The sequence below is a fragment of the Boleophthalmus pectinirostris genome, unplaced genomic scaffold (genome assembly GCF_026225935.1).
Source record: "Boleophthalmus pectinirostris isolate CB_2022bp ecotype Guang Dong unplaced genomic scaffold, ASM2622593v1 HiC_scaffold_4, whole genome shotgun sequence".
In the NCBI taxonomy this organism is placed as follows: Eukaryota; Metazoa; Chordata; class Actinopteri; order Gobiiformes; family Gobiidae; genus Boleophthalmus; species Boleophthalmus pectinirostris.
Window position 1 is genome coordinate 34,866,432 of NW_026571353.1, and position 247,278 is coordinate 35,113,709.

General features: G+C 40.0%; 5 protein-coding genes across 7 annotated transcripts in view; 4 read left to right on the forward strand and 1 right to left on the reverse strand.

Annotated features, from left to right (window-relative positions):
• The first annotated feature begins 1,688 nt into the window (after positions 1 to 1,688).
• slc1a3a (solute carrier family 1 member 3a) lies at positions 1,689 to 71,306 on the forward strand. Its single transcript, XM_055161379.1, has 11 exons — positions 1,689 to 1,707; positions 3,169 to 3,268; positions 11,916 to 12,103; positions 21,444 to 21,581; positions 50,246 to 50,450; positions 52,566 to 52,608; positions 55,997 to 56,268; positions 59,353 to 59,583; positions 62,576 to 62,770; positions 67,050 to 67,184; positions 70,000 to 71,306. The coding sequence occupies exons 3-11, from the start codon at positions 11,920 to 11,922 to the stop codon at positions 70,205 to 70,207; spliced, it is 1,611 nt and encodes a 536-aa protein (XP_055017354.1). The 5' UTR covers positions 1,689 to 1,707; positions 3,169 to 3,268; positions 11,916 to 11,919; the 3' UTR covers positions 70,208 to 71,306.
• Positions 71,307 to 77,027: 5,721 nt separating this feature from the next.
• Positions 77,028 to 126,035, forward strand: nipbla (NIPBL cohesin loading factor a). Of its 2 annotated transcripts, XM_055161369.1 has the most exons (49): positions 77,028 to 77,396; positions 79,126 to 79,197; positions 83,009 to 83,146; positions 84,505 to 84,670; positions 85,103 to 85,203; positions 85,286 to 85,397; positions 85,703 to 85,857; positions 87,391 to 87,527; positions 87,619 to 87,709; positions 88,870 to 89,073; positions 89,797 to 90,039; positions 90,648 to 90,823; positions 92,238 to 92,448; positions 95,160 to 95,330; positions 96,147 to 96,326; positions 97,524 to 97,685; positions 98,152 to 98,258; positions 98,376 to 98,462; positions 99,569 to 99,800; positions 101,265 to 101,416; positions 102,729 to 102,809; positions 102,892 to 102,992; positions 104,236 to 104,365; positions 105,010 to 105,092; positions 105,178 to 105,310; positions 105,735 to 105,878; positions 105,967 to 106,053; positions 106,866 to 107,086; positions 107,593 to 107,695; positions 107,784 to 107,882; positions 108,600 to 108,746; positions 109,624 to 109,758; positions 110,084 to 110,182; positions 110,792 to 110,845; positions 110,939 to 111,047; positions 111,217 to 111,347; positions 111,808 to 111,948; positions 112,050 to 112,143; positions 112,669 to 112,823; positions 113,162 to 113,252; positions 113,565 to 113,738; positions 114,465 to 114,655; positions 115,567 to 115,674; positions 116,731 to 116,931; positions 118,127 to 118,273; positions 119,619 to 119,986; positions 122,178 to 122,352; positions 122,468 to 122,671; positions 124,444 to 126,035. In XM_055161369.1, the coding sequence occupies exons 3-49, from the start codon at positions 83,083 to 83,085 to the stop codon at positions 124,798 to 124,800; spliced, it is 7,014 nt and encodes a 2,337-aa protein (XP_055017344.1). In that variant the 5' UTR covers positions 77,028 to 77,396; positions 79,126 to 79,197; positions 83,009 to 83,082; the 3' UTR covers positions 124,801 to 126,035. The 2 variants fall into 2 exon arrangements, with proteins under 2 accessions (XP_055017344.1, XP_055017345.1); XM_055161370.1 differs by lacking the exon at positions 88,870 to 89,073.
• Positions 126,036 to 127,438: 1,403 nt separating this feature from the next.
• On the forward strand, positions 127,439 to 152,619 carry ndc80 (NDC80 kinetochore complex component). Of its 2 annotated transcripts, none has more exons than XM_055162145.1 (17): positions 127,439 to 127,561; positions 136,520 to 136,615; positions 136,870 to 136,950; positions 137,069 to 137,177; positions 138,331 to 138,503; positions 138,878 to 138,980; positions 140,146 to 140,235; positions 140,697 to 140,790; positions 141,680 to 141,780; positions 142,009 to 142,153; positions 143,791 to 143,996; positions 145,587 to 145,721; positions 146,805 to 146,894; positions 148,239 to 148,331; positions 149,016 to 149,146; positions 149,947 to 150,049; positions 152,200 to 152,619. In XM_055162145.1, the coding sequence occupies exons 2-17, from the start codon at positions 136,527 to 136,529 to the stop codon at positions 152,326 to 152,328; spliced, it is 1,872 nt and encodes a 623-aa protein (XP_055018120.1). In that variant the 5' UTR covers positions 127,439 to 127,561; positions 136,520 to 136,526; the 3' UTR covers positions 152,329 to 152,619. The 2 variants fall into 2 exon arrangements, with proteins under 2 accessions (XP_055018120.1, XP_020773049.1); XM_020917390.2 differs by lacking the exon at positions 127,439 to 127,561 and adding an exon at positions 134,898 to 135,006.
• Positions 152,620 to 200,245: 47,626 nt separating this feature from the next.
• LOC110153492 (glial cell line-derived neurotrophic factor-like) lies at positions 200,246 to 204,098 on the reverse strand. Its single transcript, XM_020917394.2, has 2 exons — positions 203,837 to 204,098; positions 200,246 to 200,763 (listed from the first exon to the last, which is right to left on the reverse strand). Exons 1-2 carry the CDS (start codon positions 204,096 to 204,098, stop codon positions 200,246 to 200,248), a joined length of 780 nt encoding a protein of 259 aa, XP_020773053.2.
• A 21,642-nt stretch (positions 204,099 to 225,740) lies between these two features.
• Positions 225,741 to 247,278, forward strand: part of LOC110153493 (pikachurin) — a 69,191-nt gene continuing 47,653 nt past the window's right edge. Inside the window, exon 1 of the mRNA XM_055161960.1 lies at positions 225,741 to 225,846. Within this exon, the coding sequence (XP_055017935.1) occupies positions 225,741 to 225,846 (106 nt within the window). The remainder of the gene's footprint in view (positions 225,847 to 247,278) is intronic.

Consider the following 247,278-nt stretch of genomic DNA (forward strand, 5'->3'; position numbering starts at 1 on the left):
GTGTCTGTGGGTGTTTTTCGCTGTGTGGTCGCTGTCTGCTCTGTGTGTGTTTGCGTGTTGCGGCTTTGTATTTTACTGAAGTCGTGCTGATGTGGATTCGTGTATAGCGCGCTCTGGATTGCGGGGAGCACAGTCGTTTTTTGATGGGGTTGAAGGCTTAAGAGCGCGCCCAATAGTCCGGAAAATATGGTAGTGTTTTTCATTGTTTAAAACTTGATTAATACTAATTCAAAGTTTAGAGGGACATGATCACTCAGTCAAAAATAAAATATCCTCATTAATGTTCAATAATGGTTAGAGATGGGCATGATTAGTCGATTAATCGATAATTGATCATTAAGAATTTTTAATCGACAAACCGATTGTAGGTTGCTGTAAGGTGACCAAACGTCCGTTTTTCCCCGGACATGTCCGTTTTCTATGTCTTGTCCTGGCCATCCAGTTGTTTTTTTTTATAAAGTGATGCAAATGTTCAAGTTTTCATTATCTTTCATTGGGCCATTAAACTGAGCGTCTCTCGTAAGGAGCGAGCAGACACAAACAGTCGGTCAGCCTGCAATGTGCCGAAGAACAAATGCACTTTTAACGATGACTTGTACAAGAAATTCCCCGCTTTTTGTCCCGGTCGAAACAAGTGTGAGGCCATGTACACAGTGTACAAAGCAGCACATATGTTTCAGTGTCCAGTGGTGGTGTCAGGGACCTCAAAGCTCAGCAGGACACCGAAAAACATTAAAAAGCTTTGCCAGGTGAGAGTAGCTCCATGTCGATGACAAGGCCCCACCTCCCACCCCCCATACGGTGTCCTGGTTTTGTCAAATGCAAGTATGGTCACACTAAACTGTATTCCACTGAGTCGTGTCTTTTAGTCTGACAGAAATTGACTGCATCAGCGCACAAGAGCAGTTTTTTTTCTTGCTTAGTTTATGCAAATTAGTTATGCTTTTTAAAGGTTCGTTTCTGCGAGAGTTGCGCAAAGCTGCATTAAACACATTATAATCTCAAACAGACTGATGTGGCTCTAGAGTGGTTATGGTTTAAACGTTGTAAAGTTGAATTTATTTATGCCTATTAGTAGTAATAATAATGATGACCATTTTAATATAAAAACATGAATGATTAATCGATAATCGATCGTTAATTCTCCCAATGATCGATTAATGACATTTCATCGAATGCCCATCCCTAATAATGGTCAAATTTACGAATAATGTCTTTTGACTTGGGTTTTGAAGGATAAAATATGGGTCCCCAGAAAAAAAAAGTTTGGGAAACACTTGTCTATCTACATCTCCAAAGCTCAAAATGCTCAGTTCCACCTTGTGATGTCATGAAGAAGCGTTAGTTTTCAAGTTAACAGCTGCTTTTACCTTTAGTTTAGTAAAGATTGACAATTACAGGGCTAAAAAACTAAACCACGTTGCTGTATTTTGACTTGAGTACACATTCTTTGTACTGTTTCCACTACTGCAATTACGTTTTCCTCATTGTGTAACCAATCACTCAGTCCCTTCTATTGGTGTGTCCACAGGAATCTGCAGTCAGGCTGAAGCTCTCAAGCATAAAAACCTCATTTGAAAGGAAGGAGGAGAAGAAAAAAACAAGAAGGACCTATTCTCTGTGTCTTTCTGACCCCACAATCCACCTCCCCCTCTCGTCTGCAGCACCTCTGAAGGACTCCACAACAGAAGACAAAACTGTACCCGAGTAAGAGACAAGATGTTATTTTAAACAGAGGGTATTATGCAAAATAGACTTTCTGGAGTTTTCTTTATGTTGCACGCTGATTGGGTTGTGATAGTGCTCTGAAGGGGGAGGGACTTAGCGCAGAGACAAAACTGAAATTTATAACACATAGTTTGGTCCCGGTCGAGTCCTGGTTTAGTGTTGGTTTAGTCTTGGTCTAGTCCTGGTTTAGTCCTGATTCAATCCTGGTTCAGCGCTGGTCTAATCACTGATTTAGTCTTGGTCTAGTCCTGGTCTAGTTCTGTTGTAGTCATAGTTTAGTCCTGGTTTAGTCCTGATTCAGTCCTGGTTTAGCGCTGGTCTAGTCATGATTTTGTCGTCTTAGTTTAGTCATGGATTAATTACTTAATTAATTATCATTATTATTATTTTTTTAATTTATTGGATCCACATTCATCTTTACTGGGGTAAAGACTATTCTTCCTGGGATTAGTCCTAGTCTAGTCCTGGTCTAGCTCTGGTCTAGTCCCAGTATGGTTTAGTCCTGGTTTATTTAGCCCTGGTTTAGTCCTATTCTATTCATAGTTTAGTCATGATTTAGTCCAGGATTAAGCCTGGTTTAGTCCTGATTCAGTCCTGGTTTAGTGCTGGTCTAGTCCTGGTTTAATGCTGGTTTAGTCCTGGTTTAGTCCTAGTTTAGTCCTATTCTATTCATAGTTTAATCATGGTTTAGTCCTGATTCAGTCCTTGTGTAGTGCTGGTCTAGTCATGATATAGTCCTCCTGGTCTAGTGCTAGTTTAGTGCTGGTTTAGTCCTGGTTTAGAGCTGGTTTAGTCCTGGTTTAGTCCTAGTTTAGTCCTATTCTAGTCATGGTTTAATCCTAATTCAGTCCAGGATTAATCCTGGTCTGGTCCTGGTTTAGTCCTGCTTCAGTCCTGGTTTAGCACTGGTCTAGTCATGATCTACTCCTTGTTCAGTCTTGATTTAGTCCTGGTTTAGAGCTGGTCTCGTCTTGATTTAGTCCTCCTGGTTTAGTCCTAGTTTACTTCTGGTCTATTGTTGATCTAGTCCTGGTTTAGTCCTAGTTAAATTAGGTTTAGGGTTGTGCAAGTGTGAGGGCAGCTTGACTTTCTCACAGTTGGAAAAGTAATCGATTCTTTCACCCGAGTAAGACTACTGTTACTTCAAAATAATATCACTCAGAGGTAGCAGAAGTAAAAGTAGTAGTAAAAATATACTAAGGTGTCACAAAACTACTCTTACAATTCCTCCAAAAACTACAACCCGTAACCACATGCTGTTTTTTTTTTTTTTTTTTTTTTCTGTCCCAAACCAGTAAACTCCGCCTCCTCTCCCTCACGGCCACTACCACCACCCCTCCTTTCGTCTGCTCCTCCCTCCCTCTCTCTCTCTCTCTCTCTCCCTCTCTCTTCTCCTCCTCCTTTTCTCTCATTTTTCTCATACAACTTTACTCGTTCCAGCTCAGAACCAAAGAGCCACGGATTGCGTTCACAACTTCTCACACCAGCCAAGCCAAAAACTCGGACGAGACTCAGACGGGACACTTGCAGCAGCTTAAAGGTACAGTCCACATGCTTTGTAACGTTGTATTTTATTTTTTTTTTTGCATATCTGCCCGGTTCTTATCAATGGGAGTAGTTCGGGGTGGTGGACGATGTGTACACGTGGGTTGGTGTGTGCAGGAGGAAGTCTAGCAAGTCCCCCGTTTAGGTTCAGATGTTGCAATACAAACGCAGTTGACATTTGAATGGATTTAAAGAGCACATGTTACATTACGTGATATTTTCTGATCTAGGTTGTAATCCTGTTTCCTCATCATAAATATAGCTGGAGTTGTGTTTTGTTTTGTTTCATTCGCACATGTTTAACACACAGATCCTGCATATTTACACTGAGTTCTTCCCTCAAACAGAAAACGCTCTGTTCCACCTTGCGATGCCATGTGGTAATACTTGCACGTGAATTGATCCTTGTTTTTAAACTTACATACACTTTCTCTTGAATCATTTCGATCATTTATTTCTGCCCTGAAATGGCCAAATAACTCTACTGAACTAAAGTTTAAAGGTAGCTGCTCACTTGAAAACTAACACTTCATGACATCACAAGGTGGGACAGAGCATTTTGAGCTTTGGAGATGTAGAAACACTAATAATAACAGATTTCAAAAACATGTGTGAACGAAACAAAACACAACTCCAGGTTTGTTTCTGATGAGGTAAAAACATTATTGCATGGCTTAAAGCTCTAAAGCAGACATGTCAAATTCAGGCCCGGGGTCCAAATTTGGGCCGCCATATAATTATATTTGGTCCACGAGATCATATCAAATCTGTATTAGAGCTGCCCGCTAGCTACAGATAGACTATAGAAACATTATTTATTTAAAATATTGTTATTATTTTATATTATGCTTGTTCTGGATTCAATGTTTAAGCAAAACTATTATTCAAAATGTATTTTAATAAGAAAAGGTTTATTACATATCTCGAAAGAAGAGAAAACATGCAGATGTTGTTGACATTTTTCAATAAATATTTACTTTGGCCCACGACTTAGTCCCAGTTTTTAATTTTGGCCTCTGTGAATTTGAGTTTGTCCTGCTCTAAAGGGTAAATTTTGCATATTATAAAACCTTTAAGTGCAATAATTTACTCCACCAACAAACAAAATATCCGTTCTTATTCTGTTTAAAAACCCTAACTCTGTAGTTTAGATCTGTGCAAACATATACATTAGTTTTGAATATTTCAGTATTTTTGTCAAGTATTTTGGATGTGTTTAAAACGTGAACTCGGAATAGTTATAACATAAATCGCAATAACAATTCTTGTCTGAAAAATTGCAATTAGATATTAGCCTTAATTTGTGTATAGCTGGACAGAGGTGGAAAGAGTCACCAAAAAGTTTATTCAAGAGTACTGTTACTTCAAAATAGTAATGCTAGTAGTAGTAGTAGTAAAAAACACAACTCCAAGTCTGTTTTTGATGAGGTAACAACATTATAACAGGACTGAAAGCTCACAAGAGTCAATTTTGTGTAATATAAAACCTTTAAGTGCAGTAATTTACTCCACAAACAAACAAAATATCCTTTCTTATTCTGTGTAAAAACTCTAACCATGTAGTTTAGATCTGTGCAAACATATACATTAGTTTTGTATATTTCAGTATTTTTGTCAATTAGTTTGGATGTTTTTAAAATAAGAACATAAATCACAATCATAATTCTTGTTTGAAAAATTGCAATTAGATATTAGCCTTAATTTGTGTACAGCTGGACAGAGGTAGCCAAAAAGTTTATTCAAGAGTACTGTTACTTCAAAATAGTAATGCTAAGTACAAAGTAGTGATTCCAGAAATTATTTGGAAGGACAAAACATTAAATAATGCTCAATATGTGGTATTTTATACATTTTATAGACAAAAAATTTAGACAAACTAAATCAAATCTGCATTAGCGCAAACACAAAAACACACATGCTCAAATCATTTCAATACTTTAGTCACTTGTAGACTTCATAATAAACTTTTACTGAAGTAAGTATACTGTTACACTGTCAAATATATTACTCAAGTAGGAGTAAAAGTACGGGGAATTAAAACTAATCCAGGTACAATGCCAATCTCTACTGAACAAAAGGTCATATTTAGCAGTTAACTTGAAAACTAGGTTGAACAGAGCATTTTGAGCTGTGGAGATGTAGAAAGACTAATAATAAAGGATTACAAAAACATGTGTGAACGAAAAAAACACACAACTCCAGGTCTGTTTTTGATGAGGTAACACCATTAAGAGTCCATTTCGTGTAATATAAGACCTTTAAGTGCAATAATTTACTCCACAAACAAACAAAATATCCTTAGTTTAGATCTGTGCAAACATGTTCTGAAATCTGATTCTTGTATTAGTTTTGAGTATTTCCATATTATCATCAATTATTTTGGATGTGTTTAAAATACAAACATAAATCACAATTGTAATTCTTGTTCGAAAAATTGCTATTAGATATTATCCTTAATTTGTGTATAGCTGGACAGAGGTGGAAAGAGTAGCCAAAAAGTTTATTCAAGTAAGAGTACTTTTACTTTCAAATGGTAATGCTGAAGTAAGTGCAAAATAGTCGTCCAAGAAATTACTCAAGTAAAAGTAAAAACTCATTTGGAGAAAGAACAACTCAAGTCGATGTAATTGGAAGGACAAATCAAGATTCAAGATGTTATTTTCAAAGGATAGACACTAAAATGAGACAAATTAAATCAAATCAGCATTAGCGCTGCAAGAAACACAAATGTCCAAATCATTTCATAATGTCGACGTAAAGCTTTTGTCACTTTAGTGGGAAGAGGAAGCACAACTTTTACTCAAGTGAAAGTGTTTAATATATTACTCAAGTAGGGTTAAAGTATGGGAACTAAAAACTACTCCAACCACAATTTAATTAACGAGTTACTTAAGTAAATGTACTTGCCCATGGTTAATTTCAATCCTGGAATTGCCAATCTCTATTGAACTTAAAGGTAAAAAGCAGCTGTTGACTTGAAAACTATCACTTCCTGACATCTCAAGTTGGAATACAGTATTTTGAGCTTTGGAGATGTAGCCAAATCCATGTATGATTTGTTCATTTGTTTTTCAAAGTAAAACCAAAAATAAGAAATGGAAAAAAACAACTCTTTTCTTCATTATTTGTCTCCAAAACCAAAATGAAAAAATTGATAGCGATGATTTTTTTTTCAGTTTTCGATTTTGTGTTTAAATGAATAATGGAAATAATAATGGAATCTTTTCTGTGACTTTAAACTGCGAACCAGGGCTGAATCAGGACTAAACCAGGACTAAAACAGGTCGAAACCAGAACTGAACCAGGTCTAAACCAGGTCTAAACCAGGACTGAACCAGGGCTAAACTGATCTCAATCCTGGTCTCGGTCCTGGTCTCAGTCCCGGTCTCAGTCCTAGTCTCAGTTCTGGTCTGGTCCCTGCCTCAGTCCCGGTCTCATTCCTGGGCCCAGTCTCTGTCCTAAGCCAGGACTAAACCAGGACTAAACCAGGACTAAACCAGGACTGAACCAGGACTGAAACCAGGACTGAACCAGGACTGAACCAGGAGTGAACCAGGAGTGTCGGGACAGGCCCGGAGGTGCACCTACATAGACTGTCGAGTGATCAGGACTGAGACCAAGACTGAGACCGGTTTAGTCCTGGTTTAGTCCTGGTTTAGTCCTGGTTCAGTCCTAGTTCAGTCCGGCATTGCAGTTTAAGTCATGAAAATGTTTTTTCCATTATTTATTTAAACACAAAATTGAAAACTGTAAAAACAACCGTTATCCAAATTTTTCATTTTGGTTTTGGAGACAAATAATGAAGAATTTTTTTCTTATTTTTGGTTTTATTTTGAAAAACTAATGAACAAATGATACACGGATTTAGACAGACTATTAATAAAGAGTTACTCAAACATGTGTGAATGAAACAAAACACAACTTCAGGTTTGTTTTTCAGGACATGACAACATTTTAACACGGCTTAAACCTCAAAAGAGTAAATTTTGTGAAGTATAGAACCTTTAATCTTCAAAGTCTCAAATAAACAAAACAAATAAATGAAGCCACTTAAGCACTTGTCCAATCCAGAGCTAGTGTGAGTCTATATTTAGTTATCAGCCACTGTTTTTTCATTCATGTTGTTTACCGCCAGCGACAATAGCTGTTTTTTTTTTCAGTTGTACTATGTCTTTAAATCTCCAAACAGGACATAATATGATTCTAGTTTATAATCTCAACATGTTTCAGTTCCTCTTTGGGGCTGCGGGGCAATTACAAATGATTAACAGTAGAAAAATGTGTTAAAAATAAAATGGGTGCTTTTCCTTATTCTAAAGAGATTATGTTACGTAGTACTCTATAGGGAGGGGGCAAAGAATAGAGAGACTCTTCTTAGACTTGTTCAGGTTAGCAGTTTGTTTTTACCTACCCAATATTTTGCCTTCAGAACATATTTTGCATTTTAGAATAATAACTTCAGATGTGGTGGAGGGTAGGGTTGTCAAAATGATCGAAAATCAGACTGAATTCAATACTAAAATTAATATTGAAATTAGATTTGAGCAGGTTTCGATACTAGAAAAAAGTCACATTCACAGGACAGAAATGAGTCTCGTGTGTAGTTTTAGAATGATCTTGAGCTGAATCAGAACAAGTAAGAGCACATAGACTAGTATACGCCCATGGAGCACTGTGGAATCTATCACTGAGGGATTACACAGATTTAAGAAAGCTTTCAGAAGTATTCGTGTCCATACGATAGAAATCTGTGCATATTTGGGAAATCCGTGTACATTTGTCTGTAGTTAAGCATAAAATAAATACATAAACAAATAACAGACAACAAATAAATAATATTTGTAAACTCTCGAATGAGTCCAGTCGTACATAAAATGTGTTGTGTGTATTTTATCCATCAGAATACAAATTGAAAAGTTATGACACCAAGAATTACAATTGACAATCATGGAAAGAAAATGTACGATTACGCTTTCTTCAGTACGAATACGAATTCACAGACACGACTTGACTCTCAAAAATATGTCATCACTTCACAGATGCATTATTTACTGAGGAGAAGAAACATCGATCGAGATGCTGGACTTTAGCGCCACATACAGACTGAACCAGGACTGAGCCAGGAGGAATAAACCAGGACTGAACCAGGACTAAAACAGGGCTAAACTAAAAATTATGTAAATTATTTTTTTTTAAATTGTAATTCTTGACGTCGTAACTTTTCAATTCGTATTCTGATGGACAAAATGCACACAACACATTTTATGTACGACTGGACTCATTTGAGAGTTTATGAATATTTATTTTATGCTCAACTACAGACAAATATGCACGGATTTCTTAGCCTGATTCATCAGACGGTTTCACTTCGTAGAAACCATCTGACCTTGCAGTGTTAGAATTTGTTCGCTCAATGGTAGGCGGGTACTTTTTTCATTTAACCAGTCGCTGCTATTTGGTCATGACGTATGTAATGCGCCGCTAATGGGGCTAACTGCTAAGCTAAGCTTTTCCCAAATCCCATAGGAAGAAGGACAATAACGTCTTTCCCCTTGATAAAATTCACCAAACATTCCCTTTGTTCCGGCTTTAAATCCTCGATCTCGGGAATCGTTGCCAACACAGAATGTCTGGCTCTTCGCTGATTGGCTGCTGCCTGAACTTGCACTTCCGTTTTTGTTTTTTTTTGCGAACCGTCTAGTGTGTTCTGATTCCTGACCTAGTCGCTGGAGAGAAATGAAAATGAGCAGAGGCACTAGGTGGCACCAGCCTGGCTACGGATTTCTATCCTATGCACACAAATATTTCTGAATGCTGTCTTACTCCATACACATGGGAATATAAAAGAAAGTACTATGATTTAATGTTGAAAATAAGATTATAGAGTGTTTTTTATGATCTTTGTGGTATCGGAATCGTTATTGAGTATCGAGTTTGTTCCTTTGTATCAAAATTGAGTTTGAAATTAGTGTAGGGACATGACTCTATGTGCACTAAGAAATATCCAAACTCCACTTATGTTGAACCATTTCAGTTTTTACCACCACTTTTTAAATACTAAATTGAAAAAAATATTAAATCTTAGTTCATTTTTACCAACAGAGAAGACATTAAACATTATACCAGTTTTTGTTTCATGTGAATAAAGCCAATAATTACAGAAATATTAACCATAAAGTTAAAAAGTTATTATTATGAGTTGTTGTGATGTTATGTGGACCCAGCCTATTGGATAAGTTTGACTTGAGGTCAGTCAAAGTTAAACTATGCTTTATTATTTGACTATAACTTTGATCACGTTCTGGTATTTGGTGATAGCGTTGTTATCTAGAATTGCCTTATCGGTGTTAGATTAATGGCTGTTGCACTGACAAAAATAAGTCACTCTTCATTAAATAAAAACTGGATTTCATTTCTTCTCTGTCATTTTTACCTTCTTCTCTTCTTCTTTGAGTCACAAAATTAATATGGCAAATTTTTCAACGTTTAACTGTATATTAGAACAAAAAACTAAGCATTATGATGACTAAAACCACACTGGAGAACCTTATAGTGAATAGCCAGTATTTGATAATGTTAATATATTTACAGGCCTGTCAACAGAAATTTGGGGGCCCAGAGCAAGAAGCCTCACATGGGCCCCCTCAAGTATAAGTAAATAGGAAGAGGTTCCAATTCTAGGCCCCTAAAACCCTGGATACAACAGACCCCTTTGTCCACCGTTTACTGCCCTGTATAATTATATTTTGCAGTGTAGATTGTGTGTGTGATGAAGGTGAGGTTTGTCAAAAAAAATTGATACCCACGTACAAATCTCTACACAAAACTGGACATTTCAAGTTAATGCATCTGATATAAAAATGTATTCAACAGATACATATGTACTCTAGTTTATGAAACTGTTTACCTTTTTTCTGTACCATTTTTGGTTCTAAAGTTACATACGTTTTAAACAGACCATGTATGAAACATGGAACAAAAATTATTTCCCAAATTTCAAAGACCTGAAAATCATGTAAATAAATTTATGTATTTCATCATATCTTGTGTTATTCGATCTTTGAACTGTTGATGAAGGGACATGAGTTAAAAAAAAAAAAAGTATTTAAAATGATAAAAATTTGCTTGGAAGGACTGACATATTTTATAGAAATAGTTTCCTTTCATTTTGAAGTAATATTAAAGTATTCAGAAGAAAAAAACTGACAAATTATGCAAAATCATGCACCGTCTACCTGCTTGCACAATTTTCCCTTGGTTACTTTTCTCTCATTACTCAAAAAGTAAGAGGTTTTTCAACCTAATCTTGTACCATATGGTAGAAAACTATATGAAGCAAATATTCAAACCAGTTTGTTAAGGATATGTAAGTGAGAACCGCTAGTTATCACTGTTTGTATTTATTGTCCAAAAAGTGTTGCATATTTCATTCCCTCCGTTACCGACATGAGCTTTTTAATTTTGAAACTTGAAAGAATATCACAGGTTTAACTTTACCCTGTTGGAGTGTTAACTCTTTCCTACATTCTGATACTTTACTTATTTCAATAGTCCCTCTAGTTTCTGAATAAGAGCTATTTGAATGTAAAAAATCTGCCCCTGTTTCCCTCTGTTAACGCTTGACCGGACCCCAATAAATAAATTAATCATATGATAACTTTTAACAAGCCCGATAACTTTTCCGGCCGCGATAATTTCTATTTGCACGCTTGTTTGTTTTCCTCGTCTCTCTCGCTCTCTATGAAAGAGACTGAATGTCATAAGTCTTCTATCGCTCTGACTCCTCGTTTCCTTAGCGTAATGAAGCTTGAACGAATGTGGCAGCGTAGACTGTAGACGGATTATTATCCGCTGTGTTTATCAACAGCGTGCAGCCTGAGTGCAGAAAGCTCTACTGTCTGTGCGGTTCACACGAAGCCACAGGACTAACGCCGCTGTCAGAGCATCAAAACAGTTCATCTCCGTGAGACAAAACAAGTCACGATGCCAAATCAACACTAGTGAGTGGGACACTTCTCAATGGCCACATGCGTCAAATTCAGGCGAGCGCGCAAACGATGAAACGAAATGGCTCAAACCCCAACAGCCAACATACACTTATACCTGATCCACACAAAATCTGATGAAATCCCACAAGACGCCGACACGATACCAGACAGGACAGCGGCTCCCTCATAGCGAAATAGGATCCTGTAGAGCAAGTTAATACAAACACTTCAAAACCAAAATGCAGAGGCTTGCAGTAGCAGCCACAGAGAGACGAGCCACAATATTCCAATATAAATCAACTAAAATAACTTTTAAGGGCAATTTTGGTACAGAGATTTAATAGTCCATTTTATTTATTGTTTTGGTTGTGTTTGGTTCAACAATGGTTGATTCAAGTAAATTTTTATGAACAAGTCCTTGCTGTAAACCAGACTACAGACTTATACTATTCTTTTGTTAACAAGTCTATTTTATTTAGGCCTGTTGTTTTTGGTTTTCTTGCAGTTCCTAAACTTGTCAGCTAAACTTGTTTTAAAACTTGAATTGAAAAACAAGACATAGAACATATTAATTCAACCTTCCACAGCTCAGATCGTATCGCATTTCCTACTAATAAGATACTTAATTATGAATTTCTGATGCTTTTTCTGCAGCACCATGACGCAGAGTAACGGGGAGAGCGCTCAGAGGAGTCGGGCCGGTCTGCAGCAGGTCCGAGCTCGGATCCAGGCCCGGTCTGCGAGGGCCCAGCAGAGGATCCGCTCCATCACCAGAGAAGATGTCAAACGATGCTTCATCAAGAACGCCTTTGTCATCTTCACCGTGGCTGCAGTCGTGATCGGTAAGTCCCCCTCACAAAACACAAAAACACAAAACACACTCCTTTTATTTAGAATTTTACTGATTTTCACTTTTGGGGGGTATTTTCCTGAGCAGCTAATCTTTTCTACATTCTGTTCTAATACAGAAATGTCTGGAATCAGACCATAGAGTGTGAAAAACCTCCATCCACACTGGAGTTGCGGCCTCACAGTCCCACGTTTTGGCTCTGGCACCTCCTTGGCGATCACTGTAATACTCACTGAATGCGTTCACATGCACATCAGTGTCCTGTCATGGTGCATGTAAATGCAGTATCCCAGTTACTGCAACATAAAGTACATGCGTTCAAAAGACACTTTTCAGTATTTTTATCACAACAGTAGCCAAAATAAATATATTGACAAACATAAATAAAGTGAGTGAAATGTTAAATAAAGAGCTAAGAGCAGGGCTTTTAGTTTATGTAAATGAGCCATGCGGTTTTAAATTTTGTTTCTGTAAGACGTAAACAAATCTGTGCAAATCTGCATTAAACACAGAATCTCAAACAGGCTGATGTGGCTCTATAGTGGTTATGGTTTAAATGTTGCAAAGTTGAGTTTATTTATGCAGATTAGTAATACTAATGACGATATTTTTAATATAAAAACGTTAATGATTAATCGAAAATCGATTGTTAATTCTCCCAACGAATCGATTAAGAAAATTTTATTGAATGCCCATCCCTAATCCAAATTTGAGACAATCCAACCACAGACACCAGTCTGTCTCTCAAATGCGAATGACATCTCCTCTCCAGAATTCTTGCATCATTCAACAACAACAACAACAAAATATAAAACTTCTTTTACCTCAGATAATAGTTGGATGCTTCGATTGTTGATTCTTGAATATCTCTCCGATTGGTTAATCCACCTGTCAATCACAACCTCTGAAATCAGGTAGATCAGGAAACAGCTCCAGATAAAGTTTTGTCAAAGTGTTTGTTTCTGGCTGACTGATTGCGATTTATCTTGCAGACCTAAGGCAAAATACTGTAATCGAACAAGTAGTTTATAATAGCAAACAATGGATTCTTTCAACTTTTACAACTCTATTCATGAAATCTGTGAGTCAGTCTTCACCATTAACACCCCATCAATCAAACACTAAGATAAGAGAATGCGCAAAGCAGAGAAAGAGTCTAGGAATCCCAGATTAACTTGGATTGACCCTTGACTTGACTAGATTGACTTTTGAACTCTGACCTTTGGCTGTTAACCCCTGACCCTCTCTCAGCGTGAAGCGGTTCCGGCCACACATCTGCAGCTCCGATCGAATTTCACAGAGCCGGAGAAAAAAGAGGCTTATATTTAGGACGTTCTTTCGTTGGAGGTCAAAGTTCAGCCACCTGGAAGTTAAAAGGAATTAGGAAATTAGTGATCCAATTGATACTTGATACTTAATTGATACAGTGACATCTCGCAAACGCAGACAAAAAAAGTTTTAAAATAGTCTGAAAACTCAAAAGAAATTACAAAACGGATATACACAGCACTTTTTCAGGAGTCTGTGTTCAATACGAGCGTTCATGGTCCTGTTTAGGAGTTTGATTTTCAAGAAAATTTATGTGCAAGAGATTTGTTTAACATCACAAATCATCTCACCTGTTGTAGTTCCAACCAAGTCAGCTCTTTCTGGTCAGACTGTGTTAAAAGAATAAAAACTTTGCACATCATTTCATTGAAACGGGTGCGTTGGAGGAGAGGGAGCAGCCTAAGAACATAGAGAAAAATCATGAACACCGTCTTAATTGCAAAATGTGAGATTTATTGGGACTATGGATGTAACAATAACCCAAATATTGTGATATCGCATCGTCAAAGTTCTCACAATAACATCGTGGACCATCACAATATATCAAATTACAAGTCTCTTTGCTTAAATTAAGAGTTATGGTGCAGCACTAGCTAAAAGAAGACAGAGGGAACTACATAGACCATGATCCTTTGCTCCGTTTCAGTGTACAAGAAGAAATAACCTAAGCACTTTTAAGTCTTAGTTCCATGGATCTATTAAAATAACTAGATAGGATATTTCTGCTTGTAGCTGCCTCCAGTTGATGTAGTGGTCAGTCACTGGACTGAGTGGAAAAATCCCCTGGGCTGATACAAGATTTTTCTCATAGAACGCAATTTAATCACAAATTGCTCGTGTTTGCCTGACAGGGCACGACAACTTTCAATAATGTCGGATTTGTTGGCGATTTTTACCTATTTTTAGATCATACACTTTTTCCCAGCTCAAAACCCTTCAGTTGTAAAAAAATGCTTTATAATCGTTCGCTCCGGCTCCGGTCTAGCTCCTCTCACTCTTATTGGTCAAAGCGATCATGTGATACACGAGCCCACGCTCCATGTGTGCGCTCGCCTGTGCCAGCGGGAGAAAAGAGCACTACTGCGAATGCTCGGTCGGCCCACAGCCACTAGAAGTACCTCGCCGGGCTAAAGGCGAATCTGGGATCATATGCCATTGTGCTCGGCCCATTGACTTGAATGGGCGGCCATTTTAAAACCCTGGGGCTTGCTTAGTTCTTTGGATTAAGTATTATCAGGGCATTTTAAGAGGAAAAAGGAGCATATTAACAGTTTTGCCTCCACAAAATATCGCAATAAATATTGTACTGTGAGATGTTTATCATGAAAATATCGTACCAAGAGATTTGGGTATTGCTGCATCCTTAATCGTGAGCCTCCCCACCATATCGTGATCTTTCCCACAATATCACAATAAATATCGCACCGTGAGGTTTATATCGTGACAATATCGTATTGTGAGACTTGGATATCATTACACCCCTAATTAAGACATACAACATTTCGGCACTAGGCCTTCATTCGCCCAATGAATTTATGTCTTAATAAATCTCACATTTTGCAAGTGAGACGGTGATGGGATTTTTCTCTATGGTCAAATTCTGTTAAAATTAAACTCAGATTAACATCTAAATTGAGTCATGAGCTTCAGACAGAGCAGTGCTTTCAGTTAGCTACACACCCCCAGGGAACATTGATGTCAGCTCCAAAGTATCAATCGATCATTTTGTCCAAGGAATTTTTTGTTTGTTTGTCGTCACCCGTTTGTCTCCACAGAGAGAGATAAATTGGTAACGCTTTTTAATAGGGATGTAACAATAACCGAAATATCGTGATATCGTATCGTCAAAAGTCTCACAATAATATCGTTGAATCACAAGTTCATTTGCTTAAATGCATGGTTTTACAGTAGCAACAGCTCATAAACATCGGGAACTACATATCCCATGATTCATTTCAGTGCAAACAACACAAAGAAATCTGTTTTTACTTGAATTCTTGGGATTATGATGTAAATAATTCACACCAAAATCTTGTCAAGATACTTTAAAAGCAAAATTATATTAGCCTTTTCAAAATTACGCAATAAATATCGTACCGTGAGATGCATATAGTGATAATATTGCACCGTGAGATTTGGATATCGTTACATCCCTACTTTTTAATAACAACTACAACTTAATTACCCCAATTAATACATGGACCAAGATTTAAAGGCACTGCACCTGATTTTTTACCTTCTTAAAAACCTGAAAAACAAAACTTGTTCATTTGAAACAGTTTGCAGTGGTCCAAAGTTATTCCTCACTTACTTTAGGCATTCTGAACATCCTAATTATTCACCATGACGTGTTTATAAGCACTTTTCACAACCCTCAGAGACCAGACCAGAGATTTACCAACAACTAGCATGCTAACACACACTTTCTGATTATTGGACAATGAAATACTTTCAAATCAAAGTACACAGCAGACCTCAAGAGCTGCTTACACCATGTGTTTGTACTGGGGTGAGACACATTTTGGCTCAAATACATGGGAAAAAACGGGGACACGCCCTTTTAATTAGTAATGAACAAATAAAATAATAAAGAATAATTCAGACTTATAACTACTTAATTACTTAACCGTGGTGATTTACGTCGGTTAAAACTGTCTGATCCTCTGGTCTTTTTCCTCCTCCTCCGCTCTACCGTACATGTGTTTACAGGGAGAATATGAAGAATGTGATTTCATACTAGATCTTGTACTGACTTGCATAATATTAATTTACAACATAACTACAATCCACCAATATCAGTTCGTTGGCATTAAAGGTCCTATATTACGCAAAATTGACTCTTGTGAGCGTTAAGTCATGTTAGAATGATGTTACTAAAGCAGACTTGGAGAGACTTATCCATGCATTCGTCTCCAGTAGTTTAAATACTGTAACGTCCTGATCACTGGGCTCTCCAAATGAGCTGTGAGACTCAAGTCAGGCTGGTGCCGCCTAGTGCCTCCGCTCAATTTCATTTCTCTCCAGTGACTAGGTCAGGAATCAAAATATAATAGACGGTTTGGAAAAACCCCAGAAGTGCAAGTTCGGGCACCAGCCAATCAGTGAAGAGCCAGATATTCAGTGTTGTCAATGATTCCCGAGATGTAGGATTTAAAGTCGGAATAAAGAGAATGTTTGGTGAATTTTATCAAGGGGAAAGACGTTATTGTCCTTCTTCCTACGGGATTTGGGAAAAGCTTCATATACCAGTTATCCCCGTTAATGGTGCACTGCATACGTGACAACCAAACAACAGTGACTGGTTAAATGATAAAAAGTAACTACCTACAGTCCAGCACACGAATTCTAACACTGCGAGGTCAGACGGTTTCTACAAAGTGAAACCGGCTGATGAATCAGGCTAGTGAGACGCTGCAGTACATCTAGAATGCTGCAGCTCAGGAAATACGAACACATGCGTCCTGTGCTCAGGTCTCTGCACTGTCCCCTGTGGTTCAGAGACTTTAAAGCGGCTCTGATCGTGTACAAGTCTCTCCATGGCCGAGCACCAAAGTCCATCTCTGTTAGTGCCATATGAACCAGTTCGCACTTAGAGAGGCTCAAGGACTGGCTTCCTGCTGGTGCCCAGAGTCAGGACTAAAGATGGGGAGTCAGAGTTTCAGATTCATGCAAATAAAACCTGGAACAGTCTGAAGATATGAGACAGGACTCTACTTTGACTCTGTTTAAATCCAGCCTCAAAACTGTTCTGTTCAGCTGCGTATGACTAAAACATTTTCATTTTTCATTCCACACTCTGCAAAATTATTATTCTTTTAACACAATCAAACCAGAAAGAGCTGACTTGGTGGGAACTACAACAGGTGAGATGATTTGTGAGGTTAAAATAAGTCTCTCGCACATAAATTTTCTTGAAAATCAAACTCCTAAACAGGACCATGAACGATCGTATTGTACACAAACTCCTGAAAATGTGTCTAATTTAATGTCTCTCTCTCTATTTTTAATTTTATGATAATTATTTATGTTTTGATTTATTTTTATTTTTATTTTTAATGTATTTCTCATTCTGTAAAGCCCTTAGAATTACAGTGTGTACAAACTGTGCCCTACAAATAAACTTGCCTAGCCTTCTTCCTCAAAAACATACTCAAGAGTTTTGTTTTGTTTCATTCACACATGAAGGTGAAAGTGTACAGTTTAAACACACAGTGGAGCACTCTCTGTATCACCACGTGGCATCACAAGGTGGAACAGAGTGTTTTGAGAGATGAACTCAACCTAAATATGCAGGATTTGCGGGTTAAACATGTGAATGAAACCAAAACCGGCTCACAGCACAGATCAGACAATAGCGTAGTATGGGCCCTTTAAGTATCAAATGGCGTTTTCCTTCCCACAAACCACATCTGAACTATTACAAAATTCAGTTGTGTTATGTAACTTTTATTTATCCTGGTAGCACTTACTGAACAGCTTTGTATGAATAAAAGTTCAAACAAAAACGCTCCGGGCCAACAGCAGCCAATAAATACGTAGGGATGCTGGCATTGGATTTTGGCTCTAATCCGGGTAATTTTGCTGGATCAAGTATCTGCCCCGTGATATCGGATCAGCCCTGGTTGAGTGTTTAATTTGATGCAATAATGCAATTTACCGGCTGATGCATGCAATAATGTTTGAACTTTTATTCTTGCAATGTTTGTGAGAAGTTACTTGCGAGATAAATAAGAAGTAGACACCGCAACTGGATCAACTTTCAACTAATCAGGGCCGGCAGGAGCTCAGTGTTTAGAGAGTTTTTCCACGGATCTGGTTGGAGGTGCGATTCTAGCTCCCACAAATGAATGCTGTTGTTGTGTCCTTAGGCAAGTCACAATTGTGTGTGTGTGTGTGTGTGTGTGAATGGGTGAGTGGTTCCTCGATTTAAAGCGCTTCCAGGCCCTTGAAGGTGGAAAAGTGCTATATAAAAAATTTGACCATAAACTAACGTGACTATCAGTGTCATCACTTTTTTTTTTTTTACATCATTTTATTTGTTTATTTATTTCATTCATAAAGTACCGTATTTTCCGGGCTATTAGGCGCACTGGATTATAAGACACATTGTCATTAAATGGTCTATTTTCGAGCTTTTTTCACAAATAAACCGCACCGGATTTTAAACGAAACACAACAGTTGGATGGGTCAGTGGTTTTGTTTGTTTGTGGCGTTCACGGTGACTCTGGGCTTTGTTCAGTTGTGGCGTGTAGGGAGGGTGCTGTCTGGGACCGCTGGATTGTCGGCGTGTTCGCAGTGACTCAGTTGTTCAGTCGTGTCTAGAAGTGGCACATTGCTCTCGCTTTTTCGGTTCATTCCTTCGTTCCGTTCCTCATCGGCGTGGAGTGATGAGTGTGTCTGTGGGTGTTTTTCGCTGTGCGGTCGCTGTCTGCTCCGTGTGTGTTTGCGTGCGCTGCGGGTGGTGCGGCTTTGTAGTTTACTGAAGTCGTGCTGGGACACCCGAGTGGATTCGTGTATAGGGCGATCTGGATTGTGGGGCATGCGGTCGTTTTTGATGGGGTTAGAGGCTTAAGAGTGCATCTAATAGCCCTGAAAATACGGTGTAAAAAGACATCAACAGTGTCACAACATCAAACATTCAAGAAATGAATGAAAAAGAGCAGAAAGAAGAGCAATCTTATGTAGGGCTGGTTATCATTCAGAAGTTGCCGATATGATATATACCTCAATACACAAGCCACGATACGATACAGATCTCGATACAGCGCACTTTCGGTTTGATACAGTATATTTCAAATTGATTCGATACGGTTCAATAAAAAAATACAGGATAAATCATGGCTGTGATACTTAAAGTCTTTGTTAAACCACTTCTTGTGCAAAGTTCATATGAAACACAAACATTTTAATCATCAGAATAGTGAAAATGCCAAATGTGTCACATAAATGAGTTTCTGTAACAAAATAATTTAGTAGAATATACCAAAAAAACTCTTAACACTATATCGATACAGCAGCCCAGGATGTCGATACTGTATGAGCACATTAAATGATACGATATATTGATATTTTTGCACACCCCTTATCCATATTTTTGCTTATTTTATCTGCCCCCTTTCCCTTTTCTAGACACAACATCAACACTGATGGTTACTAAACATTTCAAATCAGTACATTTTAGTTCAATGATTAATCAATTGCAAACAGAAATCTTCACTATTTTGCACAACCACTTAATTTCCTTTTTCATTCATAGTGTACACATTGCATTTGATTTTATTTTATTTGTTTTTACATGCCATCATTTTTCTTGATTCCTTTACAGGGTAGCCTTAAAAGTCTTAAAAATGTCTTAAATTTCATGTTCCTAAATTAAGACCTTAAAAAGTCTTAAATTATGTTATCCAAGTCTTACTTTTTTCACAAAGGTCTTAAATTTCATTAAACTCAATTCATGTAAACTCAACCGGGAGCAGTGTAATGTTAAATGGAGTGACGAAAAAAAACAACAACATGAAAAAACGTAACATGAATGAACATCTAATATGGAGTTTGTGCAAACAGTACTTTGGTTTCAGGTGCTGGCGGCAACAATAAACAATCAGTAGAGTGGAGGAAAATGCTGGATGGATCATGGGGAAGTGTAGATTTAATCCACAGTGGCTCTTAGATACTAGATATTGTAGTTGGTTGGTCATTATTAGAGTAGGATCTGGTGTTTTTTGCCCGCATAATGGCTGCGATGTTGCTCTTAATTTTCATTTAAGTGGTCTTAAAAAGGTCTTTTGGGGGATACCCTGTTTTATATCTTTGTCAAGACTATTCCATAAATCAACTCCTTCCACAGCGATGCTTTGCTCCATGACCTTGGTTCTGAATCTGTGTTTTTGTTCTCATCTCAAAAGAGTCTTTGAATATTTACAGGTAATACACTGCCCTTTGCTTTATACATTACTTTGAGTCAACAACATCATTTGTGTTTTTTTGGGTGGAAAGGCCATTCTCAGTCTTCTTCACACTGGTATCGCTTAATGGTCACACATGGTCACATTTTTATATCGCGTGTTGTACAGCGAGTGTTTGTACACTGTCCACAGATCTGAAGGTGGTTCAAATCCCGCTTTTCACACAAACATTATTGGTTGAGCGCTCAGATCCACTGACCCACAGGTTGGCGATGCATTTCCAGCTGCCACAGATAAATGCGTGTCCCCAGGCAAGACACTTAACCCCCCTCACCCCAGTGTCTGCGTACACAGGTGTGTTAATGTGTGTGTGGTTCCTTGAGGTAAAGTGCCTTGAAGCTGGGAAATGCGCTGTATAAAAATGTGACCATTTACCAAATATCTGCTCAAAAATTATTCCTGATCTGTAATTTTCGACTGTTGTATATGGTGACACTTATAATCCTATATCAGGGGTTTTCAACTTGGGTGAGTGTGAGTAGGAAAAGACAGCGTCCACAAGTTTAGGCTGTTTAAAATGTTTTTTATTAATGCCAAATAAAATATCCAGCATAAATGATGTACAATAGGCATACATTAATCATTTGTATATTTTGCTTTACACTCTTATTTAGTTTGCGCGACTGCAGTTTATAATCACACCCGCCCGCTCCCACATTTTGCAGTCCCGCTCCCACCTGCGCCCGCAATGAGCTTTCAAAATATGTCCCATGGTGCACTGTTTTGTGTCGGGAGTCCGCAAAGCGCTATCGGGCGACGGCCTAAGAGCTAAGAGCCGGTCCTTTTGCCTGCGGTCACCTGATGGTCTACGCACACCTCCGGGCTCGTCCTGACACTCAGTCTTGGTTTAGTCCTGTTTTAGTCCTAGTTTAGTCCTGGTTTAGTCCTCCTAGTTCAGTCCTGGGATCAGTCATGTTTAACTCTGTGTGTGTCGCGCCTCCCCTGTGTCTCACCTATTGAAAACTGCTGTCCTATATTATAATGTTGTTTATTTTGTCAGGTAAAACACTGTGTTATAATGTTGTTTATTTTGTCAGGTATAATCCTGGGCTTCGCGATGCGTCAGTACCACCTGTCCTACAGAGAGGTCAAGTTCTTCTCTTTCCCCGGAGAGCTGCTCATGAGGATGCTGCAGATGCTGGTGCTGCCCCTGTTGGTCTCCAGTCTCATTACAGGTACGCACTGATTACAGGCACTGAACTAGAGCGGTGTTTCTCAAACTGTGGTCCCACTGGTGACACGCAGGCTGCCTCTGATTTGACTCTGGGCTCTCTGCAGTCTATGTGTTTGGTTTATTTAGAAACTCTTTTTTTGTCTTTCTTTGGGATAAGCTAAATTTAGAACTAAGGCTATGTTCAGACTGCAGGGCTTAATGTTCAGTTTGGATTTTTTTGCGAGGTCGTTCACATTTCCACTTAAATGTGACTTGTATGTGATCTCCAGTGTTTAAACGCACCAAAAGTGTCCCGCATGTGCATTGAAGGACGCAACGACATCACATACAAACGCTGGGCTTGTTTCCCAAAATACGGTTCAGTTTTTCGTAAAATGGACAGGTTACACGCCCACAGCCGCTTTGTTTGTTTGAGTCTTTAGCCTCCTTGTATTTGGCTCACAGGTTCTTTATTTTTCATTGACATTGGAGCCAGAACCACTTGTAGCCGCGCTCAGCCATTTCTGTGGCAATGATTTTAAAAACGCGTGGTTCCCTCCAATTTTGCCTGAATACAGCGATCCCCCTAAATATTAATAAACTCACTAACCTCGCTTTCCCTCCATTGACTAGACTCTGAGCCTGACGTGTAGGTGGGATGAATGTGACCTGACCGTTCAGACTGAAGTCACATGTCAAAAGATCGGATATGTATCAGTTTTAAGTTCAAAGTTCAAAGTTCTTTATTTGTCATTCAAGCATGCGAGAGAAACACATAACAGAACGAAATGTGCTCCCCGAGGCCCAGTGATCCAGAAAGAGATAAAAATAATAATAAATAAGCAATGTTAAAAAGTAAATACATCAAAACAACAACATTTAGCAGTTCTAATGAACAAGTAGTAAAAAACGTGGCAAGATAGAGAGGCAGCCCAAGCAGGAAGTCAGTGTGCACTGTTCAAAAGTCTGACAGCCTCAGGAAAGAAGCTGAACTTCAGCTGAGATGTTCTGGTTTTAATGCTCCTCAGTCTCCTCCCAGAGGGCAGAGGAACAAACAGGTGGTGGGAGGGGTGCGAGGGGTCCCCCATGATCCTGGAGGCCCGTCTTCTACAACGCTCCTCATAAATTTCACTGATGGGTGTAAAGTCACATCCAGTGATTTTCTCCGCCATTCTGACCACACGCTGCAGAGCTTTCCTGTCCTGGGCTGAGCAGTGGCCGTACCACACTGTGATGGACTGGATCAACACACTTTCCACTCCACATCGATAAAAAGACATGAGAGCAGGGAAGCCTAGTCCAGCAGCCTTGACTCTCCTCCTTAGGACCACATATCCAAGTGGCCTGGGTCACATTTGAAAAAATCATATCTGTGTCGTTCAGACTGTCATTAAAAGATCAGACACATGTCACATAGGTGTGAAAAAATCTGATTTGGGTCACTTCAGGCTTACTTATCCATTGTTTAGTCTCATTTTAACCTCAGTTTAGTCCTGATATAGTCCAGGTTTAGATCTAGTTGCATTAGGGTTAGAAAAAGTGTTGAAAACAGAAACTAAATAATACTAAAATCTGAATTAAAACTAGATATTGGTACTAAAAAAATAAAGTAAATAAACAGGACAAGGTAACATAAAGAAATTGCATGCATTTTTTCCCTGTGGTTTCATATTGAAAATTGAGTTTCAAATAATATTTTCACAGCAGTAGGTGACTCTCAGAATGTCAAATATTTTCTGTGGGGGTGAAAAATGTTTTTAAAAAGGAGGATGATGTTACATGAGGCTCTATTTATTCAGAGCTGAAGAAACTCTGAGTGAGATCATAAACCACTGTTGACTCTCCTCCTGTGCAGAAAGGGAGGAACAACATCGTTATCAGCGTCTATTTTTAGCTCAAAATGCTTCATATTCCTGAAATAGTACGGCGTACACAATATTAACTGTTTATGTAATTCCTAATCACATGTTTCAAAGTGTTTAAAGGAGATTTATTCAGCAAAAACAACTTTAAAAACAGCTTTGAATCAGGTTATGACTGTTTTTTTTTATTATTATGTACTAAACTAAATAAAAACAAAATGCCACATAGCTTTTGGTCAACAATAAAAACATGTAAATGCTGAAATTCCACGATCAGTTCTGTGGTTTTAAACAGGAAGTCAATGGAACAGTTTCTATTATTAAGTCGTTTAATGTAAAATAAAGATCTACATAATGGTATAGTTATAAAAAAGCAATATTAGTCCGTGTACCATTTGTTCTTTTGAATTTCAATTAAGAAAGAAAAACAATAAAATGGCAAAACAGTTTGTTATTATTTTCATTATTCCATTTTAGTGTCAAACAAAAAACAAATTTCGACCTCTATTTGCAATATTTAATTTAAAGTTTATTTCATCATGCCTATTTCAGTTTTGATATTTTATTCTCTCTGGTTAATTTTGAGGACAGACATTTTCTCTTCTTTTATAGCAACATGTTTACTTTCGCGTCTTAGAAAGTCATTGTTGAACTCCGTGACGAGAAACAGGAAGCAGCGAGTCTATAAACTCTCCTTTGGTCAGTTGACATTGAATTCACACGAGGCGCTATGCAGCAGAACGTCCGGGGCAAATAAACTAAAGAGAATAAAATATCAAAATTGAAACTGAGACCTTTTTTTGATTGATGTTACAGCCCTGGCTCAAAGGACAGACTAGGGAGGACACGACAAGGGGGACATTTTAACCCTTGAATGGGCATTTATTGTACAAAACATGAATAGTGGTGTGGTGCTGGCGGCGTGGCGTGGCGTGGCGGTGTGCCTGTGTGGTGGCACGGTGGCGTGGTGGCGTGGCAGCGCTGCAGGCCTGGAGGATGGAGCAGGAGGAGAGGGAAAGCACACGCCCGACCCTGGCTTTATAGAAAGAGAAGTGTGAAGAATCCCTCAGTCGCCCAGGTAGAATCCATGAGGAGAAAATTCAGTTTGTTGACTGGACAAAAGTTAGGCTACGTTCAGACTGCAGGGCTTAACGCTCAATTCCGATTTTTTTGTGAAATCCGATGTTTTTGCGAGGTCGTTCACATTTCCAATTAAATGCGACTTGTCTGTGACTTCAGTGTGAACGGTAAACGGACCGAAAGTGTCCCGCATGCGCACTGGAGGACACGATGACGTCAACCCCATGCGTCAACCGCAGCGAGCGTGCTCTGTGTTTACGGAAGTTGTCCAAACACGGTCGCGAGCATTAAGCACCTGGCGATTTTACAGTTCCGGTTTCCGTCTGCTTCAGCGCAGAATAGTGACGTTTGTCGCTTGTTAATGACGTGTAGGTCGGATGGATGCGCTTTGGCCGTTCAGACTGAAGTCGCATGTCAAAAGATCAGATATGTATCGGATTCAGGAGCACATATCCTGGTGGCCTGGGTTGCATTTGAAAAATTCGGATCTGTGCCGTTCAGACTGTCATTAAAAGATCAGATACAGGTCACATAGAAGCCAAAAAATCGGATTTGGGTCACTTCAGGCTGCAGTCTGAATGCAGCCTTAGTTTGGTTGAAGACATTTCGCAGCTCATCCAAGCTGCTTCTTCAGTTTGAACTGAGTTGAACTGAAGAAGCAGCTTGGATGAGCTGTCCAGTCTACAAACTGAATATTCTCCTTATTTATAGAAAGAGCACAACAAAGCGTCCTAACAGCTACAAAACGGGTGTGTGGGACAATGCGGACGCCACTAGATTCTCTTTTCCTTGTATATGTCGGATCATTAGACAGTACGACTGTAAAAATAGGCTTCGGCGGACTAATCTCTAGTTTGGGCTTTTCATTGATGTTAAAAACGTCAGCGGATTATGATCGGTGTAAACTACTACAGGGGCGCCACCGCTGAGGTTTACATCAAAATGCTGTAAGGCCAGAATAAGTGCAAGGGTTTTCAATTACTGAATAATTTACTTGATGTTTCTTAAACTGTTCACGGGTCTGTAGATACCAAAATGATCCTGTTGAACAAGCACGGCCCCGTCACATTGGTGTTACTTGAAATAAACTTTAAATTAAATATTGCAAATAGAGGTCAAAATCTGTTTTTTGTTTGACACTAAAACGGAATAATTAAATGACAAACTGTTTTCCCATTTTATTGTTTTTCGTTCTTAACTGGACTGGACTTCTTCCTCTCACTTTTTGAAACGTGCTCTTCTCAATCTGATCCCGTCTGTACCCTGAATCCTCTTGGACATGCCTGAGTCTCTGTGAAGACAAACCCACAGATCATAAAGTCTGAGGTGTGACGCAGGCAGCAGATGGACGAGTGTAAGTGCCACTTTAAAGAGAGAACAGAACCCAGAGAGAACAGAACCCAGGGCAAAAAACATATCTACTGTACTTGATTTTATATTGATTTTATTTTGAGGAGGTTTTTGTTTGTTTCTCAATGTTCTAGTATTGTTTCAAGTATTTTAGAGCTAGTTTCTCTGTGGTTAGAGCAGTGGTCCCCCAACTCTAAAGTCGTATGATCGACACTTGGTTTGAGGGGACCGGCGTGCAGATTGGCAGACTCGCTTCCATCAGTCTGGCCCGGACTTTTGCTCCGCATACAGACTGATCCTAGGACTGAAACAGGACTGGACTGAAACAGGACTGAACCAGAACTGACTCAGGACTAAAAAGGACTGAACCAGAACTGACCCAGGACTAAACCAGGACTAACCTGGTCTCAGTCCTGGTCTCAGTCCTTGTCTAGTCCCGGTCTCAGCCCTGGTCTAGTCCCAGTCTGGTCCTGGTCTCGGTCCCGGTCTGGTCCTGGTCTCAGCCCTGGTCTGGACCCGATATCAGTCCTGGTTTGGTCCCAGTCTCAGTCCTGGTCTTAGTCCTGGTCTCAGTCCTGGTTTGGTCCCGGTCTCAGTCCTCAGTCCTGGTCTCAGTCCTGGTCTCAGTCCTGGTCTCAGTCCTAGTCTGGTCATGATGTCAGTCCTGGTTTGGTTCCGGTCTCCGTTCTGGTCTCAGTTCCAGTCTCAGTTCCGATCTCAGTTCTGATCTCAGTCCTGGGCTCAGTCCTGGTCTGGTCCCGGTCTCAGTCCTGGTCTCAGTCCTGGTCTGATCCTGGTCTGGTCCCGAACTCCGTCCTAGTCTGGTCCTGGTTCTCAGTCCTGGTCTCAGGTCCTGGTCTCAGTCCTGGTCTGATCCTGGTCTGGTCCCAGACTCAGTCCTAGTCTGGTCCCGGTCTCAGTCCTGGTCTCAGTCATGGTCTCAGTCCTGGTCTGGTTCTGGTCTCAGTCCTGGTCTCAGTCCTAGTCTGGTTCTGGTCTCACTCCTGGTCTCAGTCCTAGTCTGGTTCTGTCTCAGTCCTGGTCTGGTTCTGGTCTCAGTCCTGGTCTGGTCCCAGTCTCAGTCCTGATCACCTGACAGTCTATGCAGGTTCACCTCTGGGTACGTCCCAAAACTCAGTCCTGTTGTAGTCCTGTTTTAGTCCTGCATCTTCTTATTTTTGGTTTTATTTTGAAAAACAAATGAACAAATGATACACAGATTTTCATTACTACAGCTGATTCAGAACACACATTTTTATTGAAAGAACCATTGATTTAATTTTACCTCGTGGTTTTATATTAGTTCTAGTGTAGATCAAGACCACTGGAAGTTCCATGAAATGAAATGTCAGATTTTGTCCTATTTATGTAACTTTTTCATAACAGAACTTCCTCAAATAAGTTAGTTCTGGGTGATATTGACAAAAATGTATAATTGTTTCCAACTTTATTTTACTTTTTCATATTATAAACAAATATTATGTCTTTCAGGGTTCATTTTCGGAACATAAACAATACAGACTTTTAATCGCTGTTGTTTCGTGTAAGCGCGTGGTGGAAACCGTGCCAGAAAAGTCCCGTAGTGCAGCTTTAAATGTGAGAGGTGTGGCGAATGAGCGGCTGAATAGATGTTTGTTGTTTGGTGGCGGAGCCGCAGCAGCAGAGGTTTACTCAGCCGCTCATGTTTGTGGTTTTTCAGTAGTGACCGGGTTACGCTGACCTCATACTGTAACAGAGACGGAGAGAAAGAGAGACGGAGAGAAAGAGGGAGGAGGGAGGTATAGAGAGAGAATGAGGGAGTGGGAGGGAGAGAGAGGGAGAAAGGCAGGGAGAGGGGGTTATATTTACCTCATACTGGGAGAGATAGATAGAGAGAGAGAGAGCGAGAGAGGAGGGCGGAAGAAAGAGGGAGAAAGAGAGAGGGGGGGCGAGAGAAAGAAAGAGAGGAGGGAGGGACTGAACGAGGGGGAGTGATTGAGAAAGGGAGGGACGGCGGTAGAGAGGGAGGGAGGACGGGAGAGAGAGAGAGGAGAGGGAGGGAGGGACAGAACGAGGGAGAGAGATTGAGAAAGGGAGGGAGAGAGTAAGGAGGGATAGATAGAGAGAGAGAAAGAGAGCTACGGAACGAGGGAGAGATAGAGACAGAGAAGAGGGAGGGAGAGATAGAGAGAGAGAGGGAGGAGAGATAGATAGAGAGGGAGAGATAGGGAGGAGATATAGAGAGAGAGAGGGAAGGAGAGATAGATAGAGGGAGGGAGGGATAGATAGAGGAGAGAGGGAAGGAGAGATAGAATAGAGGGAGGGATAGATAGAGGGAGAGAGGGATAGATAGAGGGAGAGAGGGAAGGAGAGATAGATAGAGGGAGGGAGGGATAGATAGAGGGAGAGAGGGAAGAGGGAGAGGGAGAGATAGAGGGAGGAGGGAAGATAGAGGGAGAGGGATAGATAGAGGGATAGAGATAGAGGGAGAGAGGGAAGGAGAGATAAATAGAGGGAGGGAGGGATAGATAGAGGGAGAGAGGGAGATAGATAGAGGGAGAGAGGGAAGGAGAGGATAGATAGAGGGAGAGAGGGATAGATAGAGGGAGAGAGGGAAGGAGAGATAGATAGAGGGAGGGAGGGATAGATAGAGGGAGAGAGGGATAGATAGAGGGAGAGAGGAGAAGGGAGAGATAGAAGAGAGGGAGAGAGGGATAGATAGAGGGAGAGAGGGAGAGAGAGATAGAGAGGAGAGGAGAGATAGAGGGAGAGAGGGAGAGAGAGAGAGAGAGAGAAGAGGAGAGAGATAAAGAGAGGGAAAGAGGGATAAGATTAGAGGAGAGGAGAGGAGAGAGATAGATAGAGGGAGAGGGAGAGAAAGAGGGAGAGAGGGAAGGAGAGATAGATAGAGGGAGGGAGGGATAGATGAGAGAGGGAGAGAGGGAAAGAGAGATAATAGAGGGAGGAGAGAGAGAGAGAGGGAGAGAAAGGGAGGGACAGGGAGAGAGTTAGGGAGGGAGAGAACAAGGGAGAGAGAGGGGGAGAAAAGGAGAGGGAGGGAGAGATAGGATAGGAGAGGAGAGAGGGGGAGAGAGAGAGAGGGAGGAGAGAGAGGATAGAGAGGGAGAGAGAGAGAGAGAGAGGGAGGAGGGAGAGAGAGAGAGGAGGGAGAAAGCGAGGGAGAGGGGGTTATATTTACCTCATACTGGGAGAGATAGAGAAAGAGGGAGGGACGGAGGGAGGGAGGAATAGAGAGAGTGGGAGGGAGGCAAGAGAGGGAGAGATAGAGAGAGAGAGAGGGAGGGAAGAGGGAGATATATTTAGGAGATTCATAGAGGAGAGAGAGAGAGAGAGAGAGGGGGAGAGAGAGAAAGAAAGAGAGGAGGGAGGGAGAACGAGGGGGAGAGAGAAGAGAGGGAGGGAAGGAGGGAGGGAAGAGGAGAGAGGAGGAGAGAGAGAGAAGGGAGGGGGGAGGGAGAGAGGGAGAGAGGAGAGAGAGAGAGAAAAGGAGAGGTAGAGCGGGAGGGAGGGAACGAGGGAGAGAGATTGAGAAAGGGAGGGAGAGATAGAGAGAGGGGGACAGGGGAGAGAGAAAAGAGGGCAAGGGAGGGGAGAGAGAGAGAGGAAGGAGGGGAAATGGAGAGAGTTAGGAGGGAGGGAGGGAGGAACGATTGAGAGAGATTGAGAAAGGGAGGGAGAGAGAGAGAGAGAGAGAGAGAGGAGGAGAGAGAAAAGAGGGCAGGGAGGGAGAGAGAGAGAGAGAAGGAGGGAGATGGAGAGAGTTAGGGAGGGAGGGAGAGAACGAGGGAGAGAGATTGAGAAAGGGAGGGAGAGACGAAGGGAGAGAGAGAGAGAGAGAGAGAGAGAGAGAGAAAGAGGGCGAGGGAGGAGAGAGAGAGAAGGAGGGAGAGGGAGAGAGTTAGGAGGGAGGGAACGAGGGAGGGGGAGAGGGGAGAGATATATATAGAGAGGGGGAGGGAGGCAGAAAGAGAGGGGGGCGGAACGAGGGAGGGAGAGATAGAGAGGGAGCGAGAGAGAGATAGAGAGGGGGAGAGAGGGAGGGAGAGAGATGAGAGAGAGAGATAGGGAGCGAGAGAGAGGGAGAAATGGAGGGAGAGAGGGTTATATTTACCTCATAACGGAAGAGACAGAGAGAGAGCAAGGGACGGAGGGAAGGAGGAATAGAGAGAGAGGGAGGGAGGGAGATTGAGAAAGGGAGGGAGAGAGAGGGGGAGAGACAGAGAGAGAGGACTGGAGGGAGAGGGGGTAATATTTACCTCATATTCGGAGAGACAGAGAGAGAGGGAGGAAGGGAGAAGGACAGAGAGATAGAGAGAGGGACGGAGGGAAAGAGAGAGAAAGAGGGAGGGAGAGAGAGAGAGAAGGAGGGAGGGCGGGGGGGTATATTTACCTCATGCTGTAGGAGAGGTAGAGAGACGATGGGAGAGGAGAAAGAGACAGAGAGAGAGAGAGGAAAAGAGAAAAAGAGAAAGTCAAACCTCACACTGTAGGAGAGAGAGGGGGAGGGAGAGAAAGAGAGAGGAACAGATAGAGAGGGAGAGATAGAGAGAGAGGAAGGATAAAGAGAGGAAAAGGGAGGGAGAAAGGCAGACATAGAGAGAAAGGGGGTGCTGAAACATAGAGAGAAAGGAAGAGGGCGTCAGAGAGAGAGAGGAAAAGGGACAGAAAGTGATAGAGCGAAAGAGAGAGAGAGAGGAAAAGGGAGAGAAGGCTACAGTGAGTGTGGCCTGGAAAGAAAGATATCACATGTTTGTTTGTCCAAGTGTTCACGGTTCAGGTCTGTAGTTCTGTAGAGAGAGAGAGAGAGAAAGAGGGAGGGATGTGGAAAGAGGGAGAGAAGAAAGAAAGAGAGAGTATACTTCATCCTTCTCTTCATCCAACAATCTTCCCACTGTGAATCTATGAGTCACTAGAGATTTAGGTTAACATCTGTATTTCTTACGCCTTATCTGCTCTTATGAATCGATTTAGGACGATTTTTGCGTTAGAGTTTTTAGAAATACCTCGGGGTGTAACGATATCCAAGTCTCACGATACGATATCATCACGGTATGAACCTCATGGTACGATATTTCCGATACGATACATTGTGGGAAAGCTCACGATATGGCGGAGAGGCTCACGATTTGGGATGTAACAATATCCAAATCTCTCTGCACAATATTTTCACGATATACATCTCACGGTACGATATTTATTGCGATATTTTGTGGAGACTTTTTCCTCTTAAAATGCCTTGACAAGACTTAATCCTAAGAACTAAGACTTAAAAGACTTTATTTCTTCATGTAGTCCACACTGAAATGGAGCAAAGGATCATGGTCTATGTAGTTCTCTGTCTTTTTTAGCTATTACTGCCCCATAACTTTTCATTTAAGCAAAGAGACTTTGTAATTCGATATATTGTGATGGTCCGCACGATATGATTGTGAGAACTTTGACAATACGATATCACGATATTTCCATTTTGTTACATCCCTAGAAATACCCGAATTAGTGCTTTATTTAGGACACTGATTGTTTAAAATCCAGACTAATGATCTATAAGCTGGTCTATAAGATGTTTTGAGCTGATTTGTAAGCCAGATTTTGAGCATTTTCAATTCAGTTCAATTCAAGTTTATTTATATGGCACATTTAAAACAACTTCGGCTGACCAAAGTGCTTCACATACAAGTCAACAAAATTTTCCTTAGATTATGTCACTGAGATGTACTACAAACTCACCCACAACTTTTTTTTTTTTTTTTTTTACCACAAACCTTTAAGAGAACTCTGTAGTTACATTTTGTGCAATTGTTCCATCACGTTTAAGTATTAAAATAAAGCTTTGTGTGTACACCTTAGACAGAAGATCATTAAAAAGTCAAAATATCGGCTCAATATATTGCATCAGCTCACCGATATATCGTCTAACTTTATTTGACATTCTTCCAGCTGCCACGTTGTTCATTCATATGCAGTCTCCCTGTGCACATGTGGATTCAATACTAACCCTGTTCCCCAGGAGGACTCTGCTGTGTTTGCTTTTCATCCCGCGTAGACAGGGCTGAGCAATCCTGAAATTAATAAATAATAAAAATAATTTGTGGTTTCAATATTATAGACAATAGATTACTATGCAAAATTAAACACAAATATGCAGACATTTCTATTTGTATTTGTCGTAATTTTATTTTATTTTTTACAGCATTTTATCATAGACAGTAAACACAAATCACAACATTATATTATTATTATTATTAGTAGTAGTAGTAGTAGTAGCAGTAGTAGTAGTAGTAGTAGTAGTAGTAGTAGTAGTAGTAGTAGTAGTAGTAGTAGTAGTAGTAGTAGTAGTAGTAGTAGTAGTAGTAGTAGCAGGAGGAGTAGTAGTAGTAATAGTAGTAGTAGTAGTACACTGCAAAAAATCTTGGCCAAAATGTAAGATATAAACAATTAAATCTATCAGAAAATGACCTAAAAGTATTGAAATGATCTGTCCATGCAGCAATATAATTTTACTTGACATTTTATTTTAAAATAAATGATCTCTAGACTAGAATCAATCAGTCTTAGAACTAGTAAGTAGATAATAAACCTGAAAACAAGATGGATAACTTTATGTAAGTTTTAAAATCTTTGCCAGATCAGAGAAATTTGCGGTGCAGTTGTAGTAGTCGTAGTCAAGGGTATTTCAATAATTGTCCTTTCCTACATTGCCTATGACAGGTTAGACTACTAGTTTCTCTAAAACATATAGTTAACATTATTACATTTAAGATTCTACTATAATTCTTGCCTCATCTTTTGTAGTTTTTGTCATTTTTGTGAAGGTTATAATTCTACTTCCTGACAGAACTGAGTGTTTACATCCACATCAGTGTCCCGGGTAGGATCGTGTTTTTTGAGTATCCTGGTTTCGTCATGGTGTATGTATACACAGTATCCCGGTTTCAGTATCCCGAATAAGGCAGTATACCGGTTATGAGAAACCCAGATACTGTAGCTGGTATATTCTGATAATAACCAGGATACTGTGGCATTTATACGCAATATCCCGAATACTGCAACATAAAGTTGAGTGAGCATGCGTCCAAAAGACAAACACGTTTCAGTCTTTTCATCACAACAGTAGCCAAGATAAATAATGTGACCAACATAAATAAAGTGACCATACATGTGTGAAATAACTGTAAAAGAGCTGCGCTAAACCTGCACAAGTACACGTATGATCTCTGAAAAATTTAATATGAACCATCTCCAAAAACGATATACGCACAGAACAGACTCACCATCAGCAGCACATCCTCTGTCACAGAAAGAACACTCATATTCCACTCAGTCGTGTCCTTTAGTCTGACAGAAGCTGAACCGCATCAGGGCACAAGGATCGAGCTGTTTTTACAGCGGTTATAGTTTATGCAAATGTGGTTTTAAGTTTTGTTTCTGTAAAACATAAACAAATGTGCACAAAGTAGAATTATGTTATCAAACGGGCTGATGTGGTTCTACAGTGGTTATGGTTTATATGTTGTAAAGTTCAGTTTATTTATGCAGAAGATTTTAATGAAGAATCTGTTGCAGTGAATTTGGATAGTTTAATTTGATCTGCATATTGGATCATAGCTCCTTATCGATGGTTAGGAACCTCCTGAACTTCCTATGCTAAAGGAACTCGTGGTTGTTTGTATTTTTCCTGGTTTATTAAATATATAATTTTTGTGCTTGCGCATTAGTAAGATTGTGTCAAGAAACCGGGACACTCTATTTTATCATGTATACAGGTATACAGATATATACACAGTATCCCAAATACTGCAATAACAGGGATACTAATGTGCATGTATACACACTCAGTGGTAGACATGTATGGCTATCATAATGTAAACAAGGGCGAAAACTTGTTTAACTTGCACATTAGTCATGATTAGACTTCGGGGTGGGTGATATATCGATATTTTAAATATATCGAGAAAGTTTTTAAACTCGATATGAATTCTGACATATCGTATATATCGATATAATGGTTATATTAAATTTTGACTTCGCTGCTTCGCTTGTTTAAAACCATCAGCAGCACATCCTCATATTCCACTGAGTCGCGTCCTTTAGCCCGAAAGAAGCTAAACGAGCTGAGCTGCATGAGAAGTGCGCTGTTTATGCAAATGAGCCAAGTTTTGTTTCTGTAAAATGTAAACACACGTGCGCAAAACTGCATTAAACACATTATTATCGCAAACGGGCTGATGTGGCTCTAGAGTCTTTATGCTTTATATATTATAAAGTTTAGCAATGTAAAGTTTATTTATGCAGAATATTTTAATTAATAATCTGCTGCAGTGTCACTTGTACAACAGTGTTTGGAAACGTTGGGTTTGATCTGCAGTGGATTGTGGGAAACCTCAGAGCTCCTTACTGCTGGATAATAACATGGGTCTATTAAAATAAGGAACATCCTGAACTTCCTCTGCTAAAGGAGCTCATGGTTATGGTTCTGGTCTGGATAACAGAGTTAATACAAAGATGAACTTGTGTTGAGTTGTTTTATTTATGAATGAAAAGAAGGAAATATGTATTATTTCTTTTATTTTACAGTTAAATTATTATTTATGTAATTAGGGTTTTTTGTAATCTTAAATGTTCCTATATGAACTGCCGACCTCTTACACTTCAATAAAAAAAAGGACCTTGTGGAATTTGGCAGATTTGTTTTTGCAGTTTTCAGTTTTAGGGGGTTATTTTTTCTTCAACATATATCGAGATATATATCGTATATCGAGATATAGCAAAATATATCGAGATATATTTTTTGATCCATATCGCCCAGCCCTAATTAGACTAATAAAAATAAATGACAATGCTGTTATTTAGTTAAATGAATGCGTAAACTGTCAAAAAATTGATTCTTGTGCATAAATTGAGTTTTTCATGGGTAGAGAGATTTTGTTTTAGCACTCAAAAACACTGCTACTTCCTGTATTTCCCAATGTTTTGTTTTACTTAAAGTATTATAAATATTAACCACCGGTACTCCCTCACTAAAAAAATATTACTCCGTCAAATACACTATAACCAAGCCAACACCAACACATCTTCAGAAATACTTTTCCTTCTTTACGTAACCCGTTTCAGATTTTTAACACGTGGTAATGGTTAAAAAAATCGAAATGACGTCGTGGTCCCGTGATGTTAGTGGTATTCGAGAGGCTGATTTTGAAAGATGACATGGCCCGGTTTGATAATGTGCTGGTTGTGCTGTAACATCTTCTGACAGGGAGTCACATGACCTCAGCTCGGCCCACAAAGAAGACCGTTCACTGGGCTGCAGCTGCTCCGGGGACGGCTCTGTGTGGGTTTTTAAAGGAAACTTAAAGTGCGTGGGACAGGTTTTCGTGTTTTTAGAAGCACTTGGTTTGGTGCGATAGTGCCTTTGGTCAATATTTATCATAGTTTTACATCAGGTAAGTGGCAGTTTGTGGGAAAAAAGTTGAGAAAAAAAACCCCAAAATACAGGAAGTAGCTTTGAGTAGTGTGAATTCCATCGAAAAATACAGCGATTTATTAAGTCTTTTGTGGCAGATTAAACATATCTAGCAGACATGTTGTCATCTTTTTTCATTTGTCTAATAGGGATGTAGCAGTAACCGAAATACTGTGATATTGTATCATCAAAAATCTCACAATATATCCAGTTACAAGTTTCTTTGATTAAATTCATTGTTATGGTGCAGCAACAGCTAAAAAAACATAAGGAACTACATAGACCATGATCCTTTGCTCCGTTTCAGTGCAAACTACATGAAGTAGCAGTAGTAGTTGTAGTAGTAACAGTAGCAGTAGCAGTAGTAGTAGTAGTAGTAGTAGTAGCAGTAGCAGTAGTAGTAGCAGTAGCAACAGTAGTAGTGATAGCTGTAGTAGTAATAGTAGTAGTAGTAGTAGTAGCAATATTAGTAATAGTGGTAGTAGCAGTAGCAGTAGCAGTAGTAGTAGCAGTAGCAGAGGCAGGAGTAGTAGTAGTAGTAGTAGCAGTAGCAGAGGCAGGAGTAGTAGTAGTAATAGTAGCAATAGTAGTAGCAGTAGTTGTAGTAGCAGTTGTAGTAGTAGTAGCAGTAGCAGCAGCAACAGTAATAGTAGTAGTAGTAGTAGCAATAGTAGTAGCAGTAGTACCAGTAATAGTAGTAGTAGCAGTAGTACTAGCAGTAGTAGCAGTAGTAGCAGTAGCAGCAGTAGTAGTAGTAGTAGCAGTAGTAGTAGTAGTAGCAGTAGTAGTAGTAGTAGCAGTAGTAGTAGTAGTAGTAGTAGCAGCAGCAACAGTAAGAGTAGTAGTAGCAGTAGTAGCAGCAGCAGCAGTAATAGTAGTAGCTGTAGTAGTACTAGTAGTAGTAATAGTAGTAGGAGTAGCAGTAGCAGTAGCAGTAGTAGCAGTAGCAGTAGCAGTAGTAGTAGTAGTAGTAGTAGTAGTAGTAGTAGTAGTGGTGGTAGTGGTGGTGGTAGTAGCAGTAGCAGCAGCAACAACAACAGTAATAGTAGTAGTAATAGCAGTAGTAGTAGTAGTAGTAGTAGTAGTAGTAGTAGTAGTAGTAATAGCAGCAGCAGCAGTAGTAGTAGTAGCAGTAGTAGTAGTAGTAGCAGTAGTAGTAGTAGCAGCAGCAGCAGTAATAGTAGTAGCTGTAGTAGTACTAGTAGTAGTAATAGTAGTAGTAGTAGTAGTAGTAGTAGGAGTAGCAGTAGCAGTAGCAGTAGTAGTAGTAGTAGTAGTAGTGGTGGTAGTGGTGGTGGTAGTAGCAGTAGCAGCAGCAACAACAACAACAGTAATAGTAGTAGTAATAGCAGTTGTAGTAGTAGTAGTAGTAGTAGTAGTAATAGCAGTAGCAGTAGTAGTAGCAGCAGTAGTAGTAGTAGTAGCAGTAGTAGTAGTAGTAGCAGTAGTAGTACTAGTAGTAGTAATAGTAGTAGTAGTAGTAGTAGGAGTAGCAGTAGCAGTAGCAGTAGTAGTAGTAGTAGTAGTAGTGGTGGTAGTGGTGGTGGTAGTGGTGGTGGTAGTAGCAGTAGCAGCAGCAACAACAACAACAGTAATAGTAGTAGTAATAGCAGTAGTAGTAGTAGTAATAGCAGTAGTAGTAGCAGTAGTAGTAGTAGTAATAGCAGTAGTAGTAGTAGTAGTAGTAGTAGCAGGAGCAGGAGCAGTAGCAGTAGTATAATTGTAAAATCATGTCTGTACACTTTTGAATTTTGTTCCAGAGAAGTCCGTCATCAGTGACACGTTTAGGGCTGACTTTGCTCGGGACATTTGCGAAAACTCGTCCAAAAGTAAATAATCGTCTGTGGTTCTGGGTCTGAATTGTGCCTCTGTGTGGGGAGCAGTGCCTCGTGTTTTTCACTGTGTCCAGCCTGAGTCTGGATGAACCATGGCACACATCGGAGATTCCTGGGGAGAGTGGAAAAGAAGGAGCTATTGGGCAGAAGAGAGCCAAGGATCAATATTACAAAAACAGCTTGGTTCCCAGTGAGCGCTTAAAGGAACCGTCTCGTGTTATTAATCTTTTCTGCTCACTGTTCGAAGCTAAATTAGTCACATGATCTTTTAAGTTGTGCACCAGAATTTCAAACTTGATTACTATACTAAGGAATAGACTCAATACTTCCATACCAGGATGTGACAATAACCGAAATATCCTGATATCGTATCGTCAAAAGTCTCAGAATACAATCACAATATATCTAATCACAAGTTCCTTTGCGTAAATGCACGGTTTTATAGTAGCAACAGCTTATAAACATCGGGAACTACATATCCCATGATTCATTTCAGTGCAAACAACATGAAGAGACTTGTTTTTACTTGAATTCTTAGGATTATGACAGAAATAATTCACACCAAAATCTTGTCAAGGTATTTTAAAAGCAAAAAAGTGTCTCATCTACAATTAGCCTCTTCAGAATATCTCAATAAATATCGTACCTTGAGATTCGGATATCGTTACGTCCCTACTCAATACCGATTCCGATACCACGATTAAAAAAAACTTTCTTTCTTTATGCAAATGAATGTGATTTTCAACATTAAATCATAGTACTTTATTTTCTATTCCCATGTGACCTTATATATATATATATTTTTAGTATCGATACCTACTCAAATTAGTAGTTTCGATGCTCATTTTAGTATTGATAAGTATCTGATTCTTGTTACTTACTTCCAGAGGTGGGACCAAGTCACTGTTTTACTCAAGTCTCAAGTCTTTGACCTCAAGTCCGAGTCAAGTCCCAAGTCAAATACAGGCAAGTCCAAGTTGAGTCTCGAGTCACTAGCCCATAAGTCCAATTCAAGTCCGAGTCGTTTGCTTTGAGCTTCAAGTCATTTCAAGTCTTTAAATCAAAATACAAAATATAGCTAAGATTTTTGCAATTTATATACTTTTCAAACTAAATTGTACTTAAAAAGTCCTGGTATATTTATCTATTATTAATATTAAATAGTATTAATATATATTAAAGAGTTGTAGAAATGCTATTTTTTCCTTTTTAAATGTCTTGACAAGAGTGACAAGATTTTAGAGCGCTTAATAACAGTTAATTTGTCATCTAGTCTAAGCATCGAGTCTTCTCAAGTTACAGGCCTCAAGTCCAAGTCAAGTCCCAAGTCACTGACCTTCAAGTCCAAGTCGAGTCCCAAGTCTTTTTACATTTTATCAAGTCAAGTTTCCTAAAAATAGTGACTCAAGTCTGACTCGAGTCCAAGTCACGACCTGCAAGCCCTCAACTCTGCTTACTATTACTACTCACACTACTACTATGAAGATGTATTGTATTGAAATATTCATAATACTTTGAAGCAATTCCAAAAAATCTAGACTGACTAACGAAACAGGTCTAGATCTAGATGTACCAACACAGACGAGAGAGCAGCAGTGGACCTCAGTCTGTTGTACATTTCCACTTAAAAGCCACGGGCCACTCATTTGAGGACAGTGAGGTACAGATTTTAGCCAGAGAAAAGAATTAGTTTGAGAGGAGAGTGAAAGAAGCCACTTTTGTTAAGAAAGAGAATCCTCAGGCCTCAGACACCATCTATCTCCTATTTACAACTCCATCCTCAAACCTAAATCAAAACAAACAAAAGAACAACAGGTGTAGCCAGGTCAGGTCCAGAGGTATGGAAGCTCCATTATCACCATGAATTGTTATGATAATTAGACCCCACACCCTGTACAGGTCAACAGGCCGAACTAACAAACAGAAACTGTAAACAAGTAGGTGTGTTAGTTTCAGTTATTTAGCTCCTCCCTGCAGATATAAGGAAGTGTCCACCAGCGTCTGACCAGAACTGAAGAAGCAGCTTGGATGAGCTGCGAAACGTCTTCAGCCAAACTAACTTTTGTCCAGTCGACAAACTGAATTTTCTCCTCGCCATGGATTCTACCTGGACGACTGAGGGATTCTTCACATGAAACAGGTCTAGACTAAATACCCAAACCATTTTATCTTAAAGTGGCACTATGTAACTTTTCTCATTCTGGGTTCACCACTAGTTGGAGATGTTATTAGAGAAGCAGGACACCACAAGGCCAAATTTGTGGAAAGGCTCACTGTAAAAATATGCGCTTTTAAGACTTTTTTAAGCAATAAAAACAGTAATTTAATAAATGCAAGACAGATAAGTTGAAAGCAATAAGATCTCCATGGAGATGAGGAGATGGCGCATCTTTAAGTTTTTAGTTTTTGTAGTGCCGTTTGGTGAATCTTTCTCAAAATCGGACTCACCAGAAAATACCACATAATTACCCTTTAATTTTCCACAATCTTCGGGCGTCTTCAGGCTCCAAACCACAACATGTTTTAAAGACCAAAGCAGGGGAGGAGAGAGAGATTACATTTTTTCTTAAAATCGTTCAGCTCTAGTAGGAGGAGACGGAGCGAAGAGAAGGAGGAAAAGGAGAGAGGGAGAAAGAGATGAGAGAGGGAGCGATGACTGTAGGGGGCCCACATGAAAGAAAGCCTGGTAATAAAATGGAACAATATAATGAAGGCCATTGAAAGGTAAACTCAGATGTTGGGAGCCTAAAATGGAAAAAGTTATTTAAAAAAAGGAATGCAGTTTTTTTTTTAAAAGTACTGTATTCATGGGTTTCAGACAAATAATTCCTTCCCGATTTGAAGGACTTTGCGAGGACCACGGCAAAGCAAACTCAATTTTGATACTAAGGAAAAGACAAAATATGATTCTGATACCGCACTGGAAAAAAAAATATAAACAACAGAATGTGATTTTTGACATTAAATCATAGTATTTCTTAACAATAACCGAAATATCGTGATATCGTATCGTCAAAGTTCTCCCAATAATATCGTGGACCATCACAATATATCGAATTACAAGTCTCTTTGGTTAAATTAAAAGTTATGGTACAGCAATAGATAAAAAAAGACAGCGAACTACATAGACCATGGCAAGGAGAAAACTCAGTTTGTTGACTGGACAAAAGTTAGTTTGGTTGAAGACGTTTCGCAGCTCATCCAAGCTGCTTCTTCAGTTCTGGTCAGAATGCTGGTGAACACTTATATCTGTCTGCAGGGAGGAGCTAACTAACTACTCTGAAACTAACACACCTACTTGTTTACAGTCTCTGTTAGTTCATCCAAAAAGTTAGTTCAACCAAACTAACTTTTGTCCAGTCGACAAACTGAGTTTTCTCCTCGCCATGGATTCTACCTGGACGACTGAGGGATTCTTCACTCACTCATACATAGACCATGATCCTTTGCTCCATTTCAGTGCTGACTACAAGAAGAAATAACAGTTCTAAGCATTTTTAAGTCTTAGTTCTTTGGATTAAGTCTTGTCAAGGCATTTTAAGAGGAAAAAGTAGCAAAATATCGCAATAAATATTGTACCGTCAGATGTATATTGTGAAAATATCGTACCGAGAGATTTGGATATTGTTACATCACTAATCGTGAGCCTCCCAACCATATCGTGAGCTTTCCCATGATATCGCAATAAATCTTGTACCGTGTGGTTCATACCGTGACGATATTGTATCATGAGACTTGGATATCGTTACACCCCTACTTCTCATACTTCTTATACTTCTTTAACTTCTTAAACTTCTGTCCTGTGAATGGGACTTTTTTAGTATCATTACCTAGAGTATCTAGTTTCGATATTTTTCTAAAAGAGGTGCAACATCCTCTGAACTCAGTTTCAACTGCTTCTGTCTGGTCAATGGCTTTTAATCCCCAGATCTAGAAAGAATCGTTTTAAAAGGAGCTTTGTTCCGGCTCTTATCGTACTTATGAATAAACTGTAATCTATTTATCTATCGAATTTAGAACCCTATCTTATATTTAGTACCCTATCTAATATTTATTGTGATTTTTATCAAAGAGTGATGAATGTATTAATTATTTATGGAACAAAACCATTCTGCTCTGGAGTATTTTATTTGTATTGTTTTTGTACATAATTTGGATGAATGAAATGTGAAATGTGGGACCAGCCTCTCAAATCTGCAAAACAAATTTACCTACAGGTACGACTAAAGCAACCTAACCTAACCTAGTTTTGGTATCGATTAACATCTGATTTTCGATTAATTTGGATTTCTTTTTATCTGAATACAGTGATAAGATTCTGTATACAGTGATTGTCCGTTGTGTGAACTCGCAGTGCCCTCAGTTTAAACTCTCCCCCAGAGCGACCCACCGTAGAGTTTGATGAACACGTCGCGTCTTGAGTCCTTTTGAATAGACAGGATTGGTGAGGCCGGACTGCTGTCGCCTTGACGACGCAGCGGAGATCATTGTGCGCACGGAGAGAGGACTAAGTCAACAAGTTTTCCCATGGCTGTCCCAAAAGGAGAGGAGGAGGCAGGAAGAATAGAGAGGCCATGGAAAGAGGATTTCAGCAATAAGGTCAGAGTGGTACAAAAGTGAGACAAGCTTTGGGGCTGGACCGGAGGAAGCGGGGCAGGGGGTCTAGAGGCATGTTATAATGGGGAGGAAGGGGACGAGATGAGAACGCTCTACAAAGCTTTTTAACTGGTGAGGGACATAAAAAAAATGACTTAAAGGGCCCAAATTACGCTATATTCTGATCTATGTTGTAATGGTTCCTCATCACAAACAGACCTGGAGTTTGTGTTTTGTTTCATTCACACGTTTGACCAGAGGCGGGGACCTGCAGGTCGTGACTTGGACTCGCGTCAGGTTTGAGTATTTTTATGACTTGAGACTTGACTTGATAAAATGGACTTGGGACATGACTCAGACTCAAGGTCAATGACTTGAGAAGACTTGATGGAAAATACTTTTCTCTTTACAGTTGACTCATGCGGTGCTTAATTTTACAGGAACAAACTGGAACATGTCGCTCTCACTTCCCTGTTTGTTTCTTTGGATGTAACTGAAGCACTGTGATATGTATTCTCAAATTACTGCAGTAATATACAGTCCAATACAGTAAAACAGAGGGAACTACAGACATGAACTTTCCATTTCAGTGCAGATACATGACAAAATAACTTTAAGTAAGCACTTGTAAATCTGCATTTTTTCTATTCTGACGTAATGATTCACATTAAGATCTTGACAAAACATTTAAAAAGGAAAAATTAACATTTCTACAACTCTTATATAAATACTCATATATAAATACACCGTGACTTTTTTAAGTACAGATTAGTTTAAAAATCATATAAATGGCAAAAATCTAAACTATATTTGGTACTTTGGTTTAAAGACTTGAAATGACTTGAACCTCAAAGCAGACGACTTGGACTTGACTTGGACTTATGGACCAGTGACTCGAGACTCGACTTGGACTTGCCTGTATTTGACTTGGGACTTTACTCGGTCTTGAGGTCAAAGACTTGAGACTTACTTGAGACTTGCAAAACAATGACTTGGTCCCACCTCTGTGTTTGACACTCAAACCCTGCATCTTTACGCTGAGTTCTTCTCTCAAACAGAAAACACTGTGGTCCACCTTGTGATGTCATGTGGTGATACAGGAAGTGTGTAAAATCCCTCAGTTGTCCAGGTAAAATCCATGGCAAAAGGAGCTCATCCAAGCCACGAAACTTATTTGACCAAATAAACTTTTGTCCAGTTGACAAAGTGAATTTCTCCTTTTGCCATAAATGCAAGAAGTGTTCCATTCTGTTTTTAAACTCCACACACCTTCACTAGAATCACTTGGATATTTTCAGCCGTGGAATTGATAATTCTATTGAACTAAAGGTAAAATGTAGCTGTTAACTGGAAAACTACCACTACATGACATCATGAGGTGGAACAGAGCATTCGTTTGGAGCATTCGTTTGGAGATGTAGACAGACAAATAATTAGGGATGTAGCAATATCCGAAATATCGTGATGATCTTGAGCTGTATCAGATATAAGACCACATGGGGATAGAAAAGAAAGTACTACGATTTCATGTTGAAAATCATATTCAATTGCCTAAAGAAAGAGCGTTTTTTATTATCGCGGTATTGGAATCGGTATTGACTAGGGATCAAAGTTCTCACAATAACATCGTGGACCATCACAATATATCGAATTACAAGTCTCTTTGCTTAAATTAAGAGTTATGGTGCAGCAATAGCTAAAAAAAAAAAAGAGAACTACATAGACCATGATCCTTTGCTCCATTTCAGTGTAGACTACAAGAAGAAAAACAGTTCTAAACACTTTTAAGTCTTAGTTCTTTGGATTAAGTCTTGTCAAGGCATTTTAAGAGGAAAAAGTTGCATATTGATAGATTTAGCTGTTTAACCTCCACAAAAGGTCGCAATAAATATCGTACCGTGAGATTTAGATATTGTCACATCCCTAAATGTGAGCTTCCCCACCATATCATGAGTTTCAAAGCATGTCACAATAAATATCGTACCGTGAGGTTCATACTGTGACGATATTGTATCGTGAGTCTTGGATATCGTTACACCCCTACAAATAATCCAGGTAACAACAAATCAGCATGGTTTAGTCAAAGTCAAAGTGAACTTTATTGTCAATTCCACCATGCACTCATTTATAGTCCATCACGGTGCCCAGATATTTGTAACTAGCACCGATTTCAACAGCATCACCGCGGATGACATTTACACTGTGGGAAGGTTCACGTCTAAAATCAATCACCATGTCCTTAGTTTTGGCAACGCTCAAATCAAGGTAGTTGTCCTCGCACCATTGGATATAAAATTTACATAGATATCAATAACAAATAAAGTAAACACAATATACAGACAGATAGACAAGGACATATACACACAAGAAAAGAATGATGTTGCTAAAAAATCATGAGAGTCAATTTTGTATAATATAGGAGCTTTAAAGAAGGAGTATAATGCACAAATCCATGTTATAATGTTGTTTGCTCATCAGAAAACATGCTCGAAGAGGTTCATCTGTGCTCTAGAAGTAAAGCTGAGTTGAGCTGAGAATGCATGTCTGAGTAATCTAGCGATCTCTCCCGGGCCCTAATCAACCCCCCCCCCCCCCCCCCCTTACAGTTAGAAGTGCTAATCTGTTCAATGCTCCGCCCACAAGCCGACGTCACCCATGCTCTCACGCAACAATTTCATAAATATGCAAAAGCAAGATACAAAATTATGCAGGAGTTTCATTCATTCACGGGGGGAGTGACTTAGAGCAGAGAGCAAAGGGAGGGATGTTAATACGTTGATTTCAGCAAATTTAGCATTTTCAAAAAATTATTATTATTATTATGTGTTAGCAGTTAACACCTCATAAAATTGTAATATCCCTTCTTTAAGTTCTTGAAAGTAGAAATATTTCAGACAATAGGCCATCTGAATGAGATAATGCAACGAGATCAACAACTTTGGCCTCTATTAACTCTAACAATAGAAAAGACTGTCCATCCGTGTATATTCGAATCAAAGTAAATCTCCGTCAGATAACAAATATATGTCATGGACCAAGTGTTGACAGTTGACACCAGGTTTTTTTTATAAAGCCCTACCACATACATTTTAAACATTTTGGATGTTTTTCTAGCAGTGAAAAACAGAAAACATGTGTCCTGACTGTGAGAAGAGCAGGCTTGTATCTCCACAAACACGACACGTATATGAAAATAAGCAATTACAAGTTCAATGTTTTGTTCTGCACATTCTCACATTATATTCTACAAGTTCTCAAATCAAGTGTACACGCTCTCTCATTTTGCAACAAATTTACCTTCATAAGCAGAGGTGGGACCAAGTCATTGCTTTGCGAGTCTCAAGTAAGTCTCAAGTCTTTGACCTCAAGTCCGAGCCAAGTCCCAAGTCAAAGACAGGCAAGTCCAAGTCGAGTCTCGAGTCACTGGCCCATAAGTCCAAGTCAAGTCCAAGTCGTCTGCTTTGAGCTTCAATTCATTTCAAGTTTTTAAACCAAAATACCAATTAGAGATTAGATTTTTGCAATTTATATGAATTTTAAATTAAATTGTACTTAAAAAGTCATAGTATATTTATATAGCATATATAATATGCTATGTATATATATATATATATATATATATATATATATATATATATATATATATATATATATATATATATATATATATATATATATATATATATATATATATATATATATATATATATATATATATATATTATATATATATGTATATATGTATATATATGTGTTTTTTTTCTTTTTAAATGTCTTGACAAGATCTGAGTATGAATGATTATGGTCAGAACAGAATGAATTCAGATTTAAAAGTGCTAAATAACAATTATTTTATCATGTAGTTCTCTGTAGTTCCCTCTCTTTTACTGTATTGTACTGTATTTTACTGTATAATACTGTGTATTACTGTAGTACATTTGAGGATACCGTATCACAGTACTGCATTTATCAACTGTAAAGAGAAAAGTATTTTCTAAAAACATATATTTTTAGAAGCGTCAAGTTTTCTCAAGTCAAGTCTCAAGTCCTAAAAATAGTGACTCAAGTCTGACATGAGTCCAAGTCACAGCTTGAAAATCCCCACCTCTGCCTGGAAGTGTCTCCTATTTTAGCAGAAACACAGAGTTTGTTAACAAACTCTAACCATGTCTGTGTGGCCGTTTGGAGGCGTAAAATCTAAGAATGAGGGAGGGAGGATGAGGAGGAGAGGCAGAGGATCAAACAGAACTGGACAAAAGCTTAAGTCCTCAGTCTGTAGACGAGAGGAGCAGAGCAGAGCAGAGGCTCGGCCCCAGACACAAACCACTATTGTGTTCAACTCTGAAATGAAAGAGACAGATCTGCAGCCACACAAACCCACTGTTCCCTGTCCTACGCTGTATGAAGATAAAGACTCTAATCTGAGGAGACACTTTGAAAATACAGCTCCACTGTCACGCCTGTTACGCCTGTCACGCCTGTCACGCCTGTCTGCTCAGGTCTGCTCAGGTCACTCTCAGGTCAGTCTCAGGTCTGCTCAGGTCACTCTCAGGTCACTCTCAATGGTTCTATCCATTAAAAGTGGTTGTTATTAATGACAAGTTTTTTTTTTTTTATTAGTCCCTCGCTGTAAAATGTGCATGTTTTTTTTCTAGAGCTGAAGTATAGCTGTAGAATGTAGAGGCCTTATATCATTGCCTGTGATATCAGGGATTTTATTTATTAATATCAGAAAATGAACCAATTTAATATGAATAAAAATGCATTAGTCTTATATAACACTTTTCTAGATGCTTTTAATTGCTTTACAATTTCATAAATTATTCATTCACTCCACACTGGCATTGAGTTTGTTGCCACAGGCGCCCCACTGTGGCACCTGGTATTCCCAGCTGTCTCCCATCCAAGTACTAACCAGGTCTGGCCCGGCTTAGCTCCTGAGATGTGAAGAGATCAGGCTTTGAGATCAATGAATTATTTGACTGGGATCCAGAATACACACTTCTCCAATACTTTTTGAAGATGTGAGTTTGGTCACCGGTGACTCCCCCAGTACAGCCAGCAGCTTCATGGGGTTCACTGTATTTTTCTAGAAGTTCTAGTTTAAATTTTCTTTTAAAAATGAACAAAGATGGGGAAAATTGTATGTTTCCCAAATCACTGCAAAAAGCTCTGTGTACCTAACATCCACAAACAAACTTTCATGGGGAAAAGCTGAGCAAAATGAGCCGACTCATGATCCAAAAAAACATGACGTGATTTCTGCAGAATCAGTGAGTCAAGCTCTAAATGCTGTTCATTTGTAGTGAGAGAAACTGTTCGTAAATGACGTCAAATGAGCTTCTGTGTTTCACGTGCATCACTGAAAAAACAAACCTGACAGGACGATCACATTTGGCCGGGCTTGAGATTGAGCGTAAAGACATCAGGACGTGCTCCGTTGTGTTTTTAAATTCCATACACCTTCATTAGAGCCCTGCAATTTCCAATGTTTACTGACCAGAATGTAAATGATAGCTGTTAACAGTGTTGGGAAGGTGACTTTTAAAATGTATTCCCCTACAGATTACAGATTACATACCCCAAAATGTAGTTTGTAACGGAATCCATTAAATTACTTAAAGTGAGTAACGTAATCTGAATACTTTGGATTACTTGATTTGCTGTAGACAAGGAAAGACCAGGATACTTAACCGTATTAAAAATATTATTGATAGAAGAGGAGACACGTCCACGCAGCATGGTTTACTCCTGTTAAATCCTGTTAAATCCTGTTTTAGTCCTGTTTTAGTCCTGGTTTAGATCTAGTTTAGACTTGGTTTTAGTCCTGGTTTAGACCTGGTTTAGATCTAGTTTAGACCTGGTTTTAGTCCTGGTTTAGATCTAGTTTAGACCTGGTTTTAGTCCTGGTTTAGATCTAGTTTAGACCTGGTTTTAGTCCTGGTTTAGATCTAGTTTAGACCTGGTTTAGATCTAGTTTAGACCTGGTTTTAGTCCTGGTTTAGATCTAGTTTAGACCTGGTTTTAGTCCTGGTTTAGATCTAGTTTAGACCTGGTTTTAGTCCTGGTTTAGATCTAGTTTAGACCTGGTTTTAGTCCTGGTTTACACTTGGTTTAGATCTAGTTTGGATCTAGTTTAGACCTGGTTTTATCCTGGTTTAGACCTGGTTTAGATCTAGTTTAGACCTGGTTTTAGTCCTGGTTTAGACCTGGTTTAGATCTAGTTTAGACCTGGTTTTAGTCCTGGTTTAGATCTAGTTTAGACCTGGTTTTAGTCCTGGTTTAGATCTAGTTTAGACCTGGTTTTAGTCCTGGTTTAGATCTAGTTTAGACCTGGTTTTAGTCCTGGTTTAGATCTAGTTTAGACCTGGTTTTAGTCCTGGTTTAGATCTAGTTTAGACCTGGTTTTAGTCCTGGTTTAGATCTAGTTTAGACCTGGTTTTAGTCCTGGTTTACACTTGGTTTAGATCTAGTTTGGATCTAGTTTAGACCTGGTTTTATCCTGGTTTAGACCTGGTTTAGATCTAGTTTAGACCTGGTTTTAGTCCTGGTTTAGTCCAGGTTTAGTCCTGGTTTAGACCTGGTTTAGATCTAGTTTAGACCTGGTTTAGACCTGGTTTTAGTCCTGATTTAGTCCTGGTTTAGACCTGGTTTATTTTCCAGCAATGACTGGAATTACCGAAAAAATAAAAAAATAAATAAAAATAATGTGAAAACACGAAAATACCTCTGTGTAATCCATTTATTTCAACAAAGTAACTGTAATCCAATTACCACTCACTGAAACAGTAACTGTAACTGAATACAGTTACTCATAATTTGTACTCTGATTACGTCACTCCAGTACATGTAATCTGTTACTCCCCAACACTGGCTGTTAATATTGAGTTTGGGAGATGTAGACAGAGTAATAATGCACATGTGTGATCGAAACACAACTCCAGGTATATTTTTGATGTGGTAATATGATTTAAAGCTCACAAGAGTCAATTTTGTGTAATATAGGACCTTCAGATAATAGTCTGTGATTTGATACGTTCTCCTTTGGCTGAGGGTTTGGGTTACATCTCATTACCGGCCGTTACCAAACATTTTTTATCAGTGGATTTTTTTGTAAAACAGGATAATAGGGCTGTTGGTGCTTGGCAGATGTGCGGTTCTCATCTCTAAAGGTCGGAGGAGGATTATATTTCTTGTCATTCTTTGTTCGCACAGATAAATCCAAAGGGCGTGAATCACCTCATTTTACTCAACTTTTTCCCATGAAAGTCACTGCAGACAGAATAAAGCTTGTTCAGGGGTCAGTACCAAACACGGAGCTGGTTTTGCCATCTTTGGAGACTTGGGGTGTGGTGGGAGTCATGCTTAGTCCTGGTTTGGGCCCAGTTTCAGTCCTAATAAAGATTTGTTTGATCACGTTCTAGTCCTGGTCTAATTCAGGGTTAGTCCTGGGTTTAGTCCAAGTTTAGTCTAGAAGTATAGAGAATCTGATACCGGAGGTGGGACCAAGTCTTTGTTTTGCAAGTCTTTGACCTCAAGTCCGAGTTAAGTTCCAAGTCAAAGACAGGCAAGTCCAAGTCAAGTCCAAGTCGTCCGCTTTGAGCTTCAAGGCATTTCAAGTCTTTAAACCAAAATACCAAATATAGCTTAGATTTTTGCAATTTATATGAATTTTAAACTGTATTGTACTTTAAAAAAAATCATACTATAATTATATTTTATTTTATTTTAAATGTCTTGACAAGATCTTAGTGTAAATCATTATGGTCAGAATAGAAAGAATTCAGATTTAAAAGAGCTTCTCAGATCTTCCCAAGTTACAGGCCTCAAGTCCAAGTCGAGTCCCAAGTCTTAGTCCATTTTATCAAGTCAAGTCTCAAATCCTAAAAATAGTGACTCAAGTCTGGCTTGAGTTCAAGTCACGACTTCCAAGTCCCCACCTCTGTCTGATTCTAATCGATACTAAAAGCCGTATCGAAATTAGATACTCATTTGAGCAAGCACAGACCACTATGGAACCTACCTGGACCACTGAGGGATTATGAAGATCCAATTCCACAAAAGAAAGTACTAAGATTTACTGTTTAAAATGTCAATCTATTCTGTTAGTATCAAAATTGAGTTTGAAATTTTTGGGCCCAGTTTGAGACCTAATGTAGATTTGGTTTGGTCACATTGTAGTTCTGGTCTAGTCAAGGTTTGGTTTTGGGTTTATTCTGAGTTTTGATGTTCTGATTGTGCAACAGTATTTGTTATAAGACTTCTCCCCTGAGTCCTCTTGTATCGCTGATTATACAGAAATCTGCGCTGTTTCTCAGTCCTCTGTATCATCTTTTTTCCAGCTGCCATGTTTGTTTTGAAAAGCTGATCACGGATGATGACGCAATTATCTAACTATGATTCCAGTCCCTAATAATAAATATGAATGACTTTGATATACAAAAAAATACTGTTGATTTATTATGATTTACTGTATGATTGTATGTGCTTGTGTGTTTTTCAGGTATGGCCGCTCTGGACAGCCGTGCGTCGGGGAAAATGGGGATGAGGGCCGTGATCTATTACACCTCCACCACCGTCATCGCTGTCTTCATCGGGATCGTGATGGTTCTGATCATTCACCCCGGAAAAGGATCCAAAGACGAGTTCACCACACAGCAGAAGGTGGAGCAGGTCAGCCCGGCCGACGCCTTCCTCGACCTCATCAGGTAAATTCAAATGTTATGATTTTACGAATGTTACAATAGTCAAAATAACTAAAATAATACTGTTAGCTGTAAAATATATATCGAATTACAGAGCTTTATACTAAATGAGGGGGTATTATGCAACATCTACTGTATCTTTTGGACTATAAGTTACTCCGGAGTGTAAGTCGCACCAGCCACAAAATGCATAACGAAGAAGAAAAAAAAAATATATATATATATATGTCGCACAGGACTATAAGTTGCACTTTTTGGGGGAAATTTATATTAAAAAAACAGAGACCAGGAACCGATCTCGAAAGGCAAGTTTACCAAACTCTCCATCTCACTCCAAATGACTAAATCCATTCGATTCTTCATCCTCGGTGTCACTGCTGAGCAACTCTGCGACCACGAGGCGTGCCGCTTCCTCTTCTGTGTCGCTGTCGTTAGATTCAGCATCAGTTCCAGTTAGAATTATTCCGGCCTTTCTGAATCCCGACAGGATGGTTTCGGTGTCACTGAAGTCCAGGCTTTGTCCATCCATCCAGTGACTTCCAGGAAGTTTACATGGTGCATCCTCCCAGTTACCATGAAGCTGTGTTCTCCATCCCCGTTTTTCATCAGTCCCTCACAAGGTTCTCGCTCACTCCAAACTTTCTTTCTGCTGCACGATTACTGTTTTCGGCTGATTATTTCATTACTTGAAGCAGGACAGATGCTCTTTCTGCCGGAGACATGCACAGTAGAGCCAAGTGACAGTGTTACAGGAGGAACAGGAGCAGCAGATACTGACACACAAGACTAAAGCCTCTCGACACTTCAGTGTGAAAATTTTAATATGTAATTAATTTGCACCTAAGTATAAGTCGCAGGAAACACCCAAACCATGAAAAAAGTGCGATTTATCGACCGAAAAATACGGTACTTCATGTATACATGTCAAACTCAGGCCCGGGGACCGAAATTTGACCCGCGATATAATTATATTTGGGCCGCTAGATCATATCAAATATGTATTAGAGCTGCCCGCCGACTACAGATAGAATAGAGACATATTATTTAAAATTTTGTTATTATTTTATATTATGCTGGTTCTGGATTCAAAGTTTAAGCAAAACTATTATTAAACATTTATTTTAAGAAGAAAAGGTTTAACATTACATATCCTGAAAGAAGAGAAAACCTGCAGATGTTGTTGAAATTTGACCCACGACTTAGTGCCAGTTTTTAATATTGACCCTCTGTGAATTTGAGTTTCACACTCCTGATCTAGTCTTTGGAGCTTCCTGCCTTTCTTTCCATGTTATAATCTTGTTCCCTCATCTAAAACATGTCTGAAGAGGTTTTTTTTTTTTTTTTAGATGCCACACAAGTTTGAGTTATCTAGAAATCTCTCCAGGGCCGTATTCGAACACTCTGTACAATCCTCAGCCCAGAACCTACGTCACCCGTGCTCCTACCTGACAGTTCTCCATAAATATACAAAAACATGACACAAAACTGTACACAACAACTTCACAAACTACCTGCTTACCTTCATTGTTTTTTGGCTGATGTAGCATTTTCAAAACAATAAAAGGTAACGTGGTGATCCAAATAAAATTAATGTGTTAACAATTAATATCTCATTGAAGTGTAATGCCAATTCTTTAAATACATTATTTTGTTGCAGTATGAGGGAACTACAAATCCCATGATCCTTCGCTCCATTTCACTGCAGACAACATGAAGAAATAACTGCTATTAAGATCTTTTAAAGTTTAATTCCTTGGATTATGATTGCACCAGGAGATTTACAATACTCTTAGTCAAACATGCACAAAATGGTGGAAGTCTGCTCTGTTGAAATGTTAAAGGGGCTGATTTTTTTTTCATGTAATAAGTAAAAAGTTAAATTTGTCTTGCCCCAGTTCAGATGTATTATAAAAATAAATGCTCTTTGGGTCAAAATGAGACCATTGTGTTTTATCTGCATCTAATTATAAAGCATTTTTATCATCTGTGAACCAGTTTTTTGAACGTTTTTACATTCTTCTATAACTGTGATTGTGATACACTGAGAATTTAAATATAATAAAAACTGTGAAGGATAAAAAAATACACAACTCATACATTTTTTTATCTGTTTTCTAGAAACATGTTTCCACCAAATATTGTTGAAGCTTGCACCAAACAGGTAAATCTTTTTTATTTTTTTATTTTTTACTTTAACACTATAAAACAGTTTAACATATTTATATACACAGGTCCAGAATGATGAAAAACGTGTACTGTGGTCATAGCAACTAGAGATGCGCGGATTGCGGTTACAACCGCGGTATCCGCGGTTAATACGCGGGTCGGGCGGATGACGTGATGAAAAATTATATTTTAATTAAATTCGGGCGGGTGGCGGTTTAACTACTAAAAAAAAAAAAAAAAAAAAAAAAAAAAAGTTATTGTTAGTATTGTTACCAACATCTGAAAAGACGAGTGTCATTGTCTATGCTTGTAGTATGAAGTGTACGTCATATCCTTAAGAGTTTGCATTTTTATCGAGGCTCCTTAGTTTGTTTGCTGTGTGATTGTTCTAAAATCTAAAATCAATCGGTGGATGGCGGGCGGGTGCGGTTTTGAAAACCTTCGGTGCAAAATGGACAGCGGGCGGATGATGAGTTTTGTGTCGCGGTTGTGGATGAAAAAATAGCCCATCCGCGCATCTCTAATAGCAACTAACAAAATATTGTGGATGAAAAAATAGCCCATCCGTGCATCTCTAATAGCAACTAACAAAATATTATATAGTTTTATGAATGAGAAAAAGTCCCTAAAATGTTGCATAACAGGAAGCCTATGAGTTGAACATAAGATCAAATCACAATCTGATTTTGGACTTAACACAAACAATTAACATAGTTTGCATGTTTTAGTGCAAACTATGTTAATTTGAAGCTTTGTGGTCAAGAACTGTCGAAAGTCCGTTTAACAGCTCGGTTGGACTGTGATTGTGGGTGGAGTTTAGGTTTCCCACTTTACATGTTATTCTTCCCACATAGACCTAAGAAATTCAAAATAAACTGAAATATTCATGTTACGTTAAAATTAGGGATGCACCGATACTGATACTAGTATTGAATATCAGGTCAGGTATCGGTTTTGATTTATGATGTCTCATAATGTTTGAACTTTTATTCATACGAAGTTGTTCAGAATGTATTTGAAGATACATAAAAATTAATAAATAATAAATATTAACTCATATAAATAATAATGTTCTTTTCTATTCCTATGTGGTCTTTTATCTATGGTAGGGTTGGGTGGTATCTAAATTCTGATACTGTTAAACCTTCTCAGGATTTTATCGGGGTATACGGTATTACCATATTACCAAAATGTTTTAGTACGACTTTAGTAAGCTACAAAGCCACACTTCTATATGGTCTATGTGTATGACCTGCGGACTTACAATTTCTGTAAAGTTTGACATGAAACATCACATCTCCAATGCAATAAATGCACAGAACAGACTCACCATCAGCAACACTTCCTCTGTCACACAAAGAACACTCATATTCTACTAAGTCGTGTCCTTTAATCTGACAGAAGCTGCTTTTATCAGCTCTTTATAGTTTGTGCAAATGAGCCATGTGGTTTTAAAGGGATAGTTCAGGTTTTTTGACATGAATCTGTATGTCATCCCCGTCAGCAGTGTCGTGCATCCACACTGACTTACCCCCGACAGCATCCGGTGAGCCGAGATACTGGCCAGTTTTGGTGCTGAGGAAAGTAGTTCGGAAAGTTGGCTGGGGACAGTCTAATAAAGCGTTTTCCTTTCCAAAACAATATGTGTTAAAAAGAGTGATACATTTGCACAACAAAACCTCCATCCTCTAAAAAGTCAGACCTCATAATCACTTGGCGCTATTTTCTCTCCGTACGTATCACTGCACGCGGCCGCCAGGTGACAGCCGCGCCTGGTTCACTTTGTTAACTGCTCGGAATGTTATCAAGAACATGTCTGATTACGACACCGATAATGAAGAAATTGATTTTAGCACAGAGCCAATGGGATATCTTTTTGAACCCGAATATACATCCGTTACAGGAAAACGGTGAAATTTGTGTGGAGATTCAGACAGATTTTTGTTGTTACAGCCTGGAAAATCGCAAGTTCCACCATTTTCTAGATATATAGTTATGTATCTTATACAGGCTTATATACCTATCACGCTAGCTCTGACATTAGCGCTCTCACGTCGCGGTGGTCACCGGTCTGAACAAGTAAACACTGCCGAACAACTGAAGAAAATGATGGATCCGTGCGCGGCTGTCACCTGGCAGGCAGCGCGCAGTGATACGTGTGGAGAGAAAATAGCGCCAAGCGATTATGAGGTCTGACTTTTTAGAGGATGGAGGATTTGTGGTGCAAATGTATCACTCTTTTGAACACATATTGTTTTGAGAAGACAAACGCTTTATTATACAGTCCCCAGCCAACTTGCCGAACTACTTTCTTCAGCACCAAAACCGGCCAGGATCTCGGCTCCCCGGACGCTTTCAGAGGTAAAGTCAGAGTGGAAGCATCACACTGCTGACGGGGAGGCCACACAGATTCATGTAAAAAAACCCTGAAGTATCCCTTTAAGTTTTGTTTCTGTATGACATGAACAAATGTGTGCCTGAAACCAAAATGCTGCCAAATTGCAGAAGTACTAGTATTTTTTTTTTGGGACCAACTCTCTTGCAGCCGGACTTGCCGTCTTGTCTTCGTCTCTCTTATGAGCGTCACGTGACAACAGAACGAAACTAATCGAACATTGTCTCCCCACACAGTTAAAAGAAACGTTATAGACACTATTGGTTTTAAATCGTGATCGCATTAAATTGAAAATAAAACCCCACACAAATTTAGGTATCAGTAAATTATATTGTAATAATAGGTCCTTATGCAGTGCCTTTTTTTTGTAATGACGGTAATGAAACTGATACCGTTGCTACTTTTTGATACCGCAGGATATCGTAATACCGTATTACTGCCCAACCCTAATTTGTGGTCCACGTAGCTTCCATAGTGGTCCATGGGCATATACTAGTCTATCTGCTCTTATACTTGTTCTGATCCAGCTCAAGATCATTCTAAAGGTATCAGGAATGGTTCATTTCTGTCCTGTGAATGTGTTTTTTTCAGTATCGAGACCTGCTCAAATGAGTATCTAGTTAATATCTGAGTTTCGATAACTTTGACAACCCTAATCAAACACAGGAATTGCATGTTAAAGGTGAGCTATGTAACTTTTTATTTGGGGGTCCTGTCACCTGCTTGTTTCTATGGATATGTCATTTCTCTGCCTGTCGTACTCTTCCACAGTATGACATTAAACAGTTCTACATTAAGGTTATAGCTCAAAAATACCTTGAAAAACATACATTCTGACTGTGAAAATAGAAATGTTTAATACCCTACTGTGAAACATTCCAGACAAAGCAATAACGTGTCCATGGAGAAAAACATTTTGACAGATCCTCCACCAGAAAAGTTACAAAGTGCACCTTTAGTCCAACTGTGCTGTCTTTGTCTGATTCAGTACAAGACGCAGTACGCCAAGCGGGTGATCCATGTGCAGATGACTGTGAACGACACGATCTTCTTTGAGAATGGGACCCAGGAGATTTTGCGCGAGGAGATGATCCCCGTGCCTGGGTCTGTGAACGGCATAAACGCGCTGGGCCTGGTGGTGTTTTCCATGTGCTTTGGTCTGATCATCGGGAGCATGAGGGAGCAGGGGCAGCCGCTCAGGGACTTCTTCGACTGTCTCAACGAGGCCATCATGAGGCTGGTCGCGATCATTATGTGGTAAGTGTGTGTGTAAGAGAAAACAAAAATGAATGAAAATGAACAAAATGAAAGTAAAGACAGTGAAGGTGACCATGCTTGCAGTACAAAAACTTTCTTACCTGACCAGTCAGTCCCTTCTACATTCTGATAAAGAAAAAAGGGTAGAGCTCTTCACTGGGTCATAAAAGAGTAAAAAATAGCAGTACAGGTGCTTTACGAGGGTTAAAACAGTCGTCTTTAAACAGAAAGTTACCCTGACTGGAAAATGTAAAAGTGAGCAAGGTACAAACCCGAGGCACTCTGACTGAATATATTAAAAGTCCTTTATTTCATGAAGGGACACCAGCACGTTTTGACCGCGTTTACATTCTATTTCGAATCGGGAAGCACCGGACCATACACTGCAAAAAAGCTCGGCCAAAACTTAAGATATAAACACTTAAATCTATCAGAAAATGACTTAAGAGTGCAGTGAAATCATCTGTCCATGCAGCAAGATAATTTTACGTTACAAGCTATCTTAAAATAAACTACTTCTTGACTAGAATGAAGCAGTCTCAGAACTATTAAGTCGATAATAAATCTGAAAACAAGATGAATAACCTGATATAAGTTTTAAAATCTTGGCCAGATCAGTGAAATTAGCAGTGTCATAATTTTTAATGATCCAGCCACAGACACTAATTTGTATCATGTGTATCTCAAATGACATCTCCTCTCGAAAATTCTCATTTAGAACAAAATATAAAACTTCTTTGAGCTGAAATAATAATAATTTGGTGCTTCGATTGTTGATTCTGTAAAAATCCGCACAGTTTCTCAGTCCATTATGTAGGTTTTTCAGGTTTTTTTTAAGTGTAAGCAACCATTTGATGTGAACAAAGCCTGCTTCTCTCTGATTGGTTAATCCGCCTGTCAGTCACACCTTTTGAAATCAGGGAGACAAGACACAGCTCCAGATCCACTCGCCTTTGCAAAGTTTTGTCAAAGCGTGTGGTTATGACTGGACATAAAGTAAAAACCGATGAAAAAAGTTAGAAGCACTCTGTTGGAATAAAATTATTATTATAATTCCAACACTGTGACTTGGACTGTTTTAACTGCTTTTTACTCCATCACATTCAGTTTTTATATTACAAGCTTGGTCATCTTCACTGTCCGTTAGCTTTTGAGCCTTGTCCTTGATGAGCACCTGTTCTAGACTTAAACAATTAGAATCAGAATCCGGAATTGTTTTATTGTCGCTGTGTGTCAGTGAACCGAATGCTTGACCTAGGAACTTGCTTCTGTGTTATGGTGCAACATAAAACAAAGGATAAAAGTAGTACGACAGAATAAAAATAAGGGTGTGCGCTAAAAGTAAATACAAAAATAGACTTGGACTGAACACAAAATATACAAGTCTGGGTAGAACAACAAGTGCAAAACCATCAGCGTGAGTAGGGGTGCCATCGTTTATTGAATTATGTATTTGGTTCTGTTGTTGACGAAGATTTAGTTTGTTTATTTAAAGGTGCACGGTGTAATTTTTCTGGTTTGGGGTCTGTCTCACCTGCTTGTTTCTACGGATATGTCATTGCTCTGCCTGGAAGTTTCCATGTACAGTATGACATTAAGCAGATCTGCCTTATATTTATATTTATTCAATCACAGGTAGTTTTATGGCTCAAAAATAATGAGAAAAACAGGCGTTCTGACTGTGAGCGGGGTCGCCTCTCCACAGATCTGACCTGTAATTTGGTCTGGTTCGGTCTCCATGAAGATAGAAAGGTTAAATACCATACTGTGAGACCAGGTTGTAGCACTAGAGCTTATTTCCACCTGTAGTCCTTGAGAAATCATGCACCTGAGTAACAGTGGTAAAGTCCTCCTTGTTTTTCATCTCAAGAGGCTTTTAAATAATCCAGATATATCAGTGGTATTGGTCCGGAGCACCAGAAGGGTGTTGTTTCACCTGTGTTAGGCCCTGTCTCTATTTCATTCTCCAAAAACATAGTGATAAATAATATAGATAGACAGATAAGCTTTATTGTCTGTTCCAGCATGTGAAGTGATTTTCTCACTCAAATCACGTCGATCCACTGTCACTGTTTTTATTATAGATCGTATCAAGGCCTGCCTCTCGGGATAGTTTGCCAATGGTCATCTTGGATTATGACCAAGACGGCTAAAATTCTACTGAAAATTGATTCATGCAGGTTTGAACAATCTTTAATAGTTTATTTTCAAGACGCCACATTGCAGCTCAACCCCTATTTTCACTAGACTGATTCATCAGCCAGTTTCACTTCATAGAAACCAGCATTAGGGTTCGTTCGCTCGACAGTAGGCGGGTACTTTTTTTATTTAACCAATCGCTGCTATTTGGTTGTGACGTATGTAATGCGCCAAATCCTGTAGGAAGAAGTGCAATAACGTCTTTCCCCTTAAAAATTCACCAAACATTCTCTTTGTTCCGGATTTAAATCCTCGATCTCAGGAATCGTTGCCAACACAGAATGTCTGTCTTCGTCTACATCCATCTCGAACGCTTTGTTTACTGTTGTGCTGTTCCACAAAAGGGACCCAGACAGGCGCTTGAGTTTGATGTCATGGCTTCACAGCTCTTTGCTGATTGGTCGGTTCTTGCAAACCGTCTAGTGTATTCTGATTCCTGACCTAGTTGCTGGAGAGAAATGAAATTGAGCGGAGGCACGAGACATTTCTCACTCCAATCAGCACACCCTCACTGCTCTGTTCTTACTTTGTTCTCAGATTTAAGCTTTTTAATCGGTGATATGTGAAGGATTTGTCAATGTTGTGTACAAATGAAAAAATGGTGTGCAGTTTAGAAAATACAGCTCCATGTTGCTTTGTTGTGATGAAGTTTACGTTGACGTCAGCTCCCATTGGGCACAGCAGTTTTCTAGCACAGAAGTGAACAGATTTGGTTCTTTTATTAAGTCGTTTTAGATGAATAATGTGACTTAAAATGTCCAAATGATAATAATGATCATAATGATCGTATATCTATCGTGTGTGTATTGTCACCTCTTTTGTTTGTATATTTTACAAAATGTTTACTCAGACATTTTAACATTGTCTTGAACTGTCAGGTACGTACTCCGGATGTATTGGCATCCTCTTCCTCATCGCGGGTAAGATCATGGAGATGGACGACATCAGTGCCATGGGCGGGCAGCTGGGCATGTACACGGTGACGGTGATCAGCGGCCTCTTGGTGCACGCCATCTTGGTCTTGCCCACTCTCTACTTTGTGGTCACCAGGAAAAACCCCTTCATCTTCATCGGGGGGCTGCTGCAGGCGCTCATCACCGCTCTGGGGACTTCTTCAAGGTATTTTTAACTAACAACATACAATACAAAATCTTACAGTAATGACAGGTAGTGTATGCAGAATGCTCCTATATTGATTTTAAAAAAGCGTTAAACTCACTGTGACAACTTTAATAATAAAACGGAGCTTAAAACTAATGAAAAACAGTTAAAGTCCCATCGCACAACATTTCTAGTTTTGGGCATGCTTCTTCAATCCATGGAGACTGAAAATTAAAACCATACTTTGGAATATTGGAGATTTTTTATGCCATACTCTGAAACAAATCAGATATTTTAGAGCATTAAAACATTCAAAAAAAATGTGTGCTTTTCTTATATTCTGTTTCTAGGATGAAAACTTATGTGATGAGGTGAGAATTGCTCAGTTAATAATGGAACCATGAGAGTTAGAAAAGTATTGAACAGAGCATGATTGAATGTAGAAATTCTCTTGTCCAAGGTTTCTTCTGACCATCAAATAAAGCGCAGGAATCACAATATCACATTCTTATTGTCTTTTCACAATTTTACCTTGTCATTGTCCATAGTTCAAAGGCCCAAATTACACTTTTTCTCATCTCTATTATATTGTAGCCTGATTCATCAGATGGTTTCACGTTGTGGAAACCGTCTGACCTCGCTGCATTAGGATTCGTTCGCTCGACGACAGGCAGGTACTTTTTAATTTAACCAATCGCTGCTATTTGGTTGCGACGTATGTAATGCACCAAATCCCGTAGGAAGAAGGGCAATAACGTCTTTCCCCTTGATAAAATTCACTAAACATTCTCTTTGTTCTGGCTTTAAATCCTCGATCTCGGGAATCGTTGCCAACACAGAATGTCTGTCTTCCTCTACATCCGTCTCGACCGCTTTGTTTACTATAACTTCTTGGGTTCTTTTTAAAGACAATACAGTAAAGTGTATTTACCTTGTTGACATGTTTCGGCTGCTGCTGCTGTCATCTTCAGAAGTGTCACATGTGTTGGTGGTGACGTGTCGTATATCAGCTGTTGTTACTTCCTGTGGGCGTGGTCAGTCTGCAGTGTTGGGGAGTAACAGATTACATGTACCGGATTTACATAATCAGAGTACAAATTATGAGTAACTGCATTCAGTTACAGTTACTGTTTCAGTGAGTGGTAATTGGATTACAGTTACTTTGTTGAAATAAATGGATTATACGGCAGTATTTTCCTGTTTTCACATTTTGGGCTAAACCAGGACTAAAACCAGAACTAAAACCAGGACTAAAACCAGAACTAAAACGAGGACTAAACCAGGACTAAACTAGAACTAAATTAAGACTAAAACCAGGACTAAACCAGGACTAAACTAGAACTAAATTAAGACTAAAACCAGGACTAAACCAGGACTAAACTAGAACTAAACTAGGACTAAAACCAGGACTAAACCAGGACTAAACTAGAACTAAACTAATACTAAACTAGGACTAAACTAGGACTAAAACCAGGACTAAACCAGGACTAAACTAGGAGTAAAACCAGGACTAAACCAGGACTAAACTAGAACTAAACTAGGACTAAAACCAGGACTAAACCAGGACAAAATCAGGACTAAAACCAGAACTAAAACCAGGACTAAACCAGGACTAAAACCAGAACTAAAACCAGGACTAAACTAGAACTAAACTAGGACTAAAACCAGGTCTAAAACCAGGACTAAACCCAGACTAAACCAGGACTAAACTAATACAATATGACACTAACTGTAGGTGGACATAATTGTGATTTCATATAAAAACAATTTTTCTATCAATAATATTTTTTATGTGGTCAAGTATTAGTCATTTTCAGGATGTGGTTGTTACATTCATGTAGTTTTAAAAAACATGGCAATATATATATTTTTAATTTATATATTAAATGACAAATGGTAATATACAAAACAAGTGAAAAAGCATGACAATATCAAGTAATCTAAAGTATTCAGATTACGTTACTCACTTTAAGTAATTTAATGGATTACGTTACAAACTACATTTTGGTGTATGTAATCTGTAATCTGTAGGGGAATACATTTTAAAAGTAACCTTCCCAACACTGTCAGTCTGATATGAACCTGCAGGTTGCTCAGACTGACCACGCCTCTCGTCGCCCGGTGTTCTCTGAAGGAGGGTGAAAGGAGGAAGGCTCTGCCATCGCGATTAATGCTGTCTGTACCTCGTTTCCTGATTTCAGTGGCCTCCCTGATGCAGCGTTTGAACTTGTTGTTTTCCGATCCAATGACCCGAGCCCCGTCCCAATCCATAATGTGGTTATTTCTTTGTTTACTGTTGTGCTGTACCACAAAAAGGACCCAGACAGGCACTTGAGTTTGACGTCATGGCTTCACAGCTCTTCACTGATTGGCCGGTGTGCGGTCTACAACTCCCGGGGTTCTTTCAAACTGTCTAGTGTATTCTGATTCTTGACGTAGTCGCTGGAGGGAAATGAAATTGAGCGGAGGCAGTAGGCATTTTCATTGCCATCAGCACACCCTCACTGCTCTGTTCTTACTTCGTTCTCCAAATAAGTTTTTTAATCGATGATATGTGTAGGATTCGTCAGCGTTGTGTTGTCATTTTGGTACAAATGATCCATAGGCGGAACTCTATGTCGCTTTGTTGTGATGAAGTTCACGTTGGTGTCAGCTCCCATTGGGCACCGCAGTTTTCTAACACATATTCCGATTCCTGAGCTAGTCGCTGGAGAGAAATGAAATTGAGAGGAGGCACTAGGTGACACCAGCCTGTCTCGTTATATTGTTGTTTCCTCATCAAAAGCATACCTGGAGTTGGTATGTCCCAACTCCATCACAAGGTGTAATAGAGTGTTCCAGATTTTATAGACAGATTACTCCAACATGTATGAATGAAACAAAACACCACTCCAGGTATGTTTTTGATGATGTAACAACATTATAGTATGGTATTATGGTCTAAAGCTAATACAGGACCTTTCATGCCTTTATAATATTAACTCTATCCCTTCTTTGTCCCTCTTCACAGTTCTGCCACGTTGCCCATTACCTTTAAATGCCTGGAGGAAAACAACAACGTGGACAAGCGTGTGACCCGGTTTGTACTTCCCGTCGGTGCCACCATAAACATGGACGGCACCGCACTCTACGAAGCTCTGGCAGCCATCTTTATCGCCCAGGTCAACAACATGGACCTGAACTTCGGACAGATTCTCACCATAAGGTACGCAAAATAAAACACGCACATTTTTATTCTACCTTGTACTTTATCTTCATTATTTTATTATGATTTTGTTTAGGCATGAATTATTAAAGAGGTGGGTTATACTAAATCAACCTTTCGGGGTTTCCTACCATGTTATAATGCTGTTCTCTCATCAAAAACACATGTCAAGAAGTTTTATATATCATCTATACATGTTTGAGTAATCTAGTGATCTCTCCTGGGCCCTATCTGAACTCAGTATAAGGCTGTGCAATTAACTGAATTTGGATCGCAATTTCAATTTGTGTGTCAAACAATCTCCAAAATTCATAATCGAGTTGAAAAAAATTAAAGCTTAACAAAGTGTGTTATGGGATATTTTTTATATAAATAAGTATATTTGTTTTGTTTTTTAAATATAAAGATTGTAGAACAGCTGGATATATAGTATATTTTGGATACATTTATGTTTTTCTATGCCTTATTCCATGTTCAAAGTATATTTTTATTCTTTTTTATACATTGCAAAACTGCTCTAAGGTATATATTTGGATCCTATATTTATTTTCAATTTGAAAGTTTTGCATAAATTAACAATAACAAAGTGTTTTTTGAGAGAAAAATGCCAAATAAATGCATCATGTAACTAAAAAAATAATCGTTTGAATAATCGTGATTTCAATATTGACCAAAATAGTCGTGATAATGATTTTTTTCATAATCGAGCAGCTCTAGCTCAATGCTCATTTGACACCAATGCTCAACACGTCTTGAAGGGTTCATATTATCTGGAGTTGTGTTTAGTTTCATTCACGTATGTTTAATACGCACCCTGCAAACGGAAAACGCTCTTTTCCAACTTGATGTCATGTGCTAAAACAAAGGAAGTGTTTCATTGTGTTTTTAAACCCCGTACACCTTCACTAGATTCATTTGGATGATTTCAGCTCTGGAACTGCCAATCTCTTGTAAACAAAAAGGTAAAAGGAGGTGTTAACTTGAAACTACCACTTCAGGACATGACAGGTTGGAACAGAGCACTGTGAGATTTGAAGATGTAGGAACAAAACAGAACTCCAGGTATGATACAGTTTTGATGAGGAAACAATGCACTAACATGACTAAAAGCTCTCATGAGTCAATTTTGCATAGTATAGGACTTTTATTATTTATTTATTACCTATTTTCTTTTAATACTATGAACCAGATATTACGTGTTCTTCATAGAGATTGAATTGAATTTTAAATTTACACTACAACTTCACAAACCTGACGCAATGTGCAGTAGTTCATTAGTGAAACGCACGCAGATTGTGAAACTTTAAAAACAATAAAAGGTAACATTTTGATCTAATACTATGTGTTTTAAGAAGTCTAATAACCTTTCTTTAAACATAAGCGGTGTAGCTTTTCTGGTTGGGCGTCCACAATACCCCAAACCTGTTATTGTTTTGCCTGGAATACTGCACAGTGTGGCATTAAGCTTTCAGTTTATTTATTCAATCATTGCTAAATAAAAGCCGTACTGTGAATTCGCTTCTCTACAGTTCATTTTGTTTTCATATTTAGTTTGTAAAGGGTAGCGCAGGCAATTTGTACATTGGCATTACAAGACTGTTACTCAACCAAACTAAAATAAGTCCCCTCCAAAGCCGAAACCACAGGCACCGGTCTGGGAGAGCTACTAACCACCGCTTTAACGGCTCTGAATATATGCGGGAAACTCTTACATACAGTCACAATGAACTGTCTGTAGTAATGTTAGGTTATATGAGTTCATGTGCGTTTATCTGAGTAATGTTTTGAACAAATTGCATACATACTTCTACTTGAGTAATCTTATTTTGAAGTAACAGTACTCTTACTTCAATATAAGCCTTTGGTTAAATAACTCAATTGCTTATTCACTGTTTTTGAATTAAAAGTGGACTGGGAAACCCTTAAATACAGATACAATGAGCTGTCTGTAGCAATGTTAGACTGCGTTAGTTCATGTGCGTTTATTTGAATAATGTTTTGAACAAATTACACTTTAAATAGTAGTTTTATCACACCTTACTTTTAATTGAGTAGTTATCTTGAAGTAATAGTATTCTTACTTGAATATAAGCTTTGGTTAAATAACTCAATGGTTGATTTACTGTTTTTTAATTAAGTGGACTGGGAAACTTTTAAATACAGTTACAAAGAATGGTTGTAGTAATGTTAGGCTACAGTAATTCATGAGCTTTTATTTGAATGTTTTGACCAAATTTAAGTTCTAATAGTAGTTTTCTCACACCTTACTTTTACTTGAGTAGTTTAATATTATTTTGAAGTAACAGTACTCTTGATTAAATATAAGCTTTGGTTAAATTACTCAATAGTTGATTCATTGTTTTTTAATTAAAGTGGACCGGGAAACTCTTAAATACAATTACAATGAACGGTTTGTAGTAATGTTTGGTTACATTAGTTCATGTGCTTTTGTCTGAATAATGGTCAATGGTTGATTCATTGTTTTTGAATTAAAAATGAACTGGGAAACTCTTAAATACAGTTACAATGAATTATTTGAACAATGTTTTGAACAAATTGCATAGTAGTTTTATCCAACGTCTTATTTTGAAGTAACTCTACTCTTACTTAAATATAAGCTTTGGTTAAATAACTCAATTGTTGATTCACACTTTAATTGTTCACATTTAAAGGTGGACTGGGAAACAAGGAATGGTTTGTAGTAATGTTAGACTACTTTGTTCAAAACATTTAAAAACAAGCGCATGAACTAAATTGCACTACTAATAATAGTTTTATCACAACATACTTTTATCTAGAGTAGCTTATCTTATTTTGAATTAACAAGAATATAAAAATCAATGGTTGATTCAGTGTTTTTGAATTAAAAATTGGACTGGGAAACTCTTAAATACAGTTACAATGAGCTCTCTGTAGTAATGTTAGGTTACTTTAGTTTATATGCATTTATTTGAGTAATGTTTTGAACAAATTGCAGGTTTAATAGTAATTTTATCACAACATACTTTCATTTACAGTACTTAAGTCATCTTATTTTGAAGTAACAGTACTCTAAAGCCCTGGTTATTAACTCACTGTTTTTTAATTAAAGGTGGAGTATGTAACTTTTCTGGTGAGGGGTCCACTACCTGTTTGTCTCCATGGCGATGTTATTACTTGGAATGGCTTTAAAGGGATAGTTCAGGTTTTTTGACATGAATCTGTGTGGCATCCCCGTCAGCAGTGTGGTGACTTTACCTCCGAAAGTGTCCGGTGAGCCGAGATCCTGGCCGTTTTTGGTGCTGAGGAAAGTAGTTCGGCAAGTTGGCTGGGGACAGTCTAATAAAGCGTTTGTCTTCTCAAAACAATATGTGTTCAAAAGAGTGATACATTTGCACCACAAAACCTCCGTCCTCTGGCGCTATTTTCTCTCCGTACGTATCACTGCGCCTGTTTCACTTTGTTAACTGCTTGGAATATTCGCCTCTTCTCTCTCTCTCTCCGGTCTAACTCTCTCTGGCGAATTTCGGCATCGGTATATTTGGGTTTAAAAACATATCCCATTGGCTCTGTGCTAAAATCAGTGTCTTCATCATCGGTGTCGTAATCAGACATGTTCTTGATAACATTCCGAGCAGTTAACAAAGTGAACCAGGCGCAGCTGTCACCTGGTGCGCAGTGATACGTACGGAGAGAAAATAGCGCCAAGCGATTATGAGGGCTGACTTTTTAGAGGACGGAGGTTTTGTGGTGCAAATGTATCACTCTTTTGAACACATATTGTTTTGAGAAGAAAAACGCTTTATTAGACTGTCCCCAGCCAACTTGCCGGACTACTTTCCTCAGCACTAAAACCGGCCAGGATCTTAGCTCACCGGACGCTGTCGGAGGTAAAGTCAGTGTGGATGCACCACACTGCTGACGGGGATGACATACAGATTCATGTCAAAAAACCTGAACTATCCCTTTAAACATAATTATTTATTTCACTTTTATTCAATTCCACATGCATCCTTACTCTGAATGTGAATTGCCTCTCCACAAATCTGACTGGCCTTCTCGTCTCCATGGAGATAGATACGGTATGTTTAACGCCATACTGTGGAACATTTCGGGTAAAGCAATAACATGTCGAGCATGGTGGTTGACCCTTGACAAGAAATTTTACTTAGTGCGCAGCTTTAAATTACAAAACAGAAAATCCACAAAGCTGTTTTTTGTTAGTTAGTTAGTTAGTTTATTTCTTTGTTTGTTTTTGCCACTCCTCTCCTCTGATCAAATATCCCCTCGTCCTCTTCAGCATCACAGCGACGGCGGCGAGCATCGGTGCAGCTGGGATCCCTCAGGCCGGACTGGTTACCATGGTGATAGTGCTAACATCTGTCGGCCTGCCCACGGATGACATCACCCTCATCATCGCAGTCGATTGGTTCCTGTAAGTTTGGCCTCCATGGTGTCACAGAAATGTTTACATAACAAGTCCTTTTTTTTTCTTTTTTTTTTAGCAATTGGAACACTTTCCTAACCTCAATCTGGTTTTTATTCTCTCCAGCACATTTCCATTTTTCCATTTCGCTATAGCTACTAGTTTAAAGGGCCCATATTACGCAATGTTCCTCACCAAAATCATACCTGGAGTTGTGTTTTGTTTCATTCACACTTTTGATGCACAAACACTGCACATTTATTCTCTCAAACAAAGCTCCTGTTATATTTTTGATGAGGAAACATTAAAACATTTAAACATAGAACACAGAAAATAGCTTAATTTGGTTCTTTTAAACATTTCCTTATATTATTTGGCCCTGATAGTTATTGGTATTGACTTAAAATGTTATAATTTCATGTTTGATAATAGATACGTACTAAAATTGTAATAAACACTACTTTATGTTCACACAGTTTCAGTTTGAATGTGGTGTTTGTAAATTGTCAACGCAAGCAAATATTGTGTATTTTATTCATAGTAGTGATAGTTCTAATTTATAGGGCTGCACAGTTTGAGAAAAATATTTCATTGTGTTTTATGTTTTAATAGTGGAATTCTGTATTTTAAATGTTTGAATGCAGATGATTACAGACATGAGCTGATAAACTAAAACAAGAATCACATGTTTATGATGATATTTATGATGATTGACAGGATATTTGGTTATCTGTTACATAAGGTTACATAAGGTTACATAAGGTGAGTTGTTGTACAGTTGTAGGGAGTATTATCTGTTACATAAGGGTGAGTTGTTGCACAGTTGTAGGGAGTATTATCTGTTACATAAGGGTGAGTTGTTGTACAGTTGTAGGGAGTATTATCTGTTACATAAGGGTGAGTTGTTGTACAGTTGTAGGGAGTATTATCTGTTACATAAGGGTGAGTTGTTGTACAGTTGTAGGGAGTATTATCTGTTACATAAGGGTGAGTTGTTGTACAGTTGTAGGGAGTATTATCTGTTACATAAGGGTGAGTTGTTGTACAGTTGTAGAGAGTATTATCTGTTACAAAAGGGTGAGTTGTTGTACAGTTGTAGGGAGTATTATCTGTTACATAAGGGTGAGTTGTTGTACAGTTGTAGGGAGTATTATCTGTTACATAAGGGTGAGTTGTTGTACAGTTGTAGGGAGTATTATCTGTTACATAAGGGTGAGTTGTTGTACAGTTGTAGGGAGTATTATCTGTTACATAAGGGTGAGTTGTTGTACAGTTGTAGGGAGTATTATCTGTTACATAAGGGTGAGTTGTTGTACAGTTGTAGGGAGTATTATCTGTTACATAAGGGTGAGTTGTTGTGTACAGTTGTAGGGAGTATTATCTGTTACATAAGGGTGAGTTGTTGTACAGTTGTAGGGAGTATTATCTGTTACATAAGGGTGAGTTGTTGTACAGTTGTAGGGAGTATTATCTGTTACATAAGGGTGAGTTGTTGTACAGTTGTAGGGAGTATTATCTGTTACATAAGGGTGAGTTGTTGTACAGTTGTAGGGAGTATTATCTGTTACATAAGGGTGAGTTGTTGTACAGTTGTAGGGAGTATTATCTGTTACATAAGGGTGAGTTGTTGTGCAGTTGTAGGGAGTATTATCTGTAACATAAGAGTAGGGATGCATGGATGATACGGTTTTCCCACAATTCGATACGTATCTCGATACACAGGTCACGATATCAATTCGATTTCAATACATTTTAAGACGCAAAAAAATCTCATGTAATTTTTTTCTGCTAATGAGTATAATATGTGTATTAACTCTAACTCTAACTCTATGATGTTAACACAATACACAATATTACACACAACACATTACAATAGAACTACTGTAAAGTTCTAATTTATATGTGAAAAGTTTTAGTTCATTTGATTCAATGATTTACAGCTCAGAGTTTTTATTCAGTGAAAATAAGAACAGAGCTTTCTCAGGCTATTTTATAATATACCAGTCTACTCTTAATATAGAGTGGTAGGGGAGCTGCACTATCACTTTTTTACTTTTTCTGCTTTGATGATGATTTGATGATTTTCTCCTGAGTCTCACTGGGTACACACGCCTGTGTCTGCTGCTCTGCCTCGTCTCCAGCAGAGACATAGTAGCTCCTCCCACACTGCCCTGCTCTTTTTACACACACTGTGCTCCCCCATCCTCTTTCCGGACACTAAAACTATGTTATATTACATAGAAATGTCTCAACGGACTGTTTTCTGAGTATAAACTTATGAGACAGAATCTGAGAAAAAAATTGCATATATCACAAGTGTGTACATGAGTGCATTTGATAAAGCCGATGTGATAAAAGCCAAACGTGATTTTAAAGTGAATATCTTTGTCATTCCTGGACCTATCAACGTAAAATAAAAAGTGACTGAAAGATAAAACCCACCTCTGTTAGAATATTTCAGCTGTAAGTCCCTACGGAGGTGTTTTCTTGTTGCATCTGAAAAGGACACTGCAATAACTTTTCCTTTTGGACCAAAATAAATGACAACACACGGATGGATGGACACATACATATCGAACACATATATCGAATCATTAGACCAGTATCGAATGATTTGACATTATATCAAATATTGTTGCATCCCTACATAAGAGTGAGATGTTGTACAGTTGTTTGGAGTGTGGTATTTATGTTCTGTAGTATCTCTCACTGTTTTGTTTTGTTTGTAGAAATTGTAATATTTCAAAAATTGCAGCCTTCGCCTTCAAATTGCCATTAATCTTGCAGCCTCACAAGTTTATCTCTTATATATTTTTTCCTATAGGGACCGATTGCGTACTACCACAAATGTGCTGGGAGACTCCATTGGGGCCGGTATCGTGGAACATTTGTCTCGCCATGAATTGCAAAAGGCGGACCCAGAAGTCGGAAATTGTGTGCTGGAAGAAACTGACAAGAAACCGTACCAACTCATCACCCAGGAAAATGACTTAGACAACAACAAGATTCCAAACAGCGAGACCAAGATGTAGAGGAAAAAAGACATTTCTTGTATTCCTAGGAGCACTGTTGCACTGTAATGAACCGTGTTTTCAGTAGGTTGCGTTCACGTACTGGAATTTCAGATGGAGAGCAGGGGTCTTGATAACTCTATGGGAGATTTGCTGTTTTTGAAAGAAATATCCAAACTTCTATCCAAATGAATCTCTTTGAAGTAATATCCAATTATTATATTTGTTTGGGATTGGCTCCGCGAACTTGCCATATCGATCTGATCACCTTTTAACTGACGACAACGTCTTTGGTAGTGAATAATAGCACCACTTTGTGAAACTACTGTGGAAAAAATTATAAATTAACAGAGAAGACATTGAACTTTGTGGCAGTTTTAGTTTCATGCCATTCATGCATGTTTGAGTAATTTAGCGATCTCTTCCGGGCCCTATTCGAACCCTCGTTACGTTCAATGCTCAGCCCACAAGTCTACGTCATTCCCACGTGACAGTTCTCCATAATTATACAAAATAATTACACAGAACTATACACAGTGTTGGGAAGGTGACTTTTAAAATGTATTCCCCTACAGATTACAGATTACATACCCCAAAATGTAGTTTGTAACGTAATCCATTAAATTACTCAAAGTGAGTAACGTAATCTGAATACTTTGGATTACTTGATTTGCTGGAGAGAAGCAAAGACGAGGAAATCATAACATAAGATGTTTTCTCTGCTAAAAGAAAATAAAAAGCCCAGACTTTACTGAACCAAATTAAACATATTATTATATATATAGAAGAGGATGAGATGTGGTCCACACAGCATGGTTTAGTCCTGTTAAATCCTGTTTGAGACATAGTTTAGAAATGGTTTTAGTCCTGGTTTAGTCCTGGTTTAGATCTGGTTTAGTCTTGGTTTATATCTGGTTTTAGACCTCGTTTGGTCCTGGTTTAGACCTGGTTTTAGTCCTGGTTTAGACGTTGTTTAGACCTGGTTTTAGACCTGGTTTTAGACCTGGTTTTAGACCTGGTTTCGACCTGGGTTTGAACCTGGGTTTCGACCTGGTGTTAGACCTGGTGTTAGACCTGGTTTGGACCTGGGTTTAGACCTGGGTTTAGACCTGGGTTTAGACCTGGTTTAGACCTGGGTTTAGACCTGGTTTAGACCTGGTTTAGACCTGGGTTTAGACCGGGTTTAGACCGGGTTTAGACCTGGTTTAGTGTACGGCAATGAGTGAAATTACTGAAAAAAAAAAGGGATATAGCCCAAAATGTGAAAAAAGGAAAATACCTCTGTGTAATCCATTTATTTCAACTAAGTAACTGTAATCTAATTACCACTCACTGAAACAGTAACTGTAACTGAATACAGTTACTCATAATTTGTACTCTGATTATGTAACTCTGGTACATGTAATCTGTTACTCCCCAACACTGACTATACACTACAACTTCACAAACCTGATGTGATGTGCTGTAGTTTCATTAGTGCGATGTGCTGAAAACCAGGACACTGTACAGGGGGACGGGCGGTGGGGCCTCATCATCAGCATTGAGCGACTCTCACCTGGCAAATCTTTTTTATGTTTTTTGGTGTCCTGGTGAGCTTTGAGGTCCCCGACACCCCCACTGGACACCGAAACACATGTGCCTGCTTGGAATTTCTTGTGCAAGTCATCGTTAAATGCACATTTACGCTTCAGCATGTTCCAGGCTGACTGACTGTTTGTGTCTGCTCGCTCTTTCTGAGTGCACACAGAGCTACGAGAGCCGCTCAGTTTAATGGCCCAATGAAAGATAATGAAAACCCGGACATTTCTATCACTTTATAAAAAATAAAAAAACTCAGACGACCAGGACAGGACGTGAGAAACAGACATGTCTGGGGGAAAACGAGCATTCGGTCACCGTACATTAGTTGTGATTGTGTTGTGATGTTAATACGTTGTTTTGGGCGAATATAGAGGCTATGTCATTGACTTCAGTAGCATCGGAGAAACATGGGCAGGTTTTGTTGTGTATTTGGTTGCTCTAGACGCTCTGAAAGGGGTAAAATGAATCATTTCTTCACTGTTCCTCTGGAAATTACTCATCAGGAGCTCAAACAAGGGAATTATCGAAAAAAATCGGATTATAGCTAGCAAAAACAAACTGCAAAGATATTTCCAATGGTACCATCAAGACACCCGAAGTTTCATCAAGGTATTTGCTATTTAAATAGTTTCATAGCTTATTTAATAAAAGAAGCACATTTACTGAACAAAAATTTCATTAATTTATCCAGGAAAAACCCGCACTAGTTTACGATTCAGCGAACCCACACTGGTCTCCTGTGATCAACATGGTGCATGAGTCAAAGAGTCTGTGAGCCGAACCTCGAAAGAATCGGCCATGAAAAGATCCTCGCGAACATTAGAAAGATCCGCTCACAAAAAGTGATTAAATCTAGAAGACATAGTTGTGGATAAGCAAGACAATGAAGAAAACATCGGTCCTACGACGAGTGACATGTTTATATGTGCGTTGGAAGATACAGTTTCTACTGCCACTCACACTGTGGCAAATGTTTGAAAACAAGAAAACAAATGTTTTCTTTTTAAATTTTAGTTCAGTAAATGTGCTTCTCTCATTAAATAAGCTATGAAACAATTAAAGTAGGAAATACCTTGATGAAAGTGACATGAGTGTGTCTTGATGGTACCATTGGAAATCTCTTTGCGGTTTATGTTCTCTAGCCATAATTCCCGTTTTTTTTTTTTTTTTCAATAATTCCCTTGTTTGAGCTCCTGATGAGTAATTTCCAGAGAAACAGTGAAGAAATGATTCATTTTATCCATTTCAGAGCGTCTAGAACAACCAAATACACACCAAAACCTGCCCATGTTTCTCGGATGCTGCTGAAGTCAATGACATAGTGTGCCTGGTGTCATGGCAGCCTCTATAGCATTTTCAAAACTATAAAAAACAACATGGTGATCTAAATATGTTATGTTTTACCAGATAATATGTAAATAAGTAAACTACCCCATCTTTAAACTGCAAATTCTCCCATAGAATTCTCATTTTGACTGTCCTGTCACATGAACACAGCCTATTGGGGTAAAAGTGTTCCTTCCACTAAATGGTAGAGTTCACAGATTTAATGCTAGCTATGTTGTAATATGTGCCAGGTTCTAGAGTATCCTTACATTAAGGTAGAACATTTTGCGAGGAGGTTTGTCATATAAGGTAAAATGGTTCACTGTTTGCATTGTTTTTTCAATGTGTTTTATTGATAGTGATCACAATGTGGTGCCAAGGTAATGCCAGCAGGCCAAGTTACACTAGTCAGATCTGTGGAGAGGCGATCCCCCTCACTCACAGTAACAATGTTTGTGTTTTCAAGGTGTTGTTTTAGCAGTAACAATACCTGAAAGGACTTGAATAAGTGCAAGGTAGGCGCAAGTTTACCGTACTGTGGAACATTACAGGCTAAGCAATAACATCTCCATGGAGACAAGCCAATGGACCCCCAGAAATGTTACATAGAGCAGCTTTAAAGTGAGCTTCGGGAAGGCATGTTTTATTATTAATGTGAAAATCCAAAACACTCAACAAATGTGTCACTCACTAAACTAGAGCAATATACACAAAGATCATCTAACCGTACCAACCCAGAATGGACGTATTGCTTCAAGATCAGCATCGAATCGAAATCACAATTTGAATCTACGCAGTTAGCAAAATACCATAATTTCCTTGAGGAAACCAACAAAATATCCCATCTTATTCTGCGCAAAAACTACTAACCCTGTAGTTTCAGTATTTTTGTCATTTCTCCCAGACGTGTTTAAAGGGACAGTTCAGAATTTTGGACATAGGACCTCATTTCCTCGTGAGCCAGAGTGTTGGAGACGTGTGGAGATGCTTTTTAAAATTTTCCATCTAGTCCTTGTATTTGCAGGCTAGTGCATGTCAATGGCCATAGTTATCCTGTCACTAAAAACAGTCTTACCCACTCCACAAAACACCCAAAACAAATCTATTATTATGCCAGACTGTCCATGTAAATGTCTGTGTCGATAGAATAATTTTAGAAGTAAAACCAGCGTTGCATTTGAAGGATTTATGTCTGAGCAGCAGCAGCGAGTTGTATTTCCTGATAGAAGGCTCGGCAGCGGCGGACTGATATATGAGAAAATAGTCCCTCAATGTGCGACAATTCATGCGATGCAAGGTTAGATTTATTTCAAACATTATTCTATCGCCACAGACATTTACATCGACAGTCTGGTGTAATAATAGATTTACTTTGGGTGTTTTGTGGAGTGGGTAAGACTGTTTTTAATGGCAGGATAACTATGGCCATTGACATGCACTAGTCTAGCACCAACGACCTCTGCAAATACAAGGACTGGATGGAATATTTTAAAAACGCGTCTCCACACGTCTCCAACACTCTGGCTCACTTGGAAATGAGTCCAAAATTCCAAACTGTCACTTTAAAATGCAAACTTTGAACTGAATCCTGAAATTTAAACTCTACTTGGTCAGCCTTAATGCCCTGCTGCTGTTTATAACATAAGATTAAAGCATTAGATGAGACCATTAAGTGAATATATATTTGCTGTAATTTATCCGTGGTGTGTAGGCTTCTCTTTTGTTAAACTGAAGACGACTGGAAATAGCTTTTGTTGAGTAAAGAGTAAAGAGTAAAGGACCCATATTACGCTATTGTCTGATCTATAATATAATGTTGTTTCTTCATCACAAACAGACCTGGATTTGTGTTTTGTTTCATTAATTTTTAACACAAACTCTACATATTTAGGCATATTTAGTTCGTCTCTTAAACAGAAAACACTCTTGTGATAATACAGGAAGCTTCACTGGTATCATTTGGATGATTTCTGCCCATCTCTGCTGAACTAAAGGTAAAAAGTAGCTGTTGAAAACTACCACTTCATGACATCACAAGCTGGACTAGAGCATTTTGAGCTCTGGAGATGTTGATAGAGTAATAATAAAGAGTTACGCAGACATGTGAATAAACAAAACACAACTCCAGGTGTGTTTTTGAGAAGGTGACACCATTATAACATGTTTTAAAGCTCACAAGAGTCCGTTTTTTGTAATATAAGACCTTAAATTTAGATTAGCATTACATGGGACAAGTCAGTCTACAGTATATTTGCTGTAATTGATCAGTGGCGGTGATTGTTAATGTTCTGCCAAGACTGGAAATAATTTTTGTTGAGTGAAGTTTAATGTACTTTTGTCCAATGAGTTCAATGTTTTATAATAATACTACAAAATACAAAGGTCACGTTTGTTTTAAATGCGTTTTAGGTTACAAATTACACTAAGCTTGTTTTTTTTTTTTTTTTTTTTTAACGTTTTGAAGCCATGCCATTGCACAAGCGTTTCCAATCTTGAAATTTTGTCTAGCTGGAAATCCAAATCGGTCACTACAATCATTTGGGCTGACTCACCAAACTCTACTTTGTATTTTAGCTTTAAATTTATATGAAAAATAAAATATGCCATAAAACAAACATTAAAGGGCCCTTGTTACGCTGTTTTCTGATCAATGCTTTAATGTCGTTTCCTCATCGAAAACACAGCTGGAGTTCTGTTTTGTTTCGTTCACATGTGTAGAAAGCGCTCCACTGTGTTTTTAAAGTCCATACACCTTCACTAGAATAATTTGGATGATGTCAGACCTACCCAAATACAATGCTGTTATGTGAATTATTGTTAAGTACCCAGAAATATTTTTGTTTAAGTTTTATTAACAAAACTGCAATAGATGTTTGAGGAAATTTTGCTTTCTTTTATGTATCCCCTTATGTGTGTGCTGGTTTTTATTTCAACGTATCAGTTAGATCAGATAGAAAATGTTTGTATAGTAATGTTAATATACTTACATTTGTATAGAGAGATGTAGATATGTGTTGATATTAACTGTAGATTTACATTGTGTTTGCATAGGTAAAGATAATTATATTTTTAGAAGATGAGAAAATCTAACCTCTTTACAGCTGCAAAAATTTGCTGGTTTAAAGGACCAAATGTTTCGTTTTCTTTTACCTTTAGAGGAAATTATTTGTGCCTCTGTTCATAATTGCTGGTGTATTTTTGTCATCTTTGTAAATTCAAAACATTGCATAAAAACATACATGATTGTTTGTAATTTTTTTTACCTAATAAAAAGTTGAAACTAAACTACTTACTTACTGTGTGCTTAATAAATGTAATATTGAGTAGATTCAGCCCATCTGAAAAAATAAAAAAATAAATCACACTCATGAAAATTTATTGTCTGTAGACCAGTGTTTTCCAAACTATGGTCCTTGGGCATCCTCTGGTGGTACTCGAGTCATTTTGCACTTTATTACATACATTTCTTGCTCAATCTATAATGCACGGTAAAGGTTGCTCATTTGCGTATTTATATTTATCTGATTTACACACATTTAGGTATTACTTGGTCCAGGTTGTAATGGAACCTTAAGTCCAAATTTAGACCTGTTTATTTGGACTTGCTTTAGTGTTAGACGTGCTGCTCAAATATTTATCAAGCTGGTACTTTGTGTGAAAGCTTTGGGAGCCACTGCAGTAGACTTTATTCCCCAGTTCATTTTGTAAACAGCTGCTGTTTTTTACATCATTATTTAACATCACTGTGGATCAGAATATGCTAAACATAAACTGAAAAGATGTACGCGTGTAAAACCTAAACAGAGCGAATCCCCAGCGCAGCCGCGGTCCCGTGGCGCCCCCTCGCGGCCGCGGCCTGCAGCGCGGCCTGGTGTTTTGTTTGGCGCCGATGGAGGGAGTCACTCTGAGATCTTTGCTCAATCAGACGGCACAACTTCCGGTCGGCATTTTGTTCTACGAGAGGAGAGCCTCTGGATCAGCGCAACAATCGTACTTTTTCTCATTTTCTGTCGAAATTGGCTCTACTTTTGGTTTATGTCGGCGCAGACCGACTGAAACGGCGACGGACGAATGTTCCGCCACGAATGTACGCTCAAACAGCCAGCTCTGAGTGACGGAAGAAGAACCAATCGGTCCGACCCGGATTATTGTTGATAGCTAACAGGCTAGCAGGCTAACAGGCTAGCCGAGCGGCTAAAGCTGCCAACCGAGATCCTTGTGGAGGATCAGGAGAAGAAAGAAGAGCAGAGACACGGACAAACCGAGCGAAAACATCCCCTCCCTTCCAACGCAACATCCCAAGGTAAATACTTCCGCATACACGCCATTGCAAATGCGTGACTTTTATTAGCTTTTACCCCAACTAGCTCTAATAAATGTTTTGCTCTGGGACCACCGACAGCGTCGTTAATCGTTGACCGGGAGGTAACGGAAGCTAACGCATTAGCAGCAGGCTAACGTTAGCTTTAGGTGTGTTTTGCTGCTCCGAGGCTCACGGCCTCTGGATGTCATTACGAGCCCGAGGATTGGGCCGATGCCACAAAATTACACTCTGCACCAGTGTTTTGAGTTTTTACACTGTTTCTGCGCCTTTTTGTGTATAAAAATAAACTCGCGCACTTTACACGTCCAAACAACACGTAACCCTCCACAAACATTTGAATATTGTTCCCATCAGCACTTAGAGCTAACCAATAACACTAAATGTTCATGCTAGTTAGCATAAATAGCTAACTATAAAATAAAAGCGACTATAAGAAGCCAGTGTGCAAAGCGGGCTCGTTACAGTAGTTTGGTGCGATCTAAAGCGTAAATGTTGTTTACTACAAGCTCCGTGTCCGTGTTCTGTCAGTCTGCAGCGCAGCGTAGGAGGTGCACGTCTGGGAAAGTATGTGATATATTTATGCTTTGACTTACTAACTTATTCCAGTGCATTACTCTCCAACAAACTCTCAGTGCACTGTTTGTGTTGATCGTTCCAGATATTCACGTTCTGCTTTCTCTCGCGGAAACTTGGCGTACATAAAAACGCGTGCAGCAGCAGCTTGTTATAGAAACACAAATTGTTTTCATTTCTGCCTCTCATCACAGTAGTTTAGTAAAAGCAGAGTAAATGCATTGGCTTGTTTTGGTCGTGTAGTTTTTGCAGGGGGCTGTTGTCGGATGCAGCCGTGGTCCCGCCGCCTCCCTCCCCGTGCATCTGCTCCTTTGTGCCGCCTCTCGCCTGTCACTCTCACAGCTGTCAGACCAGGCTCCGTGCCGACCACAGCACACAGCCCCGACCGTGTTTATCAAACGCAATTGTTGCATGTGTCAGTGTCAGTGCTGTCACGATACTAGCATTTCAAACACAAAATTAGACGCTATAATCAATACTGTTATAGATGATACTAAAAAGACAGTAGAATGTGATTTTCAACATCAAGGATCCTACATTTTGTAAAATTGACTCCTGTGAGCGTTAAACCGTGTTAAAAAGTTATCTTATCAAAAACATACCTGGAGTTGTGTTTTGTTTCATTCACACATGTTCTGTTCCACCTTGCGATGAAGATAGAGAGCAGAGAGTGGCAATTCCAGAGCTGAAACTATCCCAAAGTTTTTAGTGAAGGTGTATGGAGACATCCCAAGGTGGAACAGTGTTTTTTTTTTTCCAGTTTGAGAGAAGAATTCAGCCTAAATCTGCAGAGTTTGTGCGTTAAACATTTGTGAATGAAACAAAACACAAGGTTCAGGAAGTTCAGGAACGGTTCGTTTATGTCCTGTAATTTTTTTGCTATCTGTTTTTTCTTTTTGTCTATTTTGATTCTAGTTTAATATTGATTCATATCTGATTTTTGATACGTTTGACAACCCTAGTGAGTGTTAATATCCCGCAAAGTCATCACATATTTCCAAGTGTCCCCCAAGTGTCTCTCATAAAACATCAAACCTGTCGCCGGGTTTAATTGTTTACATGTGTTTCCTGTATTATAATTGTCATATACGTAATGAAATGCAGATGATTTGAACGCTGTGTTGTGTTTCCTCAGATTGCGAGAGGGGGGCGTTTTTTCTGAGATGTCAGTGAGTCCACCAAAGGCTGCAGAGGATTCTTCAAAAAGGTAGATCTTATTTACGCATTTTGGTGTTTGTTATGAAAGTCCTTGTTCGTTCATTCTAACTAGTGCTGCGAAACTAAAATTACAAACTCGATTTTGACGTTAAGGAATAGACTCGATACTCCGATACTGCAATGATCATAAAAATATTCTTTATCTTAGCATGTGGTCTTATTTTTTGTACTTCGGAAGCTACTTATCTATTAAGGAAAGGTTCATTTCTGTCCTGTTAATGTGTTTTTTTGCAGTATGATACCTGCTCAGATGAGAATTTATCTAGTTTCAATATTTGTTTTCATATTAGCTGAGGATTCTCTCTTAACAGTTTTAATTAAGGCAATAAAGTGACTATTACTACAGTAGTTTGACCACACCAGGCCGTACAGTGTATCTTCATCAAAAGTGAAAGTACAATTGAGTTGGCATAAATACCAAACCACAAAGGCAGCAGTTATTTAGATCATTACATGTCATATCATATTAACTAGATAAATGCTGTAGCTGTTGTTTAGACACTACTGAAATACGTGGAATTGTCGGTCCATATTGAAGTCTTCTCGCCAGCGGTGACGCCTCAGGAATTGTTTACATTGTGCACTCTGCAGAAAACAAAACAAAAAAACGTACCGTGTCAATAATCGAGTTGAAACGGCAAAGCTTGTCAGAAAACTCCCAAATCAATTTTTTTTTCATCCTCAAAATCATCCCATTTGGTTGCTGGATACTTACTTTTGACAAACTTAGTAGAAAATAAATTATCGAAAATCAGGTACTAATAAAATTCAACATCACAACTAGATGCTCATTTGAATCCATGCTAAAAGTGTCACATTCACAGGACAGAAATGAACCTTTCCTGAACAGCTTTAGAATGATCTTGAGCTGCATCAGAACAAGTATCAGTATCAGAAAGTATTGGAACAGCCTGCCTGGACCACTGAGGGATCACACAGACATAAGACCTCATGGGAATATAAAAGAAAATACTACAGTTTAATGCTAAAAAATGACGTTCTATTGTCTAACGAAAGAGATCTTTTTTATCATCATCATCGTGGTATCAGAATCGGTATTGAGTCAATTTCTTAGTATCCAATTTGAGTTTGAAACGTTAGTACCGTGACAAGACTCTTTCCTACAAAAGCAACATATAACTTCTCCTAAATTACGCAGTTTATAACAACAACAACAAACTTTATTTATAGAGCGCTTTTCATACAAAAATGCAACACAGAGCGCTTATAATAAAAAGCATACATGACATATTACGTGAGGCTTTGCCCATAGGTTTTTGAAGGCTGTGATTAAGCCAAGCAATAATTTGAATATTGTCAAATATTTAATAAAATAATAATAAAATCGAGCTTTGTGACGTTATTTCGAATGAGCAGGTAGGTTTTACAAAGAGCAGTCACTCCTGTAGGTTCCATTACAATAATTACTATATTGACTTATTGTTCAGTGCCTGTTAGAACAGTGTTTTTTGTGGGTACCTTTTTCTTTGTACCACTAGAAAATTCAGTTATTTTTTTGTACTACAATAAGATTTGAGCCTCAGAGAGTTTAAAAAAATAACTTCAATGGCACATTAACAGGGGTAGGACGAGATACAATTTCCACAAGACGAGACACGAGACTGGATCTATGGTAACGAGACAAGACAAGATTTTGACATTATTTACTATTACAAAATTGGGCAATGATGTTCTTAATTTTATTCCCACCGTTTTTAAATTTTACTTTTAGTTAATATTATTGCTGTAGCACTGCTTTTTGTGACTACGGCTTCTCTAACAATGTTTCTCGGCCGTACGTAACTTTTTATCCAATCCAAAAGTAAAAACAAAATCTCGCAAGATCATTTTCAGCTTGTGTGCACTGTCTCGTGGCAGTTTTGTTGTGGCACGACATATTATCCTGTCCCTACTCGTTAAGTTTTTAATGTATTAATCGCAGCTAATGTCCATTAACAATACTGTATGAATCGAATAGTTTTTGAGGAAAGTCTTGTTTTAGGGTTATTGCATCAGTGGCATAAATAAAAATGAGCATCACTATTTTCGTCGTCAATTTATCGTACTTCAAATGTTTCATCATAAGAGGTCTACGTTCTGCCCCAAGACTGATCCGGGCCGACATTACCTGCACTGCACTTTCCAATACAAAATTTTGAAGGACCTCTCCGCTCACATGTGACTTCTGGGGACAGTTACACGTGACCTGAAGGGACCTGAATCTTTAAAATGATTCATAAACAATGTTCAGACCTATATCTGGAATCAGTGCGTCTGGAAATGTAACCTTGGAATGTAGTTTTGCATGATTTGTTGTTGCACACGTTGTAGTACGTTTCAAAAAACTAAGAGAACCATTACTTACCCCATCAGTGTTAATATTTTAAATCATATCTCGTGACTGATTGGCTTTATTTGAGTTATTACAGAAATTTTAAGCATTGTAGCGTTTTGTGTAATTTTCTAATCTTTTACATCTGCAAGTTTTACTACAACAGCTAATACAGTGTGTGAGTTTGGTGCTGAACTTTAATCCTTTCGTCGATTAATAGGAACCAGAAACTGTGTTGGACGACTGATGATTTAATTTAGACGATAAGGATTTATATGAGACAACAGCAGAAAGGAGAAGTGAGAAAGAGAGTGAGCTGCCTGAAGATGTGCTATTTTTTGGTATTTCTTTGTAAAAAGTCGGTTTAAACTCATGATTCTCATGTTTAATTTGTCTTTATATAGATGTATTGTTTCCTAGTACTTTGTTTTTGTATAAATTGTAGGTTTTTTTGCATGAACTCCCCCTGCAGGTGTTGTCTTGTGAGTGCAGATTGAGTCAGATGCACAGAAATACGTTATAGTTTTGAGAGTTTTTGCCGCGTCTCCTTTTTTAGTCGACTAAACGATCAGCAGGACATGTCTTTAGTCGACTCCAGCCCGCAACTACAAACCACATGCTTTTACTGACAGTATTTGAGTGTAGACCGCTCCATGAAAAAGACTCAAGCTGATTATTGATGATTACAAATTACTGCATTTGATCTCGTTTAAAAAATGTGACATCCACAAGAAGTGTTTTTCTGTGAACTTATCCAGTTTCTGTGTTGTTCTGTAGTTACTTGAGAGATAAAGAACAGCTATGTAACACTTCTGGATCTGTTTTGTCTCATTTTATTTTAGTTTGAAATAAATAAATGCTGTTTTCAGTCTCTGCCCTGATTTTGTTTAATACTTGGAGCTCAGGCTGTGAAATTAATCGAATTTCGATCGTGATTTCGATTTGTGTGTCAAACAATCTCCAAACTCATATAATCAAGTTGAAAGTTTATTTTGGGATATTTTTAATATAAATAAGTGTATTTATTTTATTATTTAAATGGAGATATTGTTGAACAGCTGGATATATAGTTTATTTTGGAATCATTTATGTTTTTCTAAGCCTTATTTCATGTTCAAAGGATATTTTATTCATTTTTTGTTTTATAAATCACAAAACTGCTCTAAGGTTCTTATTTGTAGCCTATTTTTATTTTCAATTTGAACGTTTTGTGTAAATTATTAATAACAAAGTGTTTATTTGAGAGAGAAGTGCTGAATAAATGCATGTGTAACTAAAAAATAATTGTTAGAATAGTCGTGATTTCTATATTGACCAAAAAATAATCGTGATAATGATTTTTTTTCCATAATCGAGCAGCTCTACTTGGAGCTCTCGTGTCTTATTCTCAGATCTCTTAATACAAATTGAAGGGCTTGGTATGATTATTGTTATTAGTTGTAACCGGGATTATTGTGTTGCGTTCCAGGTGTCGGGAGATGTGAGGGCGGGTGTTTCAGACCCTGATCGACCTGTGTACGGACTCACAGCGCCACCTTCAGCATGAATGGGGATATGCCTCATGTTCCCATCACGACTCTCGCTGGGATAGCTAGCCTTACTGACTGTGAGTGCTCTTTTTCTGTCCGTTTTTTATGAATTAAATAAATAAAAGTTTTCTACATGCAGCAAAAACTAATGAGACAAAAATGTGAAAGGCAGCGGAGACCACGTTATCTCTGCTATTTCCAAACAAAGCAGTCCTGAATTGTCATAATTTGGGTCATAATTTTAATCACAAAGATGACCTGTTTTCCCAGATATCAGTATTTGTCCAGTATTCAACATTTTTTGCTGATATTTGGCATAGATATACTGGATTTCAGGCTTTGTACAGTCATGTAAAGTTGTGGAATTCTACTAAAAGATAAATCGGGGACTGCAGGTATCGTTTTAATCCAAAAAGATTATTACTGTACAATTGTTTTATCATTCTCAGTCAAATAATAATAATAAAAGCACATCACTGGCTGAAAACTGTGAATTCAAGGTCATGGAAAAATGTGGACTCTTGCAAAGTCATTTTTAAATTAGCACCTGTATGAACCCCGATGGTTTCTAAGCAGTTCCAGTCTCTCTGTTCCCACGAGTGAATCCATTTGAACGAACCGGTGAATCAAATGAGAAGAGAAGACCAGTTAGACTTAAAATAAGAACAAGTATCTACATTATTTTACATCCCATCTGTTTTTTTTGTTTTTTTTTTAAGTTAATTTGTGAACTTTACTATGACCAAAAATTGTCTTTGTAATTGTAATATGATCTATGTTTATGTAAATTGACCAAAGAAAATAAACAAACTAAAAAAAACAAACAAAAAACACACATTTATGGGCCTCAAGACAAATATTGGACAGTGCTTTTTGCTTGAAACAAACAAACTCACAAAAACATATTGGACAGCCTCTCAAGTTTAAAATGTGAAATTATAAATTAAAGTTGCACTATGTAACTTTCTGGTTGGGGGTCCATTGCCTCCTTTTTTCAATGGATTTGTAACTGCTCTGTCTGGAATGTTCCACAGTGTGACATTAAACAGCTCTACCTTACATTTATTCAATTACAGGTGGGTTTATAGCTCAAAAATACTAAGAAAAAACACTTCTCCACAGATCTGACCTGTAACTTGGTCCGGTTTGGTATCCATGGAGATAGAAAGGTTTAATGCCATGCTGTGTAACCTTACACACGACGCAATAACATCTCCATGGCAACAAGCATGTGGCAGTTATACGAGGCACCTTTAAGAGCGCCCATATCCTGTAGATTAAAAACAAGATTACACACATTTTGCTTCAATATTTGTACAAATAAACACATAAAAATTGTTTGACTGCACAGTGCTTAGAAAAAATTTAACTAAAGATTTTGAATAAACGTGAGAGACGATGCGCAAAATGACTCTTCGTGGTGTTCGTGTTCCAGTGTTGAACCAGCTCCCGCTCCCCTCTCCTCTCCCGGCCACCACCACCAAGAGCCTCCTGTACAATGGGCGGATCGCGGAGGAGGTGACGTGTCTGCTGGGCTGTCGAGATGAGAGTCTGGCCTCACAGTTAGCCCAAGGTCTCAACCAGGTCTCCACAGAGCACATGTGAGTGACCCGGGAACTTACGAAATCCAACGTTTACCATAGAAGAGGTTATGGTGGCACAAATAATGTCGATTTGAATATTTTTTGTTCGTGCTACTTCTGGAGTATAAATGTTGCTGCTGTTTATTTAATCTTCAAGCAGATATTTTTGGGTGTAATTTTGTTAACACAGTGTATCCATGAGTTTCAGAATGATGACAGATTATTACAGTTGCCGTAGCAATTAACAACTGGTAACAAAATATTTATATCTTTTGAATCAGAAACATACTCAAATGTTGCATATAACGGGTAGCTGCAGTTTTGGTTGCCATTGTGTGTAGATATACTATGATCCCTCTCTATTTGCACTTTAACATATATATTGTTTTTGCCAAATCATATTGTGAAAAAATATAATTGAACATTTTTCATTTACCTTTATTTCGACAGAGAGTTGAAGGACAACCTGGGCAGTGATGAGCCTGAAGGAGACGCTCCGCTCCTGCTGCAGACGATGCTCGCCAGGAACCCGGGAATCTTCAGGGAGAAAAGTATGTCACGGAAAACACTTTTTACCAGACGTGTGCTTGGAAATAATGAACATGAAACTAATTATAATTTTTGTTGGAACAGATGTTCGGCAGCAGCCGATGGTACCATCATACAAAATCACACAGAATTCCATGCACAGCCCGGCCCAGTCGGGAAACTTCCAGTCATCAGCGATTTCTCCCAATTCATCAAGGTAATTTAAATAGTCTCATGTTTAAAATGCTTTATTTAAAATGTTATAAGTGTACTACAGTATTTGAATGCCCATGAGCTGTTTTTAGGTTATAACATTTGAAAATATTGTGATTGTTTGAAACTACTCAAGGTAATTTTATGAACACTAAATAAAATAAATAAATAGCATGGTTAAAAGTATAGTAGTATATTTTGTCAAAGCTTTGATAAAAGATGCTTGACCATGTCTTAACTATAAATGTCTTTCAGAAATGTAATACTACTTATGTAATATTATTTAATGTTGTGTTATGTCTTCTGCAGTCGCTTCGTGGCCCCTCAGAGCGGCTCCAGCGGTCGGTTCATTGGTCAGAACAGTCCGGTCCCCAGCCCCTACACGCCCCAAAGCCCCGCCCCCGGATTCATACAGCAGTATCCTCAACCCCCGTCCTACAACCCTCACCAACCGATGCAACCAGGTGTGTGTGCTCATCTATGCCTCACGCTCTCAAAACATTCACAACTTAAAAGGCTTTTTCATGCTATAAAGTTAAATTTATCTTGCCCTGGTACAGATTTACTGTCAAAGCATCGTTTAGGATCTATAGCTCACTCAGAACACTTGTGCTGTCAGAAAACATTTACAAATCAATGGGGCTGTACCATAGACTGTAAATGGACATAACTAACCTGCTAGCCGGCGTGTTCCAAATAGGAAGTGAACATGGTCATGCTTCCGGCTCCATCAACTGTGGCTCTTATCCACTACCCTCTAATGCTCTCTGTCTGTAACTGCTGATGTCAGGCTCCTCATTCATTTTGGTCTTGAAATGTTCATATTCATCTGAACTATATGATCCTGGTGTTTTCATTTGGTGCTTCTTTTCCCCCCAAAATCCAGATATGTACATTAATAGACAAATCAGGTGCCTTTTTTCTGAGGGGTACAGGCACCGGAGCAGAAGCTACAGGTTCCATTGACCGCAGAGATCCAAATATGGAAGTCTGCTCCAAGTTTGCCCCTATAACTACTAGCCTCGATGAGCTTCATTTGACCGGAGCCGAATGAGTGAAAATGTTGTTTGCCCCAGTACATTATATAAACAGTTCTTAGAGTCAAAATGTTGTCTGCTTTTTGTGTCTAATTGTAAAGCGTCTTTATTGTCTGAAAACCAGGCGAGTAGTGCTCCTGTGCAGTAAATAATCAGGATGCTTGGTGTTGATATGTTGTTTTTATATGCCCACTTTTGTATTCGTAGACTGTAGGGCTGTAGTTGTTTAAGACTTCATCGCTGACTAATCGACTATTCAACCACCATGTCTGTTATTTGAATCATTTTATTTAGATTATGAAGATTTATATGGGATTACAGCAGAAAGGAGAAGTGAAAGAGTTAGATGAAGAGATTTTTGGGATTTATATGTGAAAAGGCAGTTTATACTCACTATTCACAAGTCTTCTTAGTACCTTGTTCTGCATAAAAGTTGTTTTGCATGAACTCCCCCTGCAGGTATAGAGTGAGTGCAGTTTGGGTCAGATACAGAGAGATACAGAATAGTTTTGGGAGCTTTGCCACGGCCCCTTTTTAGTCGACCAATCAAGTAGCAGGACATGTATTTGTTGACTAAAGCTCTAGAGTCAAGTCGTCACTAATTTGTACCCTTTGTATCACCTCCTTTGTTACCTCAGACCACACTCCACACTCCACTTTCCCAGTAATGTGTAAAATGTATCGGCTCGGTCTCGTAGTTTTTAACCCTTCAGAACACCATTCACGACACTTGAGAACATGACCTTCTCATCTTTTCCTATACAGCAACCAGAAATTCATGAAAGCACTGGGATTGTGAAGAATAGGCTTGAACCATGCCAAACTGTTTAAAAAGAAGCAATTGTGTTTTTCACGTTTTTAAGACAGTAACCATGTCTGTACCATTCTTTAGACTGCAGAGCCTTTTGCAGAGAGAGGAATATTAAAAGTTGTGTCTAATAATAAACTCCTTTTCCTCAGTGTCTGTAGCGAGTCCGATCGTTCCAGGGAACCTCAGGAGCGAAGGCAAAGGACAGATGACCAACGCCGCCAACCACCACTCAGACCAGCAGGGCACAGAAGACTACATGAACATCATGCATCGATTAGGGACTGGGGTGCGCTTCATTTATTCACCTGTGTCTCAAATACATTTGTGTGTGTAACTGTGTAGTTCATTCATTTTATTCCTGTTTGTCTGTGCTTCAGGAGGGAGACTCTTCCATGAGAAATCCAGCTTTTCCCTTACGGTCGCCACAGTCGGGCTGTTCTCCTGCCGGGAGTGAAGGGACGCCCAAACGTAAGTGATGTGCAGAGATTCAGTAACTTAAACATTGAAGGTCCAATATAACACAAAATTGACACCAGTGAGGTTTAAGCCATGTTTATAATGTTTTTACCTCATCAAAATTATACCCAAAGTTGTGTTTTGCTTCATTCACACATATTTTAGTAACCCTGTCTACATCTCCAAATCTCAAAATGCTCTTTTCCACCTTGTGATGTCATGTAGTGGTAATTTTCAAGTTAACACCTACCTTTTTTCTTTTGTTGAGTGGAGATTGGCAATTCCAGTGTTGAAATTATCCAAATGATTCTAGTGAAGGTGTGTGGAGTTTAAAAACACAGTGGAGCACTTCCTGTATTACTATGACATCATAAGGTGGAACAGTGTTTTCAGTTTGAGAGAAATTTATAGCAGGAGCTTCAGCGACACGTAACATAGGCAGAGCAGCACACATGCTTGTTTTTAAAAGCGAATGTTTACACCAGAGGCAACAGAGCTGCTCCCGCAACACTAGTTTCTGTAAATTCTCACAGTTAAAACACCAAACTTTTTTATATTGCTACATATTCAATGTTGATTGGATGAATTACATTTTAAATCACAATACAAATGTTGACAACAAGAGAGATGATGCTTTGCAGTGACACCAAACCATATCTGTGGTGCTCACATTAATTAAGATACTCACCATTTAAAGTATATGGTCTGCACCAAGCGCCTTTTCCTTCATAAGCTGTTCTTATAAAGAATTGTAAAATGTTTTACATTCATCCTCTTCGGCTGTAAACTTTCCGTAGTCCATCATGAGTCATTCCCCGAGTTCCAGAGAACAAGGCATCAGAAGTTTATTTTGACACAACGCGCTTATTTCCTGTTCTGCCCCTGCTATAATGCCTGGAGACACTCTGTTGACGCTGCAAAATTAGAACTCCAACCTATCTTCTTGAGTGGTGCGTAGCGTATTGACGGCTGTTGGATGTGCCTATGACACTGCTGGAGTTGACTGTGCAACCGGTTAAACTGAAAAGCGATTGGGGGAAACAGCCTAAACCTGCAGAGTTTGTGTTAAACATGTATGAATGAAACAGAACACAACTCCAGGGATGTTCTTGAAAATGGCGTAACATGGGCTCTCTAAGGACCTGGTTTTAAAAATGCTCCTGTCTCCTCAGCGGGTTCACGTCCCCCGCTCATCCTGCAGTCCCCTCCTCCCTACGCAGCATCTCCCAGTGAGCAGAAGCCACAGCTGCAGCAGAAGAAGAAGACGCCCACAGTAAAAGAGGAAAAGGACATGTATGACATCGTGAGCTCCCCCAACTCCACCAAACTCACACTTAAACTGGCACGGGTCAAGTCCAATGACTCAGATCCTCCAGGTATGACAAAAGATTATTTAGTTAAAATTATTTACCCTTATTTTCCGGGCTATTAGACGCACTCTTAAGCCTCTAACCCCGTCAACAAACGACCACGCGCCACACAATCCAGAGCGCCCCATACATGAATCCACTCAGGTGTCCCAGCACGACTTCAGTAAACTACAAAGCCGCACCACCCACAGTGCATGCAAACACGCAAGGAGCAGACAGTGACCGCGCAGCGAAACACACCTGCAGACACGGACGAGGAACGGAACAAAGGAACGAACCGAATAAGCGAGTGCAATGTGCCTTTCTGAGCCACAACTGAACAACTGAGTCCCTGAGAACACGCCGACAATCCAGCGGTCCCAGACAGCACCCTCCCCACACGCCACAACTGAACAAAGCCCAGAGTCACCGTGAACGCCACAATCAAAGTCCCACTGACCCATCCAACTGTTGTTTCGTTTAAAGTCCGGTGCGGTTTATTTGTGAAAAAAGTTAGAAAATAGACCATTTAATGACAATGCGCCTTATAATCCAGAGCGCCTAATAGCCCGTAAAATACGGTAGTCTAACAATATTGATACGTTGCAGCTGAATCTCTGTTAGTGACCATTAATCAAGACCAAACTGCATTTTAACAATATTCATGTTAACTGCCCCCATCTGTTTTAATATTACGAGCAATATTGTGGCGTCATTTGAAACCCGCCATTTGTGTTTGATGTTCTCCAGGTGAGGTGGTGCCAGCTGTGGACCAGAACTCGGACGCCATGGAGACCGAGCTGGGTTTTCAGCAGGTGCCGGTCCTTCAGCAGAATTACGGCGCACGTCCTCAACAGCTGCAGACAGGGGGCGCCGTTCTGCAACCGCCCAGTTCTCCTTATGACGAAGCAGAACTCGATGCTCTGGCTGAAATCGAAAGGATAGAACGAGAGACCGCGAGTGAAAAATGCTCAAAGGAAGTACAAGATAAAGGTGTGAATCTATACTTTACTTTGCGCTCAGTGTGAATGTGTTAATGTGAATGTTACAGTTACAACTTTGGCTGAACAATTAAAGCCCCGCTGTAGATTCGAGGTGCAAGATTCATTTCAACCAAATTAAAGATCCAAATTTGAATGGATGTAATTTGTAAATCATATAGGCTATAATTTTTGCAATGCCTTTAATTTCCTCCAAAATCTAATCTAATCTAATCTAAATTTAAATCTGTACAAATATGTTCTGAAATGTGATTCTTGCACTAGTTTGTCAGTTCATTTTTCAGTCCTTTTTTCAGTTCCTCAAAATGTGTTTAAAATGTGAACTTTGGACAGAACCCCGTTATAAAAACATCTCATTGCAATCTCAATACTGGTCAGAAAAATTTGATTTCTTTTCCCAAATGGTTCGGCCCTGGCATCAACGTATCCTTCAACCTCCTCATATGTACAGCTGAATGAACTTCCCTTTTCCCCGTAAGCATTCCTCAAAGAAAACAAGTGTTAGTGGTCCAAATTCAAATGAAAAGTGGTCTAGTTAAAAGAAAATAAAGGAAGTTAGTTGGTTATTTGTTGTTAATAATTTGGTTGTTTCTGTTGTAGACAAGCCCCTGAAGAAGAGGAAACAGGACTCGTTCCCCCTGGAGCCCGGAGCAGGCGGCCCAGGCGGACCCACGGGAGCTCCGGGCAGTGGATCAACGGGAGGTGGGAACGCCGGGAAACTGACCCCACAGGAAGCCACCGCCGCTGGGAACGGTGCTAGTCGGCCCCCTCTAATGGTGAGCATCGACCTTCAGCAGGCCGGTCGCGCTGACGGCCAAATAGACCCCTGTCTCGCAGCCCCTATCCCAGCCCTCGAGGCCCAGCGCTGGCCCGAGGAACCGGCCAGTGCCCCTGTCGCGCTGGAGGGGTCGGACACGGCCTCGCATCTCAAACCGGGCGGGCGTCCGGAGGTGATCAAGAACAGGGCCGACAAACACGAGCGGAGGGAGACGTCCAAGCACCGGCACGACGACAGGTCTGAGGGTCCCAAACCGTCACAGCGGGACAGAGAGGCGGAGCGAGACCGGAGGCACCGCGGCGGCACTAAACAGGACCTCAAAGCCGCTCCATCCTCTTCAGGCCCTAAGCTTCCTGACTCTTTCCCCGCGCACCTGCTGGGAGGGCACAGTGGAGCGCTGAAGAACTTCCAGATCCCGAAGGTGATCTGGGCCCGAGCCAAACCACCACGTTCCAATCATTCAGCTCACTGCCTGCAACCTCACTGCTCACTCCTGATTTGTTTTTGTTTTGCCCATTGAGTGCCTTTGTGGGAAATTTGAAAGTTTGACACTAATTACTAACTGTTGGTCGAAATGATAGTGGTGCTTCACTTGTTTTGGACAATTTTAGATAGATGATTATTAAAGAGGGGATATTATGCAATAGTTTTTACCATGTTCTAACATTGTTCCTTCATCAAAACATTGAGGATTTAGAACCATGCATATTTCAGTAATTTTGCGATCTCTATCTCGCCCTATTTAAACCCTCCTCATGTTTAGCTGTAAGATTCTGTGAAATGCTCAGTCCCCAAGCCGACGTCACCCATTCTCCTACAAGATAATTCTCCTTAAATATACAAAAGCAGGATACAAAACGAAAACAAACAATAATTTCATTGGGTGCACGCTGATTGTGTTGTTGTCGTGATAACGCTCTAAAAGGGAAGCGAATTAGTCTGGAGAGCATAGGAAGGGGTGACTCGGAACGTCAGAAGCGAAATTTTAATTATTAAGCCTACTAATACATTGTTTTCGGCGAATATAGCATTTTCAAAAACAATAAAACGCAACATATGGATCTAATTATGTTATGTGTGAGCATTAATACCCCATAGAAATATAATACCCCCTCTTTAATGTTAAGAATTATTATGGTCTTAATGAAATGCTCCACTGTTTCTGGCCCTGAGTAGGTAAAAGTATTTGTGCTGAATCAACAGTATAATATGGGACAGTGTGGAGTATATCGTTAAGTCCGTGGTTTAAAACAATGGTGGTGGAAACTAACATCAAAATGTTTAATCAATGTTTGGATTGCTGTAATCCATTTACATTTTTCACATTTTCATATCTGATACAAACTCTTCATTATACACGTGGGGGTTTATAACGAGTCTTTAGTCACACTGGCATGTCTCTTTCTCCTCAGATCAAACAGGACAAAGACGGCAGTGGCTCTGAGGGGCACATGTGGGGCCAGCCCAAGGTGAAGCTGGAGAGACTGGGTTTGGTCCAGGACTTTGAGAAGAGGCCCAAACCCGTGGTGGTGCTGAAGAAGCTCTCGGTGGCGCAGATTCAGAGGATCATCCGCCACAGCAAGTCTGGGAAGAACCGGCTCTCCTCCGGGAAGTCCTCCAAAAGTGAGAACACACAAAACACTAGGGCTGTTGGACTGTAGGCGTTTAATTGACCGATGGTGTCTTAGTTGACTAATTATTTTGCTTAGACTGGACAACAGCAGAAAGGAGAAGTTTGAGAGTGAGTGCACAAGCTGAAGATATTTTATTTTTCTTTATTAGGGCTGGGTATCATTAAGAAGTTGCCGATGCGGTACATAACTTGATACATAGGCCATGATACAACACACATCTTGATACAGTGAGCTTTCGATCGATACGATATATTTCAAATTGAAAAAAAAAAAAAAAAGGCAAAATCATAGCTGTGATATTAAAAGTCTTTGTTAAACCACTTCATGTGCAAAGTTCATACGAAACACAAACCTTTGAATCATCAACAGTGAATATGTCAGTTCCTTCCTCTGAAACAAGCAGCGAAACTGTAGCATTGTAACAAAATAATTCAGTAAAACACACCAAAAAATACTCTTGGCAATATATCAATGCAGCAGCACATGATAACAATACTGTATCATCACATTAAACGATACGATATATCGATTAGGGATGGGCATGATTAATCGATAATTGATCATTAAGAATTTCATCGATTACGTTCATTTTAATCGACAAACCGAATGTAGGTTGCTGTGTGTAGTGTGACCAAACAGGTCTGTACATGTGTCTCTCTGCATCAGAAGGAGCGAGACACAAACAGTCGGTCAATATGCAACGTAACGAAGCACAAATGTGTATTTAACGATGATTTGTACAAGAAATTCCACGCTTTCCGTTGCGTTCGGGACAAGTGGGAGTCTATGTGCACAGTGTACAAAGCAGCACATATGTTTCGGTGTCCAGTGGGAAAAAGCTTTACCAGGTGAGAGTCGCTCAATGTTGATGACGAGTCCCCACCTCCCTCCCCCCGTACGGTGTCCTGGTTTTTACAAACGCAAATATGGTCACACTAACCTGTATTCCACTGAGTCATGTCTTTTAATCCGCTAGAAATTGACCGCATCAGCGCACAAGAGCTGTAGTTTTATCTTCGCTTACTTTATGCAAATTACGATGCGGTTTTAAGTTTTGTTTCTGTGAGAGTTGCGCAAAACTGAATTAAACACATTATAATGTGAAACGGGCTGATGTGGCTCTAGAGTGGTTGCAGTTTATATGTCGTAAAGTTGAATTTATTTATGCAGATTAGTGCAGATAGTAATAATAATTATGATCATTTTAATATAAAAACGTTAATGATTAATCGATAATCGATCGTTAATTCTTACGACGATCGATTAAGAAAATTTCATCGAATGCCCATCCCTAATATCGATATTTCAATATTTTTACACATCCCTAATCTATATAAGTAAACGGCAAATTAAACTTTTGATTCACAAGTTAAAACTGTTTATTTATATTTATGCTTTGTTTCCTTGTATCTTTTTCTGCATAAATAGTTGTTTTTGCATGAACTCCCAAGTGTGATGCAAGTGCAAGGGAAATGGGCAGATTTTTTACATTCAAAAGCTCTTATTCAGAAACTAGAGGGACTATTGAAATAAGTAAAGTATCAGAATGTAGGAAAGAGTTAACACTCCAACAGGGTAAAGTTAAACCTGTGATATTCTTTCAAGTTGTTGACAAAAAATTTAAAAACTCATGTCGGTAACGGAGGAAATGAAATATGCAGCACTTTTTGGGCAATAAATACAAACAGTGATAACTCTTGGTTCTCACTTACATATCCTTAACAAACTGGTTTGAATATTTGCTTCATGTAGTTTTCTACCATATGGTACAAGATTAGGTTGAAAAACCTTTTTGAGTAATGACATTTTTTATTAAGAAAGGTCATGGTAATGGAGGGAAAAGTAACGGAGGGAAAATTGTGCAAGCAAGTAGAAGGTGCATGATTTTGCATAATTTGTCGCTTTTTTCTTCCAAAAACTTTAATATTACTTCAAAATGAAAGGAAACTATTTCTATAAAATATGTCAGTCCTTCCAAGAACATTTTTATCATTTTAATTTTAATTTTTATTTTTTAAATCATGTACCTTCATCAACAGTTCAAAGATGGAATAACACAAGATATGATGAAATACATCCATTTATTTACATAATTTTCAGGTCTTTGAAATTTGGGAAATAATTTTTGTTCCATGTTTCATACATGGTCTGTTTAGAACGCATGTAACTTTAGAACCAAAAATGGTACAAAAAAAAGGTAAACAGTTTCATAAACTAGAGTACATATGTATCTGTTGAATACATTTTTATCTCAGATGCATTAACTTGAATTTTTGGCCTTGCTGTTTACTTCTGCTTGACCAGGCCCAAGTGTTGTTTTGTGAGTTCCTACGGTCTGATTGATGCTTTGCAGTGACACCACAGTTTTATATATGTATGCCTATTAATACTGCTCTTTCTGGTCAGTGTTCAAGTCTAATTTGAGTTTCAGAGCTTCAGATTGAGCATTACCTTCAGTTAGCCTCAATGTTGTAGACATCAGCTGCAAAGTATCAATGTTGGACTGATAACTGGACTGGTAGCACTGTTTTCTTCATCTAAATTCTGTCCGCAGTGCACATAAATTTTGCTTTGTTTGACCAACTTCATGTAGGAACCACTGAAACCAGCATTCTCAGCACACATATGTGAATATTTAAGAACTCTTTTGAATGATATTTTCTTAATTATTGTGTGTTTTAACGTGTTATGAATTTCCAGGTGGCATGGACCCAGCCGTACTCAAAGAGCTACCTCCTGAATTACTGGCAGAAATCGAGTCCACGATGCCTATGTATGAAAGAGTGAAGATGAACACGAGGAAACGGAGCACAGTGAATGAGAAGCCAAAATACGCAGAAGTCAGCTCGGACGAGGAGAGGGACGGAGAATGTAAGCCTCATCTTTCTCTTTAAAGAGGGGGTGCTATATATTGACTTTGTGGAGCTTTCTACCATGTACAGTGTTTCCTCATTGAAAACATGCCTCATATAAGTCATCTATGCGTGTTTCAGTAATTTAGTGATCTCTCCTGGGCTCTATTCAAACCCTGTTTATGGTTAGCTGTAAGATTTGTTAAATTCTCTACCCACAAGCCTACATCACCCATGCTCCCTGTTACATCCCCTATCCAAAAAGGGACACAACTGTCATAAAACAATCATTGGAACTGAGTCAAAATTTTGTTTGGCAAGTTTATTTTGTGAGGCCAAACATTCACCAAAGTATACAAAAAAAAAAAAAAAAAAGGTTGGTGGGAGGAGGCATGTGCCGGTTGTGCCAAAGAAAAGAACAAAATGCATAATAAAACAGTTCCTAAATGAAACCTAGGCTACGAAAGTAAAGAAAGCAAAAGCCTAGTCTATCTGGTTAAAAAAACAAAACAAAATAAAACAAAAAAACAATTCTCTATAAATATACAAAAGCCTGATACAAAACAATGCACTACAAATCCACAAACCTGATGCAATGTGCAGTAGTTTCATTTGTGAAATGCAGTGTGTTGGCGTGAGGAGCACAAGGGGGTAGGGCACTCAAAAACGAGCGTGAACCTTAAACATGTTCATACTTTGTTTTCACCGAATAACATTTTCAAAAAGATAAAAGGGAACGATGATCGAAATGTTATGTGTTAGCAGTTAATACCCCGTAGAAGTATAATACCCTCCAATTTAAATTCACAAATCGTCTCTCATTTTACACACACAGCTGCTAGAAAACGGCAGCGGAGAGACAAGGACCGGACGTGGGATTTTGAGGAGAGGGAGCGGCGTCATTCCGGAGAGCATCGGAAAAGTGGACAACGCGACAGTCGCAGAGGCTCCGGCAGCCGCTACAGAGACTCGTCTGACGAAGACTCTCCTCCTCCCCCTCCCAGCATGAGTGAAGGTTAGAATACACAGCAGTTAAACACAATTTTCTTTTCTCATAATGTTTTTAGCTTGTCTACTTTTAAGGTGCATTGTGTAACTTTTCTGGTTATTGCTTTTTCTGGAATGTTTCACAGTATGGTATTAAACCTTTATCTTCATGCAGACCAAACCAGACCACCTTACACAGTTTATGTTTTTCTAGCTAATTTTGAGCTATAAAAATACCTGTTATTTTAATAAATGTAAGGCAGAAGTGTTTGATGTCATAGTGTGGAACATTTCAGGCAGAGCGATGACATCTCCATGGAGAAAAACATTTGAACAACCCACCACCAGAAATGTTACATAGTGCGCTTTTAAAAACATGTAAAATGTCTTTCAATGATAATTTCCTTAACATAATTTAATACAAACTTTTTAAACATTTCCATTTAACTCAGAAATCAAATTTCTTCCTCCCAAATCTACTCCAAACCGCGTGCTTTTATTGACAGGTGATTGGCTGTAGCCTTTTCAATTATAAAAACAAAGCTGATTATTGATGATTACAAAAGAGTCAGTCTCAGTCTTGATTATAATTTGATTAAAGTCACAGTAAGTAACTTTTTAGCCTAGATATGAACTAAAATATATACACGTCACCTATAAACTGTATATGTATATAATTGGACATGGCCAACCTGTTAACCGCTGCGTTTCAAATAAGAAGTGAGCATGGGTTTCAATTCACTTTCTTTTGAAAAGCTGTAAGCCCTCTCGTCATTTTGGTCTTAAAATGTTCTTATTATCCCGCACGATCCAGATGTTTTTAGTTTGGTATTTGCTATTTTGAAATCAAGATATGAAAATTAATAACAGACAAATCGGACGCATTCTTTCGCCAAGGTTTCTCCAGCTAGTGTTAGATTATTAAGCGCTGGCTCCCTGCTAAAACAGCGTTACAGACGGGAAGCGATATTGCCTTCAACGGTCTCGCTCCTGATTGGCTCTTTGGTTGCTATGATACTTGGAATTCGGCTCCAAATTTCTTCCTGTAACCGCTATCCTGGTGAGCTTCATTTGACTGGAGCTGAACACTATGGGTGACGTCACATTCCCTTAGTCCACTTCTTTATACAGTCTACAGTGTCACCGCCATAAAATTAAATTCTGTATCTTTAAGCCCAACCCATAGCCTACAACAACAAGTGGTAACTCAAACTTGTGTGTTCAGTCGCCAGGAAAATGAAGCTGAAAGAAAAGCAAAAGAAGAGGAAAGCGTATGAACCGAAGCTCACTCAGGAAGAGCTGATGGACTCCTCGACGTTTAAGAGGTTTTTGAACAGCATCGACAACATCCTGGAGAACCTGGAGGACGTCGACTTCACTGCTATGGGTAAGAGCCTGGATTTTTTGTTAAGGTTCATCAGATTTTTTTGTTTTGAAGCAGATACTGTTATTTATTTTGCTGTATGTGGCCTAGAACTTGTATTTGCTGATACGATATTAATATTTTAAAATCCAAGTTACATTGAAGTTGTAAAAATAATAACAAAATGTATTTATTTGGGATATAAAAATTAGAGATCGACTGATGCTGATACTGATGGCCAAATCTCTGCCGATATTTTTTATTAATTTTTTTTCCCCCCATATTCTGTAATTTAAATTTAGTACAATCTCACTAATGGCTCTTTGTTACCGCATCCTTTTACGAGATCTGTGTAGTCACATTTTGTAGTTATCTCGTCGCATTTAAGTGTTGAAATAAAACTTTATATTGCCCTAATTTCAGCAGCTTAAACCTCCTCTTTATGCCCATAGAAAACACATTTTATTTTAAAATTATTTTTATTTTGCAGCCGCAGACGATGATGAAATCCCTCAGGAACTGCTGCTTGGAAAACATCAGCTCAACGAACTGAGCAGTGAATCGGCCAAGATCAAGGCCATGGGCATCACAGGGAGGGTGAGTACTTTTATTTATTTGTTTGTTTTCACCTGATGTTGGTTAAGAGCAGGTCTATTTGTTCATTTTGTTTTTACCAGATAATGAGCATGTAAGTGTTTTGTTTTATTATTTCAGATCCCTTCAGACAAACTGGTGAAGCTGCTGAACATACTGGAAAAGAACATCCAGGATGGGTCTAAGCTGGCCACGCTCATGAGCCATGTGAGTCCACTTTTGTCGTTCATTGTATTATTATAGACCTTTTAATACTGACTTAAATGTTGTTGTAGATCAGGGGTCTCCAACCTTTTTCCTTCAGTGAGTTACATTTACCAAACAAAAATGCCAGAGAGCTACTCATTTTAGTGTTTGCAGGAAATTTAGAACATTTAAGCCCCACAGCGAGCCTTAGATGGAGCACAGTTAGACGCCTGTGAACCGCAAACCATAATCCCTTCATTTAGTTAGGCATCAAAATTATAAATTCACAGTGACAACTAATACAATTTTAGTTATTCAGCACAATACATGTAATTCAGAAATCCCTTGGAGAGCTACTGGTAGCTCCAGAGCTACAGGATGGAGACCCCTGGTTTAGATCAATATTGCAATTAAAATAGCCGAAATATAACATAAATTCATAGATCATAACTATACAACAGACAAAAACACAGTATGTCTTATTTAAAGCAGGAGGATATGAGGAACAGTGGGCTTGGTCAAACAGGTATCTAAGCTCCTCCCCTTCAGGTGTTTACAATCAGAAACACCTGTCTGGCAGTCATGAGTGATGTTGTGTAGTACTTGAAATTGTAGTGGCCTCTGGAGCAAGGGCACACCCATTCTTATAATTGTTTAACCAGAAAGCTGCAAATGTAGTTAGCTCTAAAATTGCCCAAAAGTACAACAACAGTAGACAATACTATTACAACACCATGTACACAGTTCAGTAGCAAAAAAGTTTTAGTATTTAGTTCTTAGACAAACTTTATTGATCCACAAGAGAAATATTTGATACAGCAGCTCACACATCACAATATATTATAGTAAGTTACAAAAATATAAGTGATAATAAAAAATTATAGTGTCAAATAAGGCATAATTATATAAATGTTTATGTACAACTTAAAATAAATTATACAGTAATACAAATATAACAGTTCCACTTTAAGTAAAATTTTGGCAGCAGTACTTGTACATCCAACTGAGTAAATTTTAACAGTAACATTTTTTTTTTTTTTTTTTTTTCATATATGTTTTTCCACCATTTTCCATCTTTCCACCAGTGTATAACTTGCATTTTAATCTTGTATAATTTGTTTTCTCAGGACCAGGACGCAGAGGACGAAGAGAAGCTGTGGAGAGATCTGATCATGGAGCGGGTCACCAAGTCCGCAGACGCCTGTTTGACTGCGCTGAACGTGATGACCTCCTCTCACATGCCCAAAGCCGTGTACATCGAGGACGTGATCGAAAGGGTCCTTCAGTATACAAAGTTTCACCTGCAGAACACGCTCTACCCACAGTACGACCCTGTGTACAGAGTCGACCCACACGGAGGTACGGATGGTGAAAGTGTTTGTGTTTACAGTAAGGTTGTCATAAGTATCGAAAATCAAACTGATACTAAAACAAATCTTGAAACTAGATACTCATTTGAACAGGTGTCGATAATAAGAGTCTTATTTACACGTCAGAAACGAATCTTTCCTGAATAGCTTTAGAATGATCTTGAGCTGTATCAGAACAAGTATAAGAGCAGAATTATTTGCAGTATTATAGATTTGGTATTAGGGGTGTAAGCCTTTAGTCGCTTAAGGCCACCACACACTACAGGAGGATTTGCCCAATTTAGGCTGCGATTTGCTTCTCCTTGAGTTCGAGGAGGCGTGACACGACTTTGTGTCTTCGTATGCGATTTTGAAGCCGCTGTGCTCCTCATGTGTGTCATGTCTGTGATTCTGAGTTGCTCTGTCAGATTGTAGCCACCAAACATCAGCAACTCTTCAGCAACAGACAGTAAAACAGAGCGTCGGGGACAGATGGAGTGACAGACACAGAGACGCAAAATACAACCTCAGGAAATAGCGAAAATTATTATTTCTCACCTCTCATAAAGATGTAAATTTAAACTGCAATATGTCATCCACATTATCCATAGAATTTCTCATCTGCAAATAATGGCACCCAGTCCACAAAACACTGATATTAATCCAGTTTGAAGCGTTCTTTAAAAGTAAAAAGGCAGGAGTAGTTCCTCACGTGTGTCTGTTTACATCCACACAGCGCTCGGATCGAGGTGAAACTGCAGATTAGTTATTAGCTTTAAAAAATGTGTATCTGAAGTTTTTCACCACATTTCACAAATAACAATAACACAGTGCAGTGATTTGATCTTCTGAACACTGAAGAGTCTCAAAGCGAGTGGTTTTACTCTAGGAAACAGCTGACACGATGGCGCTCACAACTTTAGCCTGTTCTACGCAGACATATCCCGCTGCAGTCTTTGCTCTCACAGATTTAAAATCTCATAAGATTCTCCTCGCATCTGTGGTGTGTGCTTTTTGTCACGCTTTTAAAAATCGCTTAAGACCGAAAAATCCTGTAGTGTGTGGCAGCCTTTAATCTACCAATATTTTTATTTAGCAAATTATTTCATTGGGATTAGAAAGAATTTACATGAGCCCAAGAAGAAAAGGGAAATGATAGTAAAAAAAATAAAAAATAAAATAAAAAATCTAGTTAATCTGTGCTTACTGACGTACACTTACTTACTTACATACTTACATATATTATTCTTTATCACAGCTTTTTGTTTCATGTGCGAAGAGTTTGTAATTACAGAAATAATAACCGAAAACCTGGTCAAAACATTTCAAAGCCTACAGTAGAATTCTGATCATCTGTCCAATTTAATTTTAGCAGTCAATTTGAAATGTGGCTCTATTTTACAAAATGGTTTAAAGAAATTATATCATTACTAACGCATTTCTTTTTAATTAATTTCCTTTCTCCTTCTCTCAGGTGGCATGTTAAGCTCCAAAGCCAAACGCGCGAAATGCTCGACTCACAAACAGCGCGTCATCATCATGCTGTACAACAAAGTCTGCGACATCGTGAGCAACATCTCAGAGCTCCTGGAAATACAACTGCTCACAGACACCACAATCCTGCAGGTAAACAGCATTGTAGTGAAATTATACATAATGTAGTAATGGCAAATTCTTCCCCAAATTACAAAATTAGATTAGCCTTTGTTTCATGTTGCACAACACTTGAGACAAAGACATTCCAGTCACCACATTCTCATAACACTCAGCATTAACACAGCGGTGAAATTTAGACTCAATTTAATACAACAAAATTCTCATAAAAAAGTTCAGTAATTTTAACAGTAATAAGAAATTTCATTCTCATTCTGTTGGCAAAAAGTAGGAGTGGACCAAGACAGTTTCCATGAGAACAAGAAGGAATGAGATTTGGACTTAATTAAGGAAGCAGTGCTACCAAAATGAATACTTCATTTTAAGTACTTTTGATACTGAGTACTGATATTAGTTTTTTTTTTTTTTTCCAGGGGCTCTATTACAGTGGTTAATCTAATCCAAAAGTGTCCAAACTTTTTTCATCAAGGGCCATAATAATAATAATTGAAATATGTGCATGTTTAATACATTTATTCACGCTAAGATCCTTAAAACCACACACTAACTATTAAATATTAGCTTTTTCAAGGTAGATTTTCAGAAAACTTGCAGTAAAACATAAAATCTAATCAAATTAACTTCATATGATTTTTTTTTTTTTTTTTTTTTGTATATTTTTTTTAGTAAATCAACTAAAATTACTGTAGTTTGGTATAAATCCAATATAGTTTAAAGGTTCTGAGCCCATGCTATTCAGCTGATATATTTGATTTTCATGTATAATAATCCTCACAGCTCAGAGTTCACTGTTCAGATCATCGACAAGTTACAGTGGTATCGGTTCTTGGTATTGGAGCAGATTGATGAGTTTGAGTACTGGCATGTGACATATCCCTAGACTTAATAATGCATCATACATAATAATAATTGACTTAATTTAATATTTTTTGCTGTCAATATGGCACTGAGTTTTGGCGCTAGAAGTTTTCAAAATATGTAACTGACCAGCCTTTTTTTCCCCTTTTTGATCCAAAGCCAAATGTAAACACACAAAGGGAAAAAGAAGATAATTTTTCTCATGTTTGCACAATATTATGGCAATTTCCATGATCTTGTGACTCGAGATCTTGTCCCCAGTAAAAACACGCACGCCACAGCTTATGTATCAAATCACATTAAAAGTACAAATGAATTATTGAGCTTAGAATGTGTGTATCTATTAAATTTGCAGTTTAAATGAAAAAAATGGGTACAACCCTTTTAAACGGACCGTGTTTGACTTGATGGATTACAAAACGCTTCCACAACAGATGACCTCATTTTACCTGTGTTATCTTTCCAGGTTTCTTCAATGGGAATCACGCCCTTCTTTGTGGAGAACGTCAGTGAGCTGCAGCTATGTGCCATTAAACTAGTGACAGCTGTAAGTTACACGTGTCCTGTAATTAAAACTGAACTGTATTTATTTTTATAACTGTGTTGAAACTAAACTTTTTCTTCAACAGGTGTTTTCACGATATGAGAAGCATCGGCAGCTGATTTTGGAGGAGATTTTCACGTCTTTGGCTCGGCTTCCCACCAGCAAACGATCGCTCAGGAACTTCAGGTATGGTTTATTTCTTATTTTATGTTTGTTGCTATGTGTTTTCTTTTGTCGAGTATAAGAATCAAAGTTTGTTTTTAGGCCCGTCACGATAATAACGATTTAGTGTCCAGTATTTGAAAGCTTGAACAACACATTTTGGAGCTATGACTTATCTGTCATTCTTTTTCTTTGCAAAAGTGGGAAGATTTTTGCCATTTTAAACGTGTACTTTATATAACTTTTTGGTTGGGGCTTTGTCACCTGATTGTTTCTATGGATATGCCGTTGCTCTGCCTGGAATGTTCCACAGTATGACATTAAACAGCTCTACCTTACATTTATTCAATTGCAGGTGGTTTTATAGCTCAAAAAATACCTAGAAAACAGACATTCTGACTGTGAGCGGGGTCGCCTCTCCACAGATCTGACCTGTAACTTGGTCTGGTTTGATCTCCGTGAAGGTAGAAAGGTTTAATGCCATACTGTGAAACATTCCAGACAAAGCAAAAACATCTCCATGGAAAAAAGCACTTGACAGACCCTATTAATTATTTGTTGAAGCTCACTCCTTTTAATGACATTGTCTACCGTATTTTCCGGGCCATTAGACGCGCTCTTAAGCTTCCAACCTCATCAAAAAATGACTGCGCGCCCCACAATCCAGAGCGCCCTTTACACGAATCCACTCGGGTGTCCCAGCACGACTTCAGTAAACTACAAAGCCGCACCACCAACAGCGCACGCAAACACACACGGAGCAGACAGCGACCGCACAGCGAAAAACACCCACAGACACACTCATCACTCCACGCCGACGAGGAACGGAACGAAAGAACGAACTCTGAGCCGCAACTGAACAACTGAGTCACTGTGAACACACCAACAATCCAGCTGGTCCCAGACAGCACCCACCCTACACACCACAACTGAACAAAGCCCAGAGTCGCCACAAACAAAGTCCCACTGACCCATCCAACTGTTGTGTTTCCTTTAAAGTCCGGTGCGGTTTATTTGTGAATAAAGTTCGAAAATAGACGATTTAAAGACAGTGCGCCTTATAATCCAGAGCGCCTAATAGCCCGGAAAATACGGTATTTAAAAAAAAAAGGTTTAAGTGGATTATCCTGCTTTACTGTTATTGTGTCACAGGCATTAAGTAGTTTATTGCAATATTTCTCTGGAGTAATATGTCATACTTCAAATTTAATTATCGTGACGCTCATAGATTCTTATTCATCGTTTCGTATCTGCTTTGTGTCTATAGACTGAACAGCTCAGACCAGGACGGGGAGCCGCTGTACATTCAGATGGTGACGGCTCTGGTTCTGCAGCTCATTCAGTGTGTGGTCCACCTCCCCAACGACAAAGAGACGTTTGACGAGATCGACGCCAAGGTAAGGGTCATATGTGTGCTATCACATGTGCTATCATTACCTGGATTGTTGCGTCACAGGTAAAAATCCGGACCTTTCCTGTGCAGTTTTTAAAGTCCTGTATTATGCAAAGTTGACTCTTGTGAGTTTTAATCCATGTTAGAATGTTGTTACCTCGTTTGTTTCATTCACACATGTTTAAGTTAGTTTATTATTGCTCTGTCTACATCTCCAAAGCTCAAAATGCTCTGTTCCACCTTGTGATGTCATGAAGAGATAGTTTTCTAGTTAACAGCTCCTTTTTACCTTTTGTTTATTAGTGATTGGAAATTCCAGAGCTGAAATAATCCAAATGATTCTAGTGAAGGTGTATGGAGTTGAAAAAAACAGTGGAGCACTTCCTGTATTACCACATGACATCACAAAGTTGGAACCAAGTGTTTTCTGTTTGAGAGAAGAAATCCTGAAGCCTAAATATGCAGGATTTTTCTGTTTATCATGTGTGAATGAAACAAAACACAACTCCAGGTCTGTTTGTGATGAGGAAACAACATTATCTTTATCAAATGGCCCTAATTGACCAAAATCATGTTTAAAAAGGGAATTATAGCCACAAGAATGCATGAAAATGTGTCTTTAACATTGTACATTATTCTCATTTTTAGGTGGATCAAGACGTTCTGATTACAAACTCGTATGAAACGGCCATGAGGACTGCACAAAACTTCCTTTCCGTCTTCCTCAAAAAGTAAAGTCACCACATATTGTTTAATTAATTCTTAAGTTATTCATTTGAGTATTTTTTTCCTTATACTTTTGTGGTGTTGTTTCAGATGTGGCAGCAAACAAGGAGAAGAAGATTACAGGCCGTTGTTTGAAAACTTTGTGCAGGATCTTCTGTCCACAGTGAATAAACCTGAGTGGCCCGCTGCAGAGCTCCTCCTCAGTCTGCTCGGGAGATTACTGGTTAGTCCCTTCTGCTTGTGTTGATGTTTATAGTATGGCTGGGCACTTTGACAAAAACATGGTACTGTATTGCATTCAATTTTATTTTATCTTGAAAGTAAAAAAAAATGCTTTCAGTATTATTTCCAGAGCATAAACAACACAGACTTTTAATCTGAGATATTTAACATGAAATACATTATATCTGACAGACGCCATGACAAAAAGATAAAGTAAAGCATCTTTGAGTGTCATAAAACTGATGCATTATTACTATTATTACATAGATTATACTGCATTTCCATAGTTCTGTTTACATTTTATATGTCTAAAACGGGTCTCTGAAGAAAAAAACGTTAGTCTGGGGGAATGTACTAAATTCTATAGCTCTAAGGTCACTATAAAAGTTAATTCGTTTATGATCATGTTTATTCTCTGTCTCTAGGTTCACCAGTTCAGTAATAAGCAGACTGAGATGGCTCTGAGGGTGGCGTCGCTGGACTACCTCGGCACTGTCGCTGCTCGTCTAAGAAAGGATGCAGTCACCAGCAAAATGGACCAAAAATCAATCGACCGCATCCTGGAGGAGGTACGACGAGGCCGCTTTTTCAAATGGTTTACAATAAAAAATATTTCTATATTTTAAAAAACTGTACATGTTGTTTCTGATTGTAAAGACTCCGGGAGACGATGAGACGCAGCAGCTGCAGAAGGCTCTTTTGGATTATCTGGAGGAAAATGCAGAAACGGACGCTTCCCTGGTGGTGGGTTTGAGTTATTACACGTAGTCTTCTATGACAAATGAATACGTTGCAGTAGAAAACAAAACAGTGCGGTGCGACACATTTTGAAAGCTCATTGCGGGCGGGAGCGGGACTGCACAATGCGGGAGCGGGCGGGAGGGATGATAAACTGCAGTCCCGCAAACTAAATGAGTGTAAAATAAAACATACAAATGATAAATATATACCAATCATACATAATTTGTGCTGGATATTTTATTTGACATTAATCAAAACATTTTAAGCAGCCTAAACTTGCGGATGTCGTCTAATCTCACGCACATTTTAGGCAATTCCTTTCCGCTTCTCCGTGTTTGATAGAGCTTAAGAAAGCGAACGTCCCCATCTTGCGGGATTTATGGGCGGCACAAAATATCACAGATGAGGGCGGGAGTGGGAATGAAAATTACAATTCTTTGCTGGTGCGGGTGGGAGCGTGACTGCTGGACCGCGCAGACTTCTACTTTGCAGCGACGTCATGCTCGGGGGTTTAATATAGTCTAAAGTCTCTAGAAGAAATACAAAATTTATTTAAACAGCACATTTTCCTGAGCATGTGATCAGTACAAGCGTTCATGGTCCTGTTTAGAAGTTTGATTTTCAACAAAAAGTTGAGAGAGACTCACTGAAAAACTTATGACAGTAATCGTACACATCTCACCTGTAGCTGTAGTTCCAACCAAGTCAGTTCTTTCTGGTCAGATTGTGTTAAAATAAAGAGTAAATAGAATAAAGTTAAATTAGGGATACCATTGTTGTCTCCTACAGATTCTTTTTTTTTTTTTTTCTTCTAGTTTGCGCGGAAGTTCTACATCGCTCAGTGGTTTAGAGACGCTACGACAGAAGCTGAAAAGTCGATGAGGAGCCAGAACTCCAAAGACGATGATTCTTCTGACGGACCTCAACACGCCAAGGAGATCGAGACCACGGGCGAGATCATGCAGCGCGCCGAGAAACGCAAGAAGTTCCTACGCAACATCATCAAGACCACACCAGCCCACTTCACCACACTCAAGTGAGACTAGAACTGATAAGACCATAAAGCACCAGCATGTCATGTTTAAAGAGCTCATATTACACTACTGTGCCGTGTTGTTTCCTCATCAAGAACATGTCTCGATTTGTTTTGTTTCAGTCACACACCCTGCATATTTAGCCTGTGTTTTTCTCTCAAACAGAAAACACTCTTCCAACTTTTGATGTGATGTGGTAATACAGGAAGTGCTCCACTGTGTTTTTAAACTCCATACACCTTCATTTGAATCATTTGGATAATTTCAGTCCTGAAACAGAGCATTTTGAGGTTTGGAGATGCAGACTAATAATGAATAAGAGTTACTCAAACATGTGTGAATGAAACAAAACACAACTCCAGGTCTGTTTCTGATGTAACAGCTTGACTAAAAGCTCACTAGAAACAGTCTGTGTAATATTGGGCCTTTAATACACTCATGAGACCATAAAGCACCATCACATAATGTATAATAATATAATATAATAATAATCTGTTTGTTTCTTTAGAATGAACTCTGACACTGTGGACTACGACGACTCCTGTCTGATTGTGCGATATTTGGCCTCCATGAGGCCGTTTGCCCAGAGCTTTGATATTTATTTAACACAGGTTTGTTCAGATCAGTTATTCATAAATGAAACATAAACACATATCATTATTGTAAAAATGGTTAAATGTTTTGTTGCCACTTTGTTAGATTTTGAGAGTACTTGGAGAAAGCGCCATTGCTGTCAGGACAAAAGCCATGAAATGTCTGTCTGAAGTAGTGGCGGTGGACCCCAGTATTCTGGCACGGGTGAGTCTTTACTCTTAGACACTTTAGACTTACACGTGCACTACCAGTCAAAAGTTTGGACCATCTCACTCAATGTTTTTTTTTTTTCTACATTTCAGATACATATAGATCAAATATATGAAGCCAGGGATATGCAATTATGTAGCAAAGAAAAAAGTTAAATAACTATTTAAAAAAAAAAAAATATATATATATATATATATATATATATAGATATATATATATATATATATATATATATAAAAAACTACCCGATGGAAATATTGACAAAGGCGTTTTCTTTGCTTTATTGCAAACTGTGCAGATAAGAGTTTGCATATCACACCTCAGCCCTATGATACCATTTACATGAAAATGTGACCGCGAGCACAGAAACTACTGGAGCTGTTGGTGAGAGCAGTTTTGGTCCAAATATAAACAAGAGGTGTCAGATCAAACTTGAACAAACGACTGACTTCTGGAAGAAAATTAGTAAATTGGTAAATGAGTAAGGCAAATACTGATATGCAATTAATTCAGATTAATTAATTACAAAGCCTGTAATTAGATTTTTTTTTTTAATCAAGCCCCACCTCTACTTCATATATTTGATGTCTATGTAAAATGTAGAAAGTAGTAAAAATAAAGAAGACAGAGGATGAGAGGATGTGTCCAAACTTCTGACTGGTGTTGTAGTTGTACAGTCGACATGTTACTGATCTGTGTTTCCTGTTCCAGTTGGACATGCAGCGTGGGGTTCACGGGCGTCTCATGGACAACTCAACCAGTGTGAGGGAGGCGGCCGTGGAGCTGCTGGGCAGGTTTGTGCTGAGCAGACCTCAGCTCACAGAGCAGTACTACGATATGCTGATTGAGAGAATACTGGTAAATACTTTTTATTATCATGTTATCTTCAAACTTGAATGGTATATTGAAATTTGCACTGTCTAACATTTCTAGTAGAAGCTCTTGTGGAGAGTTGCTCCTACTCACAGAAGGAATTATTTTATTTTTGAGCAATAGAAACACTCGTAATGAATAAATGCTAGATGGATATGTTTAATTTCATACCATGGAACATTCCAGGCAAAGCAATAACATCTCCATAGGCATAAGTTGGCAGCGGACCCTCCACCAGAAAAGTTTCAATGCACCTTTAACTATGGGACAGCTGTTATGTAGTAAATATAGCATTTTCTACTGAACCACACATCAGTGGTGTGTATATTCTGTCTAGAGTTATCAAAAGTATTGAAAATAATACACTAATCGATACTAAAACTAACTCAACTCAAAACTAAATACTCATTTGGGCAAGTATCTATGCTCGAAAAGTGACAGACTCAAGAGCATTCCTGAACAGTTTTAGTATGAAGAAAAAAACAATTATTTGGTATATGAAAAAAACATTCTATTACTAAAAAAGGAACATTTTTTAGTCTTCGCTGTGGTAATGTATACCGTATTGAGTACACCATTTCTGTCACACTGTATTAGATTAAAACACAGCTGCTTTTAAAACAAACGTCTGCCTAAATAACATAACAAATCTCTGTTACTCTAAATAAGAAAAGAGCCAAGCAGTAAGACAAAAGAAAAAGCCTGTGGTCTGAGCCTGTCTTTGTGTCAGTGTGTCACTGTTATTGAGCTGTTCTGTGGGGTCATGTAAAGTTCAATTCATTCGTTGTGTTGTGCTGCCCCCTAGTGGCTAAATCAGAGCACTGCTGTCTGGTAACCGCTGTTTCTTTCTGTTTTTCTGCAGGACACGGGCATCAGTGTGAGGAAAAGAGTGATCAAAATCCTCAGAGACATTTGCCTGGAGCAGCCCAAATTCAGTAAAATCACAGAGATGTGTGTGCGCATGATCAGGAGAGTCAACGACGAGGAAGGCATCAAGGTCTGCTGCTAAAACACTAACAGTCAAAAGTTTGGACACATGTTTTGTTTGTTTGCTTTTAGGCTGCTTTAAGGATTTGAATATAAAATAGTTAGTATTTATTAGTAAAGCTATTTCACTTTTTTCTTTGCTACATATATCCATATCTCTTACTCCATTTATTGGCTGTCTTCTGTATGTATCTAAAATGTAGAAAGTAGTAAAAATAAAGAAAAAAAAAACATTGCATGAGATGGCGTGTCCAAACTTTTAACTGATAGTGTATGTTTATATATATATTTATTTTTATGTATGTACTAACTGTGACTCCGACTGTTCTCATTAGAAACTTGTGAACGAGACATTCCAGAAGCTGTGGTTTACTCCGACTCCAGCACACGACAAAGAAACGATGACGAGGAAGATCCTGAATATCACAGATGTGGTTAGTGTCACATTGAAATAAAATGTGTTTTAACAGTAATTAGCTGGGGCGAGACGAGACACAATTTCCACAGGAGGAGGAGGCTGGTCACGATAATTACTATATCTACTTGTCATTCAGTATATATAAATACAATACACAGACAGGCCTATTTTTTGTGGGCTGTATTTATCGTGGGTACCTTTTCTTTGTACTAGTGGAAAGATTTCATTATTTTTCTGTACTACGATGAGATTTGAGCTGTAGAAGGTTGAATTATGAACTTCTGTGACTCATTATAGCCACAGACTAATTACTTAAGTGTTGCATTCTGTCATTTACTTATTGCAGCTTGTGTTTTTTAACAACATTGTACATTTAGAGAACATGACAAGATTTAGATTTTGACCAGTTTTTTAATACAGAAATTATGAAATGCAGTTCACACTTTAAGTATCATAATTTAATATTTTATTTCATATTTTTGCTGTCATTTAACAATTTTTTGTCCAATCCAAATGTAAACACAAAGTACAGATATTGTCCCATCCCCAATAATTAAATTCACAATGCAAAAATGAGCTCCATGAAAGTCAGTGCTGGATTTAGACTTGTGTTTTCTTGTTTTAGGTGGCCGCGTGCAAAGACACTGGCTACGACTGGTTTGAGCAGCTTCTACAGAATGTAAGTGTTGGTTAATAATAATTATAAAACAGAATCAAATATATAAGTTTGAATTCACTGTTGTGTTTTTGTTTGTTTTTTGTTTTTGTTTAGCTCCTGAAGTCTGAAGAGGACGCCTCGTATAAACCAGCCAAAAAGGCGTGTGTGCAGCTGGTGGACAATCTGGTGGAGCACATTCTCAAATATGAGGAGTCTCTCTCAGGTCTGTGCACTGTTTATGGAGTTAGTGAGTAAATTAGCTGAAGCTTTGGTGTATTTTTGGTATTTCTAAATAAAAAAGGCAGATTAAACTCATGGTACACAAGTGTGACCTTTAATAAGAGTTAAACGTCTCGATTAACCCAGTCCTATGTTCTTTGTTTTGTCTGTAGATAATAAAGGAGTCAATTCACAGCGGCTGGTCGCTTGTATTACCACGTTATATTTGTTCAGCAAGATCCGGGCTCAGCTCATGGTGAAGCATGCCATGACAATGCAGCCGTATCTGACCACCAAGTGTAATGTAAGTGAGAACAACACTCACAAAAAACGCCATTCGGTTTGCATCTGTCTATCTGTTTTAAAATCACAAGTTGTCTTCGTTAAAATGTAAAACTTAAAGTGCATGTTAAGTATTTATTACTTAGTTTAGTGGGACAGTTTCAGAAGAAGTAAAAAGATGAAAAGAAAATTACAAAAATAAAGTCGTGGTTGTAAGTTCTAAAACTGAAAATTCCATCCAAAATGCAGAGACAATTTACAGTTTAACTTCATTTAACTCATAATTACTGTCCATTTCCAACCAGGAAGATAAATTACAAACTTCACCAAAATAAAAATAAAAAATCTAACAAACTTAGGCCAGATTTTTTTTGCAAAATCTTATATATAAAGTTAACAGTTTTAGTGTAAGTGTCTAGTCTAACATGCCATTTCCATTTTTAATATTTTAATAAAAACTGATCTTATAATTTCTGCTGCAGACTGCCAATGACTTCATGGTGATCTGTAACGTGGCAAAGATCTTGGAGCTCGTGGTGCCTCTGATGGACCACCCCAGTGAGACATTCCTGGCCACGATAGAAGAAGACCTGATGAAGCTGATCATAAAATACGGCATGACGGTAAGAGACATCTGCACCAGGTTATATATAGACCCGCTGAAGAGGTGTAGGATTAAACATTGTCATTTTAAATATAATATCAATGTTATTGTTTTCCACAGGTGGTGCAGCACTGTGTGAGCTGTTTGGGAGCTATCGTCAACAAAGTCACTCACAACTACAAGTTTGTGTGGGCCTGCTTCAACAGATTCTATGGTAATACAAAAATTTACACTGTGAAAACTTCAAATCTACTTAAACATGAAACTCAACATGATTTGAGGAATTGGTTATTTAGTTCATGGGTCTAAAATTGGGACTGGTTTCAATATTTGTTCCTGTTTCAATCAAAATTTTTCAGTTGGTAGATATTTAAAAAAAAATTTGAATTATTAAATCCCCACCGCGTAACTATTAGCCAAAAAAAAGTTTCTCATTTTGGGTGTTTTTATTGTACTGAAAAATGCACTATTTTATTTGCACTGGGAGAAGGCCTCTTCCTTCTTGTTTCCATGGAAATGTTGTTCTTTGGCTATAATATAAAACTTTTCTATCTTTGTGAAGGAACCACCTCCAAGTTACACTGTGTTGCTTTAAGTGCAAAATGTGCATTTTGAATTTCAGGCAAAATTTCTGACTTTGGGGTTTTGTTTTGTGGTGTATTGTCCAGACTTATGGACTTGTACACAGTGTAGTGAGAAAAAATGTGATCATATTATTATGTTATTTGTGTGTGTCCAGGTGCACTGAACAAACTGAAGAGCCAGCACCAGGAGGATCCCAACAGCACGACTCTGGTGGCGAATAAACCGTTCCTGCTGCGATCGCTCTTCACTGTGGGCGCTCTGGCGCGACACTTCGACTTCGACCTCGAGGAGTTCAAGGGACCCACAAAGGTACAGGACAACAGCAGTCAGCCATTAGTATTTTTATGAGTAGTCAACTAGTTAAATGATTTTTTTTTTTTTTACAATTTCAAATGCTTTTTTAAAGCAAATTAAACTTTAAACTTTAAATATGGTTAACTGAAGGTTTCTTGAGAATATTTTATGATTTAAGTGCATTATAGATTTTTAAACATTTTAGATTGAATGATGACACTGCATTTGTTATAAAGTGGCTTTAAGCATGTGTTTTGGAGTCTTTATAGTCTTGTTAACTGATCAAAATATGATTATGATTGTTTCAGTAGTTGACCATGTGTATACACTGACTGGATTTAATATATTTTTAGGTGATCATCAAAGACAAAGTGCTGGAGCTGTTGCTGTATTTTACCAAACACGACGATGAGGAGGTCAAGACTAAGGCCATCATCGGCCTGGGTAAGGCTGCTCTCAGACCCTCTACCTAAACAAGACTTTTTCATATTGATACTAGGTTAGTGTTTCCCATTAGCAAAGGAGACTAGTCTCTGTAATTTAAAACAAGATGAACAATACAATTATTATAATTTTTTACAAAAATTGTTTACAGATGCATTGTGTGTGCCACTGTAGTTTTGTGCAAAAACGGTAATCCTTAATTCATTCTAGGACTGCCAAGTTTATAAAAACCTTTTTAAAATAACATAGACCCCCACCTTTACATTTTTGACTGTATAAAAGTAATAAACCAAACCTGTTGTGTTTCCGTAGGGTTTCTGGTCATCATGCACCCCAGTCAGATGTTCATGCCTGAGGTGAAGACTTTGTACAACGGGATTCTTGCTGATTCAAACTCCTCCATCAACCTGAAGATCCAGATCCTGAAGAACCTGCAGACGTATCTCCAGGAAGAGGACACGAGGATGCAGGAGGCAGACAGAGAATGTACGTTATAATCAGATATATACTAATATTAATAATACAATTTTTATAAGCACATTTCAAATCCAAGGACCAGTTATGAATAGCTTTGGAGTTTGAAGTTTTATGAGGCGCTAGTGAAGTTCTTGGAGGGTGAATGAATTGCTAAAATTCTGTCTAATTATTGTCATTATTGACTCTCCGCTCTATACCAGGGGTCTCCAACCTGTAGCTCTCTACCCCCTTCCAAATGTCTCACTGAGGGATTTGTGAATTATATGCATAGTGCTGAATAACAAAAATGTGATTGATTAAATGCTTATTACCATTGTAAATGTCTAATCTACTAATAATAACTGGATAATGGTTCATGATTCATTCTAACTGTTCCCAATTTAAGGCTATGACTCTTATGTTCTTAGAATTTTTTACAGCTGCTAAAATGAGTAGCTCTTTGGCATTTTTATTTTGTAAACTTGGCTTATCAGAGGGAAAAGGTTAGAGACCCCTGCTCTATACAGATTTAGTTACCACCATAATAATACTTGTTTTAGATAATGTAATTTTCAACCCTAAATGATAGAATTTTTTTCTTTCTTTTGCATCAGTACTTCCTCAAATGAGTATTTAGTTTTGCTTTTGGATTTGGGTAAACATTTTTTGACAACCTTATCATGGCTTGGTGACTACTTTATGTCATTGTTTAACCCTGTCTGATTAGATGATGATATTTTCTATTTTGGTGTTTAGGGAAGAAGCTGTCCAAACAGGAGGACCTGAAGGAGATGGGGGACATCTCCTCTGGGATGAGCAGTTCCATAATGCAGCTGTATCTGAAGCAGGTTCTGGAGGCGTTTAACCACACGCAATCCAGCGTCAGACACTTCGCCCTCAACGTGATCGCACTGACGCTAAACCAGGGCCTCATCCACCCTGTGCAGGTCGGTACACAAGAGTTTAGATTTAGACAAACTTTACTGATCCACAAGGGAAATGATTTGGGCACAGTTACTCACACAATACAATAAAATATAATAACGAAGAAAAGAAGATTCAGGACTACATTTATACCATACTACATACAACTGTACAACAACTCACCCTTATGTAACAGATAATACTCCCTACAACTGTACAACAACTCACCCTTATGTAACAGATAATACTCCCTACAACTGTACAACAACTCACCTGTATGTAACAGATAATACTCCCTACAACTGTACAACAACTCACCCTTAGGTAACAGATAATACTCCCTACAACTGTACAACAACTCACCCTTATGTAACAGATAATACTCCCTACAACTGTACAACAACTCACCCTTATGTAACAGATAATACTCCCTACAACTGTACAACAACTCACCCTTAGGTAACAGATAATACTCCCTACAACTGTACAACAACTCACCCTTAGGTAACAGATAATACTCCCTACAACTGTATAATACTCCCTACAACTGTACAACAACTCACCCTTAAGTAACAGATGATACTCCCTACAACTGGGTTATCTGTTACATAAAGGCGAGTTGTTGTACTTTTATCACAACTTTATTTACCAAAACTTAGGCCTGTCACAATAACACAATTTATTATCGATATATGGCTACAGAAATGACCAGTGGTTAGAAATTAAAGGCGAGACGTAGTAGTTTATACTGTAGTAGGAATTTAACATCACAACTATTTAGGATAACATGATTAAATAAAACTAATTTTGGGTTCTACGGCTGAAACTATCCTCAATATATGGCAAATATGTTTAATTGAGCAATTGTGGGTGTAGTAATAATCATATGAAGCTTTGAGTCTTTACTGAGTTTTTTTTTTTTTTTTTTGTGCAGTGCGTGCCCTACCTCATCGCCATAGGAACAGACCCAGAGGCCACAATGAGGAACAAGGCCGACCAGCAGCTCGTGGAGATCGACAAGAAGTACACCGGCTTCATTCATGTGAGTTCTGACAAAACGTCCTCCATGAAAGAGCAGTGTTTGTAATGGAAGAGAGGCTGGCTGAGAAATAAACAAATGTTCTCACCACCATTTCTATAAACAGCCCATATTTTGCTATTTTCTGATCTAATGTTATAATGTTGTTTCCTCGTCACAAACAGACCTGGAGTTGGACGTTATTTATATAGTACATTTTACAAACGAAGCGGTTTCCAAAGTGCTGCGCAGAGAACATAAAATGAAGACAACAAAAGGTCAATTGATACATTTACAGCCTTCTCCTGAGGGGGTAAAAAAAAAAAAAAAAACTTACAGAAATACCTACAAGACTAGAGCTACTGTCTTCACAAGTAAAACCACGACTATTAACTAAACACGTACTTTTCTTTAACCTTTTCTTTTACATTTTCTTTAACATTACCTTTTATTTTCTACGATTTGTATTAGTTTGTATGACCATAAACGTAGATAAAAATATCCTTATATTTTTTCTTTCTCGTAAGGGTTTATTTTTTACAATCATAAACAATAAACTTTTGTGCCTTCGTTTACATTCTTATTGGTTTGTACGGCCATAAACGAAAACAAAAAAGAAAAAAAAGGTCAATTGATAAAAAAATTTGCATACCAGTCCTAAAACAATAAAACCAGTAAAAATCAAATAAATTTAAATAAATAAAAGCAGAACCATAAAACTCATAAAATACCAATAAATAAGTAAAATAAATAAAAAGCACAGAGGACCACACAACTCACGCGGTGTTAAAAGTGAGAAAATAAAAGTGGGTCTTAAGACGAGGCTTAAAACACTCTTATTTCATTAGAATAATTTATATAATTTCAGCCGATCTTTACTGAAGAAAAGATAACAGTTTTTAACATTTAACATTTTGTCCTTTGGAGATGTAGACTAATAATAAAGGTTTACTCAAATGTGTGTGAATGAAACAAAACACAACTCCAGGTTTGTTTTTGAGGAGGTAACAACATTCTAACATGACTTAAAGCTCAAAAAAGTCAACTTTGTAATGTAACTCCTGTCTCTCTGTTTCTCAGATGAAGGCTGTTGCTGGGATGAAGATGTCGTACACGCTGCAGCAGGCCATCAGCTCCTCCAGAAAAGCCATAATCCGCGGGTTCAGACAGGACGAGACTCACTCTGCCCTGTGCGCTCACCTCTTCACCATGATCAGAGGAAACAGACAGCACCGCCGAGCCTTTCTCATCGCTCTGCTCAACCTGTTCGACGACAGCGCGGTGAGTACAGCGTTCAAACCACTGCCTAAAGGGACCATATTACACTATTTTCTGACCTGTTGTTTTATTTTTATATACATTATATTACACAGATTTGCCTCTTGTATGGTTTAAGTCGTCTTATAATGTCACTTCTTAAAAACAAACCTGGAGTTGTGTTTTGTTTCATTCACGCATGTTTGAGTAATCCTTTATAATCCGTGTTTTATTCGTTCATTCGTTTTTCAAAATAAAACCAAAAATAAGAAAAATTAAAAAACGGATAATGATTTGTTTTTTTCAGTTTTCAATTTTGTGTTTAAATGAATAATGGAAAAACGGGCAATGACCGTTTTGGTGACTTAAACTGCAATGCCAGACTTTTGCGCCGCATACGGACTGAACCAGGACTGAACCAGGACTGAACCAGGACTGAACCAGGACTGAACCAGGACTGAACCAGGACTGAACCAGGACTGAACCAGGACTGAACCAGGACTGTGTCAGAGTGTCAGGACAGCCTGGAGGTGCACCCACGTAGACCATCAGGTGACCACAAAGGACCGGTGCAGAGCTCAGAGTCCCGACTCTCTCTCATGTCACAGATTAGTCCTGTTTTAGTCCTGTTTTTAGTCCTGTTTTAGTCCTGTTTTAGTCCTCCTGGTTCAGTGAAAGTCCGGCATCACAGTTTAAGTCATGTAAATGGGAAATGGCGTTACTCGTTTTTTCAAATAATTCAGACAAATAATGAAGAAAATTGTTGTTTATTTGTTTTCTTATTTTTGGTTTTATTTTGAAAAACAAATGAACGAATGATACGCAGATTCTTTATTATTAGTCTGTTTACATCTGCAAAGCTCAAAATGCTCTGTTCCACCTTGTGATGTCATGTAGTTTTCAGTCTAACCTTTTACCTTCAGTTCAGTAGAGATTGGCAGTTCCAGGGCTGAAATGATCAAAATTATTCTAGTGGAGGTGTAGGGAGATAAACAGAAAACACTGACATCACAAGGTTTTTAAAGAGAAGAACTCAACCTAAATATGCAGGATTTGTGTTAAAAAATTTGTGAATGAAACAAAACACAACTCCAGGTCTGTTTGTGATGAGAAAACATAATATAGATCAGAAAATACAGTGGTATGGCCCTTTAAATGTGTTGTAATAATGGCGTAATGACGTTACCTAAACCTTTTGTGTCTTTGTGTGTCACTGTAGAAGACGGAGGTGAACATGCTGCTGTTCGTGGCAGATAATTTGGCCTGTTTCCCGTATCAGAGTCAGGAGGAGCCTCTGTTCATCATGCACCACATCGACATCACTCTGTCTGTGTCTGGGAGCAACCTGCTGCAAACCTTCAGAGAGGTAACCCGGCTTTATTAATTTAGTATAGCGTAATTTCCGGACTCTAGAGTTCACCTGAATATAAGCCGCGTCAGCTAAATTTGAACTAAATTTTTAAATTGTACATATATAAGCCGCAGGTGTCCACGTCTTCAAGAACATTTTCAAGTTCGGGCCGTCTGCTTTTATCGCCTCTGAAAGTTTTTGTCGTCTTTTTGCGTTGAGTCAGTTCATCACGTTGCCGTTGCCAACGTCTCACCATCAACTCGTTTATGTCGAGTTCACGTGCAGCAGCTCTGTTTACTTCTTCCCCAGTCACATCAATCGCCGTTAACTTAAAAGCTGCATCATCTGTATTTCTTTGTGTGTTTTCCATTAAGAGGATGTGTGTATGAAGCGCAAAATAAATGTTCAAAGCACAAACAAACAAGTGGCTTCCTCGGCGCATCACCCCCTTCTCTCCCCACGCTCTACTCCACATGTCTCCTGCAGAAAGAGTCTCTGTTCTGTCTGTATCATGTCAGTGTCTTGTAGGATTTCAGTAGATTTCAGACTCTCTCGTGAGCGGGGTTAGTTCTATCAATCAGGTGTGAGTGGATGTGCGGCTGCTGAAGTTTGAGACGTTTCTTCTCGTCATTTACACACACGGATAAGACGTATCCCCCTCACTAATGTTCATTTAGCATCATAACTTATTTTAGAACCCTGTAAATTGTTTTAGTGCTGATAACATCATTCGCATACGCTGCACCTTCTTTTTAACCCATGTTTTATGTCTAACCGCATAGACAGCGGTGTTTTCTGCACTCAGGCTGCTTCCTTATCCGCTGTGTTGCCAAACCACAGACCGTATAAATGAATGGACAATGTGCCAAACAAAGAATCCCTTCATACGCTCACCGCATCGTTTTATTAGTCGCTGGATTCAAAGTGTGAGAAAAAAGTAGCGGCTTATAGTCCGGAAATTACGGTAAATGTGTTAGATTAGGTTAGTTCGCATTTAAACCAGACTTATTCTGCAAAATTGACTTTTCAGAGCCTTCAACCATGTTCTAGTTTTTTCTCTAGTTGTTTGAAGTTCTATTTGGAATGACAGGTGCATGTTGGAGCAATCTTTAATCACTTATTTTATGTACTTGCGTCATTTTCCAGCTGTATTTTTTTGAATGGTGATTTTAAAAAAAACTGCTGCTTGCTGGTGTGATGCTAAGCTGTCCATATGTCTGCTCCCATCGGGCTGTCAGTGGATTTGTTTTCTTTATCAAGTCATTTTAGATCAATATTGAGATTTAAAATGTGCAAATTATAACCTGATCTGGCCTTTCGTGTATTTAATCTGCTCCAATGGTTCTTCTTCTGTGCACAGCTTCTATTAAAGGAGCCCAGACGCAAAGAGAAGAAGGTGAAGAAGGAGTGGAGGAGAGCGTCGGACGGAGAGGAGGACGAGGGGAAGATGAACTGCGACTCCTCCCGAAGCGAAAACAGCGAAAGCGACGACGAGGAGCGGGGCGACGTACGGCGGCCCAAAAAGCCCAGTAAACGCGGCGCTCCGGCCTCCGGATCGGAGTCCGACTCAGACCTGGAGGATCTGGACGTGGAGGACGTGGACAAAGTGATGAGGCGTCTCCCAGACAACCCCATCGGACTTCTGGACTTCGCCAACGCCGTTCAGGGAATTCTGTTACTGCTGGTGCTCAAGCAACACCTCAAGAACCTGTACGGGTTCTCTGACAGGTACGTTTTTATACTTTCACATCGGGGAAGCGGACTGCATGTACACACACATTTTAGGATTTGATCTTCAACAAAAAAGAGAGAAAATGGTTGGTCTGTGCTGTGTGACTGTAATATTTCAGACGGTCTTGTTTAACAGCACAAAATAAGGCCCAAATAATATGGATTTTTTGTGAGGGTCCAATAGGATACTGATAAAAAGAGCTTTGAGGGAACCACTGATAGATATTTAGTGTTAAAAATTCACTGTAAATCTTCAACACATTATAAAACTTAGGTCTGGCTTTATTAGATTTTAAGTTGAGCATTTACTGTTACTCTGCCTCTTCACAGTCAGTTTTAAAGATCATAGGTCGGCCTAATGGTATTTTTTCATGACATTCGAGCATTCCGGAGAGCTACTCATTTTAGCGGTCACAAGAGACTGAGTTGCTGTAAGAGGGCAAGCCTTAGATGTTGTACAGTTAGATGTCTATAAAACCTAAAAATAGTATCTATTTATTAGAGTACAATGTTCAAAGTAACACATTAACCAAATTTACCGTATTTTCCGGGCTGTTAGGCGCTCTGGATTATAAGACGCACTGTCATTAAATGGTCTATTTTTGAACTTTTTTCACAAATAAACCGCCCCGGACTTTAAAGGAAACACAACAGTTGGATTGGTCAGTGGTTTTGTTTGTTTGTGGCGTTCACGGTGACTCTGGGCTTTGTTCAGTTGTGGCGTGTAGGGAGGGTGTGCTGTCTGGGACCGCTGGATTGTCGGCGTGTTTGCAGTGACTCAGTTGTTCAGTTGTGTCTAGAAGTGGCACATTGCACTCGCTTTTTCGGTTCGTTCCTCCGTTCCGTTCCTTGTCGGCGTGGAGTGATGAGTGTGTCTGTGGGTGTGTTTGGCTGTGCGGTCGCTGTCTGCTCCGTGTGTGTTTGTGTGTTCTGCTGGTGGTGCGGCTTTGTAGTTTACTGAAGTCGTGCTGGGACACCTGAGTGGATTTGTGTATGGAGCGCTCTGGATTGTGGGACGTGCAGACATTTTTTGATGGGGTTAGAGGCTTAAGAGCGCGTCTAATATTGTGGAATTTACGGTAGTCAAATTTGAGATGTTCAGCACAATACGTATAATTCATAAATCCCTTGGCGAGCTACTGTTAAGAGGGTGGAAAGCTACTGGTAGCTCCCAAGCTGCAGGTTGGAGACCCCTGGCCTAAATCCTTGGAGATACTCTGATAGTGTCTCCCAGATAAAACCAAATCATATTTCAAGCAGATGTTGGACACTGCACGAGAAAATTGACAGAGTGCAGCTTTAACATTCATCCAGGATAAAACATCTGCATGCTGCCCTTCCCCCAGTGCAACTTCACATAATTTTACCAATAGGCCTGTCACAATAGTTAGTGTTTAACTACTGTATATATTTTGGGGCTCAAAATGTGTGCACAATTTGTTTGTAAAAGTTTGGAGATTTGTTTAGAGGGTTGAAAAAGTAACTTCAGATTAGCTATTGCAGCTACGACTGTCTATTTGAAATGACTTACAGGATTATTGTCAGTGTGTCAGTGGCATAAAATAGTTTTTAGGGATGTAACAATAATAATCAAAATATCCTGATATTGTACTGTCAAAGTTCTCACAATAATATCGTGGACCATCACAATATATCGAATTACAAGTCTCTTTGCCACCATAAGAGTTATGGTGCTATAGCTAAAAAAAGACGGGGAACTACATAGACAATGATCCTTTGCTCCAGTTCAGTGTAGACTACAAGAAGAAATAACAGTTCTAAACACTTTTAAGTTCTTTGGATTAAGTCTTGTCAAGGCATTTGAAGAGGAAAAAGTGACATATTCAGTTCGGCTTCACAAAATATCGCAGTAAATATCGTATCGTGAGATGTATATCGTGAAAATATCGTACGACAGATTTGGATATTGTTACATCCCTAATCGTATCCCATACCCATATTGTGAGCTTTCCCACGATACCGCAAATATCGTACAGTGAGGTTCATACTGTGACGATATCGTATCGTGAAACTTGGCGAGCGTTACAGCCGTAGTAGTTTCATTATCGTTTATTGCAGTTTATCTCTGTAGCCATATTGCGCATCAAAATGTGTCATTGTGTCAGACATATTTACCAGACTTCAGCTGAGTTTAACGTTATCCTGATTTTTCTCTTTTTCCCCACAGTAAAATCCAGAAATATTCGCCCACGGAGTCGGCCAAAGTGTACGACAAAGCCGTGAACAGGAAAAACAACATCTTCTTTCACCCGCGACAAACCATCGACTTCATCTCCAACAACATGGCCCATGCCACCCTGACGGAGGACATGAAGAGGAGGATCGTCAAGCAGTACCTCGATGTAAGCGACTAATGAGCAAATACATTCACTTATCTCACCCAAAGCAGTTTCAAAGACGATAAAAACACTTACTGAATGTCTGAATTGTTTGTGTTTGCGTTTTCCCCTGCTCCAGTTCAAGGTTCTGATGGAGCACTTGGATCCGGACGAGGAGGACGAGGAGGGTGAGGCTTCGGCCAGTGCCAACATCAGAAACAAAGCCATAAACGCGCTTCTGGGCAGCTCCAGTACTGTCCTGTGCGGCCCCAGCCCCAGACACCAGGGCCCCGGACCAGAGACGGACGACGATGACAGCGAAGGAGAGGAGCGGGCGCCAGGGGTGAGACGGGCAGGGCGGAGGGATACGCTTACGAGATGAGGCTTTAGAGAATGTCACAGTACTTTTTTATGTTGTGATTTTTAGGGGAGTGGGTAAGAATGTTTGTTTTTATGTGTGTTTTAATTTTAGAATAGTATTTGAACACTGTGAGCCTGTGATGTAGTATTTGTTTATTTTTTATATACACTACCAGTCAAAAGTTTTAGAACGCCCTAATTTTTCAGGTTATTTATTGCAATTCAAGTCGTGCAAGTCCAATGAAGAGACTTGAAATGATACAAAGGTAAAAACTGAACAGCCAGAGGTTAAGATAAAAGATAAAAGATGCAAAACTCAAGTTCAAGCTCTGCCAAAACTACCTCAGGAAAAAAGAAAAAGATGTTAAACTTGAAAACCTGGAGCGTCCAGCACAGTGTCCAGACTTAAACCCCATCGAGTCCCAAACATTTTCCGACTGTTCCTCATTTTGGGCACAAAGAAGCCTTTACTTGAACACTACCGAATACCGCCAGCGCAGAGCTATAGTTTTGTACTTTTAATAAGAAAAGCTCAGGAAAAAAGAGTGAAGTGACCTACAAGTGCCACAAATTTATGGGAGCTTCTGCAACAAACTTGGGAAGAACTTTCTGAACAATATTTGATTTCTACTGTAGAAAGAATGAATGTATTCAGCTGTTAAAGGTGGACATGTTCATGAATCAAAAGTTTAGAATACTGATATCATGAGTTTCAAGTTGCTGTTATAAGAAAAGAGGTGAGGACCACAAGAGCGTTTTCTTAAAGTTTAATATAAACACTTACAGAGCTCAGGCTGAGAGATTGAGTCTCAAGAACAGACAGTTTTTATACACTGTGGTGGACAACAGGTGTGGGACTTATGTCAGAGTGATCAATACATGGTCAGGCAACAACTGCAGTCGTAAAAAGTGACTGTGACAACTTAACTTTAGGCCAGTGAGGTTCATCTGGTCTTCTAAGAATTTATTAGGTTCTTTTTTCAGACCAAGAGTTTTATTTTCATACCTGACAATTTCGACTGCTCACTCAGTCTTCCTCAGAGTCACGTGATGTTTCTGTGTCGTGTCGATCAGCTGATTGAAACAGGTGATGAAACAGGTTTTGGCGCTGTCTTCCTGTCGGTGGAGGCAGGATGACAGCGCCATCTGCAGTCCGAATTCCTCAGGACAGAATCCCAGGTGTGTGAGAGTAAAAAAAGCCCCCTCGTCCCGTAACTTTACCTTAGCAACAGCAGCAACAAATGGTCTAACATTCCCTAACGTAATTTTAGGAAGTAACAGACTTAAGCTTCATACAGTAAGGAATATGAGAATAACTGTCCTTCAACTAACATAAAAAACATGCCATCAAATACTCAAATTGCCTTGTACAATGACACAGTAAACTGGAGAAAGTGTGGGGTTCTAAAACTTTTGAACTTTTGTGTATTTAATCTGTATTTTCCGTAGTCCCACCAAACTCCTCTTGGACTTGGCACCAGCATCTCTCCTCAAACTTTTGTCTTGGTTCATGTTTTTGTTCTTCACTGTCCCTGTACAAATAAAAAGCACAATACCATACTATTGGAGGTGAATATTTGATAAAAGAAGTGCACATTTTCTCGTAAATGCTTTTCAGTTTGCAAAATTCAGTAGAAATTCAGAAACATTTAGTGTATGAACTGCTAAACTGGTGGTTCTGTGTAATAATAATAATAATAATACACTGGATTTCAAAGGACCTACTCTAAATACTTCTTCTCTTTCTGCCTTTAGTCTTCTCGAAAATCCCGACGCGGCGACTCGGACCCGGGCCGCATGAGCGAGACGGTGGAGGTGATGGACGTGATCGCGCTGCACTGCCCCAAATACAAAGACAGACCGCAGATCGCGCGCGTGGTCCAGAAGAGCTCGCACGGCTACACGGTCAACTGGATGGCAGGCTCCTACTCGGGGCCGTGGGCGGAGGCTAAAAAACGCGATGGACGCAAACTCGTGCCTTGGGTGGACACTATAAAGGAATCGGACATTATTTACAAAAAGATTGCCTTGACCAGCAACCATAAACTGAGCAACAAAGTGGTACAGACTTTAAGGTCGTTGTATGCGGCGAGGGAAGGCGGGGCTAGCTAATAGTCCCTGCTGTGTGCGGTTGTTTTTTTTTCAGTTTGTACTTTTCGAGAACCCCCATCCCCACCTCCTTCAGCCACGCCAAACTTCACTGGATTCCTCTCCCCTTCTCCCTTCCTCATTTTGTAACGGGAGAGATTTGACACTACATACTTTTACACGAGTTATTCTTGCAAAAAGACTTATTCTAAAGAGGGACTGATTATCTTGTGTCCGTGTAAAGTGCAGATTTAGAAGAAGGAATCCGGAGGCGTTTTAAGGAAAAAATTCAGCCGAGGAAAAGCGTTCCAGACTGATGCCAGAGGAAATGTTTCGTCGACATTGTAGTGGGAGCTCCTTCGCTGTTGTGCAGCAGATTCTAGTCCTTCATTTCTACTCCCACTGTATTATAGTTTAACACAACAAACGAAAATGTTTATATCTGAAGACAAAAAATCTGTAAAAAAAGAATAAAACCTTAAGTGAATGTTGGAAATTAGTCTTTTTGATGTTCTTATTCAAGTGTTTTGGAGTTTAGTGTGGAGGTTATGCACATGACGACACAACAGTCCCACTTTTTTAGAATGAGCGGAAATATTATCAGTGGTGAGTAAAGACATTTCTGCTGTAAAAGCTCAAAGCACGTGTAAAATGTGAAAGAGCAGCTACAGTTTAATAACATATCAACAACTCTGTTCAATGTTTAGTTTGTACTTGAGCTTTTAAAACAAGAAAATCAAGTCAACAATCGAAAAGCAGTGAACAGGGAAACTTTTCTCACCGATGCAGACATTTCTCTCTTTAAATAACGTGCTTTGAGTCCACGTGTTGAGAAGATGAATTATTGGGGTGCAAAAACAAAAGCCGCACAGATAAAAATCAGGCAAAGAAACACGTGTTGTGTGTTGTGCCGCTCAGTCTAATGTCGAGGAGCATTTTTCAGATAAAACGTCTGTGCATAAACTCTGCGCTGAAGCATCCTGATGAGTTCATTTTAGTTTTTAGATATTTGAAAGAAAACGGTAAAAAGTAACAGAAAAATAAGATTTTTTATTTTATTCACTTTTATTTGTCCATTCTGTAAAATGGCGAGAGTCCTGGTATAATTTATTCTATTTCGAGCTCCGCATGCAGTAACCGTGGCCAACGGGAGGATATTTTGTACATGTACATTTTGATGTTTTAGGTCACATAAGAGGAGGGGTATTTATATCCTTTTGGTGGAACAATACTGCAATAAATTTTCTACTTCTTTGTCACTTTTTTGCCTAAAGTTTTAATCAATTTTTATAATAAACAAAATCTTGGGATTATTTTTCAAAGTGCTTGAAGGACCGCTGCTTAATTGAAAAACGTTTTGCCTGCAGTGTCGCCCGTTATTATTATTTTTGGTCAGTTTGGTCTCTGAGAATACAAACTTTCATGTGGAAACTGTGTTTTAGTATTTAATTTAATCAACCTGCAGTCATAGAGCTATACGGGACATTGTCATTTCAAAGGCGATTTTCACAAACTGCATTTTTCCCTCTTAGGTTCATCAGGATCAGCCCTGAAAGCAGCACTGAAACACACCAAACTTTACAACCTTCTATTTATTATACAGCGTTTATTTTAAGATTTTGACTAAATGTACTAAATGTGTGTATTTTTTATATCTAATTATGCTTTATTAAAGTTTTAACTCCAAAAAATGAGGCAAAACTTGAATTTTTAGGCAAATTTTCTGTTAATTTAGATAACTCAAATACAAAGCAAGACTTCCAAAATCCTGATATGTCTAATATGACGACAAAGTGAAGCAAGAAATATCAACCTCTCAAATGTTTTTTACACATAAACTTACTTATTTTTTTTATATGAAAACATCACATGATGAAAAACGTGTAATATATTTCTTTCTTCTTTTCTTTTATATGAGTAAACCACAGAACAAGTTTCAGATTTATATCACTACACTTCAGATGTTTTCAGACTCACTCGCAGTGTCTCAGAGTGTATCAGTCTTCAAGGGAGAGTATGGTGCACAGAATTAAATTAAAACATATTAATAGTTGAGCATAAGACACTGAAAAGTAGTAGGATTGTACCAACGCACAGATCTGAACAAGACCTACATGAACGCTGGTTGCACTGCTGTTTTTTGTTTTGTTTTGTTTTTTGTGTCATTTTAGTTTCAGACGACATCGACGTTCTACAGGCTGATAATATTTAACACAGATGGGAGCAGCTAAAATTAATATTGTGAAAATGCAGATTTGTTTTTTGTAATTCAGTGAGCTCCTGGGTCAAGTCACTGATAGAAATGATCAGGTTCAGCAATTGTGAATTTATATTTTGGATATTTCATGACAAAGTCCAATATGAATGGGCCAAATGGAACTGAGAGCAGGATGGTCACAGTTTAGATTCTGAACACCAAACTGACTGTCAATTCCGAGGCTGTATTTATCCAAAAGATTCTAGCGAAGATGTGTGGAGTTTAAAAACACAGTGGAGCACTTTCTGTTCTATTTCATCCCTCCTGACTGCCAGAGGGCGGTGCTGAAAGCACTGAATGTTCCCTTCGCACATGCGCAGTTCGAGTAATAATACCAAATGAGTCACACCCATGGATCGGGTCACACCTGTGACCAAGGATGACGCCCCGGAGGTAATATATTCCCTCGTCATCCGTGACTCTGTTCCTCATTTCTTCTCGCTTGCGCGCTTCTTCGCTTGAAGCCCTTTCACCGCCGTGGTCGGAGCAGCGGCTTTTTCACCCTCCGAGGGCTGCGACTATTTGAAGGTATCAGTCTTTTGTTTTCATTTTTTCCTCCGGTGAAGGCTGCGTTCCTGCGCCCTCTCCCGCAATATTATTTTGCTATCTACTCCGCAACGCACAGTATTTGTCGCTGACATTGTCAGTCGTTTTTCGTTTGTTTTCTGTCTTCCGGTGAGGCTGCCGTGCTGCGCCCTTTCCCGTGATATTATTTCTATTATCAACTGCATACCGCACCGTGTTTATCGCTAACGTTGTTAGTAGTTTTCATTTTGCATCTTGTCCTTGGGTGAAGGCTGCTTTCCTGCGCCCTCTCCCGTAACATTATTTTTTGCTGTTAACTACACAACACACAACGTTTATCGCTAACGTTGTTGTTTTTGGTTTGTGTTCTGTCCTTCGGTGAAGGCTGCGTTCCAGCGCCCTCTCCCGTTATATTACTTTTACTGTCTCCTGCACAACGCACAGCGTCTATCACCAACGTTGTTGGTTGTTTTCATTTTGCATTTTGCCTTAATTGGTGATGGCAGCGTTTGCGCCCCCACTCCCAGTTTTGGCTTTGCAGGCCTGATACTGCCTGTCAGTTAGCAGGCTGCCTCATATTGTGGCCCTGTGCGTTGGTCGGTGAAGGTTGCGTTTCCGCCCCCTCTCCCGCCCTGTTTCTGCTTACGTCTGACCGCTGTCTAGCTGTCTGTTCTTTGCGTCGGTTGTAGTGCCTGTGCTCGTTTCATTACACCGGACTAATGGACGGCGCTCATTGTTGTGTGGCCTGCGGGTCCGGCCTTCAGGGTTACGATGGCCACGACCTCTGTCCAGCATGCCTCGGCCCTGACCATCTCAGGAAGGCATTGTCGGATAATTCATGTATAATTTGCAGTTGCATGCCACTTCCTGTCAGGACTGCAAGGATGGCTCAACTAGACACCGCAGGTGGTGGCGATCTCCCACCATCAGGGCAGGTACCATTGCCCCCTCCTAGGCGTTCAAAGCGCCGTCCTGAGGCTACCGTTTCGAGAGCTCCGCCCAAAAAGAGGTCTAAGTCTGATTAAGCTCTTGCATCTAAAGTAGAGCAGTTGTCAGCAGAATTGGAGGTGATGAAGTCATTATTGCAGGCTCCCCGCATGGTTGCACCTGCTTCAGAGGCTGGGATGTCTTCCCGATCAATGCCTGTTCTGACCCCAGAGGATGATGTGCTTTCTCTGGCAGTATCTGCTTCTCATTTTCAGGATGAGGAGGATGTACCTTCCTCACGTGTTTCAGAGGATGGTTCATATACTTCCACACAGAGCCTCGGTAGTGACTCAGCTGATGGCTCCATGCGAGATGTTATCCGCAGAGCTCTGGACCATTTGCAGCTGGAACTTCCAAAACCTGAACAGTCTGGCCTTGGTAGTGCTTTTTTTAGACGCGGGCGTCCTCCTACACCCTTCGCTGTACCCCCCTCTGAGGAATATCTCAGAGAGTTGCATGCCTGTTGGAGGGATCCGAGTGCTTTCTCCAGGCTCTCGTCAGATGGCCGTGTTTTGGCCACGATGCACAATGCAACAACAGCTGGTCTGGATCGCATGCCTGCTGTTGAACCGGCTGTGGCTTCTCTCATTGTCTCACCCGAGGAAGCCCTGCGCCAAGATGTCAGGTGTCCGAGACCTCAGTGCCGTGTGACAGATGACTTTATCTGCAGGGCGTACAACTCCGGTGCGCGGGCTGGTCGTCTGGGCAATTCTTTGGCACACTTATTGTTTGCCCTCTCTGCCTCCCTCCGGGGGGGGAGGGTGCTGCAATGGCTACTGATGTTGGTGATGCTGCATTACAGGCTTTTGCTTTGATGACACGGGAACTTGGACGTGTTATGTCTTTTCTGGTTCAGGCTCGCAGGCAGATTTGGCTCGCTCAATCTCCCCTGACGGAGGCATCCCGTAGGACTCTCCGCAGTGTACCTGTGGAACCAGGACAGTTGTTTGGTTCGGCTGCCTTGGAGGCATTAGAACGAACTGCCCATGCTCGACAGACAAGGCAGCAGCTCTCCGGCCTTAGCAGAGCTATGCCCCCTCCTCGGCAGCCAAGGCACCAGACTGCTGGCTCCAGCACTCAGCCATCCCCTCGGGACAGGCCTGGCAGGGTTTTTCGTCATGAACCTCGCCAACCAATGCGGCAGTCCAGAACTGCGGACACAGGCCGCTTCCCCCCCAAGGCCCCTAGGGGCCGTGGGGCCAGAAATTGAAACCTTGAGGCCGGCTGTCGGATACTTTTCCCATCAGCAGCTCAGGTATTGGGCTGCTCATGCGTCGGATCCATGGGTGGTTGCCACGTTGGCTCATGGATACCGGCTGCAGTTCCGACGCCGGCCACACATGTCTGGTCGGGTCAAGATGACTATGATCAACGACCTGGCAAAAGCTCGAGCATTGGATCAGGAGCTGTCCGCCCTCCTATCCAAAGGGGCCATCGAAGCAGTAGATCCCCTGCTGCAACCCAGGGGCTACTACTCAACGTATTTCATCGTACCCAAAAAGACAGGTGGATTTCGTCCCATTTTGGATCTCCGGGGACTCAATCGTTTCATGAAGGTCTTACCATTCCACATGCTCACCACAGCAGAGGTTCTTCAAGCCCTCGCAGCGGGGGAATGGTTCCCGTCTATAGACCTCAAAGACGCTTACTTTCATGTGCCCATTGCACCACAACACCGGAGGTTTCTCAGGTTTGCCTATCGAGGCCATCACTGGCAGTTCCGGGTTCTTCCATTCGGGCTCTCCCTCTCTCCAAGGGTGTTCACCCGATGTGTGAAGGGGGCCCTTGCTCCTTTGCAAGCCGCCGGACTGAAGATATTGCCATACCTGGACGATTGGCTGATTTGTGCTCCATCCGAAGCACGTGCGAAGCAGGACACAGGTCACGTGCTTGCACATGTGGCCCGGTTGGGCTTCACGGTGAATATGGAGAAGAGCAACCTGACTCCATCTCAGACAACAACCTTTCTTGGGTTGGATTTAAACACTGTGACGATGAAGGCTCACCCATCCCTTCGTCGCCTAGACGACATTCAGGCTTTGGTCTCTCATTTCAGACTGGGCAGTCTGCACCCCTTTCTCGCCTTTCTTCAGCTTGTGGGAAAGCTAACTTCTGTCACACGAGTTGTGCCTCTCGGCCTTCTGTCACTGCGTCCGCTACAGAGGTGGTTAAACAGTTTTCATCTGGATGCCACAGGACATCGAAGACGAATGCTCAGAGTGACATGGCAGTGCTCCCGTGCACTGGCCCCCTGGAGGGACAGGAGCTATTTGTCGCAAGGGGTCCCCATGGGTCTTGTGGTGTGTCGCAGAGAGGTGGTCACCACAGACGCCTGCCTCACAGGATGGGGCGCGGTATGCCAGCACAGAACAGCTCAAGGGGTTTGGTCTGCCGCGGATCGCTTGGACCACATAAATGTTTTGGAGTTGCGTGCTGTCCATTTGGCTCTCAGGAGTTTTCTGTCACATCTCAGAGGAAAACATGTTCTTATTCGGTCGGACAACACTCCGGCCGTCTATCACATCAACCATCAGGGGGGCCTCAGATCGGCACGGCTTCTCAGGGTGTCCCAAGACCTGTTAACATGGGCTGCTCCTCGTCTGTTCTCACTGCAAGCAGTGTATCTACCGGGAGACGGCAATCAAGTGGCGGATTGCCTTTCCCGAGGGCATCCTCCTCCAGGCGAATGGTGTCTCCACCCAGAGGTGGTGCACAAGATATGGAACCTTTTTGGGCGGGCGGAGGTGGATCTGTTCGCTTCACAGGAGTCTACTCACTGTCCTCTATGGTTCTCTCTCATGAGGGAACCAGACTCTCTGGGACAAGATGCACTGGCACACTCTTGGCCCCAGTGCCTTCTCTATGCTTTCCCCCCTCTTCCTCTGATTTGGCCGACCCTACAGAGGGTTCTCCAAGAGGGCCACAGACTGTTGTTGGTTGCTCCGTACTGGCCAACACGACCGTGGTTCCCGTTGCTGTACAGTGTGTGTTGCAGTCTCCCATGGCGTCTCCCGGGCAGGAGAGATCTGCTGTCTCAGTTGGGGGGGTCAGATATGGCATCCCAATCCTCAACGCCTCCAACTGTGGGTGTGGCCATTGGCGGGCCCGAGCTGCAGCTGATCGGTGTCACCGATCCTGTTCGGCAAACACTTTTGAATGCCAGAGCGGCCTCCACTCGCCAGCAGTATAAGAACAGGTGGAAGTTGTTTTCTCACTGGTGTTCTGCCCGCGGTGTGAGAATCCTGTGTCTTGTTCGATGCCTGTTGTCCTGGAGTTCCTCCAGTCTCTCCTGGACAATGGACGGTCTCCATCCACTCTGAAGGTGTATGTTGCTGCTATATCCTGTCATCATGGTTACAGTTGGGAGCCATAACTTGGTCTCTCTTTTTCTATGGGGTGCCCGCAGGTTGCGCCCACCAACTACACCTCGAGCTCCAGTGTGGGACTTATCATTAGTCTTGGAGTCTCTCTGTGGCCCTCCATTTGAGCCTTTGGCCCTGGCGAACCTTAAGTGGCTTTCATTTAAGACTGCATTTTTATTGGCTATTGTGTCGGCGAAACGGGTCAGTGAGTTACATGCCCTTTCTGTCAGTCCTTCCTGTCTCAGGTGGAGTCCGGATAATTCTGGTGTTACCCTGTGGCTAAATGCAGCATTCCTACCTAAGGTGTTGTCCCGTTCGCACTGTAACAAACCTTTGACTTTGGCTCGGTTTAAGCCCCCACTTGGAGAGGGCAGAGACAAGCTGCAGTTGTTATGCCCAGTGCGGGCACTGGAAGCCTATATTGCAGCCACGGCAGGTACGAGTTCAGACCAGCTATTTCTATGTTACGGAGTGCCTAAGGAGGGCTGTCCTCTTTCTAGGCAGCGCCTTTCACACTGGGTGGTTGAGACTATTCGCCATGCCTACAAGGTTACGGGCCGCAACCCTCCAACTGACGTGAGGGCCCATTCTACTCGAGGAATCTCCACTTCATGGGCAGTTATGAGAGGGGTCCCTCTGGAGGCAATATGTGCCGCCGCATCTTTGTCTTCACCAAGCACGTTTGCCAGATTTTATAACGTCAATGTGGTCTCTCCTCATCCTCTTGACGTGGTTCTTCAAGACTCTCTGGGCTCTCCTCACTAAGGTATGCTCAGGATTCTTCGTGACATAGTTGGTATTAGTCATTCAGTGCTTTCAGCACCGCCCTCTGGCGGTCAGGAGGGATGAAATAGAACGAAAGTTACGTATGTAACTACGGTTCTATGAATCCCGGATGACCGCCAGAGATACTCTGTCACTCAGGATTCTTCCGGCTCCGCGAGAAGATTTTGTAGGAACAGAGTCACGGATGACGAGGGAATATATTACCTCCGGGGCGTCATCCTTGGTCACAGGTGTGACTCATTTGGTATTATTACTCGAACTGCGCATGTGCGAAGGGAACATTCAGTGCTTTCAGCACCGCCCTCTGGCGGTCATCCGGGATTCATAGAACCGTAGTTACATACGTAACTTTCGTTTTCCACTTGAGAGCAGAACACAGCCTGTAAATGTGCAGGTTTTCTGAGTTAAACATGTGAATGAAACAAAACACAACTCCAGGTCTGTTTTTGATGAAGAAACTACATCAACTCTAAACCAGGTCTAAATCAGAACTAAACTAAGATTAAACCAGGACTACATCAACTCTAAACCAGGTCTAAACCAGAACTAAACTAAGACTAAACCAGGACTACATCAACTCTAAACCAGGTCTAAACCAGAACTAAGACTAAACCAGGACTACATCAACTCTAAACCAGGACTAAACCAGGTCTAAACCAGAACTAAACTGAGACTAAATCAGGACTACATCAACTCTAAACCAGAACTAAACTAAGACTAAACCAGGACTACATCAACTCTAAACCAGGTCTAAACCAGAACTAAGACTAAACCAGAACTACATCAACTCTAAACCAGGACTAAACCAGAACTAAACTAAGACTAAACCAGGACTACATCAACTCTAAACCAGAACTAAACTAAGACTAAACCAGGACTACATCAACTCTAAACCAGGTCTAAACCAGAACTAAACTAAGACTAAACCAGGACTACATCAACTCTAAACCAGGTCTAAACCAGAACTAAGACTAAACCAGGACTACATCAACTCTAAACCAGGACTAAACCAGAACTAAACTGAGACTAAATCAGGACTACATCAACTCTAAACCAGGTCTAAACCAGAACTAAACTAAGACTAAACCAGGACTACATCAACTCTAAACCAGGACTAAACCAGAACTAAACTGAGACTAAATCAGGACTACATCAACTCTAAACCAGGTCTAAACCAGAACTAAACTAAGACTAAACCAGGACTACATCAACTCTAAACCAGGACTAAACTAAGATTAAACCAGAACTAAACTGAGACTAAACCAGGTCTACAGGAGATCTAAAACAGGACTATCACAATTTTTGACTGAGGAGCATAAAGGTGTGCCCCAGTTTAGAATTTTAAGAATCTGGTCACTCTGAGCTAAACAAATGACAATATATTCTCCTAATTTGGTCAAAAATCGAGACGCCTGGGAGATTAGTTGCATGAAACTGGGACAAATGAAAGGTTTGGACACAGAGCTCAAAACTGGGACTGTCTCAGGTAAATATGGATTTTTAAAAATTGTTTGTTCACAATTGTGTTTTTTTTTTTTTTTTTTTAATTAAGGACAACAGAATATAACATTTAACACAATATAATAATAAACATAAACTAAAACATAAAAACATAAAGCAACACCCACAACAAATACACCCCCCCCTCCCAAAAAAACAAAACAAAACAAACACACAGACCACACAAATTTAGTTAAATAAAACAAAAATAACGTGGTAGTGCAACATAAACACACCTCTCGGCCCCCTCCTTATGTTGATATATTTTGGCCAATTTATAATTGAAATTCCTGTTCCATTTTTATATAAACATTTTTGACCCTGTACTTAAACTAATATTATTTTCACCATCATCATTTCCTTTCATCATCTTTTATTACTTATTACAAGCCCCCGATTTTTAAATAATGTTTTGATTTTTTGTAATGTGATCTTTGTGTGGTGCCATTTTGTTTGTATCTGGGGTTCTGAAGTATTATTAAAAAAATAATAATAATAACATAGCAAAAACGTACTATACAAATTAACAGAACTAAATTAGTAAACTAAATGACATAAACAAAAAATAATAAACAAATTTTAGAGTTAATCAAATAGTTTCTACACAGTACTTAAGGCTTCAAATCGTCTCTTTTGTTTATTTTTTTAACGAGCGGAACCGAAAAACGCGAAGCTGCAGTTTCCCCCCGGGGCTCGCCGCTTGCCGTAGTTTCCGGTCTGGTTTGTTTTGAGCGGGAGCTTCGTTATTTTTTGTCGCGTTTGAATTTAGTTTATTTATTTTCCTGCAGTTTTTACAGATTAAACCATGGAGCGGTACGTGATCTGACACTTATAATCACATAATTATCTCGCACGGTACTTGGGTTTGTACTTTATCTTGTAGAAAATGTAGAAAGTGGAAGAAAATCCGTAGTTTTATTGTTGATAGTCGCCGATGCAGTTTTGTTTTTACGGTGTTCCGCGTAAAAGTGCAACTGTGCTTTTCCTACATAAAAAATAACTATATATACAACGAATCATTCTTTTGTGGGTGCAGAAACTGTTCAATATATTAAGTTAAAGATTATTTCTCCATATATTATTCATCTTCCGTCTGGTCTCTTTTTTTTGTTCGCTACGTGTTGAAGGCAATAATGCTGCTTAAAAAGTGTAATTTGGTTTAAAAAAAAAAACATAAGTTATATTATAATACAGGGTGACCAGACGTCCCTATTTACCTGGGACAGTCCCAGTTTTGAGCCCTGTGTCCCCTGTCCCAGCAGATTTATACAAAACCAGTGATTAGTCCCAATTTCATACAAGAAATGTCCCAAGTGTCCACATTTTTGACCAATTTGATCTAAATCAGGTCTAAACTAGAACTAAACTCAGACTAAACCTGGACTACATTCAATTTAAAAAGGTTTATTGAAAATTCTCCATACGAAACATATGAAGAATTGAAATTGTGTATCTCACTCCCAAGTGTATATAATTAAATGATAAATAACATCAGGTCTAAACCAGGGCTTAAACAGGACTATCACAATTTTTGACTAATCTGATCTCCATCAACAGTAAAGAGCAGCAAAAATTGTCATTTATTTGGCTAAATTACAGAAAACCGTGTTTGCGAATAACCTTAAAGCAAATTTAAAAAATGTCCCTCCGATTGTGTAATCTCGTGTCAGTCATGATCTTACATGCTCTTTTCACAATTGTATTTACATCAACCATCCCAACCCGGGTTTGTCACTGTTTAGAATTTTGAAAAGACCAGACAGAAGATGAATATGTGACAACAATCTTTAATGTCACAGTTATAATATGTATTATCATTACAGTAGATGATGATAATTTCTATTTCTTCCGCATTTTCCCTCTAATGTACAAACAGAATACACATATAAGGAATATGAGCATTAAAATAAGGAAATGTCAAACATTCAAGTAATCTCTCAGGAATTGAATTCTGTAATGTCCTGTTTCATCTCCAACCAGAGCACACAATTGAAGACTTGAAAGGGTCGTTTTAGTAAAAATAAAAAACCTTTTGAAAAAGAAAAGTTAAAGCATTGTGTCCAAACTTTTGACAAGTGTGTAAATAATTTGTCTAGTCAAGTGTGTCTAATTTGTTATAGACTGTACGAGCTTGCTTTTGTTAACATGTCATTACAATTTTCTGACAACGGAAATCAGATTATGGTTAGATTTTTGGTACACATGGTGAAGGCAGCCACTATTTCTCAGAGGAGCCATAGAAACTGACTGCAGACACCTGTAGTACTCTGTCACCTTAAAGTCTTTTATCTGTTTTAAAAATCTGTATCTTGTGTTTTTCCTTCAGTGGGAGAATGAGCCGAGCAGGAGGCCGGATGTCCGAGCTGCCGATGAGAGTCCAGGACAGTAACCGCATGAGTATGGTCTACACCACCCCCCAGAGGTGAGAATGTCTCTACAGGAGAGTTACCGTTGTTGAAAGAAATGTCCAAAACACAAACCCTCTTACCAGGGGTGTGCAAAAATATTGAAATATCAATATATCGTGTCATTTAATGTGATGATACAGTGCTGATATCGAGAGCTGCTGTATTGATATAGTCACTCTCTCCTTTTTGTTGAAACTCAAACTCCTAAACTCTACCATGAACGCTCGTATTGATCACAGACTCCTGAAAATGTGTTGAATTTTTGCAGCAAACCTTCATTTGGGAAGCTGAGTATCTCAAAGCCTCAGTCGGTGACGTCGGAGCGGAGGACCAGCTTCTTCGGGGCCAGGTACGACTTTTCACGGCTCTGATCCGTAAATGCACCACTGAGATATTCTTATTTTACTATTTTTTTATTATGCTGTATCGTGAGCTCTATAGTCATACTTCTTACTCTCGCTGCTCAGGTCGAGTGGAGCCGGCATGGCAGGTTTCGGAGGGACGGAGAAAATCAAAGATGTTCGCCCTCTGCACGACAAGTCGTACGTTCAGCAGTGCATCAAACAGCTGTATGAGGTAAAACTAAATACTCTTATACATGAAGTTATGAGGGATTTGTCTCTGGGCTTTTTCAGGGGTTTGTTTTGAAGTTTACTTGTACTAAATATGTTTAATTGCTAGACTGAATTGTCTCTGCTACGTCCCATATTACGCAAAATAGACTCTTCTGACCTGAACCATGTTATAATGAAGTTTCCTCATCACAAACAGAGCTGGAGCTGTGTTTTGTTTCATTCACAAATTTGAGTAACGTATTTTTCGGACTACAAGTCAGTATGGAGTTTAAGTAGCACTTTCTGGGTTGAAATTTATTTTATAAAAACAGAAACCAGGAACCGGCATTTCATGTTGAAAGGCAAATTCTAGTAATAACAATAGAACAGAGAACAACAGACTGTTAACGTCACATATGAACAGTTCTTATAAACAACAGGACAACTTGCAAAACTCACTCCAAATCAGTAAATTCTTCATCCTCGGTGTCACTTCTGAGCAACTCCACGACCTCTGGAGGTAAACGGAGCGCCGATTACTCTTCTGTGTAGCTGTCGTCAGACTCAGCATCAGTTCCAGTTAGAATTATTCCGTCCTTTCTGAATCCCGACAGGATGGTTTCAGTGTCAGTGAAGTCCAGGCTTTGTCCATCCATCCAGTGACTTCCAGGAAGGTTTCATGGTGCATCCTCCGGGTTACTGTGAAGCTGTGTTCTCCATCCCCGCTTAATGCCAGTCCCTCACAAGTTTCTCACTCACTCCAAACTTTCTTTCTGCTGCTCGATTACCATGTTCGGCTGAATATTGCAACTACAGTAGAGGGTGAAGTGACAGTGGTACAGTAGTAGCAGAAAATTTTTAATATATAAGTCGCACCGGAGTATAAGTTGCAGGAAACACCCAAACCATGAAAAAAAGTGTGATTTATAATCCGTAAAATATGGTAATCCTGAATTATTAGTCTGTCTGCATCTCCAGAGCTCAAAATGCCCTGCTCCACCTTGTAAAGTCGCATTTTAAGTCATCCTGAAGCAGGGTTTGTGTGTTTAAACAAGTGTCAATGAAACAAAACACAGCTCCAGGTCTGTTTGTGACGAGGAAACCACACAAAAATCACAGTAGATCAGGAAATAACGCAATATGAGCCTTTTTAACATGTCTTTTTGTCCGTGTAGTTCCTGACCGACCAAGGCTTCCCAGGCCCATTATCACCCAAGATGCTTCAGTCTCCCTCCACCAAAGAGTTTGTGAAGATGTTCGAGTTCATCTACCGCCAGCTCGACCCTACCTTCGAGATGCCCAACCAGAAGGTGGAGGAGGAGGTGCCCTCGCTGCTCAAAGCCCTGCGGTAATCAACAAACCAGGGTTACACAGAGCTTTTTTCATTTTTGATGAGTAAAATGGGCATTTTTCTTATTAACTTTGCACAAACTTAGTGGACTTTTAGTATCACGGCCATGATTTAGCATTTGTTTTTCACTGAACTGTATCGAATCATATTGAATTGAAAGTGCACTGTATCGAAAAACGTATCGTATCATGGCTTGTGTATCGAGGTATGTATCATATCGGCAACTTCTTAATGATACTCAGCCCTAATTCCCAGTGCAAGTAGAGTACAATAATTGTGACTTTGGTTATGAACCGTACAGCACATGGATAATAATAATCCACACGCCCTGGTGAACTCCCGCGGTCTCATGTGCTCTGTTTGTGCTGCAGGTATCCATTTGTTCTGTCCAAGAGCTCCATGTATTCTGTGGGGGCCCCTCACACTTGGCCCCAGGTGCTCGGAGCCCTCATATGGCTCATCGATAACGTCAAGGTGAGAAAATAAAACCACTTTACTTTAACTCGACTTTAAGGACGTGTAGAAAAGCGAAAGAAGCGCTATAGATTGTGTGGTTCTCAAACTTAAAGGGCCCATCTCATGCAAAATTAACGTTTCAGAGCTTTCTACCTTCTAAGTGATGTGTGGGCCTTGTATATGTCACCCAAGTGGTTTTTAGATTGATTCTACGTTTTTTTTTTAACAAATTGCAGAGTATTTCTGTCACCCTCCCACGTGACAACAAACTAAAGCTGCTACAATGATGACGCAGCAGATACACCTATGAAGCGTTTGACGTAGCAGAAAGCACTTCACACCCACTCTGCTCTACCGCCTCCACCCCGATTGCAGTGTACACGATATAATAAATGTATCTACTAGTGTTTATTAATACTTTACCAATCAGTAATGTGGTGCTTGAGCTTCGTGCACCTTAAAGTCCTCGTCCGATTCTGGGTCCAACACATGCGACTGAACGCTCTGTATCACCATGATGAATAAAAGTTTATTCCTGCCGCTATCAGGGCGCACACCTGTCTCCCCCTCCCTCCCTGAGATGAGCGGAGGAAGGGCGGCTCACTCAGAGCCTACGTCACATTTGGAGGGCGGAGCCTGTTCTTTCTCAGGACGGGCGGGGAGAGGAGCAATAGTCGGCCTTTCATAGCTCCTGGTCTGTGACTGTCTCCAAGAAATCAGTAACTATTGTGTAATGGATGTTCCAAAACCCCAAATTGTGCTTGTTTATGTGCAGAAGATACAGTATGAAAAGAGTTATTTTGCATGAGATGGGCCCTTTAAGAAACATTTGGCCTGCTAAGAACCATCAAATTGGGCTGGGGGATGTGAAAAATTAAATTAATTCTGTAATTCTGTATTTGCCAAAATCACTGATATTCCACATACTCATTGGATTCTCAAACTGGTATCAAAACTAGATACTCATTTGAACAAGCAGCGAAACAGAAGCAAATCACATCAATACAACAAAACTGGACGCACTCTGAATAATTTTTGAAAGGTCTTGATTAAGATAAGATGAAAGAAACTCCTAATTTGTGTTGAAAATTATATTCTGTTGTCTAAATCCAGGGTAATTTCTGTATTGACACTGAGTATCAGACCTTTTTTGGCGCCTAAACGTTGTGTCGTGTGTTTTTAGATTGCCCAGAGTCTGAGTAAACAGGAGCTTCTCTTCACTGACTTCTGTGAAGACGACAGAAACATCGAGGATGGAGTGGAGTTCAACAAGGTACACATGTGTTTCATACTAAAACTTCACTCTTTTAATTGATACTTCGCAGCTTTTGATGACAGGCTCTCGAAAACTAGCTCTTTGGTATTTTTTCTTGAGTTTTCGTATTATTTTAAAAAATTTTTGACCGTGTTTGCCAGTGTGTGTGTGTGCATTGTGTTTCACGGTGACAACATTTGACCATAGAAATACATGTAAAACACCCCAGCCAGCACGGTGTCGCTGCAAAGTATCAATTGTTTTCCCTGGAATGTTCCACAGTCTGGCATTAAGCTCATCGATCTTGCATTTATTCAGTTGCTGTTACGATTTATTGCTAAAAACATGTTTGTTTGTTTTTTTGGAGCTGGTGTCACCTGCTTGTTTCCATGGAGATAGGATTAATACCATTACTGTCCACCTGAAAAGTTCCATAGTGCGGCTTTAAATGTGCTACTCTTTTTTTTTTTTTTTTTCAGCTGTTCTTTGACTACACTGCAGACGCCTACGCCAAGTTCATCCAGGGACAGGACACTTTTGAGGACGAAGACGAGACGTTCATTAATAAATTACGTAAGCCCTCGATATTTATACAATATTAAAGGTGCAAACAGTGATAACTAGTGGTTCTCACTTACATATCCTTAACAAACTGGTTTTGAAATATTTGCACTTTTAAACATATAGTTTTCTAACAAACAGTATAACTGGTTCTCACAATATCCTTAGGTTTGAAAAACCTCTTACTTTTTGAGTAATCAGATTTTTTATTAAGAAAGGTCATGGTAACGGAGGGAAAATTGTGCAAGCAAGTAGAAGGTGCATGATTTAGCGTAATTTGTCGCTTTTTTCTTCTGAATACTTTAATATTACTTCAAAATGAAAGGAAACTATTTCTATAAAATGTCAGTCCTTCCAAGCTAATTTTTATCATTTTAAATACATAAAAAAAAAAAATAAAATCATGTACCTTCATCAACAGTTCAAAGATCAAATAACACAAGATATGAGGAAATAAATTAATTTATTTACATGATTTGCAGGTCTTTGAAATTTCGGAAATAATTTTGTTCCGTGTTTCATACATGGTCTGTTTAAAACGTATGTAACTTTAGAACCAAAAATGGTACAGAAAAAAGGTAAACAGTTTCATAAACTAGAGTACATATGTATCTGTTGAATACATTTTTATATCAGATGCATTAACTTGAATTTTTGGCCTTGCTGTTTACTTCTGCTTGACCGGGCCCAAATTCTGTATTAAACTTAGTCTAATATTTTTTTCTGTTCATGTAAAATGTTACTTGTCAAAGGAGGTATATTCATTTATGCTGAGCGCTGTATCTAGATGCATCAGTCACCATTTCTCAACCAGTTAAACTCATGTTCAAGAGATGTTCAGGCTCAGTTTTTACTCTATTCGTACAGAGTCTGAGGGGAGTTTTGTGTTTTGTCTGTGCAGAAAAACTCTACAATGTGGACGAAGCGTATCTGGCATCGATGGAAGAAAAACACCAGTTCCTGAGCAAAGAGTTGGAGAGACTGGAGAAAGAGAGCCAAACGGTCAGGAGTTTATCAGTTATTAACATTTAAATGTTTTTTAAAGGCTCTGTACAGTTTTATTCTCACAGATTTGAGCAAAAATATCTCCAATTTTAGTCCAGGCTGTTCTGTCTTCGGAAGTGATCAAAGAACATTCACAAAGACTGTAAATGAAGCTGAAGTTCATTAAAATGAACCTCTGTGCGGTCCTGTTTCTCGCTCGCTGACGACGATGTTTTGTTTTTACAGGACCGCCTGATGCCCAAACGGATGGAGAAGGTGAAACTGCAGTCGGACCTGAAGAAGCTGCAGAGCTACAGGAGCAGTTTGGACGCGTTTAAATCCAACCTGGAGAGCAAAGACACCGAGCTGAAGGAGGAGCTGGACAACACCGGTATGAGGCAGATTTACAGGACATGTGTAAAGCAAAATAACTAGCTCTAGTTTTGTATTTTCCGTGGTTGATTCTCCCTGTTGAGAGTAGATATCAGGCTAACACAGATCAGGGACCTCAGATTTATACGATGTGTTTTTCTAGGGCTGAGTGTCAGCTGACTTCACAACATTCTACTGGCCAATTATTTAATACAGATGAGGGCAGCTAAAATGATTATTAAAGCCCATTAACAATACCAAAAATACATAATGTTTGTAGGGAAGCATCTATCCATTACTGGTACTAAATATTGGCACAGATACACTGAAAAATTGCTGAAAAAAAACAGCTCTTTGTGACTTGACTCAGTGGAATATGAGTGTTTATTCTGTGACAGAGGGATGTTGATGATGATGATGATGATGAGTCTGTTCTGTGTGTCGCGTTGGAGATGGTTCATGTTTTCAGAGATCAGACGTGTGCAGGTTTAGCGCGGCTCTTTATTTTACATCATTTCACTTTATTTATGTTGGTCACTTTATTTATTTTGGCTCCTGTTGTGATGAAAAAACTGAAAAGTGTTTGTCTTTTGGACGCATGAGCACTCAAATTTATCTCGCAGTAACCAGGATACTGTATATACATGCACCATGACGAAACCGGGAAACTCAAAAAACCCGATCATACCCGGGACACTTATGTGCATGTAAACGCTCTCACTGAGTGGAACAGTGTCTCCAAGGAGCCAGAGCCCAAACGTGGGACTGTGAGGCACGACTCCAGTGTTTGTGTCAGACGCAGCCTCGTCTCCTTACGCTTCGCTACGCACAGCGACCTACATTCGGTTTGTCGATTAAAAATGAATGTAAATGACGAAATTCTTAATGGTCAGTTATCAATTAGTCAACTAATCATGCCCATCCATAGCCTGATTCATCAGCCGGTTTTACTTTGTTTCACTTAGAAACCGTCTGACCTCGCAGCATTAGGATTCGTTCGCTTGACGGTAGACAGGTGTTTTTTTCATTTAACCAATCGCTGCTGTTTGGTCGTGATGTATGTAATGCGCCGCTAACGGGGCTAACTGGTATATTAAGCTTTTTCCAAATCCTGTAGGAAGAAGGACAATAATGTCTTTCCTCATAATAATGAATATCTTGATCTGAATATGTTTTATTTTATGGGCGACAGACTGAATATAATGTATGTAGACTGTAATGAGTTAAACAGTGACCAAATAAAAATACATGAACATGAACACATATTAATTGAAGTAATGAGATTATTTACTGGTCATAGGTGACCCAGAAAGTCTCATAATGTTTGGACATTTATACAAGCTTTTCTGTAGTTACTTCAGACATAAATAAGAGCTACATAAGACATTTGATCAGTTTTGTCTTATTTTGTTTTAAAAGAAGTAAATGCTGTTTTCAGTCTCTGCACTGGTATCAGTTGATATATAAAGTATCAGAATGAGTAAGAAAAAGGTCGTTCGCTGCATCCCTAAATATTTGTCCTTTTAAAATGATTATCAGTCAGATTTCTAAGTGTTATTTGTCCTGCTGATGAAATTCTCATTAATCTGACTGAGCAATCATACGAGGAACCACAGCTGCACGGTTAGCACTTACCACTGCGTCCCTGTTTTGCAGCGAGTCACGTGGACTCCCTGAAGCATGAGCGCGACGAGCTGCAGGTTCTTCTGCAGAATCAGAAGTTCACCCCGGCCGACGTGGAGAGAATCAACCACGAGAAGAGCAAGCTGCAGCAGACCATCGCCAGCCTGACCCGATCTCTGGAGGAGGCCGAGCAGCACAAGTGGAACGAGGAGATGGCCCTGGCCAAAGTCAAGGAGAAGGTACCAGAACACAGAGCAATGGGCAGGGTTTGGAAGAATAACGTTTAACAACATTGTTTTTATTATTTAACTGTTTATCACAATTACGCTATTTCCTGATCTGTTATAATGTTGTTTCTTCGTCTCAAACAGACCTGGAGTTGTGTTTTGTTTCATTCACACAAGTTTCAAACACAAATCCTGCATATTTACTGTATTTTCCGCACTATTGGGCACTCTGTCATTGAATGGTCTATTTTCGAACTTTTTTCACAAATAAACCGCACCGGACTTTAAAGGAAACACAACAGTTGGATGGGTCAGTGGGACTTTGTTCGGCGCATTTACGGTGACTCTGGGGTTTGTTCAGTTGTGGCGTGTAGGGAGGGTGCTGTCTGGGACCAACGCTGGATTGTCGGCGTGTTCGCAGTGACTCAGTTGTTCAGTTGTGTCTAGAAGTGGCACATTGCACTCGCTTTTTTGGTTCGTTCCTCCATTCCTCGTCGGCGTGGAGTGATGAGTGTGTCTGTGGGTGTGTTTCGCCACACGGTCGTTGTCTGCTCCGTGTGTGTTTGTGTGTTCTGCGGATGGTGCTGCTTTGTAGTTTACTGAAGTCGTGCTGGGACACCTGAGTGGATTCGTGTATAGGGCGCTCTGGCTTGCGGGCTGCACGGCCGTTTTTTGATGGGGTTGGAGGCTTAAGAGTGAGCCCAATAACCTGGAAAATAGGTAAATTGAGTTAATCTCTCAAACTGAAAACCTTGCGATGTCAACATTATAACATGGCTAAAAGCTAACGAGAGTACATGCATCCTGAATTTCTTATTTCCGGTCATCGCACAATGCATACTGGGAAGGATCCTCTGAAAAAGTGAGCATCAAATCGCCATTTTTTATTTCCCAATGAGATGCGTCTATTGACAAAGTCAATCCTTTCTAATCTTTTGAGCCATATCGCTTTTGTTTCTGGTTCTGATATTGTCATATTTTAGTTTTGGGATTCGGACATCGTAATTGTGTGTTTGTTGGATGTCCTAACAGAGGATAACGGCTTCAGAAGTTTGCGAACTCCATAAATGCAAAAGGGAAATAGATCTGTGTGACTGCAAACCTCCGTTCAAACTGTTTCCCTTCCCAAAGGAATTGAAAAAGGTGAAGGTGATGGGCAGGATTGATCCACAGGAAGGACCAAAAAAGTAACCTTTGTCTGCCCAAGAAATTATCTCGAGTTTGCAGCGAAAATTTTTTACGTGGAGCGCCAACAAAGCAAAATTCCGATCCCTCGCTCCACCTTGGTTACGAATTTAAAAAGTCAACGCCAAAGCGAAAGGCACCAACAGTTCGCCAAGAAACACCTTCCACTGCAAAGAGACCAAGACGTGATGTTGCTGTAAAACCACAAGAACAAGAAAGTGCAGCTCAGTCTGTTTGTCTTCTGTACCTCAGAAGTTGGCTATACCAGGTTTCTTTCAGTGTAGCTGTGCCAAAATTGTCTTTCCTCAGTACAGGTAAAGGAACAGGTGAATAAAAACTGCTTTATACTGTCTTCATTTAATCTCTGTCCACATGCTGAATCCTCTGTGTTCACGTGAGTCTGTTTTTCTGTCTTAGATGGAGCTGAGGCTGGCAGAGTACCACAAACTGGCGCGTAAACTGAAGCTCATCCCGGTGTCCGCGGAGAACGCCTGCGGGCACGACTTCGAGATCCGACCTGGAGACATGGTCCAACACAAGACACAGATACAGGTGAAGAAGGGTGGGGACTGCACCTGGATTTACACAACACACCTGTAAAAAGATGCCAATACGATACATATCTCGATACATAGGCCACGATACGATACATACCTCAATACATAGGCTATGATACGACACACAGGCCACAATATGATAAATTTCTCGATACACAGGCCACAATACGATACATATTTCGATACATAGGTCACGATGCAATACATTCCTTGATACAGTGCACTTTCAATTCTATATGAATTTATATCAAATTGTTTTGATACGGTTCAATAAAAATAAAGGCTAAATCATGGCTGCGATACTAAAAGTCTTTGTTAAACCACTTCTTGTGCAAAGTTAACATGAAACACAAACATTTTAATCATCAAAACAGTGAATATGTCAAATTTATTGATATCTTGCTCTAAACAAGCAACAAAACTGTAGCACTGTAAACAATTTATTAAAATATGCCAAAAAATACTCTTGGTGATATATCGATACAGCAGTCCCTGATATCTATACTGTATAATGACATTAAACAATACGATATTTTGATATTTTTGCACACCCCTAATCATTATCATCTTGAGTGAATATTAAAGGCAACTCATTGTATCCTCTTACTAATTTAACAAAGGTACTACAATCACAACTGAACCACCCTAATTTAACTTAACATCCTAATTTATTCTTATTCTTAGTATAGGAACAGGCCACGCCAAAGTTCAGAACCTCCAGAATACCTTCCCCGAGCTGCAGAGGCTGCACTAGCACTGACTCATGATTGGCTGCAGGAGCTGGGGTTTAGAGAGTGAAGATTCAGATCAGAGAGAGACATTTTAGGTTTAAAACAACTGGATTTCTGCATTAAATCTGGCAACCAACACCAATTTACACCATAAACAGCTTGACCGTCATGTCCAATTTTGTAATTAAGAATAAATTTGTATTACATTTGTTATCAGTAAGAGGTATATTTGATTTGAACATGTTTATCTTGTATCTGGGGACTCTGGCAGGTCATGAATTCTTTGTCCCCTCTCTTTAAAAGCCCTGTAAGTATATCGTGTGTAATGTTGTGTGTGTGTGTTTCAGATGCCGCTGAGGAAGCTGATCAGTGACGTGGAGGAAGAGAACAGCCGTCTGGCCAACGTGAAGCTGAGTCTGGAGGAGTCTGTGGAGCAGGTGGGTCTGAGCTCTCGCCCGCTCTGTGTACAATGAAATATAAATACATTTAGATTAGGTGGAGGTAGTCGACTGCAGATTCCATGACACTTCACCCACATGAGTACGAGTGTTTTGTGTGTGTGTGTGATGTGGTCGGAATGATGGATTGGAAGCGTCTCGTCAGTCTTTGGCTGCAGAAGACACATACATATACACATACAGAACGATACAATACGATACATATCTCGATACAGTGAGCTTTCGATTTCATTCAATATAAACTACAGGTCAAAAGCTTTAGAAACACCCTAATTTTTCCAGTTATTTATTGAAATTCAAGTCGTGCAAGTCCAATGAAGATCTTGAAATGGTACAAAGGTAAAAACTGAACAGACAAAAACAACAACAAAAAAGATAAAAGATACAAAACACAAGTCCAAGCTCTGCCAAAACTACCTCAGGAAAAAAGATGTTAAACTTGAAAACATGGAGTGTCCAGCAGCACAGTGTCCAGACTTAAACTCCATCGAGCTGGTTTGGGATGAACTGGACAGAAGAGTGAAGCAACCTACAAATGGGAACTTCAACACTGCAACAGACTTTGGAAGAACTTTCTGAAGAATATTTGATTTCTGTTGTAAAAAGAACGAGCCACGAGTGTGTTCAGCTGTTAAATCTGTCAAAGGTGGACACTCTCATGAATCAAAAGTTTATCATTTTAATTCAGTTTATAGCTGTTTTGGTCAACAACAAAAAATTTGGACAAAGTGTGGTTGTGGTGTTCTAAAACTTTTGACCAGTAGTGTATTTCAAATCGATTCGATACGGTTCAATAAAAAATAAAGGCTATATCATGGCTGTGATACTAAAAGTCTTTGTTCTTGTGCAAAGTTCATATGAAACACAAACATTTTAATCATCAAAACAGTGAAAGTGTGAAATGTGTTGCATAAATGAGTTTTCTTTCTCTAAACAAGCAACAAAACTGTAGCTCTATAACAAAATAATTGAGTAAAATACACCAAAAAATACTCTTGGTGATATATCGATACAGCAGCCCACAATATCGATACTGTATCATCATTAATCCATACGATATATTGATATTTTTGCACAAACTTACACAGAAGGCATCAAATTTAACCTGTTTGGAGAGTATGGATTATGCAATGTAAAGCATGTGTCTCAAAAAAGAGCTTTATACATTTTTTTGTTTTTTTAACATAAAAATACAAAAAGTACTATGAAGAAGTATCACAAGCGTTTTTGAGGGTTTGAATACATCGTTGTGAAATTGTCATGTTAAAATATTGTAATAGTTTTACTTAACACCATTTTTATTTTAAATTGTCTGGACTCCAGGTGAACTCGAACATCTCAGACAAAGTGAACGACCTGAAGCAGCTGAGGGAGCAGATCAGAAAACTGGACGATCGCCTGGACTCACGTAAACAGGTATGTGCATGTGAGGGTTCATCACATCGAACATAAAGTCCACACGAGGTAAAGCCTTTAATATTAGCAGAAGAGATCATCCGTTAAAACTAGACTAAATGTGAACCAGGACTGAACCAGGACTGAACCAGGACTGAACCAGGACTGAACCAGGACTGAACCAAGACTGAACCAAGACTGAACCAAGACTGAACCAAGAGAACTAAACCAAGAGAACTAAACCAAGAGAACTAAACCAAGAGAACTAAACCAAGAGAACTAAACCAAGAGAACTAAACCAAGAGAACTAAACCAGGTCTAAACCAGGTCTAAACCAGGTCTAAACCAGGTCTAAACCAGGTCTAACATAAAGTCCACACGAGGTAAAGCCTTTAATATTAGCAGAAGAGATCATCCGTTAAAACTAGACTAAATGTGAACCAGGTCTGAACCAGGACTGAACCAGGACTGAACCAGGACTGAACCAGGACTGAACCAGGACTGAACCAGGACTGAACCAGGAGAACTAAACCACGTCTAAACCAGGTCTAAACCAGGTCTAAACCAGGTCTAAACCAGGTCTAAACCACGTCTAAACCACGTCTAAACCACGTCTAAACCACGTCTAAACCACGTCTAAACCACGTCTAAACCACGTCTAAACCACGTCTAAACCAGGTCTAACTTATCATGTATCCCTTGTAGGAGCTGGAGCGTGAGGAGCAGGAGTGGGCCGCGGAGCTCGAGTCCATGGACCAACATCGCTCTCTGCTGGAGAAGAAGGTGAACCACGGCTACGACGACGCCGTGCAGCAGCTCAAGACGGCGCAGCAACAGTAAGAAACACAACAGTTCAACAAGCGTGAACAGAGACTGGGCGAGAGATGGAGGGAGGACTGAACGTTTGAGGTTGGACCCGCCTGTGACCTGATGTCCACTCTATTCCCTTCATAAGGCGCTACAGGTCACTACAGGTCACACCATTTTCAGTATCATGGAGAGGTGGGACCAAGTTGTTGTGTTGCAGAACAAAAAGCTGCGACACCAGACCAGTCCCGTACAGGGCTGTAGAAGCAGGTGCCAGCACCTATAACTAAAGATGAGAAAGAGCCTAAACCAAACCTGATCCCAAGAGAAAAGCGAAAAAAGGACCACCTTCAGGGCGCGCGCACAGAGTCTGGAGCGCGCACGGTGAGCGGGGCTGGGCGGAGCAGAGCAGCAGAGCAGAGAGAGAGGGCCACGGGCAGACAGCTGTATTTACAGGCTCCTCACAGCCACGCAACGATAAACCATAAAAAAGTTACGCAAAAAAAAAAAGAAAACAATTACAAAACTTACCAAAAAGGAAACAAAAACAACTAATGATCCAAATCAATGCGCCTGCGTGTAACAATCGTATCATGAGACTTGATATCGTTACACCTCGAGTCAGTTTACAAAAATATTAGTGACAGCGGAAGGTTTTTACTCAAATATTTGGCCCAGGTTTTTCATTTCAGCTCTCACGAAGAAACTTTTATTTTTCCCACTTGGCAATTTAGTTTGCAGCAGACCATACGCTCAACAGTATTTGTGATTTATGTGTGGGTTTTTGGGGCTGATCCCAAGTGATAACATGTGTTTTTCTGTGCCGCAGGTATCACTTAGTGCTGCAGGAGACAAACGAGGAGAGGAGGACTGTCAATAATAACTTAGCCTCTGTGTTGGCCACCGCAGCGAACCACCTGACCATCACAGAGGTACATCACCCACAAACCACACCGTCCCGCAATCTTATATATCTATATTTGATACTTGAATCGTAATAAGACGACACTGTAACTGATCACCATGTTTAAGAGGAAAATAGAACCAAACTATGGAGTAAGCAATATTCATGTGCATATTTGGCTATAGTTGAGCAGAAAATAAATATTTGTGAATTCTTGAATGAGTCCAGTCCAACAGAATTTGAACTGAAAAGTTAAGACATCAAGAATTACAATCACGAAATGAAAATTGATGGTTACACTTTCTTACACTTTACTGTCAAAAATCATCAACATCGATCAAGATGGTGGACTTTTGAGCCACATACGGACTAAACCGGGACTAAACCAGGTCTAAAAATTTACTAAACCAGGACTAAACCAGGACTAAACCAGGACTAAACCAGGTCTGAACCAGGTCTGAACCAGGTCTGAACCAGGTCTGAACCAGGACTAAAAAAGTACTCTAAACCAGGACTGATCCAGGACTGATCCAGGACTGATCCAGGACTGATCCAGGACTCAACCAGGACTCAACCAGGACTCAACCAAGAAGTGTGAAGCGATGATTTTTTTTTTGACAGTCGAGTCGCATCTGTGAATTAATATTTGCGTTGAATACAGCGTAATAGTAACTTTTAATTTCGTCCTTGTAATTCTTGACGTTGTAACTTTTCAATTTGTATTCTGATGGATAAAACACACACAACACATTTTATGTACGACTAGACTCATTTGAGAGTTTACAAATATTTATTTTATGCTCAACTACAGACAAATATGCACATGAATATTTCTGAAAGCTTTCATGCTCCATACCAAACACCTTTGTGAAGTAGTGTTGTAACGACACTAAAATTTCAACCTTTATTTTGATTCAAATTCGACAGGTTCTGATTCTGATTTAGACAATAGAATAGAATCATACTACTTTCTTCTGTTCCCATGTGGACTTATATCTGTGTAATCCCTCAGTGGTCCAGGGGTGTATTCTAGTCCAATCTAGTCTAGTTTTTCTGGGTTGCCTTGTCACGATCTGCATGTAGATCTGCAATGTACATTTACATATATCTCTGCGTATTCCCCGCTCCTCACTTTTTCAGGGCAGCGCCGTCTTCCCCAACCAATTTTCTGTGGGAAACACTGATTACTGTTTTTCCTTGTTTAAAACTTGAGTACTGTATTTTTCAGACTTTAAAACGCACCGGATTATAAGGTGCACTGTCAGTTTTTCAGAAAATTAAGCACTTATGTGAAGTGAAAGATAAAAATTAGAATTAAAAAAATAAAATAAAATATGGATCCTCAGAAAAAAAGTTTGGGATACACTGGTCTATGTGCTCTTTTACTTGTTCTGATACAGCTCAAGATCTTTCTAAAACTCTTCAGAAAAGCTTCATTTCTTCATTTCATTTAAAACACAGGTGTCAAACATACGGCCCGGGGGCCAGATCCGGCCCTCCAAGATCTTTAATCTGGCCCTCGGCTGATTTTCTACTAAAATATTTTAATCATATTTTCTATTAAAATATTGGTAATTTTCTGTGGTGTTTATCACAGCAGCGTCTCCAGTGTCTCTGTACGTGGCCCCTCCCACCAGAGCAGCACAAATGAAGACTTGTCTCTTTCCAAACGCTCTTAAAGGACGATCGTTTTGACTGTTGACCGTGACACCCTCATCAACAAAATGTCCAAAATGAGAAAAGTGGAGCCGAGTTCAGAATTTTCCAAGAAAAATGGACTTACTCCTATTTGCAAACAAGTTCATGTTAAAACATTGTGTTGAAATAGCATTTTTTTTTTCCATAATATTATAATATTTTGTAAAAGAAAGAGTTCATCAATTAAAAGATTTCTGTAATACATTTGCGTTTCTCTGCACAAATATTTGAACTTATTGCTGTTTTTGGGGTTTATCTGACATGAGTTTTCTGATCCGGCCCCTTTAGGATCAAAGTAGGTTGGATATGGCCCCCGGACCAAAATGAGTTTGACACCCCTGATTTAAAACATTGATACCTTTTTTCGATGTTAGTTTTAGTATCGATTAGTATCAAATTTTTCGATACTCTGACAGCCGTTGACATGTTTAGTATCGGCTCTTGGGTCTTTATATTTTTTTGTGTTTTCTTTGCGCGCAGAAATGCCTGGAGGACGTGCACAGCAGAGTGAAGCGAGTGTGTACGAATGCCGTGGAGGAGGACGCCGCCGCCATCCTCCAGCTACGAGACACGCTCAAGAACTTCAGCGCCAAAGCGAACCACCTGTAGAGCGCCCCCTACAGACCGCCAAGGACTAATCACATGTGCTAACTTTTCCCACATCCTCAATACTCATTCCAATATCCTTTTTACTCACGTTTAAAAGAAAGTTTGTGTAATTATTTCTTTGTTTATGAGCTGCGTTCACACTAGTTCTGCTTTTCAAGGCCTTTCTAAACTACACTGTTATTAGTCTGTGTTTTCTGTCGGCCCAGTTCGGCTTTAGTCCCAGTTTTGACGTAGTGTGTAGTGCGAACACAGCCTTTATTTGTATTGTTAATAAAATTGAATTGTAAATAAGCACTTGCTTTTTTTCTTTTAACCACTAGAGGGCAGCACACACCTTTGTTTGTACCAGGTCAGTTTTTGCCTGACAAATCCAGACTCATTATCTCTATCAAATGCTTTTCTTCATGGAGATGCTATATTTATGTCCGGAATGTTTCACAGTATGGCATTAAACCTTTCTGTCTTCATGGAGACCAAACCGGACCAAGTTACAGGCCAGATCTGTGGAGAGGCGACCACGCTCACAGTCTGTATGAGTGTTTGTTACGTCCCCTTTGCTAGGGGAGAAAGGGAAGTAACAAAAAAACCAGGATGTTAAAGGTTTAACAAAAAATTGTGCATTTATTATTTACAGTGTAAGGGAAGACAAACAAAAAAACAGGCAATTAAGGTGAAAAATAAATAGGAGTTAAACAAAATAATCTAATAAACTAAAGAGCCCTAACTAAATACAAAGTACCGAATCTAACTCAAGGTTTACTGCGAACAAAAACAAAGGTGTCTCAACGAACTAAACGAGGCAATAGCTGGCAATATAACAAACTGAGACAACCCAACATCAAACAAAAGTGGCGAGCTGGCCGCAGTGATCCAGCCGCCTCGAGCAGGAGGAAGATGGTCCCTTTCCAATCCTCCGCTATCACAGGTGTCATCCGTGGATTGGTGGAAGCGCAGGGATGAACGGCCAATCGCTGACGCGCTGCGACGCCAGCCTCCGTCCCACGTCAGGTACTCCCGCACATCTGGGTCCAGGGCTCGCAGACCAGGAGCATCATGCGCAGACAAAAGCAATTACAGAAGAACGGGAGCACTTCAAACAAATATCAAAGGGCCAAGGCCCATAACAGTGTTTAGCTTGGCATTTTTGAGCTATAAAACCACCTGGACTTGAAGAAATGTCAGGTGGAGCTGTTTAATGCCATACTGTGGAACTTTCCAGGCAGAGCAATGACATATACAAAGAAAAGTTACACATACAACCTTTAATACACAATGTTCCCACGGTCATGGAAATTCTGGAAAAGTCATGAAATTTTAGTATCTCTTTCACGCAGCTACATCGTTCTGTTAAGTTCTCATTAGACTGTTATGATTATTTCTGAACGTTTGCGCCTTCAAAAAAGACGACAATAAATGCACAGTATTTTGAATATGTTAAAAAAAACTATAAAACCAAACCATAAGTTGAGTGGAAAGGGTTACAATTTCATATTTAGCCCTAAAAGTCTGATCAATTCTACACATGTAGGTGCCATATAGTCATGGAAAATTCACTTGAGGTCATGAGAAAATCATGGAAAAGGTTTGAAATGTCAGTGAAAAAGAGTGGGAACTCTGAATATAGATTGATATCAGTCTGGTCACATCTCCCTCTGTTGCGCCTCAAGTGATCATCCAATCAGATTTGTTTATTTCAGTGACGTGGGTGAAACGAAGGAGCTCATTGGTCACCTCAGATGAACAGAATTTAGCACTTCTCTCATTGATTCCGCTATGTTTTTCAGTCCCCTGTGATATTTTATTTTATTTTTTTCTGTTGTGGGCAAATTATCTGTGTCCCTGATTGGCTTATCCACCTGTCAGTCACACCCATTTGAACTCAGGAGATTCACCGGTGACCAGTCTCACATTTTTGTAAAGTATTGAAGAAATGTTTATTCTGGATCCCAGGCAAGGAACAGGAATCAGTATCAGAAGTTTCACAAGTTAAGAATTTAAAGGGCCCATATTATATTACTGTTTTCCGATCTTTGTCATAAAGTTGAATCAGTGTATCATTCATTCATTTTTCAATATAAAACCAAAAATTTTCTTCATTATTTGTCTCCAAAACCAAAATAAAAAATGGGTAACGATTTGTTTTTTTTTAGTTTTCGATTTTGTGTTTAAACGAATAATGGAAAAAACTGATAACGGCCGTTTCCCGTTTACGTGACTTAAACTGAGATGCCGGACTGAACCAGGACTAAACTAGGTCCGGGACTGAGACCCAGACCAGGACCAGAACTGAGACCAGGACCAGACTAGATCTGAGAACAGGAGTGAGACCGTGATTGAGACCGGGACCAGACCAGGACTGAAAACGGTTTAGTCCTGGTTCAGTCCGGCATCTCGGTTTAAGTCACGTAAACGGGAAACGGCCTTTATCTTTTTTTTTTTTTTTCATTATTCATTTAAACACAAAATCGAAAACTGAAAAAACAAATCATTATCTGTTTTTTCATTTTGGTTTTTGGAGACAAATAATGAAGAAAATAGCTGTTTTTTCATTTCCTTATTTTTGTTTTTATTTTGAAAAACGAATGAACGAATGATAACACGGATTAAGTGGTTTCCTCATCACAAACAGACCTGGAGTTGTGTTTTGTTTCCTTCACACATGTTTAACACACACACAGTTTTACTACAGTCCGAGTTTGGCCTGTACACAGATATATACAGTCTGCGGCGGTCACCCTAAACTCTGTGTGTACATTTACATCGGCGGCTCTGACAGGTTCCTTTCAGCTCGCTCCGGTCCAATCAGGGCTCTTGTGTTGAAGAATAGAGGCACTTAGCGAGGAACACTGCTGCTTTTCCATTCACAGCAGCTCGTAGGTCACACGGGCCCGAGACAAAACACTTTCTCACATGTTTTGATTTTGTGTCACGCCAGAAACGCGCAAAAGACCCACCGAGGAGGAGCCCACACGGAGCAGAGCGAGTGCACTGGAAACTCCATCCAGGAAATGCACAGTAGGGTTTATTTAAAGGGGGTAATATGACTAGAGGTGTGCAGAAATATAGATGTATCGTATCAGTTAATGTGATGATACAGAATCGATATATTGTGTATTTTGTGTTTTGTTTCACTTTCATACTAAATATCAGATAAAAATTTAAAAAAGGGGCATTTTATTTCTATGAGGTTTTAAACTACTAACACTTTTTTTCTTACTATGTTTAGGATTTGAGACTTGACTTGATAAACTGGACTAAGACTTGGGACTTGACTTGGACTTAAAGGTCAATGACTTGGACTTGAGGCCTGTGACTTGAGAAGACTTGATGCTTCTCCTAAACAGTGTTGGGAAGGTGACTTTTAAAATGTATTCCCCTACAGATTACAGATTAAATACCCCAAAATGTAGTTTGTAACATAATCCATTAAATTACTTAAAGTGAGTAATGTAATCTGAATACTTTGGATTACTTGATATTGTCGTGCTTTTTAAAACTACATCAATGTACCAACCACATCCTGAAAATTCTTCTTTGTTCTCTTCAAATTGTCTGTTGAGCCCAAGTCTCAATGAATAAGAAACTGTTTGCTGTAAAGTAGCAAAGACCAGGAAATCTGAACATAAGATGTTTTATCTGCTAAAAGACAATAAAAAGCCCAGTCTTTACTTAACCATTTAAAAATATTATTGATAGAGAAATGATTTTTATATGAGATCACTGCTGCTTTAAATTATGTCCACTCTACTGTTAGTGTCATATTGTTTAGTCCTGGTTTAAACCTGGTTTAGTCCTAGTTTAGTCTTGGTTTTAGTCCTGGTTTTAATCTTGGTTTTAGTCCTGGTTTTAATCTTGGTTTTAATCTGGGTTTTAGTCCTGGTTTAGTCCTAGTTTAGTCTTGGTTTTAGTCCTGGTTTAATCCTGGTTTAGTCCTGGTTTAGCCCAAAACGTGAAAACAGGAAAATACCGCCATGTAATCCATTTATTTCAAGAAAGTAACTGTAATCCAATTACCACTCATGGAAACAGTAACTGTAACTGAATACAGTTACTCATAATTTGTACTCTGATTACATAACGCCGGTACAAGTAATCTGTTACTCCCCAACACTGCTCGTAAAACAGGAGTGTCAAACTCAAATTCACAGAGGCTCAAAATTAAAAACTGGGAGTAAGTCGTGGGCCAAACTAAACACCTGGATGTTTTCTCTTCTTTCGAGACGTGTAATATTAAATCTTTTCTTATTAAAATAAATATTTTATAATAGTTTTGCTTAAACAATGAATCCAGAACAAGCATCACATAAAATAATAACAAAATTTTAGTTAAATAATGTCTCTATCGCCTCTGTAACCGGCGGTCCAGCTCTAATACATATTTGATATGATCTCACGGGCCAAATATAATTATATCATGGGCCCAATTTGGACCCCGGGCCTGAGTTTGACATGTCTGTCCTAAAAAAACACATTTTATAAAATACTTTTCTCTTTACAATGATAAATGCGGAGCTGAATTTTACAGGAACAAACTGGAACATGTCTGTCCCACTTGTCCATTTGTTACTTTGGATGTAACTGAAGTACTGTGATGTGGTAAATGTACTACAGTAATATACAGTACAATACAGTACAACAGAGAGAACCTGATCCTTCCATTTCAGTGCAGCCTTCACGACAAAATAACTGATATTTAGCACTTTTAAATCTGAATTCTTTCTATTCTGACCCTGACGATTTTCACTCAGATCTTGTCAAGAAATTTAAAAAGAAAAAAAATGTATTTCTACAATTCTTACATAAGTACAATTTAGTTTAAAAGTCAATATACATTGCAAAAATCCAAAGACTTGAAATGACTTGGACTTGACTTGGACTTATGGGCCAGTGACTCAGGACTTGACTCGGACTTGAGGTCAAAGACTTGAGACTTATTGAGACTTGCAAAACAACGACTTAATCCCACCTCTGGCACATCGTAACAGGTTTGTATCATGTTTTTTTGTACATTTATGGAGAATCGTTGTGTGGGAGCATGTTGTGGGCGGAGCTTTGCACAGAATGTTACAGCTAAACATAAAGAGGGTTTGAATAGGGCTCTGGAGAGATCTCTAGATTACTCAAACATGCTTGGATGACTCTAAAATCTCCCCAGGTGTGTTTTTGATGAGGGAACAGTTTTATAACATGATAGAAAGCTCTAAAAATACCTCCTCTTTAACTGAATCTCTGCTGCTGGCCCCTCCTCTTTTCACTTTTATTTGGAAATTGGCTATTTTTTGCGCTGCACATGTGTGACCCAGTATAATTTTTTTTTTGTAGTTGATCTCCAAACCATATAGTTTTCTTTTGGATAACAGTGAAAGTCTAACCTCTGCCCTGCACGGTCCCATTTCACACAGGCCACCTGGATCCAGATGGAAGCACTCAGGAGGAGCGTGGGTCTGACCTCCTCTTACCACATCCCAGCTCTCGTAAACGACCCGACTTCTATTTTAGTACACGCTCGTTTAAATGTATTTATTTAGTAATGTAGAGTTTTTGATTTGAAACTGATTTTGGGTCAAGAGAACAAAAGCGTTTACGGACTATTTCAGATTTGGAGAGAGGTTCAGACAAAAAGGCCAACTAACGAGCCAAAGTCCAAGAATCAAAAGACAAAATTCGTAGTTCCAAGTCCCAGATTTGAGGAGAAAATTGAGAAAAACCAGAAGCTCAGAGCTGAGATCACTGCATTTCAAGCACGGCTAAAGAACTCACAGCTTGGCAAAAAGAAAGAATATCATGAAACACTGATGTCCTTGGAAAACGAAAGGTCCGGACAAGACAGACATGAGTTTACACCTCAAATCGAAGCCCTCACTCAAGAAAATATGAACAACACAGAAGCTGAACAGTTGTATTTATCCGAGAGGCTTGTGTATTTTCTTTAAGACGTGAATTTCAACAGCTTTGGTTTGGGCAAGAGCAGTAATCACAAACAGACATGTCGTTTACAATTTGCTTCTTACTGCAACATCAAAGTTTTCATGTTAGTAGTAAGGTCGGATTTGTATATTTTTGTTTATTTTTTGAGCTGTTAATGATAAACGATATTTGCCAACACCGATATTTAGCGATATTTAGCTTTTACAATCCATAGCAAGGTCCACAGATTTATCTTAAAGGCGTGTTGCGTAACATTTCTACCTCCTGCTTGTCTTATGCTTGAAATGATATTGCTTTGCCTGGAATGTTACACGGAAGAGATTAAAGTGTCCGTCACGAGGGAGACGAGCAGATTACAGCGCTGCACTACATTACAGTTCAGATTCAGATTGTTAAAATGATCACAAAATGTATTTCTCTGAGATATAAAATTATTAGTTTCATGTTTTAACGCTCTTCTACGTCTCTTTTTTACTCATTTGTTTGTTTAAAAAGACGAATCTGATGCACTGAAGACAATCTGAGAATGACACATGAGCAGGCAGAGAACGGGCCAGTGCCAAAAAATATCTGTATCAAATATCGACATTGGCTGATACCTTTTTTGATGGATTGCCATGAGGATCGACCGATACTGGGATCGATATATCACCCATCCCTGAACAGGAGTTTGAGTGTTCCATCACCAGTGTTGGGGAGTAACAGATTACATGTACTGGAGTTATGTAATCAGAGTACAAATTATGAGTAACTGTATTCAGTTACAGTTACCGTTTCAGTGAGTGGTAATTGGATTACAGTTACTTTGTTGAAATAAATGGATTACACAGAGGTATTTTCCTGTTTTCACAATTTGGGCTATATCACTTTTTTTCTTTTTTTTTTTTTTTATGGTAATTCCACTCATTGCCGGAAACTAAACCAGGTCTAAAACCAAGTCTAAACCAGGACTAAACCAGGACTAAACCAGGTCTAAACCAGGTCTTAACCAGGTCTAAACCAGGTCTAAACCAGGTGTAAACCAGGACTAAACCAGGTCTAAAACCAGGTCAAAAGCAGGACTAAACCCAGGTCCAAACCAGGACTAAACCAGGACTAAACCAGGTCCAAACCAGGTCTAAAACCAGGTCTAAAGCAGGACCAAACCCAGGTCCAAACCAAACCAGGACTAAACCAGGTCTAAACCAGGTCTAAAACCAGGTCTAAACCAGGACTAAACCAAGACTAAATCATGCTGCCCGGACCGTGTCTCCTCGTCTTCTATCAATAATATTTTGAATACGGTTAAATAAAGTCTGGGCTTTTTATTTTCTTTTAGCAGATAAAACATCTTATATTATGATTTCCTCGTCTTTGCTTCTCTACCAGCAAATCAAGTAATCCAAAGTATTCAGATTACATTACTCACTTTAAGTAATTTAATGGATTACGTTACAAACTACATTTTGGGTTATGTAATCTGTAGGGGAATACATTTTAAAAGTCACCTTGCCATCACTGTGCGCCACATATGCTTCTCCTCCAGTTCCTCAACATTCCCATGTGCAGGAAGTTTAAAGTCATCCTGCCTCTTACTTCTGCCCATCACTGGTTCTTTGCTTTTGGGCATAAATTTTAACTTCTATGCTGGTTTTGTGTCCTTATTATGCAACTCAGTCTTTGTCCCCTCTGTAGGAATAGTGCACAAAGTCTTCTCTTGGACATTCTTTTTAGTCTTTACTGATTGTTTTTCGACTCTTACTGAAGTCTTTTTATGGATGTGGTTCTTCATGTCTACCTGTTCAGTTTGAGACTTGCACGTCTCCTCCACTGCAGCCACTCGTTCAGTGACATCAGGTTCTAGGCCAGGGGTGTCAAACTCATTTTGGTCCAGGGGCCGTATCCAACCGACTTTGATCCCAAAGGGGCCGGATCAGAAAACTCATGTCATATAAACCCCAAAAATAACAATAAGTTCAAATATTTGTGCAGAGAAACACAAATCTATGACAGAAATCTTTTTTAATTGATGAACTCTTTCTTTTACAAAATATTATAATATTATGAACAACCTGAAACTTTAAGAAAAATACAATTTCAACACAATGTTTTAACATGAACTTGTTTAAAATTAACTTGTAGAAATAGGAATAAGTAAATTTTAGTTGTAAAATCCTGCACTCGGCTCCACTTTTCTCATGTTGGACATTTTTCTGATGAGGGTGTCACGGTCAACAGTCAAAACGATCGTCCTTTAAGAGCGTTTGGAAAGAGACAAGACTTCATTTGTGCTGCTCTGGTGGGAGGGGCCACGTACAGAGACGCTGCTGTGATAAACACCACAGAAAATTAACAATATTTTAATAAAAAAATAGAATTAAAATATTTTTGTAGAAAATCAGCCGAGGGCCAGATTAAAGGTCTTGGAGGGCCGGATCTGGCCCCCGGGCCGTATGTTTGACACCTGTGTTCTATGCAAAGTTTTTCAGATGTTTCCTTTTTCCTGTTTTTCGTTGCTTTTTCAAATGAGAATGTCTGGTTCCTGTTTTAACTCAGGAGATTGCTCTGAGTCCTGATGTGGACTGTTGCTTATCTCTTCTGATTTCAGAGGAGCTAAAGGAGGTTTTACCAACACAGCAAAATGTTGTTCTGTCACCACTGCGCTATCTGCCTCATCCGATATGATGTCATGGAGATCATTTTATAATATAATTCACTATCTAGGACCACACCAACAACAACATAGTGCGAAGAAGTTTATCGATAATGTACTCTTAATGTAAACGGCAGCCGGAACGGGACCCCCCCTCGTAGGCGTCTTATGACTGAAAGACAAACAAAATAGGGGGTGGGAGGGTGGGGTTGAGTTAAACTGGGATGATGGGAAAGGCTGCTACATATAGGCTTCTGGGAAATTAGAGTCGTGGTCGAGGTAAGATAAGATAAGATAATCCGTTATTGTCTCCCATGGGATAAATTTGTCTTGGGACAGGGGGTAACATGCTTTATCAAAAAACAGGACAACACAGCACAAAGCAGCACATAAACAAACACCATAAAACAAAGTAAATATGAGACCAGTCTGACCACGAGTGATGCACCAACAGGACCTTTAAATTATTCTTAACAGGCAAACCCTCTGCATTCTTCTGTTCTATTAATTATTGCACATTCCCTAAGCCTATGTGCAGTTTTAATTATTGCACATTCCCTTAGCCTATGTGCAGTTTTAATTATTGCACATTCCCTTAGCCTATGTGCAGTTTTAATTGCACATTCCCTAAGCCTTTTATAATTATTTTTAACTACACTATCTGAGTTTAGCAGATTAACAGCTAGTGGCACAAAAGAATGTTTGAATCTGTTCAGTTTACAGTTTGGGACCCTGAACCTTCTGCCTGACGGCATCAACTCAAACTGACTGTGAAGAACATGGGTTGGGTCACTGATCACCTTCCTGCCGAGCTTCCTCACAGTCTCCTCAGAAATTTGCTGAAGTGAGCTTGGGGCCACACCCATTATTTTACCCGCTCTTTTAGTCAAGGTAAAAATCTGTGATTTAAGTTTGACTGACAGGTTACCAAACCATGTTGACATGCCATAGCGTAAAATAGATTCCATGCATGCTTTGTAAAACATCAGCATTACATTGGTGTCAACTCCATATAACCTAAGCCGTCTTAAAAAATAGAGACGCTGGCTGATTCTTGAGCAGACAGACTGAGTTCGTGACAGAGGTGAGTTGTGGTTCGCTGGTGAGAGGAGAGGGCGGTTGAAGCGTGGTCCTGCTCCTGAATTTCAGTTAATCATATTAACTACCGTATTTTCTGGGCTATAAGACGCACTCTTAAGCCATCAAAAAACGACTGCGCGCCCCACCGTCCAGAGCGCCCCATACACAAATCCACTTGGGTGTTCCAGCACGACTTCAGTAAACTACAAAGCCGCACCACCCGCAGAACACGTAAACACACACACGGAGCAGACAGCGACCGCACAGCGACAAACACCCACAGACACACTCATCACTCCACGCCGACGAGGAACGGAACGGAGGAATGAACCGAAAAAAGCGAGTGCAATGTGCCACTTCTAGACACGACTGAACAACTGAGTCACTGCGAACACGCCGACAATCCAGCGATCCCAGACAGCACCCTCCCTACACGCCACAACTGAACAAAGCCCAGAGTCACCGTGAACGCCACAAACAAAGTCCCACTGACCCATCAAATTGTTGTGTGTCGTTTAAAGCGGTTTATTTGTGAAAAAAGTTTGAAAATAGACCATTTAATGACAGTGCGCTTTATAATCCAGAGCGCCTAATAGTGCGGAAAATACGGTACATCGATTTTATTTTAATTCTAGCATTGAACCTGGCAGCTCAAATGAGACACTCATATGAGGCTCATTCTGCTTTGGGGTTGGATAATCGTCTTAAGAACCAAAACACCAAATAAATGGCATATCAGGTCGAAACGCTTTTATAATTAACAATAAATCAGCATTACAATTGTTATCAGTAAAAGTTATGTTTGGTTTTATCATGTGCACCTCTCATCTAGAAGTCAATGTTTATGGAATTAAAAATATATATCTACACATTTCCTTTAAATCCAGTTCAGTTTTGTCATTAGTCATTCAGTTTTTCAGTTTTTTGCCGTGTGCAGGTCAAGTGTGATGTGAATCGCTGCTATCACATTTCTCCGGCTTCTCTCGGATCCTGTTGATACTTTGGGGGTTAAATAAAGGTCACGCAGGGGTCATGAGGTCATAAAGTTTAAGTGACTCGTTTTAGCATAACTGCGAGTCAAAACACATGTGGGTAAGTATTTTCCCTCGGTACACAGACATGACAGCTCTTATTCCACAGAGTTGCCCAAGTGATTGTGGCGGGGGCTCATGTTTTTCTAATTACGACTTGGTTTGGCGGGAGAGTACCTGTGTTTTATATTTATTGGTTTTACACGAGTTCAGTGGCAGTTTGTGAAGAAAAAGTTAAAAGTTGGAAATGACACGAAGTAGCTCTGAGTTCTAACGCTTGTTTCTGAGATTGGAAAAGGGAAATACTGTAAAGGAATGCATTTTTCCTCACAGTTTAAACATTCACATTCAGCAAAATAAAGGTGTTGTCATTGATTTCATTTGCCTTTTAACTCAAATTATTATCTCTGACTCTTATTTGACCTGGAGGATGGACATCTACCTACTGTATGTCCATGGAGAATGTTGCAAAGTATGATTTTTACTTTCAAAACAAAACACATTATTTGAATTAAAGGGCTTGGCCTCTATTTTGAAACATTGTTCTGGTCCAACCATGTCTCTGATTGGATAAATAAGTATCTCTAGCAGTTTCTTCCTTATAGTTCTTGTCCAACAAATTGCATTTTAAAGGTCTTATATTACACAAAATAAATTCTTGTGAGCTTTAAACCATTTTAGAATGTTTTTACCTCCTCAAAAACAGACCTGGAGTTGTGTTTTGTTTCATTCACACGTTTGAGTAATCCTTTAGTAGTAGTAGTGCAGGTGCTCTACAATAGCCAGGTTGGCGCCACCTAGTGCCTCCGCTCAATTTCATTTCGCTCCAGTGACTAGATCAGGAATCAAAATACACTAGACGGTTTGCAAGAACCCCGGAATTTGTAGACCGCGCACCGGCCAATCAGCGAAGACCTGTGAAGCCATGATGTCAAACTCAAGTGCCTGTCTGGGTCCCTTGGCAACAATTCCCGAGATCGAGGATTTAAAGCCGGAACAAAGAGAATGTTTGGTGAATTTTATCAAGGGGAAAGACGTTATTGCCCTTCTTCATACGGGATTTGGCGCATTACATACGTCATGATCAAATAGCAGCGATTGGTTAAATTAAAAAAGTACCTGAGAGAAGAAAGAAATAAGCAGGTTTGTGTGTTCAGCATGTGTGAATGAAACAAAACACAACTCCAGGTCACAACTCCTCCCAGTGAAGGCCCCGGGGAAGACCCAGGACACGCTGAAGGGACTATGTCTTTGGGTTGGCCTGGGAACGCCTCAGGGTCCCCCTGGAGGAGCTGGAGGACGTGTCTGGGGTGAAGGAAGTCTGGGAGTCCCTGCTTTTACTGCTGCCCCCACGAACTGGCCCTGGATAAATGGAAGAACATGGATGGATGGACAACTCCAAGTCTGTTTGTGATGAGGAAACATTATAACATAAATCTGTAACTTATTTTTGAATTGCTTGTAGAAACAAATCACAAGATCATACTCCAGGGGCGATCTTCTTGTAGCTTTCTGAACTTCGGTCCGAGCTTTACTAACTATATATGTCATGTTTAGTCCAGAGAGTATGTGTAATCTGTCAGGGGCACTTAAAGCTGCCGGTGTGTGCTTACGTTTGTGGTTGTGAAACATTCCCTGTGCCCTGCGGTGTCCTGCAGCGGCTCTTACATGTGGTCGGAGCGTCCGTATCGTCTCTGCCTCCTGATGAGCTGTAGATCTACAGTGTTTACACATGTGGGTTCGCTCGATGTCAAACGTTAGCATGCAGACATGTTGTTCTACGCTCTCATTTCCTGGATAAATGTTAGCAGTACATTTATATACACATACTGTTTAGATTTTGAATGCCAGTGTGGGGGCCTCTTGTAGTAGTAGGAATAAATGTGATGTTTGGAGCAGATCTTTGGAGATGTTAGAGGTTATTGAGTTATTTTAACCCTAACCCTCTTTCTCTCTTTCCAACCTATCCATCCATACTTACTTACATACTTACTTCTTTCTCTTATTTGGGGCTGGGTCGAGGGGCAGGAGTCCAAGCAGCGACTCCCAGACTTCTGTTATACGTTGGACACACATAGTTTAAGACCACAACTGTGTTTTGTGTGTAACATGATGATACGTTTCACTAAAATGTTGCTCAAGCTGTTTAATGTATATGGAGCGAGAGATCTTCTGGTCCTGGGATCTGCTCGAGTCCAGGAAGGGTCTCGAGTCCTGGGATGGTCTCCAAGTCCAGGGATCTGGTCAAGTCCTGGAATCTGCTAAAGCGCTGGGATCTCTTCTAGTCCAGGAATGTTCTCAAGTTCTAGGATTTCCTCAAGCCCTGACAGCTCCTCAAGACCTGGGATCTCCTCAAGGCCTGGGATCATCTCAAGACCTGAGATCTCCTCAAGACCTGGGACCACCTCAAGACCTGGGATCTCCTCAAGGCCTGGGATCTCCTCAAGACCTGGGACCACCTCAAGGTCTGGGATCACTTCAAGTCCAGGGATGTTCTCAAGTTCTAGGATTCCCTCAAGCCCTGAAATCTCCTTAAGACATTGAATCTCCTCAAGACCTGGGATCTCTTCAAGTCTAGGAATGTTATCAAGTTCTAGGATTTCCTCAAGCCCTGATATCTCCTTAAGACATGGAATCTCCTCAAGACTTGGGATCTCCTCAAAGCCTGAGATCTCCTCAAGACCTGGGATCACTTCAAGTCCAGGAATGTTCTCGAGTTCTGGGATTTCCTCAAGCCCTGAAATCTCCTTAAGACATAGGATCACCTCAAGACCTGAGATCTCCTCAAGACCTGGGATCTCTTCGAATCCAGGAATTGGGTCTCCTAAAGAGCAGAGGGTTTGGTAGGAGCAGTCTCTGTGAACAGGTTTGAACTGACACTGAGGATGAGCACGTTTGCCCTGGGTTCCTCTGTTGGTTCCTCTGAGGCTTCATTGATGATGTCCTCAGGAAGAAGAAAGGCAGAACCAGCAGACTCCAGGTTTGCTCTGAGGTCTTCGTGCTCTTCAGGTTTTGGAGGAAAGAGAGCGCAGATCTCTTCTACCGTGAGGTCAGTGATGGAACAAAAGACTCCACATGTGCCTCCAGTTCTTCATGGGGAAGCATTTGGTGGATTTCCTTCGCGATCTTCTCCATTTGGTCCTGAATAGAGTCTGAAAAGCAAACTCTCTGGAGCATGTTTCCCAGCACTTCAGTGACACTGTCCAGTACACAATGAGTCAGTCCAACGGTCCGATTAAAACCACACTGTGAAACATTCCAGACAAAGCAATAACATCTCCATGAAGGAAAGCATTTGACAGATCCTCCTCCAGAAAAGTTACACGATGCACCTTTAAGGGGGAGTAACTTAGCGCAGGGAGTAAAACGTGACATGATGATCTAAATATGTTATGTGTTAGCAGACAAAACTCCCTGGACGTAAAATCTCTCCCCAACAGTAACTCCAACTAGAACATTCTGCAAACCCTCTACCAGAAAAGTTTCAAAGTGCACCGTGAAATCTGCATGAAAATCTGTGAGCCAATCCTGCATTACTTCGATTCAAAGTTCTGTCCTGTCTTATAAAGTTGTCAAAGCCTAACACAATTTCCCCTCCTCTTACTCTTTCTCTCTCTCTATAAAAATGAGAAATGCAGAGTCCATAGCCTGTCCTCTGATGGTTCTTCGGGGAGCGCCTGGTGGTTCTTCTGGACGGAGCTCAAAGCCGAGGACCAGAGGGAGCATGGATCATCTTCACCTGGAGTCAGACCAAAGCCAGACCTCCACGCACCATTCGCTCTGTGGATCATCGTCTGTCAGGGAGCGGGAAACCGACCACACGCTAAGAGACCGAAGCTGCACGCCGATAATATCAGAGTCCATACAGAAGATTATAATGTTTTTCTCCATGGAGATGTTGTTGCTTTGTCTGGAATGTTTCACAGTGTGGTATTAAACCTTTCTGTCTTCACGGAGATCAAACCAGACCGAGTTACAAGTCAGATCTGTGGAGAGGCGACCCCGCTCACAGCCAGAATGTCTGTTTTTCTAGGTACTTTTGAGCAATAAAACCACCTTTAACTGAGTAAACGTAAGGTAGGACGGGTGGGGGAATGAGCAATAGCAGGTCTTTCATAGTTCCTGGTCTGTGACTGCCTCCAAGAAATCAGCAGGATTTCATTACTATTGTGTAATGAATGTTCCAAAACCCAAATTGTGCTTGTGTGGCGAGCGGAGCATGTGGGAGGGGTATGTAAGAGAACCCCAAAGTAATATAATTAACATAAAACCAACAACGCCACTGGGCATAGCACAGAAACTAAAACTAAATTTACTAAACTAAAAGGCTCACAGGTTCTTTAATTGACAGACAGAGACAAGTGACTTACAAAACATGAAGTAATTTATTATTGCCATAATTCATTTGTTTCCTTTTGTTAGATTAACTTTAAGAGTAGACTGTTCACTGTTCACATAACTGCCGATTAAAACAGTCACAAAAGCAGCTGTACGGTGATTTTGTCCTTAAAATATAAAACACAGTAAAACAAAGCAGCAGCTCGTTCACAGGGCCACCGCTCCACCAGATGACGTGCCGAAGACCAAACTGGACCCTAAAATGAACATTATATTTTATCTTTCACTTGGTCGTAGCCCCATACATGAACCTAAACCAGTGACCAGCCAACGTACCACAAAACACACGCTTCTACATCCACGAGGCTTGACGCCGAGCGGCCGGGGCGTGTGACAGCAACACCGACCCAACACCGACCCAACACCGACCCAACCGTGGACAGCGGCGAACAGCGGCGCTTGTAGCGATCAACAGCAAATACATGCAGGAGCTTTACTCACGAGCCATAACTTCGATCAGGCGCATCGGGACTCTAGGAGCGGTGGCACTACAATAAAGCCACACATTAAATTATAAAATTGCAATTGTAATTAGAGAACAGCGGTTGTTCACCTGTGCGCGACAAGGCGGGGCCCTATCCCGGAAGGGCGCCGAGGTCAGAGAACGAGACGCTACGGGGAGTGCCCTTTTATAAGCCCAGGCGCCACCTGGTGGCAGAAGGCAGCAGGCGCGCACTGCTACACTTGTATATGTGCAGAAGATACAATGTGAGAAGAGTTATTTTGAATGAGATGGGCCCTTTAATGTCATACAGTGGAACATTCAGAGCAAAGACATGTCCATAGAAACAAGCAGGTGACGGTAGCCAACCTGCCTCTGCTCAATTTCATTTCTCTCCAGCGACTAGGTCAGGTATTGGAATACATTCGACGGTTCGCAAAAACCCCAGGAAGTGCAAGTTTTGGCACCAGCCAATCAGCGAAGAGCCATATATTCCGTGTTGTCAATGATTCCCGAGATGGAGGATTTAAAGCTAGAACAAAGAGAATGTTTGGTGAATTTTATCAACGGAAAAGACATTATTGTCCTTCTTCCTACGGGATTTGGTGCGTTACATACGTCATGACCAAATAGCAGCGATTGGTTAAATGAAAAAAGTACCTGCCTACTGTCGAGCGAACAAATCCTAATACTGCGAGGTCAGATGATTTCTTCGAAGTGAAACTGGCTGATGAATCAGGCTAAGGTGACGGACCGTCATCCAAAAAGTTAGATAGTGCAGCTTTAAGTGGCAGTTTGTGGAAAAAAGTTTAAATTAAAAGTACAAAAATACAGTTTTATAATCTTGTTACCTCCTCAAAAACACATCTGGTTTTGTTTTGTTTCATTCACACATGTTCGAATAACCTTTTATTATTAGTCTGTCTGCATCTCCAAAGTACGGTGGCCGGTAAGTGCAAAACACTTTTACATTTCACAACACACTTTAACAAGTCTGAAAACAAAATGACATTTAAAATACACATTTACAGCTTGAAAACAAATTCCAAGTTTCATAAAACACATGTGCCAAACAAAAACAAATTTACGAAACAAGAAACATTTGTACAAGCGCCATGTGGCAAAAACACAAATACAAACCCCTGAAACAAATACAAGGAGTCTTGTTTTAGGAGTTTAGAAAATTTTCAACAAAAAGGCAAGAGTGACCAACTTAAAAACTGTCTGCAAACTTGTGACTGTAATTTTATTTTTAAATCATCTCCCTAGTTGTAGTTCCAGCTAAGTCTGTTCCTTATGCTATAGATTGTGTTAAAAAAAAGATCAGATTAAAGTCTAGCAAAGCCTAAAACAGATTCGTGCCCACATACCCCCAGGGAAAGTTAATGACCTGAGCTGCAAAGTCAGAGTGACCAGACGTTCCGATTTATCCAGGACACATTTGCCAATGTGCAAACAAATTTACAAAACACGAAACATTTGTACAAGTTTACAAGTGACAAAAACACAAATACAACCCCTGAAACACATAGGCCTTTTTCACAACAGCCCGAAATGCTGTGATGCAGGATAATCGTCACTTACATTAATGCTTTTCGATGGCAAAATATCTGTGGAAATGTCTCGCTTTTTTCTACCAGCTTCATAAATCTGCCCCATCACCAAATCTTCAACCAACAAGATCGACAAAGAACATATTCTGTCCATGAAGAATTTATCCACAACTGTCAAGGTAAGAAAGATGAAAGTTTAAAGGTGAACAACGATGAGCATTAGTGAACTACTGAGCAAAACTAACATCATGGTCGATCGTCATTTCCACTTTTTAGGACATTCCCTTTTCGTCAAGAACTTTTTTGTATTTGTGTTTTTGCCACATGTAATCTTCTCGGTGTCTTTTACAAATGATTCTTGTTTTGTTAATTTGTTTGCTCATTTGCAAATGTGTTTTATGAAACTTGGAATTTGTTTTCAAGCTGTAAATGTGTATTTTAAATGTAATTTTGTTTTCAGACTTTTTAATGTGTGTTCTGTTCCACTTTGTGATGTCATGAAGCGGTAGTTTTCCAGTTAACAGTTACATTTTACTCTGTAGAGATCCATTCCAGGGCTGAAATTATCCAAGTGAGTCTAGTGAAGGCAGATGGAGCACTTCCTGTATACCACATGACGTCACAAGGTGGAACTGAGTGTTTTTCTGTTTGACAGAAGAACTACGTAAGGGGCCAATTTACATGAGAACGCTTGTGGCTAAAAATGACAAAAATATTTTATCGGAAGTGCCTTTTGTTAAGACGGTGACAGCATTTTTGGGGCTTAAAAACGCAAAACTCTGAAACCAGCCTCCAGAGTGGAAAAGTTGAATACACTCTGCTGTAGTGTTTCGGTTTACACTAGGATGACCAAACGTCCGTTTTTACCCGGACATGTCCGTTTTTTGCATCCCGTCCTGGGCATCCGTTTTTTTTTTTGTTTTTTTTTAAGTGATGGAAATGTCCGGGTTTTCATTACCGTTCATTGGGGACTTTAAATTGAGCGTCTCTTGTAGCTCTCTGTAACTCAGAAGGAGCGAGCAGACACAAACAGTCGGTCAGTCTGCAACATGCCAAAGCACAAATGTGCATTTAACAATGACTTGTACAAGAAATTCTCTGTTTTCCATCCTGGTCGGGACAAGTGGGAGACCATGTGCGCAGGTTGCGAGGTAAGTTTAGCTCAATGTCGAGATCCAACCCCCCACCCCCGGTAAGGTGTCCTGGTTTTCACAAACGGAAATCTGGTCACCCTAGTCCACACTGCCCAAGACGCAAAACTCTGGACAGATCTGCTCAAATCGCGTACACGTTTACGTCACATACATCACCACCGAGCCGCTGGCATGCATACCCAGTCGAATTCCACACACTTTTGCATCACCGTATGCATGCAGATTTCCTCCCAAAAATGCTCATCTAAATGCAGAATAAAAGTGACGACGCGATGCCACTTTTGCATCTTCTGTTCAGACCATCATCATATAAACGTCGCCTAAATCTGCAGGTTTGAGTGTTAAACATGTGTGAATGAAACAAAACACAACTCCAAGTCTGTTTTATATTATAACAGATCAGAAAACTGCACAACAGGACCTTTGGAGTTAACACTTACAGACATTTGACAAATAACATAACGCAATTTCAAACAGGCCTAGTTTGGACGGAGCTGGGAGTGCAGGACTGTAACTCGATCTGGTGAGGTGTTTGTATGAGGTGTTCAAAGACTCAAATATTGATGTGAAACCTGAGCGCCGCGTGTGACCGAGTGTCGGTGCGTCCGGTCTCTGCTTCACACCTGCACTACGTCACCGTGTGTGGAGGACGATGGAGCATAAAGAGCGAGCGCTCAATCGCCTGTGACCAATATGTCCATGGCTTTAAGTAATGTTCAGACAGTTTGTATTGCATTACGACCTGTTGTGTATATCGCTGGGAAGTATTTTACTGCTTTATTTTTGTATTTTATTTTATTTTTTACTTGTATATAGACATTTCTGTATCTATATCTGAATGACACAGATCAGATTTTTTAAAATGAGACCCAGGACACTTGGATATGTGCTCCTAAAACAGATACATATCTGATCTTTTGACATGCGACTTCAGTCTGAACGGTTACGTCGCATTCATCCACAATCCGTGTATCATTCGTTCATTCGTTTTTCAATATAAAACCAAAAATAAGAAAACGAAAAAACAACAGTTTTCTTCGCTATTTGTCTCCAAAACCAAAATGAAAAAACAGATAACGATTCGTTTTTTCAGTTTTAGATTTTGTGTTTAAATGAAGAATGGAAAAAACGGATAACGGCCGTTTCCCGTTTACGTGACTCCCGTGACTGCGATGCCGAACTTTTGCACTGGGTACGGACTGAACCAGGACTAATCCAGGTCCGAGACCAGACCGAGACTAGAGCGGGACCAGAGCGGGACCAGACCAGGACCAGACCAGGACCAGGACCAGGACCAGAGCGGGACTGGGGCGGACTCCAAGCTTTGACTCTGAGCCTCTGCGGGGTCCAAGCCTCAGCTTCGAGCTCCGGTCCTGCCGTGGGCTCTGAGCCTCCGGTCTGGTCTCGGTCTTGTCTCGGTCTTGTCTCTGTCTCAGGCCCGCTCTGGTCCCGGTCTGGTCCCAGTCTCAGTAGCGCTCTGGTCCCGGTCTGGTCCCGGACTTGGTCCATTTGAACCAAAAGCTCTTAGTTCGGTTCGTTTTCGTTGGTGTGAAAGCGTCAGTTTGATGCTTTGCACCACCTCGGAACCAGCCGCGGTTCTTGAGCGCGGAGGACTGGAGCAGCACGTCCGGACCTGTAGTCCACAGAACATTCTCACTTTCCCTGCACGGAACCAGCGTGGAGACGATGACACGGAACTGCTCGGACCGCTGGTCCCGGTCTCAGTCCCGCTCTGGTCCTGGTCTGGTCTCGGACCTGGATCAGTCCTGGTTCAGTCCGTACGCGGTGCAAAAGTTCGGCATCGCAGTCACGGAAGTCACATAAACATTCTTCATTTAAACACAAAATCGAAAACTGAAAAAACAAATCATTATCCGTTTTTTCATTTTGGTTTTGGAGACAAATAGCGAAGAAAACTGTTGTTTTTTTGTTTTCTTATTTTTGGTTTTATATTGAAAAACGAATGAACGAATGACGGATTCTCCACCTACACGTCAGGCTCAGAATCTAGTCAATGGAGGGAAAGCGAGGTTAGAGAGTTTATTATTATTTGGGGTGATCACTGTATTCAGGCCAAATTGGAGGCGTCTTATCAGAACCGGGCGTTTTTTGAAATGATGACCAAAGAAATGGCCAAGGACCTAGCTCCAATGTCAACGAAAAATAAAGAGCCTGTGAGACAAATACAAGGAGGTTAAAGACAAACGAAGTGACCGTGGACGTCTAACCTGTCCATTTTACCAAGAACTGGACCATATTTTGGGAGACAAGCCCAGCGTTTAGGCAACTTCTTCCATCAAACACTGAGCACGCTCACTGTGTGTGATGTCGTCGTGTCCTCCAATGTACATGCGGGACACTCTGGGGCATTTGTTGAGGAAAAAGAACAATCTTTTCCTCTTGTGTTTTTTAGTTTCTATTCAGATAAAAAAACAAAAAAACACTTGAAACAGAAATAAAGTCCAGATAATTTACTTATTCCAATATTAGAAAGCCAGACTTGTACATCTCCCATACGCCGTGTGGACCATGCCTCCTCCCGTACATCGCGTGGACTGCACCTCTAAACCAGGACTAAACCAGGACTAAAACCAGGACTAAAACCAAAACGAAACCAGGACTAAACCAGGACTAAAACCAGAACTAAAACCAGGACTAAAACCAGGACTAAACCAGGACTAAAACCAGGACTAAAACCAGGACTAAATCAGGTCTAAAATAGGTCTAAAACCAGGACAAAACCAGGACTAAACCAGGACTAAAACCAGGACTGAACCAGGACTAAAACCAGGACTGAACCAGGACTAAAACCAGGACTGAACCAGGACTAAAACCAGGACTAAAACCAGGACTAAACCAGGACTAAAACCAAAACGAAACCAGGACTAATACCAAAACGAAACCAGGACTAAAACCAGGACTAAAACCAGGACTAAATCAGGTCTAAAATAGGTCTAAAACCAGGACTAAACCAGGACTAAAACCAGGACTGAACCAGGACTAAAACCAGGACTGAACCAGGACTAAAACCAGGACTAAAACCAGGACTAAACCAGGACTAAAACCAAAACGAAACCAGGACTAAAACCAGGACTAAATCAGGTCTAAAATAGGTCTAAAACCAGGACTAAACCAGGACTAAAACCAGGACTGAACCAGGACTAAAACCAGGACTGAACCAGGACTAAAACCAAAATGAAACCAGGACTACAACCAGGACTAAAACCAGGACTACAACCAGGACTAAAACCAGGTCTACAACCAAGTCTAAAACAGGTCTAAACCAGGTCTAAAACAGGTCTAAAACCAGAACTAAAGCAGGTCTAAAACCAAGACTGAACCAGGTCTAAAACAGGTCTAAAACCAGAACAAGAACAGGTCTAAACCAGGACTAAACCAGGTCTAAAACAGGTCTAAAACCAGAACTAAAACCATGACTAAACCAGAACTAAACCAGGACTATACCAGGTCTAAAACAGGTCTAAAACCAGAGCTAAACCAGGTCTAAAACCAGGACTAAACCAGAACTAAAACCAGGACTAAACCAGGAGTAAACCAGAACTAAAACAGGTCTAAAATCAGAACTAAAACACCACGCCTCCTCCGATACGCCGGAGATCAGATTAAAGTCTAGCGAAGCCTAAAACAGATTAGTGCCTACTGTTAGCATCACACCCCCAGGGAATGTTAATTAATGACCTGAGCTGTTAATTCAGAGTGACCAGATGTCCATATATACCACGGACAGTCCCAGTTTTGAGCCCCGTGTCCCCCATCCCAGCAGATTTATCAAAAACTGGTGATTTATCTCAGTTTTATACAAGAAAAGTGTCCCTATTTTTCACCAATTTGTTACTCGCCAACAGTAAAGAGAGACATAAACTGACACTTGTTTACCTAAAATACATAAAAGCTGCTTAAAATTGACCAAAACACAAAGAAATCGTGACTATACTGACTCACATGTTAGTCACGAATGGGCAAGCATAACAGTTTTCCTTCATTACGCACTCGTTTCACAATTTTATTATTACCAGCCACTACAAACCGAGGGCGCCCCAGGGTTTGATTTGGAAAAAACTGGTCACCCGATGAAAAGTCTCACTTGACTCGGGTGACTAGAATTTCAAAACAAAAACTGGGACACTCGGTTTTGGGGCGGTTGGTGATAATAAAATTGTGAAACGAGCGCATAATTAAGAAAAACTATTTGCTCTCGGCCCATTCATGACTAACATGTGAGTCAATATAGTGACTTTTTTGTGTGTTTTGGTCCGTTTTAAGCAGCTTTTCTGGATTTTATGTAAACAAATGTCAATTTATGTTTCGTTTTAATGTTGGCAGGGGTCAGATTGGTCAAAAATAGGGACACTTGGGATATTTTTTGTATAAAACTGGGACAAATCACTGGTTTTGGATACATCTGGTGGGACAGGGGACACGAGAGCTCAAAAGTGGGACTGTCCCGAGTAAATATGGACGTCTGGTCACCCTACACTCGACTGAAGGTTGGTACCAAGGGGACACGCGAAAATATCGATAAAAAAATGTAAAAACTGATATAGATTTTTTGTCAATATTGCCCACCCCTTTTTTTGATGGGAGTGTGTCTATGTTCCCACTGCCTTATGATTCTATAAAACAAAAATCCATTTATTAGTGCACAAAGTTTAGGGTGACCAGATTTTCAAAATAAAAAAACTGGGTTATCCCCGTTTTTTTGGTGGCTGGTAATAATAAAATTGTGAAATAAGTGCGTAATTAAGGAAAACTGTAATGCAGAGACCATTCTGGACTAACATGTGAGTCAGTATAGTCACATTTTTTGTGTTTTGGTCATTTTTAAGCAGCTTTTCTGTTTTTTACCCAAACAAATGACAACGTATGTCTCGTTTTACTGTTGGAAGGTAAAAATTGAGCATAGAAAAGCCTTAGATGGGGAACAGTTCGATACCTATAAAACATAAAAATTTATCCATTTATTGGTGCACAAAGTTTAGGGCAGATTTTCAAAATAAAAAACAGGGACCATTCATGACTAACATGTGAGTCAGTATATATAGTCACATTTTCTTTGTGTTTTTGTCATTTTTAAGCAGCTTTTCTGTTTTTTACCCAAACAAATGACAACATATGTCTCGTTTTACTATTGGCAGGTATTAAATTTGTCAAAAATAGGGACACCTGGGACATTTCTTGTATAAAACTGGGATAAATCACCGGTTTTGGATAAATCTGCTGAGACAGGGAACACAGGGCTCAAAACTGGGACTGTCCCGAGTAAATATGGACGTCTGGTCACCATATATTCAACTGAAGATTGGTACTGGGAGGATACCCAAAAATATCAATAAAAATATAAAAACTGATATTGATTTTTGTCAATATTGCCCACCTCTATTTTTGACGGGAGTGTGTCTATGTTCCCACTGCCTTATGTTTTCCCATTTTATTTAATTTCTTTTCTTTTTTTCTATGTTCCCACATTCCCTTTATCATCAGTTTGCATCAGATTTTATCTCCATTTCTCCCAGTTTGCTCAGTTACACCCGACCTGTTCTCCAGCAACAGTTGAATACAGATATAATTTAGAGGTCGTGGTGCAAAGAATCTGAGGTTGAAATGACTCTGAATCATCCCTTTAAATGTGGTATAAAAATAAAAATGACTTGACTTAGAGCAGGGGTCTCCAACCTTTTTCTTCTGGTGAGCTACGTTTACAAAAAGAAAATGCCAAAGAGCTGCTTTTTTTTAGCGATCACAAGAAACTGAGCACAGAAAAGCCTTAGATGGGAAACAGTTCGATACCTATAAAACGTAAATCCATTTATTAGTGCACAAAGTATAAGGTGACCAGATTTTCGAAATAAAAAACTGGGACATCCCCATTTTTGTAACAATAAAATTATGAAATAAGTGCGTAATTAAGGAAAATTCTTACACAGAGACCATTCATGTGAGCCAGTATAGTCACATTTTTTGTGTTTTGGTTGTTTTTAAGCAGCTTTTCTGTTTTTTATCCAAAGAAATGACAACGTATGTCTCGTTTTACTGTTGGCAGGTAAAAATTGAGCATAGAAAAGCCTTAGATGGGGAACAGTTTGATACCTATAAAACATAAACATTTATCCATTTATTGGTGCACAAAGTTTAGGGTGAGCAGATTTTCAAAATAAAAACAGGGACCATTCATGACTAACATGTGAGTCAGTATATATAGTCACATTTTCTTTGTGTTTTGGTTATTTTAAAGCAGCTTTTCTGTATTTTATCCAAACAAATGACAACGTATGCCTCTCTTTATTGTTGGCAGGTGTGAAACTGGTCAAAAATAGAGAAACCTGGGACATTTCTTGTATAAAACTGGGGCAAATCACTGTTTTTTGGATAAATCTGCTGGGACAGAGGACACAGGGCTCAAAACTGGGACTGTCCCGGGTAAACGCGGACGTCTGTTCACCCTAAACTTGACTGAGGATACCCAAAAATATCAATAAAAATATAAAAAATGTAAAAACTGATAATGATTTTTTGTCAGTATTGCCCAACCTCTATTTTCGACAGATGTCTTGACCTGTAGCCTTGTGTGTTAGTTGTCTTATCTTTCCTTGGTGCGCTGCTTTTACACGTTACACGAGTTTTGTTTATGAAATACACACTCTTAAATCCCTAAAGATGGCAGCTGCGTTAAACAACTTCATACGCAACTTTAAACACTGAAGGAAAACCACGCGAGGAGTCCATCCCCGCGTCCACAAACGCACGCGTCATTTAGCACGGCGGACGACAGCGCGTTCGAGGGGAGTACGGCCGTTCCCACGTGCTCACGCTGCTAACGCGTTCCAGCTGCTCCCCGCGGGCTAATAAACGTTATGGATGTAGCCGGGGAGATGTACAGAGCATACGCCGCGGAGACATCACACAGCATTCTTTCAAAAGTTCAGAGGTGGAGAGAAGAGATCGCAACAATGTACTTAAAGTTGAGCTGTGGAGCTTTTCTGGTTGCTTAGAACAGTAATTCACGACCTCCAGGTGGGTCGAAAGAGATTTTTTTTGATGATCTGCCCGTAGATTTTATTGACTGTTTTGTTCCAATCTTGCTGGTTCAATTGAATGTTGAAAAGAAAAAGAAATAGGCGACTTATGGATTATTTTATTGCTGCTTCAATTACTGTTTTTCATTGTTTAAAACTTGAGTGATACTAATTGTTCAGAGACACGATCACTCAGTCGACAATAAAATATCCTCATTATGATCAAATCCACCTTATTTTGTGATTTACGAATAATGTTTATTGACTTGGGTTGCAAAGGTTTGTGAGGTTTAAAATATGGATCCCCAGAAAGAAAGTTTGGGAAACATCAATCCATCCATTTTCTTCTGCTTCTCCGGGGTCGGGTCGCGGGGGCAGCAGGCTAAGCAGGGCCTCCCAGACTTCCTTCACCCTGGACACTTCATCCAGCTCCTCTAGGGGGACCCCAAGGCGTTCCCAGGCCAGCCCAGAGACATTGTCCCTCCACTCCTCCTGGTGGGACATGCCTGGAACACCTCTCAAGGGAGGCACCCAGGAGGCATCCGGAACAGATGCCCGAGGCTCAGCTGCTCCTCTTGACATGGAGGAGTAGAGCCACAGCTCTACTCTGAGCTCCTCCCACATGACTGAGCTCCTCACCCTGTCTCTAAGGGAGCGCCCAGCCACCCTGCGGAGGAAACTCATTTTGAACGCTTGTATTTGCGATCTTGTCCTTTCAGTCATTACCCAGAGCTCATGACCATAAGTGAGAGAAGGAATATAGACTGATGGTAAATCGAGAGCTTTGCCTTTCACCTCAGCTCCCTCTTCACCACAATGGTCCGATACAGCGACCGCATCACTGCCGACGCTGCACCGATTCACCTGTCAATCTCACGCTCCGTCCTCCCCTCACTCGTGAACAATATCCCGAGATACTTGAACTCCTCCACTTGAGGCAGGGACTCTCCACCCACCTGGAGAGGGCAGGACACCTTTTTCCAGTCGAGAACCGTGGCCTTGGACTTGGAGAAGCCGATCCTCATCCCAGCCGCTTCACACTCGTGCACACTGCAGGTCCTGGTTTGATGAAGCCAGCGGGACAACATCACCTACAAACAGCAGAGATGAGATGTTTTTTTCTTCTTAAAAGTCAGATTTTTGTTATTATACAGTGAGTTCTAGGGTCCAGTCCCTGATAGAAATAATCAGGTTCAACATTTGTGAATTGACCTTTTGCATACTTCATGTCAAAGTACAGTGTAATCTATTGGAAAATCTGTCTCTTGCCCCCATCTGGGAGAATGACTTCATCACATTCTAGAAAACCAGGAATAAGTGCCCCATAGCCCCCCTCTTCCATACCCCCTCTCCCCCTCTTCACACTCTGCCTGCCCTCCCGCTGGTGCTCTGTTCCTGGAGTTTTGAAGTCTGTAACATCCATCCTCTTCTGTCCTGTTAGGGCTGTTTTCCTGCTCTGTTCCCCAGTGGAGGTGAGCCTGAACTGGGGTGTAAATCCACAGACCTGTCCCGGGTGCTGCTCCCAGTGTGGAGGGAGGAGAGGCCGACTTCCTCCATAAACACCTCTCTGGTATGAACATGAGGCTGTGGGCTAAAGGCTATGTGTCATGTCAAAAGTACAGAATACGCTGTGTTCATGATACAGTCTCTGTGGTTTAAACTGAGCTGCAGGACGGGGAAGAATTTTACAATGGAATTTATTGTTTAACTGTCAAAAGCTTTTCCTGATCAACCAGTCCCTGCTCAAATGTAGAAGGTCTGGACTCTGGAATCTGACCTAAAGAACATCAAACAACTGTCCTAAGCTGAGATGGTCCCACCACACCTGCTCTTACTCCCCAACACTGTCCACATGAAACAAAAAATGAATAAAATGGAGTTATTTTAGTGCCTCTGGTGGTACGTGAGGCCTTCTGTAATCTGAGTACTTGTTTATTTTTCCGAGGTTCATAATCATTATTTAGAACTACATTATTTTGAGCTCTGTTTTAGGCCTGATTTAGTCCAGGTGTTGAAGCGCTGTCCCTCCCTCGTCCTGTCTCTGTGTTAATGCCTCTGCTCTCATGTCTGTGACCTGTGCAGAACCTGAGCCTTCATTACAAGCTCCTCTGACTCAGGGACAAAAGACGCTCTTCTCGAGTAACTAATGAAGGATCGGCTTCACTGTGGCTTTCTCTGCTCCACCGCTTATCCATATTTCACACCAGGCTGCCGGATCAGGTACAAGTTTCCTGACAGGATAATGCCAAGTGTGAAGGAAAATCTACTTTTAACCATGTTTTAAGAGTGAAGTGTATTTTTAGAGATTCAGGCATGTTTGAGTGCTGTATTTTTCGGACTATAAGTTGCGCTTTTTTCATGGTTTAGGTGTTTCCTGTGACTTATACTCTGGTGTGACATATACTAAAATTTTCACACTGAAGCAGCGAGAGGCTCTAGTCTTGTGTGTCAGTATCTGTTCCTCCTGTACCACTGTCACTTGGCTCTACTGCGCATGTCTCCTGCAGAAAGAGCCTCTGTCCTGTCTGTATCATGTCAGTCCATTACTTCTGTACCGCTGAAAATTTAACATTTAAACAAACTTATAAAGACGACTGAGAAGATTGAACACAAATACCCCCAAAAAGAAAATCTGATTTTGCAGTTTACAAGCTGCAAAACGTGAAATATTCAGCCGAAAACAATTGAGTTTGAGTGAGTGACATGGGGAGGATGCACCATGAAACTTTCCTGAAGTCACTGGGTGGATGGACAAAGCCTGGACTTCAGTGACACCGAAACCATCCTGTCGGGATTCAGAAAGGCCGGAAATAATTCTAACTGGAACTGATGCTGAGTCTGACGACAGCGACACAGAAGAGGAAGCGGCGTCTGTTTACCTCTGGGAGGTCGTGGAGTTTCTCAGAAGTGACACCGAGGATGAAGAATTGAATGGATTTAGTGATTTGGAGTGAGATGGAGAGTTTGGTAAACTTGTTCTGTTCTGTTGTTTATGTTATAGTTTATCTGAAGAACTGTTCATATGTGACGTTAACAGTCTGTTGTTCTCTCTTCTATTGTTATTAATAGAACTTGACTTTCAACATGAAATGTCGGTTCCTGGTCTCTGATTTTATGAAATAAATTTCCCCCAAAAAGTGCCACTTATATATGATTTTTTTCTTCTTCATTACGCATTTTTTGGCTGGTGCGACTTATACTCCGGAGCGATTTATAGTCAGAAAAATACGGTAATCGTGGATTTTCCTTCATTCGTGAATTAAGTGCTCAGGAAATTTCTGTTTTCACCTGCCCCCTATCCCCACCCACTCCCACTGTATTTGCGATTATTTGAAAAATGGTATCGCTAAAGGCCTGTCCACACTAGTATGTATTTGAGTCGTTTTCATTGTGGATACAGTGTTCATTCACACTAATCCGATTGAAAACAGCTCCAGAGATGGAACGATCTGATGCCTCCAGCTCCCACGAATTCATCTGAGTATAGATCTGATCCGGCACTGTGTGGACACCTGAAAACACTGATACTCTGTGCACTGCAAAGTAATTCACCATCAAAACACTAAGAGGCTAGACTATATGTCCATTCATATATACAGTCTGTGTGTACGACCTGCAGACGTATAATCTCTGAAAAGTTTCACATGAACCATCTCCAACTCAATAGAAACACAGAACAGACTCACCATCAGCAGAACACCCCTCTGTCACAGAAAGAACACTCATATTCCACTGAGTCGTTTCCTTTAGTCTGACAGAAGCTGAACAGCATCATCGCACAATATTGAGCTGTTTTTTGAGCGCTCAGTTTATGCAAATGAGCCATGTGGTTTTACGTTTCCTTTCTGTAAAATGTAAACAAATATGCTCAAAGCTGTGTGGATAGGGAAAGCTTGCGGACACAGAAACGACGTGTGTGGACGCAGATCGTTTCCGATACAGTGATACGGCGATAAACGTAGTGCAAGGGTGATAAATTCAGTTATATATCAGTTTGTCTGTCTTGTTCTGTCATAAAACACGAATGTCAAACATTAAAGTACTTTGTCAGTCCCTGGATTTTGTGCACTTGGCCCATCCTGCAACACGTCCGGAGCAGTGGGGCCCATCTCCAGATCTTGAGCGAGTCTCAGTCAGAACTTTCGCATCTGGAGGATTTAACCTACTGTACGATGCATGTTTTGGGTTGATGAAACTGTAGTGCCTGGAGGAAACCCACCCAGACACAGAGAGAACATGCAAACTCCACACAGAAAAGTCAACTCAGACCCAGAATATTCTTACTGTGAGGTGGGGGTGTTCTATTACATTACTGATAAATCCTCTGCACGTACACTTAAAGAAATGAGAAAACCTTTATTTTTTCCATGATTTTCAGTGACACGTCTATTTTGACTTAACATCGTGTTTCATATTTTACAAACAGGAATCTGACCTGGAAATGTAATATGTGAAACACCCAAACTTCAACTGAACACAAAAACTCCAACGGCAAAAACACGTGTGTGAAAATGTCAACATGACCCGAGCCCGCCCCAAACTCTCAAACTTCATCAGACTCACGAGCTCAGTGTGCACGGGCCTCCTCTCTGTGTGTGTGTGAACACACACACACAGAAGAACACAGACACACACAGAGAAAGAACACACACACACAGAGAAGAACACACACACACACACACAGAAGAACACACACACACACACACACACAGAACACACAACACAGAAGAACACACACACACACACACATACACAGAGAAGAACACACACACACACAGAGAAACACACACACACACAGAAAGAACACACACACACACAGAGAAGAACACACACACACACACACACACACACACACAGAAGAACACACACACACAGAAGAAGAACACACACACACACACACAGAAGAAACACACACACACACAGAGAAGAACACACACACACACACACACACAGAAGAACACACACACACACAGAAGAAACACACACACACACACACAGAAGAACACACACACACACAGAAGAGACACACACACACACACACAGAAGAACACACACACACAGAGAAGAACACACACACACACACACAGAAGAACACAGACACACACACACACACACACACAACAGCTGTGTGTGTGTGTGTGTGTTCTTCTCTCTGTGTGTGTGTGTGTGTTTCTCTCTGTGTGTGTGTGTGTTCTTCTCTGTGTGTGTGTGTGTTCTTCTCTGTGTGTGTGTGTGTGTGTGTGTGTGTTCTTCTCTGTGTGTGTGTGTGTGTCTTCTCTGTGTGTGTGTGTGTGTGTTCTTCTCTGTGTGTGTGTGTGTGTGTGTGTGTGTGTTCTTCTCTGTGTGTGTGTGTGTGTTCTTCTCTGTGTGTGTGTGTGTGTGTGTGTCTCTCTGTGTGTGTGTGTGTGTGTGTGTGTGGTGTGTGTCTTCTGTGTGTGTGTGTTCTCTCTGTGTGTGTGTGTGTGTTTTCTTCTCTGTGTGTGTGTGTGTGTTGTGTGTGTTCTTCTCTGTGTGTGTGTGTGTGTTCTTCTGTGTGTGTGTGTGTCTTCTCTCTGTGTGTGTGTGTGTGTTCTTCTCTGTGTGTGTGTGTGTTCTTCTGTGTGTGTGTGTGTGTGTGTGTGTGTCTTCTGTGTGTGTGTGTGTGTTCTTCTGTGTGTGTGTGTGTGTCTTCTGTGTGTGTGTGTGTCTTCTGTGTGTGTGTGTGTGTTGTTCTTCTCTGTGTGTGTGTGTTCTTCTGTGTGTGTGTGTGTTCTTCTGTGTGTGTGTGTGTTCTTCTCTCTGTGTGTGTGTGTGTTCTTCTCTGTGTGTGTGTGTGTTCTTCTCTGTGTGTGTGTGTGTTCTGTGTGTGTGTGTGTGTGTGTGTGTCTGTGTGTGTGTGTGTCTTCTGTGTGTGTGTGTGTGTTGTGTGTGTCTTCTGTGTGTGTGTGTGTGTTCTTCTGTGTGTGTGTGCTTCTGTGTGTGTGTGTGTGTGTCTGTGTGTGTGTTCTCTGTGTGTGTGTGTGTGTTCTTCTGTGTGTGTGTGTGTGTGTGTGTCTTCTGTGTGTGTGTGTGTGTCTTCTCTGTGTGTGTGTGTGTTCTTCTCTGTGTGTGTGTGTGTTCTTCTGTGTGTGTGTGTTCTTCTGTGTGTGTGTGTGTTCTTCTGTCTTCTGTGTGTGTGTGTGTTCTTCTCTGTGTGTGTGTGTGTGTGTCTTCTCTGTGTGTGTGTGTGTGTGTGTCTCTCTGTGTGTGTGTGTGTGTTCTTCTCTCTGTGTGTGTGTGTGTGTGTGTGTGTGTGTCTCTGTGTGTGTGTGTGTGTGTGTGTGTGTGTGTGTGTGTGTGTGTGTGTGTCTTCTCTGTGTGTGTGTGTGTGTGTGTGTGTGTGTGTCTTCTCTGTGTGTGTGTGTGTGTGTGTGTGTGTCTTCTCTGTGTGTGTGTGTGTGTCTTGTGTGTCTTCTCTGTGTGTGTGTGTGTGTCTTCTCTGTGTGTGTGTGTGTGTGTGTGTGTGTCTTCTCTGTGTGTGTGTGTGTGTGTGTCTTCTGTGTGTGTGTGTGTGTGTGTGTCTCTCTGTGTGTGTGTGTGTGTTCTTCTGTGTGTGTGTGTGTGTGTGTCTTCTCTGTGTGTGTGTGTGTCTCTGTGTGTGTGTTCTTCTTCTGTGTGTGTGTGTGTGTGTGTTCTTCTCTGTGTGTGTGTGTGTGTGTGTTTTCTCTGTGTGTGTGTGTGTGTGTGTGTCTCTGTGTGTGTGTGTGTCTTCTCTGTGTGTGTGTGTGTGTGTGTGTGTTCTCTGGAGGTTTCACTGACTCTGGCCTGGACTGGGAGAAGTGAGGAGCTCTGGCTTAAAGGTGCACTGTGTGTGAACATGGTGGCTGAGTGGCTGGCACTCATGCCTCACAGCAAGAAGGTTCTGGGTTCAATCCCCGGGTCACCCAGGCCTTTCTGTGTGGAGTTTGCATGTTTCTCCTGTGTCTGCATGGGTTTCCCCCATTAATCCAAAACATGCTCCAGGTCTCCAGGAAGAACAGTTGATAGTCAAGATCAGTTAAATACAATCAATTCAATCACTGTGTGTCCTTAGGCAAGACACTTCACCCACATTGCCTAGTGGTCGGTAGTAGTTTACCATCACCAGGTATAGAGTGAATGAATAATGCTCTGTAAAGTGTCTTTGAGGACAAAAAATGTCTGTGAAAAGCACTATATAAATAAAGACTTACTTACTGTGTAACTTTTCTAGTGGAGGGTCCGTCATCTGCTTGTTTCTATGGCTACGTCATTGCTCTGCCTGAAATGTCCCACAGTGTGACATTAAACAGCTCTACCTTACATTTATTCTATCACAGCTCAAAAACACCTAGAAAACCATTCATTCTGACTGTGAGCGGGGCCGCCTCTCCACAGATCTGACCTGTAACTTGGTCTGGTTTGGTCTCCATGAACATAGACACTTTAATCCCACACTGTGAAACATTCCAGACAAAGCAATAACGTCTCCACGGGGAATTAGACCACGAAATTTCCAACAACACTGTAAAAGTAACGACATTTTCAAAACAATACGACGAGTTTTAAGCTTATCGTCTCAAATTTGACACAGCGGACACTGATACTCTATTCTTCTGCGTTCTGTATCTTTGTCATTTGAGCGTCGTTTATTCAGTCATTTCTATTTTCCTTAACCTCAGCTTGTACAAAGGCCCGTTTGAAGCCTCACATATTCAGTATCAATGTGCCGCACTGTTTCTTTAAGTCATGAGATCTAAGCTTATTTCGCGTCTTTCACGGTTTAAAAAAAAAGCCGAACAAAGAGAAGACAGGAGGGTGTGAGGGACGCAGGTGGTGCTGGGGGGATCCGGTGGTCCGATTGTCTACGAATTGATGGAGTGTTTTTGTGAATGAAACATGATTCTGCGATTCTGCTCAATGACCACAACTTTATAGTCCCCACAGGAGGAAGTGTAGAGCATGTAAAGCATCCGTCAAAGCCACTGTCAGGAGCGTAAGAGCAGAGTGCGGCCGTATCAGAGGCTTAAAAGAAAAAAATATAATATAATATAATGTATAACTATCATGTAAATCTTATCAAAAACTAAATAAACATGGCAGCTGTGTCATAGTTTCAGATGGATGGTATTTCCATTGAATCAGAACTAAACCAGGACTAAAACAAGACTTAAACAGGATTAAATCAGGACTAAACCAGGATTAAACCAGGACTGAACTAGGACTAAACCAAGACTAAAACAGGACTGAACCAGAATTAAACAAGGACTAAAACAGGACTAAACCAGGTCTGAACCAGGACTAAATCAGGACTGAACCAGAACTGAACCAGGACTAAACCAGGACTGAACCAGGACTAAAATAGGACTGAACAAGGACTAAAATAGGACTGAACAAGGACTGAACCAAGACTAAAACAGGATTAAATCAGGACTAAACCAAGATTTAAACAGGATTAAATCAGGACTAAACCAGGATTAAACCAGGACTGAACTAGGACTAAACCAAGACTAAAACAGGACTGAACCAGAATTAAACCAGGACTAAAACAGGACTAAACCAGGTCTGAACCAGGACTAAATCAGGACTGAACCAGAACTGAACCAGGGCTGAACCAGGACTGAACCAGGACTAAACCAGGACTAAACCAGGACTAAACCAGGACTGAACCAGGACTAAAATAGGACTGAACAAGGACTGAACCGTGACTAAAACATGATTAAATCAGGACTAAACCAGGACTAAACCAAGATTTAAACAGGATTAAATCAGGACTAAACCAGGATTAAACCAGGACTGAACCAGGACTGAACCAAGAATGAACCAGGATGAAACCAGGACTGAACCAAGACTAAAACAGGACTAAACCAGGACTGAACCAGAACTGAACCAGGGCTGAACCAGGACTGAACCAGGACTAAACCAGGACTAAACCAGGACTAAAATAGGACTGAACCAAGACTAAAACAGGATTAAATCAGGACTAAACCAGGACTAAACCAAGATTTAAACAGGATTAAATCAGGACTAAACCAGGATTAAACCAGGACTGAACTAGGACTAAACCAGGACTAAACCAGGATTAAACCAGGACTGAACTAGGACTAAACCAGGACTAAATCAGGACTGAACCAGGACTGAACCAAGAATGAACCAGGATGAAACCAGGACTGAACCAAGACTAAAACAGGACTAAACCAGGACTAACAGGACTAAACCAGGACTAAACCAGAATTAAACCAGGATTAAACCAGAATTAAACCAGGTCTAAACCAGGTCTAAACCAGGACTAAAACAGGACTAAACCAGGACTAAACCAGAATTAAACCAGGATTAAACCAGAATTAAACCAGAATTAAACCAGGTCTAAACCAGGTCTAAAACAGGACTAAAACCGGACTAAACTAAAAGCTTTCTTATCCCACATCAATGTACCTGTTTCTGTGTAAACACATTTGACCCTTGCCTCACCCAGAGCAGCTGGGACGACCTGTCAGGAGGAAGTTACTGCTGTTCAGCCCAGGGACCCACCTCCACGTCTTGGTCACATTTTTATACAGCGCTTTTCCACCTTCAAGGCACTCGGAGCATTTTACAACAAGGAACTACTCACACATTCACACACCAATGTACACAGACACTGGGGGTGAGGTGGGTTAAGTGTCTTGTCCAAGGGCACAACAACAGCATTCATCTGTAGGAGCTGGAATCACACCGCCAACCTGTGGGTCAGTGGATCTGACCACTCACCAATGAAGTTAAGAGCAGGATTTGAACTGCCAACCTTCTGAGGGCCTGTTTACACAAGAACACTTGCAGGCAAAAATGACAAAATATTTGATAGTAAGTGCCTTTCGTTTAGACCAGGCATGTCCAAACTATGGCCCGTGGGCCAAATGCGGCCCTCAGATAAATATTTCTTGGCCCTCAAGCTTCCAGGTGAATTGGCCCAAATTACCTTGAATCAATTAAAAATAAACTTTTTACTGCAAGTTTTTTGAAAATCTACCTTGATAAAGCAAATATTGAATATTTAGTGTGCAGTTTTAAGGATGTTAGAATGAGCCATCAGTCTATATTTATGCACATATTTCAATTATTCACTGTATTGAGCTCCAGTCTACGGCCCTCGATCAGCCCCCTGCTTCATCTGTGTTTAGATTTGTGGCCCTTGATGAAAAAAGTTTGGACACCCCTGGTTTAGATGGAGACAGTGTTTTTGGAGCTTAAAAACGCAAAAATCTGAAACCACCCTTCAGTCACCGTCTAAACCAGGGGTGTCAAACATAAGACCTTTAATCTGGCTCTTGGCTGATTTTCTACTAAAATATTTAAATTATATTTTCTATTAAAATATTGGTAATTTTCTGCTGTGTTTATCATAACAGCATCTCCAGTGTCTCTGTACGTGGCCCCTCCCACCAGAGCAGCACAAATGAAGACTTGTCTCTTTCCAAACGCTCTTAAAGGACGATCGTTTTGACTGTTGACCGTGACACCCTCATCAGCAAAATGTCCAACATGAGAAAAGTGGAGCCGAGTGCAGGAATTTTCCAAGAAAACTGACTTATTCCTATTTGCAAACAAGTTCATGTTAAAACATTGTGTTGAAATTGCATTTTTCTTAAAGTTTCAGGTTGTTCATAATATTATAATATTTTGTAAAAGAAAGAGTTCATCAATTAAAAAGATTTCTGTAATAGATTTACGTTTCTCTGCACAAATATTTGAACTTATTCCTATCCTATATCCTATTTTTGGGGTTTATATGCCATGAGTTTTCTGATCTGGCCCCTTTGGGATCAAAGTAGGTTGGATACGGCCCCCGGACCAAAATGAGTTTAACACCCCTGGTCTAAACAAAAGGCAATTCCGATAAAACATGTTGTCATTTTTACCCGTAAGTGTTCTCGTTTAAACAGGCTCTAAGTATTTCACTCCATACCTTGTTTACCATGATCACTTTTGTTTATTTATTTATTTCGGACAGTAATACATAGAACATAAATAAAAAAATTTAAAAAACTAAATAATAAAAAAAAACAAAAAAACGTAAATACATAGATATAACACAAAAAGCTTCCCCTTTCTGCTGTTGTAAAAACAAAAAACAAAAATAGAAACAATAAAATATTTAGTCTGTTATTCAGAATTTTGGTCGACTCTCAACTGATTCAATCTATATACATCTATATACATCAAGACTAGGGCTGTAGGTCTTTAGTTTTATTTAATGAAGTAGTCTTTAACTGGTTTATGGTATTTTAGTCGACCAAATATTGTACGGATCATTTTGTTTAGATTTTAAAGACAACAGCAAAAAGGAGAAGGTAGTGAGTGAATCCGCTGAAGATCTGGTATGTTCTGAAATTTATAAAAAGGCAGATTTAACTCATGAGTAACTCAACGATTTACAAGTTTAATCTGTCTTTATATTGTTTCCTAGTACTTTTTCCTTCTTGGATCCCTGGAACCGAACCATAGGCTGTGAAAAACCTCGGTCCAAATATCAGATGGTCCAACCACAGCCACTAATTTGCAGCACGTGTCTCAAATGTGGAAGACATCTCAGCTTGAATATTCCCGGAACATTCAGAACAAAATACTTCTTTTACCAGAAATAAGTAATAGTTTGGTGCTTCAGTTGTTGATTCTGTAAAAATCTGTAAAAAAGGAGCACACGTCTCTCTGATGTGTTAATCTGCCTGTCAGTCACGTCCTTTGAAGGATACGGCTCCAGATCCACTTATCTTTGTAAAGTCAAAGGCCGCGTCTCATTTCTCTTTCCTCGCTTCCTTCTCCTAGATTCTTCTCCTCGATTCTACAGGAAATGGGTGAAATAATCCCACCCACAGAGGAGACACAGCGAAGAGAGAGGATCTAAACTCCTCACTGAGACCAGCAAAGTTTGATTCTTTTCTCTGACGTCTGCGCCTGAAGCCTCCCTCGTGTTTACTCCTTCATTCCGTGGTTTTCTTTGGGACATCGTTTAAAAAGACGCATTTGATTGACAGCTGAAAAATAGAGGATCGAGGAGAGGAATCAAGGAGAAGAAAGCAAGGAAAGAGAAATGAGACGCGTCCAAGACATGTTGTGGCTGAACGGGTAAACTTTTTTCCGCATAGAAAAGTCTTGTGAGTGCAGTTAGTGTCAGATATACAGAGATAGGTAATCGTTGGGAGAGCTTTAGCCATGCCATCTTTTTAATTGAACAAAAAACCAAAAACTGACCAAGAATTTGTTTTTCAAATCAAAATTATTATTTTTTTTGTGAAATTCTACACCGCTTTGCTTTTGTATATTATACTGCCATTAAATATCCAAAAACTGTTCAGTACACAAGAAGTAGGATATAAATGAAAGGGAAGGGCTAAATTTAAAACAAAGACAGTGAGAACCACCAGGAAAAGCAAAAGTGTGTGTGTGTGTGTGTGTGTGTATCTCTGTGTGTGTGTGCGTGTGTGTGGGGTCAGTATGTGGAATGGGTCAGGAGAAAAACCTGAAGCAGTGCCCAAATATTCACAGCTTCAAAAGAATTTATAAAGAGTTTTTACTTTCGTGGTATAAGGGTGAGTGACAGCACAGGGTGATCCAAAAAAATAAAATAAAATCTCTCTCTCTAGATATATACATACACTCCCGGTCAAAAGTTTTAGAACACCCAAATTTTTCCAGTTATTTATTGCAGTTCAAGTCGTGCAAGTCCAATGAAGAGACTTGAAATGGTACAAAGGTAAAAAAAACTGAACAGACAGAGGTCCAAGCAAGAAATCCAAGCTCTGCCAAAACTACCTCAGGAAAAAAGAACAAGATGGTAAAACTTGAAAACATGGAGTGTCCAGCACAGTCTCCAGAACTGGACAGAACAGAAGAGTGAAGCAACCGACAAGTGCCACACATTTATGGAAACTTCTGCAACAGACTTGGGAAGAACTTTCTGAAGAATATTTGATTCCGGTTGTAAAACGAACGAGCCACAAGTGTGTTCAGCTGTTATATCTGCCAAAGACACTTTCATGAGTCAAAAGTTCACAGTAAAACAGTAAACAGTAAAAAAAAACTGGAAAAAGGGTGGTGTTCTAAAACTTTTGACCGGTAGTGTACATCAGTGGCAGAGCGTGCATTTCACACCTCGGCCTTCAGTAGTGCTTCGACTGAAACAATCCACTCCTCAAGAATTAGTTTATGGTTATAAAAGCATCATATTACACAGAAACACAGTATAAAGAGCCGTGGAGATTCCATGCACTGAGAAGTGAGGAGAGGGGAGAGCGCGATGCATGGAGAAGAAGTGAGGACCACTGGGGTGCTGAACCAGGACTAAACCAGGACTAAACCAGGACTGTTTGTCAGGACTGGCTGGAAGTCGCATGGGGCTCAGTGCAGCTGTCGCCCGATCGCACTTGGTGGACACTTTCTCACTCTCTCTTGCTCTCTCTCTCTTGCTGTCCCTCACTCTTGCTCAAGTCCAAGATTAGTCCTGGTGTAGTCCTGATTTACACCTGGTTTAGATCTGGTTTAGTTCTGGTTCCGCTACAGCTGCAGTTTGCTGCTTTGGCTGGTTCGCTGATTATCCAATCAGTGCGTCCGGTGACGTCGTCGTTCGCTGCTAAAGGCCCTGTTGATACCAACTCAAAATCTGATTGTTTAAAGCAACAGTTTCATGGACATGTATTTTGTGTTCGAGTTCCTGCAGGACGGATTGTGAAGGCGTCGGACACACTTCTTGACTTTGACTCTGCCTGGCAACAAGTGACGGCTGAAATGTGATTGGTCAAATGCTTTAATATGAAAATACATGTGTGGAAGCAGCACTACCATTGCAAAAGCTCTGAAAGGAAGTGGACCATTTAGAATTATTTAATAATAATATAATTAAAATCAGTCTGTGATTCAGACATTTTTTTTAGGCCAGCAGAGAAGGTCTTGCAGGCCCTGATGCCCTGCCACTGTTGTATATATATTTATGTGTGTACAATACAAAACGGAAAAAAAAAAAAAAAGGTTTTGGGTTAGAATTATATTTTGTACACATAGTATGTAATTTATTCTGCTTTATGTAAATATGTGTTAAGTTCTGTGATCAGTGTACATAAGAAACCACATCATTTTTGAAACTATGTAATGAACAGGGGTGGGTTCCGATTAGGGGTGTGCAATATATCAATATTGAAATATCGATATATCGTATCGCTTAATGTGATGATACGGTACTGATATCGTGGGCTGCTGTATCGATATATTGCCAAGAGTACTTTTTGGTATATTTTACTAAATTATTTTGTTACAGCGCTACAGTTTTGTTGCTTGTTTAGAGGAAGTAAACTTTTTTATGCGACACATTTGACATTTTCACTGTTTTGATGAATAAAATGTTTGTGTTTCATATGAACTTTGCACAAAAATTGGTTTAACAAAGACTTTTAGTATCACAGACATGATTTAGTCTTTATTTTTATTGAACTGTATTGAATCGATTTGAAATATATCATATTGAATCGAAAGCTCACTGTATCGAGATATGTATCGTATCGGCAACTTAATAATGATACCCACCCCTAGTTCCGATAAGTTTTTCTTCTTCCCACTACTTTTCGAGAAATGTGCTTTTCTGTTGTTTACAGTGTTTAATATGTAGCATGCATGATTATTGTTTCTCTCTTGGAACCAACTCGAAATAAAAACGAATCACATCAGAATTTCTTTAGTTGAATACAGCACTGCTAATGTGACTAACAGGATTATGTAGATTTGGGACAACTGTTGGTAATAAAAGTTCTGCTGAGCCTCCAGAACATACAAACAAACCAAATGTGGATTCTGATTTTCCTTTTAAAACCACAAAAAGGCATAATCACTTTCAGTATTAATAAATAATCTTTATTTTTGTAAAAACAGAATAAATAGTCGTAATAACTTAATAAACTCCACATGTCATAAATAAGAGTTGTACAGCCTTCACATGTCTCGCCGCTCTGAGCTACGGTCTGTTTGTGATGTGTGTCTGAGTCGGGTCCAATCACGCTGAACGCATTAGACGAGTCCTGTCGCCGTGGGAACAGCACCAGGAGAGCAGCTCATCCTTCAGAGTTTCATGTGTTTATGTTTAGACTCTGCGACGTGCCAAATATCTACGAAGGCAAAATATGTAGCTTGGTCTGACAGGTTTTGACCAGTTTGGAGTTGGTTATTGTAGATCAGTGGTTCTCAAACTTTTCACAACAAACAGGCGACAAGTTTAGAAAATATTTGACTCTGCAGGTGTTAAAATAAACCAGCTGCAACACTCCAAATATCTACATGGATTGTATAAAGACAAAATATGTAACTTTGTCTGAGAAGGTTTGACCAGTTTGAAGCTTTTCACTCCAAATAGGCGACAACCTTAGAAAATATTTGACTCTCCAGGTGTTAAAATAAACCATCTGCAACACGCCAAATATCTACACAGCTTTGAATCAAGACAAAATATGTAGCTTTGTCAGAGAAATTTTGACCAGTTTGGAGCTTTTCACTCCAAATAGGCGACAACCTTAGAAAATATTTGACTCTCCAGGTGTTAAAATAAACCATCTGCAACATGCCAAATATCTACACAGCTTTGAATCAAGGCAAAATTTGTCGCTTTGTCTGAGAAGCTTTGACCAGGCTGGAAGTTTTCACTCCAAACAGGCGACAACCTTAGAAAATATTTGACTCTGCAGGTGTTAAATAATACATATATCTCCAAGACTCTGAATGAAGACAAAATATGTAGCTTAGTCTGAAAAGTTTTGACCAGATTGGAACATTTCACTCCAAACAGGCAACAACCTTAGAAAATATTTGACTCTATGGGTGTTAAATAAATCAGCTATGTTTAGGCTGAGTTTACAACATGCCATATATCCACACAGCTGCATGCAAAATATGTAGCTTGGTCCAAGAAGATTTGACTAATTTGGAGTTAGATATTCTAGATCAATGGTTCTCAAACTTTTCACTCCAAACAGGTTAAAACCTTAGAAAATATTTGACTCTACAGGTGTTAAATAACATATATCTTCAAGGCTCTGAATGACGGCAAAATATGTACCTTGGTCTGAGAAGTTTTGACCAGTTTGGAACTTTTCACTCTAAACAAGCGACAACCTTAGAAAATATTTGACTCTGCAAGTGTAAAATAAATCAGCCGCAACACTCCAAATATCTACATTGCTTTAAATGAGGACAAAACATGTAGCTTCGTCTGAAAAGTTTAGACCAGTTTGGAGTTATTGCAGATCAGTGGTTCTCAAACTTTTCATACCAAATAGGGTATAACCTTAGAAAATATTTGACTCTATGGGTGTTAAATAAATCAGCTATGTTTAGGCTGAGTTTACAACACGCCATATATCCACACAACTGAATGCAAAATATGTAGCTTGGTCTGAGAAGTTTTGACCAGTTTGGAGTTAGATATTCTAGATCAGTGGTTCTCAAACTTTTCACTCCAAATAGGTTAAAACCTTAGAAAATATTTGACTCAACAGGTGTTAAATAATATTTATCTTCAAAGCTCTGAATGACGACAAAATATGTAGCTTGGTCTAAGAAGTTTTGAAAAGTTTGGAGCGAGTTATTCTAGATAAATGGTTCTCAAATTTTTCACACCAAACAGGCTACAACCTTAGAAAATATTTGACTCTGCAGGTGTTAAATAACCCAGCTGCAACACTCCAAATATCTAAACAACTTTGACAGAAGACAAAATATGTAGCTTGGGAGGCTTTGACCTGTTTGGAGTTAGTTATTCTAGTTCAATGTTTCTCAAACTTTTCACTCTAAATAGGCGACAACCTTAAAAAATATTTGACTCTGCAGGTGTTAAATAAACCAGCTATGTTTAGGCTGATTCTGCAAAGTGCCATATGTCCACACAGCTTTAAATGAAGACAAAATATGTAGCTTTGTTTAAGAAGCTTTGACCAATTTGGAAATTTTCACTTCCAAATAGGCGACAACCTTAAAAAATATTTAACTCTTCAGGTGTTAAATAAACCAGCTGCAACACCCCAAATATTTAGACAACTTTGAAAGAAGACAAAATATGTAGCTTCTTCTGAAAAGTTTTGACCAATTTGGAAGTTAGTTATTGTAGATAAGTGGTTCTCAAACTTTTCACACCAAATACACTTCAACTTTTAAAAATATTTGACTCTCCAGGTGTTAAATAAACCAGCTATGTTTAGGCTGAGTCTGCAACATGTCATGTATCTACACAGTTTTGAGTCAACACAAAATATGTAGCTTGGTCTGAGAACTTTTGACCATTTTGGAGTTAATTATTGTACATCAGTGGTCCTCAAAGTTTTCACTCCAAATAGGCGACAACCTTAAAAAATATTTGACTCTACGGGTGTTAAAAAACCAGCTGCAACACATCAATATCTCTACAGCTTTGAATGAATGCAAAATATGTAGCTTGGTCTGAGAAGTTTTGACCAGATTGGAACTTTTTTTTTCAACCTTTGAAAAAATTTGACTCTCCAGGTGTTAAATAAATCAGCTATTTTTAGGCTGAATCTGTAACACGCCATATATCCACACAGCTGAATGCAAAATATGTAGCTTGGTCTGAGAAGTTTTGACCAGTTTGGAGTTAATCATTGTACATCAGTGGTTCTTAAACTTTTCACTCCAAATAGGCTACAATCTTAGAAAATATTTGACTCTCCAGGTGTTAAAATAAACCATCTGCAACACACCAAATATCTGGACAGCTCTGAAAGAAGACAAAATATGTAGCTTCGTCTGAGAGGTTTTGACCAGTTTGGAGTTAATTATTGTACATCAGTGGTTCTTAAACTTTTCACTCCAAATAGGCTACAATCTTAGAAAATATTTGACTCTCCAGGTGTTAAAATAAACCAGCTGCAACACACCATATATCTACATGGCTTTGAATGAAGACAAAATATGTAGCTTCATCAGAAAAAAAATTGACCAGTTTGGAGTTAGTTATTCTAGATCAATTGTTTCTCAAACTTTTCACTCCAAATTGGTTAAAACCTTAGAAAATATTTGACTCTACAGGTGTTAAATAAAACCAGCTGCAACACACCAAATATCTGGACAGCTCTGAAAGAAGACAAAATATGTAGCTTCGTCTGAGAGGTTTTGACCAGTTTCGAGTTAGTTCCTCTAGTTCAGTGGTTCTCAAACTTTTCACTCCAAACACTCGACAACCTTAGAAACTATTTGACTCTGCAGGTGTTACATAAACCAGCTATGTTTACGCTGAGCCTGCAACACATTATATATCTACACGGCTTTGACTGAAGGCAAAATATGTTGCGCTTGTTCTGAAAAGTTTGGAAAAGCTTGGAATTAAGTAGTTGTTATGGATAAATGGCTCTCAAACTTTTCACTCCAAACAGAAAACAGGCAAAAGGCAAAAGGCAGAGTGCGATTACAGCGCTGATAAACTCTGGTGTTAATAAATCTGGAACGGCTTCTGTTGGGAAGAGGACGAGTTTCAGCTGAGTCTGAGCCAATCAGAACAAACCCAGAGCCAAGAGACGCTTCAATAATGAAACAATATAGTTTTTGGCTGAATGAATGTGCAGCAGCTTCCTTATTAGAAATTATTTTAAAAACGTTTTTGACAGAAACTCTGGTTTCTGTAATGGACCAAAGTTGTGTGGACTCAAATGTATCAGCCGGGAGCCGTGCAAAATGGTGGATTAAATGTGACAATCCAGTTTAACCATGTACCACTTAGAAAGTATTAGACTGTAACAGCTGACAATAAGTTTAGCAGTTGATTTGTTGTGCCCATAGATGGCGCTGGTGTATTTAGATTTCATGTTAGAACATTTTTTTGTTTTCTTTTATACTATTTTATATTTGGTTTCTCATTATTTGTAAATCATTTATAAGACTATTTATAAGCAATATTATTTTATTTTGTGCAATATTGTGAATTTTTAGTTTTTTCCAAGTTTAGTTAAAGGTTAAAAAAACAACAAAAACCTCCTTTTCCGGTTAAATTTTACGTTAATGAGAAGTCAGACCTGACAACACTAATTGAAAATCTGTTGCAAAAGTTAATATTAACCCTCTCCAGGCAGGCGTTGCAGATTTGCAACAGCTAAATTCCAATTACCTACTTACTCTAAATCCATATTTTATGAGTTTTTTTTACTCAGGAGCCTTTTCTCCCATCCATGCTGATAAAAGTGGGCGATGCAGAAGAATGGCTACACACAAACGGCCTGCCAGAAGTGCAAAATACTTTTTTTTTAACAAATGATAAAAAGGTCAGGACTGTATATTACTACCCCATATTATAATTTTCCCCAAATATCAGATTTTTCCTGATACTAAAAATTTATTTGAGCCTGAGAGGGTTAAAAGTTTACTTCACCGGTTTGTTTACTTGCAGGTCAAAGAGGTATGTATGTTTATGTATTAATTTGCAACGTTGTGTTTATAATGTGAGCTAGATCTCATGTTCTATTCTATGTTTTTAGTTCTACACTGTGAACTTTGATGCCATCAAGACCGCAGTAAACATCAGTTAAAAAAAAGAACCTCGTGTCTCTTGTGTTTGTGGACGAGCCGGCATATAGATTTTTCAGGAGCCTCCAAGTCTAAACCAGGTCTATTCCTGCTTTAAACAAGGGCTAACCCCAATGGAGTTCAACAGTGATCAACACCAGTTCCAGAAGTAAATTTCAATAAAAAAAAATAAAAATAAAAAATAAGAAGAATAACTATAAAAAAAAAAAAAAAAAAAGAAGAATAAAAAAAATAAGAAGAATAAAAAAATGAAAAATGAATTAATAAATTAAAAGTAAAAAGTAATAAATAATAAATTTAAAGTTTGAAAGGTTTCTCAAGGCTAATCAGTAATGAGAAAACTAATGACCACAAGACCTATAATTTTATCTAAAATCTGTTTCTGAAACCTCATAAACCGCTAAGTTATTAATGCATTTCACAGATTCGTGTGTTTTAAATGTGATTTTTGGACTTTAAAAAACTGCATTATGGATATCAGTTTGCATGGTTAATTTCTGAACTCTTAATATTTGAATTTTTCGTAAACTTTATGAAAAACATGAACGGGAAACCGGAGCGAGCGAACACTGTTGAGCTCCACTGCACAAGAGCGTTCCTCTGTGGCAAAAACATGACTCTAATAATGCAGGAAAAATACAGAGGAATGTGTGTATCACCGTTTGCACATGTACCACCGTTTGAGAACCACTTTTCTAGATGTTTGGAAATCTGTCAGAACAAATTCCAAAGAGTTCATTCTTGGTTGACTGTTCCACTGTGAGGTCAGTAAAGGTTTATATCTTAAAGGTGCTCTGTGGAACGTTTTTGGTGATGGGAATTTCTCGTCTCCGTGGCGATGTTACTGCTTTTCCTGCACTAAAACATTCACCTAATCCAGGCATGTCCAAACTATGGCCCGGCGGCCAAATGCGGCCCTCAGACAAATTTTTCTTGGCCCTCAGACAACGCTTTTACAATTTTGTCGAATTATTTGCTGATTATTATGGCACTGAAAACTAATGTTGTGCAAAAATATCAAAATATTGATATATCGTGTTGTTTATTTTGATACAGTATTGATATCATGGCCTGCTGTATCGATATATCACCAAGAGTATTATTTTTTGGTATATTTTACTAATTTATTTTGTTACAGCTACAGTTTTGTTGTTTGCTTAGTGCAGGCATGTCCAAACAATGGCCCGTGGACCAAATGAGGCCCTAAAACACTTTTTTCTTGGCCCTCAGACAGAAAATAATTTTTTACTGCAAGTTTTTTTTAAATCTACTTTGATAAAGCTCATATTTAATATTTAGTGTGTGGTTTTAAGGATCTTAGCGTGAATAAAGGACTGATGACTCATTCTAATGTGTTAAACCTGCACATATTTCAATAATTCACTGTATTGAGCATCAGTCTACGGCCCTCGATCAGCCCTCTGCTTCGTCTGTGTTCAGATATGTGGCCCTTGATGAAAAAAGTTTGGACACCCCTGAACTAATCCATCTCCAGACAAGCACGTGATGCCACCAGCCAAGTTACATATCAGAACTGTGGAGAGGCGAGACCATAGAGACTTCAGTTGACAGAACACCACCAGAAAAGTTACACAGTGCACCTTTAAAGAGCCCATATTAATATTTTCTGATCTGTGCTATAATTTTGTTTCCTCATCACAAACAGACCTGGAGTTGTGTTTTGTTTTTCACACGTTTAACGCACAAACTCTGCACATTTAGGCTGAGTTCTAGCCTGATTCATCACCCGGTTTCACTTTGTAGAAACTGTCTGACCTCGTATCATGAGGATTCGTTCGCTCAACGGTTGGCGGGTACTTTTTTTATTTAATTCATCGCTGCTATTTGGTCGTGACGTATGTAATGCGCTGCTAACGGGGCTAACTGGTATATTAAGCTTTTCACAAATCCCGTAGGAAGAAGGACAATAACGTCTTTCCCCTTGATAAAATTCACCAAACATTCCCCTTAGGCTACGTTCAGACTGCAGGCCTTAACGCTCAGTTCGGATTTTTTGTGAAATCCGATGTTTTTGCGAGGTCGTTCACATTTCCAATTAAATGTGACTTGTATGTGATCTCCAGTGTGAACATTAAACGTCCCAAAAGTGTCCTGCGTGTGCACTGGAGACACGACGACGTCAACTGCAGCGAGCGTGCTCTGTGTTTATGGAAGCTGTCCAAACATGGGCGCTGGAGATTTTAAAGTTCCTCTCGTACCGGAGCCAGAACATGAACAACTTACTTGTTTTAAAGAGGAGACTGAGAAGGAGAAGGACGAGGTTTTTGGTCATGGCGTTTTGTGGGACAGCGGCAGCGATGGAAGGAACGTGTGGATGTGGAGACGGAGCTAAGAGTGGTGAGTGGTGATGTGCTTCACTTCAGTGACACGGAGTTCATTAACAATTTTCACCTACTTCAGCGCAGATTAGTGACGTTTGTGGCTTGTTGATAACGTGTAGGTGGATGAATGCACTTTGGCCGTTCAGACTGAAGTCACATGTCAAAAGATCAGATATGTGTCAGTTTTAGGAGCACATATCCAAGTGGCCTGGGTCACATTTGAAAAAATCGGATTTGGGTCACTTCAGGCTGCAGTCTGAACGTAGCCTTTGTTTCGGCTTTAAATCCTCAATCTCCGGAATCGTTGCCAACACAGAATGTACGGCTCCTCTGGACTCGCACTTCCGAGGTTCTTGCAAACCGTCGAGTGTATTCCGATTCCTGACCTAGTTGCTGGAGAGAAATGAAATTCAGGCACTAGGAGTTCTTCTCTCAAACTAAAAACAGTCAATACAGGAAGTGCTCCACTGTGTTTTTAAACTCCATAGACCTTCACTAGAATCATGTGGATCATTTCACGTCTCTCATCTCCACTGAACTAAAGGTAAAATGTACCTGTTAACTTAGAAACATCATGACATCACAAGGTGGAACAGAGAATTTTGAGCTTTGGAGATGTAGACAGACAAACAATAAAGGATTACTCAATAAGAATGAAACAAAACACAACTCCAAGTAGGTTTTTGAGGAGGTAACAACATTCTAACACGACTTAAAGCTCACAAGAGTCTGTTTTGTGTAAGACAGGATCTTTAACTCCTGATTTTACATTGGTTTTTTTTCAGTCCTGTCTTTTTTCTGGTCACACACACGCACACTTTCGGGCGGAGTGCTTCCTCATGGTGTGGTAGATCAAGTTATCATCCAAAAATGAGAGGTCATCGTCGAACGCGACTGGCCGGCAGCAGGCCTGGGCGGGGCGGTCTCTGGGGGGCAGCCTCTTGCTCTGGACCAGGTTGGAGAGGATTTTGTCGTAGTTCGTCTCTGATTTCCTGCACGGTCCGGCGCAGTACCTGAAAATCATCTCCTCGCTGGAGCGGTAGCCCAGGGCCAGGTCGGTCACGTTCAGCTGCACCTGCCTCAGCACACAGCCCTGGTTCTTACCCCTCCCTCCCCTCGCGCGCTTCCCCACCACCCCCCTCCTCTGCTGGGTGGACGGTCCCCTCTTCTTGGCCCGTCTGTGTCTAGTCCTGGAGGTTGTAGCTGGGGTAGAGGAGGAGGAGGAGTTGAAGGGAGAAGAGTGGTGTATTCGACTGATGGTGACTTTGATGAGGTCCACTACGTCCGCATAGTCGTCCAGCAGTGATTCTTCCAAAATGTCTGTGATAGAAAAAGAAAAAAACTAAAAAACTGAAGCTAAAATATGGATATGAAGATGTGAGACAGACCTCTGAATCTGTGTATCATTCATTCATTCGTTTTTCAATATAAAATCAAAAATAATAAGATGAAAAAACTACTATTTTCTTCATTATTTGTCCCCAAACCAAAATGAAGAAACAGATAATGATTACTTTTTTTCATTTTTCGATTTTGTGTTTAAATGAATAATAGAGAAACGGATAATGTTTTTCCCGTTTCTGTGACTTAAGGGACCGAGACCGGGACTGAGACCAGGACTGAGACCAGGACTGAGACCAGGACTGAGACCAGGACTGAAAATGGTTTAGTCCTGGTTTATTCCTGGTTTATTCCTGGTTTATTCCTGGTTTAGTCCTGGTTTAGTCCTGGTTTATTCCTGGTTTATTCCTGGTTTAGTCCTGGTTTAGTCCTGGTTCAGTCCTGGTTTAGTCCTGGTTCAGTCCTGGTTCAGTCCTGGTTCAGTCCTGGTTTAGTCCTGGTTCAGTCCTGGTTTAGTCCTGGTTTAGTCCTGGTTTAGTCCTGGTTCAGTCCTGGTTCAGTCCCAGTTTAAGTCATAGAAATGGGAATTGGCTGTTACCCATTTTTTCCATTATTTGTTTATACACACAATCGAAAAATGAAAAAAAAAAAACAATCCGTGTATCATTCGTTCATTCGTTTGTCAATATAAAACCAAAAATAAGAAAACAAAAAAACAACTATTTTCTTCATTATTTGTCTCCAAAATCAAAATGAAAAAACAGATAACAGCCGTTTCCCATTTTTGTGACTTAAACTGCGATGCCGGACTAAACCAGGACTAAACCAGGACTGAACCAGGTCTCAGTCCTGGTCTGAGTCCCGGTCTGGTCCTGGTTTCCTGATCACCCAACAGTCTACGCAGGTGCACGTACAGGCCCGTCCAGACAGTCCTGGTTCAGTCCTGGTTCAGTCCTGGTTTAGTCCTGGTTTAGTCCTGGTTTAGTCCTGGTTTAGTCCTAGTTCAGTCCTGGTTCAGTTCAGCACTTCACGTAAACGGGAAACGGCCATTATCAGTTTTTTCCAATATTCATTTAAACACAAATTCGAAAGAAGGACTGGGACTGAGACCGGGACTAAGACTGGTTTAGAGCTGGTTTAGAGCTGTTTTGTCCTGGTCCAGTCCTGGTTCAGTCAGTTTAAGTCACAGAAACAGGAAATGGCCTTCATCTGTTTTTTCCATTATTCATTTAAACACAAAATCGAAAACTGAAAAAACGAATCGTTTTCCGTTTTTTTCATTTTGGTTTTGAAGACAAATAATGAAGAAAATAGTTCTTTTTTCATTTTCTTATTTTTGGTTTTATTAAAAAAACTAAACAAAACCAAATTAATGAATGATACATGGATTCCTCTGCTCTCTTCTCTGTAACAGTTTATGACCAAAAGAATTTTATCTGCATTTTATCAATTTTAACTGCTTCAGAATATAGTTATTTTTTATTTGAATTATGTAATAGTACTCTCTTCACTTAGTGTACAAATTGGGCACCACAAATAAATAATAAAAATTAATTGTCGTCCATTGTTCTTTGAACTCTCTGTCAACTTTTCGTACTTTAACACTCGTCATTTTGACTTACCTGCACTACAGAACTCTGCACGCGCGTTCACTGTCACTGTTTGATCTCGAGTTTGTCAGGTGATGAAGATTTGGCGACAATGTAAATATGTCACAGAATTGTTTAAACATAAATATAAATACTTCATATAAATATAATTTTTTTTATTGAAAAAATCAACAAAACTCAAGGTGCAGTGTGTTATTATTTGCCAAAAATAAATTTAGGCCATGACAATTTTTGAGGATTGCCTCATAGGGCCAGTTCAAGTGGTGGGGGGCCGGTCAAAGAGGAGTGGAGAGCCAAAGTCAGCCCGCGAGCCTTAGTTTGATGACCCCTACTAACAGGCTAATAATCTTTACATGAGAGTTACAGTATTCCTGACAATATCTGGGTTATACTGTACATCTTAGCTCCAGACGAAAAGAACTAGGGCTTTAAATAAAAAACTAAACACACTCTGGGAACATGTTTCATTAGATCAGAAGTGTCAAACTCAAATTCACAGAGGGCTGAAATTAAAAACTGGCACAAAGTCGTGGGCCAAACTAAATGTTTATTGAAAAATTTCAACATCTGCATGTTTTCTCTTCTTTTGAGATATGTAATGTTAAACCTTTTCTTATTAAAATAAATGTTTAAAAATTGTTTTACTTACAGTATTTTACAGGCTATTAGGCGCTCTGGATTATAAGACGCACTGTCATTAAATGGTCTATTTTCAAACTTTTTTCACAAATAAACCGCACCGGACTTTAAAGGAAACACAACATTTGGATGAGTCAGTGGGACTTTGTCTGGCGCGTTCACAGTGACTCTGGGCTTTGTTCAGTTGTGGCGTGTAGGGAGGGTGCTGTCTGGGACCAACGGATTGTCGGCGTGTTCGCAGTGACTCAGTTGTTCAGTCGTGTCTAGAAGTGGCTCGTTTCACTCGCTTTTTCGGTTCGTTCCTCCGTTCCGTTCCTCGTCGGCGTGGAGTGATGAGTGTGACTGTGGGTGTTTTTCGCTGCGCAGTCACTGTCTGCTCTGTGTGTGTTTGCGTGCGCTGCGGGTGCTGCAGCTTTATAGTTTACTGAAGTCGTGCTGGGACACCCGAATGGATTCGTGTATAGGGCGCTCTGGGTTCTGGGGCACATTGGTAGTTTTTTGATGGCGTTAGAGTGCGTCTAATAGCCCGGAAAATATGGTAAACCTTGAATCCAGAACAAGCATAATATAAAATGCTAACACAATTTTAAGTCAAATAATGTCTCTATAGTCTATCTGTAGCTGGAGGACCAAATATAATTTTGTCACGGGCCAAATTTGGTCCCTGGGCCTGAGTTTGACATGTCTGCATTGGATCATGGAGCATGCCTGGGACATGAAGCCTAAATTGGCACACCATAAAAGTTGTCTCGAATCAGACCTTCTTAAAAACAGAAAAAGAAGAATACAGAACAGATCCTTACACTTTTCTCCAACTTCCAGCGTCTCCTCTTGTTCCTCCATGGACCGACGCGTCACGGTGGACTTGCCCGACGCCCCGGCGCTGCTGCCCGGGGCACTGACCGAGAGTCGTACGCGCACCGGCGGAGGCATCTCCAAGGGTCTCTCCTCCTCCTCCTCCTCTACCTCCACCGCGCGCGCTCCCGTGGTGTGTCTGACCGGGCCGGCGTGCACGCAGCTCAGCAACAGCATCAGACAAGTGGTCAGGCTATGCCATAACTTCATGGTCCGCTACTTTTCTCCGCGTGAAAAACATGACGAAGCGTTACGCGGCGACAGATCCCGACATGATCAGTGCGTATTGAAGAAAAGACGCCGAGAGGAATTCATTTCAGCTCCTGCGCGGTGAAAATACGTAAGAATCCAACTTAGCAAAGCATTTAAAAGGGTTTGAAGGTGATTTTCGTAAGTGATTAGTCCGCATAAGCATAAAAAATGATCCCAGTTTGGACTTGTCTGGCGCTGAGAACTTGTGTCACCATCCAACCATCCGTCTTCTGCGCAGAGAGTGAACTGTCCGAGCGGAGAAGGAGATGCGCGGAGGAGGAGGAGGAGGAGTGACCGCGTCCATAGACTCCACCCACTGCTACAACCACAGCACACGGGAAAACACGGCCAAAATCTACTATTCAGCTCGTTTCAGGGCGGGTAAAGAATCCAGACTGTGCTTTACGAAGTGTTTCAAAGACGCATATTACGCAATTTTCTGATTTCTCTTATAATAATGTCATATGTTTGCTCATCAAAAACAGACCTGGAGTTGTGTTTTGTTTCATTCACACATGTTGAACACACAAACCCTGCGTATTTAGGCTGAATTCTTCTCCTCTGTTCCAATTTGTGATGTCATGTGATGATACAGGAAGTGCTCTACTGTGTTTTTACAAAAGTTTGCATAATCCTTTGTAATTATTAGTCTGTCTAAACCTCCATCCATCTATTTTCTTCCACTTATCCAGGACCAGGTCGCGGGGGCAGCAGTCTAAGCAGAGACTCGCAGACTTCCTTCACCCCAGACATGTCCTCCAGCTCCTCCAGGGGGACCCCGAGGTGTTCCCAGGCCAGCGCAGAGACATAGTCCCTCCAGCATGTCCTGGGTTTCCCCGGAGCCTCCTCCTGGTGGGACATGAACACCTCCCGAGTGAGGCGTTCAGGAGGCATCCGGAACAGATCCCAAGCTGCCACAACTGGCTCCTCTCGACGTGGAGGAGCAGCGGCTCTACTCCGAGCTCTTCCCGTGTGACTGAGCTCCTCATCGTATCTCTAAGGGAGCGCCCAGCCACCCTGCGAAGGAAACTCATAGTGACCTCTTGTATCCGCAATCTTGTCCTTTCAGTCATTACCCAGAGGTCATGACCCTAGGTGCTCCTTGTGATGTCATGAAGCGTTTTCATTTTGCCTTTTATCTTTTGTTTAATATAGATTGGAAATTAAAGAGCTGAAATCATCCAAATGATTATACTGAAGGCGTGCAGAGTCTGCAGTGATGCGGTCGCTGAATTGGACCGTTGTAGTGAAGAGGGAGAGGGAGTCGACAGGCAAAGCTATTGATTTACTGTCAACCTTCATTCCTGCCCTCACCTCTGGTCATGAGCTCTGGGTAATGACCGAAAGGACGAGATCGCGGATACAAGCGCTTGAAATGAGTTTCCTCTGCAGAGTGGCTGGGCGCTCGTTTAGAGATAGGCTGAGGAGCTCGGTCACACGGGAGGAGCTCGGAGTAGAGCCGAGGTGAGGTGGCTCGGGCCAGAGTCCTGCACCGGTCCATTTTTGGAAACCCGCACTTACAGCACCTCACCTGCCCGTTAACCTGTGATTATATCAAAGTTAAACCCGCACCCGCCCGAACCCGTTAACATTCCACCCGTTACCTGCCTGTGTCTGAGATAAATCACACACAAATTAAAAGCTGAAGCATCCATTAGAATATGAAATGAAAAGTTACAACTTCAAGAATTACAATCATGAAAGGAAATGAAACGGTTACACTTTCTTCAGTACGAATTCACAGACACGATTCGACTGTCATCACTTCACAGGCTTTATTTACTGAGCCGAAGAAACATTGATTGAGATGCTGGACTTTTGTGCCACACACACCACGGACTGAACCAGGACTAAACTAGAACTGATTCCAGGAGTGAAGCAGGAGGACTAAACTAGGACTAAAACAGAACTAAACAAGAACTGAACCAGGACTCACTGTAGGGACGGATTCGTAGGTGCGCCCGCGTAGACCGTCAGATGACTACGGGTGAAAGGACCAGCACAGAGCTCCGCACCCCAGGAAGTTTAGCGCAGCCATCGCCCAATCACACTTTGCGGACACCCTGCTCCACAGGCTTGGAGTTCTCTCTCTTAAGTCCAAGATTAGTCCTGGTGTAGTCCTGGTTTAGTCCTGATTTAGTCCTGAAATGCCCGTGTTTAATTACTACCCACTCGTAAAATTCCAGAACGTTAAAACCTGCCTGTGTCCGGGGGTGAAAGAAGTCTGGGAGTCCGCGACCCGGCCCCGGATAAAAGGAAGAAAATGGTTCGATGGAGTTTAAAAACACACTGGAGCACTTCCCATCTTGCCACATGACGTCACGAGTTAGATCAGAGTGTTTTCAGTTTGAGAAAAGAACTTAAAGAGCCTAAAGATGCAGGTTTGTGTGTTAAACATGTGAGAATGGAACAAAACACAACTCCAGGTATAGTTTTTTTTAAAAATTAGGTCCTTTAATATTTCCAACATAAAGCTTTTGTCGCTTGCAGATCTTCTCACGGTGCGAAGAGAAACCAAAACTGGAGCTCTGTTACACTGTCACACGCCAGCATCTCCCATGAAGCTGCTTCTGAGGAATCCAGTGTTTTTCAGAGAGTTTAAACTGTCCAAGACAAAACAGAGCTCATTTAGTGCATTTTCAGTGAAGCGTGCTGCCAGCCGGTCCACTACCAGAGCTGGAATGTAGTGTGCAGCCAAATGAAACAGGAAACTGCAAAAATCCTCCTCTGTAGCCCAATACATAAAAAATAGTATTATGTAATTAAGATGTATTATTAGTATTATGGTCTGGCTCTAATTGTTTTTAAAATGGAATTCCTGCGAGGTTTAATAATACTTTACGAGCATTACTAATAACGATCATGTCATTTTAAAGAGACGGTGTTTTACTTTTATGGAAATAACTGTTAACGCGTAACTTTTAGATCACTGTGTTGGCTTTTGTTGATTTGAAAATGCCATATTCATTTTTTTTGTTTAATTAAAGCCACAGTATGCAACTTAAACAAGCTTTTATTCTTTATTTTATTTTAAATATGGGCCCGGTCAAGCAGAAGTAAACAGCAAGGCCAAAAATTCAAGTTAATGCATCTGATATAAAAATGTATTGAACAGATACATATGTACTCTAGTTTATGAAACTGTTGACCTTTTTTCTGTACCATTTTTGGTTCTAAAGTTACATACATTTTAAACAGACCATGTATGAAACATGGAACAAAAATTATTTCCCAAATTTCAAAGACCTGAAAATCATGTAAATAAATGGATGTATTTCATCATATCTTGTGTTATTCCATCTTTGAACTGTTGATGAAGGGACATGATTTTTTTAAAAATGTATTTAAAATGATAAAAATTTGCTTGGAAGGACTGACATATTTTATAGAAATAGTTTCCTTTCATTTTGAAGTAATATTAAAGTATTCGGAAGAAAAAAGCAACAAATTATGTAAAATCATGCACCTTCTACTTGTTTGTACAATTTTCCCTCCGTTACTTTTCCATGACCTTTCTTAATAAAAAATCTCATTACTCAAAAAGTAAGAGGTTTTTCAACCTAATCTTGTACCATATGGTAGAAAACTATATGAAGCAAATATTCAAACCAGTTTGTTAAGGATATGTAAGTGAGAACCAAGAGTTATCACTGTTTGTATTTATTGTCCAAAAAGTGCTGCATATTTCATTCCCTCCGTTACTGACATGAGTTTTTAAATTTTTTGTCAACAACTTGAAAGAATATCACAGGTTTAACTTGACCCTGTTGGAGTGTAACTCTTTCCTACATTCTGATACTTTACTTATTTCAATAGTCCCTCTAGTTTCTGAATAAGAGACATTTGAATGTCAAAAATCTACCCCTGTTTCCCTCTGTTACCACTTGACTGGACCCATATGTTTCCTGCACTGAAAATTAAAAAAAGAACATGCATTGTTGCTGTTATGTGGGCTTGCATCTCCACAAACCTGACTCTGTGTGCCTGTTTGTTTTCCTCTGAGCAATTTCCAGTTCCAGCAAGTTCCACAGTGTGGTGCAAAACATGTTTGTCTGTCTCCGTGGAGAATATTGAAAGAATCGTTTTAAATTTTCTATTTCCAAGTTTACACACAGTACCTTTTAAAATAATTATTATTAAATTATTATACCTCTTCTATTCTCTTCTACTCCTAAATAAATTGGCATGTCTAGCGCTCTAGCCACATCGTTCCAAATAGGAAGTGAACGTGGGGGCTTTTCCTGTTCCATCACCTCTGGCTCCATTTCACTTTACATTAAACACTTTCACTGTTGGACAAGTTACTTCAAAACTGTAATGTGTTATTTATGACTTGTTACTGTCATTTTAAAATAATTTGTTACATTATAATATTACTGTGTTTAAAATGTAAAACATTACATGACTATTACAGCAATTTAAGATCGTCTCAATAAAATAACTGTCACTGATCGTCAAATAACAATAAGCAAGCGAAGAACTTCTGAGCCGTGTATGAGCTGAACCAGGACTAAACCAGGACTGAACTGAGGACAAAACCAGGACTAAACCAGGTCTAAACCAGGACTAAATCAGGTCTAAACCAGGACTAAACCAGGACTAAACCAAGTCTAAACCAGGATTAGACCAGGATGAAACCAGAGCTGAACCAGGACTAAACCAGGACTAAACCCTTACTGAACCGAGGTCTAAATCAGGATTGAACCATGTCTAAACCAGGTCTAAACCAGGACTAAACTGGGACTAAACCAGGTCTACACCAGGATTGAACCAGGACTAAACCAGAGCTGAACTAGGACTAAGCCAGGTCTAAACCAGGTCTAAACCAGGACTGAACCAGGACTGAACCGAGGACTAAACCGAGGACCAAACCAGGACTAAACCAGGACTGAACCAGGACTAAACCGAGGACTAAACCGAGGACTAAACCAGGACTAAACCAGGACTAAACCAGGTCTAAACCAGGACTGAACCAGGTCTAAACCAGGACTGAACTAGGTCTAAACCAGGTCTAAACCAGAACTGAACCAGGACTGAACCAGGACTAAACCAGGTCTAAACTGGGACTGAAACCAGAATTGAACCAGGACTAATCTTGGACTAGGAACTCGGAATTTAGGACTGCTCCTGAGAGAACCTTGGGCCCGTGGAGCAGGGCGTTGGCTGTTCTTAGCCCCGTGGAGCACAGAGCTCTTTGTCTGAAGAAAAAAAAAAAAAACACCACTTCAATCCAGGTTAAAAATGCATTGTGACACATGTTACTGGCATTTGTAGTAAGTAAAATATTACCATTTTGTCTCTGTAATGCCTCATTACTGCGTTACAGCAAAAAGCAACACATTACAGTACTTTGTTTCTTTTATAACACATTTACTCCCAACACTGACACTTTACATAATATTGTGGCTCCTCTGTCTGTAACTTTTGCAGTGAGCTTCATCATTTTGGTCTTAAACTGTTTGTATTAACCCACTCTGCATGATCCTGGAGTTGTTATTTTTCTGTTTTGTCCGTAAATCAATTCCTATTCCTGGCTCCAAATACGCCCTTATAACTGCATGCCTCAGTGAGCTTCATTTGACTGGAGCTAAACTCTTTGGGTGACTTCACGCTCCTGTAGTCCACTCCTTCACAGTGTTTGGGACAAATGGAGTTTGAAAAGAAGCAGAGCTGTTGTAGTGTAACCTCTGAATCCACTGGGATGAGTTTAGTCTGAGACAGAGAAAAGCGTTTGTCATCGCTCACTGGAGCTCTCTGTAATTTGAGGTGGTGACTGTGCAGTTTTGTCATGAAATCGGACCTTATGTTTTATTTAATGTAAAAACAATACAGAAGCGCGCTGCCAAAAGTGGCCAAAATTACAGTTAAATCTTTCCGTGGAGCACTTGTTTAGTCCGAAAAGCAGCTGCAGGATTTCACTGAGTCTTCTGAGCTCCTAATGTTACTGTGTGATTATTCACAATCAGGTTAAAAGAGGTTTGAGGAGATGAATACAGGCAAAGAGCCATAAAAAAACTGCAACGAGATACCCTGTTTATAAATATGCTTTATTGGGGATTAAGACACAGGGGGGAAAGTGGCCAAACTGTACTTCAAGGTCCTGTAGTTGGTAAAATGGACTTTTGTGAGCTTTAAGACGCATTAAAATGTTGCTTGATTTTGATAAAGATTTGCACCGACTTTAGTTAAACAGAAACAGTTAAATTGACCTTTTTATTCTGTTTTTATTTATTTGTTCAAATAAATAAAAGTACAGATCCCTGCTCTCAAATTTAACTGTAAATGCAACTTACTGTAATGTATCTAAGATTACGCTCAAATAAATAAACAAACAATAATAAAATAATAATGTAATGAACTCAAAGTAAAAAGCATCCACTTTAAAATCTACTTACGTAAAATACAGATACCTAAAATGTATACAGTGAGTACAGTATTTTACTACTTTTACTTTGTTACGTTCCACCACTGCAAGAAACACGGTATTGTCACATGAAGCTTTTGTCACTTTAGACTTACCGGTAACACTTTATAATAACTAGACCTTATTTAGTCTTAATAAAGCATGAACAAAGGCTTAACTAATAATGAACAAAGACTTAATTAATAATGATTCACGCTTAGTAACTACTTAATTACTACCTTAATTCGCACTTGCACTTAATTTGCCTGTGCTGTAAATAGTTACTCATAATTATTTCATACTTAATTACTCATGAACTAACCATTTGAGCATTTATTAATCATTAATAAGCTATGAGAGAATGATGTTACTAATAATGCAATGCAATGATAATTCAGGCAGCTGTTATCTGTTAGTTAAGTCTTATTGAGAGCTTTTCTGAAGTGAAGACGAATTATGCTTTATAAAACATTTACTAAGCGTGAATCATTATTAATTAAATCTTTGTTCATTATTAATTCAGTCTTTGTTCATGCTTTATTAAGGCTAAGTAAGGTGTAGTTATTATAAAGTGTTACCGACTTACCGTATTTTTCGGACTATAAATCACTTTTTTTCATGGTTTGGGTGTTTCCTGCGACTTATACTCCATTATGACTTAAGTATTAAAATGTTCACACTGAAGCCACGAGAGGGCGCTGTAGTCTTGTGTGTCAGTATCTGCTGCTCCTGTTCCTCCTGTAACACTGTCACTTCACTTCTACTGCGCATGTCTCCTGCAGAAAGAGCCTCTGTCCTGCTGCAAGTCGTGAAATATTCAGCCAAAAACAGTAATCGAGCAGCAGAAAGAAAGTTTGAGCAAGAACCTTGTGAGGGACTGACGGAAAGCGGGGATGGAGAACACAGCTTCACAGTAACTGGGAGGATGCACCATGAAACTTTCCTGAAGTCACTGGATGGATGGACAAAGCCTGGACTTCAGTGACACCAAAACCATCCTGTCGGAATTCAATCCAATCCAATCCACTTTCTTTCTAGAGCACATTTCACAAACAAACAGTTTCCAAAATGCTGCACAAATACATAATAATAACAACAATAATAAGATGATAAAATAAACTACTAAAATAATACTAGTCTTAAAATAATAAAACCAGTAAAATAAAATAAAAACAAAATCATAGAATAGAAATAAATAAGCCAATAAATAAATTAAATCAATAAAACCAATAAAAACACATAAAATTAATTAAAAACACAGAGGAGCACACAACTCACGCGGTGTCAAAAGCCAGAGAATAAAAGTGGGTCTTAAGACGAGACTTAAAACTCTCCACAGTGGGAGCTGTTCGAACGTGGAGCGGCAGAGTGTTCCAAAAGACTGGAATAATTCTAACTGGAACTGATGCTGAGTCTGACGACAGCGACACAGAAGAGGAAGCGGCGCTCTGTTTACCTCCGGAGGTCGTGGAGTTGCTCAGAAGTGACACCGAGGATGAAGAATTGAATGGATTTAGTGATTTGGAGTGAGATGGAGAGTTTGTTAAACTTGTTCTGTTCTGTTGTTTATGTTATAGTTTATCTGAAGAACTGTTCATATGTGACGTTAACAGTCTGTTGTTCTCTCTTCTATTGTTATTAATATACATTTCCCCCCCAAAATTGTGAGTTATATATGTTTTTTTCATCTTCATTACACATTTTTTGGCTGGTGCAACTTATACTCTGAAAAACACAGTACTCGCAGTGGAAAGAGGAGCCACAACTTTTACTCAAGTAACAATACTGCTTGTTACACTACCATATATTACTCAAGTAAAAGTAAAAGTATGTTGTGTATAACTACTGGGAGAACTACAATTCAAGTAAAATACATGTCTGGAAACTCTAAAAGATGAATTGTGGCAACCCCGCAGTGAAAACTATTCGCAGCCAAGAATTCACTTTATTTATGTAACTAGATCCGAATAACAGGAGGGATTTCAGCACAAATCTTCAAGTGTAAATTTCCCTTTCACAATATATAACTGAATAATATTAAAACATCCTCTGGCAGCGAGATGGGGCAAACAAAATTAATGTATTTTTTTATATCTGCACAACAGTATCTCTGTGAGCGCTGCCAAGAGGCTCTGTCTCTGCTGCCAACTGGACAAGAGTGTTACGTCCAAATGAAAAATGCAGATGTGGAAAGTACCATTGGTAAATCATAAGACTATATATTTTTGTTTTTACAGACACTTCATTATAAGTGAATCGAAAAAAGCCAAACTAATATGTCTTGTACTTTATAATTCTTATTTAAAAACGCCATATATGGTTTTAGTGTCTTAAAACGGTCACAAACAGTTCATGTGAAACGGTTTGCAGTGGTCCAAATTTATTCCTCACTTACTTTCAGAGCATCTCAATTATTTAGTTTTGACATTATGGCTACGTTCAGACTGCAGGGCTTAAAGCTCACTTCTGATTTTTTTGTGAAATCTGATGTTTTTTGCGAGGTCGTTCACATTTCCAGTTAAATGTGACTTGTATTTGATCTCCAGTGTGAACATTAAATGGCCCAAAAGTGTCCCGCATGTGCACTGGAGACACGACGACGTCTACCGCAGTGAGCGTGCTCTGTGTTTACGGAAGTTGTCCAAACATGGAGGCAGCATTGAGCACCTGGAGATTTTAAAGTTCCTCTCGTACCGGAGCCAGAACATGAACAACTTACTTGTTTTAAGGAGACTGAGAAGGAGAAGGACGAGCTTTTTGGCCGTGGTGTTTTGTGGGGCAGTGGCAGTGACGTCCGTTTAAAGGAACGTGTGGATGTGGAGACGGAGCCAAGAGTGGTGAGTGGTGATGTGCTTCACTTCAGTAACACGGAGTTCATTAATAATTTTCGCCTACTTCAGCGCAGAATAGTGACGTTTGTGATTTGTTGATAACGTGTAGGTCAGATGAATGCGCTTTGGCCGTTCAGACTGAAGTCACATGTCAAAAGATCAGATATGTATCGGTTTTAGGAGCACATATCAAAGCGGCCTGGGTCGCATTTGGAAAAAAGCAAATCTATGTTGTTCAGACTTAAAGATCAGATACAGGTCACATTAGGGCCTGTTATGGCCCCAGGCCTTAGTTGTAATATTTCTGCAGAGTTCTCTTGATTCCTGCTGCAGGAGTCCTGGTCTGTGATTGGTGGGGCAGGTCGACGCCCACCTAACCTGCAGCCACCTCCCCCTATTTAAGGAGATTACCAGCACCTGTTCTGGGCTGCTGGCCTTGGTGGCCAGTCTGCCATTTTGGTTTTCGTGTATGTAGTTTAGTCTTGTTCTGTTTTGTGCCTTTTTTGATTTGGTCACTCGATTCTGTTTGTGGGTTTATGTGGTTTAATTTGGGGAACTTGTGTTTTAGTTTAGCGTGTGTCCCTAAGTTTTACCACTCGTTTTATGTAAGCCTGCGTGACCCCTTTTCTGGCACAAAACTCTGTTTATTCTGTTGTTCTGTTTCTTAGTTTAGGTTGTTTTCTGTATATTTTTAGTGTTTTGTTAATTTACCTTTACATTCCTGTTAATTAAACATTATTTAATTTATTCCATTTTACATCTTGGTTTTATTTTTGTTACTTCCCTCACCCCAAACGAGCTGGGTCGTAACAGGGCCAAAAAATCAGATTTGGGTCACTTCAGGCTGCAGTCTGAACGCAGCCTTTGGTAAACAAGTAGCGTACTAACACGCCCTTCCTGATTATCAGACAATAAAATGGTTTATTATTGCATCCAGACATACAAAACAGACTTATTTTGACGTCTAGAGCAGCTCATACAAGATAAATGTTGATATTTTAACACTAGAAACCTCGAACATGAACACTGATGTGTGTTGGATTGTGTGTCTGTGTTGTGTATGTGTGTATACCAAAAGAATTAAGTATGTATTCTTTTCTGCACTCATAAAAGATGAGTTCTGTAAACAGTTCTGTCATCTTGTATCCTGTTTTATATGTGTTAAAAGTTCAGTCTAAACCCCTTTGGTCTGTAGAATAACATTAGCGTCTCTAAGTGAGCGCCCAGCCACCCTGCAGAGGAAACTCATTTCGAGTGTTGTATCCACGATTTTGTCCTTTCAGTCATTACCCAGAGCTCAGGACCATAGGTGAGAGTAGGAACGAAGAGCTTTGCCTTTCGACTCAGCTCCCTCTTCACCACAATGGTCCGATACAGCGACTGCATCACTGTCGATGCTGCACCGATCCACCTGTCAATCTCACCCCCCCCCCTCACTTGTGAACAAGACCCGGAGATACTTGAACTCGTCTCCTTGAGGCAGAGACTCTCCACCCGCCTGGAGAGGGCATAACTAACTAAACCCCTATAACTGAATCGAAGTGCAGTATTAATGCCATACAGTGGAGCCTTGTGGGCAAAGCAATAACATATGTCTTTTCTTGTATTTAATGTTACTCAATAATTCCTTGAACTTTGAAAAACATGCATTCAGGATGTGAACAGGCTCATCTTTCCACAGATCTGACCTGTAACATGGCCCATGTTTTTAAACTCCATACACATTCACTACACAGCAAAAACTGGAGGGTTAAAATTTCAGGGTGAAATATTTCAGAGTTGTTTTAAACACAAAAAGTGTTATTTTAACTATGTGAAAATTAAATGGAAGTTTGAGTTGAGGTTATTTGCCAGAGTTGATATGGATGAAGTTAATTCAATGTTAATTCAACTTCCAAAAACTAGAGTTGTAAAATTTCAGTGTAAATATTTCAGAGTTGTTTTTAACATAAAACATGTTATTTTAACTATTTGAAAGTTAAATGGGGGTTCAAGTTGGGGTTATTTGCCAGAGTTGATATGATTGAAGTTAATTCAACTCCCCCTAGTGTTAATTCAACTTATTTTAGTGTCAGTTCAACTTCCCTTGGTATTAATTTGGCACCTCCCACCAGTTTGAACCAGTTTTGTACATATTTTCATTTTAAATTAACTAAAATAAAGAGTAAAAATTAAACACCTCTTTGTGTCGTTTAGCTAAATCAGGATAAATCTACAAAGTGTTATCCGTTTACTCTAAAAACATCAATATAACTTTTGATGTCGGGGTTAAACAGGAACTTTGGTCCAGTGTTACTGAATTAACATTTCCAAAAAAAAAAAAAAAAATTAAATTAACTCTAGAACAGATTGGACTCATATAAACTCCGAGAAAATGTTCAAATTTATTCTGTGAGAGTACAATCACTTGGACGATTTCAGCCCTGGAACTGCCAATCGCTGCTGAACAAAAGGTAAAATGTCGCCGTGAACTTGAAAACAACAGCTTCGTGACATCACAAGGTGGAAGAGAACATTTTGAGCTTTGGAGACGTGATAACAAAGTGTTACTCAAACATGTGTGAATGAAACAAAACACAGCTCCAGGTTTATTTTCGAGGACATAACGACATCCTAACATCTTAAAGCTCACAAGAATCATTTTTGCGTAATATCGGACTTTTAACTGAGATTTGGAAAGAGCTAAGAGGTACGTTCAGGTGCGACATGTGTTGAAAATCGGATCATAAATACAGTTGTGTGTGTGTGTGTGCAGCTGGACATGGCTCTGGCCTCTTTGTAGTGTCCTGTTTGATAGATCACACTCCGGTCTTACACATGTGTTTGCTTCATTCTCCCAGGCCCGTGTCTCTGATGCTGAACATGCTAAAGACATTTCAATAACTCCTCTGTGTTTTCACAACTAATCACGGCGAGGGGCTTCCACTGTTACCGCGGAAACCTCCTCTTCCTCTACGCGCCGCTGTACACCCGACGCGCAAACACACAGAGCAGATGTGCGGCTGCGAAAAGGGACGGCTAGACTTCGACGTCTTCAGGCTTGAATGTGTAGATTTTTTGAGTTTACTAAATCTTCTTCGGGCGACAGAAGCTCAGTTGGTAAAAGCGTTTGTCCATTGTTGCGAAGGTTTGCGGTTTTGAATCCTGCTCTCGACGTAAACATCGTTGGTTGAGCGGTGAGATCCGGGTTTGCGGTCGTGATTCCAGCTCCCACAGATGAATGGTGTTGTTGTGTTCTTGGGCAAGACGCTTAACCCACCTCACCCTCAATCAGTACACTGTGATTGGGTGAGTGGTTTCTTGTTGTAAAGCTTTTTGAGTTACCCAGATTCTTCAGCCGGTTTGTCTTCGTAGAAACCGTCTGACCTCGCAGCATTAGGATTTGTTCGCTCGACGGTAGGCGGGTACTTTTTTTATTTAACCAATCACTGCTATTTGGTCGTAATGTATGTACCGTATTTTCTGCACTATTAGGCGCTCTGGATTATAAGGCGCACTGTCATTAAATGGTCTATTTTCGAACTTTTTTCACAAATAAACCGCACCGGACTTTAAAGGAAACACAACAGTTGGATGGGTCAGTGGGACTTTGTTTGTGGCGTTCACAGTGACTCTGGGCTTTGTTCAGTTGTGGCGTGTAGGGAGGGTGCTGTCTGGGACCGCTGGATTGTCGGCGTGTTCGCAGTGACTCAGTTGTTCATTTGTGTCTAGAAGTGGCACATTGCGCTCGCTTTTTTCGGTTCGTTCCTCCGTTCCGTTCCTCGTCGGCGTGGAGTGATGAGTGTGTCTGCGGGTGTGTTTCGCTGTGCGGTCGCTGTCTGCTCCGTGTGTGTTTGCGTGCGCTGCGGGTGGTGCGGCTTTGTAGTTTACTGAAGTCGCGCTGGGACACCCGAGTGAATTCGTGTATGGGGCGCTCTGGATTGTGGGGCGAGCGGTCATTTTTTGATGCGGTTAGAGGCTTAAGAGCGCGTCTAATAGCCCGGAATATATGGTAATGCGCCTCGAACCATACCAAACCATACCAACTTTATTTATAAAGCATTTAAAAACTTTACAGTTGGCCAAAGTGCTGTACACAAACACAGACAATGACAATCGCAGTTGAAGAAAAAAAATGCAACAGCTAAAAACATAGAAAACAGTAGTCAATAAGAAGAAATATACATGTCACTTGTTAAAAGTTAGTAAAAAAGGTAAGTTTTTAGGAGTGATTTAAAAACAGGTACAGACTTGAAACGGGGCTAACTGGTATTTTAAGCTTTTTCCAAATCCCGTAGGAAGAAGGGCAGTAACGTCTTTCCACTTGATAAATTTCACCAAACATTCTCTTTGTTCCGGCTTTAAATCCTCGATCTCGGGAATCATTGCAACGCAGAATGTCTGGCTCTTCGCTGATTGGCTGGTGCCTGAACTTGCACTTCCGGGGCTCTTGCAAATAGTCTACTGTTTTCCGATTCCTGAACTAGTCGCTCTAGAGAAATGAAATTGAACTAGGACTAGGTGGCGCCAGTCTGGCTAGTTTTGAGTGCCTTGAAGTTGGAAAAGTAGCGCAGTATAAAACAGACCATTTACCATAAAAAAAATAAATAAATAAAAAATTGTCTTACTTAAGGCCACAGTATGTAAAAAAAAATAAAAAAATAAAAATAAAGGCATAGACAAATTTTAGTCTCACCTGTGCCGTTGTTACTGCATGATTCTATTTCGATGGAAACACGGAGGTGACATAACCAGGCTAGAGCCACCTGGTGCCTCCGCTCAATTTCATTTCTCTCCAGCGACTAGATCAGGAATCAGAATACACTAGACGGTTTGCAAGACCCCGGAAGTTGTAGACGTGCACCGGCCAATCAGTGAAGAGCTGTGAAGCCATGACGTCAAACTCAAGCGTCTGTCTGGGTTCCTTTTGTGGTTCAGCACAACAGTAAACAAAGCGTCGAGATGGATGTAGACGAAGACAGACATTCTGTGTTGGCAACGATTCCCGAAATCAAGGATTTAAAGCCGGAACAAAGAGAATGTTTGGTGAATTTTATCAAGGGGAAAAACATTATTGCCCTTCTTCCTACAGGATTTGGTGCATTACGTTTGTCATGACTAAACAGCAGCGATTGGTTAAATAAAAAAGCCTACTGTCCAGCGAATGAATCCTAATGCTGCGAGGTCAGACGGTTTCCACGAAGTGAAACTGTCTGATGAATCAGGCTGGAGGTGACGTGCCACCTCCAGAAAGTTACATACTGTACCTTTAAGTTTTTGCCCTGACATTTTAGATGGAATATTCTGTATTAATGACCCGAGAGAGGGATCAATCCTGTTTTAGAACTCAGCGCTCCGTCCTTTCATTTTCAATTTACATGACCTGTTATGGTATTTTAATATGATTAAACTAAGTCCTCTGTGTTAAAGTTTGTAACTATATTTTTGTATCTTTTTGCTAAATGATTTTGATGATGTTTGATGTTCCATAGAAATCTGACATTTCTATTGTTATTCTTTTCTTTTTTGTGTGTGCTTATCTTGGACACAGGAGCTGAGGCAGAGAAAACCTTTTCATACGTGTATTAATCTGATGAGTCCACTAGTGGGCGCTGTTGTTTCAGTTTTGGGACTGTAAGAGTTGAACGACAAGAGCCTGTACTGTTAGAGCGTTTGATAGTTTAGTTTATCCAGAGCCAAATGGAAACATGTTGACTTCAGAAAGAGAAGATGATTTATACCAGATTTAGTGAGAGCTCCTCTTCACACGAGTTCCCAATAATCAGAGATGAATCATTAAAAATACTTGGTCTTGTTCTAATTATTGTTCATGCTCCTGTGGAATATGCTCCTAGCCTAATAAGGTTCTTTAGTGAGTTTTTGTCAACAAAAACAGGCAAACAAAAGACTAAACTCATAAAATCACTACATCAGTAAAAAAAAATAAAAATCTTAGGCTCACCCAGGTGTACTCTGGATGGACTGCATGTTTTTTTTCTGCATGTTTTTTTTTTTTTGTTTGTTTATTTCATTCAGAAAGTTGTTTCATAAAGTATAAAAATATATTAACAGTGTCACAACATCAAACATACAAGAAATTAATAAAAAGGAGCAGAAATAAGAGTCATCTTATACTATCTGCCCCTTTTGCAGACAATACATCAACACTAATAGTCAATATTTCTTCAGTACATTTCATTTCAGTCACAATTATTAATCAATTGCAAACAGAAATCATCACTTTTATGCGCAACAACTTAGTTTTCCTTTTCATATATACTGTACACATTGCACTTTATTTTATGTATTTTTTTAAAATGCCATTGTTGTACTTGATCCTTTGATTTCTTTGTCAAGACAATTCCACAAATGAACTTGTTTCACAGCGACGCTTCTCTTCATAACTTTGGTTCTGAATCTGTTTTTTTTTTAAACATGTAGGTTTCCCACCTCCCCTGCACCTATAGATGAAACCAAATCATATGTTTGTTTGAGTGAACCTTTATTATTAGTCTGTCTACATCGTCTACATCGTCCTTAATGTGAGCTCAGGTAGTTATTGGCTTTGCTCCTTCTCTCAGTTCCTCTTCACTGTCCCTCGGTGCCTCTCTATGTTGTCACTTCACGCTGATGCATGCTTTTATCACCAGTCGAATAGATGACTGTAATGCCCTGCTCTCTGGTCTTCCCAAAAAGAGTATTTCAGGTTTACAATTACTACAAAATTCAGCAGCACGTGTCCTGACGAGGACCAGAGGGCGGGACCACATTACACCGGTTTTAAAATCACTGCATTGGCTCCCTGTGAGTTTCAGGATCGATTTTAAAGTTCTTTTACTGGTTTTTAAATGTCTTAATGGTCTTGGGCCCTCTTATCTTTCAGAACTCCTTTTACCTTACGAACCCTCGCGGACCCACGGAGAGGCGTCTTTTCAGTACTGTGGCCCTCGTCTATGGAACTGCAGCCGGAGGAGCTCAGGGCTGCAGAGAACATTCATGTTTTTAAGAGTAGGCTCAAGACCCACCTTTTTAGCTTAGCTTTTGAATGAAATATCATATTTTTTACTTGTTTCTACTATACACATTTTAATTTATATTTATTTATTTTAGACTTATTTTTAGGATATGCAGTGTTTCCTCTGTAGGAGCCTCTGCATCAGGAGCAGAGGTCGGCTGTAGCTGTCGGGTCTGTCCCGTGGGCTCCTGGTGGAGAGTTGGTGCCTGGGCTTCATCTGTTCGGCTGTTTTGGGTGTCTGTGATGTTTGGTTGTGTCGAGTCGGGCAGCTGTGGGGGTTGGGTTGGTGGGTGGGTGGGTGGAAATGTGGGATTGTTTTTAATCTGTGTAAAGCACTTTGTGTTACATTTTTGTATGAAAAGTGCTTTATAAATAAAGTTTGATTGATTGATTGATTGACTTCAAGTTGTCAAGTTCAAGAAAACTGTAAAGAGTGCGGTGCCCGGGACGTGTGTGTGTTTTTCCTGAGATGCAAATGGTTTTGTAATGTGATATTTTAAGATTTTACTGTTTTGTTTTGATTGTGTGGCCGCTACCTCGGCCAGGTCTCTGTTGAAAAAAAGATTCTGAACTCAATAGGACCTCCTGGTTAAATAAAGGTAAAAAAAATAAAAATAAATTAAATAAAAATAATTTCCAAAGCTCAAAATGCTCTGCTGCACCTTATGATGTCATGAAGTGGTAGTTTTCAAGTCAACAACTGCTTTTAACTTTTTGTTCAGAAAAGATAGGCAATTCCAAGACTGAAATTATCCAAATGGTTCCAGTGAAGTGTATTGTATGGAGTTTAAAAACACAGTGGAGCACTTCCTGTATTACCACATAATAATAATAAATCTATAAAAAGCATAAAAATAGCAAACAGAAAACATACGAAAACAGACAATGATACAAACAATCCAATTAATTATAATAAATAAAAGAAAATAAGGAATAAAATCAAGCTGAATCTAATTAAAGGAAGGCCAAGCGAATAAAAATGTTTTTAGAAGTGATTTAAAAGATCCGACTGATGGTGTGAGTCTTATCTCCTCACACAGGTCGTTCCAAAGCCGAGGCGCCCGGACTGAAAAGGCTCGATCCTTCGTCCGGAGCCTGGACTTTGGAACAGTCACAGGGACCTGGCTACTTTTACACTGAAACGAATCACCGTATCACTGTATCGGAAATGATTTGCATCCAGACACATCGTTTCTGTGTCCACAATCAAAGCAAACCTATCCACACAGCTTTGAGCATATTTGTTTACATTTTACAGAAACTAAACTTAAAACCACACGGCTCATTTGCATAAACTGAGCCTCAAAAAACAGCTCTCTCCTTGTGCGCTGATACGGTTCAGCTTCTGTCGCACTAAAGGGCACGACTCAGTGGAATATGAGTGTTCTTTCTGTGTCTGAGGGGTGTCCTGCTGATGGTGAGTCTGTTCTGTGCGAGTAGTTCTAACTCCGCTGTTTCCCGTTTGTCTATCCTTTGTTTAAACTGTTTTCCGCAATAGCTTCACATGACCGATGTCACGAACCCAGCAAATCAGGAAGGTGCAAATCACAGTGACGTGGTCCAATAAGGATGACAACTAGAGCTCCTACGTCAGCGTATCAGCGTTTTCAGGCTTCCACAGGGTGCCGGATCAAATCTGTTGACTTTGTGGGAGCTGGCGGCACCAGATCGTTCCGTCTCTGGAGTCGTTTTCCATCGGATTAGTGTGAACGAACACTGCATCCACAACGAAAACTACTCGAATACAAACTAGTGTGGACGGGGTCTAAAGCTTCTGAAAAGTTCTGAAATGTAACTTGGTGCAAGACTTAAATGAGCTTTAAACGTGATCAGTAAAATCTTAAAATTGATTCTAAAACACACAGGAGCCAGTTAAGGGAAGCAAAACAGGTGAAATGTGATGATGTTTGTTAAACTTAGTGAGGAGCTGGCGGGAGGCGGGAGATGGGTTTGGAGTTAAGGCCGGAGAGGAGTAGTCTAGACAGGAAAAGATGAGCGTGTGGATGACTTTTTCAAAATCAGAGCCAAAAATTGGAAGAACTCATGTTAAATCTGCAGGATTTGTGAGTTAAACATGTGTGAATGAAACAACACACAACTCCAGGTCTGTTTGTGATGAGGAAACGACATTATAACACAGATCAGAATCAGGAAATATAATAGAGGTGACTAAAAAGTGCCTGTTTTTCCAGTGCAGCTATTTAAGTCTCGTTTTGACATTTTACCTTTTTGCTTTGTGTCTAAATTTGACAGCTTAGAGTCTGTTGTAAAAATAGAGCAGTAATGGTGCAAAAGGGAGAAATGACAGAGATTTGGTCCCAGGGGAGTTGAGGAGACAGCGGCTCTGGGGGGAGGGAGGCTCAATCTTAGACGCACACACCCTTTTTTAGTATTTTTTTCAATTAAAGGGCAAGTATTGAACTATTTCCTGACCTGTTATAATGTTGTTTCCTCATCACAAACAGACTGGAGTTGTGTTTTGTTTCATTCACACATTTAACACACAAACCCTGCAGATTTAGGCTGAGTTCTTCTCTCAAACTGAAAACACTCCCACCTTGTGACGTCATGTGGTAATACAGGAAGTGCTCCACTGCCTTTTTAAAATCCACACACCTTCACTAGAATCATTTGGATCATTTCAGACCTGGAATTTCCAATCGCAAAAGGTAAAAAGAAGCTTAAGGTTCAAGGTTCAAGGTTCTATATTTGTCATTCAAGCATGTGAGAGAAACAGCCTGTTTCATCAGCTGGTTTCATTTCGTGGAAACCAACCATGACCTTGCAGCATTAGAATTCGTTCACTTGATGGTAGACGGGATCTTTTATATTTAACCAGTCGTTGCTATTTGGTTGTGACGTATGTAACGTGCTGCTTATGGGGCGAACTGGTATATTAAGTTTTTCCCAAATCCCGTAGGAAGAAGGACAATAACGTCTTTCTCCTTGATAAAATTCACCAAACATTCTCTTTTCTTTAAATCCTCGATCTCAGAAATCGTTACCAACACAGAATGTCTGTCTTCGTCTACATCCATCCCGACGCTTTGTTTACTGTTGTGCTGAACCACACAGCTCTTCGCTGATTGGCCGGTGTGCGGTCTACAACTTCCGGGGTTCTTGCAAACTGTTTGTAGCTTATATTTTATTTATTTATTTATTTAATAGGGACAGTGCATATTAATGAACACCTACAACATTGCAGTGTAAATATGTCAGATTATAGAAAAATTTACAAATGTATTCTGTAGTCCCTCGGCAAGTAACACCACAAATTTAACAGAAAAAACAAAAACAAGTGACAGTTCTAAACTAAAAGTGTCCACAAGTCTGGTTTTCCTTTAGCTGCTGTTTCAAGTGGGATTTGAAGGTGGCCAGTGTTGGAGTTTCTCTTATTGATAGTGGCAGATTGTTCCAAAATGTTGTGCCTCTGACTGAGACACAGTTTGTCCGAATGTGATGTGTCTGTGTGGAGCTCACAGTTTCCCCTGGGCTGTGGACCTAGTTCCCACTGACAGTCTTTACTTTAATAAAATCCAGTAACGGAGGGGGGGGACAAGCCCATACAAAACGTACAGATAAAACATCCATATTTAAAATCAACAAAATTATTAAAATTAAGCAGGTTGTACTTGTCTAAAATAGTGCAGTGGTGAAATGAGAGTGGTTTCTTGTCCAATATTTTTATGGCTTTTTAAAAAAGTGATTCGATGGGTTTGAGTGTTGTGCGAGCAGCGAGTGACCGAGTGGTTCTGCAGAACTTTATAGGAGACAGATTCATGGAGTGTAAAAACATTCTACGTTAACAGCTACAGTACATTTTAACTTTAATTCAGCAGAGATTGGCAATTCCAGGGCTGAAATTATCCAAATGATTCTAGCGAAGATGCGTGGAGTTTTAAAACACAGCGAAGCACTTCCTGTATTACCACATGACATCACAAAGTGTAACAGAGTGAATTCTGTTTGAGAGAAGAACAAAACTCCGATAAATATGCAGGGTTTGTGTGTTAAACGTGCGAGAAAGAAACATTTCTTTCTGAAATATCACAAAATGTAGAGATGTGACCTTTTCTAACAAAAACATAAATGAAAAAAAAAGAAAAAGAAAATATGGACCCTTTAATGCGATACTGTGGAACATTTGGACAAGCAGGTGGCGTTTTGTCCTTCCACCCGAAAAGTTATCAGGAAATCTCTTCTTGAATAGCTGTATATTGTGTTTGTGAGAGTTTGATTGGTGTGAGAGACGCGACTTCGAAACCTCCCACACTGAAAAAATGGTCCGAGAGGGGTTGCTCAAATTGCAAAGACAAATTTGACCACATTTACATTTCTCTGTGCAGCATGTTTAAATCTTACAAAGGTCGCTTGATTGTGGCCGATGTGAGACCTGCATGTTTTAATCAGGTTGAGGAAGCATGACTTTGTGAGGCTCCTTCCAGAGTCTTCAAACAAAGAGTGACGTCCAGAGCTCTGCTGGAGCTGTGGGGAAGTTCATGAATGTTACAGTTGATGTTTCAGGAAAAAGGAAGATGTTTGAGAACCAACAAAACACAGACCACACATGAACAAAGTAAGTAAACCAACTAAAATTATTTTAAAAGAATTTTTCAAGTGTACTTCCTATTGAAACAGTTATCATGTTTCTACAGGGTGATGTGGCACTAGGAGACTTTATACCAGATGCCCTCCCTGTTTAGAGGAAGAAAAGCAGCACACGGTGAGTTTTGTTTCTGCAGATACAGTTCTAATGTTCTTGTGATTCTGTTCTGGTCCATTATTGTAGTAATAAATGCTTTAAGTGTATTTAAACATGTAGTAGATCATCAGACATCATGTGTAAACAGAGTCGTAAATCTTCACTGTCCAACTTGTCACAGTGTCTTGAAAACTTGTGACTGATGTTGTATTAAATAAAGAAAACATAATTTCAAAGAAACATTTCATGCAAATTTGCATCAGCAAATCATTTTCGCAAATATTTTTTGCATCATTTGAATCGTTCATCAAGGCGAGCACAACGCGCTCAGCGTAATTCTCGCGCGAAACACGCGACCTTTTTCTCTCAAGCGCACGCTGCGCGTAAAAAGCGCTCGTCCATGACCGCGCGCGTGTCCATGTGTCCAACCCACTGATCTTTTGTAGTCGGTAATCTTATCAGAGTCAACCCGGAGCTGGCCTCTCCTCCTCGGCAAGTTCTGTCTGGATGTGGATGGCGATTTTTGCACCAAGGAGCGATTTTTTTGGTTTATTTCGTTAAAACTTCATCGGTAACGGAGCCTTACGAGCAGCTCAGCGTGACCGGTGCGTGATTCTGCGGGTTGTAAAATGAACTTTTGATGCGTAAACTGTTGGAGAACGGAAGACAAATGGAAGTTACGTGTAAAGAACGGACTCTTTTGTACTTGCTGCTGTTCGCGATATGTTCGAGCGGCGTGAGCTTCGGGGCGCGGAGGTCCAACGTGCGGAGGTCCGGTGAGTACAAAGACTGGCGTTAAATACGGTTCATGCGGAGCTAATTTACGCTACATTGCATTTAATTAGCCAAAACAACAACAACAACAGAACAATAAGTAAATAAAAATAAGGGGTGTGGTTGTTTCTCAGTGCAGTGTTTGTATGTGTGTATTTACATTTTAGGGTTGTCAAAACACATTTGCATTTACATATTTTCTGTTCCCTTATATCAGACATGTCAAACTCAGGCCCAGGAGCCAAATTTGGCCCACCAAAATTAAAAACTGGGACTAAGCCGTGGAACAAACTAAATATTTATTGAAAAATGTCAACAGCGTCTGCATGTTTTCTCTTCTTTCGAGATTTGTCATGTAATGTAATAAAAAAACATGACTGAACCAGAGCTGACAAAACCAGGACTAAACCAAAACTAAAGCACGTCTAAACCGAGACTGAACCAAGACCAAACCAGGACTAAACCAGGACTAAACCAGGACTAAACCAGGACTAAACCAGGACTAAACCTGGACTAAACCAAGGACTAAACCAGGACTAAACCAGGACTAAACCAGGACTAAATTAGGACCTGACGGACCTGCTTTCGACCTGGTTTAGACCTGGTTTAGACCTGGTTTAGACCTGACTCAGACCTGTTTTAGATCTGTTTTAGACCTGATTGAGACCTGGTTTAGTCCTGGTTTAGACCTATTTTAAATCAGGACTGAACCAGGACCAAACCAGGACTGAAGCATGACTAAACCAGGAATGAATCAGGACTTAAACAAAGTAAAGTAAACAAACAAACAAAAAAAGTTTAGGCACATCTCTGGTCATGGACATTGATTTGTTTTTTCTTTCACTGCATAAACCACAAACCCGTGGCCAAAAGTGATTATCTGAGTTATGTTTAGTTCTGAGTTTGCTAATTTACACTACATTGCAGTTAATTATCCATTCACAATTAAAGAAGCAGTGTGTAACATTTCTGCTGGAGGGAACAACACAAAAAAAACCCCAAAATAACAACAAACAGAAACACAAAACACAAAACAACAAGACAAAATTCGGAGACTCAGATAAACATTAAAGAGCCGTCAGTATTAAAACCAAACAGATCCCTCAGTAAAAGCAGCCTCATTGTGTTTTGAGATGAATAAATAAATCTTTCTTGAAAACATGGAGTGATGATTTGGAGCGCAGGGAGTTTTGTTAAATTGTTCCAGTCTGATGGTGCTTTGAGTCTGATGCAGGTCTTGGGCACCACAAAAGAAAGATGATCTAATTGTCTAAGTGAGTATAGTGATGGAAATGGTGAAGTATTGTTGAAGAAAGGATGGACCGAAAAGAAAAATGCATTTAAAGATGAAGTGTAGCCAAGGAAAGCTCATTCTTGCATTAGAAGTAACCAGTCCAGTGTTGGAAACAGAACAGAGTGATGAGTGAGACGTGGACACTGCAGGATGAATCACAAACTGTTGAAGGGAACATACAAAGGACGTAGGGGAGAATCAGAGGTGTTTTGATAAATAATATCAGCAAAATCAATTATGGGTAATATTAATTGGGCAGTTATTCTTTTCCTTACCAGAAGGGTGAGACACTTTGCTGAACTGTATAGCTGACTTAGAATACAATTAAATTAATTCATAGAAATTATAATTTTGTCATTTTGAGGGACTGGATACCCAGCACATTAATAACAACATAGACATAACAAAATAAAAGACTAACACTAACAAAAAAACCCCAAAAAAACAAAACAACAACAACAACAACAATAGAACAATAAGTCAATAAGTAAATAAAAATAAGGGGCATGGGCTGGGGGATTGTGTCTAATACATTGTTTCTCAGTGCAGTGTTTGTGTGTGTGTGTGTATTTACATTTTAGGGCTGTCAAAACAAATTTGCATTTACATATTTTCTGTTCCCTTATATCAAACATGTCAGACTCAGGCCCAGGGGCCGAATTTGGCCCACGAGATCAAATCAAACGTGTATTAGAGCTGGTTTGCTGGATACAGATAGACTATAGAGACATTTAAAAAATATATATTTTATATTCTGCTTGTTCTGGATTCAATGTTTAAGCAAAACTTTTATTAAACATTTATTTTAATAAGAAAAGATTTAACATTTCATATTTCGAAAGAAGAGAAAACATGGAGATGTTGAAATTTTTCAATAAATATTTAGTTTGGCCCACAACTTGTGAATTTGACCCCTGCCTTATATCTTTTTTTTTCTTTTTTGGCAACCATAAAACACACTTACACATACAGTACATTGTCCAAGCAGATACATACACACACACTTTGACATTGTTCAAAAATTAAAGATATTGTTCTTTAAATTAAAGATATGTTGCAAAAAGTTGACTCTTTTGAGCTTTAAGTTGTGTTATAATGTTGTTTCCTGCTCAAAAACAGACCTGGAGTTGTGTTTTGTTTGATTCACGTGTTTGAGTAACTCTTTATAATTAGTTTGGCTACTTCTCTCAAGCTCAAAATGCTCTGTTCCACGTTGTGATGTCATGAAGTGGCAGTTTTTCAAGATATCAGCTACATTTTATCTTTAGTTCAGTAGAGAAATGATTCTAGTGAAGGTGTATGGAGTTAAAAAACACAGTGGAGCATTTCCTGTGTTGAGTGTTTTCAATTTGAGAGAAAAACTCGGCCTAAATCTGCAGAGTTTGTGTGTTAAACATGTGGGAATGAAACAAAACACAACTCTGCGTCTGTTTGTGACGAGGAAACAACATTATAACAGAGATCAGAACATCGCAGAGGTGAAAGTTGCGTCTTTATTGTCCTATTTTCTAATATTATGTCAAGCTTTTCTATTATTTATTCATGCTTCCTCTCAAATGTCCAACCGGGTTTCTTGCCAAGTGTGTCAGGATTAAAAATATGTGAAATCGTTTACTGGTGGTTACAGTGAAGAGTCCAAAATAGTGGTGACCTCTTTGCAGTGTTGGTTTTAGAACACGCAGCAGATGTTGATGAAATCTGAAGTGGGATGAGTTGAAAAAAACATAAAAAGAAGATGTATCGTTTGAGATTTTTTAATAAACTTTTTGTGTTTACGTTTTGCCATTTTTTATATTTAGTTGTTTGTTGTAAAGAGAGAGAGAGCTCAGTTAAAGATGCACTGTGTAACTTTTTGGTTGGGTCTGTCACCTGAACCGAACTTTTGTGCCGGATACGGACTAAACCAGGACTAAACCAGGACTAAACGAGGACTAAACCAGGACTGAAACCAGGACTAAACCAGGTCTAAACCAGGATGAAACCAGGACTAAACCAGGACTGAACCAGGACTAAAGCAAGATTGAACAAGGTCTAAGTCAGGACTAAACCAGAACTAAACCCGGACTAAACCAGGTCTAAACCAGGTCTAAACCAGGACTGAACCAGGACTGAATCAGGTCTAAACCAGGATCTAAACCAGGACTAAACCAGGACTGAACCAGGACTAAAGCAAGATTGAACAAGGTCTAAGTCAGGACTAAACCAGAACTGAACCCGGACTAAACCAGGTCTAAACCAGGTCTAAACTAGGACTAAACCAGGACTAAACCAGGACTAAACCAGGTCTAAACCAAAACTGAACCAGGAAGGAACCAGGACTGAACCAGGTTTAAACCAGGACTAAACCAGGTCTAAATTAGGGAGGAACCAGGAAGGAACCCGGAGTAAACCAGAACTGAACCAGGACTAAACCTGGATTAAACCAGGACTAAACCAGGACTAAACCAGGACTAAACCAGGTCTAAACCAGGACTGAACCCGGACTAAACCAGGACTAAACCAGGACTAAATCAGGACTAAACCAGGACTAAACCAAGATTGAACCAGGTCTAAGCCAGGACTGAACCAGGACTGAACCTGGACTAAACCAGGACGAAACCAGAACTAAACCAGGTCTAAACCAGGACTGAACCAGGACTAAACCAAGATTGAAACCAGGACTGAACCAGGTCTAAACTAGGACTGAACCAGGACTGAACCAGGACTAATCTTGGACTAGGACTTGTTACTGCCCCTGAGAGAACCCTGAGCCTGTGAAGAAGGTTCCGGCTTCGATCCCCGAGTCGCCCGGGCCTTTCTGTGTGGAGTTTGCATGTTTCTCCTCGTGTCTGGACGGGTTTCCTCCGGACGCTCCGGGTTCCCCCATCAACCCAGAACACGCTCCAGGTCTCCAAGAACAGTTGATAGTCAAGATCAGTTAAATACAATCAATCAGTGAACCTGCCCAGGGACGACAGGTGGAAATTCGCACTGATGCTACAACCTGAAGTTCAAAGCATCTCTCCTGTTAGGGTTAATGTAAAAATAGTGCGGTGTCCCTGTCTCAAATAAATAAACAACAGTCTAAGCACGGCAGCGTATCGCCGACGCTCACATGTAAGAAAAGAAGGTATGTATGTATGTATTCTAGTCTCAGCCTCGCCAGATCCTCAGTCTTCTCTGCTCAGCATGAAGTCTGGAGGAGTACTGACGTTTTCGACCATTTTTATATACGAGTTTCCCTACACGCTGCCAATACGCCGTTATACAGTAACTATCTTGGTCCGGGGCCGTATCCAAACTACTCTGATCCCAAAGGGGCCCTGAAAAAAAATAATGGCATATATATAGTCCAAAAATAACAATAAGTTCAAATATTTGTGCAGAGAAACGCAAATCTATTACAGAAATCTTTTTTAATTGATGAACTCTTTCTTTTACAAAATATTATAATATTATGAACAACCTGAAACCGGAATAAGTCAGTTTTTCTTGGAAAATCCTGCACTCGGCTCCACTTTTCTCATGTTGGACATTTTTCTGATGAGGGTGTCACGGTCAACAGTCAAAACGATCGTCCTTTAAGAGCGTTTGGAAAGAGACAAGTCTTCATTTGTGCTGCTCTGGTGGGAGGGGCCACGTACAGAGACACTGGAGACGCTGCTGTGATAAACACCACAGAAAATTAACAATATTTTAATAGAAAATATAATTCAGATATTTTAGTAGAAAATCAGCCGAGGGCCAGATTAAAGGTTTTGAAGGTCCGGATCCGGATCTGTTTGCCACCCCTGAGTTAGAAACACAGCAAAAAGTGGAGTGTTAAAATTGACTCTCACAGAATCAACTTGAACATTTTCTCAGAGTTTATTTGAGTCCAGTCTGTTCTAGAGTTAATTTAACATTTTTGGAAATGTTAATGAAGTTACACTGGGCCAAAGTTCCTGTTTAACCTCGAAATCCAGAGTTATTTTAATGTTTTGAGAGTTAACGAATAACACTTTGTACAGTTTCTGATTTAGCTAAACGCACGGAGGTGTTTTATTTTATTTATACTTTATTTTATTTTATTTAAGATGAAATTATGTACAAAACTGGTTCAAACTGGTCTTCTCTCGCAAGAGTTTGAAGTGGTGAACGGGAGGAGCCAAATTAACACTAAGAGAAGCTGAATTAACCTCAACCACATCAACTCTGGCAAATAACCCCAACTCGAACCCACGTTTAACTTTCAAATAGTTAAAATAACACTTTTAGAAAACAACTCTGAAATATTTTACCCTAAAATTTTAACCCTCCAGTTTTTGCGGGGAACACGTTCAGTAAGTTCTGCGGTCGTCTGAACATGTCAAATACGTCGCATACGTCAAAATGCGTTGGAGGTAAGTTCGATATAAGTATTTGGACTTATGGGTAACTTACAATTAACCTGTGTGAACGATCTTACCGACACAATTTATGACCTACGTATGCTGGACGTGTAGGCGAGTTTCAGCTGACGTCATTGTTATTAAAAGCCCGCGTTGCTGCTGGGAAATATTTTGGTCGGAGGCAAGAAACACGGTAGCGTCAAACACAGTGCGTAACCTCGCGTATTTATCCCCGATAATGGTAAATTCCTGCTGCGTTATCGGATGCACAAATAGAAGCACGGAAGAAGGAAAATGTCTTTTTCGTATTCTGAGTGAATTAAACGGCTTTCAAACATCCGCAGAGCAAACGTAGAAGATCCTAACAAACCGTGGACTCCAACAAGTTCAACAACACATCGAGACTCTTGGAGGTTTTCATCTTTTCTGCTGTGAATGGCCCAGGAGTTTCCACCAAGTCATTGTGGATTTCGCCGAAGTGAATATTTGTCCAGGTAGTTGGTGATTCTGACCAGAAATTTGGTTTGGTCCACCTTTTGTCGGGGTTGAAAAGGGTGATTTGGCTCCGTCGATGCTTATGACCAATTTCTGGTCAAATGGTCTTGGGTCCTCTGCCGTTAGAGTGGATAAATAACCGGGATCAATACCCTTTACGTGCTTTCTCGCTCCGTCCGTCATGTTGAATTAGTGTTTATATAATTTATAATAATTCCCAGCATGCAACGCGCGCTTTTGTCAACAATGAAACTCGCCTGTAAGCGCATGCTGGCATACGTCGAGAACTTTTAAGCATGCTTATCTGACGTGACTAAATCGTCCAAGTGTGACAGGCCTGTAAGTCTTCAGTTTCTCTATTCTAACCTTTATCTGGTTAAAAATCGAATGCAAAATGAAATGTGCAACGTCCAAAAAGAAAAAAAAGTCAGTAGTGTTGTTGTATTTAGTAGCAAATATGTTGTACAGAATAAAATACTACCAGAACCAAAACACATTTTAAACAAAGAAACAGCAGGAGACTCGTGATTGGCTGAGGCCTGTGCTCTGTCTCTTTCTCTTTCTTCTGCTTCTCTTTCTCTCTATTTCTCTCTCTCTCTCTGCTCTTCTTCACTTTCTCTCTCTCTCTCTCTATCTCCCCCCTTTCTCTCTTTTCCTCTGGGCGTTCCTGTCCTCTCTGTCTCTGTCAGGTCTCTCTTTCTCTGCTCTTCTTCACTTTCTCTCTCTCCCTCTACCTCTCTCCTTCTTCTTTGTCCCCCCCCTCTTCCTCAAGGCGTTCCTGTCCTCTCTGTCATGTCTCACTGTTTTCTCTTTCTCCCTCTTCTACCTCTTTCTCTCCCTCTCTCCTCATCTTCTCTGCCTCCTTCTCTCTCTCTCTGCCCCTCTCTCTCCCTTTCTCCCTTTTCCTCTTTCCATCTGCTGTGCTTCTTTCTCTCTCTCTCTTTCTCCCCCTCCTCTCTCCTCATCTTCTCTGCTTCCTTCTCTTTCTCTCTCTCTCTTTTCTCTCTTTCTTGTCTCTCTCCCTTTCTCCCTCTTCCCCTCTCCATCTGCTCTTCTTCAGTTTCTCTCTCTCCCCTCTCTCTCTTTCTCCGTCTGCTCTCCTCCCTCTCTCTCCCTTCGCTTTCTCTCTGTCCTCGCTCTCTCTGTTTTCTCTTTCTCGCTCTTCTTCTCGCTCCATCTTCTATCTCTCCCTTGTTCTCTTTTTCTCCCTCCCTCTCTCTGCTCTCTCTCTCTCTGCCCCTCTCCATCTGCCCTGCTTCTCTCTCTCTTTCTTCTGCTCCTCTTTCTCTCTCTATCGATACTCTTCTTCACTCTCTCTCTCTCTCTCTCCATCTTCTCTGCCCTCCTCTCTCTCGCTCTCTTCCTCTCTCTCTGTTTTCTCTTTTGCCCCTCTTCCTCTCTCTCTCTTCTACCTCTCCCTTGTTCTCTTTTTGCCCTCTTCCTCTCTCCTCATCTTCTCTGCTTCCTTCTCTCTCTCTCTCTCTGTCTCCCCCTCTTCCCCCATCTCTCTCTCTCCCTTTCTCCATCACCTTTGCTTCTTTCTCTCTCTCTTCTCTCTCTCTCCCTTTCTCCCTCTTCCCCTCTCCATCTGCTATGCCTCTCTCTCTTTCTTCTGCTCCTCTTTTCTCTCTCTCTCTCTCTCTTCCTCTCTCTCTCCCTCCATCTTCTCTGCCCTCCTCTCTCTCCCTCTCTTTCTCTGCTCTCTCCCCCCTCTCTCTTTCTCCCTCTACTATCCTCCCTCTCTCTCTCTCCTCTCTTTCACTCTCTCTCTGTTTTCTCTTTTGCCCCTCATCATCTCTCTGTCTTTCTCCATCTCCCTCTCTCCATCTTCTCTGCCCCCTTCTCTCTCTCTCTCTCTCTCTCTCTCTGTCTCCCCCTCTTCCCCCATCTCTCTCTCTCCCTTTCTCCATCACCTTTGCTTCTTTCTCTCTCTCTTTCTCTCTCTCTCTCTGCTCTCTCTCTCCCTCTTCCCCTCTCCATCTGCGATGCTTCTCTCTCTTTCTTCTGCTCCTCTTTCTCTCTCTATCTCTGCTCTTCTTCACTTTCTCTCTCTCTCTCTCCTCCTCTCTCTCTCCCTCCATCTTCTCTGCCCTCCTCTCTCCCCCCCTCTCTTTCTCCCTCTACTATCCTCCCTCTCTCTCTCCTCTCTTTCACTCTCTCTCTGTTTTCTCTTTTGCCCCTCATCATCTCTCTGTCTTTCTCCATCTCCCTCTCTCCATCTTCTCTGCCCCCATCTCTCTCTCCCTCTCTCCCTCGTTCTCTCTCTCCACCCCGAGGCGCTCCTGTCCTCTCCGTCTCTCTCCGTCTCCGTCACGCTCTTTATCTGTCTTTGTTTTCCTCAACACTTCTTCTGTCCCACTTTTCCCTCGTTTTTCACGCTCTCCATCACTTCCTGTTGCACATTCTGTCACTCACGCCCTTCCCTCCTCCTCCTCCTCCTCCTCCTCTTCTCTCCATCATCTCTCTTTCCTCTTTCTGTCTCTCTTTCGTTCTAGTCCCCGATCGTCTTGGTTGTTTTTAACGGAGAGGTCTAAAAGCACGTGGAGCAGACAAATATTATGGAGGAAGAAATCGAAATTGTTCGCAAAATTTAAATGTATTTTTATGTATATATTTTGTTTTAATTATTTATTTTATTGTTTATGTATTCATTATGATTTATTTATTATTTTTATTTCTGTACTGAAACAAAAATAGGAGTAAACAAGTAAAATAGAACAAGACTTTTTGTACTTAAAACATGAAAATACATCTCGCTACACTTAAAATAAGAAAAAGCAACAACTTTTTGCACTTAAAATCGAATGTTGCTTGAATTAAAAAACACACTTATTCCACTGGTAGGTAATTCTTGTCTTAATGAGATGTTCTTAATTAAATTTTAATTTAGGTAGATTTTTTTCCTGCTTTTTTCCAGTGTACCTAAAAATTGTGTAGTTCTTTTCCCACTTTGACCATTTTTTTGACTTAAAATTTTACTTCACATGACATACAGTGGTCTAAAACTCCTTTATGCACACAGACATTATTTTTTAACAAATTAAAAATAAATAAATAAATATTTTGTTGAAGTGTCAGAATTTTTTTTTTCTTTTGTGTAAATTGTGATGAACTTTTAGATAAAATTCTCTCTATACTGTACTTCCTGTAATTTTCATCATAGTTTTAAATTTTTCTTTCCAAATTGCTTCTTAATTTGTGTAAAAGTCAAAAAATCTTTTATATTTACAGCACTATTCTCCAACCAAATTAAGCCAAAATTTGAGAATTATCAAAACCTGCCACACACACTTTAACTTAAAAAAAAATCGTCAGTCTATATCAGGCATGTCCAAACTATGGCCCGGGGGCCAAATGCGGTCCTCAGACAAATTTTTCTTGGCCCTCAGAGTTCAAGGTGAATTGGCCCAAATGACCTTGCATCAATTAAAAATGATTTTTTTACTGCAAGTTTTTTGAAAATCTACCTCAATATAACTAATATTGAATATTTAGTGTTTGGTTTTAAGGATTTCAGCATGAATAAAGACCGATGGCTCTTTCTAACGTATTAAACATGCACATATTTCAATTATTCACTGTATTGAGCACCAGTCTACGGCCCTCGATCGGCCCTCTGCTTCGTCTACGTTTAGATATGTGGCCCTTGATGAAAAAAGTTTGGACCCCCCTGGTCTATATCAAGAAAAGTGAATCTTTTTTTTGTGATATCACACGGTCCTGTTCAATCCGTGTGTCATTCATTCATTCGTTTTTCAAAATTAAAACAAAAATATCATTATTTGTCTCCAAAACCAAAATGAAAAAAAAAAAACAGATAACGATTCCTTTTTTCATTTTTCGATTTCGTGTTTAAATGAAAAAAAAAAAAAAAAACAGATAACGACCGTTTCCCATTTGGTTTAGTCCTGGTTCATTTCTGGTTTACAGCTGGTTTAGACATGTTCAGTCCCGTTTTAATCCTGGTTTAGCCCTGGTTTAATCCTGGTTTAGAGCTGGTTTAGACCTGTTCAGCCCTGTTTTAGTCCTGGTTTAGTCCTGGTTCAGTCCGTATGCAGTGCAAAAGTTCGGCGCCGCAGTTTAAACACAAAATGAAAAAATGAAAAAATGAATCGTTATTCATTTTTTCATTTTAATTTTGGAGACAAATAATGAAAAAAAATGTTGTTTTTTTTTTCCGTTTCTTATTTTTGGTTTTATTTTGAAAAATGAATGAATGAACGATACACGGATTCTGTACCCTTCCTTCCTTTCTTCTTTTTATCCACGTCTCTTCATACGTCTCTCTCCTCCCTCCCTCTTCATCTCGTGTCTCGGGGTCTGTACTCGTCTGCGAGTTAATTCAGACTCTATAGTGACATTTGTGTTTTTTGACAGATTTTGGGGCGTTTTTTTTTTTGCCTCCGGGGTTTTGTGTCACTGCGGATGTGGTCAGGTTTGTGACCGGAGCAGACGACACGACTTTGAAAGATCAGCGCAAAAAGAAAAACAAGACAAAGGGCGAAACAACAGAAGCGAGTATTTGTTCAGTCATTAAAGAGCCAATATTTTATGATCTTTGTTATAATGTTTCGTCGTCATAAACAGACCTGGAGTTGGTGTTTTGTTTCATTCAGATGTGGTTAACACACAAATCTCTTCTCTCAAACGGGAAACACTACAGGAAGTGCTCCACTGTGTTTTTAAACTCCGTACATCTTCACTAGAATCATTTGGATAATTTTAGCCCTGAAATTGCTGATCTCTACTGAAGTAAAGGTACAATTTTGAGCTTTGGAGATGTAAACAGATTAATAATAAAGGATTAAACATGTGAATGAAACAAAACACAACTGTTTTTGAGGAGGTAACATCATTATAACATGGCTTAAAGGTTCGCTATGTAGTTTTCTCCTGCTTGTTTCTATGGAGATTTCATTGCTCTGCCTGGAATTTTCTGGTCTGGTTCATCAGATGGTTTCACTTTGTGGAAACTGTAGGAAGAAGGGCAATAACGTCTTTCCCCTTGATAAAATTCACCAAACATTCTCTTTGTTCATTCTCTGCTCCAAAAGGGACACAGACAGATGCTTGAGTTTGACGTCATGGCTTCACAGCTCTTCACTGATTGGCCGGTGCTCGGTCTACAACTTCCGGGGTTTTTGTGAACCATCTAGAGCAGGGGTCCTCAGACTTTTTCAGTATGTGAGCAACTTTTAAAATGATCGTGTCTGAAAGATCTACCACCTAATACAAAAATATTAAACATATATTTATTTGTAAATGTACTATGATTTCTTACATGTACAACACATTTTGAGGTATCTTGCATAACGTCATGAGATAAAACTGCACAACACGATTAAACTTTTTACATGTTCGTAATGACTTGAATCAGGGGTGCCCACACTTTTTCAGCATACGAGCTACTTATAAAATGTCCAAGACAAAAATGATCAACAAAGTCAAGTAAACTGTACTGGACTTCAGAGAACTTTCAATAGCACTTTACAGAAAACTGAAAAAAGTGAAGACAGTGATTAGGATTTTTAAACCTGTTTTTTCAAGTTCCTAACTGGAGTCACATGGTTAGTACGAGTTTCACAGTGGGATTTAGCCTCTGCACGTTTAACAAACCAAACACACGTCGTGACACACCCAGATGTATTTGTACACGTTTATTAGGCAAACTTTAGCCACATGTCGCGGTAGATCTGCTCTGTGCTGTTGGCTCCTCTGTGCCAACACTCTAACATAAATTTACATCAGTTTTTGCTCCGCGTTTTGGTCTTGTCCTTCTAATCAGCGTGCATTGTGGCAGGAGCCTGTGCGCTTTACCAGAGAAAGAGTGAGAGCGTGAGAAGGCGAGGAGCGGTGTGCTGACGTGAGGTAGGATGTTTTAAAAAAAGTTTAACCTGCCCTGTGATACACGCTGGTACACAAGGACTAACGCGTTTGCGGACGAGCCGCGCGCAGGGAGCGTGTGTGATTGTGATGTGCCGCACAGTATCTGCGTGTTCCAAATGGTGCACAGGCTGTAGTGAGACGCTCCGCACGCTCCCGCAGCGGCTGTAATATGATCGCACTTGTCCAGTGTCAGACCTCGAGTGAGAGACAAGACCGAGTCCAAACGTGATAGAGTCCGAGACGAGACACGGTGATCTACCCACACAACCTTGGTGATCGACTGGTAGATCGCGATTGATCTAGTGTATTCTGATTCCTGACTTAGTCGCTGGAGAGAAATTAAATTGAACAGAGGCTCTAGGTGGCACCAGCCTGTCTAGAAATGTTCCGCAGTATGACATTAAACAGCTCTACTTTGCATTTATTCAAGGTTAGGTTAGGTTAAGTTGCTTTATTCGTACCCGTAGGTAAATTTGCTTTGCAGATTTGAGGGACAGGTTCCACATTTCACACATAAAACACACATAAAATCACAATTACAAAATAAAGTGTTGCAGTGCTCCAGTGCAGTGCTGTGGTTTGTTCCATAAACAGCCAATTAAATATTAAATATGTTAAAAACACACAATCTTAAATAAATAGATTACAATTTACAATTACAGGTGGGCGACCGTAGCTCAGTTGGTTGAGCATTTGTCCACTGATCTGACGGTTGGAGGTTTGAATCCCTCTCTCAACATAAACATCAATAGTTGAGTGGTCAGATCCACCGACCCACAGGTTGGCGGCGCGATTTCAGCTCACACAGATGAATACTGTTGTTGTGTCCTTGGGCAAGACACTTAACCCACTTCACCCCCACCGTCTGCGTTCGTTGGTGTTTGATTGTGTGAGTGGCTCCTTGTTGTAAAGCGCTTTGAGTCCGGAAAACTTGGGGTGTGCCAACTTCTTGTTTCCATGGACATGTTCTGGGTTTTTGGGCTGGAATGTGCCAAAGTATTTGCCAGGCTGGCGCCACCTAGTGCCTCCACTCAATTTCATTTCTCTCCAGCGACTAGGTCAGGAATTGGAATACACTAGACCAGGGGTGTCCAAACTTTTTTCATGAAGGGCCACATCTCTCGACACAGACGAAGCAAAGAGCCGATCGAGGGCCGTAGACTGGTGATCATAACAGTGAATAATTGAAATATTTGCATGTTTATCACGTTAGAATGAGCCATCAGACTTTATTTATGCTAAGATCCTTAAAAACAAACACTTAATATTCAATATTTGCTTTATCAAGGTAGATTTTCCAAAAAAAAACTTGCAGTAAAAAGTTCATTTTTAATTGATGCAAGGTAATTTGGGTCAATTCACCTGGAAGCCTGAGGGCCAAGAAAAATTTGGGCCATAGTTTGGACATGCCTGCACTAGACGGTTTGCAAGAACCCCGGAAGTGCGAGTCTGTGGACCAGCCAATCAGTAAAGAGCCATATATTCAGTGTTGGCAACGATTCCCGAGATCGAGGATTTAAAGCCGAAACAAAGAGAATGTTTGGTGAATTTTATCAAGAGGAAAGACGTTATTGTCCTTCTTCCTACGGGATTTGGTGCATTACAAACATCACGACCAAACAGCAGCGATTGGTTAAATAAAAAAAGTACTTGTCTACCGTCAAGCGATCGAATCCTAACACTGCGAGGTCAGACGGTTTCCACAAAGTGAAACCGGCCGATGAATCAGGCTACCAAAGTACAGCATTAAACTGAAATGCCTAGAGTTTATTTCAGCTCTTTTTATTGTTCAGTTGTTGTACTGTGCAGCTTGAGGAAGGAGCGTAGATATCGGGGACGGGACGAGATACAACTTGAAGGTGGAAAAGCGCTGGATAAAAATACATAACATCATTTGACGGACCATCTACAAGAAATGTACACAATGCACCATTAAATCTCACAGGAAAACATTTTGGAGCATGTTTATGTTTATAATGAGCACCGTTTCCGAGCGTTTCACGGGAGCGAGGGAATAAATAGAGTTAAACTACAGCACATGTAATCACACAGGACTAATGCTTTTCAATTGTTCTAATGTCAGCCTGTCTCCCTCTCTCCTCTCTCTTCTCTGCCTCTTTCCTTCTCTCTCCCACCTTCTCTCTCTCTTTCTCTTTCCCTTTCTGTCTCTCTCTCTCTCTCTCTCGCAATTTTCCTCACTTGTGTTCTCCCGCTCTCCCCCTTTCTCCCTCTTTCCCACTCTCTCTCTCTCTCACACACTCCTTTGCCTCATCCCTATCTCTCTCTCTCTCCCACTTTCTCTCTCTTTCTCTCTCTCTCTCTCTCTCTCTCCCTCTCGTTCTCTCTCTTCCTCCCACCTTCCCTCTCTGTCTCTCTCCCATTCTTCCTCACTTGCGCTCTCCCTCTCTCCTGCTTTCTCTCCTCTCTCTCCCACCTCTCTCCTCTCTCTCTCTTCCTCTTCTTCTCTCTCACTTCTTCTTCCTCTCTCCCATCTTTTCCCTCTCTTCCCCTCTCTCTCTTTCTCTCTCTCTCTCTCTCTCTCTCTCTCTCTCTCTCTTCCCTCTTTCCTCTCTCTTTCTCACTCACACACTCTTCCTCACTCTCTCTCTCTCTCCCTCTTTCCTCCTCTCTCTCTCTCTTCTCCCTCACCCCATCTCTCTTTCCCTCTTTCTGTCTCTCTCACATTCTTCTTCACTTTGCTCTCTCCCTCTCTTCCCTCTCACCCTCCCTCCTCTCTCTCTCTCTCTCTCTCTCTCTCTCTTCTCTCTCTCTTCTCCTTCTCTCTCTCTCTCTCTCTCCCTCACCCCCCATCTCTCTTTCCCTCTTTCTGTCTCTCACATTCTTCCTCACTTGCGCTCTCCCTCTCCCCTCTCTCCTGCTTTCTCTCCCTCTCTCTCTCTCTTTCCCACTCTCTCTCTCTCTCTCTGCCTCTCGCCGCATCTCTAATTCCCTCTCTCTATCTCTCTCACACGCTTCCTCACTTGCTCTTCTCTCTCCTCTCTCCCCCGCTCTTCCCTCTTTCCGCCTCTCTCTCTCCCTTTCCCTCCCTCTCGCCCCATCTCTCTTTCCCTCTTTCTGTCTCTCTCACACTCTTCCTCACTTGCACTCTCCCTCTGTCCCGCTTTCCCTCCCTCTCGCCCCATCTCTCTTTCCCTCTCTCTATTTCTCTCACACTCTTCCTCACTTTTCTCTCTCCCCTCTCTTTCTCTCTCCTCCCTCTTTTTATTTCTCTCACACACTTCCTCACGATTCACTGTCCCCCTTTCCCCCTGTCTCTCTCTTTCACATACATTCTTCCTCACTTGCGCTCTCCCTCTCTCTCTCTCTCTCCCTCACCCCCATCTCTCTTTCCCTCTTTCTGTCTCTCTCAAATTCTTCCTCACTTGCGCTCTCCCCATCTCTCTCTCTCTCTTCCCCCCCTCTTTCTTTCTCCCTCTTTCCCTCTCTCTTCTCTCTCTCTCTCACACGCACACACTCTTCCTCTCTTGCTTTCTCCCTCTCTCTCCCTCTTTCCCTCTCTCTCTCTCTCACCCCATCTCTCTTTCCCTCTTTCTGTCTCTCTCACATTCTGCTTCACTTGTGCTCTCTCCATCTCTTTCCCTCTCCCCCCCTCCAACCCTCTCTCTCTTTCTCTCCCTCCCTCTCTCTCTCTCTCTCTCTCCCTCTCTCTTTCTCCCTCTTTCCCTCGCTGTCGACCGATCGCTCTTTATGGACCCTGCTGCTTGGGCTCGCGGCCCTGATTTCAGCAACTATTTGCAGGTACCTGAGCCGGTGCAAGAGTCTGTTACAGCGCGTAACTTCTACCTTCCTTCAGCGTGTCCAGAAGTCCAACTTTCTGTGTGATGGTTTGCATCTTCCTCTGCCTTTTGGGTGCGAGCGCAGGAGCCTTTGTCGGTGCAGAACGTTTCGTCGACGTTGTGGGTTTCGTCGGGGAGAAAACTTGCAACCGTACAGCACTTCAGAATCACACTGCTAGAGACTGAACATGTAATTTAAATTTGGCAGCTGAACACATTCTGTACTGTACTGTACAGGAGACAGGAGTCCCTTGGCCAGTCAGGACGCAGCGGGAGGAACGCAATACGCATTCATACAATGTAAAAAAAAGGGCATGCAAAATTGCAAAAAAAAAAACAAAAAACTGCGAAACAGCGAGACCGCGAAAAGTGAACTGCGATAGAGGGCGGGACGAGTGTAAACCAGGTCTAAACCAAAACTGACCCAGGTCTAAACCAGGTCTAAACAGCGTGGAGTTCTTTGTCAGTCCTTCCTTTTTACCTGAAGGTCTACGAGGGCGCATCTCCGGCGTATTTCACCGCTGCTGATATCGAGGTGATTTTAGCGAATTTGTATGAAGAAAAACCCACCACTTCAATCCAGGTTAAAAAACATTGTAACGCGCGTTACTCACATTTGTACCGAGTAAAATATTACTATTTTTTCCCCTGTAATGCCTTACATTACTGCGTTACAGCAAAAAGTAATGCATTACTGTAATTCGTTACTTTTATAACGCGTTACTCCCAACACTGATCATGGCTTAAACCTCATGAGAGTCAATTTTGTGTAATATCGGCCTTTTAGACTGTCATATGTGGCTCATGATTTGACGTTGTATTCACCGTAGACCGCAGTATTGATCTAAAGCAGCAGGGGGCGTGTGACGTTATCCGCTCCGATGCACCAGAGGACGGAGTGGACACCGAGGAGTGGACAGAAAACTCACAGATACAAGAGATTTCACTTAGACTCCTCCAGCCCCGCGCAAACATCTTTTATAAATAATATCAGTATTTATACAACGCTCCGGGTTCACATGAGATCACAAGATACACTCTGCAGTATTTTAGCAGTACTTTTTGTAAATAGGCAACATTTTCGTCGTATAAAATGTTAAAGTTAGACCTATTCTGCAAAATCCACTTTTCAGAGCTTTTAATCATTTAGAGCTGTTGTACTTGGAGTGATTCGTGCATGTTTGAGTCATCTTTAATCATAATTTTCAAGACGTCATTTTACACGTCAGCTTCATTTTCACCACCGGTACACGCCCACTGCTCAGTACTTCATTCTCCGATTTTATTTGACGGTGATATACGTATGATTCAAACAAATGAAATCTGCTCTACACTAGTGTGATGTGTGTTTATCCATCGAAGGGGCTGACAGCTGCACAGCCCGTTGTTGTGACGACGTTATGGTGATTTGTTTCTTTTATTAAGTCATTTTAGATAAATATTACGATTTAAAATGTCCAGATTTTAACATTATGATCCACAGTTATAGATTATAGCAGTGGTGGGGCGTCAGGGCCTGTAAGACCTTCTCTGCTGGCCTAAAAAAATATCTGAATCAGACTGATGTTAATTATATTATTATTAAATAATCCCAAATGGTCTGTCCGCTTCCTTTCAGAGCTTTTCCGATGGTAGTGCTGCTTCCACCCATGTATTTTCATATTAAAGCATTTGACCAATCACATTTCAGCCATCACTTGTTGCTAGGCAGAATCAAAGTCAAAGAAGTGTGCCTGACGCATTCACAATCTGTTCTGAAGACCCTCCAACATAAAATACATGTCCATGAAGCTGTTGCTTCAACCAATCAGATTTTGAGTTGGTATCAACAGGGCCTTTAGCAGGCGAACAACAACGTCACCGGATTCAGACCCTCTGATTGGACAGTCAGAGACTGAACCAGCCAAAGCAGCAAACTGCAGCTGTAGTGGAACCAAGACTAAACCAGGACTAATCTTGGACTTGAGAGAGTGAGAGAGAGAACCCCCGAAACAGCTGCACTGAGCCCCATGCGGCGCAGAGCTGCCCCGGCGTGGTCCTTTCGTCTGCGGTCACCCGACAGTCTATGCACCTTCGGGCCAGTCCATACAAACAGTCCTGGTTCAGCCCCCCAGCGCTCCTCACTTCTTCTCCGTGCACGGAATCTCCACGGCTCTTTATACTGTACTTCTGTAGAATAAGATGCTTTTACAGGTGAGTTTCATTGTTGACAAAAGCGTGCGTTGCATGCTGGGAATTATTTTGGTCGGCGGCAATAAACACTAATTCAACATGACGGACGGAGCGAGAAAGCACGTAAAGGGTATTGATCCCAGTTATTTATCCACTCTAACGGCAGAGGACCCAAGACCATTTGACCAGAAATTGGTCATAAGCATCGATGGAGCCAAATCACCCTTTTCAACCCCAAACCAAAATTCTGGTCAGAATCGCCAACTACCTGGACAAATATTCACTGTGGCGATATCCACAATGACTTGGTGGAAACTCCTGGGCCATTCACAGCAGAAAAGATGAAAACCTCCAAGAGTCTCGATGTGTTGTTGAACTTGTTGGAGTCCACGGTTTGTTAGGATCTTCTACGTTTGCTCTGCGGATGTTTGAAAGCCGTTTAATTCACCGTTAGCGGTTCTTTTCACTCAGAATACGAAAAAGACATTTTCCTTCTTCCATGCTTCTATATGTGCATCCGATAATGCAGCAGGAATTTACCATTATCGGGGATAAATACGCAAGGTTACGCACTGTGTTTGACCGCTACCGTGTTTCTTGCCTCCAACCAAAATATTTCCCAGCATGCAACACTGCCTTTTAATAACAATGACGTCAGCTGAAACTTGCCTATAACCATAAATAGTTCTTGCACTATCTGCCACTGGATTATAACTATATCCAGACACAAGCAAAGTATGTTTTAGGGGTGTAACGGTGCACAAAGATCACGGTTCGGTACGGACCTCGGTTTTGAGGTTAGGATTCGGTTAATTTCGGTACAGTTTGGGAACAAAATACAAAACCATTTACTTGTGTGTTTATTTGTGTGTGTATTAAACCAGCTATTTGTTTTAACATTATACAAACAGGAAAATAAAATAAATGCGAAGTGCTGTTTGATAATATTAATAAGTTAAATAAAATATTCTCAAATCAGCAATTTAAACGTAATCCTATTGTTGTGCAATTAAAGGTGGATTCTGTAACTTGTCTGGTAGAGGGTACACCGTTTGTCTCCATGGAGATGTTATTACTTTGACGGAAATCACCTTTGAATTGGTCTGATTGCATGAAAATATATATAAGTTTAATGTCATACTGTGAAATACAACATCTCCATGGAAACACACTGGTGGCAGACCCTCCATTATAAAAGTAACATAATGCACCTTAAGAAATCTGATCAATAAAGACAAAAGTGCGTTCAGGTTGTTAAGTGGACTTGTTTGGACGTACAGGAGGTCATTAAACATCCGTGATTGTTTCTATATTTACTCCAGAGTGACTCATTTAATACCGTAACTGTCAAACTCTTACGCACATGTCACCAGGGCAGCGCATCAGAAGAAGAACACAACAACAGAATGATACAATGGAAAATAAGAACAATAAGAACTGTCAAAATGCATCTGAGTTCGTTTATAGTGACAGACAAGACGAACTTTGTACTAGTTTTTGTTTTTTCATGTGGATAGGCCCAGTAATTACACAGATATGAACCGTAAACCGGGTCAAAACGTCAACATTTTGATAATTAAATGACAAATTGTACGATTCTGAGGTTATATTTAGATTTAAATTAATTTTATTGATCCACAAGGGCAATTATTTGGACACATAGACTCACACATCACAATATAATATAATAACAAAGAGAAAAAAATATATAAATACTGTAGTAATAATAATAAAAAAAAATTCTAAATAAGTAGCAATAAAAAAATAAAAATAAAATAAATACAAATAATACATAAAAATAATAAATACATAAATAAATACATAAATAAATAAAATAGCAAGAGACAGATGTCAATAATTATATAAATGTTTATGTACAAGTCAAAAAAAAGAAAAGAAGTAATAAAAAATCTCATAAGTCATATACAAGGTTATTATCTGTTAAATAAAGGTGAGTTGCTATACAGTTGTAGGGAGTATTATCTGTTACATACGAGTGAGTTGTTGTACAGTTGTAGGGAGTATTATCTTTTACATAAGGGTGAGTTGTTGTACAGTTGTAGGGAGTATTATCTGTTACATAAGGGTGAGTTGTTGTACAGTTGTAGGGAGTATTATCTGTTACATAAGGGTGAGTTGTTGTACAGTTGTAGGGAGTATTATCTGTTACATAAGGGTAAGTTTTTGTGCAGTTGTAGGGAGTATTATCCGCAATTAAAAACATCTACATTTACATCTGAAACAAAAAGATAGTGTCAATATTAAATAAATGCTTTCATTAAAATGACTTTAAAGCTGCACTGTGTAACTTTTCTGCTGGAGGTTACGTTATGGCAACTGCTCGTCTCCATGGAGATGTTACTAAACCAGTCGATCGCCATGGAGACGAGAAAATGCCACATGTATCATTGTTTTTCGAGGTATTTTTATTTTATTTTATTTTTTTCAAGGTATTTCAAGGTATTGAGCGATAAAAACACCTGCTGTTATATAAACACTAGACAGATTAGTTTAATGCCATACTGTGGGACATTTCTGGTAAAGCACGGGCATCTCCACGGTGAAGAACTCCCGACCAAAGCCACAAAACAGATTTTTTTTTTTTTTCAACCCGAACTTTTACTCTTCAGCATTTGTGGACCTGAAGTTTTGGAAAGACGATTAAAAACAAAAACAAAACACAGAGTTCTTTAGACCCCTGCCCTCCGTCTCCATGGCAACGTCAAACTTCTGAACATCATGAGTGTTATAAGGTCTTTGCGTTTACATAATCACACCCAATTTGCAGATCTAAATATGCAGGAAGTCAATTACCCCGTAAACAAAAGACAATGACAGTGAGTAATAGATGTCTAGACGTGCGCGTTTTCTATACGGGAGAAAATGGATTGTAGATAAACTGATGTGTTATTATATCCCGGTTAATAAAAGAAGTAGAAGAAAATTGAATTTAAATAAGGACGGTACAACGCCGACGTTATGAATTATTATAAGTATACTTTTAATACCAGGAATTAAGAGAAAATAAACTCTTCCTGAAACTCTTCTGTCCTGAAGTCGTTCAACTCTACTGAACAAAAGGTTAAAAATGTAGTGGTTCTCTTGAAAACAACCACTTCATGACATCACGAAGGTGGATTTTGAGCTTTGGAGATATGGACTAATAATAACGGATTACTCAAACATGTGTGAATGAAACAAAACAGAAGTTAGGATGTGTTTTTTTTGGCGCGGTAACAACATTATAACATGACTTAAAGCTCAAAAGAGTCAATTTTAGAGGAAGATAGAGGAACTTTAAAGCAAAGGTTGGCACTTGTGAGTCGTGATCTGGACTCGAATCAGACTTGAATCACAATTTTTAGGACTTGAGACTGGACTAAGACTCGGGACTCGACTCGGACTTGAAGGTCAGTGACTTGGGACTTGAGGCCTGTGACT

Bases quoted from the DNA above. Each gene is read 5' to 3' on its own strand.
- slc1a3a (XM_055161379.1), top strand. From the start codon at position 11,920: ATGACGCAGAGTAACGGGGAGAGCGCTCAGAGGAGTCGGGCCGGTCTG. The intron at 21,582-50,245 runs GTACGCACTGAT...TGTGTTTTTCAG, and splicing joins GGTCTCCAGTCTCATTACAG to GTATGGCCGCTCTGGACAGC. The intron at 59,584-62,575 runs GTATTTTTAACT...CCCTCTTCACAG, and splicing joins GCTCTGGGGACTTCTTCAAG to TTCTGCCACGTTGCCCATTA.
- nipbla (XM_055161369.1), top strand. From the start codon at position 83,083: ATGAATGGGGATATGCCTCATGTTCCCATCACGACTCTCGCTGGGATA. The intron at 85,858-87,390 runs GTGTGTGTGCTC...CCTTTTCCTCAG, and splicing joins TCACCAACCGATGCAACCAG to TGTCTGTAGCGAGTCCGATC. The intron at 102,993-104,235 runs GTATGGTTTATT...TTGTGTCTATAG, and splicing joins CGATCGCTCAGGAACTTCAG to ACTGAACAGCTCAGACCAGG.
- ndc80 (XM_020917390.2), top strand. The intron at 138,981-140,145 runs GTGAGAAAATAA...GTGTGTTTTTAG, and splicing joins GGCTCATCGATAACGTCAAG to ATTGCCCAGAGTCTGAGTAA. The intron at 140,791-141,679 runs GTAAGCCCTCGA...TTGTCTGTGCAG, and splicing joins GACGTTCATTAATAAATTAC to AAAAACTCTACAATGTGGAC.
- LOC110153492 (XM_020917394.2), bottom strand. From the start codon at position 204,098: ATGAAGTTATGGCATAGCCTGACCACTTGTCTGATGCTGTTGCTGAGC. The intron at 200,764-203,836 runs GTAAGGATCTGT...TTTCTATCACAG, and splicing joins GCTGGAAGTTGGAGAAAAGT to ACATTTTGGAAGAATCACTG.